The sequence below is a fragment of the Micromys minutus genome (assembly GCF_963924665.1).
Source record: "Micromys minutus genome assembly, chromosome: 1".
In the NCBI taxonomy this organism is placed as follows: Eukaryota; Metazoa; Chordata; class Mammalia; order Rodentia; family Muridae; genus Micromys; species Micromys minutus.
The window spans coordinates 76,706,416-76,950,733 of NC_137969.1; the positions used below are offsets into that span (position 1 = coordinate 76,706,416).

The 244,318-nt window shown below is 42.1% G+C and overlaps 5 protein-coding genes and 1 pseudogene across 9 annotated transcripts; 2 read left to right on the forward strand and 4 right to left on the reverse strand.

Moving 5' to 3' along the window:
• The first annotated feature begins 21,510 nt into the window (after positions 1 to 21,510).
• ATP1B1 (ATPase Na+/K+ transporting subunit beta 1) lies at positions 21,511 to 40,216 on the forward strand. Its single transcript, XM_080936170.1, has 6 exons — positions 21,511 to 22,110; positions 26,094 to 26,222; positions 34,844 to 34,999; positions 36,102 to 36,286; positions 37,962 to 38,045; positions 38,809 to 40,216. Exons 1-6 carry the CDS (start codon positions 22,014 to 22,016, stop codon positions 39,070 to 39,072), a joined length of 915 nt encoding a protein of 304 aa, XP_080792296.1. The 5' UTR covers positions 21,511 to 22,013; the 3' UTR covers positions 39,073 to 40,216.
• Positions 40,195 to 170,462, reverse strand: NME7 (NME/NM23 family member 7). Its single transcript, XM_080936159.1, has 14 exons — positions 170,373 to 170,462; positions 169,887 to 170,062; positions 164,809 to 164,894; positions 148,460 to 148,567; positions 146,874 to 147,040; positions 133,805 to 133,915; positions 131,471 to 131,521; positions 129,437 to 129,644; positions 126,917 to 127,022; positions 92,827 to 92,891; positions 91,354 to 91,422; positions 87,462 to 87,563; positions 73,400 to 73,507; positions 40,195 to 40,309 (listed from the first exon to the last, which is right to left on the reverse strand). Exons 3-14 carry the CDS (start codon positions 164,866 to 164,868, stop codon positions 40,277 to 40,279), a joined length of 1,188 nt encoding a protein of 395 aa, XP_080792285.1. The 5' UTR covers positions 164,869 to 164,894; positions 169,887 to 170,062; positions 170,373 to 170,462; the 3' UTR covers positions 40,195 to 40,276.
• LOC308421243 (cyclin-F-like) lies at positions 143,073 to 145,378 on the reverse strand (annotated as a pseudogene). The gene has a single exon. The product of its transcript is annotated as a cyclin-F-like (transcript).
• Positions 170,463 to 170,852: 390 nt separating the features above from the next.
• Positions 170,853 to 186,315, forward strand: BLZF1 (basic leucine zipper nuclear factor 1). The gene is made up of 7 exons (XM_080941178.1): positions 170,853 to 170,976; positions 171,577 to 171,655; positions 175,233 to 175,669; positions 177,676 to 177,875; positions 179,143 to 179,271; positions 181,955 to 182,174; positions 185,134 to 186,315. Exons 2-7 carry the CDS (start codon positions 171,625 to 171,627, stop codon positions 185,317 to 185,319), a joined length of 1,203 nt encoding a protein of 400 aa, XP_080797304.1. The 5' UTR covers positions 170,853 to 170,976; positions 171,577 to 171,624; the 3' UTR covers positions 185,320 to 186,315.
• A 3,258-nt stretch (positions 186,316 to 189,573) lies between these two features.
• On the reverse strand, positions 189,574 to 201,638 carry CCDC181 (coiled-coil domain containing 181). The gene is made up of 6 exons (XM_080917640.1): positions 201,480 to 201,638; positions 199,230 to 199,370; positions 196,828 to 197,775; positions 195,147 to 195,293; positions 191,120 to 191,274; positions 189,574 to 189,879 (listed from the first exon to the last, which is right to left on the reverse strand). Exons 2-6 carry the CDS (start codon positions 199,344 to 199,346, stop codon positions 189,717 to 189,719), a joined length of 1,530 nt encoding a protein of 509 aa, XP_080773766.1. The 5' UTR covers positions 199,347 to 199,370; positions 201,480 to 201,638; the 3' UTR covers positions 189,574 to 189,716.
• An 11,140-nt stretch (positions 201,639 to 212,778) lies between these two features.
• Positions 212,779 to 226,938, reverse strand: SLC19A2 (solute carrier family 19 member 2). Of its 4 annotated transcripts, none has more exons than XM_080917604.1 (6): positions 226,715 to 226,938; positions 218,859 to 219,347; positions 215,369 to 215,594; positions 214,155 to 214,347; positions 213,653 to 213,794; positions 212,779 to 213,041 (listed from the first exon to the last, which is right to left on the reverse strand). In XM_080917604.1, the coding sequence occupies exons 1-6, from the start codon at positions 226,916 to 226,918 to the stop codon at positions 212,913 to 212,915; spliced, it is 1,383 nt and encodes a 460-aa protein (XP_080773730.1). In that variant the 5' UTR covers positions 226,919 to 226,938; the 3' UTR covers positions 212,779 to 212,912. The 4 variants fall into 4 exon arrangements, with proteins under 4 accessions (XP_080773730.1, XP_080773729.1, XP_080773728.1 ...); XM_080917603.1 differs by having other exon boundaries at positions 215,369 to 215,591; positions 218,745 to 219,347; XM_080917602.1 differs by having other exon boundaries at positions 218,745 to 219,347.
• Between the last annotated feature and the right edge of the window lie 17,380 nt (positions 226,939 to 244,318).

The following is a 244,318-nucleotide window of genomic DNA, read 5'->3' on the forward strand; positions in this document are numbered from 1 at the left end:
TCAACAAATTCACATAAAAGTTAAACTTTAAATCTATAAAAAAGGCCAATGTTCACCAACAATAAATCTCACCTACTTTTTCGTTTCCCTTTTGCAGCCTGATTGTTCATTTCAACAGTTTTTGTAAAGAAAGGTTATTTGAGGTTTCAATTTTTGCTAACGCTATCCCATAATTGATTTGATAAAATTAAGCCTCCTTTACAATATAGGTTTGCTTACTGTTCACAAAGAAAGATCATTGTTAGTAAGGTGAGTATGAGTTCTGTAAGATCAGAGATGTCTACATACCTATACCTACCTATACATGCATCCCTATACATGCATTCCTAAACATGCATTCCTCGGCATTGTTGAAATGGGCTCTTCCCTATCAGCCTTTTTGAAATTTGAATTTATTCTATGTGCATTGGTGTTTTGCCTCCATGTCTATCTGTGTGAGGGTGCTGGAATGCCTGGAGCTGGAGTTATAGACAGTTGTGAATTTCCATGTGGTTGCTGGGAATTGAACCTGGAACAGCAGTCATTGCTCTTAACCACTGAGCCATCTCTCCAGCCCTGAAATTTTCTTTATCAAAACATTTGCTCTCATGTATAAATATGATTATCTTACTTTATGCCTTTAAAACATTTGAGTATTACATCAAACCTTACACTTTTTTTTAAGTGCACACCATAATCCCAGGGTGGAGGAAGCTAAGATGGGAGAGGAGCAGAGCAGAAAGGGCTACGTAGTGAGTTCTGGACCAGCTTGATAGGATAGTAATATCCTGTCTCTATAGATTTTATATGTGTGTGTGTGTGTGTGTGTGTGTGTGTGTGTGTGTGTATTGTTTTATACAGAGTCTCATATATTTCAGACTAGCCTAGAACTCTACATAGTCAAGGGTAAATTTGGACTTTTGATCCCCATTTTCACCTCCTAATTGCTAGAATTACAGGGGTGTAGTGCATGCATCTTTTGGTTAGATGCAGAGGATGGAATCCAAGGCTTTGTGCATGGTAGACGAGTGTTCTACCAACTGAGCCCCTTTCCACCCCCCCCCAAGATCTTTTGTTTACATGAATGTTATTGTTTTTCAATCCTCTACTGGTTTTTAAAGGTATTAAAATCCCTCGAACCAGAAGGAAATCAGGACCCAAGACCAGTCAGTTGGAGACTGTCAGCCAGAGGAACAGCACATCCTACTTTGATCAGAAAAAGTAAAATATTCCTCCAAGAAATTCTATTTCTAAAATATTTTCCAAAGCATGGTCCAGTGGCAGAAATATTTTTGGCAACAAAGCAGCAGGGGGCTGAGAACCTGGTCTGTACCAACTTTGCTAACTCCAGTGACCAGGGTTGGAAAAATCTGACTGAGAATGATATTCTGAAACTCATAGGGCTCAGCCCATGTAGAAAGAACATGTGTGTGTTAGGCAGGAGTGCTTTAGCCACTGGAGCCAGCTATTCAGTACCCAAGCATGTAATGCTGTGACACTGGATAGTACATAAAGGAGAGAACACCTTGGGAGGAAGAGATACTGAGGCTCAACATAACCTGCTATCTACACCCAATAAATCTGAAAGACATGCACCTGACAGAACTAATGTATCCTAAGGTCCAAATAGAGTGGTTCAGAGCCTTTTTGAATGAGATGCCAGGAGCATTTGGGGCATAGGCATAGGGCTTGGGTGTCTGTTTTAAGCCTGACAACGGGGATGGGAGGGCTTACAGGAAAATGCCCATATTCTATAGAACAATACAGGGGGATCTCAAAATAACCATGGCAAGAAAAAGCTGGGTGCTTTTAAAACGAGTTTATACTCTGTGATTACATTTATATAAAACTCTAGCAAATGCAAGATAATCTATACTGACAGAAAGCAGATGTTGCTTGCAAGAGAGATGAAGGAGAAGATTATAAAGAATATATAAATATATTCACTCTCTTGACTATGGTAATGGACCATGGGTGTTTACATACATAAACCTTAACTCACTATATAGTTTGGATATGGAAAATACCTTGTAAGCCATATATCCATAAGAAAGAGGTTAAAATTTATTTTATTTAAAGACATTCTGATTCTGGAGGTTGGGGTGGAACCTGGGCATCATCATGATCTTTAAGCGTCATCCCAATGGTTAGGGATGTACAACCAGGCTGAAAGTATGGACCTTCTGAGCCACAGTGAGGTGTGCGGTGAGCCTACAAGGCATTGACCTCATCATTGTAGAAATCCAAGTCAAATACCTCTCCTGCCAAATATGGTTCCTTTCAAGAGCATGGAATCCATATAGAAATAGTTCTCCTACTGAGCCTATTGTGGCACTGTGGTCAGTGGATCTTTTACACTCTGAGAAAATCCATCACGCCTAGACATAGTCGGGTTATTTGGTTTGGTTTGTTTGTTTTCATGCTGCCAGGTAACAAACTATCATAGTTTCCCAGCTACCAAGCCAATTAAGGTGGCTGCCATGACCACCTTTGCAGGCTCAAGTTCCCAGGTGCCCACCACGTTGTCCCACCCTGTGTTCTCCTCAATCAATATTCTTTCATAAGAAGTCAAGCAAAACCCAACAGAGTATCATGTTAAATTCCCCTGAGGTATAAACACAAAAGAATACAAACTACTAGCAAGGTCAACTCTATTTATTATTAGCAAGAAGATATATTTACATTGGGAGATGGACATACCTGTAATTGCAGCACTCAATAAGCAGAGGTAGATGAATCTCCGTGACCTTGCAGGACATCCTAGTCTTCATGGTGGCGTTCAGGACAGCCAGGACTACATAGTGAGATCCTATCTTAAAAAAAAGAAAAGGGGGGAGGGACGGGAGAGATGGCTCAGCATTTAAGAGCACTGACTGCTCTTCCAGAGGTCCTGAGTTCAATTCCCAGCAACCACATGGTGACTCACGACCATCTGTAATGGGATCCAATGTTCTCTTCTGATATGTCTAAAGACAGCAACAGTATACTCATACATTAAATAAACAAATCTTAAAGAAAGAAGAAAAAAAAGAAAAAAATTTTCACACACTTGCTATTTTGTATATTTGTAAATAAAAAAAAATGAGGCCTATAGACTTTTTGGGTTAATCGCTACATAATTTCATTTTGGAATACTTTGAGATTTTTGTGTGAAATTTTGAGTTCTTGCTGAGTTTATCATAATGTGGCAGAACAATTTTAGGAGCCAATATTTATATATTTGTGAATCTATATTTATATAAGTATTGAAGTACTTTAGAAAATTTGTTTCTTGATAAGAAAAAATTGTAAGTAGTTTGTCTGCTCCATTTTTTTATTCACAGATACAGATTGGGGAGGGGGAAGTAATCACAGGTTAAACTATTTTGAAGTGTTACTCTTTATTTATAGACCTTTAATAAGTAACCACTAAGCTCTGCTGAAGTAAAAATGCACCAACACATAAAAGCAAAATAGAGCTAACAACAATTTTATGGGTTTTACTTTAATAAGTCTATTATTTATTTATTTATTTATTTTTTGCAGGGGTAGAGATTTGGTTTGGTTTGAGTTTCGGTTCCCGGGACAAGTTCTTGCTGTGTTACTTGGGCTGGCATCAGAGTTCCATCTGCCTCACTCAGTCTTTGAGTGATGGAATTATAGGTATGTGCCATCATGCCAGGAAAGACTGTCAATTTTCTTTATGTGTATGTGTGCACTGTATGTGTATACATGTTCACATGTGAGAGTGCACACATGTGGAGAACAGAGGTTGACATCAAGAATCTTTCTTGCTTGCTCCCCACCTTATTTTTTGAGGTGAGATCTCTCAGTTGAACCCAGAGCTTACTGATATGGGCAGTCAAACTATCTAACTTACTGTGGGCAGCTCCTATTTCTAGAATTAAAAGAGACTGCTGTGCCCACCCAGGATTTATAATAGTACTAGGGGTCTGCACTCTTTTTCTCACAGTTGTATGTCAAACTCTACCCACTGAGCCATCTTTCCAAGCCTTGTCTATAAATTTTTAATCTAAATTCTTAATTGGTTTTCCCCTATATTCAAGAAGCATCTTCAATTATATCTAGGAACTTCTTTTCACATAAGGAACTACCACTGAGTGTACCCAATGTTGTACTGAGGAAAGATGAAATTCTAAGTGGGACAGGCAGAAGGATGGGGTTTGGGGATGGCCAAGAGAGTGCTTAAGGGTTAGGAATAGGCAATGCAAGAATAGACTATGATGGAAAGTAGGGAGAGTCACAGAGAGTTTGCCCACTTAACAAAGGTTAGGAATGAGTACTGTGGAAAATGAAACAGGACACTTTCTTTTTCCTCAGAGCCCAAGGCCAGAAGCTATGAGATAGCTCAGCCTCTTAGAGGAACAGTAAGACCATTAATGTGACTACACAGTCCACTTGGATGGTGAAGGGGAGACCAACTCTCTCTGGATGGCTGAGTTTCTGGGAACTGGTAAAGTAAATCTAGTACCATATGTTGGAGGACCAGAAGACCATCTGCAAAGCCTTCCTTCTTCAACATGCCATTTAACTCGGCTATTTTGTGGAAGGAATCATATTTTCAGAGAACAGACATTTAAATTTCCTGGGATTTAACTACTCGAGTAACCAAGGCTTTAGTTCAGTGTGCCTAAAGCCTAAATGAACAGATGACAACTACACAGCTGTCTTTGGCAAAACCCTGAGGTCATCGACCTCTGAAACAGTATGATTTGTTCATGGCAAAAGACCACAGAGGATCTACAAGAGAAAGAATCATGTCTCTCAGCGTTGCCATGGGGACTGCTGGCTAGACTAGCTGAATGCTCTGTGGAGAATGCTTCTTCTTTTAAGGAGAAAATAGCTTCAATATTCCAGAGACTAAGTGGTGGAGCAGGTAAGTAGAAATTCTAGGAGAGCAAGAAGTGGGGAACAGTTGGTAGTCTGACTATTGTAGGAGGAGCAGCCTCTGGTTAAGAAACCAGAGTCACTCAACCACCCCCAAGGCTAAGATCTCCACCAGAGGATGTGGGCTTTTCTCAGCTAACATCTGTATACACAGAAGAGTAGACATGAGATTTGTAAGGTTCATTTCTAATTCCGTCAATTACAGCCGTCCAATAACTCTGAGCCTTCTCACATGTCACATAGGTCAGGAATAAGCCAGAAAAAGGGAGATCCAAGAAGCATTCCTTTCAAAGGTGTTAAAGGCCCTCTGAAATGAAACCATTTGCAGCAGTGAATGAACATGTGTGAAAAACTCTTCTTGCTGTGTTATAAGGACACCTAGGCCTCATTTCCCTGGGCTTGTCTGCCCAAGCATGTGAGGCCTAGGTGTCCTTGCTGTTAGGACTTTAGACCTTATCACCAAATCTCCATAGAACAAGTTTCTGTGTACAGTCCATCAATAGTTAAGAGAAAATGTCTCTGATGTTCTCAGAGGTATCTCATCGCCCACATGACACTGAATGGAACTAGATGATTGAGAGATAGTAGCTCAGCCCTGACATCTGCCCAAGGGTTTTAGGAGTTGTATGAACTATCATGACCATCCAATCTACCATTTGTTAGTGGTATACAATGACACATTTGGTCAATGACTTCCCAAGTCTGTGCCATCTGTGAAATGTGGATAACAGCATACCACATCCGTTGTCTAGTCTATTTTTGGTCCACATCTCTCTCCCTCCCCCCATTCTTCCTTCCTCTATCCCTCCTGTCTTCCTCCTCCTCCTCCTCCTCCTCCCCTTCCTCCTCCTCCTCCTCCTCCTCCTCTTCCTCCTCCTCCTCCTCTTCTTCCTCCTCCTAAATCAGAGAGACAGTGTGTCTGTAAAGTGCTTTGAGCTCCTTGGAGATAGAAGCTCTATAAATATAAGCTGTTATCACTGTCACCATGGAAACACACAGAGAGAACTGTGATGCATTCCTACGTGTACTCAGCATAATTCTGACCTTCTTGCCTGTGGGCTGTTGAGCATCAGTAGTTCTACAGAGCTGTTTGGCCAGGGAGAGGTGGAGACCTCAGATTGAACTTGCTTACTGGTCAATTCTTCTTCATACCACTTTCAAAAAAAGATATTGCATTTCTGTTTGTTAAGTAGTAATATAAGGTTGGTGGAAGGATGCAATTTATAACCAGTTTAATTTGCAGTGGACCCACCTGAGGACCTGAGTTAGAAACCAGGCTTGCCAAGGACCAATTCCAATAAGCTTTGGGCATAATATTCTACAATTTCCTAAAGCTGTCCCCAGTCCTGACTCCTTGCCTTCAGACTAAGGTTAGAAAAAGTTGGCAATGAAGAGGACTACAAGCCTGCACCGTTATGCCAAGGATTGGCCCCTGGAAAGCAGAACAATGCCACTGCCATCACTATCTTACTGGGCCTAGCAAAACCTATCATGTAGCCAGTGCTTTGTAGATTTGCTAACAAAGTGAATATTTGAATGAATACGTGGCCATCTTTTCCTGTTACATAGCTGAAAGTGGAGCTGAGTAAGACAAACTCACTGAGTGTTAAGTGGGACTAAAAAGCCTGGAGTACGTCATCTCTTCTTGAGGTTCCCCTGACTCCCCACCCCACTGTTAAATACAGGAACAGTGCCCCCTCTTCTAGTATCATGAGCTGTCCTGGGAAAGCCAAAAGCCTTATACAAAATGATTTAGAATAACCGTTTCATCCTGGCCCCTAGCTCTAGGGCTGGTTTTCCAAGGGTATAACCTGTGAGGTTACACATCCCCAGCATGGAGCACCTTCAGGATTTGTTTAGTGCTAGGTTATCATCTTCTTGGGATTTAAAATTATATAACAAGTACCTCACATTTTTATTTTGCACCACACAGTAAGGGTTGCTTGGTTGTCTGTGATTCTTGAGCTGTTTTTCTTCTTTCACATCCTGTAATCCCTCTTCATGAAGAAAGGGAATCCTACCATCTTATTTTGGTGGGACGGAAACATCTCCCAGGCCTTTAGACTAAGCTCTGCTGAGTGCATTATTCAACACAGGTAGCATTCTTCACATAAAGTGGAACGCTAACACAACAGAATGACTGTGCACTTACTCTTCCATGAGCTATTCTTTGTGTATTTGCTGTACTAACACTATTTCCTCCAGACATGGTGTGACCATAGGCCTTTGTGACGAAGAGTTGTGTACTGACATGTGAAGTATCTGGCCCACAGCCACAACAACAAGGTAAGTAGAATGCAGCCTTAGTGTGTTAAGCAATGGAAATGAGGCTGTTGACATTTCTATGGAGAAGGGGGAAACACCCACTCAGACACTGTTCAGACACCACCTACATTCTACTCACCCCTGGCCCTTGACCCTCAGTTACATGTAATCTTGGGGAACTGGGGGAGTTGCTATAGAAGAGATATGGGATTGTTCCCATAGCAATGAGCTTTCATGAACCACAGCCATACTAGGGTGTTTGTTTGCTTGTTTTGGTGATGCCACTGCCTTTGAGTTAGCCATACTCTTGTAGGCAATGCCAAGAAACTTACTAGTCTACCAAGCTAACTTGAGTAGAATCATTTTTTTTCTGGACTGCTGGTACCCTCACTGGGTTGAAAAGATGTGTTTCTTTATGTCTCTCCAAGAAAAACCACTTCATACCTAACCTACTGAGTTTTGATGAAATAATTGGGTGAAACAGATGAAATTATAATCTCATGATATTCAGTGAAGGAGGAAGGGCAGAAAGGTGTGTGGGGGAACCTATCATCAGATGAATGGCTGTTATATACTAGGTGCTTTCCGTCTTCAAATTAAGTGGAAAGCAATTAACAGAGACAAAGAAAGCCTAAGTAATTGCCCAAGCCACCAATAACTAAGAGGTAGGTGTCAGAATCTGTTTATCTACTTTTTTAACGCTTGGGCTCAAAAGTTAATTTCAATATATCCAGGTAAAGACGGTTATGTCAGAGTCACTGATTGTTCCTCAGCAAAAAAGAAAAACCTACGGGGCCTGTTTTCATTATATTCTTTTTTTTTGCTTATTTAAAAAAAATTTAAATTCTTTGGTTGGGGGGGTGCAGGATAACTCTGTGCAGCCCCAGCTGTCCTAGAACTCGCTCTCTAGAACAGGCTGGTCTCAAACTCAAAGAGAGATCTGCCTGTCTCTGCCTGCCGAGTGCTGGGGTTAAGGACGTGGGACACCATTGTCTGGCTTTCGTTTATATTCTTTATTTTCAGACAGAGACTTGAGGGGGAATGGTGACTACCTACAACAAATTGGATCATTAATCAAGACAGGACTTTGTTCTCTGAAACCTTACAGAGTGACACCAGGAGAGCTCACTGTCTTCCCATGGCTTCCCTTTAACACTAGATGAAAAGGAACAGAGATTGCTGTCTGTGTTTGAAGGGCTTAGTAAATGCAGATATGGTAATGACTGTCAGCCATGCAGAGAAGGCCACCACTACAGGAGGACATGAGACCTCACTTGGAAGAACAAGGGACCTTACTTCTAGGCAAGGAGATAATGGCTCTTTTCTTGAAGCTACTGTTTATTAGGGTGGCTGGTGTTAGTTAAAAGATGAAGAGAGTGGGGAGGGGGGTATGGCCCATGGAGGTGTGGTGAGGCATAGGAGAAAGGGGGAGCATCTAGGGGAACCTATGCTGGGAATCTTTTCCCCCTGAGGGACCAGCCACATGATGGTATAGTACAGAATAGAGTTTATTCGGGTCATGGGGGGAGTTAAGAGGGTCGTAGAGGCAGAGAGAGAGAGAAGAGAGGAATAGAGAATTTAAGGCCCACCATGAGCTGGTGGAGAGAGGGTTGGGGGGAGGGAATGAGGAGAGGAGGGGCAAGATAGGGAGAGCAAAAGTGGGAAAGCAAAGAGCAGGAACACAGAGAGTAAGAGAGTAAAGGAGAGAGGAGGGGGCACGCAGCCTCCTTTATAGTGCCAGGTGACTGGGGCGGAGCATACCTGACTGTTGCCAGGTAACTGTGGGGTGTGGTTTTCAGAATCCCAACAGCTGGGACCTCAAGTTAGTTTAACTATAGGAGAATGCTGGGCCAGTTCATGGAGAAAGCGGCCGTTGAGTCTGTGTCCAGTCAGTCCACTCTGCTGTCTGCGCACCCTGAGCACAAGAGCTGCTTAGACATAGTTCTAGAAACATCTGTGGGTCCTGTGGTGAGGGAAGTAGCTGCAGAAGCATTTCAACTAGGAGTCTGCCACTAATGCAGAGGTCATAAACTCTGTTCTATCGGGAAATTTCAAATGCGAAATACACTGTTAAGTGTAATCACACCCCGGTTATAGTACAGGAGAGTTTTGCTTGCACCTGGGCTTCTTAATGTAGCATACTTTAATGAAAGGACTGGTTAAGATGGTTTGCGGCCTTTTGCCTCCAAATAGGTAAATCTGAGGCCCAAGAATTATTTCTAATAAACTTCTAGGTGCTTCTGTTGCTGTGGTGGTGGTGGTGGTGGTATGAGGACCACAGTTTAGGATCCTCTGGCACATAGTGTCTGTGTGTTTATGAAGTCTATGAAGCTCGTGATAGTCAGGAGAACATTAACCGAAGTCTGAATGCCGGATGCTAATGAAAACTCGATGTTAGATTATTTTGGTATATTCAAAATACTGGGATGCCTATCCACTCTGCACCAAGGTGAGCAAACAAATACGTAATTTATTTAACAAATCTCCTCAGTGCTGATTTGGAGGCCGGCATTGAGAACCAGGAGGTATAAAGCAGACAGAAATGCTGGACTTTTAGGATCTTAAATGTGAGTGGGGGATATCCTTACCAAACTTCAGCTATGTCCTTTTCAACCGAAGAGCTCAGGTTCTCACAAGAGCAATACAGTGTAACTGCCCAGTCCTTCTCCAAGGTGAGACTACGCAGACTCAAGTAGTTCAGTGACTTTCATAGCACTCAGTGCCTGTGTCCCCAAAGCCCACGTGTTTTCCCCAGCAATGCAAGGGAATATTTATGGTTGAGTCTAGAAAAGGGACTTGTCATTGAAGCATCCTGCCTTCTGTCAGTTAAGAATTTCTTTTCCATGGCAATAACTGGAGAGATCTCTAAGGGACCTTTCATTTCAAGATCCCCAGAGCTGAGATGGGTGGGTCCTGAACTACAAGAAGACAAAGGTTAGTTCTTGCCCACACCCATTCACTGAACACCTGGCCAGATAATTTGCTATTCAGAGCTTTTATGTTTAGAGGCTTACTTTGATCAGCAACTTGGCATTTACTCAGCGGGCCCCTGGCTAGGAGTGATAATCCTTTCTTCCCTTTTGATAAATGTTGCCCAGAGCTCCTGAGTTCCAGGCACTGTGCTCAACACTGGGGCACTTCCAGGTGAGTGGGACTGTCCTTGCCCTCAGTGAGTTCAGAATTTAGGCTCTGCTGCTGCTTCTTCCTGGTTGTCCTCTGGGTCCCACATTTGAGCCTCTTTGGTTCAAGTTTGCTTCTCTATTGCTGAGATGAGACATTGACCAAAAGCAACAGGGGGTGTAGTGGGGTGTTGTTTTCATTTATAGGTTACAGGTCATCTTCTGGGGAAGCTGAGGCAGGAACCTGGAGGCAGGAATGGAAGCAGAGATTACGGAAGAGCATTGCTGACCGGCTTGTTCCCATAGCAACTAGCAAGGGTTATTCTCCTATTCTGGATGTTTTGTGGTTTAAGATTTTATCTTTATTCATGACCACAGCTAATATTATCAGTTTATGGCAGTGTTATGTTTGGTTTTAGTAGAGTTGTTACATAATAAGATTGAAGTATATAGTGAGCTAATAATAATATAGTGGTTGATTTTTAAAACAGATGACAGCGATGGGGACGGGGGAGATGGATGGCAGGTAAGAGCGCTGCTGCACAAGGAAGAACTGAGCTGGGCTGGCAGCTCGCACATCTAAGTCAGGCAAGCGCCTATCAGTCCAACACCTTGGAGGGCAAATTCTACAGGATGGAAGGGGCTTGCTCACTATCAGCCTATTTTAGGTTCAGTGAGAGACCTGTCTCAAGTGAATAAAATGCCCACCTTATATGTGCACGGACACACTCACCTGCCCCCAACACACTTTGTGCATAAAACACACTCACCACAATAAGTAAATAAACTAATTAAAATGTGAAAAGAAATAACTGATTATTCAAGATTTTGAGTTAAGTATATAACATTTAATTAAATATGTATGGAAGTCAGAGAACAACTTGTGGGTGTTACCCTTCTCACTCAGCCATGTATGTACCAGAGATCAAACTCAGGTCTTCAGGCTTGGCAGCAAGTGCCTTTACACACTAAGCCGCCATGTGGACCCCTTAATTTTGCCTTTTTGAACTTATTTATTTATTTTTATTTATTTAGAGTGTGTCTGTCTGTCCACCATGTGTATGACAAGGGCTACGGCTACATGTGGAGGTGATTGGGTGATTGGCTAGAGTCCTTTTGTCATTCGAACAGACGGAACCCAGTGGCCAGTTCATTGAGAAGTAGTTTGGGTTTTGTTCTTTGTTTTTGTTTTGTTTTTTTAAGGAGCTGGGTTCCAGGTCACTGAGAGAAGGTGGGTGGGGAGTTCGGGGAGAAATCTCAGGAAGGTAAAGAACCTTGGGTCTTTAAGAGATAAGAACTAGCCTCCAAGGAAGCAGTGAGAGACAAGGAGTCGAGGAAGAGGAAGAGATCCTTGGAACTGAAGGGGAAATGGGCAAGGGGTAGGTAATAAAACCTACACAAATGCTCCTTGTGACTTGCTGTGAACTTTGTGCCCTTTTTTTGTTAAGTGGCACATGTGACCCTATATAATGGCCAACTTCTTGGTTTTGTTCTTGAGAAAACAAAGATTAAAATTTCCCAGTGGCCTGGTTTAAAGATTGTTCACAGGTAACCTTATGTAGACCTCAGTAAGTCTGGAGCCCTGAAATCTGACTCAGGTCTCCAGGGAGGACTCTGTTCCTGATTCAGAAGGCCTAACGTTAAGAACACTGAGTCACCAGCCTCGGGAAAGATAACAAGCGGCTGATAAGACCCAAGACTAGAGACCCAACTGCCTCTGTCTCCCAAGTGCTAGGATTGAAGGCACGCACCACCACTGCCTGGCTCCAAGTCCACTTCTTTAAAACCCTCTGTGCAGCTGTGTGAAGTGAGTCTGCTGGGAATGTGATTTATGCTCATACTGCCTGACTCCCCAGCCTCACTTAACAGCTGACTTCCAACTTTCCTTGCTGTTTTCAAGTCAGGGTGTAAAGCAGTACACTACTGTTCTCTCTGTTTACACAGCGGTAGCTCTTGAATGCAACAGCCTTAATCCTGGCTCATTCCTACAGTTTAAGTACTCCCACCTTCTCTCTCACCCTGCTGTGGGGTTTCTCCTGTTTTGCAGTTTTGCCCTATACTGAGTGTGTGGTTCAGGAGTACTCGCCCAGCATGTATGAAGTCCCGTGAGCTCAGTCCCTAGCACTACCAAAAAATTATTTTAAACAAACAAATCCAGTTACCTAAAAAGCTTGTTCACATGCTGACTTCTAAACTGCAAACGACTATTAGTAAAAGTGGGGTAAAGGTCAGAAGCTGAATGTTGAGGAGGTCAGACAGGCCAATGGGAGGTAGACTGCTCATAATTTACAGAGAGAACCCTTGCAGCTCCTCGGTGGGAACATTCAAGGGATGCAGCTCCATTCATTCAGCCCAGTTAACCGAGGGCACACTATGTGCTCCCATAGTGCACTGGAATGAATAAAGTGAAACCCATTCTCATGAATTCACAGTTTAAGCAAATAATCATGCAAGTGAGCGTAGAAAGACAACCGTGACAAGTTCACAAAGAATTGCACAGTGCCTGGGAAAACCTCTGAGTCATTCACCATCTCCAGAAGTCAAAGTGTCTGTACCCCAAGGCTCTGTAGGTGTTATCCAGCCTAGAGAAAAAGGTGAACATTCCACATGGGGAGGGTCACTGGGAGATTAGAACACCTGAGAAGCTGACAGAAGTGACCGGGCATCTTTAGTAATCTAGGCCCAGCGTTGGTCAACGCTGTGGACCTAGTGTGGGCTTCCCGAGTCCTCTCCAATGCCCCCACCCTTTTAGAAGGCTAGTGAAGAAATATCGATTCGCTAAAAGCAGCTATTAATTCACAGCTAAATGCATACTGCTTAAGACCCTTGTCAGTTACACAGTTGACAGTTCCAGGTCTGAGAAGATCACACAACCTGCATCACCGCATCCTGTACTAAGAATGGGTAACAGCTGTCTAAATCCCAGAAGCCCCCAGAGAGGCTAGCAGAGACTGGGAGTCCTGCTGTGAAGGAAAGGGAGGATTGGACGTCCCCAGGGCTGGACATGCCAACAGGCCAAGCCAGTGATGGTGCCCTGTGCCATATGCATCTTGTTTTCTGGTCTCTCTTTAAGATCCTGCCTGGCTGCTTCAAGAGCTACCTCGCCTGACCCCAGCAGCCTGGACTCTTCTAATAGACTTTTGTGATGGATTATCTTACTCACAACAAGAAGAAAAAAATTCTTTCTTTCTTTCTTTCTTTTTTTTTTTTTTTTTTTTTTTTTTTTTTTGTGCAAGAGTAAAGTGTTAGACAGTGCTTGCCCTCTTGGGACTTGTATTTTTAAAATGTCTGGGTAATGCTACAGAGTTTAAGAGCCCATCAATGTATATCAAGCTTTCTTGTCTCCTCCTGGCTAAGCAGTGAACCCCTTGTTCTTGGCTGGAATAAGAAAAAGGACCATATTACTTAGCTTCTCCATTTCTAAAGTGTTGCTGAGTTCTGACCAGAGAGATGGAAACAGAATTGCTCCTGGACAGCTTCTAGGACGAATATTTCGGTAAAAGATGCTTGACTTCCATTTTCTTCTTTCTTCATCCTTCCCTCCACCCAGAATATGGTGACTGGTGGCCTAGACACCATCTTGGATTTTAATAAAGCAAGGGTCATGCAAGAGGGATGCTAGAAAACCAGGAAGGGATTTAGTAGATGAAGCCATTGGCTTGGACCACCAATCTCTGAACTTGTGGACGGAAAACAAAATCTGATGTCACTGAAGGCACTGCTGGATTGGATTTCTGTTATTTATAACTAAACAAACCCTAACCAACAAAACCCCTAGGCCCTCCCTCTCCCTTCCCCATCCATCCTTTCTCCCTCCCTTCTTTCCTCTCCCAACAGGATTTCTGTCTTCCTACACCGCAGTTCAACCCAAGAACAAGGCCTAGTCCTGAGGCCGCTGAGAACAGCAGACAGTAACTCTTCAGTCGTGTTCCTCATCTGGCCTTCTTCCATTCCTCACTTTGAAAACTAGCCTTCTTCTTACAAATCTGGTGATGGTGGTGGTCCATATGTATGCATGTGCGTGTGTGTGTGTATGTGTGTGTGTGTGTGTGTGTGTGTGTGTGTGTGTGTGTGTGTGTGTGTGTGTCTGATTATTGATCGATGGAGGTGGGCAGCAGGACCTCATGGGTAGTGTCACACTGGACAAGACACTGTCATATTTTCCAAGTTGAAATTCCATATTTCTGTAAAAGGTGCTTGCTTCTCCATGAGGTTGCTAGGGGAGGTACCATAGCAGAATAGGTATAAAACACGGTTATCATTTATTAATGAGAAAAAAAAAGCTGGTTTAGCTGGATACAGTGACTGCAACAGTCTGCCTGCTAAAAAGGACTTGCTACTTGATTTAGTACTCATCTACTTGATACAAATTATTTTGCATTCTCCCCACCCCCAAGTTATTCCTTTAAAGTCAAATAAAAGCTTTTGTTTTTGTCATTTCTCTGAAACTTAGGCGCATCAAAATGCAGTATTTCTAGAGTGATCCGGAGAAGTACAGTTCCTTAAAAAGAAAAACAGGAGGCATGTTAGAGATGGCACAGGAGGCCCTTTGTTCTTTATCTGCTTACCTGTGTGGCTCAGCAGCCATTCATCTCACAGGGACTCTCAGTGCCTTGGCTATACAGGAGGGGAGGGAGGAACCCAGGCTGCACCAGTCAAGGGTTAGGTTTCCCAGCAACAGATGACCTGCTAGGAAAATGTGCCCTGTGTCAATCTGACTCCTTCTGCCCAGAGTTCAGACCAAAAGTGAAGCAGGTGAGAACTGCAGCTTCAGGGTCATGAGAAAGGCAGGACCATAAAAGTTACAGGTTTCAGAGGAGGACACAGGAAGTTGGGCACATGGTTAGAAGGAAACGACAGCATTTGGGTGAGACACAGCCAGTCCCATCATGGGTGAATTCTAGAATTTATAAACGGTGTTAGCTTCTCTGGACATTACATTCCTTGGAATCAGGGTAGCTAGAGGCAGCAATAGATAAGGATCCTTGAGGAAGAAGGCAGCAAATGTAACGAGGGAAGTTAGATACTATCTCACACAAGGACTGAAGAATTGCTGGCTTTCTTTTACGGAAAAAGTACAAGTGATCTGGGCATGGTGGAGCACAACTTACATGTCTGTGCTCTTCGGAGGCAGAGGCAAGTGGCTGTCTGTATGTTCAAGGCCAGGTTGGGCTATATAATGAGCTCCTGGCCAATCAGAGCTACATAGTATGACCTTATCTCAAAAACGAAAACAAAAACAGAAAACAAAACAAACAAAAAACCCAAGGGGCTGGAGAGATGGTTCAAACATTGATACTTGCTGCTTTTGCAAAGGATCTCTGTTTGAGTCTCGACAACGATGTGGAGGCTCATAGATACCTGAAACTCTAGTTCCTGAAAATGCAATGCCCAATTCTGGTCTCATGGGCACCAGGCATACACGTAGTACATACACATACATGTAAACACTCACACATATGCATAAAATAACTAGATATCGTAAAAATATAAGCCAAGCCAGGTGGTAGTGGGTTTTATCCCACCTTTTATCCCAGCATTCAGGAGTAGAGGCAGGCAGATCTCTGAGTTTGGGGCCAGCCTGGTCTACAGAGTGAGTTCCAAAACAGCCAGGGCTAAACAGAGAAACCCCAAATCTCGAAAAAGCCAACAAACTAACAAACAAACAAACAAATCAAAAACCAAAAACCAAAATCAAACCAAAGAAACAACAAAAAAAGAATTACAAAAAAAAAAAAAAAGAAAGAAAAGAAAAGAAAAAAGCCAAAACCAAATAATGTAAAATGGGAGATTAGGAGGATTGTTTTTAATACATGCAAAAGGTTTGCTGTTTGCTTCTTGTTCATGCAAACACGGGACTAAGATTGAGTGGAAGCCACAAGGAGCTAGGATTTACCTCAGAATTTTCCAAGTGCAGGATGGTTTGCTGTAGGGAGTGTGTAGAGAGGGAGCTGAGAGTCCTCAGAGGATAGCTGACCTTGTTCCAGTAGATGGGAGTTTGAACCAGGGACCTCTATCCAGGAGCAGCACCATTATCTTCTAGCCTTTGTCTAAATCTGCAGTAAGAAGTTGAAAATTAAGTCGACAAAAAAAAAAAAAAAGCCATTCTCTTTTATCTTATTCAAAGTCTTTGAGGTTCAAAAAAAAAAAAAAGTACAAAGAGGGTCATAAAATACCCCCCACTCTCTCTCTCCATCCACCTTTGTCCCTGAAACTTTTCTAGAATGCTTCTAGAAGGACCTTCCTCCTCCTTCAGATTACCCTTTCAGAGAGAAGTCCACTGTTGACTAAAAAATGCTTATGTGTATGTGTTGTAGGTGTGTGCAACTGAGTGCAGGGACCTGCAAAGACCGAAGCATTGGCTCCTCTGGAAGCTGGAGTTTTAGGCCTTTGAGAGCTGCCTGGTGTGGGTGATGGGCACTGAACTCAGGCTCTCTGGAAGGAGAGCATGCTATTCTTAAACACTAGGCCACTTCTCCAGCCCCTCCACCACTACTGTCTTGTAAACAGATGGAAGATTCTGGAAACAAATTTATATATATTTGAGAAAGGTGTCGCTCCTGCCTCAAAGCAACCCTCCTCAGGAACTAGGGCTACCTTGACACTATGCCATATGGTTCCTCATCCTTACTTCTGGTGACTGAACCTAAATATGCATCTAGACAAATGCTCTACCACTGAAATACACCCTCAAGCCAATGACTTTATTTTTAATTCTGAGAGAAGATGTCGTTTTGGTGCAAACATTCTACAGTAATTCATTCATTTCATCCCTGGCTGAGGGTACAAAGGTGCATCTTAGGTGGTCGGAAAGCTCCAGCCTGAGTTGGTACCAGTAACCCACGGGCCTCCCAAACATGTGGGTGAGTCATGATTCTGTTTTGCCAGAACAAAGCAAACGCCATTCTCTGTTTCATTTTCTCTCTGCTGAGGCCACCTCCACCACATACACACTAAGATGGATGGAGATGGAGAATCTTAGCTTGCCTCCATACAGATGTCTTGTGGACTCATCAGTTAGGAAACAGAACAGCAGAAAATTATCTTCCAGGTTCCAAGCCAAGCAGCATCCTGGTCCTCCAACTAACAGTAAGAAAAATACATCTCTCCAAGGAACCTAGGTTAAAAGGGTCTCAGCTGGAGTTTTGAGGCAAGGTCTCATGTATCCTAAGCTAGCCTCAGACTCACTATGCAGCAGAAGATGACTTTGAACTTCTGATCTTCTTGTCTGAAATTCTAGACCGTTGGGATTCCCAGAGTCTTGATTCTACGGCTACATGGTCACTATTTGTTATTTTCATAGGTCAGAGATTCAATTTCAGACCTAGGGATATAGAAGAGTGTCAAAAAGACCACAGATAAAAGCAGTGGAGGTCAGCGCCCAATAGTCCCCATTTGCCCGTTCAAGGTGTCTGAAACTGGAGCTGTCTCAGAGAATAGTTTCTCTAGTAACCATAAAGCATTCATTATAAGGCAGAGTGACACCCTGTGGACTAATCAGGAGTCTTTCTGTGATGGATAGTGAGGGCATTCTATCCTGCCTCTTGTCCAGTTACACTCCAGCCATGCTGACTGGTCCCCAGCCTTTCCCAAGCTCTCCAACTGCAGAACTGTACATCGGAGCGGCTTTCCACACAGCCTGCCGCTGAGCCATTTGCTTCTGCAGTGCACATAGCTTCTGCTGCCAGGATGAGTCACCTCGCAACTCATCCCCTCAGCCCCTCCACTCTGTACCTAAAATACTCTGGGGCTGGCCGAAAAGAACCCCGCTGTGCGTGAGCACGTGTGTGTGTGTGTGTGTGTGTGTGTGTGTGTGTGTGTGTGTGTGTGTGTGTGTGTGTGTGTGTGAACGTGGGGTTGGCAGCTCAGCCTTCCGCAGCCTCTGCAGAGCCTGACAGAATTCTGTTTGCCAGAGGGCTTTAGAGAGCTGACTGCTCCAGGGAGTTCTGTTTTCGGCTCTGGTTCTCTCCAGCCGGCTGCCAAGTCGCACTCTTTCCTTTGCCGGCACCTCCATTTTAGTCTCCCTGGTTTTGAGCAGAAGAATCTTCTAGATGACGTGTTCAGTCTCTTCTCTCAGCCCTGATTCTGGATGGCCATCTTGCTACAGTCAGAAATATCATCTCATCCTGCTTTTACCTGCTGGACCCCGTCTCTGCCCTCGGGTCAATGCAGCATCAATTTCATACAAATGCATCTGGCTGTTTTCAGAGTGGAGCTGGAATCTGTTATCCTCACTGGGATAACGCCCCGCCCCATCAGTTCTTTGCTGTCAATTCTGCTTAATGCTTCACCGCTGTCCACCCACACAAAATATTAACCTTGGGCAGAACCAATCACAGGATACCAGGACCATCTCTTTTCTGTAGCCAGCACAGGGAGAGGACTGACAGTTGTTCTCTCCTTGAGCCTTTATACTGAGCTGAATACTCTCTTCCTCCAGTGACCTTCCCCAGGTACCTAGGTAACAGCACCTTGGTTCTTGATGGTCCACACCCAGCTAGCTACACACTGCACCTGCTGGAGCCACCCCTCCCTCTGGAGAACCACACACATTTCGATTTCAATCTGCTGGTACAGCACCCTTTACAGAAGGGGCCCTAGAACAAAAGCCCAGCCCAGTACACTCCAAAGGGACATTGTGTGCTTGAGTTATTCATTACTTGAGTTAGCCGAGGTCACAGAGCAGGAAGAACGTTGGGAAGAGAGGGAAAAGGTGGCATTGAGGGTGGGGAATTAGTCAGGGTGACCTTCCAGGGCCCAAAGGGAACTCAGAGTCCTGGCTAAGTGTCACAGTAAGATGGTCAGTCATAAAGTCATACCAATAGCCCCAAGGTTAGGCAAGGTCACATGGAAGGAATTATAGTTAAGCTAGCTACTTAATAGCTTGCTATGCAGTAGGCACTGGGCTTAACACTTCCCCACATCCTTCTTTTAATCCTGGCTACAATGTATCACTCTAATTTTACAGCCCAGGGGGACAGCCCTGAAGAACAAGCGACTTGACCAAGGTGGAGAAGCTGGCGGGCCTGGAAGAGAGGACTATGAATACCTCTCTGTCTCATCTTTCCTGGGGTTGCTCTAGGTGGCAAGATGGTGAAATGCAGGAGACAGGTCCGGATAGTGGAGAGCGGCTGAGCAGGTGGAGCTTGAGGTGAGCCACGGACAGGAATGGTTCCCACGTAAGTGGGCTGAGATGATGTTCTCCTGTGGCAACACTAACTCTGGCTGGGAACAGGGATGATTCTAAGGAACCCGGGGGAGATGCTGCAATGGCCCTGACCTGCGCAGAGCTGGGGAACTCAGTTGAAAAGGGGGTGGGGAATCTACCAGAGAAAGACAGGGCACAAGAAAGCTAGCTCGTCTCTCACTACAGCAGTATAACTGGCATTTATCACACAAGTTGGCAGCTAAGGTGCAGCACTTTTTTTTTTTTAAATAAAGGAAGTTCTGATTTAAAACCTGACTCTATGAACTGTTTGCATGGCCTGCTTCTGGGGGTTTGAGGTACGGAGGCTGTGAGGGATGGCCACTGCAAGAGCTGCAAGAGTCCTCTTACTCTCTTTCCTTTTTCTTTCTTCCTCAGGTGTGCCATCTTCCTGCCTCTCTCCAGACTGGGATTATAGGCAGAAGCCAACAAACTCCAGCCAAGCCTCATCCCTCTTGAGGCTTACTTTACACACTACTCTTAGCCCTTATGGGTTGTTTGTTTGTTTGTTTTTGTTTTCTGATTCTGCCCACAGTAGATTATATATATATATATATATATATATATATATATATATATATATATATATATAATCTTTCCCAGTGGTCTAGTCTGCTGGAAACCCCTCCATGATATAAATTCTGCCCAGAGACAGTGGCATTGTATCTACAGGTACAGTCTCTTCCAATAGTTTACCAACCACAAACTTGGGGTTTTTCCAAAATAAACGCTGCAGAGGCAAAGCAGGGGTGACTTCTTTCTCAACAGGCTGCTCTCACAGTTCTCCTTGACACAGCGGGTCAGCAGCCCCTGTGGACTCACTACATGAAATTTGGGAATTTTCAGGTTTTCTTTAGTCTTGCAAATGGGATCAATGAGGGGGAAAAAAGCTCATTTTTCATCCCTTGGATCTTGTCCTTGGGCCTGCTAGGTTGACCTTGAAAATGTCTGGGTGCCTTCTGAAACCATCTCAGTGTTGGGAAGGTCTTTGATAAGAAACTAGCTCTTTCCCAAACCGGCCAGGTCGCTCCTCTGCAGCCACTGCAGATGCATCACGGCGTTTCCTGCTGTGTCATCACCATAAGAGCCGTGTGGGAAGCTGCTCAGGGGCTCAGAGGATGAAAATAAGACTCATTTTCAACCAACAGGGATGGAAAGAAGGGGAAGCAGGTCTTGTCCAGCACTGCGTTCTGCGACATCGTGACACATGAGCTGGGTCTTCCCAAGTGTTCTGTTATTCCAAGAATTCTACAGTATAGGGCAGGGGTGCCCCCTGTGAGATAGAACAGTAAGCCATCGGGAATACCAGCCGGAGACCTGGGCCAGGAGAGTCTTAGGCGGCTGGGTCACGTGCATAAATTGTTCCCCGGGGTCTAGACTGGCAGGAGCCACAACCGGTTCCCAGCTACAGCTCAGGGTGGGTTTGGCAATTGTCCGGATTGAGGTGGTTCAGGCCGCCCACAAGGAGCACAGACCAGGAGTCAGGAACCGAGGCTGTCCGATGGGCTGGCCTGAAGGAGAGGGACGGGCCGGAACTGCAACCGCAGTGGCAGAGAGTGCGAGGGGGCGGCAGGTGCACAAGCAAAGAGGCGGAGCAGAGCTGGGCAGAGTCGCTAGCGTCCCGGAGTGACCTTCCCCCACCTAGCCAGGGCCTAGGGGAAGTGGACCTGCAGTAAACCCAGACCAGGAGTACCGGGATAAGACCAATTCGGGGAAGGGATTGGGGTCTCCGAAGCTTCCAGAGAGCGACGCAGGTGCAGGCCACAGCATCGGTGCGGGGGTGGAGGGGCAGGGGGAGTTATCCAGGCACAGCTTGGGGCGGAAAGAGGGCCAGCAGAGCTGCGGGAGCACTACTCGCCCGCCCCCAGTCCCTCTCCGCACCCCTGCTGCGGTGCCAGCCCCTCTAGCCTAGCCGGCTCCTTTGTGCCGGTCCCGCGCCCGCCCCTTCGGGGCTCAGGCCCCGCCTTCTCGGCGCCGGCGATTGGTCTGCGGTGTCGCCGGTAGGCGGAGCTACGGGTGGCGGAGGCGCGGTATATAGTAAAGGTAGGGCGTGCGCCCTCAGCCAATTTCTCGGCTCCTGGCCTCCGCGCCCGCGTGCCGAGCCCGCGCTCCACTGCTTTAGTCCTTCCCGGTGACTTTCCCTCCTTGTCCCTGGTCCATCTCGCCAGAGGTCGCAGCAGGCAGAGCGGTTGCAGCTACAGCTTGAAACAGCAGCTGCGGGGTTCGCTTGAGCCCCCCGGAAGGCGATCAGAGCGCGGAGAGAGACCGAGAGCGGCCGCGCGCCCACCTCTAGGTGCGGGGCTCGGAGCCGCCCAGCCTGCGCGCGCCCTCCTCCCTCGTCCCTCCTCCCTCCGCCCCCGCCGCACCTCCCCCTCCTCCCGCTCTGCTTTGGCTGCTCCGCGGCGCGCCTCACACTCGGAGAGCCGCAGCGTCCGCGGCGCGTCTCGCCTTCTGAGACAGCCGGGCCGCGGGGACACCGAGCAGCCACCGCGAGGACGCCAGGGCGCGCGCTGCACTCGCCCTCCCTTGGCCTCAGCCGCCACTGCTGAGCAGACACCATGGCCCGCGGAAAAGCCAAGGAAGAAGGCAGCTGGAAGAAATTCATCTGGAACTCGGAGAAGAAGGAGTTTTTGGGCAGGACCGGTGGGAGTTGGTGTAAGTACGCTCTCTGCGGCTCTCGCTGTCGGCGCCTTGGCTTTTCCTAGGAGGCGCATCCCTGTACGCGGACACTGCGGACAGTTCGGCGCCCAAGGGGGCTGTCCAGGGTGTTGTGGATTGGGTGGTAGGTGCTGCTAGGAGTGCGCGGGCCTGGGCTTGGCATCCAGTGACAAATGTGAGGGTCCCCGGGATGCGGCTTTGGTGGGAGATGGAGCTAGCTAGACTAAAGGTTTTGGGCATGGTTGGGATCTTCGTTTCCTAAGCCTTCCCTTCTGGGAAATTCCGCCAGGTTCCAGGAGACTATGTATATGTCTTCCCTCTCCATCTCCCAAGACCTTAAAAAAAAAAAAAAAAAAAAAAGATTTGGGGTGTGAGTGGAACTCCTGAGCTTACCTGTTCTAATGTAGACGATGCCGCAATAGCATCATTCTTCCAGCCTAGAAATGTATCTAGAATGGAGAGGAACGGGGAGGAGAAATGCATTCACACTGCGGTCCTCACACACTGCGGTCATCACAGCCCAGAAATGGCCCAGTGAGCTCCATAGCATGGCCCTTTTTTTTTAAAGCCTTGGCTAGACACATGGTGTGCTTTAAAGATCTTTATGATACAAATGAAGAAACAGGTTATATTAGAACATTTCGTGCAGCCTGTTGCTTTCTTGACTGGAATCCCCTCATACCTCATTGAAAATTAGATGCCGTATTTGTTTTTTACCTCCTTGCACCGGAAAGGTGGTAGGTTTTTTTTTTAAAGGTCATTTTGAAGGGCATAGTTGTAGACTATGAGTCGTGACTGCGGAAGGGAGGGAGGGAACTCCCCTCTGCTGCATCACTGCCCCCTCCTTCTCCAGTATCACCAGCCCCACCGGCACCTCTACCTCCTCTTTTGCCTCCTTGCCCCTCCCTCCCCTTTAGCAGCAGCATTGCAGTCACCAAGGGAACCCTGAAAAACTAGAGATGTGGTGTTCCTGTTTGGGGAGGGTCTATGGAAATAGACTGGAGCATGAGTCAGGGAAACAGCGCTTGGCTGACATTTTGAAAAGGAAGGAGCCAGGGGATAAATTGTCTTTTTCCCTAGAGAAAAAAAAAAAAAAAAAAAGGCAGCCAGAGAGCCTCTCAGCTGGCAAAAATAAAGGGTTAATAATGCATCATCCCTCAAGGTTAGTCAAGGTGAAGCCTCATTCATTCCACACTGTTACTGGGAAGCACAGGCATCTCTGAGCCAGAGGAAAATGGAGGCTTAAATTGTTGGCTTTTTCTTTTACTTTACATTCCATTTTATTGGGGTATGGAAGAACATGCCTATAGTGTTCCTGTGGTTCTGTAATGTGAAAGGAGAAACCTGAAGAAATGTGAGGCATGTATAGGATGATCAGTCGGGCATTTCCTAGCAACTGTAACTCAGCTAGGAGGCCTAGGAGGTGCACTGCGGAATCGGCCCCTCCTCCCAGGTTAGCTGGAGCTGCTTACCCTGGTGGTCTGGTCCCTGCAGCAGAGTCACAGGACCAGGGGGTAGCACTGACTCCAGGTACCTTGTGAAATTTGCCCTCTAGTGTTTTTCCACCTCTGAAAACAGATTTCTTTCCTCATTCCAATCTCACACTCCTTCTTTGAACAATATTTGTTTTAGAGGGTAAGGAAGGCAGTATGGAACAGTTTGTTCTTTAAACCGACATTTAATGGGACAGCCCTTCTGCAACAGAAAGGGAGGCAGAACGAGACTGTGTGGTCTTGATCACATCTAGCAAGGTAGTGATACCCATGGACTTAGGAAGTCCTTCCTAACTCATCTTCCATTTTGTTAGGGCTGAGCTCGAAACCTGGGTTGTGTTTTATGATAGTCCTGCCTGCCCTTTGAACAATGTAAGACATGGCAGTTGTTCCAAGGTGGCCGCTGGAGAAATAGAAAACAGTTCTTATCTGAGAGAGAGAGAGAGAGAGGTGCCCCCTTTCCAGCTCTGGGCCCAACATGGATGCCCTTGGGACCAGGGCAGGATGCCCTTGGCTCCGTTTTGCTTATAGGTAGATTTTTCACCAAGATGGACGGCAGGAGGCTCGAGCCTGTCACCTGCTGGAGAGATCACAACTTACAAATCATTTTGTGCTTTCTGTCTTTAAATTACGTTTATACATGTGTTGGCAGTTTTTATATTTGCCATTTGTTTCCCAGGCCACTTTTTAAACCTTATTTTTGGCATTTTAAAGAAAAAAATATATATATGCAAAGAGAAAAGGAAATTTGCCTTAAAGGATAAAAAATGCCTCTAAAGCTGACCCACCCCAACACAGCCCCCAATATCATGTCACCCTGCTGGTTGGTAGCACTAACCTAGCCGTTGCTTGTGTATGTTTCTCAGTGCCACTGGTACCCTTGATCTTGGGGAGTCCCTTGCCTGAGCTCACTAGCCAGGCTTGCTGTGCTCTGTCTAACCTAGCGACTTTACTGCAGTGACAGGTTTACCAAGTCAGCATCTAGCAGCAGCAGAGCCCCTCGCCCTTGGTATTCTGAGAACAGAATCGAAAGGGTGAATATGTTCTTGAGCTTTATCATTGTGCTTGTAAAATGACTAATGTTTCCATCAATTTGTCTTTTAAGTAGTAGCCACAGTTCTGTGCCTTCTTGGGTTAGGATTGGCTACCTGGAGTCCAGGACGTGAGTAGAAAGGTTGTAGTTGTTAGGAGAGGCAAATGTGGTTAAGCTGAGAGCACCCAGGGAGGCCTTGGAAGGGCAACAGGACAAGACAGAAGCTTGAGAAGCCAGGCTCTTAGGGGCTCTCTTGCCGACGGGTTATACCAACTCTGTACCTCTTCGTTTGCTGGAAAAAATTTTCCAGATCCTTTGACGTCACAAGCTTGCCATTTGCCTACTGCTGCCTGGATACCGAATGCAGCATTTAACCCTTGTCGTGCTGGGAGGAAGGGGCAGAACAGGGGCTGTGGTTCTAGAGGAGACAAGGGATGAGTCCGACGTTTTGTGTGGGCTTTTATGCCTGTCTGCTTTGTTTCAATAGCCCCAGAACACTGCTGTCTTGAAGTATGTATTCCTGAGGAGAGTGTTGGTGTTTTTCCATGTATGGAGAGAGCTACATACATTTTCCATAACCCGTGTGCCCACTTCATTCCTGGACCTCTCCCAACATGTGCATATACGCCTTCTCAATAATCCCTTCACCCTGTGGTGTTTTCTGAGGAACCCTTTAGGAGGAGCCTCTGCCTCCCTTTGTAGTCATGTTTCTGATCCACTTTTCCCTTCTAGATGAGTCGTTTGACTGGCTCAGCACAGCCAGGCAATGCCTAGTACAGCCTGTTACTATGCTGCTAATCGGAGGGATAATCCTTGTATACCAGTAACTGATAGCCTTATTCCAGCCCACGGCTTCATGTTGACCCAAGGTGTTTTTTGTTTGCTTGCTTGATTGCTTGCTTTTTTATTTTTAAAGTTCATTTGTAGCCATTTCAGCCTACTTTCTGTTAACCACGAGAAAAAGAAAATGTAGCTTACACAGGCAGTCCTTACTCTTCTGATCAGATGATGAGGTAAAAATGTCGACCATTTGAACTGTAGGGTTTCCCTTGTATGTTTGATTGGTTCCAGTTGCCCTCCTGTGTCCTTGAAGAAAAAGACTGCTTTGTAGACAGTGACTTTCTGAGTTGGTTGTTCGTAGCCATCTCAGGGTTTGGGGGACAGGTGAGCCCAGTGTCAGATGCATTGGGTAAGCGTGGGAATGCAACTGCAGGTTTGCTGCTGGTTTTCTTTTCAGAAAAGAGAGTGACTTTCTGTCAGCCTTTCAGCCACAGTAGAACAAAAAAAAAAAAAATGTGCCTTCCAAAAATGTGTGGCTCCCTCTTTTGATTAGTGAGAGAAACAGGCTGAAGAGGAACCGGGAAGGAGCCGTCTGTGGTCGTCTTTGGGAAGTTTAGACTTTGGTTCTCAGCCCGTGACTACGTCACAGCCTTCTCTGTCTGCTCTTCCCACAGTTAAGATCCTTCTGTTCTACGTGATATTCTATGGCTGCCTGGCTGGCATCTTCATCGGGACCATCCAAGTGATGCTGCTTACCATCAGTGAGCTGAAACCTACATACCAGGACCGTGTGGCCCCACCAGGTAAAACCCAGGCAGTGGCTTCTCCAGAGATAAAAGGGTTTCATATCCAACCAGGAAGACACCTTCAGGAAACTGTGCGGTTGAGCTTCAAGCTGATTGTGGGGAGGACTCAGGAGCTGCAGCTGTGGCTCCTGCCCGCATTGCGGCTGAGCTCCAGATGGATGGCTGCAGATGTCTGTCTTACACAGCTCTGGGCTGAGGGTGGTGCACGCAGCCCCACTGTGTGACTGAGCACATCAGCTCCCATTGGGGCTTCATTCTCCTTGGTCTTAACACTCAAGCGCTTGGTCAGTGGGTTCACTCTAGGGCCTTTTTGGCTCTAATACATTTTTTTTTTCACTTGTGATGAATCTTTAAAAAAAAAAATTATGTCCAAAGAGGGACCATGATTTCAGGGGGTCATTCTCACACCTGTTGAATTGACCTTGAACACAAACACCCTCTTTGCCACTCTCAGTAGGCCCCTTAGGGTTTTGTGAGCCCTCTTTCCAATTTGGCCGTCTCTATTCTCTCTAAAAAGTTCATTGGAAAAATAATATCTTCATAGGAAAGGCAGTCTTCCATTTGGTTCTTTGGCCTGGAGGACAGAGCCCTGGAGAGCAGGAATGGGGTGTGTTGGTATAGCTTTCAGTTCTCCCCTTATAAATGACCTTGAGGTTGCAGCTGGGGGTGGCAGTGTGTTTTCATGTGGGCAGGGCTTCGGTTTGGAGACAGCCATCTGCAGGTGACAGCATTAGGGGCATGTGCAAACACCGAGCAGGGCCTGTTGCAGACATGTCTTGCACTCCCCCTTGGGTACAAGGAGGAAGAAAGTGCAGAATGCACAGGTGGCAAATGGTTTCTCACCAGACTAAGTCCACAGTCCTCCGGCGCAAGGGAAGACCCAGGATATTTTCAGATACATTTAGGTGGGAAGTGGAAAAAGAGAACGTGTAAGTATCTGCAGCCACCTGACCTGTTTCGTGATCCGCAGATTCCTGCAGCTCTTCTGTACCAAAAGGTGGGTCTTAGGAAAGGTCGAAGTGAGCTTCCAGTGTGCTGAGAACTTTAGGATCTTCGTGTTTTACGTGGGCTCCTAAGGTTGCAAGGCCTGTCTTCCGTGTTCTCTTCTGCCAGGATCCTTCCATCAGCAAAGTACTGAGAGTGACTTTGTACAGAGCTCTTATTTTTTTGCTTTGCCACATGATTCTGTTTTATAATAACTTAAACTTGAAGCAAAGATGACCACATAGTCCACCTTCATTAAAAAAAAAAAAAGAAAAAGAAAAAACACTATACGCTTTGGAGAAATAAGTCATTTATTTAGTTAGTTTTTGATTTTTTTTTTTTTTTTTTTTTTTGAGACAGGGTTTCCCTCTGTAGTGATGGCTGTCCTGGACCTCACTCTGTAGACTTGGCTGGCCTTGAACAAACGCAGACCCACCTGCAGGAATCTGCCTCCCAAGTACTGGGATTAATTCAAGCCTGGCAGAACTAATGAAATAAAATTAAAAACATTTTTTTTTCCAGGTACTTTTCTGAAAAACAAACAAACAAAACAAAAACAGAAAACAAAAAAAACTTACTTTACTTTTCAAAATAAATAATCCAAGGCCCCGATGCTGAGTAAGGATTTGCAGTTGACCTTGTCCTGCTTGTCTGAGGTGCTCAGTCCCCTCCCCCACCCCGTCCCCCTCTTTTCTTCCTAGCCTTTCCTATGAGCACCTATATTTAGTGTGCTCACAGCAGTTGGACTGACCCGACAAAGCCTCACTTCTCCAAAGAATGTGAGTGGCTCATCTTGGAAATATGCATTCCTGTCCTTTGGTCTGAGTCACAGGCGACGTTTTCAGTCCTTCACCTTCCCAGCCATCTTCTCTGTCCTTTTCATCTTAGTGATTTCTGTCACTGTTTGTTCTTAGCTCTTACTGTAGTAGCAGAGCTTACACACCACACTGTCCTAACCCTGTGGCTCTTTCTCTTCCTCTCCTGACACTTTTTCAAACATGATGGTAACTTTGAATCAGGTCAGTAGAGCCCTGGCTGGTGAAAGGTATAGCTCCTGGACAGTCCTGAGCACTCTGCACCACCTGAGGGACCCTAACTGGACCCTCCTTTTGGAGTCTTTCAGAACAGATGTTGAGAATACATATTTAGAAGGTATTAATGTTTCATTAACTCTGCAGACTGAATAAACATGTGGAAGTGTATTCTGATCTTTTGGCTCCCACTTATGTCTCCAAGCCTACATTTTTGTCTTCAGTAAAGAGGGAGCTCTAAGTTGGATGTACAAGGGAAGTGTGCAAGACCATAGCACTAAGGATACTAGGGCTTGTGGTGTGTTGTCCTCTGACCTTGGGGCATGGATACAAACATGGCCAGTCAGGTTTGGCATGCCTTTTACACACTGAAATACCTTGTAACTTGATCTCTTCCAAACACTGTGGGGGGAGGGATGGGGGGAGTAGATACAGTTGTGGTCATCCTGCCCTGCAATAATTGTGTAGGTTGTATAAGGAATAAGTTAATAGGCCAAATGGGAAAGTCACAGACAGAAGGGAAAGATACAAAATGGAAGGCAAATTGAAGGACAAACCAGTCATGTGATTTCTGGACTCTGTTCCGTCTAAGGGCTTGCTGCTGTGGTTGGTAGAACTAAGCTGCTCACTAAGTCTCTTTGGTGAGATGTTAACACATATTAAATAGCCATTTTCATAGTTCAAAAAAAATCACCATGTCTAACTTTCTGATGCCTTAATGTAATAAGTATTAAAGCCATATTTAAAGCTCAAAGCTATTAGACAGAGCTTCCTGAAGTTATATCAGCCTAAGAAGAAAGAGGAAGGACTTTGGAGTTGAACCCAGCCCACTGACCACACCAAACTTCAGTTTCATTTTGAGGATATCCTGTGATTAGACAGGAGATACACACAGAATGTTAGCACTCAGCAGAGGTAAAGGAGAAACAGCTGTTGGCAGTAGCCTTCGTCCTTTGTGTCTCTTCTTCCACTAGAAGGAGAAGGCTCTGTGTGGTATGGATGTTGCAGACTTAAATTTCGTGGTGTCAGTCCACTCTTAGCTTCCCCTGAAAAGGATTTGAAAATCGGTGGATTAGGAAACTTCAGAGCCTCTAGTGAATCGGAAGGACACACCTCCACCTGCCCGGTAGAACTTTTGTCCAGAGGAGAATCTTTTGCAGGGTACGCAGGCAGGCGTGTCTCCCCAGGTAGATCTTAGAGACACTGCCATTTGCTGTGCAGCAGAGTCAAGCTCACTGCACACCTACTTGCATGCATGCATTACACGTTAGCTCAGTCAGCGCACATGTACATGCATACATGCATTCCACGTGCATCACACTCTTGCTCACCTGGTGGTCTGCCCAGTGGTGTAATGGAAAAGTCTCTTTCCTGGGCTGTCACCCATCCCCCACTCCAGGTTATACTAGATAACTGTGCAGTGGGTTGAAGGTCACTGTGTGTCATTCCAAGTCCACAGAGTTCCCACCTGGCTTGCTTCCTGGGGGCAAAGGTAGGGATGTATTCTTCCTCTTTAAATTGTGGGAGGTTCTTTGTTTCATTCGTAAAGATGGCCCAGTGAGAAGATAACTCAATTTAAAGGGGTTAAAGTCTTGGCACCTGGCTAAGCAGAACTGAGTCAGGAAGGTGGGGTGGGTGAACACGAACAGGACCAGCCATTCTAGTTTCTTTTTGAGTGGAACATAGCTAAGCCAGTTGATGAGGGCACAGCCATCTTAGCCCGCCCCTCACACGCTTCATGTTCGGAACAACTGTTTTTAAACTACATGATGAATTGGCCCTCTCGGATTTCAGAGGCAGGAGTAGAACTAGCTTCTCCTTATGATGTGGGGAAACGGTACCTTCAGACTGTTGGGTGTTTTCTACCATTTCCTGTCAGTTGGTTTGTGATCACCTAGCTAACACATTTGGGTTTGACTTCTGCTCACTCTTCCTACCCTCCCATGGATCCTGCCAACCTGTTACGAAAGGAGACAGCCCAAGTAGTTTATTCCTAAAGTCTTCTAGGTATGCAGGGAAGCCAGTGATTAACGTAAAATATTTTTGGAAAGCCAGGTATGGAATGTCTCCATGTTTTTAAGCCCAGTATTCATGAGGCTGAGAGGCAGGAAGATTGTCACAAGTTTCAGGTCAGCCCAGAACTGCAGAAAAGTAGGTTCTATTCATTTGAAGACAAGTAATCAGAGCTAGGACCTCTGCTAAGAGGAGCTAACAAGGAAATGGAAGTGATCGTGGAGGGAAAGGCAGATATGTCATCTCAGGTTTGTGGAATTCACACGAGAAGTGAGCTCCACCCTGGGAGACAGCATTGGAAAGACGGTTGGGCCAACACCTTCATTTCTGCTGATGTAGAATCAGACAGGCCTTTGAGGGCACTCCTGCTGGAAGTCGCCACTTGCGGATTCCAGAGAGGCTTGGGTGATAAAGAGCATCCAATGATGTATTATTACCTAATAGCTTCTGACCAGAAAAGTACCCACATCATTCAGGGATAGGTCCCCTAGAGTATAATACATACTAAGGTATCAGATTTCAGGGTATTAGTTACTTAGCCAATGTTGTGTTTTGAAGTTTGACAAGTCAAGTATACACTTGTTCTTTCTTTGACCTTAGCAAAAACAAAACAAAACAAACAAACAAATAAATAAAAAAATCCATGGTGTAAATGCCTATAACTTGTCTGTTGTAACCCCTTCATAAAGAAGTAGTACTTACTTGTTTTGGGAATAAACATAATCATGAGCTAGCCCAAACATCTCACTCAATATCCTGGGAAACTGTACTTTTAAAAGATACAACGGCTACACTAAGTAATTTCTCCTCAACATCTGAAGTTGAATATGCAGCTTCTGAGAAGATTCCTGATAGATAATTATGAAATAATGAAGGATCTGGGAACAGAGTTTGTGGCATTTGGTTTAGACGGTGCACACACCAAGGGTGGTTAACCAGCTAAGTAGACTGTAGGAAACATGTGAGCTGCTCATCCAAGACTTTTCAAAGGGAGCAGGCTTGAGGTGTCTGGGTGTACCTAGGATAGGACTGTTGCCTCAAGGCCAGCCATTTACTCCTGGATAACCCAGCCTCAGTCACATGCTAACCCTGAGGTAAAAGGTAAGTGGGAGGAGACTGGTTCCTAGAATTCTCTTAGATAAGTTGATAATAACCCACAGATAAAATAAAAATAAAGCACTTAGATTGTTCAGATTGGCACTAAAAGGGGGGTACTCTTCCAAATGAGTAACTGTAAAGGTGCACGTGTGTATCCCTATGAGCAGTTCTCACTCCATTTTCTTTGTAACTGGAAAGTACTTTCAACCTGGAATGGATAGGAGAGGTGGGGATGGCTTCATGTGAAGGTTTCTCTTAGCTTCCTGTGCCCTTGGAGGTTTCTGTGGAAGATGATAACCTGTTTAAGAGTAATTGGCTGTGAGTCATCTCAAGTATGAATGATAGTCCAACTATAGCCGGACTTTGAGAGCTTTGGGATTCAATGGGGAAACTGCTACAAGGTTAAAATGGCCACATTCTCCTTGAAGTACTTTAGCTCTGGGAGCCGACTGAGGAAATCAAAAACTTGCTACATTATAAACCTAACTGGAAACAAAATGCCAGTTAATGAAAAGCCTCTTTTCTTTTTTTATCTTCTGTTCATTCTTCCTACTGTGAAGCCTGAAGTGGGGTGTTTGTCTCCACTTTCACAGGAGGTGGGGGGTCAGGAGAGGCGGGTGCATCTGGATAGGGTAAGTGTGAGGTCAGAAGCCTGAGCGTGTGTGGTGTGTGTGTTTGTGTGTGTGGAGCCCTGGCTGTCCTGGAACTCTGTGTCTCTTAATGGAGACCTTGGCTTGGGATGGTGAGAGAATGACAAGGATTCTGTGTAATCCCATGGTCCTTTGCTCTTCCGAGAAGTGGCATCACTATCTCATACAGACATCTAAGAAATGCCACCTCGAGTGGCTCCTCAGAGAATATAGAGGGACATCTGGAAAGTGAAAGGCAGTGGGGAATTCCAGCTGGTACCAGGGCAAAAAGGACAGTGACACGGGCAAACTTGCTTTGTGACCTGGGTCCTATCGTGTTTATTTTCAGCGTGACCCTAAGGTCACTTTAGTGGGTGCAGCTTGTCTGAACTCATTGCTTTGTTAGCAGGGTGGGGCTTTGCTATATCTCCTGCTCTGCTGGGGACCACAGCTTGCACTGCTGTGACTTAGCATGCTGGTGGCCCTTCATCGCCTGGCTGCAGTCTCTTTTCTCCTGGCTTCCCTTAGTTCTGAGAGGTAGGGCTGGCTGCTCCTAGCCTTCTGACATTTGATCTTTTCTTCACCCTTCCAGCTGCCTCCACCCTCCTGGGCCCAGAAGCCCTGTAGTAACCCTGGGCACATAGTTGTACCCTTTGTCCAGTTCTGCCTGACAAGTTCACAGGCACTTGTTTTCTGCTCTTAGGCATGACTGCCCCTCAAGAGTCCACGTTCTCAGGATCTCAGGGCTGTTCTAGGAAAACAACCCCATTCTCTTGACTTTTTATTCTCTAGCACTGGTCTGTGCCCTTCATGTCCCCAGGGCCTGGCAAATCACCTTGACTTCTGTCTTGTTTACAACTCAGCCTAGGAGTGGGCAGCCCTCTAGCTGCCTGCCTGTTTCAGCCCTTTGCTGTCCCATGCTGGCTGCTGCTGTTCTTGCCCTCCATGGCTTTCTTGCAGAGGTCAGAGGTTCTCGATGCTTTGCTTCAAAGCATAAAGGGTAAGTCACAGGGCCAGCTTCCCATGTGATGTTAAAAAAAAAAAAAAGTCTAGAATATATTGAAATTGATTTAGACATAAAAATGATCTTTCCTGATTTTTGAGCTTTACAGAATGTTTAATCAAGCCAGGTGTGATCCCAGTGCTGGGGAGGCGGAAGAAGGTGGATTTCTTTTGAGTTCCAGACCCAGCCTGGTCTACAGAGTGAGTTCCAGGACAGCCAAGGCTATACAGAAAAAAAAAAAAAAAAAATATATATATATATATATATATATATATATATATTGCTTTGAAAAATGGGGTGTTGTGGTGGGGGAGAATATTTAATCATAGTACCCTTTGTTTATTTCAAGCTGAAGGCTTTACGAGCTAATTCTGAAGCACCTTTCCCCCTGTCCACAGCTTTTCTCCCCTGTATCCTTTAGGTGCTGCATTAGCCTTCTTTAGAACTAGTTCCAGGCTGGCCTTGAACATAGAGCCATGAGTGCTGGGATTGAAGGCCTATGCCACCATGCCACATAAGAAGGTGCTTGTCAATCTTGACATTGTCACCTCGAGCACTCCTTTTCCCACTTCTACTCCTGATTCCTTGTCTTCATCTCCATCCCCTCTGCCATCCCTCTAGGTGGCTGTTCACAGAGCCCCTGCAGTTGGGCGACGTAGCCACCATTAAAGCTTAAGGCAGACCTTGCTAGAAAAACTCAGCTGTTGCCTTTCACTTGTATTCAAGGCCTGTGCCACCGCTTGAATTATGCCACTGTCGGCACTGATGTCGCCACTATTAAATTCCGATTCCTCAGAGCTGTCATTCTAAACCAAGGGTGCTTTGGGCTTAGAGGTTATGCTCAGGTATGTCTGAAATGGATCCCGGGAGGGTGCCTGTCGAACCAGCCTTTGAGGAGAGTAGTGTGGGTGCTCCCACCTGCTGGAAGAGATGGAAGGAGGTCAGATATAGCTCCTGACTAGCAGCCCCCCCCCAACCCCCCCGACACAGAGTGAGGCTGCCAGATGAATTCCAAAGAATTGCTACCTGTTCTTTTGCAACTGGAATGTAACTGGATATCTTTATCTGTCTTTTCTGGGGTGGAATGTCATCATGATCGCCTTTCCAACTCACTGCCCTGGATCTGGTGCTATTGTGTAGAATAGATAGTCCAAGTGCCCGTTTAGAAAACAGTATGAGGGCAGAGGCTTCTGGGCATGAGCGACTAACAGCAGAGAAGGCAAACCCACGTCACGTGTCTTGCATTTCACTCTGACAGGGCCGGCATGCTCAGACATTTGTATTGGCAACTGCATAAATATCTTGAACTCCCCAATAGAAGCTGAAAGAATCTATTGTAGGCTAGCAGTGTTGAAGTTAGAGACTGAGATTTCTCTAGCTCGTCGACATGGGACACGGGCAGCTGTCTGCTCCACACTTCCATGCTGTTACTGAAGGGAAGGCCAGCTGCTAGCCAAGCAGCCTTGAACGTGATTTCGTTCGAGGGCACTAGAGAAGCACGGCTTTGGAGAACTGCACACCTGGGTTGGAATTCTAGTTCCACTGCTTTCTCTGCGTCCTTGGACGAACACTCTCCGCCTTTCATTGCAAGTGGTGTTCTCATTCAGAAAACAGGTGTGTGCCTACTGTGAAGTGTTGGCGAGGAAACTGGATGATATCTGATCTTACATCACCATCATATTTAGATACCTAATCTAAATGCTATCAGATTGAATTCACCAGGGAAGTAGGAATTTAACCCGTGAGCCAAGGGTGGGGGGGTGAGGGAAGCGTGTGTGGCTCAGGGAACACTTGCTTTTGACATTTCCTGGTTACCTTCCTACTAATAATGACCGTCTTCCTGACTCTTCCCCGGTATAGGACTGACACAGATTCCTCAGATCCAAAAGACTGAGATTTCCTTCCGTCCTAATGACCCCAAGAGCTATGAGGCCTATGTGCTGAACATCGTCAGGTTCCTGGAAAAGTACAAAGATTCCGCCCAGAAGGACGACATGATCTTCGAGGACTGTGGCAGTAAGTGACTGACTCACTGTTGCACGGGGCCCCACTACTGGACAAGCTGTCAGTTGGCTTCATTGCTTTAGTAGTTGAAAGACAATGCCACTGAATTCTTGTTAGAATTTACACAAGGCTTTCCCCTTCACAATGATAAAAAGGGGTGAATGATAAACAAGGAGAAATCATGTTTTTAGGGGGAATAAATGATTTAATAAAATATCCATTATGATAAGAACAGCCATACAGAACATATATCAAATATACAGTAAACTATATGCATTGTTTTTCTGCACCATGACTGAAAATTCTGTATTCATTTCATTTTTCTCTGGCTTTTTATGTGAAGCGTGAAGAACATTTCCCAGTTGAATAAGTGCTTGTAATAGGAGGACAATGTACTGCTTCCAGAGACAAAACTGACAACTTCCATCTTCTTGGCCAATTACCCTCCGATCGGAGGCATAGCGCCAGAAAATCCAGACAATTCTGACCCAAACCTTCCAGCTCAAAAGTATCAACAGCTTTTTAAATTTATGTCCTTGTTGTGATGTCCCTGTTTCTGAGCAAAGCTGTGTGGATTTGTGAAAATTGTTGTTGCTGCTGGTGCTGAAGTATGGTCTAGTTTCCTTCAGCCCTAAGTAGCGAAGCAGTTCATTAGAGCAGTGGTTCTAAGCCTGAGGCTCTTGACCCCTTGGGGAGGAATGACTCTTCCTGTAGGGGTAGCCTAAGACTACTGGAAAAGATATGTTTACACTATGATTCATAACAGCAGAATTATAATTATGAGGTAGCAATGAAAATAATGTTACAGTTGGGGGTCAGCACAGCATGAAGGTCGCAGCGTTAAGACCAGCCGAACCTCAAGTCTCTGCTGATCGTGAGGCCCAGCTGGTGAGCAGGTCAGCTTTGGGGTCATGGACCAGCGATTGCCTTTGCTAATGCAAATACATCTTTACCTTCATAAGAGAGCAGACAGCTTGTGCGAAGTCCTTGTCTAACGTAGACCACGTGTGGCCCTCTCTTCAATGGGAGATTATAAGGAACAAGAAGTTCTTTTCTCTCTTAATGGTGCAGAGCGAATGGTTGGTGCACTCTGTAAGTGTGTTTCTGCTTTTAGGTATGCCCAGTGAGCCCAAGGAGCGGGGAGAGTTCAATCACGAACGAGGAGAGCGCAAGGTGTGCAGGTTCAAGCTTGACTGGCTGGGGAACTGCTCCGGTCTCAATGACGAATCCTACGGCTACAAAGAGGGGAAGCCCTGCATCATCATTAAGCTCAACCGAGTGCTGGGCTTCAAACCTAAGGCAAGCGCTGTTTTACAGTCTCACGTTTGGGGGCCTAGCTGATATGGAAAGACAGGATGGGTCAAAACATACTCACTGCTCCTTCTGAAGTGCCGTATTCAATCAGCGTAACACCCGAGCCTTTCTCCTGGATCCAGGGTGACAAGCCCAGGCCCTAGAGCTGCAGATTGACTGCCACAGCCAAATTTTGGTGTCCTAAGGCCTTGGATTTTCGTGTTTTTTTTTTTTTTTTTCCTTTTTTTGAGGCAGGATTTCATGTAGCTCAAGCTTAACCTTTGTAGCCAAGGCTGGCCTTGTGATCCCCATCCTATCCTAACCCCTCCTCCCCAGTGATGAGACTATGGTGTGCTCGCCCACAGCAGTGCTCCTATTCTCACCACTCTGTTTCGTGTCCGGATAAAGTTAGTTTCACATGCGGGGGTCCCCTGTGTGTGAGTCCGGGCTGCTTTTGGTTTGGGTCCCTAAAGGAACAACAAGGGTATTGCAGAGAGGCTGTCTGATGATCAGAAAGAAGTTTTTCCTGAGTGATGATTTCCTTGCCAAACCCAGAACATTCCACTGTCTCTGCCCTTTGATGACCAGCCACACAGTTCCTAACAAATGAACATTACTGGGTCAGCAAGTTGCTACTGTTTGTCATTTTGTGAGAAATTCCTTACAAAGGAAAAGAAACAAACATGCTGGTATTGTCTCAGCTTTTCTAAACTGTTATTTCTACATCTGGATGCGCTGCTCTGGATGACCACTGACTCCTTCAGTACCTTGGTCTCCAGTTAATACGTTGCTTCTTCATTTGTCCCTCCCACCCAAATCCTCAGCTAGTTTGTCAGTGGGATTGTTGTTCTGCTAGAGACTGCTATGTGTCATCATTTCCGTGGGTGTGCCTGGTTCTGTATCTTCAGAGGACAGATTCTGACAACCCCTTTGATCAATGTTTTTTTTTTTTCTTTACCAAGTTTTCAAGACAGAAGCACTGGTAGCAGAAAGCCCCCTAAGTCAAATCTAGGTGCTTATTTTCTTATATTCTTCAACAAGTCATGCCAAAATACGAATTTCTTCCTGCTGTGCAGACCCTCTATACAGCTGTTCATTAGAGTTGAGTGTGTGCGTGTGCGCACGTGTTCGAGTATGTCTTATGTCCAGGCTCAGATGCGGGGCTAACCTGAGTAAGCGCTTGGCTGCTTTCCAGCCATCCACATTCATCAGCCTTCTTTGGAGCTAGATGGGCCAGGGGATGGAGGAGGGCTCTATATTTTGCAGAATGCCCCCGGGCTTAGTGGAAGATGAAAGCCTGTTTGAATACTGCATTGTCGAGGAAAAGCACAGCGCATTCATTCATGACTCAGTATAGAAGTCCAACTCTAGCCCGAGAGGTGCACTGGACTCTCCATGTGGTGACTGCCATCTTAGGCATCCAGATAGCTACTCATGGTCCTGAGTCAGGCTTGTAGGGGGTTAGCGCCAGGCTGTGACACAGCTCGTTGGTAGCATTCATTCCAGCCAAATCAAGCAGTTTTCTTAAGCTGACAAGGGGTCACTCATTTGCTTTCCTGATGTGTCTTAATATTTCAGCAGCTTACTGTCTACAGTGTGTATTTGTTTGGGCAATAAATTAGTTTTATTTTTTCAGGGGAAAAAAAGTATTTTGTTGACCAATGTGGGTTCTACTTTTTAGCCTCCCAAGAACGAATCCTTGGAGACTTACCCACTGATGCAGAAGTATAGTCCAAATGTCCTACCTGTCCAGTGCACTGGCAAGGTGAGGAAACATCGGGGCTGCTGTGGGTGGGAGGGAAAGTGGGGCAGGGGGAGACTCCGCACAGTCAGAGGGACAGATTTAATACAAGAAACTGCTTTCGGATGTTGGGCTCAAAAGATGAGTCGTAACTATACAAGTTAAAGGGATAGAACCGTAACTAGCAAAACCAAGTTTGTTTATTGACACAAGAAACACAAATATCTAAATATCTGAATTTAATCTAATGGAATGTGGGTTTGTGGGCCTGAGAGGTGAGCTAGTCCATAGCATGTGCTAAATTCTGGGGCCAACTTTCTTTTCTCTCTTCTATTGAACACTAAAAATTAGTGCTATGGTACCAAGCCAAGAGATAGATATAAGAAATAAGGGGTAAATATGTAAGTCTTTGGAGAGAATATTCCTGAAGACACTGTCCATAAGGAGACAGTATCTACCAGAACAAGCCAGGGGTTCCTCTCACTACTGGCCTTCCTGTGAGGCTGAGCCAGCTTAAAGGAAAACTTACTTGGCTTTTGTCTCAGGGGCTCCATTTGCACAGAGCCGCCTTTTGTGATGCTTTTTGGCTGCTTTGGACTAGAACTGACCTTCATCTTGTGATGCCACCCATCCATGTCACCCAGTGCTTGATGGGCTTAGCTAAGAGAGGCAGGCATGCCTCAGGGTGGGCTGTTCTCCTCTACTGCAGTCTGTGATGGGGTTGAGAGTCTTGTTGAGACCCGTGATGTGCGCGTCCTTAAAACTGTGTTTCCTTTTTGGTTTCCAGCGAGATGAAGATAAGGATAAAGTCGGAAACATAGAATACTTTGGGATGGGCGGATTTAATGGCTTTCCTCTGCAGTATTACCCCTACTACGGCAAACTCCTGCAGCCCAAGTACCTGCAGCCCCTGCTGGCCGTACAGTTCACCAACCTCACCTTGGACACTGAAATCCGCGTTGAGTGTAAGGCGTATGGTGAGAACATTGGGTACAGTGAGAAAGACCGTTTTCAGGGACGCTTTGATGTAAAAATTGAAATTAAGAGCTGATCACAAGCACAAATCTTTCCCACTAGCCATTTAATAAGTTAAAAAAGATACACAAACCTACTAGTCTTGAACAAACTGTCATACGTATGGGACCTACACTTAATCTCTATGCTTTACACTAGCTTCTGCATTTAATAGGTTAGAATGTAAATTTAAAGTGTAGCAATAGCAACAAAATATTTATTCTACTGTAAATGACAAAAGAAAAATAAAAATTGAGCCTTGGGACGTGCCCATTTTTACTGTAAATTAGATTCCATAACTAACTTGTAGTGAGCAGTGTTCTGGCCCCTGAGTATTGCCGCCTTGTCTATTTTATTTAGTGTACAGTACTATAGGTGCGCACTCTGGTCATTTTTCAAGCCATGTTTTATCATATCTGTTTTCTACTTTACGTGAGCAAGGTTTGCAGTCCAAGGTGTAAATACTCAATGGGAATAAAACTGGCATGGTACTTTTTCTTTCTTATTTTCTTGGCTCTGAAATTTCAAAGGTAACGGCCCATCCGTGAGCATTTTTAACACACTCCATAGTCTTTTCCTGTGGTATCAGGTCTTTATTATTTTTTCTTTGTTTCCTGGGGCTGGGGGGTGGGCTGTCATGGGGGAACTGCCCTTTAAATTTTAAGTGATACTACAGATAAGCAAAGGTGACGGGTTGTGTTGTGCTCCGTGCTGAATGCTGTCTCGCCATCTCCCTTGTCCTCCAGTGTGTTCTGCAGCTGTGTCCGATCTGGATCTGCCCGTCACTTTGGCTGGTGATGGGGCTAGTTAATTTGCTTAGTATTTTTCCTTTTCCTTCTTTCCTTTCTCTGGAGGCATCATGTGCTGGTGCTGTGTCTTTATGAATGTTTTAACCATTTTCATGGTGGAAGAATTTTATATTTATGCAGTTGTACAATTTTATTTTTTTCTGCAAGAAAAAGTGTAATGTATGAAATAAACCAAAGTCACTTGTTTGAAAATAAAATCTTTATTTTGAACTTTATAAAAAGCAATGCAGTACCCCATAGACCGGTGTTAAATGTTGTCTACAGTGCAAATCCATGTTCTAGCATATGTAATAATTACCAGGAGTACAGTGCTCTTGTTGGTCTTGTGTCAGTCAGGTTAACACAACGGACAATAAAAGAATGAACACATTCCTCACGAGTGTGACTCACTTGTCTGTGCGTCCCCGTCGGTGTCGCCGTTACTCTGTACGGCTAATTATCCAAGATCTTGAAGAAATACTGGACCTGGAGGGCAAGCACAGGCTGTTAGCAACATGCAGGTCTGGGCTCTCCCTCCGGCCTCCTGCTGAGAGGGCGGAGGACCCAAGGGACCCAGGGACCTGGATACACACCTCTTTCCCAAGAGATGACAGCTAACAGGCAGAACGGAAGGCTGAGGCTTGGGTTTTAGAAGTGTTTTACAATGCTGTTCCACTCAGTGAACACAGGAGATCTTGACTCCTGCGACAGTAACCACAGCTCAACAAAGTGTTCACTGAGTGTGTGTACATGTTTCTCTCAGTTAAAAAAAAAGTCAGGTTTGAGATTCAGTAAATTAAGAAGTGTGTATCTTGCTCTGGCTCAGGATTTAGTCTAAGTATTTACTTAGCCATATTTAATAGTTAGTGTCGGAAAAGATAAAAATAATTTACACTTCCTGAATATTTTCCTGGTATGATGGAGTTGAAGGTTTTGTATTGCCAACATGAGACATGCAAATTAAAATGATGGTGGCATAAAGGACCTGGAAAGCTTGCAGAAGGCCTGTGTGACCTCAGCTCAACTACCCTTCCTTCCTACCTTCAGGCTAAGGTCCCGCCAGCTGGCCCGGAAAGACTAGAGCTAATTTACAAACACAAGTAATAGTTCCCACCCACTGTTCCATACTGAAAAGCTCCGTTTTTCCTCCGGGTGTGGCATGCCACCCCTGTGATCCCAGAGCTCAGGAGTCACTGAGAAACACCTTGTCTCACTGTGTGCAGCAGCAAATTATGCAATGACAGATCAGAGGAATGGTTCCTCCATGTAACGGGAAACAACAAAAGACGGCTTTGTTGAATGGCCCAGTTGCCTAACTTTTAGGAATTCTCTTTAATCACTGGGGAACTGGCAAAATTCATAAATGGTATCCTCAATATGAAAGTGGGTTTCTCAAAAACATTAGCCATACATTTGGGGGAACAGAGGTGTGCCTCCAGTGAAGAAGATGGCTGGTTTTATTGAAACAGCTCGTTTGGAGCTCAGGTCTCACATGGAGCCGAGGGTGCTCTGGAGCTTGGAGGTGGGATGCTGGGATTGGGTGTGTGCCGCCATACCTTCCCAGCTCTTCTTTCAGGCTGTGAGTGAACTGTACTCATGATGTGTGAATAAGGAGGGGAGTGGAGCGGGGTCTCATGAAAGAATTTTAAACTGAATGACAATTTACCCTTCTGAAGCTACTCAAAGGTCACAGCATTGGTGAGACAAGCCTACTGGTTTCACAGACCCTGTGTCCCCAATGCTCCTGAACACATGCGCACACCAATTTACCTATTACTTCCTTCAAGATTCTCTCCAAATCTTGTTTCCCATAGCCTCTCCAGTGCATCCCCACCCAGGATGCTCAGGACTGGGCCAGCTCAGAGCCTTGCAAATGTTGTTTGCATTCTTTGACTTGACATATACTTGAATGCCCATTACACATCTACTTTGTCAACTGTCCTTTCAGCTAGAACTAGGTCAAGCCTCCAAAGCCACACCACTCTGTAGTGACACATTAATAAGTGCTTGCATACTCAAGGCATTTTCCTTCCATGCACTTATTGTTAGATTTTCATGTTCACATTCGTGTATTCTAATCACTTCTTGGGTATGTGCAGAGAGAGCCAGCAACTTCCCTCCAATATATAGTGTGACTGTTACCCTGTTGGTCTAGATTCAGCCAGTCAGACACAGACAGAAAGGTATGAAGTTTTCAAAGGCAGTGTTAATCAAACACAAATAGAAGGGACAAGGTTTTCAGAGGCAGTGTTACTCAAAGATGGGTTGGCATTGAAATAATAAGGAAAAGTCTCTTTCTACCCAGCATAGTCCTCGGCATGTTAGCAAGTCCTAGGTTAAGAACAGATGGAGGCCAGCCATGGGCTCAGCCTTAGTGAGCTATATTATGTAATTAGAATTTAATGATCTTTACTTTCATTGTATTGATTATCTTCAGCTAAGCACAAGGAAGAGTAGTTTTCCATCTATAGCCTTAAAAGAAAACACTCATATAGAGAACTAAATATACTTAAAGGAAAATGCTAAACAATCTCAAGTAGCAGAAAACTATAGCAGAAATCCTGAGGGTGAAAGTGGCGTCCGAGAGCGGGACAGAAGCCAGTGTCTCAGCTGTGTACCTGTTGAGGGAAAACTGAATTTGAACTGCACCGGTTCTAGAACAATGGCATGCTCTGTCTGCACCTTCCGTACTTACTGCCAAATGACTGCCCAACTTTAAATTAGAAATGTTATCAGTGATCACAGACAAAAGCGCAGTTATTAGAATCTTTTTAACCTAGCAGTAGCTCAAACTGGCTCTGAAAGGATCAGTAGCACTCTCATTATGAGTGTGTATATATTGCCCACGGTAGAGAATCAAATGGAGTTACCTTGAAACTCCAGGACTGAGCCCCTCTACATACAGAAAGACTACCCAGAGTTCAAGGGTGATTTCAAACCAGTAAGTAAAGAGATCTGGCTCTCTCTTCTGTAAGAGGGGCTAGCATTAGCCACACATGGTACTTTTATTCCTAGGCTCCACACGGGGAAACAGTATGAAGAAGTAACCAACTGCTGGCTCCTGTTAGCATCACGTCCTACCCAATGAGAGGCAGTACAGGTGCAGCACAAATCCAGTATCTTGGTTCATTTTTCTCAGAGTCCATTCTATGGGGCTGACTCCAGTCATTTTATTTGGTTGCCAGTGAATTCTGTACTCTAAGGGGTGTCTTGTAATGCAACTATCACATTTACAGTCTGCTCCACCACGGAACCGAGTATAAATGTGGATGTATAAAATCAGGAGTCCCACAGGCAGCCTATTTCCAAGGGTTGGCTTCAGTACGGGCCGTGGAGGAGGTGGCATGGGTGACCTGACACTCAGGCACAGCTCCTGGTGAGTTTCACTGGATCTGTCCTTTGGGTTAAGTGTTGTGAATTGATTTCATTCTCGTGACTGCAGCATATGACCCATCAATACCCTCTGGTGTCCGAAACTAGTATAGGAATCTGCAGTCATTAGATTAGTAGGCAGTGGAGTGGGGTCACAGACCAGCCCTGCAGAAAGAGGACACAGGAGCTAGTTTTGATAAGAAGTGGGGATCTAAAGGGACCAGAGTTGGATCAGGCCTGGGAATTGCTCCCAGGGAGCCTGTGGCTCTGAGATGAGACATTTGCAAGGGTGGGGGTGGGGATGAACTAGAGAAAATGACAAATATAATACGAAAACCCACAACTACCAACCCTTCGCCCAGAGCTGGGCTTTTCTTTCATTTGCACATATCCTTGGGGTCTCCTACTTACTGAGCACTGAATACTGGAGAAGGGAGCCTCGAGACACATAGGGTCCCCATTTTCATGAAATGTGTTCCTTGAGGTTCTAAGTCATAAATGGTTAATTTCTACCCACACATTTTCTTTTCTTTTGCCAATCACTCACTTGACTAACATAACATACTGTGCATGGGACATCCACAACAATTTAAAAACGGGAAAAACTTGATCCTCAGAAAGTTCATATCCTGGAAAGATGAAAACCCATGTCCTAGACTACAATCACAACCATGCATGGACAGAAAGCAGTGCTCATCAGCGGGAACAAAACACTTCATGAAGGGGGTTAGCTTTTTTGTTGTTGTTTTGTTGGTGGGAAGGTTAACATTTAACTTCATTTTTAAAGACATACTACACCTGAGAACAACACTGAGCTTGATAAATGATGGCTATGTGGCAGGTGACGACACAGAACTACTTAGGAGACTGAAGGCTGGGTTGTCTCTCTCGGTGTTAGACTTAAGCAGCCTCCAGCGTCACCACCTCTAACACAGTACTGCCCAGTCATCTCGTCAACCTACCTACCGGCTTCTGTGCAGCAGTCTCTGTATTTAATGATGATTATAACCAGAATCATAAAAGATGCAGTGTTTGTTAACAGTGGAGTTTAAATACAGGCAAATGGTCTGTAACTGGTTCAAACATGATTCAGTAAGAGCTCCCTGTGGGTCTGTGGAGTTCGCCCAAGTGCAGTGACTAGTAGAGAAAGGCTGAGGAATCCTGCCTCTGACTACTGCTCACTATACCTGATGGAACTCACAGCACAGGGATTTGGCATTCAGTAAACCTCTGCATGGTTAACCAACCCTGTTCTGCACTATGGCCTGCCTTTGCAGGCGCTTGGGCCTGCAGGAGAGGAAGACAGTACAGGCAGTGAAGAGTCAGGTAGCACTCCAGGAGAGGAAGACAGTACAGGCAGTATAGAGTCAGGGAGCACTCCAGGAGAGGAAGACAGTATCGGCAGTATAGATCAGGAAGCACTCCAGGAGAGGAGGACAGTACAGGCAGTGAAGAGTCAGGGAGCACTCCAGGAGAGGAAGACAGTACAGGCAGTATAGAGTCAGGGAGCACTCCAGGAGAGGAAGACAGTACAGGCAGTGAAGAGTCAGGGAGCACTCCAGGAGAGGAAGACAGTATCGGCAGTATAGATCAGGGAGCACTCCAGGAGAGGAAGACAGTACAGGCAGTATAGAGTCAGGGAGCACTCCAGGAGAGGAAGACAGTACAGGCAGTGAAGAGTCAGGGAGCACTCCAGGAGAGGAAGACAGTATCGGCAGTATAGATCAGGGAGCACTCCAGGAGAGGAAGACAGTACAGGCAGTGTAGAGCCAGGGAGCACTCCAGGAGAGGAAGACAGTACAGGCAGTGAAGAGTCAGGGAGCACTCCAGGAGAGGAAGACAGTACAGGCAGTGAAGAGTCAGGGAGCACTCCAGGAGAGGAAGACAGTACAGGCAGTATAGAGTCAGGGAGCACTCCAGGAGAGGAAGACAGTATCGGCAGTACAGAGTCAGGGAGCACTCCAGGAGAGGAAGACAGTATAGGCAGTGAAGAGTCAGGGAGCACTCAGGAGAGAAGGAAGTGACTCTCTATTCCTGTTCTCTTTGTGATGTGCAGATTGAACCTGGGTTTTCATTCATATCAGGCAAGGGTTTCATCACTGAACTATGCCCTGAGAAAGAGTCTTTTCAGGTTGTGCAGGCTACCTTAGAACTGGCTGTCTTCCAGCTTTATCTTTCAGAGGCCTGTGCCACCAAATCTAGCCAAAAATTTCTATCATGAATTAATCTTGATTTCTTATCAAACAAGAATACTAGTGATCCACAGTAACTCCAAAGTTCTTTATGTCCAGGACTGGCACAGCATGTGAGTGGTTCAGTGTGGCATTTGAGGATCTAACTCAGCAGAGCAGAAAGCTCTACTGCAGAGTCACCATAAAGCTGGATAATTTACCTCAGCCAGAGTTCAATATTCTTCTCTCAGATTTTTACTAACAGAAAAAATCATACCAAAAGCTGATCAGAACCGGTGCATTAAAATGCAGCTGTGTGTTTTCCAGATGAATGCAGATGGGCGTCAGGAGTGTTTTGGGGAGAGAGATCTCTATGAAACATTACCTACCTGAGAAGAGGTGGTAGTGTTTCTAGCTCACAGTAGCAAGAGCAGCAAGACTGGTGGTCTTCACGTGTGTAAAAATAATTCTGAATTAGTGTTCGGGGCAGATACACAAGCACCTGGCCTCTCGTACGAGTGAGCAGGCTGGTCCGTGGCTGTCACCCAAGCAAATGTTATCAGACAGCTGTCCAGAATGCTTCTTACATGGAGGTACCGGCAACGAGCTGTATTCTTGTATCATTTGCCCTGGGGTTCTTGTTGCCAGGAATGAACACAGGACACTGGAGCCACAGAAGCAGCAGGGAACTCAGAGGCAGTCCCGGGGGATGCTAAGGTCAATGCAGGATCTGAATCACCGAGCTATAGAGCCTGCACCAGCGCTGCCTATTTCCTGACTTCATGTCCAGCACATCTGCAGTTTGTGCTTCTTCTGGCACCTCTGACCCCCTCAAGCTGATCTAAGGGGACAGCAGTGACAACCAACACAGGTGAAGTCGCCAACCAGGGTCCTCAGTGACTACTCCTTACCTTTGCACGGCCATTCCAGAGAGTGAGGTTAGGTCTCAGCAGCGCATAAGGAGCAGAGCTGTGCTCTGAGGCCAGGGAACCTCATTCTAATTACAACCGTTTTGCTGCCACCAACCTGGAGGCTCTGGGGCCCGTGCCTATTTTCCCCTTATGCTAAGCACATGCCACCATGTTTGCCATCTCTAATACAGATCCTGACAACGTGAAAACAAATTTGAAAAGTTCCCTATGTGGGGGGGAGGGTGGGGGGCAGGTCAAAACGCCTTAAGCTTCCTTATATTTCATCAGCTCAAGAATTCCCCTCTGGCCTTGTTCCCCTTAAAAGTTCAAGATGAGTTCTACCATCATGAACTCCCTCACAACTCAGTCCTGGGATACTTAACAGTGACTTTCAACTCACCCAGACCTAGAAGCAGCGAAGACAAGCCTCTCTGGGCATGAATGTGAGGTGGGGAGCACCCCTCAATCTGAGTGGCAGTAATCCCCCGCTGGGTCTTGACTGTGGAGAGACTGATCTGAGCGCAAGCATTCTTTGCTTTCCGCTGCCTGACCACAGATGCAACATGACCCTGCTTCCAGCTTCCGCCACCATAGCTTCCCTACCTTAAGGGACAGTGCCCTTGAACTGGGAGCCAAAATAACCCCCTGCTCTTTGTATGATGACACGACTGCTCTTGTGAAGCATTCTGTCCCAACACGAGAAGAGCAGCTAATGCAGTCATTATGGAGAGAGGTAAGTCACGCTCACCTCAGTGGTATTCCCCGCTCGGGCAGCCTGCCTTAGAAGTGTGACAGCAGTGGGACACCTGGTGACTGAGGGAAACACTGAAGGAGCTTATGTCTCCTCAGGGGCTGTACCAGATGGCATCTCTGCCCATGCCTGCCCTTTCCTGTCCCCTTCACTACAACTGTTAATGCACATGATGCACGCACTGATGGAGTTCATGCAACCAGTCTTTGATTCAGTCTTAACGTCAGAGTAAATTTGAAGAAAAAAACTGAGATATGGGTACTCTGGTTATTCCAAGTTAAGAGCTGACTGAATAGTCTGAATTGGTCAAGAACCAGAATCACAGAAATTAAGAAATGAAGGAAACCTGAATTTCGTACAGTCCTGTCATTCAGACCAACCTCTCCTTTCTATGTTTTTCCATTCCCTAAAATTGCACAACAGAAAGCACTGAAATTTAACATTTCTTTTAAGTTTGACATTTTCACCCTGCTGAGATCAATACTAGAATCAAGGAAAGCAAGAGGAAAAGGAAAACTATGTTGGTTATAAAATCTTGTATCAACTTCGAGTTTATGCCACAATTTCTTCCCTTCATCACATCTCTCTTGCACACTTCCATGTTTAGTTCTATGTTAAACACCAAGAGTGCAACTAATAACACAACAGCAAGAAACAGATTCTCACAGAAGTTACATTATAGTGAGAAAACAAACCAAACAGCGACAATGATTGTTCGGAACTATCTATGAATGCTCTCCCACATAGGTTGAAAGCTTGTCCTTAGCATACGTGGACTAGGAAAATGTAATAAAAGTAATTAAGGGAGACTCTGGAGAAGCTTGAAAGTCACAGACCTTTGAAAAAGTAGGCATGGTACCGAAGCAAATGAGGACCGGCCAGTGTGTGCATGGACACCCGACCCCAGGGGAATGAGTTTTGTGTGCTCGAGAGGGGCAAACAGTTAGTAAGTAAGACACCATCATAACTGTGATGCAGAAAACACACGGTACAGGAACGAGATTAGGATCAGTGACACAGGAGCTCTGACGTCATCATAACTAACCGCCAGTGTTTTAGGGGTGGGTGCTCTGTTTTAGGGGTGGGTGCTCTGGCCGGGGCAGGACAGCGGAGACTGATCAAGCTGCCCGGTCAGGCTGGCACCGAGTCCCCACTTCCCAGATCAGTGCTTGCCCCATTGTCAACAAGATGTCTGCAGACTGATACGCTTCTGTAAGCGTCTAATCATCTTCTGCCACCTGCCCAGGGCTCACAGGCAACCCCGTTGTCCACGTTGCTCCTCCTGGGCTCTGTTCCCACCTCCACCCTACCCTCTCACCAGGTCCACCTTAAGCCTGCAGCTAGCAAATGGGAAGCAAACAAAACGAAGGGCCACCAAACTTCTGTGCAGAGCCAAGAATGTAGTTCACAGTGTCTCCAGTCCTTTCCGTTCTGCCCGTGTGACTAGAGAACAGCTGCGGAGCGTGGCCACTGTATAGAGCTTGCACATGCACAGCCACACGGGGCCACATGTGGCCACACGTGGCTAACTGCCGAGAGATCACCAACCCCTTATCTAAATCAGGTTATGCTGAATTAGCACAGATTGTCTAGCTGCTGATGACACACAAACTTCCCAGTCACCGGAGAGGAAAATCAGAGTAATTATACACAGGAGGAGATACTTTGTCACAATGCTCACTTACCCTTCTAGTTACTAACAGAACTCTAAAAATTATTAGTAAATAACAACCCTCAGGAGCCAATTTTAGGGTAGCAATTACTGATGGTTCTTAGTGAAGCCAAATATCTATTTTTCTCAAGTGTATATCTGGTACTTAACAAATACTAAGGAAAATGCTAGTTGAACCGAAAGGGATAAAGAATGTCCTAAGTTTCTTACTTTTAGAAAGTTTCCCATCATTTTAAAATTATACCTGCTTATTGTGTGGGTTTGCATGTGTCATGCACTCCTGTGGAGGTCAAGGGACCTTTGGAAGAGTCAGGTGAGTCGCCATGTGAGTCTGAGTGCCATCGAACCGAGTGGTTAGGTTCAGGCGGCAAGGCCCTTCCCTCCATTACTCCCATAGTCATCGCCCTGCCCTCCTTCCTTCGCATTTTATCTCATCGTTTCTGCATCATTATAAGAAAATTGGCTGAATAGAAAAGGATCCCAAACCCACGCTGACCTCAACTGTTACACAGTCACATCAGTTACAGCTTACAGAGATCAGGGACAGGGACTATGGCATTAGTGGACCTAATTCTTTGCTTTGCTGTTGAGCCCTAAACGCTGATCATAGGGAACAGTCTTACTCTACTCTACAGATGTCCTCTCTGCATTTGTACAATGATGTCATCGAACGACTATCATCCTCAAAATCTCCTTGGTCTTTATGCAGTAATTCAAGCTCATTTAGTTCTATAATGATAAATCATTGCAACGGAAGGGCTTCTGGACCCACGCTTGACTTGAGCTGTCCAAAGACTCAGCAGCTTCTGTTCTTGGCAGTCCTAGAAACTGCTATGGAAGGATTGTGGCTTCTTGCTGGAGAGACACCCACATAGAGAAGCTCTGAGCTTACATGGAGAGAACAGAATCTTGCCTGTCTTCTCTTAGCTGCCCGTCTCCTCCGCCTCTGCCCAAACCCATGTGAAGGAGCCATCATGAACATTCTATCCCAGCTGAGTACCTAGAGGACTGCACCCCAGTAAGCATTACATAGGCAAAAAGTCACATACTGGAACACTGGCTGTTCACTTCTTGTAAAGCCATCTTAAGGACTTATTTGTGTACACATATGTAATATGCGTTGCAATGTAATTGGCAAATAAAAATGCTGAAAAACATTTTATTTTACACATAGGTTAGAATGTATCAAGTTATACATTAAACAGTTATATATGCTAATAAGGTGTCATATATTGTTTCTACACATGTACACAATGTATAACATTTAAGTCAGGTTTAATATATTTATCTCCTCAAAAGTGTATCTTTTCTTTATGATAAAAGTGTTCAGAATATTTCCTTCCGTATTTTGTTAGGGCCAGGGGCACTATGTTGCTCTGGTTGGCTAGGACTCATTATATAGACCAGCCTGGCCTGTAACTCACAGAGACCTGCCTGTCACTGACTACCACCTGCTGGGATTAAAGGCTAGTGTCACTGCACCTAGCCATTCTCCTGGCAGTTTAAAACGTGCACTTCATTAGTGTTACCTACTGCCTACCTAACCATAACTCAGCACCAAATCTGTCCCATCACTCCTTGCGCCTCTTCTCCCCAGCCTCTGATAACACCCTTTGAAGATTCTCTCTCAGTCCTGTGAGATCAACTTGTTCAGACTTCACATAACACTGATCTTTTTGTGTTTTACTTATTCTAGGTCACGGAATGATCTATAGCTCCATCCATGTTACAAATGATAGCAGGCCATTTGTTTTAAAGAGCAAATAGTCTACATGAAGCTACCGCACCAGTCCAGTCAGAATAGCCATTATTAAAAGACCAAGGATAGCAGGTGTGAAAGTTATGGAGAAAGGGGGGGGTAGGGACAGCACCGTGGGGAGGATGCAAATTAGTATAGCCATGATGGCAAACAGTGTGGGGGTCCTTAGCAAACTAAAAGCAGAAGCATCATGTGATACAGAGAGCTCACTAGTGGGAATATACCCAGAGGGAATGAAACTACTCCTCTACAGACGCTTCTACATGCCATGCTCTCTACAGCCGCATTCACAATTGCCAAGAAAAGGGCACAACTTGATTTTCCACCCATAAATGAACAGGCAAGGAAAACGTAGTGCACACTCAGAGTGGGTCTCATTCCGTTTTCCTTCAGAGACTTCAGAGGAAGAACTTGGATGAACTGGGCTTAGGGCATGTCTCAGTTATTAGTCTGTCCTGCGGCTCCTGATGCTCAGCTGAGCCCTGTTTCTGGCCAAAATCACCATGATTTCTATTGCAGGGTACTGTCATGGATGAATTACCCTTCCTTCTTCCCCTCTCAGAGTTCATTTGCTGAAGTGCCCTCCCCTGCCCCTCCCCCACCTCCGGCCGCCAGCACTTCAGGGTGTGGTTGTGTTTGGAGAGTGGGGTCTTTATAGAAGTGATTAAGATACTTCCATCAAGGTGGGCCTTACTCAGATGGGGTGGTGTGATTATGCCTGGTTCACACAGGAAGACTAGACAACCACGGCCATCTGCTAGCCAAAGAGAGGCGTCTTAGGAGGACAACTTCTAAGAAGTGGTGCAGATATAATTGGCTATTCACACACAAGCATAACACCAGGCTTCTAGTTCTTAGCCTGCACTAAAATCTACTTTGAATAGGCCAAAGAGCAAAAGTGTTAAAGTGGCAGGCTGGAAGGAGGGAAGGAGACTGTCAGGAAACTGATGCGGGCAAGTACTTTCTGAACAGACAGTCGCTCAGGAAAAAGCAACATTAGCAAATGGAGTAAGAAAGCTTCTGTAAGGCAACTGAGGGGAGAAAGCCTGCAGACTGAGCCCAATCCACACATCCGACAGGGTTCACACTGGGAATATTATAAAGGACTAAGAAAACTAACATCTAAAACTATGAGCAACACAATCAATAAACGTTCACCATCACCAACCAGTAGAGACGCAGAACTAAAACCTGCACTGAGACTCCATTGCATCCTCGTAAGAATGGAGTTCATCAAGAAAACAGATGCAGACAAATGGGAATCCTTATACACTGGCCAGTAGGAATGTAAAGCACTCCACCCACTACTGGAATTAGTAAGAAGGATCCTCCAATCCAGACAGGAGACCTCTCAAAGGATGCAGCTATATGCTTCCTTGGTGTTTACCCACAGGGCTCTTAAGGAAAAACATCAGAGATCCTTGCACATCCATCTTTACTGTCGCACTATTCACAACAGCTACATTATAGAACCAACCTAGGTGTCCGTAACAAAGGGATGGATAAAAGAAACTGATTTTATATACGCTATGGAAATTTCCATTGGTAAGAAGGAAATAGGTTGTTTGTAGAAAACTGGAAGCAGTTAGGGATAAGCATGTTGAGTGAATCAAGCCAGGCTCAGAGAGAGAAACATTGTACGGTTCCTCTCATTGCGTGTCCTGGACGTTACAGCCACATAAAATCTCCTATGTACAGATGGTATAAAAGTTGAAGCCAAATTACCCTGGGGTGGGTGGGGCTCGCAGGAGTGGGGAGAAGGAAGGGAGGCAGTGGAGAGAATATGCTTAGAACACCATATATATTTTCATGAGTATATGTAACCTTGTATAATAAAACTTCAAAAATCAAAAAAATAAAAATAAAAAAATAAAAAATAAAACTCCTTGATCTTGGGATTTCCAGCTTCCACAATGAAAATGTGTCGGCTATCCAGCCTACTGTGGTTTGCTATGATGCCCATAGAAAATGAACCCAGCTAGTATGAAAACAATTAAAGTAGGCAAAAGAAGCTGATGAATTGTGGGTGGCCAAGATGATAAAAAGGAAATACTGCAATGACCAGTTGAAGAGAAGCCAAAGAGGAAAACTTCAGGAAGGACACAGGACCCAGCACTTAGGGAGCCAGACTTAGTGTGGTCAGCTGGGAATGCCTTGATAGTTAAGATATGCATCTCTGAACATATAAAATCAGGAAAATAATAACACTTCAAGTGACCTACACTTGATACACAATGTTGGGATGCGGAGACGGAAGGTTTTAAGTTCTAAGCCAGACTGAGTGCATAGTGAGCCTCTTGCCTCAAAGCGGGAAGTAGAAAAAAAGAACAGCACTTCTAATCCATGCAGGAGGACAGCAGACTCTACCATCAGGAAGGTGTTAAACTATCTTCACAACAAAAGTGGGAAGTAAAAGACCCCATTCTTTGGGGCCTAGCCCTTCACTTTTTCAAATGACAAGTGTGATGCCAGCACTGAAGATTTGGTATGTTTAATGTGTAAGATACAGCTGTAGTTAATGTAAAGTCCAGCTATTGTACAGAAGTGGGCCAGGGATGACACTGCCTGGTGTATGTAACATCACCACCTTCTGGAATCCCTCCCCTTGGTATAATAGAAAGCTTTCCAGCCTTCTACTATAAGAGTGTCAGATTGGATAAATGGCCTGTTTGTACAATGAGTCAAAGCGACAAAAGTACTCAGAGGAAATGAATTGGTTTTGGTCAGAAACATTATTTATGTTGTAATAATTTTCAAAAGAGTTACAGTTACCTCTTCGCACCTTCCCAAGATGCCTCCTGTGTTTGTGACACACAGGAGCTCAGCAGCAGCCAACCTACTGGATATTCCAGTTGTAAAGTCAACCAAAAGGCATCTAAATGTACCCAATGGTTATATTAAAGGCAAACTTTGTTCTCATAGCCAAATAATCTCTGTGATAAGATTAGACCTTCCTGGATCTTTGATCCACACAGAGTTCTAAAGTAACCTTTCAGTGAACAAGGAACATTATACTGAAACTGCAGTTTAGGGGGGCTGGAGAATGCTCACTGCACAACCACACAGACCTGAGCTTACCCCTGCAACCAGGTAACACACTATGTCAGTCTTGGTCTCAAGAATCCCAGTGCTGGGAATTGTTGGTTCCCAGCTTAGTGTAAAAAACTCTGAGGTCCAGGTTCACAGAGAGAGGGGGGGAGAGGGGAGAGAGAAGGAGAGAGAGAGAGAGAGAGAGAGAGAGAGAGAGAGAGAGAGAGAGAGAGAGAGAGAGAGAGAGAGATCTTGGCTCAAAAGAATAAGGTAAAGAGGGCAAAGAAGGATATTGCATGCCTTCCTCTGGCTTCCGTGCATGCATAAGCATGCACAATGGTATACCTATGCACCTATGCATATATATTACGCACAGACTCACACACACATGCAGACATACACAGACATGGAGAGGAGAGCTCTACTTTAAATCTTAAAATATAAAGGGATGGAAGAACATACTTTGTTTAGTTTTTCTTTTATTATGCTTTGCTTTTGTCAGGCTGATGACTGAACTGTTCACCACATGCTCAGCTCAGCCTTTACCACTGGACCTCACCAGAGAAATACATTCTTTAATAAACTGAACCAAACCATAAAAGTCTTAGCATTATAATGTAACCTCTTTAACTAATATATATGTTAGTTATATATACATATATATTAATTAGTATGTGCCTATATATGTATAGTAAATATATATAAGTATATACTTATATATTCAAATGATGTAAAAACCCTTACACCATGTTTAAAGTTTTAATGACTGTTAAATATCTACTGTTTGAAGTCAGGGTGGTGGTGTACTCTCCTAGGACTGGCAACAAAATTTCTCACCCATTCTCCTTACAATTGAAAGTAATGTACTGTTCCCTTCCTTTGAGGTTTATTTAATTAGCAAAAAGACATTTTTGAGTCCTTTAGTGATGCTGTAGAATTCCACTGTGCTTCTAATTTGGGAATAAATACTCAAAAATAATCAAATGAAATACTGTGACAGACTAGCATATGACATCTTCTGTGGTTTTTGTTGAGACTTTATGATTAAAGTGTGCAGAGCTGAAGTCTTTTTAAACTGGGCAGTTGGGCCTAATCTCTGAGTACACAAGGGGAAAACGCTCACTAGTGCAACACTACAGTGTCAGCATTTCTAAAACACTAACTGCTTGAACAGGAAGAATATTTACTCATCTCCTTGGAATGCAATTAGTCCTAAGATCTGTACTAGTAAATGCTTATCACTTTCACTTGAGTTGCTGTCATTCCCAAAAGACCAGTGAAAATCTTCATGCTGAACCATGAGTAGGAAAAAAATGCTTTTGTTTATTTCCTGTTGGTTATAAACCTATGTTTTCCTAAAATTTTGTATCCTTGCTTAGATGACTCTTGAATGTCAGAGGTTCAATTTTGAAAATATTGGGTTTAACTAGAAACACTGAACTGAACTTAGATTGGTGCTGATGTTCAGTATGACTCTGTGGTCCAGTCATTACACCGTGCAGGAAATTCTACAATCTGTTTCTTAGTTCCATCACATGGATTAAATACTCCAATGTTGAGTCACAAGGATCCCAAGAATTTATTACTCAGATTTTATGTGGAAATCTGATTGCTATAGAAATGTGTTTTAATTACTAATCAGTAACCATATTACCTCAGTTTAGCTCCACAGAACTTAAATACAAATGTTCTAAGCACTGGGTGTAGTCACAATGACACACACACACACACACACACACACACACACACACACACACACCTTTAATCACAGCACTCAGAGGCAGAGGCAAGTGAATTTCTAAAAGTTTGAGACAGCCTGCTTTACAGAGTAAGTTCCAGACCAGCCAGGGCTACACAGTGAGATCTTGTTGCAAATAATAACAACAGAAAATATACAAAGAAAAAAGTACATTGTTTGCTGGATTTTCAGTGTCATTAAGTAAGTATCTAAGAACATTTTATTGGAGGAAAAAAATGAATAAAAATTTCAATTATTTTGGCTCTAAATATTTGTTTTTTTATATTGACTTTGAGTATAAGGCTCCCTTTTTTATTTGACTAATTAGCATGCATAAACTACAGAATAAAACATAATTTGAGAAAAATTTATGCTACTAAGCTAAAGTAGGAGAAAGCTCGTTCGCATTACCCGTTGACCTTGAAAAGACAACTGGATGCCTGCCGCCTTTCTATGTGCATTCGGTCAGCTGACAGTGTTGTGCAGACTCTTCTTTCCTTGAGCAAAAACAAAGTTCCATCTAAGGATGTCTAGGGTCATGAGACACGTGGAAGGAAGAGCGGAAGAGAAAGCAGGGATCTCTGCCTCTGCCCTACTTTCTGGTACTTCTAGTATCCATCTTAAAATGAGAGCAGACAGAAGCGTAGATGTGTGGGCAGGAAGTCTTCTGGAAGGCAGAAGCTTGTCAGATGGAGAGGAAATGAGCAGAGAAAAGGAAATGAATAAAAGTGAAAAAAGACAAAACAGTGGCCAAACCATAGCTGCTTCCTCAGCAGAGAGAAAACAGTGTCAAACCACTGGACATCTACAGGACCCATTTCTTCTCTCCACGATACTAGATGCTCTGTCTGGCAGGTTCTGTCACAAAACGGGGAATCGAATCTGGTGTTATCATTTTAAGTCACTGGAAAATAGTTCAGGGCCAGGTTAACGGTATTGCCATGAGGTATGACAATGTGAGTTTGATGTCTGGGGCCAACGTGTAGAAGAAGAAAGCCAACTCCTTCAAAATGTTCTTTGATCTCCATATGCATGTTGGGTTTGTGTATGCATGTTCGTGTTCATGTGTGTGCATGCATGTTCGTGTGTATGTATGTGTATGTGCATGTGAGTGCACATATACATATAATAAAAAATTTTAAATACATAGAAACTTGTTTCATTCCATATTGTCATGTTGATGGGGGTTGTAAATAGAGGAGTTCCCAACAAAGGTGATACTTTATTTATACTTTAATTATATTCTATAAGATTCCCCTAGAAATAGAATCAAGTCAACTTCTTTAGGTTAATAAGCAAATTATACACAGACAGTAAGTACTATACTTTGGTGATAATGAATCAACCACGGAACTTCCCCTCATCAACATCTATTTATTGGAGATTCGCAATGCCAGACTAATGCTGCTCCCCTGTGGAAGACACTGAAGTTAGGTCACTGGCTGACAGTGGACTGTTATTTGGTAGTTGGAAGCTATGAACAGAATTTCCCAGACTTCCTCACAGAAGCCACTAACTACATTCATTTCCTCTGAAGGCCCAGGCCGCTGACAAGTGTGTCAGAGACATACTGAATATTTGTAGTAGAATTTGACAATGCTGACAGTCTTGTTACCAGACTGGCTGTGAGAGGCAGTTTGGCTGGCAGTTGTGGCTGAGGTGGTACCAGAGCAGCTGCCCACCTCTGGATGAAGAAGACAGCAACGTGAGAAATCCCAGTGCCGTTAAGTTCCTCACCCTTGCACTGACGTTCCTCATTTTGAGTCACTGTTTTCTTGAAATACCTAGAGTACGTTTTGACTTTTGCATTGAACTCCACCGATACTGCCCCTTTATGACACAGCCTTGTGTAATTCTTACTGTGAAATGCCATTATTTCTTCTCTGCGCGTGGGGAAAGTTAGTCTGAGTAAGATAATTTGTCATGAAGTTGGATGGGGGAGAATGTGGGATTTAAACTCAGATCACCCCTCCTGATCCTGTGCTGGGCTCCTTACGCCCTCCGACCTCCCTTGTACTTTAGATCTCAGTGAAGGCCAAGGGTATCTGCTGTGCACAGGGAGATCTGAGTTCTTTTCCTTTACCAATCCAAGACTTTAAACTTCTGCCTTTGAACTCAAGTTCAGAGCTCACTAGTATTAAAAGCTCAGCTAACTTCTCTCACCCTCCTGTGCACACACAGACTTTGGACTTCTCAGAAATGCTCGCCTTGCGCTGTTCGAAGCCTGGCCCGAGAAAGTCCTTAGTAAGATAAGGACTTTCACTTTCCCGGGGATTTGGTTTTCAGGCTTCAAGTTTGAGTTACACTTAGCACACAGCACTTACAGCAGTCATTGCAAAAGAATAAAGTATATTTGTGGTTACAACTGAAGGAAGGAGAAAAGATAAAGTCTGAGAGGTAGAATCATGCAGGGCTTCTGATTAGGGGCTTGGTGATTCGTGTTTAGCCACGTGACTTAGGTAAGCTACTTCCTTCACTGGGCTACACTCCCCTCAGTGACAAAAACAACAATGGTAGATTCAGGTTTGATTTGCTCTAAAGTAAAGTCCAGAAGTGTCTGGGGTTCAGGGAGGGAGCCTCAAGTGTTGACACCTGGTGGCAAGCTCCAAGTACCTTCTCTCCCACAGCACAGGACAGACGCAGGACGCAGGAAGAAGGAAGGTATAATGGTATACCTTACTGCCCCAGGGCTCAGCGGGCCTCGATGTTTTCTACATGGAGAAGCTAAATTATCAACCTACTTCATGAACTTAAATGCACAGGATGGACAGTTTCTGGTTGTTGCACTAATTTAATAAATCCTGACTTGGCCCCGTTCAACCCACATCCATGTTAGCCAGGGAAATCCTTTAAAAACAAAACAAAAATAAACAAAGCCAAAGTAGACAAAAACTCAGACAATCAACAATGAAAGATGAAAATTAACAAATAAAATAGAACAGTATCAGCCAATGATGCCAGTACCCATTCCCCACTGACTTCCTTTAGGATGAAGGTGCCCGTTCTTAAAATAACTTGGTCCAGCATCCATCTTTCCAGGCCATTACAAGGAAGTTTGCCAGTGTGCTTTAAGGTCCTTCCTCCTTCTCTGCACCAACAGGGCCTTAGCACAAGCTTTCTCTGCTGGAGACCTTCTCTCTTTTCTGACTGGCACTTCTTCAGCTCTCACTTCCATCTTCTGCTCAGGAAAACCTTCCTTAACCCACTCCTGCTCTCTCCTGGTGCCAAGTAACTACCGCTGGCTTCCCTTGTTCTGCTGAACTCCATTCTGGGAGGTACCTTGTTCATTCTCCTCAGGGAACTCCCTGGCTAGAGCTTGGTGTTTAGGCAGGGTCAATAAAATAGTTGGTTTTTTAGTTTTTGCTAAGGAAGTCTTCCTGGTGATTTTGATTTGTTGAATTAGCTCAGTTCAACGGACCACATTTCCTGAGATACGAAACAGGGCCATGGTAATGTTTTGCTTCATTTTAACGAGGAACAGCAGCATCAGCTCCTTAGGACTTCTCACTGCAAATGTTCTTAATAGGTTCGGATTGTGGGTCAGGCTGAGCTCTAATAAAAGCCATGAGTCCTTTTCATAAGACAGCGCATATGAGCACCACTTTGAAAAGAGTGTGGAGTTAGCTCTGAGTTTAAATGTACAATAAATCTAAAACTCCCAGACGTTACGAGACAAGCACACAGCCCGAGCCGCCTTCCCGTTTCCTGCCCTTTCTTACCTAAGATTATTTTAGAGTCTGATCCATGGAATCCATGGATTTCTTTAGCATACATATCATCTCCTCTGCTAGAATAATGGGATCCTTTAAAAAGAAGTCCAGTTGCTAATACTCAGAACAAACCTTTATCCTCCAAGAATATAGCCTGATTCTCATGCTACCTAGGAAATGGCCGAATTTTTTCAAGATGCCATGCAACTGCTGAGGATCTCAGCCGTCACTGTGTGAGGCAGAAATGGCTCTATTTCAATGACAATCTTTTCTACCGACCATCACATTCACTGGGAGTGGAAACTGCCTCACTCAGCCCTAGACAGGGTGGCTGTAATAAACACAAAGTCAAGAAGGGGCGTGGTATTCAATGGAGAAGATCTAAGGGAACATATGGCTAACACCCTTCAGTTAGGAAAAGACACCTGACTATCAGCCAGTGAGTGGACGTGCAAATGTCAGCAAAGGCTGTTCAAAATGCAGCCACGCCACCGGGTCACTGAGCGCCTGGGAAAATGGCAACCAAGTACTGTGTGCTGAGCAGCAATGTGGCATTGCTTCTGCTATGGAAAAATTACCATGCAGGCAGCGGAGCAATAGACTATTAAAACAACTTGAAGGCAAGCCTCAGAAATCTACCAGCACGTGGGCATCCAGGAAGGCCTGCCAGTGCTCGGTGTGTGGCGTCTCCTAACCTTTGCTGTGTAACCTGTAAGCAGCAGGTCTTTCGCTCTCAGGTAGTGATTGCCCAGTAACCACAGAGTTAATGTGCAACAGCCAAAGGGGAGGACTTTGTACCGAGTTTTGGACAACTGATATTCTAAGCAAAGACATGATTTTGTGGCTTTAAACTGCAGGAGTGATTCATTTACTCAGCAGGTTGGGCAATCTGCACTTGTATGGAAGATGCTAAAAAGGACCAGTGTTTACCACCTGCACACCGTTCCTTATAGAACAGTTTCTGGGCAGGTGTAATGGTTTCCACAGTGCGCTTGGTGCAATGCAACTCCATCCATTTGGTCTCACTTCCTGTTTCCTGTGCTAGACTCTTTTATCGCTGGGGGCAGTGACTGTAGCCCGGGAAATGGTATAGTAGAGGCAGTAGAAGAAACATCAAAAGCCTCATTGAAAAAATGCTCTTTTTTTAAAAAAAATGTTTTTTTTTCTTTAACTTCATGTATATTGGTGTTTTGCCTGCATGCAGGTCTGTGAGAGGGAGTTGGAGCCCCTGGAGTTACAGACAGCTGTGAGCTGCCATGTGGGTTCTGGGACTGAATCAGAGTCCTCTGGGACAGTAACCAGTGCTCTCAACGCCAGAACCATTTCTCCAGCCCCTAGAACAGTCCTTTAAAGTACCCACTGAGAGTGCATATCTAGCTTTCTTTCAGGCCACTACAGTGATGGGAAGTTTCACAGATAGATTTAACTGTGTCTAATATATAAAATGACTGCCCCCCAAAAAAAAGACTTAAGAGCTACTAAACCAGACTGTCTAACCCATGTCAAAATGAATTTGAAAACAAAAATACAGAATTATATATTAAAAAAAACCCTGAATTTTTAAAACTTCAAGAAAGAATAATGGTATTCAACACACAATGCACAATGAGCTAAGATGGAGCTAAAATGTGAGTGTAGAAGCCCTGGGGAGAAGTGGAGGGTGGGCAGACAGAATATTCAATATTATTGCAGGCGTGAGCTTTATATTACTTTCACCCAAATGGTATAGGAATTTATGTTTTTCAAAAATCAGTCATAATCTGATATTTGATCTATACTGTAAAATGAAGATGTTGATACATCTATGATTTGGGGCCATTCATAGAGGCATTGTCCATAAATGAAGCAAGATGAATGTGCTTATCTCTAAGTGTGCAGAGATGCACTTACAGCCTAACCCTTCAGAGGACGGCACGGCAACCCTGCAGTGATTGATACACTAAGGACAGACCACAATACGCACCGGCCTGGTTACCACTAGCCCCCTCCCAGGGTTGTCACAAGACAATGTCAAATCCAAAAAGGATTATCTTTAAAGTTTTCAACAATTAGACTAATAATTCTATTTTGCCTACTGTGTTCATCTATTTCTATAACCGTTTGTCAATAATTATATTACTGAGAATTAGGTGCTAAGTTCTTGGGCTACAGGGAAACACATGGTCCCTGCTCTTCAGCAGCTCCACCCTGAAGAGAAACAACACAGAAATAAATGATATTACAGAAGGTCAAATGCTGTAGGAGAGGCATGAACAGGATTGTGTTCATCAGATAGGAGAGGTAAGAACTGTGCATTCAGTTCCCAAACACTGACGATAGTCTCCTCATGGATAAGTGCAGTGAACGTCAAACAATCCTTTCTCATTCCAGAGAAGCAGAGGAGCCAACAATGATGGAATTCTAAACTAATTAATTTTGTGATTTTCATTTTAAAAAGAAGAAACAAATGTGGGGTGGAGGAGGGGCACACAGAAGGAACTGGAGAGATGGGTCAGTAGTTAAAAGTACTAGTTGCTCTTCTGAAGGACTTGGGTTTGGTTCCTAACACCTACATGGTAGCACACAAACCATCTGTAAGTTCAGTTCCAGAGGATCAAGTGCCCTCTCCTGGCCACACATGCATCAGGCATGCATGGGGTGCACAGACATACATGCAAGCAAAGCACTTATATACATACAATAAAATAAAACAAAATAAACAAACCTCAGAAAATGAAAGTAAATAAGGGTAGAACATGCTTCTAAGTCAGTCTGATTCTCTTTCCGGACCGAGAATTGTAGATACTTTGTAATGTCTTCCCTCACCCTTAAGCTTTTCTGCTGTCATTCTCTAGTTTATCACGTGCTCAAGAGATTGCACAGAGAGCTAGTGAGGTTAGAGAACAGACTCTGGACCCAAGCTGCCTGGGTTCAGCCTGTATTGTCATGCGCCAGATGAATGGCTTTGAGAGCTGCTTCAGTCTGTGCTGTGGTACCTGAGCTGTACATGGAGTGACCATGTGCAATTCACTGGAGTCTTGCACTCCTTTAGTTAATGGAGATAAGACACTTAGATTAGGACAATTCTTGGCACAAGGCCAAGACTCTTCATAAGCTAGTTTACGCTGATACCATACAGAGGAAAATGCAAGGTTGGAGCTGGAGAGATAGCTCATTGATTAAGGCAGTTGCTACGCTTGCAGAAGACCCAAGTTCAGTTCCCAGCATCCACTTCAGGCACTTTACATCATTTATAACTCCAGCTCTGGGGACCCAACACCTCTGGCTTCTATGGGCATCTGCAGGCACACATGTCCCTACACAATCACACATACCTACACACAAGTAAAAATGATAATCAATGTAAAAAGGTTAAATGCAAAAAAGCAAATACAAAATCAATAATCAGATGGCAAAACAGAATACAAATAAATTCTATAGCAGGAAGAATTTTTAAACATAGTCACACAGGTCTGAAGAAATGCATTCGTGGCTGAGAGCACTTGGCGCTCTCTCAGAGGACCCTGGTTCAGTTCATAGCATTCACAGAGTAGTTCACAACTTCCACTCTAAGGGATCTGGCACGCTCTTCTGGCCTTCATGGGTACCGTGCTCACTCATGTGTATTGTAAGCAAAATACTTATCATAAGATAAAAATAAAGTAGTCACAACAAAACTTCAGTAAATGACTATATCAAGCAAGCATTTTTCTCATTACATTTTGAAGCAGACAAGTAACATTTCTTTAAGTTAAACTATTCTTAATTCAAAGACAGAAGGTGACTTTGCTATTGACAAGATGAGATGTCCAGATTCTGTCTGATGGCTACTGGATGTTCAAATACATGTTCAAGTTAATCAGGGAAGAAAATCTCATTGCTGATTATTTACAGAAAGTTCCTCACATGGCAGTAGTATCTTCACGGTGTTGGAGACATCAGACACTTGAAGAATAAAATCTTTTCAAGTTCTTTAAAGGCTTAGTACAATCTGGAAAACTTTGCAGAGTTTATTATCCTTGGAAATCCGTGGCCTAATATTTCCTTCTGTAATACTATTCCTCTGATGTTTTCTAATCAGAATGAAAAAAAAAATGCCTAACAGACAAAAGAGGGTATAGCACTAGTAGTTATGAATGAAAAAGAGGAAGAATTTGATTAGGTCATCAATGTTTTAGGCTCCTTTCTAAGTTCTTGATGCAGGCCTTTAATCAGCTACCTGAGAATTACTCATTACCTCAGAAACAATTACTTAGTCAGTGGCTAAGAAATGAACATTGCACAGACCAAAGACAAGAACTCGGGGTCGAAGTACAGAGGGCCAAGGCATGAGTAAAAAGTCAGTCAGCACCTTCCTCCTTGGGTTTCCAGAGTTAAGGAAATGAAGAGGCTATATGTGGTGCTGAGTAGTGAATGATGTATCAGCTATGTTGGGTGAAGAGACACAAACACATCCTTCCTCGATCTCTGACCAAAGCCATCCACAAACCCCTACCTGAGCCAGTTCTGATGCCCCCTGTCGACTGTTCTGACCACGGTAGACTCTGACAATGCTGTGGTTCTTCAGCCTCAGGTTTCTCAGAAATGAAATCAGAGAGAGCACGTGTATGTGCTGGTTTTCAATAAAACCTTTGAGAGTTAATGTTTCAATCACATACTTCTTTAGAGGACATCCTAGCACAGCATAATGCTCCCCACTTACACCGTCCTAAGATGGTGAGTTCATCTTCTGATTTCTTTCCACTTTATGGTTTGGGGTGCCTTCCTGATCCCCAATCTCCTTCGTTTAACTAGAGAATACTTGTTTTAAGGCTGACACAAATACTTTCATGTTCTATGAGAAGGGCAAATTTAAGTCAGAAGGCATACTTGCCTCTCTGGACCTGGTTACCAAAAGGAGAGGCTGCATCTTGGTGACAGGTCACAGCTAATGGAGAAATGGTTGTCAGCATCACCCTGGGTTTCAAGGACTTTTGTTCACCTCTTAATCTATGATAGCAAAATCTCAGGAAAATGTCATACTCATTTAAATTAAAATATCAGCATTCTTCTGAGAGGCCATCAAGGTAAAAATAACAAGTTAGGGCTCCAGTGGAACCAACCTCTGTGGGTACCTACACACATAGCAAGAGTGTGCACGCATGCATGTGCCTACACACACAAATACAACACATGATTTAGTCCTCTTTCTCATCATTAAAAGGATGTTTGAAAGCAGATTTTTGTGTGTTTCCTATTTAGTAAATGCAGAGTGAGTTGTTTCTATAATTTGTATATATATAAAGAAAAGGCTAAGAAGCCTGATACCTAACAGGCATGTCATCAAAGTTACAACCATTCTTCTTCCTCCTTGGGTAAAGGCTGAGAAGGAGGAAATAGTTGAGCATGCGCAGAACCATCAGAACCATCCTACTCAGGCTTGGGCAGAGGACATGGAAGCAGGTTCATGTGTTGATGCTCCAGGGTGATAGATGTGAAGAGATGAATAAAGGGGTGAAGAACAACTGAGCACCGGGAGCCACACATCTGCCCCAGGGAAGCCATGCTAGCACTGCTGCAAAGGCTCTTGGGACCACTGGCCGCTCCTCTTTGCTGGGGTGGAGCTTACTTTAGCTCTACCTGGAATGGTTTGGGTGTATTTGGAGAGAAGGAGAAGAAAAATAAGGGAGGTTCCAAGACTAAGACATAAGCTTGAGGTCTGGAGAAGCATCCACAGGAGGGCCTGTTCTTATCAGCCCTGTCCTTATGAGCATCTTTTCCATCTTCATTCACAAGAATTTCGCCATGGCTTAGCTACTGACTGAGCTACTGAATGAACCCAGTGCTTGACACTGAGGCATTAAATGAGTGGAACCCTACCACAGAGCTCTCCAGACACACATCACCTCTGCTGTGGCCCAGGGCTTTAATCCTCAACCTCCCTCTTACCAGCCTCTACTTCTAATTTTTAATGTATTTTGCAACAAGGAAGGAGACTAAACAAGATCAATTGTAAATGGCACTTTTTATAAGACATTATAAACTTGTATATTTTATTTATATTTTTACCATTAAAGGTAAAATGTATGTTCCTTTGTTGGTATATTTAAGGCATTTAAATTTAATGACTCGGGTTTTTCTTTTTTTTGGGGGGGGGGTTCTTTAAAAATGTCATTGCCTTTTTTTTTTTTTTTTTTTTTTTGATCCTAATACATTTATTTTCCAATGGTTAAATTTTAAAAAATGGTAAAATGTTTGATAATAAAAGATAATTGACAGCAAACTGAGACTGTTCTTTTTAAATAGATTTTTAAAAAGATTTTGATTTTTAAATTATGTTTGTGTGTATGAGGTGGGCATGTGAATTTGAGTGCAGGAGACCATGGAGGTCAGAGGTGTTACTGCAGTTAGACAGCTGGGGGCTAGGAACCAAAGCCGGGTCCTCTGGAAGAACAGCACGGGCTGATACACACCTGACACGCCATCTCTCCAGCCCCTGATTTAATTTATTCCTTTCAGTTTAACACAAATAACTTGACATTGCCTCCCTTTTCCGAGATGAGTATTATGATTACCACCCTAGCCTTAAAATGAAAGCTTGATGCACAACAGTTTAAACAGCTTTCTGAAACACCAAGAAGGTGGCAGAGCTGGACTTTAACCCGGGTGGTCAGAAGATTTAGCCAGAGCTAGCCCTTACCACAGTGCCATTACTTTTAATGCTGATGAATTCTGAGGGCAGTGCACTGAATGCCTAGCCCCTGGGGTTTGAGGAATTAACATAAAATATAACCAACGTTCTCAGGGAGCAGAGGCTGTGGGAGGCAAGCTGGGCTCCTTTACTGGAATACTTCTATCACTATTATCTTCTATTCTCTCTCTCTCTCTCTCTCTCTCTCTCTCTCTCTCTCTCTCTCTCTCGGACAGAATAAAGTTTATTCAGGTCATGGGGGAGTTAAGAGGCAGAGAGAGAGAGAGAGAGAGAGAGAGAGAGAGAAGAGGACAGTAGAGAAACAGGCCGGTCATGAGCATGAAGAAAGAGGGGGAAGGGAATGGGGAGGAGGGACACAGTGGGGGAGAGCAAGGGAGCAAGAGTTTTCTCTCCTTACACTTCCCTCCTTGGATACTGGGAACCAACTCTATCATCATTTTCTGTTCAGAAACCTTCGATAGATTCCCATTTCCTACAGTCGAAGAAGCTACTGTTTGTTATTCATAGAAAATTCTCACCCTCACCCATAGTAGGCTCTAAAAACAATCATGGAGATGGACATCTGTCTAGCAGTGGTCTTGAAATCTTCCCAATAAATCAAGACTTGGCTCTTGAATTGATTTTTTTGTTTTTAATCAATCTTGGCCCTAGTTTTCTAGGGGAAAAGTATTAGGTTTGGGACTTGAGGTGGATTTGGGGCTGAACTTCCTTCCATCTTGGCCACTTATTTGTAGTGTGGTCCCAGAGGAGTAAGTTGACCCCGAGAGTTACACTAACACTTGTAACCTGGAGATCCAAGTAAAACCTTTACACGTGCAACATACAGTGCTCGTCAAATAGCATTTCTTACTTCCATCATCCATAGCTTAACCTTTGTTGTAACCAGAAAACTTCCAAAGGCCCCATAACTTCTCTGTAATTTTCATTTCAATATTTATTTCCCATAATTTATTAAAACAGCCCTCTACTTTCACCAGATTTAATAAACTCAGCTTTATATTCCTCAAGACCTTCTCCATGCTGTTCCCACGGTGGGATTTCCCCGGTTCCTTCAGCCATAGCTGCAGTGCTCCCGCCAAGCTCTCACCGCTCAGCTGCACTGCTCCCGCCAAGCTCCCACGGCTCTGCTGCAGTGCTCCCGCCAAGCTCTCACCACTCAGCTGCACTGCTCCCGCCAAGCTCTCACCGCTCAGCTGCAGTGCTCCCGCCAAGCTCTCACCGCTCAGCTGCAGTGCTCCCGCCAAGCTCTCACCGCTCAGCTGCAGTGCTCCCGCCAAGCTCTCACCGCTCAGCTGCAGTGCTCCCGCCAAGCTCTCACCGCTCAGCTGCAGTGCTCCCGCTAAGCTCCCATGACTCAGCTGCAGTGCTCCCGCCTAGCTCTCACGGTTCAGCTGCAGTGCTCCCGCCAAGCTCTCACCGCTCAGCTGCAGTGCTCCCGCTAAGCTCCCATGACTCAGCTGCAGTGCTCCCGCCAAGCTCTCACCGCTCAGCTGCAGTGCTCCCGCCTAGCTCTCAGTTACTCTCTCTGATCCTTCCTCACACACTCGCAGTCTGACAACACTTGAGTATGCTGCAGTTTCGATCCACACTACACCTCAATTCTGCAAGCACACTCATCCAGTTTTACTGATCCAAGTTCTGGTTTCCTACAGGCTGGAATGAAGCAGTATCCAGTGAAATGAAGAATTTGCATTCTCATCAGCAAATGAATGAAATTCATTACATTAAATTAAAAAAGTTGTTTTTAAAGTCTTTACATTATGCTAAAGGAATCAATGAGAGTTTTTTTTTTTAAAAAAGTTTGTGATATTTTAAGTTTTAAAAGTAGAAAACTGTGAGATTGGGCTTCGATCTGCATATATCTTATGATATGTTTGCGCTCACTTAGTCTAAACATGAAAAAGGAAGACTAGATTTTCCTGATTATTTGCCAAGCAGTTTAGTTGTATATTCTTTAGTTTGTACAGTTTTTAGCATGTATAAACCCAACATCACATTCTTGTGACAAGAAATCTTAAACCGTTTCTATTCCTTTTGAACTATGAAACATCAGCTCTGAACAAGGCAGAGAGCCCACAGTTCTGTGCGGCCTCCCTCACTGCTGGCTGCCATTCCACACATGGTGGCCTCCCTCACTGCTGGCTGCCATTCCACACACGGTGGCCTCCCTCACTGCTGGCTGCCATTCCACACACGGTGGCCATCCAGGACGGCTTTCACCACTTCCCAGGCAAATGGGAAAAGCAGGGCTTCTAGAGGTGGGCAGTGCCAGGCTAGGTGACATTTCCACCTGGGGACAAGGGAGGGCTTCTTCCTTACATGGAGTTGCCTGAGCCAAGTGGCCACAAAACCCAGAAAACCTGTAGTGACTTTTACGGCTGTTTTTCAACTATCAACACAGGACAGAGCTCCTGTCCCCACTGTCCATGCAGCAGCCATAAGGGTGAGGCTGGGGAGAGCATGAGTCAGCCAGCTGAAAGCATGATTCAGTGTTCTACGTTAAATACTGTCGGTCACAAAATGCCATTTTAAATCAAATCAGTAGTGATGCTAATGGGAAGTGATTCTCCCCCCAATGTCTCTACGGTGTGTTTTGAGATTGTCCGTGCTTGACAAGTCACAAGCATGAGGACATTAATGGAGGGAACATAACAGTGAGCGTGAGTAGTGTCTCTCTCTGTCTTATGGTGGCGGCTGTCCAAGTGTGCCCTCCTGATCCACAACAGTGCCAAAGCAGAACTTGGAAGGCCAAGTGCTCAAGTTTGGCCAGATGTAGCCAACCAGAGACGGAGGAGCTTGGTAGGTGGTTTAAAACAGCCTCCAGAAGATTCCACACTGCCGCTTACTTCAGGAGGCAGTGCTTTGGGAACAGGGAAGGAACTGAGACAATGCGTAAGGATTAGTAACTTGATCCTTTAAGGTCTTTTTTAGCCCTATGGTTTGTTATGGACTTGCCATAGTTACTAATGAATTTGTTTTTCAAAATAATTTTCTAGTGGCTCCACTGATTTTTGTAAGTGTCTATATGTCTATATACAGAGTGACCAGCCACATTAACCATGTCCTTACGGTGTCCATCATGTTCCTAGTCACAATGTGAGGAGAACTAAATTACAACAAGCTGGCATCAGAGATGTACTGAGAAACTGAAAGACTATGGACCTACAGTTCTCTTTATGGCCTTAGGCAGGACAGCAACTGCTCCAGGGTCATAGGATCAATGCTTGTAGAAAGTGTATGAAGAAAGCAGGTGTTTACTGGGCTAAGTTATTCCAGCACTTTATTACGCCGAGTAAGAGACATTAGTGGTTCCAATAGCACAGGCGAGGCCGAACAACCCTGTCGGCACCTGCACTCAGGGACAAGCGTCATCGTGGTTTGTTCCCATTGCTCATTCTGCAGATCCAGTGCCTTCTCCACACTGTCACTCTGACCTTCCTAAATGCCTTTTGAAAATCATGGCTTGTGAATATCCTGATGGCCACACTCATCCAGACTACCAACATTTTCCCTGAAATATCTTCAAAGTCATCTCCTCCCCAGTATATCTACACCTAAACACACACACACACACACACACACACACACACACACAGAGGACGGGAGAGAGAGAGAGAGAGAGAGAGAGAGAGAGAGAGAGAGAGAGAGAGAGAGAAACATGCCTGTTCTTTCTCCACGGACAGCCCGTGACCTGCTCTTCATACTACCCAGAATGCCCTAACACATACATGATCATGCTGCCTGCCTAGAACCTTGGGTCGCTAATGGCTCTGGAAGAAGTTCAGATGTCTTCACATGACTTTACAATGCTCCCATGACTCTTCTAACTTTTCATTTGTCACTTCCCACTTCCTGGTCAAAGCACCAGCCTCCCTAGACTATTTTTAGATCCTCAGAGAAAACCGTTTGTTCTCATCTTATGTCATGCTCCCTCTGACAGTAAACTAGTAAAAATCACAACTCTGCTTCCTCCAAGACAGAAACTCAACAAAGGGTAAATCACGAAGGTGTGGACTAACCTGTACTAACTACAGCCTGTAACTATGGAGCTGTCCAATCAGAACAGGCTCCCTACACTTAACATCTACTTCCAGCTAGTTCTTGAGTCACTAGAACAAGAATGTATTCATAAAGACTTGTCTGAGTTTCAGACTTCCTTTCATTAGCTCTTGGAGCAGGCAATGTTTAAATGCTTCTTAAATCCCAGTTGGCAACCAAAAACTGATATGACAGTGCTACAGAATATTTGGAAAAGAAAAAGAGGGAAGATGCATTTTTTCCATTATATAATGATATTTTACTGCTATATTCTCAATACAATGTGTGGGGGGGTATATATATATATGTGTATGCAGTTGTGCATATCTATGCACCCCCGTGTTTGGTATCCTTCCCATAGGGCTGTCTGCTCTGTTCCTTTAATGCAGAGTTCTCACTGAACACTTACTATTGTCAGGTCGGACATAGTCCTCAATGATTTTGTTCCACCTTCCTTTCTGCCCAGCAATGGAGTGATGGGAAAATATGGCCACGTGTCTTTTTACATGGAAGCTAAGAACCCAAACTCAGGTCCTCACATGTCTACAAGTGGTCTTACCCACTGAGTCAGCCTCCCCATCCACAATGCAAGGTACACTGAATGATGGATGATATCTGACCCTTGCCCTGGAGTACAGAATTCAGACCTTCCTGAATATGCTAACTACGCACTGGGAACAGCACTGTCTGTCCCCGCTGGAGGTACTAGGTATTTTCTCCAGTGAAGGCTGGGAAGGAAATGACTAGCCATGATCCTGCATGACCACCAGGGAGAGGCTAAGAATGGCCTTGAAGTGGAGCAGGGAAAGTATACACAGCTATGTCACAAATAACAAAGGGCACGCATGGTTCATTTTCTTGGACAATGAGGAATTAATGACTCCTTACTTGGGGAACACACACCATCAGCACAATGAACTGGTCAGTGTCATATTAGAGGGGCAAGGGAAAGCTGGCTAGAAACGTGTCTGATAAATAACCAAGTAGACGAGTTCATCTGATTAGAATTGTTGTTACTTCCAAAGAATTCAAAGTCAGACAAGCAAACTGAAAACACCAAGTATCTGTGTCAGACCAAGAGAAACGAAGGAGAAGATAAACAAACAGTGCTGACTTAAGTGCTGAAGGTGGCACTACACCTCTGCTACCTCTTAAGCCGGATGCTCACTGTGTGGTGACAGAGAAAAATGCCCTTTGTGTTAAAAATCCACAGAAGCTCCTCAGGAGTGGGGTGTTGGTAGCTCCTCAGGAGTGGGGTGTATTGGTAGCTCACTTCCACATTTCCATAGAAACCTCTGGTGGTTACTGGACTTTTTCTCAGAAAGTGAAATTTTTTCCTTGTTAAGATTATATTGCTGGTATATAACACAGCTTGTGTGTGGAGGTCAGAGGATAATCCGCTCTAGTCAGGTCATCAGGCTTGGTGGTAAGACAAGTCATCTTGCCAGCTTTCAAAAACTTTTACATAGACTCTCAAGGAACAGGGCTTGGTACTGGTATTTTAAAAACTGCCTTGATGACTCTTATATAGTAGCTCACACCTTCCTAACGCAGCCACCCTTTAATACAGTTCCTCATGTTGTGGTGACCCAAACATAACATTATTGTCATTGCTACTTCATAACTGCAGTTTTGCTACTGTTATGAATCATAATGTAAATATCTGGGTTTGGTCATAGGTGGCTCCCGTGAAAGGTCATTCAACCCCCAAAGGAGGCAAAACCCAGAGGCTGAAAACTGCTTTGAAGGCAGAAAGAATGTTTGTTTGTTTGTTTTGTTTGTTTGTTTGTTTGTTTGTTTGAGACTGGGTTTCTCTGTGTAGCCCCAGCTGTGCTGGAACTTGCTCTGTAAACCAGGCTAGCTCCAAACTCGGGGATCCATCTGTCTCTGCCTCCCAAGTACTGGGAGGCAGTACCTGCCACCATACTCATGAAAAGGCAGAAATAGCCTTAAAAGGCCTAAAAGATTTTATCTTAGATGTACGAATCAATAAAATAAGTACATATTAAGAATACTAGCAATTTGTGGCCATTTATACAACAATAAATTTATTATTTATCTTTTAATTGACACAAAATTTTTAAAAATTGTAAGTTAAAATTTTTTTTCAGGCTTGAACATGGTGGCTCATGCCTTTAATCCCAGAAGTTGGGAGGCAGAGGCAGACAGATCTCCGTGAATTCAATGTCAGCTTTGTCTACATAGCAAGCTTCTGGGCAGCTGTGCCTACCTAGTCAGAGACCTTGTCTCAAAAATAATGTTTTCCAATTAAAAAGTCTTCCTTTGGGTGAAGGTTCTATGTAGGCACCAGTTCAACGTCTCTACGCTCAGTGAGTTGTGGGGGCGTTATCTTTATCAATGGAGCCTCACTGTCAGGTCGTGGGTAGTAATTTATTGTCTTGGCAACAGCCTGGGTTGTTTAGGGATTTCCATAGGACCCCTCTGGCCAATAACTCAAGTGCATGTAACTTAGTCAGGGTACTGAAAACAAAAACAAACAAACAAACAAAAAAAACTCATAAAAGCCAACCCAGTCAGAAAACCTTTGATGTACAATGCTGTTCTGCTTGTAAAATATGCCAGGGCAATGGTGGCACAAAGCTTGTATAGGTGACCAACAAATATCTGGTTTGACTTAAGGCCCAGTCCAACACTGCTTGGGTGACCAAGAACCAGATACTAGACAGCCTAGGGACCTAGGGTAAAACCAAACACTACTAGTCTGAAAAACGCAGTGAGATGAAATGGCTCCATGATACTCTGCTATCCTCATGGCTCACCTCCCTTCAGCCGTCAGAGCTCAGGAATCTCATACCGAAGACAGGAAGAAGACTGTGGGGGCCAGACACGGTGAAGGACACCAAGAAAACAAGCATCTAAATCAGCATGAGTGGAACTCATATGAACTCACTGAGACTGAGGCAGGATGGGTCTGCACAAGGTCCTCTCTGTATATATTATGGCTTCCAGTTGAATGTTGTTATGGGCTCCTGAGTGTGTGAATGAGTGGGTCTCTGATGGGTGTGCCTGCTCTTGGGCTCTAAAGAAAATCTCTATGTTATGTTCCTTCCTCTCAAGGATAAGGGCTACTTGTAAGAGAGGAGAGGTAGAAAGATCGTAAGAGCCAGAGGCAGTGGCTGACTAAACTAGAACACTGTTTTCTAGAGAGAACACAGCAGCTGCACATAAAAACTCACAGTGATTGTGATAACACTTATGCAGACTCAAGTCAAAAAGTCTTTATTTGAAGGGAGGTAGTCATGAGTCCTGCTCCTAGGTAAGGAGACACTGGCAACTGGTAGCTTTTGGGAAAAGAAGAGTTGGTTTTCTTTAACAGTGTGACTCCTAACAGAACAACATATGGCCCAACACCTAGGAGATTTAGGGCACCACAAACTGGGCTCTATTTTTTTTTTTTCTTAAAAAAGGTAGCTGGGTGGGTTGGGAGGTGAGGATGGGTTTGGGAAGAGTTGGGATGGGGTCTGATGTGATGAAAACACACTGTATGAAATTCTCGAACAATTAGTAAAATTAATTTTTTAAGAAAGAAATTCTTTTGTCTAACTCTCCTGAGTACCTGGGACCATAGGTGCACACTTGAGTATATGTGACTTATTGGGTATACTAGAATGAAGGTATTGGATGGCAAAAGCCACCCATAACCCCAGACCATCAGACGGTTCGTGCTGTGCAAGAACTATAGAGATTCTGGCAAACCTGAAACATAGGCAGGCTTCTCACGCTGCTTGCTTACCTCCAGGAGCCCATCCTCCGGCAGATCTGTACAATGCACAGCATTCTGAACCTTTGTTTTACCAAAAATTGCTCTGAGGGTCTCAGGTCGTAAATGCCGGGCAATTTCCTATGAAATACACATACATATATAGGTTAAAGTTAGTCATTTGTAATAATAAGAAAAAACATTAGGTACAGAAAACATATTAATTATTTTATTTTATAAAATTCAAGTTATATATTGAGGCTGACAACTTTTTCTTGGAAACACCATAAATATATGAAAACTTTGATTACTGAAAAATGTATATTTACTAGTATGAATTTTTTTAAACATTAAAAAAGTGTTAGTAGGTTGGATGGTGGTAGCCATGCCTTTAAAGCCCAACATTTAGGAGGTAGAGAGGCAGGTAGATCTCTGAGTTTGAAGCCTTCTTGGTCCACAAAGCAAGTACCAGGATAGCCAAGGCTATACAGAGAAACTTGGTCTCGAACCCCCCACCCTAATTTTTTTTCTAGTGCCGTATTTCTCTCTCTCTCTCTCTCTCTCTCTCTCTCTCTCTCTCTCTCTGTGTGTGTGTGTGTGTGTGTGTGTGTGTATGTCAGAGGATAATCTGTGTGAGGCAGTCCTCTCCCACCACGTGTGTCTGACGTATTGAACTCAGCTTATGAGTCTTGGAAGCAAGCTCCTTTACCTGGTGATCCATCTTGTCTGCCCTAGTGTACTGTTTTGAATAAGAATGACCTTATGGACTCATATATTTGAATGCTTTCTCACCAGGAAGTAGATCTGTTTGAGAGGATTAAAAGAATTAGAAGAAGTGTGTCACTTGGGGTAGGCTTTGAGGTTTCAAAAGCCCACTCCAGGCCTAGTCCTCCTACCCCCCTCCTTGCTTGCAGATCAGGATGAAGCTCTCTCCTATTTTGCCAGTGCCACAACTGCCTGCTACCTTGTTCACTGCCACCATGCCATGGTGACAATAGATTAACCCTAGGAAACTGTAAGCAAGCCCCCAGTTTAATGCTTTGTAAGAGTTGTCTTGGTTACACTATCTCTTCACCACAATTTTATGTATATTATGACTAAGATACATAAAAGGTCTTTTCAGTGGTCCAGTGTATAATACATTATATTAGGAGGCAAACAATAACTATATTTCTTTTTATCAATTGACTACTGGACCAACATAAAATAAGATTACTGTGAAAAAATATTTTTAAGGATAGTTCACATCTTCATTTTGTTTAAAACAAACCAGTTTTGTGGTATTGATTTTAAAGTTTTAAAAACTTTAAATCAACCTAGCATTAGCTCATCTTCAAGGAGATTAATTACAGCCATTTGTCATCTTAAGGACACACTGAATCAATCTGAGCCTATGTACTGAATTTAGGCTATGTACTGAATGGAGCTGCAAGTTTCTATCATCTCATAGCATTGTGAAGGTTACAATGTGGCACAATGTGCTACCCACCTGATTGTAGTGCTATGAGTGTAAATACACACACTGCCAGTCATACACAAGGGTAGGAATACAATTATGCGGAGTCGGTGACACCTGGCAGTGGCGTGGCGGGACTATGTGAGCAGTTGGTGTGTTTCTCATGCTAGTCTCTGCATTCTTGCAGCAATGCTCTTACTTATTAGACCAAGCAGGGAGCAGCCTCCACTGCAAGACTTTAGGCCTTCATTCTGGATCATGTAAAAAAGGTCCTGCAAGATGGAAATGCCCTAAATGCATATTCCACAGATGATCAAAACACAATGTAAGGTGAAATGCAGAGAGTAATCCTTTCTCATCACAAGCCCCTTCCATGATCCAGAAGCTTTTCCCTAATTATTTCTAACAGATTCCTATTCTTTCTTCTATGTACACCCTATGCTGAAAATCATTAAGCCTTTCTTAATGAGCAGAAATAAGTTCCAGACACAAGGCCGCACTAAGCACCAACAATTTCATTTAATACCATAAACAATTCTTTAGAAGGAACTTCGGCATTTATACATGACAGGTTATGCTGAGAAAAGTGGACTCCTTAAAGAGTAATATTTATTTACACTTAAAACAACAGCCTTTCGAACCATCAAGTTTCTGGCATACTCATGCCCATGGACAATATGGTGCCCAGTTCCCAAGAGCTTGGTTCTCATCTCTGCTTAGGTAATCCTGCAGCAGGAGTAAAAAAAACTCATCCAAACGAATGCCCTCTAAGTCTATGGCAGAAAAAAAAATCACCATACAGTGTGGTGACTAGCACAAAACTGAACACAAAGAGGAGGTTGAGAACCTGAAATACTAACTCCATATCTTTGAAGGAAACCTGCTCCGGGACTCAACTTTGACTTTGGATAACATCACTGACATAAAATTCCATGTGGCACTCATGTGAGATAGTGTCAATCCAACTAGCATTAGGTTTTAAATGTATCTAAATGATTTTCCAGTTGTGATATTAGACAGATTTGAATTCCTAAGAACGAAGGTGCCTTCTGGTGCAGGCACACACCTGAGCACGGTAAACATCAGACTGGGTTACAGCAAGTAATCTGTCAGTGTATTTGTCTGGCCTCTCCACTACCACATTTAAAAACTACACTCTGCTATGTTGCAGTGACTAATATTCTTTCTTTTCCCGTCCTTCTCCCTCTGACTTTTCCTTTCTCCTCTTCCTCCACTTCTTATTGCTTGCTGGGTATCAAATCCAAGCACTCGAACTTGCTAAGTAACCACTGTATCACTGAGCTCGATCTCACTGTTTTGTTCATGTTGGGACATTGTCTCACTAAAGGGCCCAGACTGTTCTCAAACGTGCAGTCCCCTCCCCTCAGCCTCTCAGCAGCTGGGATTACGAACCTGTGCCACCATTTCTAGCTAATTCACATTCTTATGTGTGACCTGGAGGCACATGACCATGAGGCAAGAGTCTCACACAGGGATAATCTCTTCCTCACAGCTGCAACAATGTGCCTGTTTCCTTGGTTACATATTTTCTAAAGTGGAACCATTGTGCTGGGACTGTGGATGTATTTCATAATTCTACCTACTTAGGTGGCTGAGGCAGGATAATCTTAATTTTAAAACAATGTATTACTATTTTCTTTTATGTATGGATGTTTTTCTACCCTGTTCCTATACCGTCTATCAAGGATCTCAAAGAAGACCAAGCCAGGTCTCCTGCTGTTGCCACACCATTCCCAAATCTATTTACAGCCCCATGTGGGTGTCACATGGGAAATGGTATCACACACACACACACACACACACACACACACACACACACCATACACATACCACACACATCATACACATGCATATACATGCACACACATACAACATACACACCACATACATACACACACACCATACACATACCACACACATCACACACATGCACATACATGCACACACATACACCATACACATCACACACACACACTAAAGAGAGAGGGGGCTAGAAAGGAAAACAGAGACAGGCAATTGTGGTTAAATGTGTTAATTATTCCTTAAATAAGAACATTTAATAAACCACAGCATGTTACTTGGATAACTTGGATATGAGTAACCATCAGAAAACTGTCTTAGTGTCTTCATTAACAGTTTTCTCCACCACCACAAAAAAGAACCTTTCCTCAGGGGTTACATCTGAAAGGCAATGTTATCCTCTTCCTAATAAAATTGTAATTTGTGACTATAATCTTATATCAAATTTACAGTTAAAAAAAATCAAAACAACCCATCCTATCTCCTTATTCTCTTCTAGATTATTTGGTCTCCTTTTTCCACCAAAGCATTGCTCAGGGACTATTAAATATTTATTTTTTCTCTTATACAATTGGAACAAAGCAGGCATTCTAAAAATAAATGCCAACTTTGAATTTCAATCTAATGAATATCTTAAAAAAACGACAGGAAAAGCAACTTCAAAATTGCCACCCAACAGTAACTAATCAAATGTGGGACAAGTCAATCCAGGCGCTCACCCTGCTGGTTGTCACATGTCCTATCCCAGATCAACCCCATCACCCCCCCACCCCACCCCTCGACTTCCTTCTCAGCTACTCACCAACTCAGCTTCTCTTTGATTCACTGTTGTCCAAACACCCAGACTAGATAGCATAGGCTATGTCAACATGCTAAAGCTCACAGATCATTACCTAATTTATTTACTGCTCTGTATCCTAAACTCCACACTTTGTCTAGTACATGATAGTTGCTTGACTGACTGCCAGTGTGTACATTTTATGAATCTCTTCCCAGAGTTGGTAAATCCATTGGAAGTGCAGTGGGTGTTTTACTCATCTTAATACATCTGGTAGCATTTGGTACATGTTAGACAAGGAGGGACTTGGCATACATGTCTGTGTTGCACTGACCTCTATATTTAAGTATACAAAAAGTATACACATGGCTTATGAAATACACATATTTCTAAAGTCACTCATGCAGTAAAACCTCCATGACTGAACTGCAGATGGGTTAAAAGTGAACTCTAGGAAATACAGTGCACTGATCGGATCTTACACTGGGGAAACTCAGGAACATTCTAGAATTGCAACTATGTACAGGAAAAGCTGCAGCTACTTCTCTACCTGCTTCTTGTGGATGAAGCTTTGCCTGGAAAGTCTTGATTGAGACTTGAGATGTACACAAATAACCAAGCAGCCCCCACAGGCCCCAGCTCTAGACACCACTGCCCAGTTCTTAGGTGGGTAGGCCTCAGAGGAACCACAGGGTAAGAAGAACACACCATCTCTGAGAGTGTAGGCCCGCACTGTCTATTTTTCCAACCTGCAGCAAATCAATACATTCACATTCCTAGAGGTGTCTTTTGTGAGAAGGGCATCTCAGAGGAGACCTCAGAGAAACAGGCTTTCTAGGGCAGATATGCTTTGGTTATTTTACTCAGCTTTGTTTGAATGAATGTGCTTTAAGACAAAAGACAAGGGGGAGGTCACAAATGTTCTTAAATTTCAGGCTAAAATAATGCTGACATGATATATTTGGTCCAGCTTAGAAACTGATACTCCAGTCACATCTACATAGCAAGCGACCCAAAATGTATCCAGGGGCTGTCTTTGGGTGTGCTTCTTCCCTGCCCACTCACCAAAGACATCCATCCCTTCAATGCATGGCCAAACACACCTGTCTTGGCTAAGGAGAGAACTCTCTCTGTGCTTTCATCATCCATCATTTCCTCCAGACGCATATGAGGACACAGAGCAACAGCCACCAGTGGGATCATTACTGTTGCCGTCTTTCGTAGCTGGAACTCACTAGGCTGAGAGCATCAGCTTCTTGCAGGGACACTGGCTATCACCAAGGACGAGTGCTGCTCACGTGACACATTTTCAAGATTCAGGAAGACATTCTCTCTTGAGTTCAGAAAACACTGGGCTTTTTGTGAGCAATCCATTTGTTTTATGCCCACTGTATTGATAAGGTGGGGCTTCTGGCAGCCCCTGTATCACTGAATCCCATTTGTACCCATTGAGCACCTTAATTATTTTTTTTTTTGTTGTAAGCTAAAGATTCAAAATCAATTTCCAGTATAAATGTTGTATGTCAGCAGGTAATTTGGTTATAATGGTGCTTTTCCTTTAAGATTTCTCTGTTGCTGGGTCCTCTCACAATGAATTTTATGCATTCAAGCTTTGAAAGATTTATTTACATTATGTTGTTAAACCTCTTAAAATAACAAGATGCCTGTTTAAGCCACTTGCATTATTTACTTATTCACGTTACTGTTATTTTTTTACACTATGGTATCTTATTAAGAAGTGACTGCTTAGGGGAAAAAAGGTGACTCTGGCACATTTTCCCATGAACATATAAAAAAGCCCCCAGAAACTACAAGTCACAAAGAATGCAAATGCTTATCAGTATGGAAATATTTTGTGTAGTAATTTTAATTCTTTTCCCTTTAATAGGCCTTTTTGATGACAGTCCCTGTCACTATTTTTATTTATGATATTCAATAAAATGAAATGCTAATTAGATACAGTACTAAGGAAACAGTGACAAAAGAATGCACAGCAGTTCAGATGCAATCCCCTCGTGACTCCTGCCTCCACGTCCTTCGCCGTCAGATGGCCCACCCCCCAGTCTGTGTTCTGTGGCCATCCCCACAGCTCTCCCTTCAACTCTCTCTAACCCAGCTCGGGAGTCCTCTCTGGTCTCCTGGTTTCTCCTGCACTCACTCCCCGCTCAATACATATGTTCAATGGTTGAGAGGACGCACAGTGCCCATCTTTCTGTGCCTACATAGTCTTGCTTGTGGAATATTTTCCAGCTCTATCTCTTTCCCCTGGAAATTCCATATCATGTATGCAGGTTTTCACAATTTATTCATTCGCTGATGGCATCGGGGCTGATTGCTTCCTTGCTACTATAAAAAGAGCCGTGGCAAACAGGAATGCGCAAGTACTTCTGTATGCCATAGAGTTCTTTGAGTGCCTTCGAGGGGTGATGTGGGGAGGGGGATCACAGGAGATTAATGTTCAGTGCTTCCAGTGGCTGCCATGCTGCTTTCTACGGGGCTGTCTGAGTTTACACTCCCAGCAACAGCGAAGGATGCTCTCCTCCGCCCAACATCCTCTCAGCATTTGTCCTCATTTGTTTCCTGATGATTGATAAACTATGCTATAGAAATTCCTATTTTTAAATCAGTGCAATGATACATGGGGTTATATAACCACTTAAAAATATAACTGCTTCTATATTGGATTCTGCTTTCAAAGGCTATTAAGGAAGAGATTTGAAATGCAACAATTCAATAAATTCTCGAAATGAATCACTCCCAGTACTTGTGCGAAGAGGCTGCTGGTTAGCCAGTTTTCCTTTTCTTATACTTTTTTGGGAGGATGAGTTGGTTTAACTCAGAGTGCAGAGCACAGAACCCAATGTTTAGCAAATAAAACTCCCTATGTAGGGAAAGAACTTAGAAGATAGATTTCTGTTTGGTGAACAGACATTCATTCTTAATAGAAATTCATGTGTGAGCTGCTTAATGCAGGCCCTGCAGAGCCTAATAGGTTACTTGTGACAAGAAGAGGACAGGGCTGTGCACTGCGTGAGGACAAATAGTTTACGCCCCTCTCCTTTACACTATCACAGTTTTAGAAAGAGTAAAATAAGAGACATCTTAAATGAGGGTACTTCATGTCAATTCAGCAACTTCGCTCCCAGAAACAGATTTGAAGGCAGTAATGAGAACATATTCAAATGTTCAGAGAGAAATCCAGTCTCCATGGCTACACGGACGGATAAGGAAATTAGCAATACTGAGATGCTGAGCTAAGCCCTCTGCTGAACGCCCACACAGCCTTTTGTTTTGTTTTATTTTTCAGACAGGGTTTCTCTGTGTAGCCCTGGCTATCCTGGAACTCTACAGACAAGGATGGCTTTGAACTCAGAGATCTGCCTTCCTGTTTCCCGAGTGCTTTGTTAAAGGCCTGCACCACCACGTCTGGCTTTTTAGCATTTAATAACCATGCTATATATTTTTATGTTGCAAATATGTGAATGTGTATGAGTGTGTGTGTGTGCGCACGCAGCCGTGCAACCCTGTGTATGGATACATGTGTGTGCATACATGTGGAGGCCAGAGAACAAGCTTGGGTGTTAGTTAATCTTCAAGAGCCATTAAGACTACTTATTTTTTGTAAGGGTCTCTGGCTAGCCCAGGAGCTGACGAGGGAGGCTATGCTGCCCAATCAGGCCTGTCTCCACTTCCTACCCTGGGATTACAAGACCATGCCACTGCGCCTGGCTTTTCTTACATGGCTTCTAGGGACTGGGCTCAGGTCAAAGCACTTTCCTAATACAGTCACTTCCTCAGTACTGCAGAAGCATATTTAATACTATCAGTGTAAAACTTAACTAAGTAGGTATTACACAATATTAGTTACTGGGTAATTCTAATCTTATTTTTATAAATATACTAGTTTAAGGCCAAATTACAATGTTAATTTCTGAAAAGAAGAAAATCAAGAATGGTAATCATTTCTTGAGCCAAAAATTACAGTGTTTATTTCTAAAAAGAAGAAAACTAAGAAATAACAGGTAAATGTGCTTCCGTCCATCTCTGTAGGAACAGAGATGTCTCCCTAGGTTTTGCTGTCTGACTTCACTTGTGAGGGATTTGATTGAGGGGAGAGCTGAAACCAGCGAGACAGCAGCACACAAATCATGTAGGCCCACCTGACTCACTCCAAGTAGCACGTGGCGCTTGCACTTTCTGGGAGCAGAGCAATCCACACACTCTTCTCAAAGCAAGCAGCAAGTGAGCTTAGCCCCATGCACACTTTAAGACTGGCAGGGAAGGTCTTCAGTAAGTACCTTCTCCTAGGATCCTCTATAATATACACTACATGGGCAGAAAAGCAGGCAAGGCACTTCCTTCTGAACAAGGATCACCTTTTCCTTGGCTACTGGTAAAGCTCCTAGACACATGCTTTGTTCGCTGGACTCTTACCGTCTACTTGAGTTCTATCAAAAGTACCAAAGGTTTTATAGGACGTACATGAGCATCTATTGATCCCCCATCTCCAAGACATATGTTCAAGACTCCAACAGATGTACAAAACCTGGGCATGTGTTTCTCATACAGACTTTTCATAAAATTGACTTTGCCAAGCAAGCATAGTAAGAGATTATTAACAAGAATAATTTAGTAAATTATAATAGCCTACTATAACAAAAATTATTTTTAGACAGACTAAATATTTCCAGAATGTTTCAGGCCATGGCTGACTATGAAAAACTGAAATCACTGAAACCAAACTTGCAGCTAAGGGGTGGCGTACGCATAATTCTCGACTTGGAAGTGAGACTTTATTCATGGGTTCTAGGGTTTATTGGGAAAACTATTCATCCTTGGAACTAGACTGCCCTGAACAAGGCAAAAGTTGGAAGCCCAAGAGATAACTCAGGTGCAAAGGCTTTTGCTTTTAAGTCTGAGTCTAGAAAAATCTGAAATAGGAATTATTTAAACTTGATCTCATGTGATCTGGTATTTATCTAAAACATAAGTCCATTTCCACTGATCAACAGGATAAATCAGGGAAAAGGCATAGAGCACCTCAGCCTTTCATTCACTTTTATCGTTGCTTTTTATGTCAAAATGTAAGATATCTTTTTAAAGTACTTTCATAAACAGTACAAACTTCTTTTATAATATAAATAACTAGTTCCTAAATCATATGTGAGTGAATATTTTCATTATATTTGAATTAATTACTTTAATTACTAATAAAAAATTATGCTTTTAATTAACTATATAAAAATAATGATCTTTGTTTATTAGCTGGTATTAACAAGATCAACATTCAAAATTAAGAGGGTCACATATGCCTACTGGTTGTACTGGAGGGTTCTTAGCATCCTTCTCTGTGGTCTTTCAAAGGTTAGGGCCAGCTCACTGAGATAGTAAAATGTGTCACTGACACATGCTGAGACATCATGCTGAGTATTATTTACAGTAACAGAACTGAGTGGGGGCTCAGACCTGGCGCTGGTGTGGCTGGTTCTTTACTTTCCCCGTAGACTTGTAAAGTGACAGGGTCTTTTATGTCTAAAATTAGTCATTTCCCAGGGTCTCAGAAAGGTTTAAGTTTATCTTCCTTCCATCTCAATGCACAGTCTATTGTCCTAAGCAGTGCCCCTGGGAGCTGACATCTGAAACTGACAAACAGCATGTGTGTGTTAGGGAGATAAAGCCGGCACATGTGAGCCAGCCTCCTGGGATTCCAAAATGCTAGTGGCCCCAGCTGGTGCCTCTGTCCCAGCGTGCACTGCTCCAGGCAAGCTTGAGTTCCACCTTCTGACTGTCAGAAGGACTCATCTGACTGGAATATGGTTATTCTAAAGTCTTTTAGGGCAAAAGATACAATACTATTTTTACCAGTGGCGAGAAAAATATGTGAGCCTGGGGCCTCACTCAAACTAGGTGACAGCTCTGTCACTGAGCTACATTCTCAGTCTCGAAATATCCTAAAGAAAACAGCATTATTAATTTTTATTGAAGAAATACAAAGAGGTGCTTAAACCACCATTCTTTCATATATATATATATATATACATACATATATATATATATATATATATATATATATATATATATATATGTGGTATTTGTTTAATTATAGATGTCCTGAAAATGCCAGTGAAAGAAAAAATAAAAGCTCTTTTCCTTCTCCATGTTTGCAGGGTGGCAGCAGGAAATGAAGGTGAGTGTCCAGAAAGTGACCCGTGCACAACGTTCAGATGCTGGTTCTCATCACAGAGAAAGCTAAACCGAAGTCACCCAGAGTATGAGAGTGTTGCAATGTTCACGGAGGCAGGGGCTGAGCTGGGTCTCTCCGGAAATGGCGCAGGCAAACACAAATGCTACTAAGCACAAATGATGGAGTGGACTGTGGATGATGAGTGGATGGTGCACAGCTATTGCTAAGAGCGAACTGCGCCTGCCCTGAGATTGCCTTCCTAAGCACGGTCTGTTCATGCTACTCCTGACCTCCCTCCGCCTACAGGAGAACACTGTGGTTTAGAAGCACAGTTGTTGCTCTTGAACTGGTAGGAGACTCTTAAAGGGCATGCCAACTGTCCATCTTTAGACAGGTGTCTTTTCCACCCCATCACTCCCATTCTACGGTACTTACTGTCCTTGCTGGATGTGTGTCTTACCAGTGAAATAAAGATGCTGCCCGGTGGTGAATTTCTGTCACTCTCTCAGGCACCACTGTGTCTGCGGACTAGGAATGCTTGGCATATACACAGTACTTGGCATACAGTTGGGTAAGTAAAACAATAGTTAAGAATGAGGTGTTAGAAAGGAGCAAATTTAGAAAATCACCAGGATAGTTCAGTAACTAACTAAACCCTGGTTTTTCGAAACAAGGTTTCATGTAGCTCAGGCTAACCTGAATTCACTGTGTAGTGGAGGCTTGGCCCTGAGCTCATGATCCTTCTTCCGCCTCCCCAACCATGGAGATTACAAACATGTGCCACATGCTGGTTGATGTGAATATTTGCAGTGTCAGCCTCCTGGGGGAAAAGTTGTGTGGCCGTCCTAGTTTGTACTGTGGCTTAGTGAGAGGCTGCAAACCGAGCAAGCGGGCACATCTCACAGGCTGCTCATACTGTGTGTTACAAGGCGCTTCCCTTCTCCGGTGGGGATTGCAGCGTCTCTGTTCCAGCTATCTGCCAGAATAGCGTGGAACACGGAGACTGGAAGGCTCAGGATGTAGCTCTCTTGAGAATTAGGACCTTCAAAGTGATGACATGCTCGTTCCTAACCTGATGCACAGTCTGGCGGAGATGCCTGACCACAGCGAGTCTATGCAGATTTCTGTATGCTCTGTGCTCTTGTAGGTAAAACGAGGTGACAGTACTGTCAGTGGATAACATCCCTGTTACTGAATCTTTGTGGGGACTAAATCAGGCACCTTATACTCTGATTTATAAATTAAAAAGAATTAAAAGTATATCATTCATTATAATCTCAGTAACTTTATTATCTATTACACGGTCCACAAAATGTTTCAAAGTAAATCTTCTAATGTTACTACCTTTTTGCTTAGGTGATGTTAATCCCTGAGTTGAAAAGTGTAGATTCTCGTTTCATCTTAGGGAGACTTCATTCAGTAGGATCTGCCTGCTTAGAAACCTTGGTACTTATTCCAAAGAAATATAATCGCTCCTTTTAAAAAACAAAACAGAGACTCTATGCCTCCCCGAAAGCACTTATCTGACTCCCATCTATTTTCCCATTGCCTATGAGCACCTAGTTTCCTTCTTATAATAGATTACAAAAAATATCTAGCAATGTCTTGGCTGTTGAATTAATAAATATCTGAGATGGCTCTATTCAAATTTGAATGTATGACTGTTGAAGCTCCTGAATGTGAGGGGGTTCCTTGAACCAGTCTGTCCTCTTTATAGATGATAATAATGTCACTGGAAGTTTCTCTTCCTTCTTAAAGGACACAAAATAAAAAGAATGAAGATCATAGACTAAAAACAATTTCCCGTGACTTTTCTGATCCCCTGTGAGATAGATCTAAGATCAAAATAGAAGCCATATAGACATATTGTGGTGGTGTGACTAGGAACAGCCCCTACAGACTCACATATTTGATTGTTTAGTCACAAGAGAATGGTACTATTTGAGAAGGATTAGGAGGTATGGCCTTACTGGAGGAAGTGTGTCAGTGGGGTGGGCTTTGGATCAGGTTGTAACTCCGTTATTTCTCCAGCACCACACCCACCTGCCACCATGCTCCGAATCATAATGACAATGGACTAAACCTCTGAATCTATGAGCAACTCCCCAATTAAATATTTTATGCGACTTGCCATGGTCATGGTGTCTTTCCACAGCAATAGAACAATAACTAAGACGCACATGTTACTAGTGTCATAGGTCTCCTCATCTCACCTAACTTAACTTTAGCACCACTAACACAAGCTCCTCTGAAGAAATGTGGGACTTACTCCTAAGACAGCATTTAGCATGGCCTAAACTAACCATTCCCATAAAATCAAGACCTAGAAAGAGAGTCACTTTCCTGCGTGGTACCTCATAACCTCCTGACACATTCCGTAAGAACTCAAAAAAAAAAAAAAAAAAAAAAAAAAAAAAACAGTAAGGAAAATGCTAGGCACTGTTCTAAGAAGCATGACCACATTAGCTAATTTAAGTATCATGTAATTTTTTTCCATTTTACTGGTTATAAAACAAGAAGCATTTGCTAGGTGCTTGGTTTCTGAGCCCTACTATAAAGCAAGCATGCATTATGCACCTTCCCTCCTGCTCTTGACCCCACAGAAGCCAGGAATAGCCCATGAGAAACGTGTGAGGCCAAGCTGGTGCCCTGGTAACGTCTCCAGTGGCTCCCCTCTTACCGGAGTAAAGGCAAAAGTTTTTTCTTCCAGTTCCACTCTTACCAAAGTGGCCCCCCAGAGTTTCCTCACACACCAAAGTGTACTCCGGCTTTAGCCCTTGCAGTGCCTTCTATCTGGAAGCCCAGTGACTTTCTCTCACCTCTGTCAACTCCATAACCTGCCACCTTTCCCACTCTTCCTCTCCTGGTGACTATTTCTTGCCCCTGCATTCTTTCTCCACAGCATTTGCCACCACGGGACACACAGTGTATTTTATAGTTCCCTTGGGCAGACTGTAACTTCTACGTGAGCAAGGTGATTGCTTTGTCTGTTGACTGCTGTATCTCTGGCCTCTAGAAAAGCACTGCACATATGTGAGAGCTCCACAAACACCTTGGCAAATGAAGAAATCCATCCACACAATTAATTAATATAATTAGTATGTATAAATACAAGAGTTAGAACAGAAGTTAAGAGACTGGACAAGAAGGATTTGCTGATGTACTACTAAGGATTTCTTAGAGGACTGGGCCAGAGAGAAGGAAAACCTACTGCTAGGAAAGGGACAATGTGTAAAACTTCCATGGGCTAAGACGTTTTCTAATTCCAGGAAGCATTATTGGCACTCGACAGATCTCCTGTTCTCTAGGATTCTCAATCTCATCATGAACTTTTCCCAAGGCCATGTGTTTAATTACATGTACAAATATATAGGATTGATATTCAAATATTGTTATCACATTTTGTGATAACAGTATAATACATGTACTTATTAAGATCTAGTAGTGGTTTGTAAACAACAAAAATGAAAATCACAACACCAAACCCCACAGTGGAGCAATCCCAATTATACCTTCTGGAGGCAAGATCCCAGAATCTGCTAGTCACCAAACTAAGCCATGAAGCTGAGCTCCAGCAAGAACAGGAACTGAGCCCAGCCATCTTCATTATGACCCTGCCACAGAACCTGGCAGCTTGCACATACTGTCCACCCAAGAAATGTTCACTGAATAACTGTAAAGACAGAGAATCGGCATGTTTTCCTTTGAGTACTTCATGCCCAAGGATACCCATGTATTCAGTCCCAACTCTTCCTCGTGAGCTCGGCGTCTGGCATTACCTGCCCATAACTAAAAAATTAAACTTGTTAAAATAGTTACTTCATAACACAAGCTAGACCAAAGTGTAATAACTTACTGGATCAGCAGGTCCACAGAACTCTCGAAATGTCTTCGTGGGATTGCTCTGCTGGATCTCGATTGCTATACAAGGGCCGGAGTACAGCTCTGTCACCATATCCTGTGGGGTTCAATGTAAGAGAAAGGAAATAAAGTGACTGAATATGTCACCCCACTTCTTCTAATTGTGCTATGCTCCCATGACTTCCAGTCCTCAAATGCTTGGCCGCCCTCCACTTCTTTCCCATCTGTGTCTTGCACACAAGCTCTTTAATTATGCCACCTTGCTTCGGAATATTTTCCTCTCATCCCTTGATGCCCTATTCCCAGGACCATTAGCATTTGAGGCAATGCTCTGTCTCCTATGGTTACTTAAGCTGCCCTAGCACATCTCAGATGCCCCCTTTTCATCAGTACAGTTTCATCAAATTCATATTCCTAAGTATAAACAGCTGGGTTTCTCCTTCAGAACCTCAAAAATCTATTGTGTGGTTAGCAGCAAAGAACAGCATCTAGAAACTAAGAAAACTAGACGAGCTACTGGGAAGGGGGACCATGTAGTGGGCCAGATAATTCCTCCATCTTGTTGCATAAAACAGCCACAGACAGGAAAGGCAGGCACAAGGCGGATAGAAAAGTACAGCAGAGTCTGACACTCCCACAGCCCTGCAGAGGCAAGCTCGGTTAGGGAAGCCCAGCAGATAGGATCATCAGGGCCGAATAGAGCAGAATGCCACACCCCACTAAGGAGCTTTGTCTACACCCATGTTTACTGCTTCTGTATCAACTAGAGCAAGGAAATGGAAATAAGTTAGTTGTCCATCAACAAATGAGTAGTTAATAAAAATTTGGTGATAGAATGTTATCCAGCAAAGAAAAACATAATCGTGAAATATGCAAGATAACAGATGAAATAAGAATGCGAAACAGTAACTGAGGTCACATGATACCTGGTCTCCGCCATTTGCAGAACCTAGCTAATAATACCCACATACATGTAAGCAAATGTGCACGTGGGCACAGAAGACTATGCAGAGGGTAATCATCAGAGCAGAGGGGGGACGGAATGCAGGTGATGGACACGAGTTGTTTTTCTTCTTTGTACATAAGTGCATGGCAATGCATTCACTAATGCAGGTAAATTTGTATGTGTGTATGTGTGTGTGTGTGTGTGTGTGTGTGTGCGCGCGCGTGCACGTGGTATATAGGTGCATAACAATGTACTCGCTAGTGCAGTAGATGAGCAGGAGACACCACAGCTTCAAGATGGCCAAGGGGAGACCATGCTTCTGTCATTCAGAGCTTGGAAAATCCTCACAACACATGGGCTCCAACCTCAGGTAAAGCCCTCATAGAGCACGAGGGCTCCAGAAAGGGTGGAGGGCCCTACTCCACAGCTGTCCCTACACAATGAGGTGGCACCTGCCAAAGTTTGAAAGCAAGCCTCCCCAGAGTCAAGCTGAACCAAAGTTACTTAACTGGAAGCCAGACCAAAGCCCAACACTCTTTACAGGAAACAATCCATGCCGTCACACTTCATGCATGTTAGTCACACACTGGATAGTCGTTGTCAGGCATGAGGAGGAGGAGAATATGAGTCGCCAGCAGAAGCAACGTCAGTAACATGGACCCAGCAGACAGGAGCTACACAATGAACACAGATGCTAATACAGCTATCAAGGATGAGCCTGCATGCTCAAATTCTAGGAGAGATGGACATTCTGAGGGAAAGAATTAATAGCAGAAGACTCATATCTAGAAATAAAACCAAAGACACTAAACAAACCAGTGCTTTGGAAGGGTGAGCAGGGCATGCCCTGCAGGTAAATGACCTGAAACAGGCACAAGCCCAAGCAAGGAAACCCACAGCGAAGAAACACAGAGGCCTTGTGGTTCAGTGTCCCACCATCTCACATGGTGTCTTGAAAGAAAAGTTAACAAACTGTTTTAGGAAATAACTGATTAAAAAGTACACCAAGTTCCTTTCCATAAACTTCTAAATCCAACAAAGGACTATGAAGGGAAATAAAAAGGAGAAAAGTATCAAACAGAACACCACAACCAGAAAGAAGCAAAAGAAACATTAAAAGTTAAGGAAAAGCAAGTTAAAGACATGAGCAAAGTCAGGTAGCAGCATCAACAAGACCTGCCAGTCTCAGCCGGGGACCCAAGTCACACAGTACTCAAACAAACACACACACACAGACACAGAAAGAGAAAAAAAGAGCTGTGAGAAACCAGTACCCAAATCTCTGCCTGTAACATGTCGTCAAAACACATTGTACATATGTATGAAATTCTCAAAAATAAACAAAGAAATGTTCTCAAGGGGGAGGACAAACAAAAATATAAACCTACCCCAAAACAAGAGTAAATGGAGGCAAATGGAAGGCATTTCTTTTTTAGCTGTCTTAAAGATAATTATTCAATTGCCTCATAAGCCTTCACGTCTAGATGAGGGGTTAGAGACCTTACATAGCTTCTGGGAGTGTGTGTAGGGCATAGGGGTGGGGCATCCAGAAAGAGTTGAGGGTAATAGATGGGAGAATATAATCAAAATACACTGCATGCATGTGTGAAATGCCAAAAATTAAAAATAAATAAATATATTCAAAACAGAAAAAAGAAGAAAGGGCTTTAGTAAGTTAGAATGCCTAAATTTACCCCAAAGTGACTTTACTATTTTATGCATAATTCTGTTGAATTTGATATTCTATTTCCTGCCTATACATAAAGTGCAAGTTCTGAGTCAGAAAAGATATCAAACACATTTTCTGAAAAGGAGAGAAATAAATTATCTGCCTTCCTTCATTTTTTCTTTCCTCCCATTCTACTTTGTCTGTGCCCCTCATTCTATGTTTCTGTTGGCAGCAGGCAACGTTTAGGACAGCAGATATACAGACAACTCCAAAGGAGCAAAGAGGAAGGAAGGACGGACAGGGAGCAAATGCCATGGAACACGTGTTTTTCTTTAGAACTCAGCTCAAAACATTGTAGTCTTCCCAATTTTTATTTAAGGAGAAAATTCTCTAAAAGCTTGGTTGATTATTTTCTAAACGTCTTTTCTTGGCCTAAGCTGACAGACAGTCGTACATGGAATGGAAGGACAAATGCCTGTCCTCATTAGAACCTAGCTGTCAATGCAAGTCATGTGTAAAGTCTATAACAGATGTTCAGTCAGTATGTGCTGGTCTCATAGAAACAGAATCGGGTCAAAATTATCATTTTTTAAGATCATAAATTTGAAGTAAGTTTGAGTATAAGTATAAATTATCAACAAAACTCATCCATCAAAGACTTATTAAACTAAACAGTAATAAAAATAACAGCAACAGCAGCTATCATTTACCCAGAACTCTCAATGAAGAAACCACTTTACATGATTTGTTTCAATTAATCCTCATAACAATCTTTTAATATTCATCATTCTCAGCTATGCATAGGCTAGTAAAAGCTTTAAAAGAGTAAATACCCCAGGGTTCCAGGAGCTGAACGTGGGCTCTCTGACACAGCACAAGCTCTCGTAACCACTGAGCCCTCTCTTCAGCCCACCTTGAGCATCTTTCATTCATCCGTTGAACAATCACACTTGTTCCTTTCAGAGATATATTTTTAGATTGTATTTTTGTCCTTTCTTTTTTACCATGCGGTCCAAGTCCCGAGCTCCTGATCCTCCTGCCTCCTCTCAAGCATTAGGGACAGTCATGCAGCACTACCTGGCTCAGTGTCTTCTTCAAAAATTAGGTTGTCATTTTGCTACTGAGTTGTTTGTGCTACTAATCCTTTAAGAGATATATGGCTTATAAATCATCCTTTAAAATACTTCGAATAACTATAAAGTATAAGATTCCCAAGATCTGAAACACACTCATCTCATTTGTACCATTATCTGACATTATGTCCATACTTACATTATACTCGGACACTACGCCTTTATAGACTTCATAGAATTCTTCAACATTGGCCCGATCCATATTGAACTATGGTAAAAACAAGACAAAACCATAAGCCAATCAAGTGAGCTCCCTTAGCACTCAGCATTTATCATTCCTGGACTCACTCTTCTACTTTCTGCTGTGTGGTGCCTTTCCTCACACTGTTCCCAAAGACACTATAAAGCAGGCTGCCCTTGGACTTTGGCTGTTCTACCTCAGCCTTCCAAGAGCTGGAATTACAGTTAGTGGCTGCCCTACCTGTCTCATTCTTTTAAGTTCAAAATGTGAGTCCTGGACAATTTATTTTTAGAAGAATATTTTATTAAATACCAGGTGATTCATAATAATCTTATTACTTATTTATTGAGAGTTTTACCCCCATTCCTTCTCTGCTTCTCTAGCATTGCCAAGACTGGAGTCACTGAGAAGCGACAGTCTATGATCAACAATTCACATGAGAAGGACAGGTATTACTACTTCAGGGAGGGAGTCTGGTTCGACTTAAATGCTTTATACTACATTCATTCAGCCTTTACCACTAGTACATTGAAATATGACATAAAATACAACTCAATAAAACCCTCAGTGGCAAGTAACATCTAGGCCACCCTACCCTGGCCAAGGAACACTGAGGCCAGGACACTGTTGACCTTTGATGATATCATCGCTACTTCTAACAATCTTCAAGTACATTCACTAGTACACTACAATTGCCCTCACACACGCACCAGTGAGTACAGTTCCAGAAATATGTGTAATAACTTCAGTTGAGGACTCTCTGAGAATGTCTGAGAATGTCTAAGTCAGTGTGGGGAGGCCATGGGGAGATCATATACACTAAAACCCGAGGGACAGTTTAGAAATCAGGCCTAGGCTGAGAGTGGCAAGGGACTTACATCCTTCCTTCACTATTTGCTAAGAAACTTAGAACACAGAACACTCACCGATGCGCCTCACTTTGACTTAGTCATTGGTAAGACTAAAATAGTCTTTTCTCCCTACTTTTCAGCCAAAGTTCCAGGAAATGAAGAAACTTTGAAGCTTAAATTTGGTTTATCATCAGAATATTAGTATATCAGTAAACCACTACACAGATTAAAGAATTAAAATCTTTTTGTTTCATTATAAAGCTATTGGGTTCAGGGTTTTTTTTATTTTTTTATTTTTTTTATATTTTTGCTGCTATTCTAGTTGGGTGGTGGTGGTGGTGGTTTTGGCCTGGAACTCACCATGTACATCAGGCTGGCCTCAAATGCATACCTACCTCTCCTTCCAGAGTGTTGTGATTAAAGGCCTATGCCACCACATCCAGTCAGGTTATTGAATTTGCCGCTCTTTAATTTTAATAAATCCAAATCTCAAGTGCACAGTTAACATTCACTTACACACATTTAAGGGTTATTAAAAAACAATTCTCCCATACAATATGGCTCATTGCAAAACACTTACCATCTGTATTGCTGAGATTTCAAAGCAAGCATCTCGAATAGCTATTAAAATCTTTCCCAACATTCCTAAAAACGAAGAACAAATTGGGTCAAAACATAAGATATTTGAACTAATTTTGGTTTCAAAGCAATACACGTTTTCAACACCAATGACCTTTGATTCTGCTCCAAATAAGGACAAGGCAGCATCTCTGCATCATTTGATTCCCTGGAAAGGCTTCAAGACTATCAAGGATGGTTCTGAGAACAATGCAAAACACCTTTAAGTTGTATTTGCCTTTAAGGCCCCATAAATCTACTGATGTAGATAAAATGAAAATCAAATAATTTTAAAATAACATTACCAAATGAACTGACAGGATGCTGGATTTAAGAGGAAACATAAAATGATAGAAAAGGTAGGCAGAGACTTCAAGGGGAAATTAAAGTACATCTCATTCTTAAATCCTGAAGAAAAAGGATGGGCTAAAGAGAAAAGGCGAATAACACCAAGAAAGAAGAGCTGAAGGTCTGTGGAGCTAGTTTGACTTCTCACTGTGATACACACTGTGGTGGTTTGGATACAAATGGCTCTCAGAAGCAAGCGTATGTGAATGCTTGGTTCCTCGTTGGCCGACTGATTAGGAAGAATTAAGAGATGTGTGGCTTTGTAGGAGGAGGTGTGTCACTTGGCATTGACTTGGAAGCTTCAAAAGCCCACACCAGGTCCAGGCTCTCTGCCCCTGGCTTGAGGATCAGAGTTAAGTTTTCAGCTACTACTACAGTATCATGTCTGCCCGTCACCACCTCCCTCGACAATGCAATAGATGAACACTTTGAAACTGTAAGTAACCTTCTAATTAAACATTTTCTTTCATGAGTTGCTTTAGCCGTGGTATCTCTTCACATCAATTTATCAATAACTAAGACACACACCACAACCAAAAGAAGCTTGGGGCAAAAAGGGTTTACTCCAGCTTACAAGTTCTACTCCATCATGAAGGGAAGTCAGGGCACAAAACTCAAGGCCTGAAGTGGGAAGTAAACCAGAGACCATGGAGGAGGCCTGATCACTGTTTGCTTTCCATGGCTTCTTTAGCAAGCTATCTAGCTTCCTTCCTCCTTCCTGCCATCCATCCATCCATCCATCCAACCATTCTTTCTTTTCCTTCTTCCCTTCTTTCCTTCTTCTCTCCGTCCTCCTCTTCTCTTGGTTTTTTTTTTTTTTTTTTTTGAGACAGGGTCTCGAGATGTAGTTTTTGCTGGTTTAGAACTTGCTATGTAGAGCAGATTGGCCTCAGCTCACAGAGATCTTCCTGCCTCTGCTTCCCTTCCTTGGTGCTGGGATTAAATAAAGGCCCCTGCCACTATTTCCTGGGTCAGCTTGCTTTCTAACACTACCCAGGACTGCCTCCCCCCAATGAGCTGGGCCCTCCTACATCAACCGACAATCAAGAAATTGCCGCACAGACTTGTCTGTGGGCTGAGAGTATGGAGGCAGCTCCTCAGCTGACAGTCCCTCTTCCCGGGGACTCTTGAGTCACCATTCCTGTCCAGCTGACAAAAACGAGCCAGCATAGTCCTGAATGTCAACATGAGGAATCTGGGCACAGATCCCTTTGCAGATGAGTGTTTTTTTATAAGAAGAGGTTCTGTTGACTCTTAAGGGTATGACAATAATTTTGAGAGTTTTGCTTTATATATGAATGTTATGATATAAACATTTCATATTGATTAATTTTGTTACTTGACAATGTATGCATTCTTTAATGTCACCTGGTTACTCTCTCCCACCTACCCTCTCATTCTCCCTCCCAGCCCTATCACCACTGCCATCCCTACAGTCCCTTTCTGAGAATCACAACTTGGTTTTGAGTTGTGACCCATTTAACCAGGACCATCTGTGTGGCCATTAGCTTGGAACAGCCTATCCAAGCCTGGGGGGTAGAGACAGAACTGGAAGCAATGATTACACTCCCACCTGGCACTCTGACTCTGCCAGTGAGGGTAAGGTCTCTGAGCCTCCCCGCTATCCTCTCAGCTGAGGGACCCTTTCTTATGCAGACCCAGTATAGGAATCCTTAGCTGCTGTGAATTGTAACAGCAATCACTCTAAGTTGCTTAGATGATAACTTGGAATTTTTCAAGTAAACTACAACTCTGTCCCTCTTTCTCTGTCTCTTACACACACTTGTGCTCACATATGCACACATACCATATTCTAAACCATCAGGATATATACTTAGAAAGTCCAGTCACTAAGCAAGAAGGGTTCCTTAAGGTGCATTTTTATTTACTATCTGAATTGCAACATGCTATTCTAATTGATGTGGGAGCAAGCCAGAGGTGAACTTATTTCTCAAATTATACATAAATAAAGGCCTGGTGATATCAACTACAAACTGAGAACATGGGTTTCTCTGAAGTTTGCAGATTAAAAAAACAAAAAGGTGGTACTCACTGTAGTTTCCAAATTTTTTTTGGAAAAGATTATATAGATTTTTATATAGATTCTATCTAACAGTATTTATTATAAATTGAAACAGACTTTTAAAATGGTTTTTAATTTATATAACAAATACTTTGTAAATTAACAAAAATAGTATGTTTTGAGGAAAAGTAAGTATTTATTGATGATAAGAGAGACAGTTTTATATTTTATCTTTTTTTAATTGGATAGTTTATGTATTTACATTTCAAATATTCCCTTTCTACCTGCTTCTATAAGGATGCTCCCCCTCCCCCCCACCCACACCCTGGCTTTCCCCTACATTGGGAAAATGAGCCTTCAAAGGAACAATGACTTCTCTTCCTACTGATGCCAGACAATGCCACCCTCTGCTTCTTGTGCAACTGGAGCCATGGGTCCCCCCCCCCAAATGTGTACTCTTTGGTTGGTGGTTAGTCCCTGGGAGTTCTGAGGGGTCTGGTTGGTTGATATTGTTGTTCTTACCATGGAGCTGCAAACCCCTTCAGTTCCTTCAGTCCTTTCTCTAACTCCTCCATTGGGGTCCCCAATCTCAGTCTAATGGTTAGCTGCAAGCATCTTAATCTGTATCAGTGTGGCTCTGGCAGAGCCTCTGAGGCATCCATATCAGGCTCCTGTCAGTAAGCACTTCTAGGCATCAGCAACAGTGACTGGGTTTGGGAGCTACATATGGGATGGATCCCCAGGTGAGGCAGTCTCTGAATGGCCTTTCCTTCAGTCTCTGCTCCTCTCTTTGTCCGTGAATTTCCTCCTGTGAGTATTTTGTTTCCCTTCTAAGAAAGACTGATGAATCCAAATTTTGGTCTTCCTTCTTGAAATTCATTTGGTCTGTTTATTGTATTTTGGGTATTTCCAGCTTTGGGGCTAATATCCATTACTCAGTGAGTGCATACCATGTGTGTTCTTTTGTGTCTGGATTACCTTACTCAGGATTATAGTTTCTAGTTATATCCATTTGCCTAAGTCATTGTTTTTAATAGCTGAGTGGTACTCCATTGTGTAAGTGTACCATATTTCTGTATCCATTCCTCTGTTAAAGGACATCTAGGTTTGTTCCAGCTTCTGGATATTATAAATAAGGCTGCTATGAATATAGTGAAGCATGTGTCCTTGCTATATGTTGGAGCATCTTTTGGGTATATGCCCATGATTTTTGTATTTTTAAAGTCTCTTGAACTTCAAAACTAATGGTAGGCAGCTAGCTTCTTATATATACTTTAGCCTTTGTCTTACTCAGGGTTTCTATTTCTACACAAAACTTCCACATTTCTGTTTATCACCAAAGTAGGTTAGTACTGGAACTCAAGCAGGTCAGGAAGCAGGAGCTGATGTAGAGGTCATGGAGAGATGTTACATACTGGCTTGCTTCCCCTGGCTTGCTCAGCCTGCTTTCTTATAGAACCCAGGTCTACCAGCCCAGGGATGACACCACCCACAATGGGCTGGGCTCTTCCCCCCTTGATCACTAGTTGAGAAAATGCCTGACAGCTGGATCTCATGGAGGCATTTCCACAACTGAGTCTCCTTTCTCTGTGATAACTCCAGCTTATGTCAAGTTGACACAAAACCAGCCAGTACAATTGACCCCTTGACGCACAAACACATCACTAGTAAGCCTCAACCCTTACTTTCTCATTCATCCCCAAGATCTAAATAATCTTAAGAGTCTCATAGTCTTTACAAATTCTTACATATTAAAATTGCAATCCCTTTCAAATATCCAGTCTCTTTTAAATATCACCTTTTACAATTCAAAGTCTCTTAACTGTAGGCTTCACTTCTTCCTTCAAGAGGGAAAAATATCAGGGCACAGTCACAGTCAAAAGCAAAATCAAACTCTAACCATCCAGTGTCTGGGAATCCACTTATGAGCTTCTGGGCTCCTCCAAAGGGCTTGGGTCACTTCTCCAGCTCTGCCCTTTGTAGTACACACTTTGTCTTCTAGGCTCCAGCTGCCTGTTCTCCACTGCCGCTGCTGTTCTTGGTGGTCATCTCATGGCACTGGCATCTCCAAAACACCACTGTCAGTCCTGGGGCACTAACTACAGCTGAAGCTGCACCCTCACCAATGGCCTTCCATGGCCTCTCATAGTGCCAAGCCTCAGCTGCTCCTCATGATGCCTTCATTCCTTCAAAACCAGGAACATCTGGGTGACTCTTACACATTAACAAGTCCAGCCACAACACGAGGTACAATCTTGGCTATCTCTGGAACACAGCTTCTTTGTGCTCTAGGAAACACTTCCCAGAAGATTTCACCTCAAGGATGCTGGTCTCTTTTTAATCACTACTAATTTCTTAGCTCCAGCTGACCAGCATCAATAGTCCCAGCAATGCAAAGGTTTTGCTTTAGTAGTTCTGGTATCTTGTTAATCACAGCTGATTCTTCAGCCCCAGGTAACCAAAATCACAGAATCTTCACAATCAAAACAGCAACAGCACTGACAGGAGTCTTTTAAATTTTCCCTCTGAAATTCCACGAGCCAGGCCTCCATCTTCTGCACTGTTCTCACATCAGCTTCCAAGTTCCTACAGAACATCCCACGGAGCTTTTAACATCCCAGTGGCCCTTCTAGCTCAAAGCTCCAAAGTCCTTCCACAGTCCCAGCAATGCAAAGGTTTTGCTTTAGTAGTTCTGGTATCTTGTTAATCACAGCTGATTCTTCAGTCCCAGCTAACCAAAACCACAGAATCTTCACAATCAAAGCAGCAAAGTTCCAAAATCCTCCCCAAAACATGGGTTAGGTTGCCACAGGAATACTTCACCATGCTGGTGCCAATTTGTCTTAGTCAGGGTTTCTATTCCTACACAAAACATCATAACCAAGAAGCAAGTTGGGGAGAAAAGGCTTTATTCAGCGTACACTTCCACACTGCTGTTCATCACCAAAGGAAGTCAGGACTAAAACTCAAGCAGGCCAGGAAGCAGGAGCTGATACAGAGGCCATGGAGGGATGTTACTTACTGGCTTGCTCCCTCTGGCTTGCTCAGCTTGCTTTCTTATAGAACCCAAGAGTACCAGCTGAGGAATGGCACCACCTACAATGGGCTGGGATCTCCCTTTTGATCACTAGTTGAGAAAATACCTTACAACTGGATCTCATGGAGGCATTTCCTCAACTCAAGCTCCTTTCTCTGTGATAACTCCAGCTTGTGTTAAGTTGACAAAAACCAGCCAATACAGCCTTCAATCCATGACTTTGTTTTGGCTAAGCATATTTAGTTGGACAATGATTGAATAAGTCTTTGATTTTTGACACAGTATTAAATGCACTGGCCTACCACACACTTGGTCCCGGCAGGTTTGTACCACACAGTGATCTTCCAGGAAGCACCAGTTTGGTGCATTATGGAGGGCTTTCAAATGCTGACACCTTTTGTTCTGCCACAGCTAACAAACTAAGGACACTCCCATTACCAGCACATTGTATGTTTGGGAAGCCAAACGGCTTAGTAGGTGGAGGCTGTTCTCTGGAATTTCAGTTGCATACATACAGGTAAAACATGCATACACATGATAATCTAATAAATAAGATTAGATTTTTATTTAATTGCAAAGAAAATTATTTCCAAAATTAGGTACAAAAGCAACAGTTTGTCAAGTAAAAGTGTTACCATTGCCTTTTCTATGTCCACCCCAGTTCCAGAGCAATGACATGGGCCTTATTTGTTTATGAATTAATGCCTAGATCTTAAGCCAGCTTATAAGCAGATTATAACTCTATTATGAAGTTCTGTCGCATGGCTGATTATCTCTTGTAACCTTAATTTTTTCATACATTATTTTGAATGTTGGTTATTAGACGCTTTAACCTCCCGTTTAGCCCACCACCTACCAGAGGTAGTTGAACAGAAAGGATATGGGGAAGTGGACCTGTTTAGAAAGGTTCTTTGGAACAACTCCCATGTATTGTCTGAAAATCAGCAGTTCAGTTCACAGGTCAGCAGCGGCAGCTTGATCCACTCGCAAACACTTCACAGATACACCAGCAGTGCAGTTCTGTAGAGTGGGGTTAGCTACAGTGGTGACAGGAGCTAGCAGAGACAGCCAGGCCTCAGCCTCAGCTCGAGTCAGCAGGAGGGACCAACAGGAACACCAGAAGTTCTTGGCTGTGCCTCTTAGTAAAGAATGAAGAGAAGATCAGCAAAGACAGACCTGTAACATTACAGCTAGCTGAGCTCCTGGAGTCCTATTTATACCCTCCAAACACCACATGTTCTCTGTGGGTCTTGCCTCAGCACGTGCATCCAAGCAGTTCAAGTCCACAGAGTCCTGACAAATGGAGCTCAACTACACAATGTAGGGCGGACCAACACATACGTGTTGTTAGCAAAATGTCCTTCACCACGGGTCCTTTTGAGCGTGTGCTTTAGCAGAACATCCTCTCTCCTGTCTCTGCTTCAGATGAAATGTTCCTTCACGAGTCTGCCTTAGTCTTTCACCTGTGTCCACTTCAGGAAAACTCTCCTTCACGTGTTTGCCACAGCAAAGCACCATCCCACACAGTTCCCACTTCAGTCTCTACTCAGTTCCATACATTCGACTTCCGTACCTCAGGCGAATCCTCGGCAACTCATTCTTTCCCTCTCTGCCTGAAGATCCTGTCTTCCTATTCTACTTTGAAAGAACATAGGTTTTTTTATTTTAAACAATCAGAAGGTGACTTAGGCAGGCAAGGAAGGACAGAGACACATCTACAGTGTGCAAAACGATCACTTCAACATAAATGTGTTCTTTAATGACAAAATAATGCATGTCATTGACCTCAGGATTGCTCATAGTTTGAATTGAGGTATAGTTTTCCTAGACACCTTAGCTCTGAAAAAAGTTGTCCCTGTGTACTTCTCATTTCTTCTCCTAGTGTTCCAACGAATCCGCAGTTCTCCATTACAGTCCTTACGTGAGGGGCTTCACACAGGAACGTGACAGTTTGAAGTACAATACACACTAGTGTAATCTGGCATTTCACTTCACTTATTCAAAGCAGTACAATATTCACCAGGTTTCTGCCTTGTGCAAATGTCAACGCACTTAAAGGCACAAGTAAACACAACAAAGGAATGTCATACCATACAAATGCTACACATTATAACACTATTTTGATGGAAGTGTGAGGCAGTGTTGCACTAGCCAATATAAAGATAAATATAAAGTCTGCCAATTATAAGCCTATATTACCAACCTAGAATCCTATTAAGCTATGTTTCCTTGTGGGGTGTCCCTCAGTGGGAAAGGATTCTCAACATGGGTTCCCCAGAGGCATCCCCCTTTCCCCCATGCCTCGCCGCACCTCCATGGGGCATACCCTCCCACACACACTCTCTTTATCTTTTTCCTAACACTAGTGCTGAAACCCGGGACATCACCTTTTCTTTCTTATATACACATCAACTACTGTCAAGGACAGTCACACATAGGTCTGACTCTTATCTGAAAATTCTCCACTAGTTTAGGTCATATGGAATTACTGCTCCCAAGTCTGCAATCCTGGATATCCATGGATACTGCCTCTTTATGACCGCTTGGTTATGTGTGGTGAAAGGTCACAGAAGCATTTTAAAGAACAGTTTTGTGTTTAACAGCGTAGAACACAAAGAGTCAGTAGCCATGTGTCCTCTACTCCATCCTGGAGAGCAAATGTCCAGGTGACTGAACTATGCAAATGCAAGCAGCAATCAAATCAAACAAAATGGTGTCTCAGGAAGCAAGGACAAATGGGTCAAACAGAGCTGAGTGTCTTAACTGGCTAGAGCGTGCACAGTGACTGCATTTTAAAGTAGCTTGCTTACAACTCCATGAATGTCACCTCTTAATGTCTGACAGCGTGTTTCTCACCTGGTTAGTTTAAAAGCTTTTCAGAGTCTCTCTCACAACAACGCATACAATAGCAGGTATTCTTTATTTCTTTAATCTTGCTCTTCCTGTGACTATACCCAATGTCCTTTTAAAGTGATTTCCTACCCATTAGACTAGTGGGAACTGTCTTATAGGGCGCAATAACTAACTAGAACCTCTGCGGAGAGGTGAGGAGGTGGAGCCCAAATCTAAGCAAAGGCAGCCATAGCCCTTTGATTCCCAGGCCACAGAAATTTAGCTAGGCACCGTAATTGGCTTAAGCTACTGAGTCCTTCCCTAGGATTTTTTTTTAGGGCTGAATAGGAGAAAACACATTTCCCACTGTGCTCACATGGGTGAACCCCTACAGCTGGCAGCTCTCCTTTCTCCAGAGTACTGAGAAATTTATCTAGAAGGATGAAGCTGAGTCAAGAGAAGCAAATACCTAGCAGAGGTACCATAGTTAACAAGTCATTGTCTAGAGTCTTCCCTAGGCCCAGGGCAGCCCCTCTTCTTGTAGTCTTGTAAAGCTGAGACAGGGAATCCAACTTGGCTTTCTAGTCTCGCATCAGCAGGGCCTTCCCTTCATGCTACCTGTTTATACAGGAAGTAAAGAGCTGCATCCTGAGCCAGAGGTGCTGAAGCCAAGAAGCCAAGAATACACCTGTGACAGACATTGTGATGCAGGCTGAGAGGGCACAGGATGCCCCATGCCCTGACGCATGCACAGACAAGTGAGCGGAAGTGAGGTTAGACAAGGACATCTCTCCAAATAAAGTGGTGAAATGTTAACAAGGAGAGGCCATAAAACGAGATACTCTGCTACCTTCAAGTTCAAATAGTTACTTTGAGAAGTAGTAAACTTAATCATTCAAACATAAAATGAGCTTGCTTTAAATGAAGGAAAGAAGATCACATGGTAACAATAAGAAATTAAAAAGAAAAGAAATTTAAAACCAACTGGAATCAACATAAAAAGAACAGTAGATGTTTTGGGGGAGGAATTAAATGGGAAGGTAAAACACTTGCATTGGGTTACACAGTCTAAGGTAGCTGGAGAGTTGTAGGATGAGGCAGACCAGCTCAGTAAAGTAATATAATTCAAGTATAATGGGGTTCTGACCCATTGTTTAAGGTTCATTAAGAGACAGAAGTGGGAACTCCAGAGAACTTGCAGGATTTGAAACATGGGCTGTTTCTAGAAGCCGTAGTTTTTCTTAAACAAAAATCTCAGTGCCAGGTATGTCCTTATAAATTGCTGACTAGGGAGGTCCCAGAGGCCCCCCAAAATTTTATATACTTGCCATTCCTCTTGGATATCCACCAGAACTAGATGATAAGGCCCTTTGGCTGAAGAGACCACACATATTGATTGTAAGATACAGAGAAATAAAGCTGAGACTGAGCTGGAAACTTCTGCTGCCTAGCTTTCAAAATGCCAGATGCTATGAAGCCAATGAGAGAACAGGCATGACTAGTCTTACCAAGATGATGTCCCTAATAAACTAAAATCCCAACCTACCAGACCACAAGTACACACTAGTGCAGTATGGCACAACTGGGGAGGGTGGTGGCAAATTTCCCATTGGGTTAAAGGCAAGGCACAATCTGCATTTATTTCTTTGCTGGTACTTTTCTGTAAACCCAGTCCAAAAAAAAAAAAAAAAAAAAAAAAAAAAAAAATCCATGGCTGAAGAGATGTTAGGAACATAGTGGAGGGATTTACTATAGTTTTGGCTAAACGAACATGGACTGCCTTCTAAACATCCATGAACGTTTTTTTTAAACTTTTATTGAAAATATTCTTTTCTCATACAATATACTGACCATAGTTTTCCCCTCCCTCTACTCCTCCCAGCCCCTCCCCACCTCCTCTCTGCTCCAGACCCACTGCTTTTCTATCTCTCATTAGAAAAGGACTGGCTTTATGTGGAGGTCTTTGGTCCAATTGGACTTGAGCTTTGTACAGGGCAATAAGAGTGGATAGATTTGCATTCTTCTGCATACTGACTGCCAGTTGAACCAGCACCATTTGTTAAAGAGGCTGTCCTTTTTCCACTGAATGTTTTTAGCTCCTCTGTCAAAAATCAAGTGGCCATGGGTGTGTGGGTTCATTTCTGGGTCTTCTATTCTATTCCATCGATCTACCTGCCTGTCTCTGTACAAACATCATGCAGGTTTTGATCACGATTGATCTGTAATACAGCTTGAGGTCAGGGATGGTGATTCAGCCAGAAGTTCTTTTATTGTTGAGGATAGTTTTCAATATTCTGGGTTTTTTGTTATCCCAAATGAATTTGAAAATTCCTCTTTCTAACTCTATGAAGAATTGAGTTGGAATTTTGATGGGGATTGCATTGAATCTGTAGATTGCTTTTGGCAAGATGGTCATTTTTACTATATTATCCTGCCAATTCATGAGCATGGGAGATCTTTTCATATTCTGACATCTTCTTCAATTTCCCTCTTCAGAGACTTGAAGCTCTTGTCATACAGATCTTCCACTTGCTTCGTTAGGGTCACCCCAAGGTACTTTATATTGTTGGTCACTATTGTGAAGGGTATCTTTATCCTAATTTCTTTCTCCTCAGAATGTTTGTCCTTTAAGTAGAGGAAGGCTACTCAATTGAGTTAATTATATATCCAGCCAGTTTGCTAAAGTTGTTTATCAGGAAAGTGTTCTCTGGTGAAATTTTTGGGGTCACTTACATACACTATCATGTCATCTGTAAGCAGTGATGTTTTGACTTCTTCCTTTCCAATTTGTTCCCTTTGACATCCTTTTGCTGTCTAATTGCTCCGGCCAGGATTTCCAGTACTATATTGAATAGGTAGGGAGAGAGTGGGCAGCCTTATCAAGTCCCTGATTTTAGTGGGATTGCTTCAAGTTTCTCACCATTTAGTTTGATGTTGGCTACTGGTTTGCTGTATATTGTTTTTACTATGTTTAAGTATGGGCCTTGAATTCCTGATCTTTCTAAGACTTTTTATCATGAAGGGGTGTTGAATTTTATCAAATGCTTTCTCAGCATCTAATAAGATGATCATGGGTTTTGTTTCTTTGAGTTTGTTTATATAGCGGATTACGTTGATGAATTTCCATATATTGAACCCAGGTATACTGAAACTAATAAAAGCTTAAGTAGGGAAGAGCTTAGAACACATAGGCACAGGGGAAATTTTTCTGAACAGAACACCAATGGCTTATGCTCTAAGATAAAGAGAATCAACAAATGGGACCTCATAAAATTGCAAAGCTTCTGTAAGGCAAAGGACACTGTCATTAGGACAAAACGGCAACCAAGAGATTGGAAAAGGATCTTTACCAATTCAACATCTGATAGAGGATTAATATCCAATATATACAAAGAACTCAAAAAGTTAGACTCCAGAGAACCAAATAATCATATTTTAAAAATGTGGTATGGAGCTAAACAAAGAGTTCTCAACTGAGAAATACTGAATGGCTGAGAAGCACCTAAAGAAATGTTCATCATCCTTAGTCATCAGGGAAATGCAAATCAAAACAACCCTGAGATTCTACCTCACACCACCTAGAATGGCTAGGATCAAAAAATCACGTGACAGCAGATCCTGGTGAGGATGTGTAGAAAAAGGAACACTCCTCCATTGCTGGTGGGATTGCAAGCTGGTAAAACTATTCTGGAAATCAGTCTGGCGGTTCCTCAGAAAATTGGACATAGTTATACCTGAGGACCCAGTTATAGCGTTCCTGGGCATATACCCAAAAGACTCTCCAACATCTGAGAAGGACACATTCCAGCCTTATATATAATAGCCAGAAGCTGGAAACAATCCAGATGTACTTCAGCAGAGCCATGGATACAGAAAATGTGGTACATTTACACAGTGGAGTACTACTCAGCTATTAAAAACAATGACTACACGAAATATTTAAGCAAATGAATTGAACTAGAAAAATCATGAAAATACCTGAGTGAGGTAACCCAGTCACAAAAGAACACATATGGGATACACTCACTTACAAGTGAATTCTAGCCCAACAGCTCAGAATACCTAAGAAACAATTCACAGATCTTATAAAGCTCAAAAAGAAGGAAGACCAAAATGTGGATGCTTCAGTTCTTCTTAGAAGGGAGAACAAAACACTCGCGAGAGGAAATATGGAGACAACTAGAGGAGCAGGGACTGAAGGAAAGATCATCCAGAGACTGCCTCAACTGGGGATCCATCCCATATGCAGTTACCAAACCCAGTCACTATTGCTGATGCCAAGAAGTGCTTACAGGCAAGAGCCTGATATGGATGCTTCCTCAGAGGCTCTGCCAGAGCCATACTGATACATATAAAGATGCTTGCAGCTAATGAACACACTGAGTATGGGGATCCCCAATGGAGGAGCTAGAGAAAGGACTGAAGGAGCATAAAGAGTTTGCAATCCTATGGTGAGAACAACAATATCAACCAACTAACCAACTCACCCCCCAGAGCTCCCAGGGACTAAAACACTAACCAATGAGCACACATGGAGAGACCCATGGCTCCAGTTGCATATGTAGCAGAGGATAGCATGGTCTGGCATCAATGGGAGAAAAGGGCTTTGGTCCAGTGAAGGCTCGTTTTCCCAGTGTAGGGGAATGCCAAGGTTCTGAGGCAGGAGTTGGTGGTTGGTAGTGGAAGCATCTTCATGGTGTGGGATGGGTGAGGGGGGAAAGGGGATAATATTTGAAATGTAAATACAGAGAATATCGAATAAAAATGATTAAAAAGAAAAGAACAGGCTGCTAGGAGATAACAACCAAACATTATAAGAGATAAGACAAGAACGATCACATCAAGGCTGGACAAAGCACTCTTACAGGAGGCAAGAAGCCCAAAGATCAGAGACTGGCTTGTTCACACACTCAGGAGTCCCATAACAATGCTAAGCTAAAAGCTATAATCTATATGTGCAGAGGATGTGGTGCAGGCCCTTAGGCTCACTCTTTACACTTCAAATTCTGAACTCATAGGAGCTTTGTTCTGTTGATTCAGAGAGCCTTATTTTCTCAGTGTCCTCCCTCCCTCTGGCTCTTATAGTCTTCTCTTTCTCTTTCACAAGATTCCTCAAGCTCTGAGGAGAGGGATTTGATGGAGACTTCTCATTTAGAACTATGTACTCCAAGGTAGGTCTGACTGTCTCTGTCTCTCTGTCTCTCTGTTTCTCTCTCTCTCTCTCTCTCTCTCTCTCTCTCTCTCTCTCTCTCTCTCTCTGTGTGTGTGTGTGTGTGTGTGTGTGTGTGTGTGTGTGTTGTGTGTGTGTGTATGTGTGTCTGTCTGTCTGTATTTGTTCCCATCTCTTGCAAGCTTCTCTGATAAGGCTCTGATCTATGATCATGGAAGAATATGAATAGTAGTCATTTTATTGTTACTTTTTTTTTTAAAGACCAGTAGTATTTTGGTTTTACCCCAGGTCGCTGAGCTATCTACTCTCTAGTTCTTGGTCACCCACACAGTGTCCGGTATGAGTTCCACCTTGTAGAGTGGGCCTTAAGTCAGTTGTTGGTTGATTACTCCACAAGTTCTGTGCCACCATTGCTGCAGCATATCTTGGAGGCAGGACAGATTGTAGGTCAAAGAGTCTGTAGCTGGAGTGCTATTTACCTTTTCCTTTTAAAAGCTTGCAGAGTGCTTTCCCATAGTCAAGGCACTAGAGTATAAGGGTGAAGGCTCCATGTAGGCTCCAGCTTGACTTCTCCATGTCAAATCAGTTATGTGGATGTTGTTCTCAGCAATGGGATCCCACAGTCAGTATGCCTAGAGTAACCCATTGTCTTGGCAACAGCTAGAGCTATTGGGAGCCTCTTGGCCATCAACTGAATGAAACCCACTCCTGGTAATAGAAGATTCTTTTGGTGACAAGAGATTGCCAGTTGGAACTCTGTTACTCCCATTATTAAGAGACCTACTAGGATTGCTTTAATATATTTTAGGGAGCTACCTCACTAGCTTTCCTAATCATTCCTCAAATGCTTCTCAATACCAGCTGTTTGCCTCGCCCTGAATTCTCTTGCTCAACCCTATTCCCCTACCCCCATCCCCACTTGGTCCTCAAATGTGCATTCCAACCCACCTCCAGTCCACACATAAAATCTATTCTATTTGCCCTTCCCAGGGAGATCCATGTGTCCTCCCTAGTCCCTTCCTCTATAATTAACCTCTGGGGTCTACAGATTATAAGTTAGCTTTTACTTATTTAGTTAATATCCACATAAAAGTGAATATATACTTTGTTTCTCTTTCTTGGTCTGGGCTACCTCACTCAGGATGACTTCTTCTAGTTCCATCTACTTGCCTGTAAATTTTATGGTGCCATTTTTTTTTTTTTAACATCTGAGTAATACTTCGTGTGCAAATGTACCCCACGGTTCTTTTATCCATTCTTTTGTCCAGGAACTAGGTTGTTTCCAGTTTCTGGCTATTATGAATAGAGCATCAATGAATATGGTTGAGCAAGAGTCCTACTTGGGTATATGTACAAGAATGGTATGACAAATCTCGAGAGAGACAGAGTCCTAATAGTCTGAAAAACTTCCATATTGATTTCGATACTGGCTGTACAAGTTTGTACCTCCACCAGCAATGGAAGAGTACCCCTTATTCTTCATCCCCACCACCATGAGCTGCCACTTGTGTTATTGATCATAATCATTCAGACAGGTGTAAAATGGAATCTCAAAGGAATTTTGATTTACATTTACCTGATGGCTAAAGATGTTGAACATTTCTTTTTGTGTTTCTCAGCCATTGGAGTTTCCTTTATAGAAAATTCTGTTTAGATCTGTATTCCATTTTAAAACTGGATTATTTTTGGCTTTTTGATATCCATTTTCTTGAGTTCTTTATCTATTTTGGATCTTAGTCCTCTATTGGGTATAGAATTGGTAAAAATCTTTTCCCATTACGTAGGCTGTTGCTATGTATAAATGATAATGTCTTTGCTTTACAGAAGCTCTTTAGTTTCATGAGGTCCTATTTATTAATTGTTAACCTTAGGGCCCATGTGTTCAGGGAGTCTTCTCCTATGACAGTGAGTCCAAGAATATGCCACACTTTCTCTTCTATCAGGCTCGGTGCATCTGGTTTCACATTGAGGTCTATGATCCATCTGGAGTTTTGTGAAGGGTGATGAGTATGGATTGAGTATGGATGAGTATTGTCTTCTAAATGCAGACACTCAGGTGGGGGAAAGATGCTATCTTTTTCCCAATGTGTATTTCTGGATTCATTACTCACAAATCAGGTGTTCATGAGTATATGGATTTATGTCTGTATCTTCAATGGAATTCCATCTGTGAACGTGTTTATTTTTATGCCAACACCATGCTGTTTTTATTACCACCAGTCTCGAGTACAACTAGGAACTGGGAAAGGTGAGACCTCCAGCAATTCTTTTATTGTTCAGGATTGTTTTAGCTATCCAGGATTTGTTGTTTTTCTACATAAAGCTAAGAATTTTCCTTTCATGTTCTGTGAAGAATTGTGCTAGAATTTTGATGGAGACTGCACTGAATCTGTAGATTGCTTTTGGTAAGATGGCCATTTTATTATGTTAATCCTCCTACTCCATGGACATAGGAGAACTTTCCATAGTCTCATGCAGAAGGAAACACTACTTTCAGCATTAATCAGAGAAGCTTCTTACAATGAATGGTGGTGGATGTAGACTTGGCTGCTCACAGTGCTGAGAATAAGGGACAGTTGATTGATTAAACTTAAACCATATATGTATACAACCTGCTCTAGACTCGGAGAATATCATGGAAAACGAGGCAGAAGAACACAAGAGCCAGAATATGCTTATAAATACCATCTAAGAATGTTGTGCCTATCCTACCTTCTGTGACTGTCTGTGCTGGGCAAGAAAGGCTGGACTTGTCAGCAACTAGTCATGAATGGGAGAGGAGTATATAGGATCCATTTGCCCTGCTCAACTTTGAATATGAATGAAATAAAATAAAAATGTACATATGAAAATGGCATAACTATTATTTTGTATGTTCCCCTAAAAATAAAGCATATAAATTCTATCCCTAGAAATTATTATAAAGATAAATAGGATATATATTATAGGCTTTATATAAAAATATGGTTACTAGGGAATTATTAAAATTAAATAAAAATTATGTAATAAAATAAGAAAAAGGCAAAAATAAGTACATTTTTACAACTGTTGCTCATACTTTAAAATCACATTTTAGAGACCATATAAATTAAAACAAAAATATAACAGTATATGAAAAAGTATAATATAAACTAAAGAAAAAATAATTATTATTTCACTTGAAACTGGTATTACTGTTGTACAGGATAGTACAAGAAATAAAATTACCATCAACAGAGATGTAAAATTTCTTAATATAAGTCAAGGACTGGGCATAGAGGTGCATGCCTTTATTCCCTGCACTAGGAAGGCAAGAGGTAGGTGGACCTCTGTAAGTTTCAGGTCAGCCTGGTCTACAAAGTAAGTCTAGGTCAGCCAGGACTCTATTACAGAAAGAAACGCCTTCTTGGGGAAGGGTGTGTGTGTGCAAAAATTCATCAACATATGAGAATAATTACATATCAAGTAGAACTTATTTCAGGTACACAAGCCTTATTCACTATTTTAAAGGTCAATGTAGGGAGGAAGGAGCCAGAGCGAAGAGAAGCAGCTGGAAGCAACATAGAGGCAGATATTAAAATTCTTCTGTGCACATAGATACAGAATGTACAGCTTTGGTGAGTCTCACTGTCAGACCTGCTTGAACTCCTGACCAAGCTCAGACATCAGAAACTACAGTAATTGTCCATTAGTGTGACTGGCTTCCACATCACTCAATGCCCACACACAGCTGAAAAGCCATTGGAGAGTTGTCTCCCTGATTCCCTGGATTTGTGGGGGGCTGAAGGTGGTTTATCTAAGGTTGTTTTTCTGAGAAATTTAGAAATGGTCATAATTTAACAGGGAGGAATTAGCTAGCATTGATTGTATGCCATAATCTCATTTGGTAAATATCCTTATATTTGTTACTAAGCTAAAGTTATAATCTTTACATTGGTATTGAATTTATCTGATACAAGATAAGATTTCCAGTGATATAAATTTCCTCTATTGTGACAAAAATTTTAAAAGTACAAGGGTTGGACCCATCCTTCTATTAATGTCATTACAAACTAATCTGAGATGATTAAACATAGGAATTAAGGGCAAAATAACAAATTCATGGCTTCTAGATCACTGCTAGGGTGTTTTCAAAATATTCTCATCAGAAATAGCTGAGAGTAGTCAATGGACAACAGTCCAGATTACTTTTTATAGATATATGGTTTTCAAAAAAACATCAGAAATCCACAAATATGACATTTAATGTTATTTATCTTTTGTTGAGACATATTGGCTTCTAACAATTCCCCTTTGGTGGATTCAAAAAAGAAACTGAACATCTCTACATTGTGGCTAGATAGCCACTGGGTAGAAACTGCCTATTTCATCTACAGACAAATACTATCCAGAAAAGGACACATCGTGCAGAACAGTCCACTGATAATCTCTGCAAAGCCAGGATCATCAGCCCTTTAAGAGTCTGCATTTCAAAAGTCTATCAAGTGATCCTGGACCAGAAGACTGAAGACTTGCTCTCACATGTACTAACAGGGAACTTCACAAGTAGGTAATTGTATCTACAACCTGTCTCAGTTATGGATGCCATGGTAGGTTTCCTATATTTATAGATATATTGGCCATTCTCAGATTTCTGATTGTATTGAAGACTAATTAGTCTCATAGCCTACCCAGGATGCTTAACTTTGAGGGAACATATTTATTTAGATGCTATTCAAATAGTATACTATCCAGCCAGGACATAACATATAGATTCTTATTCTTTCTTAAGCTGGAAAGGAAAATTCCCTTTTTAATCAAACAGAAGAGGTAAAGTGAAGATGATGTCTTTATGAAGAAGGAAGGTATAGGATAAAGTGAGGCCTGTCATTGGACAAGAAGAAAGGATGGGTGGGGACAAAGTTTTGGAAAGAGAGGAAGGAGCCAGAGTGAAGAGAAGCAGCTTAGAGCAACATGGAGGCAGATGCTACAATTCTTCTCTGCGCATACATATAGGTTGTTATGAATATTTTAGAGGGATAGGTGTGTACAGGATTTTGTGCTGTCTAGATGAGAAAATTTTATCAATTGGATCAGAAAAATCAATGTAGTAATGCTAGTAAACTATAAAAAAAACACATAGTCATACCAATGATACAGAAAATATTTTTTTAAATATGTGTAATACTCTTCAGAATATAAACTCAGAAAAAAATATGGGTGGAAAACGTCTTCATCTTGATGTGTTGTCAGAGGTTAAGACAATGTACCAAAGCAAGAAGGAAGTGGGAGGTGTTTGGATATGAAAGGAAAAAACAGAAGATCTAACCAAGAGTCTCATTTTAGAAATGTTAATCTACAACTAAGTCACAGAATAACTAGTTTCAACAAAGTGAGAGGATCTGAGATGTACATTAACAAGTTAATATTCTCTTTAAGTTGACAACTTTAGCATGGTTTCTACCTAAATCCTAGTAAAATTTTATACAAATCAAGATACAACTATTTTAAAACTACAAAGAAATATAAAGAAATGAGGATAGCTAAAGCAGCTTCAGGAAGGAATGACATGGAGACAGGTATTGTGTTGCACACCTAAATCCCAGCATCTGGGAGACAGAATGAGAGGAGAGGAATTGAAAGGCCGAGGCCACCAGTCAGAATGGCTAAGATCAAAAACTCAGGTGACAGCAGATGCTGGCGAGGATGTGGGGAAAGAGGAACACTCCTCCATTGTTGGTGGGATTGCAAGATGGTACAACCACTCTGGAAATCACTCTAGCAGTTCCTCAGAAAACTGGACATAGTACTACCTGAGGATCCAGTTATACCATTCCTGGGCATATACCCAAAAGATGCTCCAACATATAACAAGGACACATACTCTACTATGTTCATAGCAGCCTTATTTATAATAGCCAGAAGCTGGAAACAACCCAGATGTCCTTCAGCAGAGGAATGGATACAGAAAATGGAGTACTATTCAGTTATTAAAAACAATGACTACATGAAACTCTTAGGCAAATAAAGAGAATTAGAAAATATCATCCTGGGTGACTTAACCCAGTCATAAAAGGCCAAGGCCAGCCCAGGCTTCAGGAGAAGTTGGAGGCCAATCTGGAACACAGGATGACACTGTATCAAGTGGGAAGACTCATTCTACTCAAAACTGTCATCAAGACAGTGAGTGTTGGCAGAGCAGCTAAATTCATGCACATCAGTGGAACAATAAAACACTGAACACATGGCCCCACACTTCCAACAGAGAGAAGCTAACCTCAGCCAGCTCGGCAGCACCCATGCAGATTCGTTAGAAAAAATGGCCTCTGCAGTTACTTCTCACAACACATATAGACTGACTGGGGACATCTACATAAACATGGACATAGACATGGCGGTTCTCCTTTCACATATGTTGTATGTACTAGTCACAAACCCCTTCATACAATACTCATAGTAGTCCTATGGACTGAATGTTCTGTGTTGAAACCCTAACCTAATGGGATGTATTAGTAATGGAGGTACACATTCTAAGCCTTTGGCTATAATCAAGTATAGGACTAGAAGATATACCCTTTGAAAGTGATTAGGTCATCAAGATAAAGATGCACATAGAATCTTTAAATCGCTACCAAAAAACTTATATCTTATTCATGCAAGAGTTGTTAAGGAATGTTTAATCTACAGCCAAGAGTATATAAATTACCAAATGGATAGTTAAATGATAAGTTAAATACTAATATTAATTTAAACCACATTAGAGAAATTTTATTGCATTTAAAATTTGTATCTAGTGAAATAAAAGACATGGTAACTAAAAATAGTAATGTGTTTTTAAAAAGTGATTATCATAAACCAAAGGCGAAGATTATGAGCATTTAGATTTATTTGCAATAAATCCCAAAAGAAATCACAAGGATTATCACATTCAACAGAAGAAATTTAATGCTAATCCAAGTAAGCATGCATAACAAATAACCCTGTGTATAAAACTGTGCGGAAATATTTGTCTTCTCTATAGGAAAGTTATAAAGCAATACCACTTCAGTGGGAATTTCCACTGGGACAATATTTCGGAAGCTTATAGTTTGGTCTGGCTGCATCTCAGTCAACTTCCCTTACTACTCAACAGATAGTTGAAAAATCAACTTACAAAAAAATGTGTTTTAGCTCATGGTTTGGCATGTTTCATTCTATGATATGTTGCTTTTAGGCCTGTGATTAGATTCCCTAGCATAGCAGACAGGCCTGCCAGAGCAAAGCATTCACCTCATGGCTAGGAAGTAAGAGAGAAGGGCTAAGTTGTAGCATTTGCTTCAGGGGCACACCCTAATTAATGATCAAAAAACCCCTCAGCAGGCCTCACCTTCCAATGTCACCATGAAGCATGTCATTAACATGAGTAATGTCAGTACACTTAAGATCACAGCTGACTCGTGGTTTATGCTACTGTTCCAAAAGTAAGCAAAAAATTTAGTATAATTTCATTAATTTAGTAACACACATAGTTTAGATTCACTTTAACTATTAAATTAAGAACTAAGAAAGGCAGCTTGGACCTTATATTGATCTGTTACTCAACCATAAAATTCAATGTAGTTGTTAAGCAAGTAGGCTTACAAAACAGATCTGATTTAACCAATATCATTACCGAGCCTTCACACATCTAGATCTAAAATGAACATTTCCCTTACCAGCTGTCTAATAAGGATTACTCAGAACTCTGCAAGGCAATGGGAGGAATGACCAATAAGAGCTTTACAGATTTATTTAGAATGCTGTACCTATACATTAAAATCGATCCAACTGTAACTAAGGGAGTAGAAAACAGAAAACGCAGGCTCCATGCCTGTTCAGTGTGTACAGAACAGGCAGACAGAAACTAGGACTCCCAGGGAAGAACAGTCAAATGCCACTCCTCACTGTGAAGACAGTTCATAACTAACAAAAATATAAGAAGGGAATAAACAAAAAAAAAAAAAAAAAAAAACCTTTTTAAAAATCAAAAAGAGTCAAAAAAACTACTAAAGGTAAAAAGGAAGAAATGATAAGGAGACAAAGAAAGGTAGATAGAAGATCGCTCAATAAGGAAAAACGCAAAATTAGACAAGTGCATGCAGATGACTAAAGGCAGATGCACTGAGGACAGTATAGAATATATAAACGATGATCGAGTAGTGTGCCCATAAAAGTACAACGACAAGACCAGAAAGGAGTGCGCATTGTCTTCCATGCTTTCTGCTGAGCTCTGCTTGACTGTGACATCCCCAAAGGCCTTCACTTTTCTAGTTGCTCAGCAGCGGCCTCTGCTGGTGACAGTTAGCTTTTCAGTCCATGTGCTGGACTGATGGCCCCACCCTTCTGAGTCTACCAGTGTGTAGCCCCTGAGGTGGCTGTGAGGCACGGGGTTGCTCCTAAGTGCCCTAATGTGAGGGATGCAGCCGATGAGGGCTTCACAGACTCCTGAGCATTAATCATGGTGGAGGGCTATGGTGCAGCTGTCAAGCATCCCCCTGGAGCCTCCCCCAAGTCTTTCCATCAGTCATTCTTAGTGAAGAGAGTCAGCTCCCAGGCACTGGAGGTGAGACTTTCTTTACACATGCTACTGCCTAGGACAAACAGTTCGGGGTCTGTATTTTTGGGGCTCATCAGCAAAACTTGGAATTAGATCGAAGCTTCTGAAAGCTATAGTTTATCTTGAGGGCAAGACTCAGATAGTTTTCACAGCACTTCTTAGTCACACCCACTGGTTTCTAACTAGAACACTCCAAGACAAAGTCCCAAGCACAAGGGCTCAACAAGCCTGTGACCGCAGCATGCCTTAAAAACGCAAGTGCTAAAGAAAGTCACAGTCAAGTTCAAGAGTCAATATGGAAGGAAATGCACAGACATCTGAGTATCAGTGTGGTGGTCACAAGGAAAACGGCTCCCACACACTCATAGGGAGGAGTGTTACTGGAGGTGTGGCCTTACTGGAAGGAGTGTGTCACTGGGGAGTTGGCTTTGAGGTTTCATAAGCTAAATGAAGCTAGGCCTAGTGGCTCACCATCTCTTTTTCCTGCCTGCAGATCGAGATGTAGAACTCTTGGCTACCTCTTTGTCACCGTGCCAACATGTTTCCCCGGCATGACAATCATAGCTCTAAGCCAGCTTGCATGAAATGTTTTTCCTTATAGGGGTTGTCATGGTCATGGTGTTTCCTCACAGCAACAAAGCCCGAAGACAATCAGGAACTGAGATTCCTTAAAGGCCACAAGTGCATCAACTAGAAAAGTAGCTCCTGTGCCTTGACTGGGCACAGAGTGAAACTGGCTCTGGTCGCTCACAAAGAGCAGGGGAGCGGGAGAGCTGACCTTGCTCCTTGCCGGCAGCAGCACTGGTTTGGGCTAGCTGGAGCAGTGCTGGAGGGCTTGCTCAGCTCTCTAATACACTTCCAGGCCCAGATCCAGGGCTCTGAGTTGACCCACCCCCAAATCTACATCATCTGTGAATTGTTGGAGGGCATGAAAGGGCTGGTCCTGCAGTTCCAAAGCAGACAACTTTCCATGACACAGGAGGGCAAAAACAGGGTAACTGGGAGGAGTCCGAGATCCAGTACTAATGGCATAGCAGAAGCCAGAGGCCTTGAACCAGACCAATGACTTATTGTAATGAACATTTGCAGTCAAAGGTGTGTGGACAGAAGGAAATACTGTGGGACACACTGTGACACACCACAGCTTCTATAAGATGTTTTCTACACTTTTATTTTGTTGTTGTCCTTGTTGTCATCATCATTGTTTTGTTTCTATTGGGGGCGTTGCAAGGATGAAGAGTGAATACAAAGGGGCTGGGAGATGGAGCTGGGATGTAAGATGTGACATTCACAAAGAAATCGATTAAAAAAATCATCAAAAAAAAAAAAAAAAACCCCAAGCAAATGTAGAAGCAGCATCTTGGAGCTGGGGGTGGGACGATGTAGCGCTGCTATGATAGTGCTCTTCTAACTTCGGTGTGCACTGCACCCACCTGAGCCTGTGGACCATGCCTATTCACAGGCCTTAACCTCTGACTTTTCTCGGGAGCTTAGTACCTTCTGAACTAGTTCAGTAACTCTAGAGTAGGGCTGAGACAGCCACTGAAGGCTTCCGAGTTGTCTCTGTGAATACTCTGGGAATAAGTAAACTGAAAACCTGATGGTGGGCAGCACCTCCATTTCCTCCAGGAACTTGTCTTATTCAGACGCAGGCCTTAGGAAATTTGATACATCGAGGAAGAGCACTAGTTTATTCCCCAGTGTAGGTCAGTAACTACTGCAGGATGTAAGAAAAACATTACTGTCAGTCCCCAACTATTCCTTTAACTGAGAAGCTTCTCTGCGGTTCTTTAGGTTTACAGTAATCTCACAGTAGGATGACTGTGGCACTTAGAATGGGTGTCCATAACATTCTGCTCTGCCCAAGGACTCTCTAACACATTTATTTACTCTTCGCCACAGTTATGAAAATAACAACAAAAACGACATTTATAGCTATACATGTCTCCTAGTGGGGCTGTGAGAAAATCCAGCTTTATGGAAATAAAGAGACTGAGCTGTAACGGCATCAGGGATTGGTCAAGACAGGCTCTCAAGTCACACTGTGATTTAAACTTCAGAGCATCTAAAATTTGTGTTTAAATTTCCTTTGTGCATACAAACTTTTAAGAAGTATTTTATATTTAACTTTAAAGATTTTTAACATTTGTCTATGTGTGGCATGTGTGTGTATGTATATGTGAATCCATGTGTGTTTGTGTGTGCTGGTATACATGAATACATGTGTGTTTCTGTATGTCCATGTGAATGCATGTGTGTTCATATATGCAGGTGTATGTGAATGCATGTGTGTTTCTGTGTGTATGTCCATGTGAATTCCTATGTGTTCATATATGCAGGTATATGTGAATGCATGTGTATTTGTATATGCAGGTATATGTGAGTGCATGTGTGTTTGTGTGTGCGTGTCCATGTGAATGCATGACTGTTTGATGTACATGCATGTAGAGGCCAAAGGCTGGCACTGGGTGTCTTCCTCTTCCACCTTATATTTTGTTCTTAGTTTATTAGGAGGTTAAATTATTTTATTTTATACGTATGAGTATTTTGATTGCATGTCCATACATCTGTGTACAAGCATGCCTGGTGCCTGTGGAGGGCAGAAGAGGTCACTGGATCCCTTAGAACTAGAGTTACAGGCAGTTGTGAGCCACTATGTGGGTGCTGGGAATCAAACCCATGGCCTCTGTAAATACAAGTGCCCCTAACCATTGAGCCATCTCTTTAGCCTTTCTACCTTATTTTTTGAGACAGGGTCTCTCACTGAATCTGGAGCTTACCAGTTGGCTAACGTTAGCCAGCAAACTTGGGGAATTCATCTGTCTCTGTCTGTCCCTACCCCAACATTGGGGTTAGAAATGGACGGTCTGCCATACTGAATTTTTTGTTGTTGTTTATTGATTGATTTTTAATCTGGGTGCTGGGGTCCCAACTCAGGTCCTAAATAAAGTACACACAAACACTTTACTAACTGAGCTATATCCCTGGGCCACTCCTTTTTTTCTTTTTTGGTTTGGTAAACATTTGTAAAAGAAATTTAAATAATTCCCTTCTCTCACATTTTACTGTGTCTGAATATTCAAGGGCCACCACTCAGACACTGATGAGAAGTCATGTGACATATGTGTGTGACTAGTTAGCTGTTCAACTGTTCAGTTCTAGGTGTACGAAGAAACTTCTAGAAGAGGATTCATGTCAGCAGCTACACAGGTTTCCAACAACAGTACCATTCCCCTCGATAGTTTCACATGCTAGTCTATTCAGGGACGATCACCTAATCTCAAAGACCTTGCAGCAGACAGAAGGTGTCCCTATCCATGTTCATCTGAGCACCGCCTGCCACCTGTTCCGGTCCCTTCTCCTAGCTCTGTGCACGAGTGTCTGTGTAAGGACAGTGAGGAACACAGACCTTCCTTCCTCCCACACTGTGCTCTGTTCTGCAGCCCGCTTCCTCCCTTCCCTCTTCCAACCAGGAGCTGGACCAGACCCTATGGAGGTGGGATCCAGGGATTCGCTGCACATGACATTTTATTATTTAGTTTATTAAGAAATGTTTGAAAAGTGGGAAAAATAAGAAAGCACAGTCTGCTACCAGAAGACTAAGACATGACACATACCCTGTGGAAGATTAAATGCCCAGATTCTGACGTGTAGTTACAATAAATTCTCATGAGGAAGGAGTAGAAAATGTAAAGAACAGGCTTGCGGATTGACAAGCCTTGAAAAGCCCGGGCTCCCGAATGACATAGGAAATGATGAGAGGACTGTTTATAAATGTTTATAAAAACTGCTAAAGGGGCACAGCCACTGGATGTCACTGCGTGAGCTGAGGACCAGTTCTGCAGCCTGCTATCCTGCATATCTGCACATCATTCATACTCCAAAATCCTAGGGATCACAGCCCTCCACCACCAAGTCCACACCTCTGACTTGACACTTGGCACACATAGGTGGCCTCTGTGTGTGAGCAGCAAGCGAGGCACTCACTCCAGTGACTCCAGCATGGCTGGTTCCTGGTAAGGAAGCTGGTAGACATCCGAGCACATTGGGACTAAGCAGGTCAGATGACTACTTGAAATCAGTCCTGAAGGTTTTGGTATAGACTGATGCCTTTCCCTTTCATTACCTTATCCTTTAGAGTACTCTGAAGTTGAATGAGATGAATTCTAATCAGAATCTTACTTAAGCATTAGACTCAATCGGAAGATTTACATATTAGATTAAATAAAACTATTAATCGAGATGGTGGACTAAATGCTGACCTGCTGAAGAAGTTCCACATACATTAAAAGTGTCACAAAAGGGTGACAGGACAGCTCAAAGACACAGAAAACAGAACAGTGAAGCGTCACAATGGAAGGAGCCACACCAGCTGCGCAGGGGAAAGCAGAGGGCTCATCCTGAACTTAAGCCGGGAGGACGAGAAAGTCACGCATGGGCCAGCTCTGCATCACTCCAGATGACTGAATGGAGCCACGTGCTTAAGGACTTTGGGTATCCTGAAGAGGGACTATCAACTGACAGTACACACACTTGTGAGCAATAACTAATCATTTTTAAAATATCAAGTTGGAGGGCTGTTTGTCGTAAAGAAATGCATAGTTAAAACACTACCGATGTGGGTTTCAAAATATATTTGGGTTCCTAAATACATGAGACGGCCTCTAATATTATTAGTCGTAGCTAACATTTTATCACAGTACAAGCTATGCTAAGGATGTCACTTATTTTAAATTATGCAGGAAATAGATTCTATCACCTCTACTAAAAAGATGGGAAAGGTGGGCTTTAAGGAAGTCAGGGACCTCACACAGGTCATGGCAAAGCCACAGAGGGGAACAGTCACTTCAAGTATTAGACACTACAAAACGAGGCAGGATTTCCAAAAAGCTCCTTCCTGCTGCTTTCTAGACTTGTAAGCACCTTCTCACTCAGATGAGTATAGATCTTCTGTGTGCTCTACGTGTCAGAGGCTCTGAAGAGACCCTAAGGTCGCTGAGATGTCTGAGACACTACAGTTGCTAGGTGCTTCGACTACTGCCTAGCAACAGATTTCACTTTACTCTCTAGTCAGGTGTTAGAGCACCTCTGGCTTCAAACAACAGCAGACACTGTGACTTTCTATTTCTTCGTCTTTAACAGAAAGGATGACAGTGAAGGCAGATACTTAAGCATGGAATGAATCTACTCAGTCCTTTGGCTGTGAGCAGTTCCAATCAACTGAGCAAGCAAATAATAGTCCTGATGTTCATTATTTCTAAGTGACTCCTGTATTGTAACAAACACCTGGAGACATTAACTCTTACCTTTTCTCAAAGTTACAATTCACTAAGGTGAAGAATTCCTGGGAGTCTTCCTAATTAAGGAATCTCTAAGAGCATTTAAAGCTCCTGAGAAAACTGAGTTAGAGAAAGGAAAGCACACCCACACCTGTCACCCTGCATGGAAGCCACCTACAAGGGGATCAAAGACCTCAGTGTGAAACCTAAAACTCTGAAGCTGAAGAAGAACACACAGGCCGTGCCCTGCATACATGGTATGGGCAGGAACGGACTTTCTGAACAGCATTCCATGTGCTCAGGAGTTAAGGCCAACAACTGACAAAAGGAACCTGATGAAACAAAAGCACACAAACAAAACCCTTCTGTATAGCTAAGAAAACAATCGACCAAGTGAAGAGGAGGCCACAGAAGGGAGCTCGCTGCCAGCTGCACACCTGACGGAGTAACATCCAGAACATTCCGGAACTAAAAAGAGTAAAGAAAACAAATGACCCAATGGAAAACAAAAAACAAAACAAAAACAAAAAAAAAGTTCACAGATCTGAACAGACAAAAATAGCCAAAAAATGTCTTTAAAAGTGGTCAACATTCTCATTAGTTGGGAGAATGCAAACTAAAACCGTTTTCAGACTTTAATCTTTTCCCAGACAGAATAGCTAAGACAAGTGTTGGCAAGGATGCCAGGGCTTGCAAACTGTGCAGCCAAGATGAAAATCGGTGTGGAGAATTCCCAAAAGGCTAAACTCAGATCTACCCCATGTCCCAAAGGAATCACTCCCGGGCACGCGCCCAATGGACTCGGTATTAACTGCTCAGCCACGTTCATCATCACCACAGTCAGAACAGCAGGAAATGTAAATGACATAAATATCCTTCAGCTGACGAGCGATCAGTGAGCATGTGGTGTGTCAACTGTGGAATACTATTTGATTATAATGAAAAGTGAAATCATGACAGGTAAAACATGAAACTGAGAAAAAATATAGAATAGAAACTACTCTACTGAGTGGGTGACCCAGTCTTAGAAAGACAAATACTGTACAGTCTCTCTCATCTGTGAGTCCTAGCTCTAAATCTTTAGATTCAGAGTAAAGGAGTAATGGGAGAAACCAGGAAAGTAAAAAGAGATCAGAGGGGCAAACAGGGAGAAAAAGTTCTAGAAAGGGAGACAGATGGACATAGTATGCACAAGCGCACACACACACACACACACACACACACACACACACAGAGAGAGAGAGTTTAACTAGAGTTATACCACAAGGGGCAATGATCCTCCCCTAAAGAGCCACAAAGTCTCTAACAAAACCTCCAGTGTCTGGTATTTAGAAACATTCCTTCAAGTTGTATTGATCAAGTTCAAGAGACTCAACATAAGCTATTACCATTCACCATGGCTGCCTGAAGGTAAGACCTTAGTGTTGAATACACTACATATTTCAGACACAGCATTTGGAGGAACAGAGCTAGAACTGACCTGAGAGTCTCCTTCTTCAGGACTAGTCCTCAAAGTATCCAAAGGTGCTACACAAGCTACCAAGGGAGAAAGCAATTAACAGCTCTACACAGCGCTAAAGCCTACAAACCACAGTGGTCCACCCAATAAGCTGTTCTAAAGGGTGTAAGTATGGTGGGCTCATATGAAATTAAAAAAAAAACAAATTTAAAAAGTTCCAAAATTTACAAATTCAGAGATATTAAAAGTATACACTAGGCACTGTCTTACATGTAGGTTAATGCACTTGGGGGAACATCTGAGAGAAACTCCATCTGTGTAACTTTCCACAGAGCACAGGACTGCAAATCTGACTTTCTAAGTAAGCCTGGCCCAAGCCTTTCTGTTATTGTCTCAACAAAGTTAAATTAGAATGCTTCAGTTAAGTCTTTCTGCACTGAAAATGTTCACACCTCCTTTACAGCTTCCCAGAAGCTGGGTGCCAAGAAGAAAATTTCATTTCAAAAGCTGGAAGCCTAATTAATAATGCAATCCGTCCCAAATTAGGAGACTGAAGCGACAGAATGTGTCTTGCAGGGCTCTTGGTCTATCAGGCATCAAGATTTCTCTTCATGTAAATACTAAAACACTAAGAGAAATTCTAAGACCCAGCTTTAGAAGTGATAAGATGTTCCTGTTACCAGACCTGCGTCAGGCAGGCATCACCAGAGTCAACCTGGCAGCAACATTAAAACTGTCAATGTTCTCAAACATGCTCTGTTTGAGAACATTGAACAAAAAAACCCAACAGTGTTTTCATACATTTATTTCAAAAATACTAAAATTGCTTTGAAATAGTCTCATTAAAATTGAAGTAATTTTACAGCCCAAACAACATTAAGATATGGACTATAGGGTTCTTTATTAGGAATTTAGACACAGCTCCAAAGAACCACGGAATATATAAACTGCAAGGTTGAGACAAAGCTTAAAACACCTTGATTTGACTAAAGAAGCAAAATTCAGAATGAACTACATCATGAACTACATTCTATATAGTAAAATAGTCTAATGCATGGATCTGTTATAAGAATGGAAATGTTCAAAAAAAACCTTCATTCTTAATTAATTAAGAAGTCTTAATATTTTTAAAAGTGAAATTGTTTGGTCATTCTATGTGCAAAAGAGGTACATAGAATGTACCGAGTTCCCTCCTTCTGCCTAGCACCAACCATAACAGACAACCAGAAAGCAGCCAGTCTATAGCTAGTAGATCACAGGTCCTAAAGGGGGACCACTACTGTTGTTTGGCTAAATGGACATGGTTGTCAAGCTGCCTAAATATTTACCTTTATACCATAGGTTTGTGCTGCTCTCCACCTTGGCCAGAGAAGTGTCCTCAGTGGGCAGCAGTGGATGCAGACTCATAGATGGTCAAAATGGTGAGAACCAGTAACTTGTGAGTTTCCAGCCTTAATCGGGATATCTATGCCAACCTTCCCCTTCACACTCCCAACAAAGGTCAAGGGGCCTCAAGAAGGGAGGGCAGAGAGAATGAACATGCTGAGGGATGGGGAGAAGAACTGTGAAAAGCTGTCATTTGGACACAACACAGCTGTGACACAGCTGTGACACTCATGACCTCATTGTAGTTTTGGTTATCTACACAAGGACAATCAGTATTCCAGTAAGCATCACTAATTGGATTCAGTAGATGGGGGGAAGTGGGAAGAGGGAGAGAATAAAGGTGAGAACACAGAAGGGGAATAGAAAGGAAGGAAGGAAGGAAGGAAGGAAGGAAGGAAGGAAGGAAGGAAGGAAGGAAGGAAGAAAGGTAGAAGGAAGGTGGAAGGAAGGAAGGAAGGAAGGAAAGAAGGAAAGAAGGAAGGTGGAAGGAAGGAAGGAAGGAAGGAAAGAAGGAAGGTGGAAGGAAGGAAGGAAGAAAGGTGGAAGGTGGAAGGAAGGAAGGAAGGAAGGAAGGAAGGAAGGAAGGAAGGAAGGAAGGTGGAAGGTGGAAGGAAGGTAGGAGAAGACATGAGAGTGGGAAGGGGTGGGTTGGAGCTATCTAGGAAAGTGGAAGTGGGGGTTGAGGGTGGATATGCTCAAGCTCCGTACAAATTGATACAAAGTGGTGAAGAGTGGATAAGAGAAAGCAACCGCTGAAGTAGTTCCTTTTAAGCAACAATCCCACTTTATGAACTTAATTTAGATGTAGGCTTTAACTAAGGAAAACAATGACCCTTTTCCTTCCTTAAACAATGATGGGAATCTTACTTTTTGGCCTGTGGCTGGTGGGGTTTGGTAGCATTTTAAATAGTTCTTTTACTAGGGAAAAGTTCAAGTGTAGTTGAAAGTCAAGCCCATGATCTCAGCAGTGGTACTGGTAGTGAAAGGTTTCTAACCAAAATAGCAACAAATGTAGGGACTGTCCTAAGCACCTGTCATATAATGTAAGAGTTTAATCCTTGGACATCCAAAAAGTACAGCATTGTTATCATTTTACAAATATGCTAATAGGATACAAAAAGGCAAAATAATTGGTCTAATATATATGGACAGTAATCAACAGAACAGTAATCAAAGAACATAACCAGATTTCAGAATAAAATTATCTACCTAGATCTCTATTACAGTTAACCTTTAGAGAACTGACTGAAATGATTTAAACCTCTATAAGCATAATAATTATATATGTAACATAAATTTCACTTTGATACCTTTCAACTATATATATTATGAAATTATATATGATTTGTTGTTTATATTCATCTGTGTAATTATGTTATATAGTTAAGATATTTTCTAATTTCCATGTATTTTCTGACTATTCATTTTATTGATAGAATTAAATTAACTACATATAAATAATACTGAGGACAAATAAACATGGTTTTGAAATTAAAAAAAAAAACAAAAAAAAAAACAAAAACAAACATTCTCCTTGCTTTACTTTTTTTCCAATTCTGAGCTCTAAGATGAAAACGTATTCAATCTTGATAAAATACCGTAAAACCTCAAACACACTTTTCTCCTCTCCATGTTTTTCAAAAAATAAAAAAATAAACCAACAGAAGTTTCTCCTTTTCCCTAGCCCTCTTAGAAGTGAGAGGAGAAATTACTGTGAGAAAAAACCTCACAGATTAAATGTAGGACTAAGAATTAACACTGCCTACATACACATGACTACCATTTATGCCCAGAAATTCTTACTATGAAAGATAAGGATGGAAGTCAGTAAATGACTTCATTGTGCACACCAGTAACTCCCCCAAACTCATTTATCCCACAATAGACGACTCAAACAGTCACTGTTTCTCTTGAAAGTTCCCTCCGACTGGGTAATGACTTACTTATCAATGACTTAAAGGACTGAACTGTGATTCCAATCTACCAGCAGCTGAGACAGATGCAGATATTTTTACCCAACTATTGGATTGAAGTCGGGGACCCCTATGCAGGAATTAGGGAAAGGATAGAAGGAGATGAAGGGTAAAAAGACCCCATGGGAAGACCAGCAGTCTCAACTAACCCAACTCCTGGGATTTCCCAGAGACCGAGTCAAAAACCAGGCAGCATACATGGGCTAGTCTGAGGCCCTGGCATATATATAGCTGAGGACTGCCTGGTCTGGCCTCAGTGGGAGAAGCTGTGCCTAATCCTGGAGAGACTTAAGGCCCAAGGGAGGGGAAGACCTGGTGTGTGTGTGAGCATCCTCTCAAAGATAAGGGGAGGAAGGAATGGGATGAGGAACTGTGAGGGGAGGACTGGGAGAATGGCAGAAATGTAAATGAATAAAATTAATTAAAAGGAAAGAGAACAGGCTGCTAAGAGATAACAACAAAGCACACACACACACACACACACACACACACACACACACACACACACACACAAAACAAACTAGAACCCATCTCATCAAAGTTGGACAAGGGAAAGAGCACTAAAGAAAGAGCAACTTATTTTTAATAATAAAATAAAAACAGAAACAACCCAAGTATACATATGGTTGCTATGAAATATTTAATCAATCATTAAAATATCTATAAAGCCACCTCAAAGGTCAGAAATGCTCACAAAAATTACAGCAACAGAATACAAACACACATCTCAGCTACAATGCACTCGTATGTGTCACATATGCACAGACACACACACACACACCTAAGAAAACATACCAAACTATTAATTTTAAATTAATAATTTTTTACAACAAGGTCTTGATACATATCAAGTACACACACACACACACACACATATATATTCCAGCCTGGCCTCAAACTAATTATGTAGCTCAGGATGACTTAAAAAGTGCAGTTTTCCTGTCTCAGACTTCTGAGTGCTAAAATTCCAAGTGTATACCGCTGTGCCTGGTTTAGGTAAATTTTTAATTGTTTCATATACAAATATGTATATGTGATTTTCAAGATTTTCTACTATATGAATGCTTAGAACACATAAAAATTCCACTGTATTGTGTACACTACTCAGTATATTCTATTTCCCAAGAAGTATCTTTTCAATTATACACAATATTTCCAAAATAACGTAGAGTAGCTGATGGAGATGTGCACAATAGACTCAAACAAACAGATGAAGAAATAGATTAAAGCAAGGAATGAGTGTGTACAGTCCCAGTGTATACCTGTGCATACCTACATATGTCTATGAGTGTGTGTATAGATACATAGAGAGATGACAGATAGATGAGAGAGGGAGGGGGAGGGGGGAGGGAGAGGGATGGATAGATAGATGGTTGGATAAATTATAGATGAATGGATGGATGAATGGAATATGGATGAATAGATAGACAGGTATACAGGCAGACAGACAGACAGACAGATGGATACATAGACATAGAGAACTAGAGGGAATATCTTCAACTCTCTCAGTAAAGATAAGCTCTGGTATAATAAACATGTGTGCCTGGTTCCCTCAAAGTCAGAAGAGGGCATCAGATCCCTTGGACTTGGAATCGTGGGTGGCTGTGAGCCGCCATGTGGGTCTGAGAACCAAACCCAGGTCCTCTGTAAAAACCAACAATTACTCTTAACTGCTGAGCTGTCTCTCTAGCCGTATACACAGGGCTTTAGTGCACTGGGGGTGCTACCTGAGTGAAATGAGTGAACCTCAGTTATGTGGTTAGAAAGACAGAGATTCGAAGCAGGAAAGCAACATCTGTTCACAGCATGCTGAACTCAGCTATGATCAGGAGCTACAGCGAATGCACAGACAGACTTCCCCTTAAATATACTCCTGAGTCATGTGCCTTCAAAGAGAAAAACCTGAAATATTAAAGTATACTTTAATTGCACCATGTTAAACACAGCAAGCAAGCAAACACAGGCACAATAAGCTATTCCGTCATAAGACTTCTGCAGCATGTCACACTCACCCTCACTGATGGCATGGGGCTTAATAATGCAGCAGGTACAATTGGTAAATTTGGCAGTGTTTGCTGGTCCACAGCCTCCACTTGAAGGAAAAAATAATTCCATTTCCTAAAGATGGAGGAGGATGAGAAAAAGGACTTGACACAAGTCTTATCTGAAGGTGTAGACTACTTCTGGAGTTACACAATTACACCTAAAGTTTCATGACAGAAAGTCTTTGTTTCAAGTTTTCTAAATGTGGATTTACAAAGACTGCATAACTTAGCTCCACTTTAGCATTATGATCAGAATAACATGCAAAGAGCATTAATCAAAGCAATGCGACAACATCATTTTGTGACCTCTATTATAAGTGACAAGGTCTCAACAAACTGAGGATTGGAAAAAAGTATAAAGTTTTTACTTTCCTCAAAATATAGTTTATAAATACAGATATAATATAAGGTTTAAAAATATGTAAAATAAAACAAGTATATCCCTACAGACACAGAAATATTAATGCTTAGGAGTCTGAGAACTACAGTTAATTAACCATAATTTATAATAGATCTATTATAAACCAAAATGAGCAACAGATTATGGCTTGATTCACAGTGGTTATTTGCTTTGCCAATAGCTCGTTAGACCAACAAGTCAGCAATCTGAATGAACCACAAAGATGTTCACATTATTCAGTTCTTTTAATGACTTAAATGTGGCCCTAAGCTGTTAGCATTTTTCTTTCCACTGTGTTCTCCATAGAAAGCTCTGTTCCATGCTCCGCATCTGCCAGCGAGCAAATGACCCAGGAATACTCTCACCTCTACAAAGCTTTTCCTGACACCTCCATCAGTGCCATGTGTCCGTCACAGCTGTGACTATTCAAGGACTTGTCACCTACCACATTATAAACTTGAAGAAAAGAACCAACTTGCAGAGCTTACTAGCTTCCAAACACCTAGAATAAAACCCGCCTCTGAGTATTTTCTTTTTACTAAATTTATATTTGAATGGTCAAACCTGACATTCCGGAGACAGAGGCAAGAGGCTAGCACAGGTCCCCTGGCCGATAGAACAAGTCCCAGGCCAACTATGGCTACATAGTGAGACCTTAATTCAAATTTACAATTTGAACAAAAAATCAAAAGGTAATAGATATGCTAATGTGCTATATTAATACATTTTATATCTTATTAGAAAACATTAGGAAATTAGAATAAGTGTAGGAAGATGGGCTTCATGGTGACATTTTCATAGAAGCTCCCACACAGTGATCTTACCAATTCCACGTTACTCTCTCTTACTCTTCCCTTTGTCCCCCATCCTCTTCTCTAATGGTCTCCCTTCTGCTTTTATGTATAAATATCTTTTAAAACATAAGCTACTGGGAGGAGAATTTACTCAAGTACTGTATATATTTGGGTGATTCTGTTGGCAGAACACTTAAAATTAGTAATTGACTATTATTATTATTATTATTGACTATTAACCTGTTTTGTCATTATAATTTCTATAATTTTATATAAAAGGACTCATACAATACATGCTATTTTTTTCTAGCTTCTTTCATCAACAAAGATATTCTGAGATTTCTTTCCCATAATTTATTCTTTTCCCTTTCTTTTTTCTTTTTGACAAATCAGGCACCACGGCGCTACACAGTGGTTCCTTCATTCATTCATTCATTCATTCATTCATTCTGCTGGGCACCTGTGATGCTGCTAACATGGCCTCTCATAGATAAGCTGTTCCGAATACTCACATCCAAGCTTCTCACAGGATAATTCTTAAGTTTTTCGTTAAAACTTTAATTTTTTTCTTTCTTTTTTAAAGATACTTTTTTTCTTTGAAATTTTTATTACATCTGTCTGTGTGTCTATCTGTGTGTATGTGCAGTGTGTATGTGCAGTGTGTATGTGCAGTGTGTATGTGCAGTGTGTATGGGCAGTGTGTATGGGCAGTGTGTATGTGCAGTGTGTATGTGCATGGGCAGAAGCCAAGGAACAACTTATGGGAATACATACCTCTCCTACCAAAAGGGTCCCAAGTAACACAGCAGGACATCTAGATTTGGTACAAGTGCCTTCACCCACTGAGCCAGGGTTCTTGCTTCTTCGTGTAAGCTGCATGTTCCAGATCTAGTCACCTACTTAGCTCACCACTGCCTGATTTGAATTACAAACAGACTAATCAAACGAAACCTTCTTCTGGAATATCTACTATAATCCAGACGCTAGTATGCTTAATTGAATTAAGTCACAAACATGAGCTCCAGCAATTTAATCTTTTACAGAAAGATGGGTAGCCACAAATGTCAGATTTTGAGAAAACTGCCCTCGACACTGTGACCAACAGGACTCATTTTAAAAGGAGGTGTGGCTTTGAAATAGCCCCTGATCTTAGGAAAACGACACCAGCTGTGTCCCGATACTACATTAGCTGTTCAAAACGCCCCAGAGTCCTCAGCAGGAAAAATGTCTTACTTTCACACAAAACAATTTCCCAAACAAAACAGAAGGAAAATATTTCTCAAAACAACTTACTCTGGCAGCAGACGCAAAAGTATCAGGGCCGTGAGCTGCATTTCTTATGCCATCTGTCCCATAGAGGGCTCGGATGCTTCCGGGGGCATCTGAACGAGCTAGCCCAGAGTTTGCCGGTCCAAGCAACCTTTTCCACTCAGAGATCGCATCATCTCTTAGGAGCTCCATGGCAATAACAGGCCCACTTGTGATAAACTGGATCAGTTCGCTGGGAAGCAGGGAAAAGCCGGAGTTAAGAGAATTCTCTGCTCTGTCAATTGAGGCATCCGCTTGACAATGAAGATAAGGTAGGGCATCTAAGCAGGAGGGCTAGCATGTTGTGGTCTCCGTCTCTGAGCACAGAGAAGTGCATGAACATGGGCAAATCCACATGAATGGAGTGCCTGACAGCGATTGGGTCTACTACAAAATCATTACAGAAGATATGACAAGGTCATTTCTTTTTGCAAGGGGAGGGAAATGCTTGTTGAATTCAGGTGATTTCGCCGACTTAAAATGCAGTCAGGTAGAGTGTTACAATAAATAACACAGTGACAAGCATGGTATTTTGTAACACTCTCAAGAACTTATTTCTACTACTGGAAATCAGAGAGTGACAACTCGAAATCAACATGATAAAGAAAAAGAATGTCAACAGGCCTTCAGAACCAGGCCTTTATTAGGAGAAAACCCGCCCTGGGGAAGGCTATCTAAGTGATGGACACAGGCTTTTATTGAAGTTTATGTCTAAGTCCCAGCTCCCTTGGAATGAAAACTGACACTTCATTTTATTTTTCTATTTCTTCATGTGCACACAATGCAACGATGAGTTTAACTTGAAATACATGCCATCCCAGCCTCTTACCTTCTTAAGCAGAGGCAAACCTGAGAGAGGACAGGCCTTCTCAGGGAAAAGCAGGCAGTGGACAGGCCTTCCCATGCCTACTGCCTTAGGACTGCATTGCACGTAGCTTCACAACCCTTCATTAATCCCTCCACTTCACTTAGAAGAACATTTCCAAGAAATAACATGGAGAAGGAAGTATCTATGCCCACTGTGCTAAGAGGACAAGACTTCCCAACATTCTGCTAGGCTTTAGGGCCAAAAGCAAAACGAAACAAAAAGAAAAAATAAAAGTAGAAAGGAAGAAAATAATTTAATTATCTGAATACCAATATTACCCACATATGAGAATCTATGCCATAAAATAAGATCCAACCTCTAACAGTCTTTAATCTCATATCCAATTACTACAGCATCCTCTAATATGAGTGTGGCCTGTGACAGCTGAGGGAATGGGGGGCTACTGACAACCTACTGATCACGACCAACTAGTTACTGCAGCTAGTCATTCCTTAAGTCTCAGTGCCACAGACCCAGCTAATTCATTCCTTAAAACTTTCTGCATATGAATTATATACATGATATTAAACTAGAAGCTGTGATTTAGTGTTATAAAAGCAAAGAACCTAAAACAAAGAACTGCCCAAAAATGTACATAATTCTAACAAAGTTTAGGAATATTTTACAATGTATGATTAAGCTATAATACAATAATTTTATTATGTAAGTGTTCTTTTTTTAAAAAAGTTATTCTTTTATGTATGATATCAAACAAAATGTCTACAACAACAGATTGGCTAAAATTTCATTTGTCTTTATTAGAAATTTGTCATTCCTTTGTCAGTGACACTGAGTATGCACATTAGTCACTTTAATTACATCCAAAATACTGAGAATAGATCTCCGTTTTTAACTTATATGATTAGCCATTTCCAAAGGAACAAAATAAATATCCTTGTATAGTTCTGTGACTATTGCTTCATCTGCCCAAGATACCAAAATAACAGCCTTAAAATACAACAGAATCGCCAACATAAAATGTAATTACAAATTCATTCTCTCAATCCAATGAGAAATAAAAAGATGCTTCTTAAAACAAATATGTCGTTCATTTGTTTCTGATTAAAGGTTCAAGTATTGAGTAGACATAAAAAGGCTTATTTCATAACAGTATAAAGAAAACCATTTTCGTCCCCATGCTGAGAACCTACTTATAGAAAGGTCTTGAGTGATGGTCTACATGAAAGTCTGTTGCTTCTTTCCTATAAGATAATAACAATAGTTATTATTTATGAAAATAATTACTTTAGCTTATAATAATACTAAAATAAAGATTAAAACACACTCATGATCTGTATATAAACTAATTCGTATATTTCCCACCAAATAGTATATTCTAAGTAATGGTCCTACATATGGTAATATAGAAAAGTAAAGTAAGAGGATATTTTTACTTTTTTATTAATGTTGCACTTCAGCTGTCTTCCGTTTTACTAGCATCTCATCATATCCTTAATACAACATTAGATATCAGATCAATAAGAGCATCTGTTATTTAAAGTCTAAACAAGTTACATAAACACGGACATCTTCTAATTAAAAAATTAGAATTAACTTCAAGCTTTTAGAGTTTAGGCTACTCTTTTTTGTCATCGGTTGGGGATACCCCTGGAACCTCACTCGTACTAGGAGGGAGCTCTACTGCTGAGCTATATGCCAGTCTTCTGAAACTTTTAATTTACTGTTGTTGCTTAATTCTTAGATTGATAGCTTCAAGGAAAAGATCTATATGTTTGTATTTTTAATTGCTTGACAAATATTACATATGAAAATCTACATTTCCACTAAAAGTATCAATACCAACAATAAAAAGTTACCATAATCTAAACTGGCAAGCTTAAAGATCTTAAAAAAAAAAAAAAAAAAAAAAAAAAGCTTTCTTCTGCTCCACCAAAATCAAAACTGTGAAGCTTTCTTACTGGGTTGAAAAGATTTTATACTATGTAACAACTACATATAAACACCAACTAATTTTTGAAATGTAGAGGATTTAGCCTGCATACCTGTCTAGCACATGCATGCAGTACCTGCTGTGCTCCAGAGGAGGGTGTCAGATCCCCTAGTTATCTGCCACCTTGTGGTTGCTGGGAACTGAACTGGGGTCCTCTGGAAGAGCAGCCAGTGCTCTTCACTGTTGCGCCATTTCTTAGCCCCTTAACTATTTTTTTTTTAATCAAAAATAAACTGCAAGTATTCAGTAGCAAAAGCCCCACAACTTTTTAGACTTGAGAATCAATTTTGCATGCAATGCTTAAAGAGCTCACCTATGGCCGTGGAGGCCATAGACCAATGTTCAAAACTTATTGTTGTTCTTTAGCTACATTGACACGGTGTCACTGTCTTCTATGCAACTGCTGCACCTACAGATGCTCTCAAGAACCTGACTCATGTAAGCTTCTTTCCAGTGAACGATGAATGCAAAGATTCTGGGCTGCTCAAGGTACCAAGAGAAGGAGATAGTTAAGCACTCAGCCCTAAGGAGCACTAAGCCCTAATGTTGAGTGCTAACCCCTAGATGTTCATACCATCCCCTCTGAGGCTCAGGGACCATCACAGAAGCAAGGGTGGAAAGAGTGTGAGAGATGGTAGCTGGGGAGAAAGGCTGGAGAGGTAATAATCTGCTGGGCTTGACACAGCCATTGCAGCCAAGAACTCAGCAGCTGTGGCTGCCTGCACTGGACCTGAGCAATACTGGATCAGTCAATAGTAGCACAGGTAACTTGTTATCAAGTATTGCATATCTATCTACTTTCCTACTGCTGGATGCTCCGTTTGTTGTTCGCACCAGCATCGTCTCAAATGTGCTAAAGCTGTGTGACGTGACTGCTGTATTGTCACCAGGTGAGAAAGAATCGCCATCTCCATCACATACCAGCCTATCACTGACCAATAAATGTGTCACTTCATTTATTTCTGTCCTGCCTGAATCAGACACTGGCACTGAAGGAGGGACACATACTCTGTTCTAAGCGTAAGTCTTTTCACCACATTCTTTAAGAAATATCTCTATTAGGCGGGCTCGTATTGCTTTTTGGAGAAGTAAATAGGCATAGTGGCATCCCACTAGGATGAGTAAAATGTGAGTGGACATTTAATGCATCCGTCCTGGCAACCAGAACTTGTGGAAATCATTAGATGTCCACACCCTCTGTTACTTTCAGACAGTACACTCTCACACAGAAGAGATTAAGAATTGCTGTTAGGAAGGCAGATGGAGCTATGGACGTCACCACGGGCAGATGAGGGCTAGGGATCTGACGAGCTTCTAGTGCTCAGAGCTCGGTGTCGTTTAGCCGATTCTCACCATCATGTTCTATATCTGCCATTCAGCGGCAGGATCTTTGTTGTTCTGTGGGTTTGTGTGCGCTTGTTTTTTTGTTTTGTTTTGTTTTGTTTTGTTTTGTTTTTTTGCTTTTGTTTATTTAAAGGCTGATGGGAAAGATAAACAACATTCTGTAACTGAAAACAAGCAACACATTAATTACCTTGACAGCGTCATCATTCGGAGTTTGGTTATAGTAAATCCACTCTTGTTTATCATCTCAATGATTTCTCCAGCCTTTGAAACTGCGTCTGGTTTGATCAGGGCTAAAGTTCTGTGAGGAAATAAAGAGTGAGTTAGAAAATGAAGGCAGTTCTATGGTTTTAATGTATGATTCCAAGCAGACATTTCCTTCACAAACATATCAGACTATTAACTTCTGAATTGAGAATATAGGGAAGTGTGTTAAAGATTGTGGTAAATATTAAAAAAGACGGTGCCCTGTTCCCACATTCCGCTCTGGGAGTGTACGGCTCTACGCCACCGCCCAAGGCAATCTGTTGGCCATATAGAAATTTCATTAATTCATCTCAGCGGCACCTCTCCCCTCTGGCCTCTCTCTCCCAGCAGAGGGCTAGTCATAAACTCTACCCACACTCCAACCAGCCGGACAAATTCAAAACTCCAGAAATTTGTAATTTAACAGTGGCTTTATCTCTGATTTTCTCAGTACATTTTACATTCCACAAAACGTCCACACCATAAACTCAGAACCACAACGAAGATGATATCTCTTAAGAACTTAGAGAAAGTATCACTATTTTTCAAAAGAAATAAAAATTAGCTAAGCCTTATTTTTAAAAAGCAAAAGGTTTTTATTTATTTAATTCTAGCACCCAGTGGGCAGAAGAGGTAGTTCTCTCTGCTGAATTTGAAGCCAGCCTGCTCTCTACATTGAGAGTTCCAGGCCAGCCAAGCATATATGACAAGATTATCTATTAAGATAATAATGACAAAATAAAATACAGTAAAGCAGAATAGGAGGAAATGGTGGAGGAAGAGAAAAACGAGTAGAAAAAAATACTTAAGTTATTTTATTTTCTTATCACACTTAGTTAATTTTCATGTGTGTTTCTATGTGTGTGGGGCATGAGCATTCTAAAGCCTGTGAACTGAAGTAAAGACTGTGACATCAGCTCTCTTCTGTCACGTGGGTGTTGGGGATATAACTCAGGCCTGTCTTGGTGGCAGGTGCCTTTACTTGTTGCACTATCTCATCAGCCCTAAAGTTCTTTCTCTCTCTCTCTCTCTCTCTCTCTCTCTCTCTGTGTGTGTGTGTGTGTGTGTGTGTGTGTGTGTGTGTGTGTTTTAAATGCAGGTGTTTAAAATCTCTATATATTATAGAATATTTTTATAGAGAGAACTAATCGGCAAGAAATTGCACTAAAAGTACCAGGAATTGAGTGTTTGTTCTCTAATAACTAAACTTATGCATGTCATGTTTTCAGTGCCTATAAGTTCTTCTACTGCGTCTCTATTCACGGCAAGGTTAAAGTACAGAGACCTAGATGTCCTCCCACCCAACAACACATGTGAACATCGAATGCCATGACAGCCTTTCACCATGAGACATACTTTCGTCCAAAGGCACCCCCCAAGCCCTACACTCAGTTCAGTTCCCACAGCCACCTCCTTGCTTGCACTGAAACAATACATCAGGGGACAGAGTCAAGAGAAAACAATATAAAAACCAATGTGTTAAATTAACCTTCTCAACAGACTGAGAAACAGATTGGTCAGCCTGGCATTCACCAACGCAGACAGGATGCGGAATGCTGGAGAACAATAGTTCTCCCAGAGCCATGCAGACGAGCATCTCTCAAATGCTTCAAGCTCTAAGCAACACTGCAGCAACCTTGTCTGTGAGAAGACAACTGGTCGTCTACCATCAAACAATATCCCAGAAGGCAGTGTGGCCCTGCTCGAGGAACAGGCTAGTTCTATGCTGTAGGTCTAAATGAGCACACGTGCTCATTTAGGAAAATGTTTCAAATATATTCACATTTGTTCTAAGTATACAACAACTCACTTTAAAAAACAATCTGTGATTTCTCTTATGTTCTTTTTACAAGCATTAAAGTATATGCTCATTTCATGGATGAAGAACTACAGTCTAAAGAAGCATCCTTCTACTAAAAACTTTTTAAAACATGGGTAATATTAAAGGGAAGGAAGGAAGGGAGAGAGAGGCACAAACAGACAAAGGGAGGGAGGGAGGAAGGAAGGAAGGAAGGAAGGAAGGAAGGAAGGAAGGAAGGAAAGAAGGAAAGAAGGAAGGAAGGAAGGAAAAGGTAAGGAAGGAATCTTGCTATAACCTTGAATTTTCAACCCTCCTGTCTCCGCTTCCTGAGTGTCAGATTTGCAGACATGTCCTACCATGCCAAGCACCTTTGAAATACAATGTTTAAGGTAGAAATGAGCTGACTAGATAGTAAACAGCTATTGAGAAAGTCTAAAATATGGAGTCTCAGGAAAGGTAAGAATCAAAGTTGCTTGTGACTTGCTAACATGGCCACTGGCAATCTGAATTTTAATATGCTCTGCAGTACTAAAGGAAGAAACAGATTTTAACAGATGATAAACCCTAAAATAATTTGGAACCAAATTCTACAACTTCAGGGTAAGCCAGAAGGCACATGTTCACATCATAGATTCAGAACTAAAAGAGGATGTTTAACTGCAGCTTAAAATGTGTGTATGCACACGTGTGTGCATGTGTGTGCTGGTGCATGCGCATGTGCAAGCCCATCATGGCATACATTTGGAGATCGGAGGACAGTCTGAGAGGGTAAGTTCTTTCCTTTTACCATATGGGCCCCAGGAATCAAGTTTAAGTTATAAGACTTGGCATCTGGCACCTTTATCCACTGAGCCAACATATCAGCCCTAGAACCTAAAAGTTCTGAACTTGGGTAATGCTCACAGAGACCACCTACTCCTCTAGGAAACAGATAGTCGAGAACTGTTTCTCCCCAGGAGCTAAGTAAGTTTATTCTGCCCCTCAAGAAATTCTGCATAAGCACACAGCACATCCATCTTGCACACTTATGCAGTACTCCCACACACATACTCACAATAATCACAACATAAAGAAAATATGAGAGAGGGGGAGCCAACATAAGGAAGAAGCAGAAGCGATAAGGACTATAAATCTAGAAATACTTCAGAATCTGGCATTATAAGTTTTGAAACAATAATTTAGAGGGGAAATGGGAGACTAGATAAAAAGATGACAACAGCTGATAAAAGAAGAAGTTGCTGGGGAAGGTTAAGTTGATAACATGTGATCCCTATCTACATGTGGGGTTACAATAAAGATGGGGTTCAGGGAGTCCTGGACTGCCTATGTCTGTGAATGTGTGGGGGCTGAGAAATCAGAAGGTTATTCAATAAAATAGAACTCGATCTTTAATTTGTCAATTGTTAATAACCTGTGGACAATCTGGGCAGAAATGTTTAGGGAATAGCTGCAAAAAGAGCTGTTTTTTTTGGGGTGGTGGGGTGGGTGTAACATGGACAGACACGGCTGCAGCATGGAAGTGAGCATAATCTCTTGGTATTAAATAAGAGAAATTAGGGCCCGTGGGCAGAACTGTATGAACGGTGAATATCTGTCTTAGACAAACGTGTAATTATTTGGATGTACTTAAACATTCAAAAAAAATTAGGTCTTTTTCCTTGCCCCCAGAAGGACATCTTTAAACATCTTCTAAGCACAGATACCACCTTAAATGCAAGTTGGAATACTAACGCTCTTTTGCAGGGCAATGGACACATAAAATCAGGTCAAATTCCTAGACTCAGAAGTTTATTTAAATCACCCAAACAGCTGCTATTATTAACTATCCTTTGCAGTTAGAAATGAATCAGAAAAAAATGGTGAAATAATTTTTCAGTGGACTTTTTACTACTACATGAATTAACATTTTTTTACGAAGTCCCAATACTTCAAATATTTATTAGTCCCTGTGGTGGTTTGAAGAGGTTATGAGGACCATAGACTCACGTGTTTCAATGCTTGGCCCAAGGGGAGTGCACTATTAGGAGGTACGACCTTGTTGGAGGAAGTATGTCACCGTGGGAGTGGGCTTTGTGGTCTCCTATGCTCAACCTCCATCCAGTATGGAGTACAATCACCTTCTGCTGCGTGGACATCAAGATTAAGAACTCTCAGCTCCTTCTCCAGCACCAAGTATGCCTGGATGCTGCCATGCTTCCTATCATGATGATGATAATAGACTAAATAAACCTCTGAAACTGTAAGCCAATCCAATTAAATGTTTTCCCTTCACAGCAATGTTTTCTCTTCACAGCAATGAAATCCTAACTAAGACATAAACTGGTACCAGGAGTGGGGTGTTGTTGTGACAACCTGACCATGTTTTGGGAGGATTATGAAAAGACTTTGGAACTTGGGGCTAGAAAAGCCATTGAGTGTCAATATCTCAGTGGGATATTCTGTAGGAGTTTGAAAGAAAAGAAATATTGAGAGCAGCACAGAAGCCAGAGAGAGGCCTGGCTTGTGAAATTTCAGAAGGGAGATTAAAGACTCTATCAAGGCCATTTACTATTCTGATTTAAGAGTCTGTGATTCTGGTTAGCTGGGGCTGAAAAATCAGCTGTGATTAATAATAGACCAGAACCACTCAAATGAAACTTCTGTGATATTGGGACACTTGATGCTAGTCAGCTGAAGCTAAGAAATTAGCAGTGATTTGGAGACTAACATTAGTAAGGTGAAATCTTCTGGAAAGTGTTCCCTGGGAATCAGCACAGAGAATCTGTGCTCCAGAGGTGGTCACAGTTGTACCTTACAATATCAGCTGGATTTTGGTAATGTGTAAGAGTCACTCAGGTGATACTGGTTTTGAAGACACGAAGGGGTCATGGAGAGAAGCTGATGCTTAGCTCTGTGAGAGACCTGGAGACGCCATTGGTGAAGGTGCAGCCTCAGTTGTAGTTGACAGCCCAGGACTGAAGGGTCATGCAAAGATGTTGAGGTTTGACACCATGAAGAGACCCTGTGAGAGGCTATTGGTGAAAGAGCAGCCCAGTTGAAGGAGAAGACCCCAGCAGCTTTGGAGATGCTAGTTCCATGAGATGAGTACTAAGAACAGCAGCAGCAGTGGAGTGGAGCCAGCCTAGAAGACAAAGCTGTGTATGCTACAGAGGGCAGTTAGAGAAGTAGCCTAAGCCACTCCTTTAGAGGAGTCCAGAAGATCATGAGTAGGTCCTAGATATTTGATGGCTGGAGTTTGATTTTGATTTGATTTGATTGTGACTGAGCCCTGGTATTTCCCTCTTGAATTAAGAAAAGATTTTATTGGAACCCACAGTTAAGAGACTGTGAATTTTAAAAGACACTGAATTTTAAGAGATTGGATTTTTTAAAGGAACTGAAATTTTAATATGTTTCAATATGACTGTGGGACTTTTAAAGTTATAGATCTTGGGGATGTATAAGAAAGGAAGGGTTGTGGCTTAATAGTGATGTGTTTATGTGTCAAGTTGACAAGGGATAAGTTGGAATGGCTGATTTTGTCTGTCAACTTGACATAGTTAGTCATCAGAGGGCAAGGAGCCTTAATTGAGAAAATACCTCCATGAGATTCAGCGTAAGGCAGTTTCTCAATTAGTGATCAGTGGGGAAGGACCCAGCCCACTGTGGGTGGAGCCATCCCTAGGCTGATGGTCTTGGGTTCTATAAGAAAGCAGGCTGAGCAAAGCACAGAAGCAAGCTAGTAAGCAGTACCTCTTGTATGGCTTCTGCATCAGCTTCTGTCTCCAGGTTTCTGCCCTGTTTAGGTTCCTATCCAGACCTCTTTGGTGATGAAAAGCAATGTGGAAATGTAAGCCAAATAAACTCTTTCCTCCCTGGCTTACTTTTTGGTCATGGAGTTTCATCACAGCAATAGAAAGCCTAGCTAGGACAGTCTCGCTCAACAGTATCTGTCAGCATACAGATTATAAAGTGAAGCGGAACATGAACATTTTGGAGTAATAAAAACCAACAGACTTTGTTTGTTTCCTTATACTTTCTAGATGTGTTACTGGCCAAGGTACCTCATTATTCTATAGAATCAGAGTTAAGGATATTCATCTCTCACAGATCAGAGGTAAAAGATAGAAATAACAATTATTAGGATCATTTTTATGTTATTTAGCTCCATTCAGACTATCAGCTCCAACTTCTCAGCCTACCTTTGCTAGTTTAAATGAGAGCTTAAAAGCTGCTGTGACTGAGAGTGTGCCAAGTGCCCATCACAGTGACTGGCTGTCTTAGGGTTTACATTGCTGTGATGAAACACCATGCCCAAAAAGCAAGTTGGGAAAGTAAGGGATTCTAGCTTGCACTTCCACATGACTGTTCATCACCAAAGGAAGTCAGGCAGGAACTCAAACAGGGCAGGAACCTGGAGGCAGGAGCTGATGCAGAGGCCATGGAAAGGTGCAGTTTACTGGCCTGCTCCTCATGGCTTGCTCAGCCTGTTTTTCATCAGCCCAGGGTGACTCCACCCAGAATGAGCGTGAGCCTTTCACATGGATCGATAATTGAGAAAACGCTTTACAGTCTTGCTTACAACTTGATCTTAAGGAGGCATTTTCTTACTTGAAGCTCCTTCTTCTCAGATGACATTAGTTTGTGTCAAGTTGATAAAAACTAGCCAGGACACTGGTGTTTATCATTGTCCACAATGAATGAAAGCTGCAGATACTGACCACTCATAAAAGGATTGCAGAGGCTGGAGATATGGTTCAGTTGGTAACGTGCTTACCACACAAGTGTGAAAGCCTGAGTTTTGAAACCCACACTAAAAGCTGAGCAGGGTTGTAGGCATGTTACTGTGCACTGTGGGAAGATTGTCCTTGTTTCACGCAAACGCTGACTTCTGTGCCTCCATATCCAGTTGCAGTCCTTATTCTAATGATCTCCTGCCTCAGTGCTGTGTAGACATACATCTCCAATTACTCCCTGATTGGCCAATAAAGAAGCTGATTAGCCCATGACTTGGGCAGGGGAAAGAATAGGGATAGACTTCCTCCCAGCCAGGGGAGGAGGAAGGAGAGAGAGGAAGTGTGAATTTGCCATATTGCAAGGAGGGGAGGGAGTCCAGGAGACACCAGGAGAAACCAGCTTGAGCAGGGAAAGCCATAAAATGTAAGTATCTTGGGGATTTGGGCTGGGAGGTTACCAGATTAGCTTGGAGAATTAAATCAGAGTAATACTGCTCAGCTGTTCTGCTCTTAAAGCTTGTTAAATAAATACAATAGTTCATTCTCAATGAGAGAGGAGAGAGAGGTGATATTTCCTTACTCTCACTGACGTTTCATATCAGATCTTATAAGAATAGAAGATGCCTCTCTCTCAATCTAGGACTATGGGACTCCCCCAATTTTATAGTTGAACTTTGCTCATTTCCCATGAGGCAATCATTCTGCCTTTGGCCCATCACCACCTGTGCACTAATCTCCACACTGGGCCTAAGCCACCTCAAGAATTAGAAAGGAAACGTAAAGAAAGGGTAAGGAAGTTGCAAAAAGAAATGCCCTATTCTATAGGGGCTACTCACTATATAGATATTAGGCATTCAACTGTTTTTGTAGTAGACCTTAAGAAATAGCTTTACTGATCTGTTTTGAGTTAGGTAGTTTCTGGAACTTTTAAACACACAGCCTTAACTTTCAACATTTATCTGTAATGTTATAAATACACAAGTACAGATAATAATCTTTCAAATACTCTATCCCTAAAATAAAACCCAAAAAAGATGAAGGAATTAAAACTTTATCTCCAACATATTTAACTTATTCTCAGAAAGCTGCAACTCATCAATGTGGACACTGAAAATTAAATGCTGTTTTCATAACACTAGAAATGATTTCTCAGAAGAGAATTATTATTAACCAAAGTTTTTCCTTTAAAGTTTAGTGTTTAGCTGCATCTCCAATTGGTTCTGTTTATTTCTAAATCAAAAGTAATAAAAATTGGAATGGCAAACAGTAAGGAAAGAAGAGAAAAAAGGTACATGTGAGGGGGACCGTGTGTACATGCATGTGTGGGGTGCGGTTATGGGCGGTCTTTAGTCACAACTTAGAAGGGCCTTTAGGACAGCAGACCCTTCTTTACTTTCCTGCCCTAAGGCGAAGAGCTTCCTCCACCACTCAATATCCCTTCATAACTGCAGTGGTCTAAGCTTTGAGCCAAACAGTCACAGGATGAAGGCTGCAAATCTATGAGATAAAATTAACATTGCACTTGCAATGAGGAAGAATGAGAAGAATCATTCCCATTCCAGTCTCCTGTGTTTAAATTCTCATGGTTTCTTTTTCTTAGGTACTAAAATTTATTTCTGTTATTGTGCAGAGCAATGAGTTTCACTGTTTTCATAATGCACATCACCGAACTGCCCTCATCTCCGGCCTTACCCACTCCCGTCCTCTCCCCCACCTCTTGCCAGTCCCCTTGCAGACGAGGCTTCTGTCCCACCCTGCCCCTTCTGCCAACTCTGCCAGGGAGTTGCCACAGTGGCGCAGTGTGCTGCCCACTCCTCCCCACTGGGTTATCCTTTTTGTTTGCCACACTTTGTAGTTGATGATTTTCTTCAAAAAAAAAAAAAAATTTTTTTAGCTAGTATATAAAATAATGTAATTCATGGTGACATTTTTGTTCTAGTCTGTTATTTTTCACACCCCACTGCCCTCCACAATCCTGACTCACTCACTTCTTTTGGGGGGACTGGGGAGAATCTGTTATCCTTTTATTTAATACCCTCTATTTCAAACACTTCCTTTTTGTCCCCCATTAGAAGAAACATAGAAATAAAGATGGGCAAAGAATGGCCTAGAAATTCGGTGCAGAAACATGGTCATGTGGATACAACGGGACACAGACAAACCGCTCTGGAAGGACAGATTTTGAAAATGAGCTCAAAGTGCCAGGGTGAGGGACAGGGACACCTGCAACCCCAGCTTCAAAGGCCTCACACCTGACCATTAGGCTATAATCAACACTGATATGAGGGGACAACAGGCTCCCTAAGCTGAAGGGGTGAGGGGACAGTGCTGGGTTAAGCTGAAAGATTCCCCACTGGTCTAAAACAAGACTTGCCAGCAGGGGTTTGAACTGTTAGGCTACCCAGGCAGCTAGTATTCCAAAAAAGTTGTCAGCTTCTGGCCTCAGGTAGTGAATGCCAACACAGAGACTCATGGCTCCAGGAGACAGCAGGACACAGAAGGGTAGAGAGGGATGGGCTTCACAGCCGTGACTGCTTGGAGGCTGCAGCCCAGCGCGGAAGAGGCTGAGCGCTTCACCGAGCTTGATGTTCTGACTCCCCTGAGGAATCTGTGGTCCTTCCAGGATCTACACTGCACCCATCAGCAGTGTCCTAGCAGCCCTCCCTCAGTAATTCACTGTGCTGAAGGCCAAACAGTCAGAGCTCCAGGAAGCCCAGGTTCGTGTCCTTGGCACTGAGCACCAATAGGTTTTGGCGCTTTACTGGCTGCTGGTGAACACTGCTCTCTGGGGGAATTGGGAGATGACACTGTAAACATGGGTTCTTGGCCTGCTGGGGCAAGGCTTTGTGCTTGGGTGACTGCCCACAGAGAGCACTGAGGTAGACAGGCCCCATGCCACCATCCAGGGAGCTTATGGGACTTGAGCTGCTGACAGAGGAGTATCCTAAGGTCATGATGTCCTTACCCGGATCTCCCATTTCAGAGAAGAGGTCTGGGAGCTGAGGCTGGAGGTGCCTGGGTGCCTGGTACTGGGTGGATCTTGTCCTCTGGACAAGCCTCCTTCCTCATCACTAGACTCTTGGCAACAGTGTTCTTCTGGGTTCAGGTAGACCACAGTGACATCAAGGACTCCACTGGGAGCTGTGACATCACCCTCCTCACCTTCACTCTCCTGCTCTCCCTCATAGTCAGAGCAGCAGCCCAAGCTCCATAGGCTTCCTAGAAATGTCTCCTCCTGGTTCAATAGCTCTGTGGTGGGCGTGGTGACAAAGCTGCCCCTGTCCACCTGAAGGCTGTTTTCTTGCTTCTGTTTGCTTCTCCTCCCGGAGAGTTAGCTGAGGAAGGTGTGGATCTCCCCTGAGCTAGGGAAAGATGGGGACTCTGAGCTCTCCTGTTTCACTCCTAATGCACTACACAATTGGGCATAGCTCAATACCTCTTCCTGGCTGATCTCCTCATAGCACTTATCTTCAAATCGCTGCTTCACAGCCATCAGAGACTTGTCTGTAGTCTTTGGGTGCAGCATCATGGAAACACTTCTTATGAAGGCTCAAGACACAGGGCGTGAGGTCACTGTAGGAGAACCCAGTGAGGTCCCACAGCCAAGTGGTCCAGGGCTGTGTCTGCCCATGCATTTTTCTGGCCAGGAGCAGGGCTGCAGAGGCCAGGCATGCTGGGGCATAGATAGACAGGCTGGTGTGCAGCAGGGTGAGCTCACAGAGGAAGCTGCACAGGTGTTGGGTTCTGGGTACGACAGGGACCAGTGTCAGCAGGACCTCTTTATAGTTAACCAACATAGGGATCCGAACCTTCCCTTCCAGGGCAGAGATGATCTCCTCCATCTTGTGTATCACGTTTTTGTATTTATATGTGCTATCTGTGAGCCACACAGCCTCTCTAATGGTCAGAATCTCTTTGCTGTACCAATAAACTGGGTACAGATGACCATGCATTCAATGCCCAGAAGCTGGAGCTTGAATCTGGGGACCAGCCTCCCCCACAAGTACCAGACTACTACACTCCACTGTAGAGTGAGGACACGGGCGTGTAAAGTCCTTCATATGGCAACTTCCACCATCCAGTCAACTAGAATGTATCTCATGGTGTCACTGAGCCTTTTACACAGAGAAGAGCTGCTGCTTGTTGATGGCTTAGGAGGCCTGAAAGGGCTGGCAGACCGACTTAGTGCAGGCCTTCCCGTCTAGTCCAAGCTGGCTTCCACCTGCACAGGCGTTGCCCAAAGCCGGCTGTGCTTCCCAGCAGCCCTTGGCAGCAGTCCCTGAGTTTCCGGAAGCTGCTGAGGCATCCTCCAGGATCAGATGTACCCACCTTTCTGTCACTTTCCCAAAGGAGGTATGAGCTGGCCAGGCATCCCTGAAGAACACACTCTTCAAAAAGGTTATGAGCCTGCTTCCTTTTCTCCATCCTCAAGAAGAGCTAGCACTCCTTCCAAGCAGTGTAGTATGGAAGCTTTATGACTTCTTTGTAGTTGACACTCTGCCCTGAGGCTGTTGTGGACCACAGCCCTGCAGCAGCTTCCAGACAGTTGACCACTGTGAGTGGATGAAGAGCCGGATGAAGAGCTTTGAACCTGTATTCAATCTCTCAGCCACACTGAAGAAGCGAGGCCTTCAGGCTGTTCACTTCCGCCCAGGCCTCATCTGACACAGACAAGCCTTCAAGGTAGACAATCCCCAACTTTACAGCAGCTTCAAAATTTCCCTTTTCAGCAGCTCTTTCAAAGAGCTTCAGGTTCTGTGGAGAAGGCCATCTGGAAGCTGGCAGATGCCCACACACTTGCATGGCTGTCCACCAGGTACTTGAGTGGACAGCTCGGATAGCAAGGATGTCCCCTCAGCAGAAAGCCATTTCAGATATGAAAGAGTGCATCTTCTGGGAGACTCAAGAACAGTAAGTTTCTGTGTCTTCTTTTGATTCTTCCCTTAGCAGGATAACAGAGACATTTGGCACACCTACAATGGACCACACTGCCGATCCCCATTGCCGAGCTCTCACCACTGCTGCCTAAGGCTGCTCTCTCCTGACTCACTTCTTGTGAGTCCCTTTCCCTTCCCCCAATAGTTCTCTTTAGACTTCTCTCCTCCATGGTCTCCTTTCTACAGTATATCCATCCATCCATCCATCCATCCATCCATCCATCCATCCATCCATGTATACACCCATCCATGTATCCATCCATCCATGCATCTATCCACCCACCCAACCATCTATCTATATTCCACATATTGTTACCTATCTATCAGAAGCCAAATAATGACCTCAATTTCTTGCAAATGTTAGAATTTCAATCTCTGTAGCTGAATAAAATTCACCAGAGCAAGCTATTTCTTACTTTGTGATTTCTGATGTTCTGATCTCCCTCCCTCCCTCCCTCCCTTCTCTCTCTTTCTCTCTCTCTCTCTCTCTCTCTCTCTCTCTCTCTCTCTCTCTCTCTCTCTCTCTCTCTCTCTCTCTCTCTCTACCCCCCTTGGAGTAGGGTCTGTTCTGTTATCTTGCCTGCATCCTTTGCTACACCACCCTGAGGCAGCATCTCATCATCACGTCACCCAGAAGTTTTGAAAGCTTCCATTCTTAATTTGAACTGTCTTTAAGCTTTATCATTATCTTTTGAGACAGGGTCATGTGTAACCCAAGCTGGCCATAGACTCCCTGTGTAAACTAATGTGACCTTGAACTTCTGATCCTCCCGGCCTCCCCTTCCCAAGTGCTGGCGTGACAGAATGTGCCATCACCTCCACTATGATGCAAGGATAGAGCTCAAAGCCCGGGCCTTTGGAGTTTCATCTGTGCTAGACAAACACTGAACCAGCTGAGCTGCTTCCCAGCATGCATTACTGCATTTCTATTAATCACACACACTCCTTATTTCTTCTTCATATCTATTATTACCATAGTAATTCAGATCATTGTTTTAGTAATTAAACTTTTATAAGTTTTAGCCACCAACTTACACAAGCAGGATAATAAATAGTTGTTCTCAACTTAAGACAGAATTTCCCACCCCTTGTATCTTTCTTTATACTCACTCCTTTGACTAGCATTTCTTCCCAGTTCTTCTAATTGGGTAATAATTCAATCCAATTTTATCAAGATAGAACAAACCCACAAAGCCTTCAGTTTTTCAAGACTAACTTTACTGTCTCCTGAGTTCCCAATGTCATGCTTATCCTTAGGAAGAGAACCTTATACTAAAATAGTCTTAGGTTTTAGTGATATATATGAATGAACAGGTGACAGTTTTATCCCCTCCACCCACCCATCCAAGTAAGTACCTCCTAAGACTACAGACATTACATCATTATTTGAGGAACAGATTCCCAAATCAGTGCCAATATATTTTTTAAATATTATAAAATTATACTGGGTCACTGGAAAAACTATGTTATGAAAACCTGATTGAGGAAAGAAAGTCAGAAGTTAGTGGCCAAAGTCACAGGCAACATTTCAACGAACAAAGATGACACAGCTGTTCTTACTTCTCTTTCCTGCTTCCCAGCTGTCGGGCTGTGTATTGGTCCCCATAGTCAATCAACACCAGCTGTCGAGAAAACACATTGACTTTGTTGCCTATAAATAAATCTTCCAAGCGCAGGTCCTCATACTTGGTCCGCTTTAAGAAGGTGCGACGATTCTTTACATCATGCTGGAAATAAACACAGTAATAATATTTATGAAGAATGTATGCCTTATAGAGAACAGAAACAATTTCCAACTTATTTTACAAAAGACAGCTATAGCCTATTACTTTTTAACTACACATATAAATCATATTTTATACTGTAAATCTCTATTTCCAAAACCAATCAATGATAAGTTTGTAATTAAAATGCATATTTTAAAATATCCTGAATAGGCCCATACTAGCCAAGTTATTCCAGTAACTCAAAAGTATGAGACAGAGTCCCATATTTCTTATTTTTAGGTATACATTCCAATACCAAAGAAGGTCACTGAAAAATTGTATTTTCTTTCCAAAGAAGCTCACTAAAAATCATATTTTCTTTAAGTGATGTAAATGTATGTGTGCCTCCCTCCCTGTGGTATGCAAAAGTGAAGGTGCAAAAGACAGTGTCGGCTTGCCAGGAGCTGCTCAGTGTAGTGCCAGGACCCAAACTTGGGACTTACAAGAGCAGCAAGCACTCTTTTTTTCTTTTTTTTTGTAAAGACTTATTTATTTATTTCATGTATGTGAGTACACTGTTGCTGTCTTCAGATACACCAGAAGAGGGCATGAGATCCCATTACAAATGGTTATGAGCCACCATGTGGTTACTGAGAATTGAACTCAGGACCACTGGAAGGGCAGTCAGTGCTCTCAGCCACTGAGCCATCTCTCTAGCCCTGGAGCAAGCACTCGTAACTAAGCTTTCTGTCTAGGCCTTCCATCCCCAAATAAGCTGACTTTTTAAAGTGATTACCAATGAAAGGATGCAAAGAAAGGGACCCTCTTAGAGCCTCTTCAATTTGACTTTTTATACAGATACCAACTTCTAACAGTAATATGACTCAACAACCATTTATCTATAACCACTTATCAAATATTGATTAATCCAAAATACCAGATGTCCTGCTTCATTTTGGGCCCCCCCCCATATATGTGTGTGTGTGTGTGTGTGTGTGTATACATATATATCTACATATACATATACATATATATATATATATATATATATATATATATATATACACTTCTCTCTCTGTGTGTGTTATATGCATGTTCACGCATGTGTGCACATGTGAGTGAACATCCCTACAGAGAGCCATAGGAGGCTGCCTGATGTCATCCTCAGTCATTTCTCACTTTATTCTCTCACAGAACCTGAAGTTTGCTTTGAGTTAGGTCAGCTAGCCAGAGAGCTCCAGGGAGCTCCTGTCTCTGTTTCTCAGGGTTTGAATTACCGTAGGGAACAAGGCCTGGCTATTCTGTTGGTACGTGCTTAAGAATCAAGCTCAGACCTTCTCACTCTGAACCACCATGCCTGACTTTCTACCTTGCTGCTGAGGATCATGCTTACACAGCAAGCACTTTACTGCCTGAGCCCCCTTTCTAGCCCTCACTTACCATTTCAACAGACCCATCAACAGGGTAAAACAAAAGCTCGTAACGTCGCAACAGAGAAGCATTTGGATCATACCACTCTGCAATGAAAGCAAATCTCTCACTCTGATTCTGTGAAGAAAAACAAATAATTCTATCACTATCATATAAGCACCCTTATGTAAGTCATACAAAGTAAGAATTTCCAAATAGTTACACAAGCAAATCTTTGCTATTATACTGGATTACTCTTTGCTTAGAAATGTGTCCTGCTAGTTTCTGGTTAAATACACTTACGATTTCAAAGGTGGGTTTAATCATCTTTTCAAGAACATCTCATTGTCTCAATTCGCTAACAGTCTTTGGAACACTAGCTGCAGATCTGACGACTCTAACAACTCACAGCTGTTCTGCAGTTGGCTTTACTTCAGAATTATCAACAAGGTACTGAGAGATGCCATTGCTACAAGTTTTAATATCTGAAACTCGGGAATGGATCAAGTGTAGACTATCGCACTACTGTGGTAAACATCTCTTCTCTCAGTAATTTCACAGCAGCAGCATCTTGTAAAAACCAGCAGGGGAAAGTGTTCCCCTCTGAGAAACAGAAGCAAGACAGACCTCTGTTCATTCCTCTCTGGTACTTAAGCACCAAACAAAAACTGACAAGATGATTTCCACTGTTTCCAAAAGTTTCCAACACTTCTAAGTTCTCAGGTATGAACTCTTGGAATGTGACCTAGAGTTCACGACAGAAACTACAGACAGACAGGCAGCCTGTGTATCATCTGTAGTCAGTTTCCTCTATAAGCATGACTTGCCTCAGTAAAACACACACACACGCACACAGAGAGAGAGAGACAGAGAGACAGAGAGAGACAGAGAGAGACAGAGAGAGAAACTCCCAGACCATACTCATTTTCAAATATTTTTTAAATTTCACTTTTCAATTTCATCGAGCCAAGACTATCAAAAAAAAAAAAAAAACACGATTTTTCATTTTCTAAGTAATACCAATGTTTAGTTTGATTTTCTTCAAACTCTTCATTTTACAGATAAAGAAATTGAGTTCCAGAGGAAATACATGACCAGAATAACATCACTAAGTTTGTCATGTATCAGCCAAACTCATAAACTGCACATTGCATTCTCCCAAGCTGGCCTTGTAGGTAAACTCCAAGAGAAGATTCTAGTAGGCCACCCAGACAGCCACCCAGACAGCCACCCAGACAGCCACCCAGACAGGCACCCAGACAGGCACCCAGACAGCCACCCAGACAGGCACCCAGACAGCCACCCAGACAGCCACCCAGACAGCCACCCAGACAGCCACCCAGACAGCCACCCAGACAGCCACCCAGACAGCCACCCAGACAGCCACCGAAACTGGTTCCATAATGTGCCCAATGGTTACAGGAATAATCTTCTTCCATCTTCACTGAACAGCTCAGTTTCTCTCAGAAATACTTTATAGAGAATATTCAAACATTACATTATATTTGAAAATTCTGCTTTTTAAACATTGTTTTGTTTTTGGTAGTGGTGAGATTAAATTCAGGCTCACTCACTAGCTAAGCCCAACACTGTTTCTTCTTCTTCTTTTTTTTTTTTTTTTTTTTTTTTTGAACAACTTTATTTTAAAAAAAATAAATGTACAAATTTTAAGCATTTTTGCATTAAAGTGTACAAATACATGTTTTTCAGTGCTTGGCATTTTTTTTCAAAGGTTTGATAGTATGCATTAAGGTCTTACTAGTTACAATGAGCATAAAGTACATGTAAAACAGGATATAACCCAGAATTAGTCAAAGTTTTCTTGGTGTGTAAGGATTGAGCATAATAGAGAAAACAAAACGGCAGCCAACAGAGTGAGAAAAGATCTTTACCAACCCCACATCAGATAGAGGCCTAATATCCAAGGTACACAAAGAACTCAAAAAGCTAGACACCAGAGAATCAAACAACCCTATGAAAAAATGGAGTACAGAGCTAAACAAAACGTTCTCAATTGAGGAATATCGAATGGCTGAGAAACATCTAAGGAAGTGCTCAACATCCTTAGCCATCAGGGAAATGCAAATCAAAACAACCCTGAGATTCCACCTCACACCAGTCAGATTGGCCAAGATCCAAAACTCAGATGACAGCAGATGCTGGCAAGGATGTGGAGAAAGAGGAACACTCCTCCACTGCTGGTGGGGTTATAAATTGGTACAACCACTATGGAAATCAGTCTGGCGATTCCTCAGGAAATTGGACATAGTACTACCTGAAGATCCAGCTATTCCACTTCTGGGCATATACCCCAGAGACACCTTAGTACACAACAAAGATATATGCACCACAATGTTCATAGCAGCTCTATTTATAATAGCCAGAAGCTGGAAAGAACCCAGATGTCCTTCAGTAGATGAATGGATACAAAAATTGTGGTACATTTACACAATGGAGTACTACTCAGCTATCAGAAACAATGACTTTATGAAATTCTTAAGAAAATGGATGCATCTAGAGACTATCATCCTGAGTGAGATAACTCAGTTACAAAAGAACAGACATAATATGCAGTCACTGATAATGGGATACTAACCCCAGAAAGCTCTGAACACCCCAGAAACAACTCACAGACTGCGTGAAGTTCAAAAAAAAAAAAAAAAAAAAAAAACACTGTTTCTTCAAGAGGCTGACTCAGAAGCAGTGTGTTATCGCTTCTCAGGCTTTTGGCTAAGATCAAGTGCAGAAGCACTGTGGTGTGGAGCCCTGTGGATCACTCAAGCATCCTGAGGAGCCCTGCTGATGTTCCCTCACTGGAGGAGCACTAGAGGAAGGTCCCTCACAGGAGAGGCCTGCTGATGTTCCCTCACAGGAGGAGCACCGGAGGAGGGCCATCAGATTTTCATCTGAGATGCCAGCTACTTCCTGGGCACCTCCTCTCCCAGTTGTACATACTTAAGCCGCCCAAGCATGAGACCTGGGAGGTTGTGGGCTACAGAACACACAGCAGCAGGTAAACTGGAGGAGGCTCTGCCTATGTGCCTGGGGGAAGCTCAGAGAACCATAACTGGGTAGCAATTTTCTTTTTAAATTATTTAATTCCACTGGTTGTATAATGATTGGTTTTATACTTTAAACTCACAGAATAGGCAAGGCATTTTATATTGAAAACAAGTCATTAATAACACTGATCCATATTAAAGTATAGCTGTGAGAAATAAACTACTATGCATTACTAATGTAATTTTGTTTTATGGATTTTAAATTTTAATTGGCTGTTTAGAGACAGGGCCGCACATAGCTTAAATCAATAGCCAAGAGCGGGACTGCTGTTCACCTCTGTCTCTACCTTTTATCTGCTGGAGCTACACAAAGATGCCACCAGGACCAGCATAAGGACAAAGCCATTTTATAGACTACACTTACTAGCAGTGTATCTGTCTGAAACATACAGCCCAGTGCCACACAGGTACTCTAAAACTAAGAACATGTTTACAACTAGGTTTGCAGGGCCAAACAGGAACCTAAGAACTCTATTAAGGTTAGGACAAAATGACTTATATTTTATTTAAAAAGAAAAAATAATGTACAGCATTTCAGTTTAAGGATTTCTGGGATCAAAAATAAAGCACACAAACTTCTTTTCAAATAAATTACTGGATTTTCCATTTAATGGCTCACAGTGAAGTAAAATCTTAAGGAGTTACTGCATTATAAATTATCTAATTTTCTTTAATTTTTAAAAAATTTTAAAGGTCTCTCTCTCTCTCTCTCTCTCTCTCTCTCTATATATATATATATATATATATATATATATATGATGAGTGCATGACTGCTGTCTTCAGACACACCAGAAGAGGGCATCAGATCTCATTACAGGTGGTTGTGAGCCACCATGTGGTTGCTGGGAATTGACCTCAGAACCTCTGGAAGAACAGCCAGTGCTCTTAACCACTAAGCCATCTCTCCAGCCCTACCTATTTTTTTAATTTTGAATTAAATATTACATCATTCTTCCTCCATCTCCAGCAGCTCTCAGATTTTACCCTTTTTCCTTTATTACTGTTAGGTTCCCACATCTATGCATAAATACAAGATGCTGAGTTCACTCCGTGTCGCTTGTCTATATATGAGTTTAGGGCTGACCACTTGGCACTGGATAACCAATTAGGGAGCTCATCCCTATGGAAGATTAATTCTCACTCTCTGAAGTTAGCCGTTCTAAATTACAACATTCCTCAAGACAAGCTGTGATAATACACCTTTCTGATGTAACAAAACTCCTAATTAAAATTCCTTATGCTTTTCCAGGACCTGATTCCCTCTGAGGTGAACCCTCAGAGGGCAGGGCAGAATTAAAAATAAGGAATAAGGGCTGGAGAGATGGCTCCGTGGTTAAGAGCACTGACTGCTGCTCTTCCAAAGGTCCTGAGTTCAATTCCCAGCAACCACATGGTGGCTCACAACCATCTGTAATGAGATCTGATGCCCTCAACTGGTGTGTCTAAAGACAGCAACAGTGTACTCATATATAATAAATAAATCTTAAGAGGGTGAACTTGAGAGGGGAAGAGGGAAGTTACTTTTGTTTAAGGATGAGGGGTTCAACTACCAATACCTTTCATAAATCAGTGAGGTCCACTGCTTAGATGTGGCTGCTTTTATTAGGGTACTTAGTACTCTAAAAATTATCAGTATTTTAGCAAATCTCTTAAATCTTATTTAATTCTCCAAATGATTAGAATCAAGTACCACACTGATTGTGGGGGCGGAAGAGGAAGAGCAGCTAACACTCCAGCAGCCCGTATTATATGTGTACAGCTAAAAGTCTTCAAAATATACCTACAGTTTCGATTTCTCTCTACTATCCACCCATGTGAAAACAGAGATCCAGTGCTTACTGGGTCAAGCAGCTGGTCAAAGCCAGACCTGGACTTTCAAACAGAGTTGAAAAATCAGTATTTTTGTCCAGATACCAAAAGCACTGAACCAAAAAGAGGAAAAGAAAAATAGAGTGAAGAGTTCTGACAAGCCAACAGAGAAACGGGAAGAAAGAGGGGAAGGTGGTCTGCCTACATGGTACTCCAGAGAAAACAGGATACAGCTAGAAGAAATCAGCAATCACTAACCACGAATCATCAGTTTGGCCTCCATCCTAGGCAGAACAGCTCTGATCTGTTCTTACTTTCAATGTTTCTGGAGATGTTACTTAAGATGCACAAAGGAATCTGAATCCACACACTCTGGAATACCTGATCGGTCAGGGGTGGGAATATAAGCCTTTGATTCCAGCAGTTAGGAGGCATGAAGGTCTCTGTGAGTCAGACGCCAGCTTTGTCTATACAGCATGTTCCAGGTCAGCCAAGGCCATGCAAACACACCTTCTCTCAGAAAGCAAAACAGAAAACAAGCAAACAAACAAAGCCCACGGCCATCTTATTGTGGCATCTCTCCATCAAAGTAGAAAGGGAACAGAAAGAATGGAAAGGAGAAAGAGGGCCAAAATACAATGTGGGAATGAATACAGCTAAAGGACATCATATGTTTGAATTTAAAAAAACATAAGTTTTTTTTAAGTTTGCCTAAGTTTGACATAAAATGATATGAAGCCATTAAGTGAAAGTTAGTTCATGGGCTAGAAAGGCATACAAAAAAAGCAAAACTCAGTACAAACAGTAAGCAGCAAGGTGTAGTAATATGATTTCAAAACTACAGTGGACATTTGGAAAATTTATTTTATTCTGAAGATTTCCTGGCACAGAATTCTATGACAGTGTACTAACAGTTACTAAGGAATGTATCCAGAGGAACAATACTTGGAAATTTCTGGCCTTAAAACAGTAACTGAGAGCTCTATCCTAACTAACCTGTTTTTCAAAAAAAATCATCTGTAAAAACTCACTGACCTCGCATGCCTGTCCTCTAATGTGTGCCTGACACAATGGCTGAGAGCAGGGAGGCTGGAAACCTCAGCACTGCTGCCTGCAAGGTTAGTAATTATACCTGGAAAGGGCCATTGTTCAAAGAGAAATGCTGAAAGCTATTTATATGCAAATATGATGGGCTGGGCTTCCAAGACGAGAACTGAACGTGTTTATAAAGTTGACTAAGATGGCTGAAGGAGGTTAGACTTACCTGAGAAAAGATGCAATGCTAGCATTCAAAATTATTTCAAAAATCAAAAATGACAAAAGTCAATAATTTATTGAACATTCCCAAAAAGTTTCCTCTCTCCCCCCCAATAATGTCAGCAACTCTGAGCGCTCATGATATATGAAGTGGTACTGTACATTTCTGCCATATGTTATCACACAATCCTTATGATAACACTAATAAACTGTCATTTTCCAGAATGAAAACTACACACAGCAAACTGAATGCGGATGAAGCACCAGGTAAAATGACCTTTCGGAACCCAGGGAGTATTGGATCTGCTAAAGGAGGAGCCAAGACAGCAACAGCTCTCTCTCTAGTTTTATGCTTGCTCACTAGTGCTTTATTACTACAGACAATTTATAATGCAATCTACTAATACCATATACTAATAACTTTACACACAATTCCAACTAAGCACATAGTTTCCCAAACGAAACGTGAGATTAAAATAGTTTAGGGATTAAGTGGATTGTTCTGCCTCCACATCAACTTCTGTTTCTTGTAAGAACTGTTTCTACTTCACGTCTTTCAGTTTAAATACAGATCATATCTAACTGGATACGCAAGTCATGCAATCATTACCTATTCCAAATATGCATCGACTTCTTTCCTTACGCATAGTTCTATGGCAAATCCTGTGAACTCTACAAAGCAATTCCTGCAGTTAAGACATCAGAACCGTGATGTCCACACACGTAAGCAAAGCCTTACAGCCCACGCTGTGAGGAAGCGTAAAGCAGCAGCCTGTCTGGCCTAAGACTTCATTTTACCCACACAGCAGGACGGTTTCTCCATACAGATGGTTCCCCAGCCCGGAAGCAACAGTGAAGCTAGGCAGTTAGATGCAGAACACATGCTCCTAACCACAATCCTCAGGAATGGTGAAATTCTTGGAGCACACAGGGAGCTCAGCAGCAAGGTCTGACATAGGAAGAGAGAAATTCCTCTAGAGAGTGGTCCTCTGACTTACACACACATGCACTTACATCTTCAGTTCTGGCAACTATACTGTCACCTTAATCCTCCACTGGAGCAAAAACAGCAACACAGCAACAATACATCTGGCCATGTTCTCAGACACAAGTCTAACACAACACTGAGCACACGTATTTTATTACACATTAGCATTTTATTGCTCTATTTCAAGTAAAATATTTTACAAGAGGTAGCAAGACAGAAATGCTTCCCGTTTATATCACACCCAAATGGATGGATATACTGCATCGTGGAGCAAAGTCTGGAACTAACTAAAAACTGGAATGTCGGAATCTGCATATTTACCATCAGCACGTGCTCTTTATGACTTAGCAAATAAATATCAGCTACCGTGTGACTTCATTAAACCCTGAGGCAATAAAGGTTACAGTGCAGCAAGCTGTTAAACTAGTCTGAGCCTCTTATCTACGCCTGTAACCGCCCTGAGTGACTTTACCCAGCGGCATCTGAAGAGGCACCTGAGTCCTGCCCACTCCAGCCAGCTGCTTCCAGTAAGGGAGAGTAAAAAGTGGCTGCTGAAGAACAAACTTCATCTTGCCCTGAACATTCCGAGAATATAGTGTATCATTAAAAATGTGTTACCAGGCCCGGTAAGCAGCTAAGCCAGCAGTTCCTACGTTAGATACAGGGTGATAAGCCCAGGGAATAGAAACCCAGCAACCGAGCCGGGGTTTAAGCAGTAAGTTGTTCCTTACAAGATGCTCTCCTAAAATCCAAACACTGGGGAAGCCAGTTCAAGACCAGTTTGTATTTTATGATTTAAACAAAAACACAACAGCAGGACACTGAAGGCAGAGGCAGGAAGATCACAAGTTCAAAGCCAGCCTGGGCTCCACACTAAGACCACTGTCACAAAAAAAAAAAAAAAAAAACCAAAACAAAAAAATTTCTGTATACAACCTCCCGTGTTTCTCCAACTGTGAGACTAAGGAATGCTCACACTTCCTGAAGAGCAGAGGGGAGAAATGCAAAAGAACCACAGCCACAGTGAGCAGCCATCCAGAGAGCAGTTTTGTTTTGAAACTTTTTCTTCTTGAACCCCATCTTTCAAAAAAAATCTCTTGACTTGTGAGGTTACTACTGTGTGAAAGGCTGTTACAGACTTGTATTAAGGGAAAGCTCTCTGAAAAGTGAGGGCAAACCAGCCTCAGACATATTAAAGCAAACAGGACTGCTGGGAAGTCTTCCCACACCAAGTCCAGCCCATCAGGAGTCAGGATTTCTGGACTTGTGATTTGGTTTTCACAGAGGCCTGGATATCAAAGGGACAATAACAATGAGGGAACAGAAATGCGGACAAGTGCCTTGGCAAGAGTTCTGTGACTTGTTACACAGCTCTGCTTTACAAGGACCCTTGTTTCCTTGTGGGACAGACGAATTTCCCACAGTGTAGCGCAGGCTTGTTATCTGGTATGCTTGTGCAATTAAATTTCTCTTCATAACCAGATTATAGGCTTCCAGAAGATAGTGACTATCATTTCTTTTGAAAGTCCTTACTGGCATGTGTAGTTCTGAGACCTATGAAATATCAAATAAATACAGAAATAAAGATCCAAAGAAGGAAGTACATGTATGATAGATAGGTCGTGGTAAAATGGCAAGAATCAAATATATGATATTTTAAAAGGCTCAAAAAATTTTTGTTATGTTTTTCTGGAAAGAATCTAAAGACCCTCCTCCTCCTGGGCCCCCTCCTATACTCCCTGGCCAACACCGACAGAACACAGTTGATGTGGTGTTAGGTAAAGCCAGAGCAAGGACTACCCTTAGGGAATTCTTGACATCAACTAAGCACAAAAGTTAAGAAATGTATCTGAGACAAAACAAAAATGTTGGATCAAAATATACATAGCACAATAATTCTACAGTAATTATATACTATTTATGCTCAATATTTGATTACAGAATTGACTACAGTTCAATCATAAACCCTGTAATAGCAGAGAAAATACCAATATAAATGCTATCTGAGCTTTGCGATTGTCAAGGTCACAAGCACACTGGGGGGAAAGTTAAGCCTCTCTTTAACCACCACAGTAGGCTGGAAATGTATGCACTGGACATTTTCCATTCTGTCTGACAGCCTCTCTGCTCCAGCTGATCTCTGACCGTCCTCATCTTGCACCCTGAGAAGCACTAACAGCTCGCTGCTCTTGCCAGTCCCTATTCCTGCTGCCTGCAGCTCTTTGTCAGTTTCTCCAACTCTGCCCATACCTTTGCAACTCAGCCCTTATTCCACTTCTTCCCCCACAGACATCCATACCTGTGTCCAGCTGATTAAGTCCCCGTGCTTCACATTTGCAGTTCCAGAACATTCCACCAGTGGGAGGATGGGACTGTTGGTGACTTGTGATTTTGATGTCATATTCAAGAAAGCTTTGCTTGACACAATACTGAAGGGATGTAGACCTATACTTCATTCACAATACTGAAGGGATGTAGACCTATACTTCAATGTAAGAGATTTCTGATTTGGGGGTTTTATATTTGGGTCTATGATCTTTTTTTGAGCTACGTAAGAGTCTAAATTAATCCCTGTAATGCAAATGTTCAATTATCCCAGCAATAACTTTCAAATACTACTGCTTTCTCATTAAATGGTGCTCGCATTATTGTTAAAAATCAATTTATTGCCAAGAGTTTACCTTTGGGCTCTGAACTCTGTTCCGCTTACCCTGAAGCCAATCCCTGGGCTGTATCACACTGTCTAGAATAGAAACTTTAGTTTTTCACTCAGGAAAGGCACAGCTTCCAATTTCATATCTTTAAGCAGTTATCTTGGCTAGGACTCAGGAGATAGCTCAGTTGGTAAAATGCTTAACATGCAAGTATAAAAGAGTGAGTCTGGTTCCTAGCACACATGTAAAATAAGCAGGTATACCTGTAATTCTAGCACTTGGGAGGTGGAAATGGGTAGATTTCTGAGGCTTGCTAGCAAACCAACCTAAGCTTTCAGTAAGTTTCAGGCTCAGTGAGAGACATTGTTAACTCAAAAGATAAAATGGGAAATAAATAAGGCAGATGTCCAGTGTTGACCTCTGGCCTCCTCACATACACACACACACACACACACACACACATACACACACAGTCTTGGCTAATTTCAGTACCTCATGTTATTGTATCAAACATACAATGAGCTTGTCAGTTTCTGCAAAAATGGCCTCTGGGAGTTTAACAGGGGATGCACTCAGTCTATTTACCCCATTGGAATAGCAAGTCTTCCAGTGCACGAATATGGAATGTCTCCATTTCAACCAAACCCTGCCAGATCTGGCTCCTAACTACTGCAATGATCTCCCACAACAGACACTCTTGTGGGCTTTACCCTCACCACATAATTCCTTGTCTGTGCCCAAGAGCCTCATCACCACAGGTCCTACCTACTTCCTGGAATGTTTCCCTCCAACATCTCCATGGCTCATTCTTTCTCATCCCCAACCCTGGTCCACTTTCATCTTCTTCTCTATGAGAGAGACCTTGGCCACCTTCCTATCCACTGCCAGGAGTGCTCACTGCCTACAACGGTCATCTCTCATTCTCCCACAGCACTTCCTGTCTTTATGCGCAGATGCTTACTGCGGGCTTCCTTCCCTGGCTAAAATGTCTTTTGGTTCAAGGCCACATCTGAAAGGAAGACATGAATAAAACATGTATAGGATAGTAGTACATAGAAAATGCAACAGAATACTTTTTGAGTGACTAGCTTTGGAAAGCAGTGTGCCTCCACAGGAGTCACAAAGCAAAAGCCAGGCATTCTTAAAGCTTGGACATATTTCCTTCATTTGCTTAATAAATATTAATGACTTCTTTTGTCAGGCGCTACAACAGACACTTAGAATTTTCAAAATGAACAGGGCTCTATTAATATAGACCATCCATACTTGTTTTCTATCTCTCCTCATACTTTGCATAGAGAGTAAAAACAAATAGTATAATACTTGCCATAATAAATGCTATAAGGATAAGGGAATAAGTATATATGATAAATTTTAGGTAAAAGAGGTTAAAAGACCCACCTTCAACTAGGAAAGACAGTTAAGGTCTCTCTCTATGACAATATCAGAACCAGGACAAGGAGAAGCCAGTCACATAGAGACCTAGGAGAAAAATATTCTAGGGAGATAAAAAGTATAGAGCTAAGATGGGGAAGATGGAGGTTGGCAAGTTCAAGAAATGAAAAGGTACCACAACCTGAAGCTGGCGTAACGGAAGTTCCACTGGGAAGAGATCCTGTCTCCACTGCAGCGCTTAAACCGACCTTGGAACTTTTAGGATGTTCAACCCTTCCTGGATCACTCTCCTACTCACTTCTCTCTCTCCGGGTCGACGGCACAGATAAGCAGTGTCACTGGTAAAACTGTTTAAAGCCTGTGTACATGGATGAGGCTGTGCTCTTCACAGAACATTGTTTGCATTGATCAGGAAACAGGTACTACATGAGGGTACCTATAGCTCACCCCCAATCCTGCAGAGCCCGCTGCAAGTATGTGCACAACAGGACACAGCCTTAGGTGTGGAAACAAAGACAGACCGATCTGAAAGCAGATCGGTTCTGGAGTGTTGTTTTTCTCTTTCATGTGCCAAAGGCTGCAGAAACCCAATGCATATAGACTTGCATGCACCACCATCACCTTGGGCAGGAGCCACAGATCACTCCCGACTCTATTTGCCTTTTTGTCAGGAGCCAAGGGTGTGTGAATATTCATTACTGGAGAAGATGGTGTGTTGATGGCAAGCTGACAGGGATCGAGCGGCCACGAACACAGACACCTTCTATAGTGAGAAGAGCCTGTGCATGCCAGCATGTGTTAACACTGATTACCAGAGACCGCCTGAAGACAGACATACGGGACAGAATTCTCTTCCAGGTGTTTGACTTGAGAGCCTCACACAACTCAAATATCATTCAATGATGAAACCTTACCTTTTTTTGTAAGACTAACGGCATTTTCAAGTTTAGTTCAACAGAGGAATTCATCATTCACATCAGTTTTTTTTTTTTTTCCGCCTTATGAGACATAAGCAGTGGTTCTGTGCACTCCTGACCTCTACAAGGGTGGCATCTGAGTGGCAAACCAATATGAACACCAAGGAAAACAATAAGCACCGAAAAAGATCCAGAGAGGATGTCTAGCTTGAAAGAACTCCATCCAGTGATGAAGGAGCGCCACCTGGGGCTCACCATGGTTACAACATGTCACCAAAGCTGGGTCACAGGACCACTCTCCAAGTTCACCTATATTTTTTAGTCCTGCAGTTTTGATCTAAATCATAGCAAATTTGACAAGGGTCTAGTCAAGCGGCACCATGTGAGACATACATTTTTGTAAAAGATGATATGTTTCACACTATCTTTTAAAAATTGAAGGTTTAAAAACAAAGCTAAGGTGTCATTCATAGCACAGCTACATGAAAGCTGCTGTCATTTCCTAGAATTAAGGAAAACAAAAAGTTAAACATCTTCACCCTACCTGTGGCACTTTAGAAATTATACAGAGCAGTAAATTTAAAAAATAAAATAGAAATGCAACCTGGGATGCACTGTGGAGCTATACCGCCTGGCATGTTCACAAAATCAGGACATCACTACACAAAGAGCTGCAAACACAGTTAAGTACTCAACAGTGGACAGACAGGGACTCGGAAGAGCACCAGGCTTCCCTCCCGTTCCAACACATAAGGTAAAGAGGTTGTCATTTGGTTCTAATACATCATCTTCATGCCACATCAAGCCAACAATGTTTAATCCTTCACATTAAAAAGTGGACCTAGTCTGGTTTTTTGCTTGTTTATTTTGGTTTTTTTTTTTTTTTTTTTTTTTTTTTTTTTTTTTTTTTTTTGACATTTCTCCAGGTTGTTCTCAAGCAAGTTTGAAGTCCCCAATGCCTGTGGTCAGAAATGGGTGCAGCTCCACCAGTGTTGCCGGTTGGGAGCCCAGAAAGGGCAGAGGGATCTTGAAGAAGGCCGGATGACCGGCGGGGCAGACACATCTCAGATTTCCCTCCTGGGCTTTGGTGTCTCCCTCACCCTCTTTCCTCTTTGCACATTGGCTATCTTTCTATAGGTATAGACAGAACATTAAAGAATGAAAGAGGAATAGAAAGGGGGACGAACCAGAAAAGAAAGATGGTAACACACTGGAAGTGGGCACTTGCTGGTATGGCACCAGCTAAGGCTTTTTAAAAACTGGAATATGATTGCATAACTTTGCCCTCCCTCTCCTCTCGCTAATCCCTACCACATCCCACCCTGCAAATTCATGGACCTTTTCCTTAATCATATTATACACATACACACATACAAATATATATGTGCACACACAAATATATACATATCTATATATATATGCATGTATTTTTATTTTTCTAGGGTTGACTAAAGCTTCTAATTTGTTCCCTTTGTTGAGAACCCAGAACTAATTCAGTACGGGGTCAGCTGAGCATACAGAGGGACTGTACACAAGCCAGTGGAACGGCAAATGGCAAGAATGCTACAATGAGGCATATTGCCTTAAAGCGATCAGGAACATGTTTTTAGAAAATATCAACCAAGTATATTCACACACACCGCCACCACCGCCACCACAACAGCAGAAAAAAAAAAAAAAAAAAAAAAAAACCTCTATCATTATCCTCAATGTGTACATGACCAATACACTTTTGAGATTTTATTTAGTTTTATTTTATGTAGGTAAAAAAAATTTTTTTTTCCTTTTTATGGATGTGTATGTATGTTTAGCCTACAGAATGTCTCTGTAGCACAGGCAGTGCCTGTGGAGACCAGAAGAGGGCATCAGATCCCTCAGAACTGGAATTAGAGATGGTTGTCAGTGGCCATGTGGTGCTGGGAAATGAACCTATGTCACCTGAACCAACAGCCATCTCTCTGGCCTCCTGCATGCCTTTTATGGGCCTACTGCTGTTCACAATTTAGAGCTCATGGTCTACTACGTAGTAGGTGACAATCTCAGTTTCAGAATCACTGGAATTAGAAAAACCCAAAGTGTCTTCCAATCCTAAAGCACCACAAGGCCATGCCACACTGGGTCTAACTTTCTCTTCACATCGACTACCGTCCTGTTCCTCACTATGGTTTCCATCTGACTGGCATAGCTAGCTGTATGCTAGAGCACTAACTCAACCTTCCCAATTATGCAACCCTTTAACACAGTTCTTCATGTTGTGGTGACCCCCAACCATAAAATTATTTTTATTGCTACTTCATAACTGTAATTTTGCTACTGTTATTAACTGTAATGTAAATATTTTTGGAGACAGAGGTTTGCTAAAGGGATCAGGACCCACAGGTTGAAAAACATGGTCCTAGCTAACCCCTCTCTCTCTCACCCTACAATGTTTTTTTAATTTTAATTTTTTTATTTTTGTCATTATAATATACTTACATTATCTCTTCTTCCCTCTCCTCCCTCCAAACTGTCCAATATACCACCCCCTTGCTCGCCTTCAAATCCATGGCATCTTTTCTTTAATTAGTGTTGTGTGTGTATGTCCTTATGCATACACACACAACCTGCTCATCCATATGTTACTAGCCCAGGATCTTTACACAGAGGATTCTCGCTGACCAGCCCATTCTCCTTTGAGGGATGGGGAGGGGCCTTCTTGACTACCCAATACCAGCCCTTTCTATATTCCTCACCCCACACCTCACAAGGTGTTTCCTTTCTCATGGTTGGCAACTCCTGATATCATATCCTTTTCTTACCCCTGAAAATTGTACACTTCTCCAGACTTGGCCATTTTAGTTCCTTAGGGGTTTGGAGGTTGTCTAGAACAGTGAGCAGCACATAGTACAACTTTAACAATGACTGGGCATGACAGAAGTCAGACGTCTCTCAGAATAGACATCTGCTGCTTTTCATCTACAATTCCAGTTCTTTCACGGTATCAGGTAGGCCTGAGGAGAAATTGCTCTCTGCCCTGTTTTCTAGCAAATGACTAGTGTGGATACTTGTAGAGAGTCAACCTGCTCTCTTTACTTTTCAACTATCTTTTCCCAACATTCTTCAGATGTCCACCCTCTCTGTTCTCCAACAGCTTAGAATGATCTTCTGTATGCATATAACAACACCCTCTAGAGACCCTGGGTTACTTAAAACTTTTAACTGCCATAAAAGAGAAAAGGTACAAACTTTTAAGGACTATCTGTATTTGTGAAACGTCTGCTGCTCTGTAATGTTCTTGTCAGGCACTAAGATGAGAAAGGATGGAGAAAGAAATCTGGATGCAGAAGAGCTGGGGCTGCTGCTTTAGAAGGGTGGACAGGACCGTTCTGCCTCCTGCTGAGGCACCCGCCATCTGAGCACAGGGATAAAGGGAAAGAAGAGGCTCTTCAAGTAGAGGAGAGAGCGAGGTGACTGGAGTGTATGCCAGTCTAAAACCAGACTGTGCCTCAGGAAAAAAGAGTATGTTTATCCAGAGGGATTTTAGATAGATAGGTAGGTAGATAGATAGATAGATAGGTAGGTAGATAGATAGATAGATAGATAGATAGATAGATAGATAGATAGATAAATGATATACAAAATACTTTCTAATAGATACAAAGCCTATTTTCATGCTTACTAATAACTTATAAAAAAAAGGTTCTAACGTTGATAGAAAAGAGAGAAATGAAGTCTGTTAAGCACTTCACTATACAAATATCAAAGCTGAACTCTAATATTGATCCATAATATGGTGTCCTACTGTCTCTAGATGCCTTCGGGTAAATTTAGGGATAGATGTTGGAATTAAGATGCACAAGTTTCACATTGGATTTATTCATATTCATATGTTAAAGAAAGCATAAATCTCACTGAATAAAAGTAACGCAGGAAAAGCTACAATGTCAGCTAACTTGGTTATTTTTAATTCTTGGATTGGAGATTTAGTGGTAAAGTGCGTGCCTCGCAAGCACAAGGTGCTGGGTTCAGTCTTGCTCATTGGGGAAAAAAATTAACATTATCTCATAGTGATTACTTTCTCCTCTGTGTTCCTCAATTTCTGAAACTTTTCTTAATACTTGTAAATAACAAAACAGTAGAAGCATGTGCCTAATAGCCATGGGTTATTAAACAGAAGTCCCACGCCAGATGTGGGATACTTCCATTTATGCTGTTGGTCGAAGAGATCCCAGAGGCTCCCTACAGAACAAGGCTTGTCATTCCTCTCGCTGTTCACCAGAATTAGTCGATAAGGCTTTAATGCTGAGACACTACACACCTTGGGTGCAAGATATGGAGAAACCAAACTGGAACTTCTTCCCTGCTGACCAGCTTTCATCCTGCCCGAGGATGCGATTCCGGCTGCTGGGAAAGAAGAAGCATCAATAACCATCAATCTCCACATGATGATCCTATGAACTATGATCCCAACCTTCAGGCAAGATGCGCTCAACACTGCAACAACAGCCCAACCATTAGGGGAAAAACCAAGCACTCTGGTCAGGCTCCAGGCCTCCCTGCCTGGGAAGGAATTCATCCATGGCCAAAGGAGGTTTAACAGCCAGGTGGGGGAACTTATGGCTGTTGCTTAGCTAAACTGACAGGGCCAAGTTGTCTTCCAAATACTTACATTAACATCCACAGACAAATTGCACTTTCATTCTTAATCAGAGAAATATTTCTTACAATGAATACTGGTGAATGCAGACATGTATGGCTGTTCAAGACACTGAGAATATGGGACAGTGAAGTGTTCCACCCTAACTGTGACATTCACACCACCACCTTTACTGAAGAGTCAAGGACAGACTGAAGAGGGGCAGAGAGAAGCTATGAGACACTGTGTCACGAGCATGCCTCGATCAGCGGAATCCTAATCTCTCATCAAAATGGGTGAGGTGGGGACCCCAGTGGCACTCCTCCTCCCTGAAAAACTGTCCTTACTGATGGATTCTGGGGGAGAGCTAGACGTTACCTTCAGTTATTTACCCACGGATGAACCCACCGAGCTCTAATGGATGGTTACAGATCCCGAGTTACATAAGTGACTCTTGTTCAACTAAGTCACAAAACAAAATAAAAAGACATAAATGAAAAAAAAAAGGGGGACTAAGGGACTACTAATTATGGTAGGAGGGAGAGATAAGAGAAGGTGGACATGACAATAATCAGAAAGTAATATACATATATATGTGAAATTGTCAACAAATTAATAAAAGATGAGCAGCAGCAATAACAACTAAGAATAACATGCTTACAGTACATGAAGCTCTAAGTTAAGCGTCATATCATTTAATTAAACAAGATCTCTATAATGAGGCTACAAAGAAAACTGGATTCCTTATTGAGTATTCATTAAAATAAGACTCATAAGACTTACACTATATGAACTCCTTAAAGAAAGCTATCTGGGGCTGGAGAGATGGCTCAGTGGTTAAGAGCACTGACTGCTCTTCCAGAGGTCCTGAGTTCAAATCCCAGCAACCACATGGTGGCTCACAACCATCTGTAATGGGATCTGATGCCCTCTTCTGGTGTGTCTGAAAACAACTACAGTGTACTCATATACATTAAATAAATATTATTTAAAAAGAAGAAAGCAATCTGTATGCTTTCTGCTTTTAAAGTTAGTGCAATATTTTTATCTTATATGTATATTATGCTGAAAGGGTTCAACAGAAAAGTAGAGAGTTCAGGAGCCCTGTGTCCAAGTCTAATGTTTCAAGTTCGTTTCGTATTTCAGTGACATCTTATGAATGAAGGAAATTGTAAAACACAACAAATCCAAAAACTCCTGAAGCTCCTAGCAGCTCTGAAGCTAGAGGTAGCTGGTGATGTTATACAGCCACTGTCCCTTTGCATAAAAACACAGCGATGAAAGCTGTAGATACAGTGTCTTTAAATGATGAATGCACACAGTGAAATGCAGTGTTGCTTGACAAAGATGACTGATAGATAATACAGTGGCCTTCCACTAGATGGAGGGATTGTAATATTCTTCAAAGCCACATTTCTGAACCCAAGTAGCAAGGAACTGATGAGGTCTGAACACTCTTGATGTATATTCATGATCAAGGCACTGAAAATTAAAAGCGCCACAGAAGCAGATATTCACAATTAATCCATTTAAACTGAGTAGGACTCCATAGATATCAGATGTAAGGCCTAATAAAATCAGGCATGTTTACCTGCCCTATCCCCCAAAACCAAATGTGTTCTTTTAATACAGTGTACTTTGATCTTATTTCATACAGTGTATATTGATCATATTCAATCTCCATTTCCCCTCTAACTCCTCCCAGATCAACCCCCCAGCTCCCATCCCCTCTCAACCCCAGGTCCCTTTTCTTTTAGTAGCACACCAAGTGCAATTTGTAGTACCTACTCACTAGTGGGAGTACGGCCATCCACTGCACCCTGGGGTCTTAAAACTCAACTCAAGCCCAAGCCCTCCTAGTTCTAATCCTCTCCTCTTTTCTCTGGCCTGTAACTGCTTCCACCAGGAAAATGAATCTGTAAGAGAACCTGAAGCAAAATGAATTGAATATACGAAAGTAAATTTCTCAATAGTAGAAGTAGTCAAGAATCCTGGTAACTTCAAATAGCTACTTCTGAAACTTACTTTAGATTTTAATCTCTTTCCATTTACCCCAACTATTTCACCCTCTCATTAGGAAGTAATCTAGTTAATATGGAAACAACAGTTTCCAAATTACTTTTAGGGACCTCCACTATACGATCCTCATAAACGTGTCGTAAGGTAATCAGGATAAAAAGCTGCTTTCTGATTTTCTGGATGAGAATATGATGGCCCCAAAGATCCCACAGTGCCTGCTTCACTGCCAAGTGCTGAGGCCAGGACTGCAACAGAGCAATGGAGGTTTTCCTCGTTGCAGTAAAGGATGTTTCTAGAGAATAATTTGGTACCGCAGCATCAGGAAATGCATTGTAAGAGCCTCTGAGAAAACTGCACCTCATCAACACCCATGGACGTTACTATGGAAATTAAAAACAGCCAGAAAATGGCAACGAAATTACAAAACAGCAATTAGGAAGATAAATTAGGAATATCTGGTCTCCAAAGAGAGAAAATATTTTCCAAGAACATTCAATAGTAAGGGTTACGGATCAGAAAAAAAAATGGCACTGATTAATCAAATTAATATAGTTCAAGTTTACAGTAGAGAGTCAAGGCAAAACAATTTAAATAATGGAACAGATAAAACATGAGAAACTTTACAATAATACATCTAAAATAAAACCTAAAATTCTTTTCAAGGTATTTCAGTATCTTGGGTTTCTGCCCACCTTCTCCAGTCCCCTATCCCTCCAGATTCTCAAATATACCTCTGCACTCACCTTGCCTCAAAGAATCTAGAGCCACCTGAGATCTCTTCTATTACTAATATCACAGTTTGAAGACCGTATCTTGTGGTGACCTTTCTGCATGCCATAATGTCAGACCCTCAAACTATTTTATCTCTTCTTCTTCACCTCCTTCTCCTCCTCCTTCTCCTCCTCCTTCTTCTTCTTCTTCTTCTTCTTCTCTCTCTCTGTCTCTCTGTCTCGAGTGTGTGTGTGTGTGTGTGTGTGTGTGTGTGTGTGTGTATGTGTGTAGACAGGGTCTCACTAAATAACTGTGGCTGACCTGGAACTCATTGTGTGCATATACATGTGTATTGGAGTTACACAAGAACATGTATGCATATACAAGTAGAGGATAGAAGATATCCTTGGATGTCATTTCTCAGGTATAATCCACATTTTAAATTTTTAGTTTTTCTATTTATTTATAATGTTTGTATTAAAGTCCATGTATAGAAGTCATAGGACAACTTATGAGAGTTGCTTCTCTCCATGTATATTGGTCCCAAAGACAGGAGTCTTCTTTGTTACTGCTTCTTTGCTTTCTGAGCCAGGTCTGGAATGTACTAAAGAGGATGGGCTGGCTAACCAGTGACCCACCTGTCTCTGCCTCTCCAGTGCTGGGATTACAGGCACATTACTGTCTAGCTTTTTTTCCCAAGGCATTTGAGGACTGAACATAGGTCCTCATGTTTGCAAGACAAGTACTTCACAAACTGAGCAGTCCAATGCGGATTATATACTTACATCAGACCACTGAGCAGCCCAATGCGGTTATATACTTACATCAGACCACTGAGCAGCCCAATGCGGGTTATATACTTACATCAGACCAACTGAGCAGCCCAGTGCGGGTTATATACTTACATCAGACCACTGAGCAGCCCAATGCGGTTATATACTTACATCAGACCAACTGAGCAGCCCAATGCGGGTTATATACTTACATCAATGAAGAGAAAGACACACCAGGAGAACAGACAACCTCCATCCTCCAGACACATCTATCTGCCTGTGCCTAGACTACACACACAGAGGGAAGGGACATCTAGCTTCCTCTCTTTTCAAAACATTTCGCTGCCTCTTAGAAAGGATTGACAGCAAATGAGAAAGATCTAATTGTGTGTGGGGGAGGGGGGAACCTGAGATTTTTACTTAACTGTTTTTAGACATTTTTTTTTTTTAATTTCAGTTTTTCTGACAAACAGTAAGAGCGTCGTCTCTAAGGTAAACCTGTATGCCCAGAGAATTCCACTCTTCGTGCCCTAAGACCTAGTTCTGATTTTGATGAATCACGAGTCACAGTACAAAATGTACTTGTGTAATAGTCAGCATACACCACACGCATGCACGCACATACCATGCACACACACACCCAAGCACACACACACCCATGCACTCACACACCCATGCACACACACACAGAACAGATCAAATGCTAACTAACTTCATGCAACAAATGAATACAACAGACAGGAGCAAGTGAAATCAAGAGCAAAAGCAGATGAAAGATCACTCCCACACCTCCTTCTTTAAAGTATAAATACAAGGCTACAGAATGGATAAAATCATTGATCCAATACTGAATATATTGCCTCTTAGATTCTGTCAAGTGCCTAGAAAGGAGAAAAGAGGACGGAGAGAGACAGGGTTTGTGAAGTAAAGGTTTGAAAAAGTCTCTACAGGAAAAAGGACCAGATTGGGCAACAAAAACCCTGCTGAACACCAATGAGAAAGCCTGGTGTAGGGATGTCTCTTGCTAGGTCAGAGCTAAACCCATCTGCAGGCAACATTTTGCTATGTCCCATTCACCACAAACAACTGCTAAAGATTAGTTAACTAGAACTCTGTGCACTGGAGTAATGGGTGCATTAAAAAATCAACGAAAGGCTTATTAAAATGCAAATTACCAAGCCCCATTCCTAATCAGTCATAATTTATGGTGGTGTTGGTGAATTCTAGAAGCTCTCTAAGTAATCCTGGAAGACATACCTGCTAAAACACAGAGATCTGGAAAGTATGCAGTGATCGAGAAGCTGAGCCAGCAGACATCTATTACTAAGCGGGCCTGGTAGGAGATGTCTGCTACCAAGGCAGTCCTGCACCGCTTGGGAGAACAGATTCTGGGATTCAGGTTAGCGTTGAGACAGCATCACGTCGGTATGGGCCTGCAAGCTCGAAAAATGAAAAAGATGAACAATGCAAACTTATAAACTGTGTATTCGAAATAATGCCTCATCGCGTTTTCTTAGATTCCAAACCATCCCCATTTACTTTCTGTTACATTACTCTAGCTTGAGGTGTTGGCGCTAAAATGGAAATTAGGGTGCTGCAAGAAAAGGGGAGAGCAAAGGCAGAAGGAACTGCACCTAGCGAGATAAAGAGGTGAAGAAAGGCGGGGTGCGCAACCACCCAAAGAGTTTCACGTTCAGTAACCAGGGTCTCGGAGCCTTTCGTAGGGCCTCCAGTAACACTCACCATAGTTTTGTGGATCTCAGCACAGGAAATAGGTAAATGTACACAGGAAGACAACTCCAACAATGATCCGGTTACTCTGACAACGCAAGCCCCGCCTTTCTTCAGCGTCTGTCCGAGACTCCGCCTCGAAACTGCTTCGTCTCCATTGGCTGGGAGTAATCAGGCCCCGCCCACTCACCAAAAGACCCACCCATTGCCTCATCGCCTGGGGCAACGCGACGCCACCTTCTCCCTTCCAACGTATTCACTTCCGTCTAGTGGGTAGTGACCCGGAAGTTTAAGCCTCTATATGGCTTGATTTCTGTATCGGTACTTTTTTTCTTAAGTAGATATCTTACACTTTTCACTTTCTGAGCCGATACATGGTAAACCCTGTGTTTCTCCATTCTACACACAGCACTAAGTGTTGGTTGGTCCTAGTCGTTCGGAAGATCATTCCGGAAATGAAACCCTGAGTACTAGGAAGTGATTAAAGTGGGCGAGTAGCCAAGTGTCAGGAAGGCCTGGGCGGGTTGGCTTCGGAATGCCAGAGGAGTTTACAAGTTAGCCGGCTGCTGAATGAGGGAAGAACCGAGCGGTGAACATTAAAATAAGGATATCAGAGGTAAATACTGGAGCCAGCCCGTGTGCCAGACGCGGTGGGAAGAGGGCAGTCTGGGTTGGAGTTCGGAGGCCATTGCGTTTGGATTTAAAGGTTGTTCTGGGAAGAGGATTCTTCTGACAGAGACACACTTGGGCTCATACTCCTCAGGAATGAGACTGACAGTCTTAATGCTTCCTCCCCTTCTCTTTTTAAACTCATGCCTCCCCACGCCTTCACCCAGTGCTTCTTAGACAGGCACACTCGCTATTTGGCATCGCATGGTCCCGGCGAAGTTTCTGACTTTTAAATCTCTGTTTGCCATTGGATAGAGTTTCAGGGTGCTTCCCAGGGCAAGGATTTGTGATGTTCTGGAAGTTAGACCGTGCACTGGATCGTATATATCTGAGAAGAGTCAGGTTTTAGGACGTCTACAGTCTAAACTCCAGAGAGCACTCAAACCTCTGCCTGGTTTCCCAGTATTTAGCAGGTATACATTACCGCCTGTCAGAAGGAGATAATGAAGAATGTGGGTACTAAAGGCAGAAAGGCTGAAAACATAGCTTTTAAAGTAGAAGCATACACTGTTGTTAAGCATTCACTTTCATATGTTTACATTTCTAGGTCTTCTGTGAAAGTCTTGGGTTGTATTTTTATTAGTTACAGGAAAAAATGACTACCCTTAAAAGTTTTGAAAATAAAGGTGAGTCTTTATGTTTTGATAATAATTGGGTTTTTTTGTTTTGTTTTGTTTTGTTTGATTGGTTGCTTTTGTTTTGGGGGGTGTTTTTTGATTTTTGTTTTTTGGGTTTATTTTGGAGTGGGAGGGCAGGATTCAAGACAGGGTTGCTCTATGTTGCCCTCACTGGCATTAAAGTCAAAGAGATCCATCCGCCTTGATTATCTAGTAAGGCAGGTAATACAACTGTTTGTCTTATTTTTACTATAATGTATCTATTGTTAGTGAAAAAAGATGTTTGTGCTATATGGATCAAGAAAAAGAATACCTATATTTATATTGTCACTTGTCTCCATCCTTTAACTACCACAGGAGAGAAATGTGATTTTTAGCAACAGTACTTTCCTCCCAAGCACTGCCATCTTAGGAGGGGTGGACCATTACTGCCAGGGCTCATCTCAAACCTAAAATAAGCAATTTAATTAAAAAATAAAGTTGTAGACTTCTACATTAAAATGTAGCTATGACAGTTAGTTTAGCAAACAGATAGTAAGGTCTGGGACTTTTAAATAATAAGGATCAGGTAAAAGTGACCCTATGAGCAAACGAATTTGGAAGTGCTGGTTTGAATTGGTTATACAAGTGTTTCTTAGTACTGTTAGAAAACCAGTGAAACACCAGAGGCTATGCATCATGCATAAGTGTGCAACACATTTGACCAAGCAACTGTTTTCAATCCAGTCTATAGAGCAGAGGTTCTCAATATGTGAGTCATGACCCCCACATATATATATTATATATAACATATAATATAAATATTATATGTTATATATAATATATAATATTTATATATTATATATGCACATACACACACACAGTAGTAGCAAAATTATAGTTAAGACATAGTAACAAAATGTGGTGTTGAGGTCACCAAAACATGCGGAACGATATAGAAGAGTCACAACATTTGGAAGGTTGAGCACCACTGGACTAGAGAAAAGGTCTGTAGCATATATTTCTAATGTAATAACTAAACTTTACTAGGTGATAATTGTGACATTTAAAAGAACATTAAAACTGGGCTTTGTGGCACAGGCTTGTAATCCCAGCTACTTGGAAGGCTGAGACAGGAGGATCACAAATTCATACTGTTTGGGCTACAGAGTCAGGTCAAGGCATGGACAACCTCGTGAGCTCCTGTCTCAGGATAAAACTGCTTTGTGCTAAACTGCTTGCTTACCATGCTAGGGCCTAGCCTCAGTCCCAGCTGCCCACCCTTGTGTATGCCAAAGGAATATTGTCTTAAAGCTTACCAAGTGGCATCTTCAGCTTACCAGCTGATTGTTTAGTTTACATATGTTCCAGAGAGTCTGTCTGACTATAATATAAAGGAGCTTTGGATTAATATTTTAAATGTAGAAGGGAAAGCCAAGTTGTTTTAAAAGTTTTTCCCTAAAGGTTTAAATAAAGTTTAGGTATGTGTTCACAGAGTAATAAACTCATTAATTAGACATTTACTTTTCTTCTTTATGCTGTGCACATTTCCTTAGCTGATAAAAGTATCTGTAACTAAAGTAGCTTCTAATGGTCCAGCTTGGAAGAGAGTCAGACTCTGAAATGCTATAGCATTTACTGTGTGTCTCCCAGCGGCCGGTGATAGAAGGATGGAGAAGCGCACGACAGGGCAAAGGTTATACCACAACCGGCGGGGGAAATGAATGTGATGTTCTGCCTGTGCCCGGTCATGTGACTTAAAAGCACTTCTGCTCACACATTTACACTGTCATTAGTAAGGGACATATTTGTTCAGTGATGGCCTCTAATCATGCTCTTCTCCTCCTAGAATCTAAAACAAAAATTGGTAAATTGTGATCCTCAGACCCCTTGAAAGGTTTGCAGGTAGTTCGTTGATTTTAAGCAGTAACTGAATCCATGTAAATCAAGTGTTATTCTGAATAAACTAGATTTTGTTTTTTTATTACTTACTTAACCAAAAGTGTTTTGCCATTAAAAGAAAAATAAGATGGTTTTGTTTTCTCATGTAAGTGCCTAGAAACTTTCTTCAGTTTTACTTTATCATTCCAAAAGCCTACAGTATTTCCTCTCGGGCCCTTTCCCAAAGCCCTTCGCCAGCCCCTGTGTAGAATGCAGACTACTGACCTTGCTGCCTCTTCACCTTTCATAAGGCCAAGGGAAGCCAGGGTGGAAAAGCCCCAGGCCTTGGATGTGTTTAACTGATGAGTGCATGATCACAGGAGGAGAGGAGAAGGATGCAGGGATGCTGGTGGCTCCTCGAAGACCGGAGAGCCAGGATTGGTGGTGTTCTTGGCTCAGCATTCTTCATAATTACAGAACTGGCACCGCAGGTTTTTGTCTTCTCGCTTGAAGGATGTAATTATTCATGCATGTGCCCTGAATTGCCTAGTACATATGTAATAAAGGTTTCTGTGTGTGTCACAGGGAAAAAAGGAATTATGAAAGGTAAGAAAATGAAAGCCCTGGCTCTGCCTGCTCACCCGCATGTTAGCAAGAGCTGGTGAGTTATTTCTGGTAGCCATGAGTTCTTAGTAAGTAGAACAGTTTAAATAAAGTTAAGAGTAAATTGGAATTGAAAGTTGATTGAACTTCTTGACTGAAATTTTGCTTAAAAATATTTGTCAATTATACATTGTTTCTTTGGCTTTTAACAAACTTTTTGATTTTTTTCTCAGGTTTCTATTATTTGGAGCTTTTTTATTTAATTTTTTTCTAAACTCCTGGATCAACTATGTTATGACTTGCCTAGAAATCCATTTTGACTTGAACCATAGCCAAGTATTCCATCTGCTTCTTATTGATCAAGCTCAGTGGGCTGGAACGGAGTTAATTTAGGGGAGACTTTTATTGCTTTTGTTAACCTATACATAATTCTACACTCTCAGATACCAATAGACAGTTAACAAAAACAAAAACAGATTAGGTAAAATTGGACAAACCTAAACCCAAGTTTTAAGACTATGAAAGCTAGTCAACCATGGTGCTGTATTAGAGGCAAAGGCAGGAAGAATCCAGACTGAGGTTGTCCAGGACTGCATGTCAGCTTTTCGACCAGCTTAACACAAACACACACACACACACACACACACACACACACACACAAACTTCTTTATTTTTAACCTATGAAATGAAAATGACTTATATCCCAGTGATGTCATTTTAACACTATCATAAGAGAAAGTCAGGATTATATTTTACAATATTAAGTAAACGTTGGGCAGTGATTTTACGGTGCCATAGTTGTCATAAGCCTCTTCCAGGTAGCCTGACTGGTCTCTGCTCTCCAGGCAGCTGGTCTGATATCCTCAGATCTTCGTAGCTTGGCTCCTGAGAGTGACTGCAGGCCTTTATTGTTGACTGTAGGGATGGAGGTGCCTAGTGAACCTTGCTATTTTCTGGGACTTCGTGGAGCTGTCCTAAGTTGTTTACTTCTGGCTTAAGGAGCTTTCCTGCAGGAGGGAGTATTTCAGTCTGGGAGGGAACTGCTACATGACAAGTAGTCTTGGGGGGGTTGTTTTCTGTCATTTCTTTTGGCAAATTGTCCTCCATTTAACGTCTTTATTAGGCGTCCTTACTTCGACCCCAATCCGAGGAGCAGGAGATGGAATGGAAACGGAGGAGCCCCCTAAGTCTGTTGAAGTCACCCACGGAGTCCAACCCATAAATCAACATGTCCTTCCGAGTCCACGTAAGAAAGTCCCCTCAGACAGCCCGGGTGTTCTTCAGCGGGGGAAGATTCTTAATGAAAAAACAGTGGGAGTCGAAGCTGTCAGAATATTTGTTCCCAAAGCTGCTATCTCTCACGACATCCCCACCAAGAACACCAAGGTTAAGTCCCTAGGACATCACAGAGAAGAACTCCACAGTCAGTCAGAGGTGGTCACAGATCCAAGGAAGGAACTCTCAGAGGTAAAGAAAGCTTTGGAAAAGCTCAAGAATTCTGAAAGGAGGCTACTTCAGGACAAAGAAGGCCTTTCCAATCAGCTCCGAGTACAAACAGAGGTGAGCAGCCTGTAGCTTCAATGAGTTTTGATCTTTACCTCTGGGCCTTTTAATCCCAGGCTAACAAACTGCATTTTCTCAGAAACTCCGTTTATCATAGGTTGCCATTTCTCTAAATACTTCCTCTTTAATTTCTCATTCTGCTTAGGGCCTCTAGAAAGAGTTTGTTGGGGAACCTTTCTCTAAACGTGATGAAAGTGGAGATTTGGGGAACTTTAGACAAGACTGCCTCTAAGTTATAAAGTAGGTTATATTCATAAACTGACCAAGTCAGTCTTTGCTACTGACAGAGTAGCAGTCCTAGTTTTAAGAATTCATTCCTGATACCTGAGGGTGGAGGATGAAATATGTTACTCGGTCTTCATTAATGATTAATAAGACTCAATGGCGTTCAGTTGTACGTTAGTCTCTGCAGCTTAATAAAATTGCTTTAGCCCTCCCTTGTTCCTGTTTAACCTTTACATCTTTACATATTGTTGTTGTTGTTAGGAGTGTGCATGTGTGTTCATGTGTGCTGTGTATGGAGGGTGAAGGGACTCTAGCAGCTTGAACAGGGCAAGCCTGGCTCCGGCAGGCCTTGCCTTCTGCATTGCCTCTGCCTTGTTAAAAACTGTTAGATTCCATCCCTAAAGCTGGCCACCAAAGTCCATTTTCTTATTTGTCCATGTCCTCCTCCTGAGGCTGACTACCAAGGTCCAGCTATCGAATGCTCCCTTCAGCTTACCTAATAAATACACCCAATCAAAATTAAATACCTCATGCTAACATGGGGTTTGCCCATGTACCTTCACAAATCAGTATTTTCTTATGTGCTACATGTGTCTCCTCTCTACCCAAAAACATTCCTTGGTCTCCCTCCAGGACAGGTCCTCTCCTCCCTCTCCCTTGTCCCCCATCTCCTGTCTTTGTCTCTTATTTCCTGCCCTTTGTACTTCTGGAGCAAATAAATCTTTGTGCTGAAAGCTTTGTCTTAGAGTCCTGAGCCTGTACCCTTCCGAACAGAGGGGATGCATTCTTCTTCACAAGTGTGGAAGTCAGAAGAACTTACATGGAACCCACTTAGGTTCAAAGGTTACAGGTTGTCAGACCTTCATAGTAAGCTCTACCCACTGAGCCATCTCTGTAGCCCAAAACTACATCAGTTTGCAAGATTATGTTTGTAACATAATGAATGACTAGTGTCTTATCCAAAAAGGCTTCATGAATTTAATATATTTTAATAAATGCAATTAATTTCTAAGTACAAAATAGAATATATTTATTTGTAAACATTTTAGAAGATTCAAAAAGGAGACTAGGGAAATGGCTGCATGAGTAAGAACGCTGTCAAGCATGGAGACCTGAGTTCAACTCCTCAGCACCCATGTAAAATGCCTGGCATAGCCAGGCATACCTCTCCTGTCAATTCTAGGCTGGGGTGGAGGCCTAGACAGGATTTCCGGTGCCTGCTACCCTCCAGCCTAGCTATGTCTCAATGATGGGCCTGTCACAAGGGAGTGAGTCAGATCTAGGGACACTGATGTCCTCCTCTGGCCTCTTCATGTGTGGGGACACACACACATACACACACACACACACACACACACACACACACACACCAGTTTTAAAAGATTAAAAAGAAAATTCAGAAAGACAACAAAAATAGTAACCCCCATAATTACATTGTCCAGATAGAAGTGCCTAACTGCCCACCCATATAAGCTCATTTTGTCTTAGTTATGGTATGTTTCTTTTCTTAAATTATTTCTTTTTATTGAAAATAGATTTCTATTTCACATAATTTATCCTGATTACAGTTTCCCCTCCCTTTCTCATTCCTATCCACCCCTTTTCTGTCATCTCATTAGAAAACAAACAGGCTTCTAAGGAATAATAGTAAAATATAAGATGTAAATTAACACATTGGAATAGGATCCAAAGGACACAGAAATAGATTCTCTGTCATAAGTTTGGCTACATTCAAACTTGTGACATTTCTTAAGCTTGGTCGTCTTCTTCCATCCTAGATAAACCGTGAGTTAAAAAAGTTGCTGGTGGCTTCTGTTGGGGATGACCCACAGTATCACTTTGAGCGTCTCGCCCGGGAGAAGAACCAGCTCATCTTAGAAAATGAAGCACTAGGTCGGAACACAGCACAGCTTTCTGAGCAGCTGGAACGGATGTCAATACAGTGCGATGTGTGGAGAAGTAAATTTCTTGCAAGCAGGTATTCCTCTGTTACAAATAGTGTCCCCTCCCCCGTTTTTCTCTCTGTCACCATTTTGACATATAACACAAAGTAATAGTGAAAATTCTGACTTAAAATGGTCAGCATACTTCACACATTATTTGATGAGTGGTACACCCCTCTGGAGGGCCATGCAGTCTCCTAGAGAGGTGATCGTGGTCCTCCTTCATTCTAAAATCACTCTTAGTACAGTAAACAAAACACAATATAAAATTAAATAATAGAAATATTGCGATCGAAAAGACAAATATAGACTATCCCCTTTCCCTTATCCCCCTCCCCCTTTTCCCCTCCCTCCTTCCCCCTCCCCCTTTCCTCCTCCCCTTCTGCTCCTCCTGGAGAGAGCCACCTCATTCTTACTTCCTAGGACAGTCTTCTCCACCCATTGTGCTCTGTTCTTGTAGCTCCTTTATCCATGTAAAGAGCCTTTCAACCTCCTTCTTCCCACACAGAAACAGAACACAGTCATTTGTGGCACATCTGATTTGCAAACTCTAACTCATGTAAAAAGCCACAAGGCCATAATGCCCAGGCCTCTGAACATGCTGTTCCTGGGAAGCTCTGCTGTGTATCTTGGTTCCTCATCTGTTCATCCTCTGCTCCACTCAGCTTTTCAAATGCCTAAATGTTTGCCTCATCAGATACTCAAAGGGTATCTTCTGGAGAAAACAAAAAGCAGGGTGTAGAAAGTTTTGTAATAAATGTTTCCTTCTAGTGAACACATTCCGTATATTTATTTTTTGCACATTCATGTTTTAAAAAAGTCAAATGCATTTTTTGAAAAAATAAGAACATTATATAAAAGGAGACTGAGCCTTGCTTAGCAGGGGGAAAGACTACTTTATTTTTAAAAAAAAACAAAAAAAAAACTTTTCAGTATTTTGCTGAGAGGAGAGTATAATTGAGTAGTGAGAAAAATAATTTATGTTTCTTTCCCTTTCTGTTTTTTTATAGTTAGAAGTGTCTACTTAGTAATTATAAACTGATACATTTAGAGTAGCATTGGTGTAAATTCAAGTCACTATATGAAAAATACTTTTCGGTCATTTAAAAATATTTTAATTGCCCCTGCTCCATCAGCTGTGCATGTTAACATGTTCTCATTGAAAATGGTAGAATTGCTGGGCAGTCCGAGTGTGTGAAATCCTGTCGTCAGCTTTAACTAACAATCACAAAGAAGCAGTAGATTAACTCTGTGTGCTTTATTACCATGGGGAAACTGGGTATGACTTTTACTGTGTTTCAGGGTGATGGCAGACGAATTAACAAACTTCAGGGTAGTTTTACAGCGTCAGAACCGAGATGCCCAGAGCGCTATACAGGATCTCCTGAGTGAACGAGAACAGTTTCGTCAGGAAATGATCTCTACCCAGAAGTAAGGCACTTGTCCTCAGACTCCTCTCTCTCTCCTTGGGTTTGCTGCTCTGAAAGGGTTTGTTTGAGGGTGGCCACATTAGTTACCATTCTGACTACTATACACTGTAAGTCTCACTTTAAAATAGATGCCGGAAAGGAGGAGCCCTAAAAACAGAAGATGGTGCTACATCTTACATTGTTGATAGGGAAAAGAATTATTACATCTGTAAGTGAGGGTGTCTCTGCATTTAAAAGCAGTTCCTGAATGTGGTTATGGTGGTTTGTGTAGTTTTGTCAGAAATCAAATGCCTTAGCCACGGCCATGGCAGCTCTTATAGAGAAAGCACTGAATTGCGGCTGGCTTGCAGGTTCAGGGGTTTAGTCCATGACTGTCATGCAGGAAGCACAGCAGCATGCAGGCAGACAGGGAGAAAGAGCTGAGACTTCTACATCTTGATCCTCAGGCAGCAGGAAGAGACTGTGCCACATTGGGCATAGCTTGAGCATCTAAGTCAGAGCCCGCCTCCAAGGGACACACTTCCTCCAACAAGGCCAGCCCTCCTACTAGCGCCACTCTCTATGAATCATTCAAAACATGAGTCTGTGGGGGCCATTCCTACTCAAACCACAACACCAAATGACATACCTGTTTTTCCATGGAAGAGCTATTTGAAGTCTTTATGTAGTATTAGGACATGTCTACCTAACTTTACATTCCAGTACTAACAAGCTAAAGTCTTTAAAAATAATAATAATAAATAAATAAACAAATGGGCAGTGTTCCTTAAAAGAACTTTGTATTTTTATATAGCTAAATAATTAGCAATCAATCATATGGGAAATTAGAAAAATGAAACATAATATATTAAAGTTCAGAAATTTTTTAGAAGAAACTAAGGTGTACCTCAAGGGAGATGCTTGTCTGAGGCTGGCCATGATGGTGCAGACCTATGATTCAAGGCTCGGGAAGAAGAGGCTGAAGTACCTGAGTTCCAGGCCAGGCTGGGCGATGCAGCAAGATTATATCTTTAAGGAGATAGAAAGGGAAGTTCATTTGGGGACATGAGGAAAGTCTCATTAGTAATTTGAAGTTCCAAAAGGCAGAATCAATTCAAACTAGACAGAAGTGACAAGGAACACCAATGCTGTTTTACGAAGGTAACTGAAGAAATGTCTAGGGTGACGTGGTGGTTATAGAGCCTGCTGTGCTTTAGCCTGGGGTTTGTGTGGAACTCCTAGCAACAGGAGCTGCCTCTGACTCTTCTGCTTCCTCCTGGGACCCTGTTCCTCCCACTGACTTGCCTCATACAGTCTTGATATAAGAGTTTGTGCCTAGTCTCACTGCATCTTATTCTGTGTCTGGTTGATACCTCCAGGAGTCCAACAGTGGATCTGGGGGACAGGGGAAGTGGTGGTGGGGCAACTGGGTAGAGAGGAGGGAGAAGAGGCTGTGGTTGGTATCTATTATGTAAGAGAAGAATAGATAAATAAGAAAAAAGAGAAAGAACTGCTTAGCCAGTAAACTGCAGGAAGATGGTACATGTTAAGTATTAGGACTGCAGGCCTACACACAGTAGATTGAATAGACACAGCAAAGACAGTAAGGGAATGATAGTGATACCTCTAGCCAGTCGAGCCAGTGATTTAGATAAGCTCCACAAGAACATTACTGAGGTTACTGAGCAGGCATAGGAGGGGTGGAGAGATGGTTTGGCAATTAGTGCATGCTACACTTGCAGAGCATCTGAATTTAGTTCTCAGCTCCATGCTAGGCAGCTTATTACCACATGCAACTTCAGCTTCAGGACATCTAATACCCTCTTCTAGCCTCTGTAGGCACCTACACTCATGTACACACACAACCCACACACACATAAATAATTTTAAAATAAAATAGATCCTAAAAACTAAGATATGTAAGTTCATTAAAGCAATTGAAATTGTAGTTAAAAACCAACATGTGAAGGAAATTCTAGCCCCGATGGATCCACCAATAATAATGCTAATAATCATCTAAAGAAAGAAAGAAACACAGTTGTACACAAATTCTTCTAAAGCATAGAAGGAAAAGGAACAATTTCCAAATAATTTTTGGAGCAAGCATTATGATAACAGACTAGAGACAGAAGCAAAAACATGTAGACTTTCTGTCTTTAATGAACATAAATGTAAAAATCCTTAATAGAATGTTATCAAATCAAATCCAACAATGCAGAAAATTTATACAAGTGCTAAAACTCTGAAATACACTAATATCTGTAATTTCTATACCAAAATATGATTACACTAAACTGTACTGCTTGATTCAGGGTTTTAGGTAGTAACCTAGTAGATTAACAAGTGTCCTATAACCTATGTGACCAGATGTCCTGAATCTTGAATTCTGAGCAAAGATGTTTTGTTTTGTTTTGTTTTAATATTTATTTATTTTATTTATATGACTCTACTATAACTGTCTTCAGACACACCAGAAGATGGCATCAGATCCCATTACAGATGGTTGTGAGCCACCATGTGGTTAGCAGGGAATTGAATTCAGGACCTCTGGAAGAGCAGTTATTGTTCTTAACCACAGAGCCATCTCTTCAGCCCACAAAGATGTTAAATGACTTCTGAAATAAGTTGCTCGCTTACTTTCTTTTATAGGTTCTTAGATTTTTGTCTTTTTATCAGTGTTTATTGTTCATGTATGTTCTGTGCAGATTTTTGGAAGAACTCTTGGTCTCCTTACAGTGGGGGAGAGAGCAGACATATTCCCCTAACGCACAGCCCCACAGCACAGCAGACCTAACAGTCACAAACCACAGGCTGGCAGAAGCAATACATGCTCATCTGTTGGGAAATGTTGGCATTAGCCATCAAAGGAAGACTCCAGCAACAGTAGAATTATGCAGTACCCCAGCTGAGAGAATGGCTGAAAAGGTAACACTTTCTCTTTCATGCACTGTGGAAGGTGTTCTAGGAGCTACAAGATTCTTTTCACCCCTTACTGAAAGCAATGTGTTATGTGTGGCATTGGGGAGGTTTGAAATGTAGATCTTAAATTTGTTTAGGAAAAATTTCTCCTCTGACTCTTAAATTTCCAAATGTCACTACTCTATCCTAAGGAGAAAAATATAATAGTTTTAAAAGAAGTACCCAACTCCCATAATCCATTATGTTATTAACTAGAACCCTTCTGCTATTAAAATGTTAACTATTAACTCTGTGTGACCTGTGATCATAAGCTCATTTTAGCTCTTACTTGTTCATTGTGATTACTTCTGTGTTTCCCCATTGGTCACATCATTACGTTTAATTCCTTTGAGCTGTATATCTTTTCCCATCTCATTAACTTATTTTGCTGGCTTCTCTTTTTCTCTTTCTTTGCTAGTTTTCATTCCTAAGTACTTGTTCCCATATCCTTCTCCCAGGTACCCAGAATCCAAAATTTGTGTCAGTTTAACTATTTCTCTTGTGGTACTTCTTAGATTACTACTTCCTGTCCAGCATATGACTTTGATTTCTAATTCATAGAAGAAAAAGAAGATACAAGAACAAGCCAGCTTAAATGAGGCCTAGTTGCCTACCTGCATTATATACATTTCTCTCCCAGGAAGAAGTGTCTCTGACTTAGCTCTGATACTCTGTTATGTTGTAGTAAATATTAAAAAATAAAAATGCTTATTTCTTTTCTGGCCCTGAGGTCTCACTCCTCAGGTCCAACCCTGATATGGAACTGCACTTCTGGCACCCAGTCTGAGCTGTCACCATGGCCCAATTTGTCCATGCAACTCCCTTCCCTTGGCGGTTTACTACCACCTGTTCTCCTCTTCTGTTCCAGGGTATTTCTGTACCCCAAAATTTCACAAATACAACTCTACAGCCCGATAGCTTTTCATATAGGTTTATATATCCAACTCTCAATCCACAAACCCTCTACACAACAAGATTGCAACAAATAGACAAAGATATAAACTGCCTTTTTATATAAGATACTAGACCTGTAAAATCCTTAATGTTCATAGTTTTTTAATACCAATCAATCCCACCTGGGTCCAGCAGGTCCTTGGGAAGCTCCATGTTGCCATGATCTTCCCTTCTGTGGTCTGACCTCCTCTCACCTCCTCCGACCTCTCAGCCCTCTCTAATTCCCTTGCCCCGCCCAGTCACTGGCTTTCCTTTATTTTACTAATTAAAATGGGAAGGTTCAGTTGGAGTCATGTGACTAGGCAGCACTTCTTGGGGAAGTGGAATTAACATTAAAATACTAACAGCTTCAGGACAATCTACAATGTTATTGCATGATCCTCCCTCTAAAATTACTTAAAGGCTGGAGACTATGTTTTACTATGTTTCCTCATGAGCTGGTATTATGTACATAGTAGGTGCTCAGCTACTTACTAAAAAGATTGGTATCTAAAAAGTAAACTACTCAAAACTTGTTTGTTCTTTCCTACTATTACTTTGTTGGAAAGTTACGCCATGGTGTACTCAGTTGCTGTCAGTATCTTTGTGTGTAGTTGGCTTTTCCCTCTAAATGAAATCCTTCTCTTGCCTTGGTTTCTGTGACTAGGCTCCACCTTGTCTTCTCTGCTCTCTGCTTTCTTGTGCAATACTGGGTGTGCTCCAGGCCTGGTCTAAATCTGCTTGTTCTTCTGTGTCCTTACTCACCACATTCCCTCATGTAACAAGACCGACGGACGGCCTCTTCTCCTTGCCTGCTTCATGACCTTCCAGCCTAACTACTTCAGGAGCTGTCCTTTCGGAAATAATGCAGTAGCTTAGTCTCTGCTCTTCCTCCATCTGCTTTAAATGCCCACCAATTTCCATCCTCCATGCTGGGTCCCAGGATCTCTGCAAGACTTAAAATTCTTCCCTGTCATTTTCAGGCTAAAATCTAAAATGCTTTCTGCCGAATCTCAGTATCCCACTGAATTCCCTTAGCATTTTATTTTTACTTTATAGACTTATAATATCATAGCACATTCCATACTTGGAAACCATTCTTTTCCCCTCAAAGTTTACAAGAAACATTACTCTTTCCGACTTTGGTTGTCATCTAGCATTTTACTAAGGTCTATAAAAATAAAAGGTCTGAACACTGAATTTTAAAGGCATAGTTAGCAATGGAAGCCCTATAGTCCTAAAGTAGTATGGCAGCTCTAACATGATGCCAAGATTCTTTAAACAGGTGCTAGGGCTTCTGGGATGTGCTGTTAACTTAGAAGAGGGGACAGTCTGCAGAGAGCACGAGGGGAGGGAGGACGCCCTTCCCTGCTGCTTCTGTCAGAGTAGCCTACCCGGCGCAGTGCCTGCCTCCTTTAAAACATGACTCTGCAAATGCTTATGATTAGTTTGAGAATTCGAACATGAGAAATAAGGGCTGGGAACCAAAAGGTTATTCTCGGCCTTAGTTGCCCAAGGCTTTGAGTCTCAGTAGAGGAAACAGGAGAAGTCAGGACCAAGGAAGAAATGAAAGAACAAAGTATTATTGTAAACATAGTTGTTAGCATAAAATTGAAAAAAGGAAAAATGAAGGGCCATTTATTTTACCATACACAAAAACAGCATTTCCACAGAAGGATAAGTCTAATCCTTATAAACAGTTGAACAAAAGGGAGAAGAAAGGCAGGGAGTGCTTTTCGGCTAAAACAGAAAATTGATATCATATGAAGTATAATTCATAAAACTGCATTTTTCTCTTTTTTTTCCTTATAAATATGTTACTTTATAATTACTAAAACACAGTGTTATAACTAGACATCATTGCTGAATTCATTCAGATGTCTTTTTTATGATAGCTCCGTAAAACTATGAAACTGTAGTTATGGATCGGTGAAACCCAAGGCCTTTACGGTGCATGCTGTGTACATTTCACATGAACTCTTGTTTGTCTTAGGTTCTGCGGATTTTGGATCCAGTCACCTGTTCAGAAAGCTCTCCGGACAACCCATTTGCTGACTCTTCACCAGCCACATTACTCACTACAAAGAAAAATATTGGACGTTTCCATCCCTATACCAGATATGAAAATATAACTTTCAATTGCTGCAATCACTGCCAGGGAGAGCTTATTGCTCTTTAGTGTGTGGTCTATGGGAGGCTTGCTTAGTACCCCACAGTCACTGTTTGGGAGCCTGGATTATTAGGATGCTAGAAATAAAATCAGCTCATCTTTATATAATACATACCCATGAAGCTATTCCATGTACTGGATTCCAGATTATTTTTCTTAACAACTATCTCAGGGTAAGAAAGTGAAGCTATATAGATATACTTAAAGTACAAAATACTTCCCAGTACATAGTATTTATACTAAAATCTAAGAGGATTTTATAGCTTTCTTCTAGGCCCTATATTATTATTGTGTTACATATTTTATTATATAAACTATAAACAGGTTTCATTTTGTGCATAAAAGAGAAAACAGTCAAATTTTAGCCATGCGCTGTAAAGGGATGTGGCCATGTCCACCCCTTTATAGAGCAAGTCTTCTAGTGGAATAGCTGGGGTACAGGAAAAAGGGATTTGCAGTCCCTTTATGGTCACATTGTGGGTAAACAAGAGGCCTTTAGAAACACGGGGATAAAGGGTTAATCTTTCTAAACAAATATATTAGGAAAATAAAAAAGTATTTTGGATCTACAACAAATACTTCAACTAAAGTGTTCCATGCTGTTTGGTTTTTACAAGGCTCCATCTTCTGCATTGTTGCAGTTGACAAAGGAAACAGTCATAATTACCAACTCATATTGGGTGTTCAGCACAACAGGAGCACCTAGTTTGCTAATAAAAAAAGATCTAGAGAAAAATGTAATCTATCAGTTTACACGTTATTAAATATATTGTTGAATATTTTATCCATAAGATGCTCATTTATTTGCCTTTACATATTCATAAAAATCTGTTATCAAAAATATACCTAATTTTACAAATTAGTTGGAGCAGTGCCTATAAAAGAAATCTTCAAAAGACAAATCTGGTCGAATCAAAGCGTATTTCAGTGTCAAAACCTACTATTTTTGTCTGACTCATCTGAGCCATTTTTATAGCTTTAAATGGCAATAAAGTTCCTATTTCTTTTGTATTCCTCTTCCAGAATAACATACTTTGGCTTCAGTCTTCGTGTGGCTTTTACTGTTTATGCTGGTTTGTTGCCTTTTCCCTTCTTAGAAATGGAAATTTTCGTGACGTTGAACTTGACTATGATTTCTTGGGTATAACAACAAAAGCACAAGAGATTTAAAAAAAAAAAAACTAAATTTAAAACATTCTTGCATTGAGGTACATAGTAGCTCTAGGAAAGGGAGAAAAAAAGAATAAATTATACTTCTGAGAAATGGCCAGAAGATACAAAGAACTGTAATTCAACAACCAAAAAACCTACCCAGTGAGAAGTGGGCAGAGGCTGAAGAGATACCTCAGCCTGTAGAATACCGCCACATGAGAACCCAAGGCCAGACCTCCCGGCACTCAGAACACGGGGTGCAGCACTACACACTTGGAGCAGAAACACGTGAGTGGAGTTCATTGACCAGTCTCTAGCTGAATTGATGAGCTTCAGGTTAAATGAGAAACCCTGTCTCAAACATCAAGGTAGAGACTGATGAAGACACCCAGTATATAAGCATCTGTTCTTGACAGGCACATGTGCACACTCAGCATGTACGTGTGCCATAAATACTGGCAAAAATGAACAAATTATTCGTTACCTGAAATACACATATATATTTGAATAGCAAATAAGCATGTCAGAAGATTGTCAGTATCAGTAATGCATGAAGTGCAATCATTACCGTTTTCATGTAAGTAGGATGACTGTTAACAAAATAGGGTGTCTATTAACAAAGAAGCAAGATGGCCGCTGTAGGTGAGTCTGAACTGAAGCCTGGAACTGCTGTGCTTCAGTAGACGTGTGAAACAGCTTTCACTGAAGACAGTTCAAAAGGAAAAAATCTTTCCTGACCCATCATTCTAAGTTTATAGCCAAGAGTATAGGGGCTGTCATAGATGTTTGTATACCAGTTTCTTTAGGAGAATCGTTCATGGTTGCTAAAAGTTAAATATAATCTTACTATCAATCAGTGGTTGAGTAAATACAATCATCTATATGACAAGGAATATTCAACCTAACCTCTAAAATGCACAGTTGATACATGCTATTTACACAGATGTTACATGAACTAGGTTAGATATAAATGGACAAATGCTGGTGCTGCAGTCTGAGGGAGGGCAGGAAGAAATACTAAAGAATATTCATATTTTCAAGAGTCCATAAAGTTGAAGAGGGGTGTAGTGAAGAGAGTGGAGGAATTAGATAGGAGGTAGGTGTGATCAGAAGCTACTGTATATGTATTGGCTCAGTGGATAAGTAATTCAAAATGCATTAAAATATAACTGAATATGTTAGACAATTCTTTCTCCTAAGAAGGATCACAGGACACCAGCAGTCACACTTACCTGGTTATTAGGAACAATGAAATCAGTTAAATTGCTGTGAGACTACATAGAAATGGGGGTCTTGACTGAAACTGTAAAATGGTGTGTGGACGGGAACACTGACAAACTAAGTGTTCTATACACTGCATTCCTGCCTGAGGCCTATGTCCAAGAGAAGGCATTCTTAAATAGTTGTACTAATACAATGCTCACAGCATCTACTCACCATGCCCAAACGACAAAAATGCTCTAGGTGATGAGTATATGCACAAAGCCCCACCCAAGTATTACATATTTTCTTCCATAAAAAGGAACATGTGTTATGTTGTGGATGAGCAAAGCCCTGTGCTAAGTGGAAGGAGCCACATATAAAAGACCATGTTTTCAACTCTCTGAAATGTCTACAAGAGGCAAATCCATAGACAGAGTATCTACTCAGAGGGAGCCTCAGGGCAAGAGGCCCTGGAAGGACCTGGTTCCAGGGAAGCCATGAAAGCATTTTGGAACCACAGAGAGTTGGGGCTGTGTAATGTATGAACAAGCTAACCGCTGCTGGATTGTGGGTGTAGAAGAATTACTTTTATATGCTGGGGTCACCTCAGCAAACTTAGAGAAAGTTTGGAGCCACTGTACGTCACTGTCTTACTCCCCCGCTAGCCCCCATCACACCTACACTATCACCAGGAGTTTAGAAATCCTGCTTCGCTGTCCCATTCTACCACTTCCTCTTGCTCCCAAACACAACTCGAAGATTTTCCCCATTTCCTTCTAAAAACAAAAGATTTCGTTCCTTAAAAGTTAAAACATTTACTCCAGATGGGGACAGGTGGGTCTTTGAATTTTTTTCACAAGTATCTTCACTCACGAGTCAAGTACTTGGGTACCATTCAGTTGTTCTGCATTCAGTTTTGCTTCTAAATCATAACAATCCTAAATTGAGTATTGCACAATACGCCCTTGGATCCCAAAACCAATTGTAATGAAATATAAGACCACTTGAGTGCTACAGAAGATAGGCACAGGGCATGTGGTCCACACCTGCAATCCCAGCACTTGAGACAGAAGCAGAAGAATTCTTAAGTTCAAGGCCAACCTAGGCTACATAGAAAGACCCCCATATCATCAAAACAAAACTAACAATCAAACACAAGACTAAACCATTCTCTGCATTTTCCCATTCTTGTAAACTACACGTTAGAGTTTGTGAATGAACTCACATTTATATATGTAATATATTATTATGAATTTATATAAATATATTATGAATTTACATGTGTCATAGTATTGTATTATATAAAACATTTACAATAATTTTAAAACAAGCCTAAAACTATCAGGAACTTTTGTGCACAAAACAGAATGAAGTGTAGAAGAGCTGTACTGTCTCTCCATGGTACCAGCAGCTGATATTTGTTCTACACTGTTTAGCACACCACCATTAAAATTCAACTTTGGCAAATAAACTTTTGGATAATGCCTTGATAGAGACTGAAGTCATTCCTTAAGCCTTATGAAACGTTCTTCTGAAAGATCTAAGTGTGTATGACATTTATTTAGTGGTGGGATGTGGGGTGTGCACCCCACTGCGCACTGAGGAAGGCAGAGGGCAGTGTGCAGGAGCTGTGTCTCTTTCTACCACGTGCAGCCCTGGGATCAAACTTAGGTCATCAGACTTGGTGGCAAGTGTCTTTACCCACAGACATCTCACTGTCCCTCTGTTGCAATGTCTTAAATGATCATGTAAAAACTATAAAAAGAAATGAATGCCTTTCTTTCTGTGTAGAGATGTTAACAAAGTAATTTAGAGGTAGAACAGTTTCTTCATTGATGAGTTTGTGGCACTGACTACAAGAAGACACCACACATTCAACACTGTGAGAGACATTTATTTTGTGTTTGTGTGAAAACAACATAAATTCAGCATCACTAAAAGGCGAATCCCACTACCACAATTTGAAATATTATCAAGACAAGGGGCCCATGGGAAACAACACACAAAATTCTGGTGACATCAGCTTCAAATAAAGTTTTTCCTACATGGTTTCAGTTGTAGTGGTCGGTGAAGCGGAAAGTCTTGGCTTCCGGCATGCTGTACAGGCTGCTCTGTAGTTGTTTAGAGCGCCGTGCTTCTAGTCGGAGCTGCCGGGCTCTCTCTTTGACAGCTTGCTGCTCTGCTATTTTCTCTATCTGTTTCCTTCTGAGCCATCTGTGAGAAGAGCATAATCAATTGGTGAGTATCATATACTAACTAAGCTTCTCATCTACAAGCATAGAAAACAAACATTTCTGCTATGAATTGTTAAAGAGTTTCTGCTAACAATTGTTAAAGAAGCAACTAGACATAGTCTTATTTCCCAGGCTCATTCAAAAAAGCAAATCACACCTGGGATCAGATGCTTGAGACTAGGTTTACCTTGTGGCAAAACTGACAATGTGCTTGGCTTGGTAGTAATTTAACTTACAGGAGTTACAAGTCCTATCCCTTTTCTACAATAATCATTTTCTAAGCAAATAACTATTTGCTATGTTCCAAATAAGTTATTCCTTGAAATTAGCATGTAAAACATTAGTTCAGTTCAAAACACTAGCAAATTGCAAAACTGCTGCCTCATGCTTCTTAGCAGGAAAACTCTAGAGCCTGTGCCTCTAGGTAGACTAAATGGCCCTTCCTTAAAATGTAAAAAAAGGAGCCTAAGCAGGAAAGGGATAAAGGAAATATAAGCACTGAGGGGAAATAAAGGAGGAGTCCTTGCTTAGTTAAAATAACACAAGAACCAACTTTATACACATCTGTCTGGTATAGACGTGTATAGGGGATATACATACCTATGCATGCATATAGTTTTCCAGAAATAAACCCAAACAACTTTAGAATAGTAAGAAAATCATTCTTTGGGGTCCACAATGGCATTTTACTTTAAGCAAATTAATTACCTGTTATAAAACTTTAGGAACAATATGATCACCATGTATATCTCTATTGTGAACACATTTACAAAGAAGTATTCAGAAGATAGGCATTCTAGTGCTTAAAATCAGGATTAGATTTTTGGATGATGAAAATACAAATTTGCACTTTTACTTTTATAATAAAAGATTGACATACAAATAGAAAAAAAAGAATGAGGAAGGGAGGGAGGAGGGAGGGAGGGAGGGAAGGAGGGAGGGAAGGAGGGAGGGAGGGAGGGAGGGAGGGAGGGAGGGAGGGAAGGAGGGAGGGAGGGAGGGAGGGAGGGAGGGAGGGAGGGAAGGAGGGAGGGAGGGAGGGAGGGAGGGAGGAGGGAGGGAGGAGGGAGGGGATTGACACAAGCGGGGTCAGCCTTTACTTTCCAGCCTTCCTGAAGGCTGGAGCTCTGATGTGAGGTCTGTATGCTCAGGACAGTGAGGTAACAGACACCAGCGGGGGTGGGGCTAGCTTTTGAACACTTCAGCCCATGTCAACCTACTGTCGAAAGGCCCTCTCTCGGCCCTCTGCTCCTCTCAGGAAGAACAAGCACTCCTCTTGCTTTCTGAGTTCCTCTGTCTTCCTTTCTTTCATCTGTTCCTCGTGCTTTTTCTTAAGCCATAATCGAAAAGCTTGTTGTGGGTCTCTGTTCACTTGCTGAGTAGAAAAAAAAGGGAGAGAGGTTTGCTTCAGTCTTCTGAAGCTCCACAAGAACCACGTTCCCAGCCAGTATTTCACACCAACTTCATGGCCTGCATTCCAATCACTCAACCCAAATGCATTTCTCATTCCTCCAACACTGATTATGCTTCTGCCGGGAAGCTTTCGTCTTACTGAGGACAATGGGGTTGGTTCTCAGAAGCACTTAGCTGGCATGCTCAGTGTCCTGAGACCCACTTCCAGCACCACACAGTATACAAATCAATTAATGAGAAAGGAACAGCTGTGGTTTTCAAAGCTGAACTCTGTGACAAACCAAATGTCTTTCCCCCAAAGATACAAGCATATAAAACAAAGAATGGGATGAGTTGAGTGCTTTTAGTTCCTGAAAGTTCCATGGAGTGCGGTTTATAAATATGTAATCCACTATATTATTCATCTTTTCCTTAAATTCTACGTTTTTCAGTTAACAGTATCTGTCAGAAGATATGCAACTGCTAGGCACATCTTCAAAACTATTATTGGGACTGGAGAAATGTCTCAGTGGTTAAGAGAACTGGCCACTCTTTCTGAGGACCCAGGTTTGGCTCCCAGAACCTGCATGGCAACTTGCAACCATTTGTATCTCCAGCCCCAGTTGGCATCCACTGCCCTCTACTGGCCTCCACAGGCACTGCACACATGTGGTGAACAAATATACATTCAGACAAAACACATACACATAAAAATAAATATTAAAGAAATGAAACTATAATTATCACTGGATGTACACACTTCATAATTTTGCATACTTTTTACATAGAATTTATCACTTCAAAATTAATATTTTATTTTATATTTCAAAAGTTCTTAATATTTATTATTTATTTATATGTGTGTGTGTGTGTACATGCACATATGTATAGGTGTCTGTGAAACAAGAAAGGCATTAGTTTCCCTAGAATTTTAGTCACAAGCAGCTGTGAGCCACCTGACATGGGTTCACTTGGGTTCACTGCAGCACTGTTTAGTGTTGAGCCAACTCTCCAACGTCTGCAAATAGTCTGTAAGACAGAGTATCCTTATTTTGGTTGAAACTATATTTCTGTGCATAAGACAACACATGCCACCTAATAAGCAACAGATACATGACAACTTTAATCAGTGTTTTTTGGGTTTTAGAGTTTGTATCATTTTTATATGTGATGATCATCTATAGGATGAACTTACTATTTACATCTTTTCCTTCCTGATTTTTTCAACTGGGAAAGTTTTGCTCTAACAAAATAAGTCCTAAAAATACCAACAGTATTTGAAATAATTCTGAAAGTCCTAATTAGGTGTTCATGAAATTTTTATTAAGTAATTCTTAGGAATTCCTTTTTATTGTTTAAATTATGTGTATTTGTGCAGATCTGTGTGGGTGTGTGCACATGTGTGTAGTACCTGTATACATCCAGAGCATCAGACACCCTGTAAATCACAAGCAATCATAAGGCACATGTTGGTGCTGAGAATTGAACTTAGGTTCTCTGAAAGAACAACTGCCGTTCTTAGCTATGGAGTTCCTTCTTCAGTCCTGATAAAAATCTATTTTGAGTGCCCACATTAGCCAGGGAGGCAGGAGGGCTAACTGCTGACCTTCACTCTCCATCAGTAAATCCAAATCCAGTCCCCCAGTCTCATCCCCGGGTTTGTAGCACACCAGTTGTTGGTTCTTCCCCTTCTCAGCACCATTTCCGGAGGATCACACAGGAGCTTCCTCTACAGCAGCCTCCATCTCCACCTCAGCCCTTTGTCTCAGCCGCTACCTCCCACAGGCATTCCCTGGGAACCTACCAGCCACACAGGCTAGGGAAGCAATAGGCAATCTTCTGATCTTCACTCCCCCTCCTCTCCAAATCCAATTACCCAGTCTCATCTCCAGCTCTGTAGCAGATCAACTGTGGTGGCCCCTCCTCCCTCTGGCCTTCCTAGGTACTAGGTACACATGTGGTACACACACATACACATAAGAAGAATAAAGAATGCAAACCAGCAGCATTCACTAAAACAGGGAACCGAGAAGGGGCTTGAAGTTCTTGTACCTGTGCCAGGGCACAATGGCATCCCTTTTAACACACTGGGGAGCTCCTCAAACCTCATAGTTCAGGAATTTGTTGAAGGCATCACCACATGCTTATGGATTAGCCCAGTTCTAGCCTCTCCCTCCCCACTTCACACTCCTGAGGTAGAACAGGAAGTTCCAGGTCCTGATCATGACTTGGTTTCTGGAGGTCAGCTCTTATCCAAAAGTTCCCTGAGAGCCAGCCCTCACTTTAGAACCAGACACACAAGACTCAGGGAACCCCCAGAAATGAGGTACTCCCTGTCAACACTGGAACCAAAGATCAAACTCTACAACAAAAGACCCACTGAGCATTCCTAGGATCTACATGGGATTTTAGGGGAGCTCTGGGCCAAGAAGTCAGGTCAGAAACCAGTATTTATATCTTTCTTATTATATCACAAACGCAAACCTGTACTCACAGACAAGCATGGACATGACTAATCTGAAGACAAACTGAGATGACAAATTACACACGACATTCTAATCTGTGATTAATATACCAATCATTCTCTTGTAGGAATTAGAAGCTCTTTTAAACTTAGGATGGCTGGGCATGACAAAAATGTTACTCTGAACACTCAAAAGTCTTAATTCTACTCTTAAAAAAAAAACATTCCTACAGATTGTTGATGTTCCTCACTTAATGTACAGCTTTATTGCGGCACCAGGATGGCACAATATTGAGACCTATCTAATCCTACACGAGGAAAGCATTAGTAACGGGAGGATAGAAGTTAGATAGTTAAAAGTAAGATCTAACAACAAAGGCCTAGAAAGATGTCCATGATAAAGGGAAAGCAACAGATTGAATTTCTGGAAATACACATGTATAAGTTCAATTAAATAAAGTGATATGCACAGTGATTCCAGTTTTGTTTATGTGTATGATGTGCATGCATATATGCCCAAGGCCTGGGCTCTGATTCCCTAGAGCCAGAATTACAGGAGAGCATGGACCACCCAGTGTAGGGGATGGAACCAAACCTGGGCATTCTGAAAGAGTAGTCAGGGCTCTTAAAAGTTGAACCACCCCTTCCCCCAGTCCCTGTATTTCAATTTTAAAAATCTGGTGGCACTTGAGAGATGGCTCAATGCGTAAGAGCCGTGGCTGCTCTCCTAGGGGACCTGGGTTGAATTCCCAGAACCAACATGGCAGCTCACAGCTGTCTGTAATCCATCTCCACGGGATCTGGTGTCCTCTTGTGACCCCTTAGGTACCAGGCACACACATGGTGCACAACATACTTGGAGGCAAAACACTCATACACATAAATAAAATCAATAAATATTTGGCATTTTAAATTTGGGAGACTTTACCGATGATTTCTATCTACTCTAAAGTGGCTTCAGTCTGTCAGTTTGTAAGGAGAAATTATGGATGATTTCTCACTTGGACTATTAAGATTAAAACACCTTGAAAACATGAACTAATAATTTCTGTTTTCTGTGCCAGGAAAGTTTGACTATAACTAGAATCATCTGGTATTGGTCAGTTTGAGGAAACGAGAGTAATTAATGCACATGATACCTTCTGCAGAGCTGAGTAGGGTCATGTTTTCCTTCTGTAAAGATGAGCCTCCAGCAGGTAAGAGCACTGACTGCCCTTCCAGAGGTCCCGAGTTCAATTCCCAGCAACCACATGGTGGCTCACAACCATCTGTAATGGGATCTGATGCCCTCTTCTGGTGTAGATGTATATATATAATAAATCTTAGGAAGAAAAAACAAGATGAGCCTCTGCATGCGCCCAGCCAGCTTCCCACAGCACAGGCTCACTCACTCTGCCGCTCATGTCTTCTATCTGCTTCGCGCGCTGAACTCTCCGCATTTCGATGACCTGCTCTCTCTTCTTCTGCAGCCATGCTTTAAACACCATCTCGTTCTCCTTCTTCTTCTCATTCTCTTCCTCTAGCTTCCGTTGTTCTTCCTGGGGGGGGGGGGGGATAGGCATTAGTGGTAATTCATCAGGCTGGACTACATCAGGATGACATATTTTGACTTCTGAAAGTAGGATTCCCTGCCTCAAAACTTTCCAAATAAAAACTGCTCCTCTTTCAAATACAGGGGGGACCTCAAACTAACTTAAGAGGAAAAGTGAAGTTCTTGAGAGCAGTTAAGTCAGAGAAATGTATAGTTACATGGTGTTCACTGCATGCCATTGGGAACCATGTGTATCTATTGTATACTCTTAGGTTATTCTTGGTACCAATTAATTAAATTACAGCAATGCCAAGAACAACACTTTTAAGAAGCACTGTGAATTGCTTGAGCATTTTTCCATTATTGTTAAATTAGTTGTGATGACGGTACTGCAGTTATGAAGGAAAATATTTCACTCACTTAGAAATATGTGGGAGATACATGTGGAAGACACAGTGTGGCCTAGGCCTTGTTGTGAAAGCACATTAACTCATGCTGGGATGTAGCTCAGCATGCTGATGGCACATTCACTTAGGAACCTAGGTTCCCACTTCAGAACAGCACAATACTAAGAGTAAAGCAGTAACTGAATAAATAAAATACTTTAGCTTAAAAATAAAAAAGAAATGGAGTAAAGAGGCCAAGATTAGAGTCTGCTGATGACAAGAGAAGAGTTGGCTGTAATTTTATAGTTTTGACATTTTTTATTAAAGTGTTTTTCAGGTTATTTATGCTTAAAAACCTGCAATTCTGCTGTCAGATGCACTCTCAGCAGCTTGGCTAATTATTTAAACAAATGTAATTGTGTCTCAATTATCCAGCAACTGTTAAAAAAAGAAATTATCTAAACTTGAAGGAAGTTGCTTACATTCATCCTGCAGAGTCACCAGTAGTCAAAGAACAGAGCCAACTAGGACAGCAGGAAGCTACACACTAGTTGTGAGCCAGGCTCTCCGTGATCACACTGTAGCAACTCAGCCAGGGCATTTGACCTCCTCCCCAATGGCCTCATTTGATATCTCAGAGGGATTTAGAGAATTTCAGCATGGATATTAGGCCCTTAGAGGAGATGGAGCCAAGAGCTACGGGCATGCTAGGAACTGCATCCTCAACAAGCTCCGCCCTCAATCCAAAACTGCAATCCCCGAAATCAAGGGATCATAGACACAGAAGATATCTGAGGTACACACACCCACGGCGGTGGGAAGGCGATTTTACCTGTCGCCTACGTCGTGCCTTCACTATTTACACAAATAAGATCTGAGTCTCATCCAGTTCATATCACTTGCTTTCACATCTTACAATTAACGTGACAGTGTCACGTCTGAGATCGTTTCTGGGTCAACACAGAGGTTCTATTATCTTTAGTGATGTCTAGAAGGAACGATCAAGGTAATGGCAGTTCCCTCCTCAACATTTTCCCCAGTGATTTAACAACATGAAAGTCAGTAAGAGGCAACAACTCCTGGTATTTTGAACCATTCCTGTTTTGTGGCATTGGTCAAGCATGGATCCCACACATGTGCCCACTGCCGTCTTACCTCCCTCTTCAGCCTTTCTCGTTTTCGTTCTAGCTGTTTTTGGAGTTCCTTCTGTCGAGGTGAGAGACAGTAAGTTGAGGTCACTGGAGAGACACCTGCTGACTGTATCCTGTAACTGGATCTCCTGGCTTTTTTATTTAGATCTGGGTTGGCAGCAGAGCTTGGACGATTCTTGGGGTTGGATGATGGCTGGGGGACTTGAGCCAATGGCTCTCTTGCTGGAGAGAGAGTCATAATATGAATCTGTGCTTCAGGCTCTTCTTTCTTGATGCCACCGATAGACGGGTCGGGAGACCTGAGTGGCAACTGTAAGGATTCCTGATCTGTACCATTAGTGCTGCTAATGGGAGGCAGGAACCCCTGACTCTCAATGTCCTGTAGATTCATGAGTTCAAACTTCCCATCTCTCTCCACCAGGATCTTCCTGTCATTCTCTTCACAGCTGCCATTAGTAACAGACACAAGCACGCTCTCTTGTCCTAAGTCACCAGAAATGCATAACTGTGACAGTTTCCCAGACATGTTGGTCTCGTTTTCTAAGAGTGCTCTACAAGTATCACTGTCTTCTAATGGTGGGACCTCCAGATCAACTAACTTGTCTTTGAACTTCAGTTTTCGCTCCCTTTTATCATTCACAGGCTCTTGAGTCTGTAGAAGCTTGTTAGCCTCTATAATTTTCTCCATAATGTATCTCCTTACTTCCTCATCCTCTTCATCCTCCAGGTCTTTCTGGTTTTCTGGTTTGGAATCCTGGAAGGAGTTCTCACTGTCTGAGTCTGATATGGGGTCCAACGGCTGAATGCTTGGGACAGAAATGAAGTCATTTCTTCTGGGCAAGGGCTCATCCTTTGGAGATTTATCTGGATCAGAGAGCTGTTGGTCGAGTTTTGTTTCTGTTTCCTTCTCTTTTAATTCCTGGTCAAGATCGTCTTCTTTCTTGCAAGCCATCTTTAAAACAAACAAACAAACAAACACATGAGATTTACTCTCCACTACAATTGAAATTCTATTCATTCACTTTCCTGGGGAACAAGTGAAGCAGATTGCTTTTTGTTTTCATGTGGTTTATTTCATACATCGGGGGACTTGGGAGCTTCTGGCCTCACTTTACTCATAACATAGCTCATATTTCTGGGCACCAGAAATATAGGGGAGACAATGAGTCCTCATTACTATCACTCTGACTGTACAGCCCAGCGCTCCACAGCTTGAGCTAGTGCAGCTGCAAGGCCTTGGTTCAGCTTCACCTCTCCGGAAATCTCTGCCTCCACTCACGCTGGTAACTCCTGGGTACATGAAACTCTCCTCCACAGAGCCTAGGAAAAACTCACTGTTGTCATTTTTTCAGATATTCTACTGCATCTTTTTTCCTCCACCACATAACAAATCAAGATGGAGTTAAGTCGGTAAAACACAATGCCTTGGTTTCCTCACAATCTTTCTGTCCACTCTCTGGAATCTAGATAACTATTCTTACTGCTATTCTTCCAAAGTCACCACATTCAACAGCCCAGGAGAATTTCTTGTTACTCCCTTGTTTATTCATACTAATATCTGCACACACGAATTATATATGAATGTGTGTGCACACACTTGTCTCTTTTTCTCTCTCTTTGTGTGTGTGTGTGTATGTGTGTGTGTGTGTGTTAAATGCCTATGTGTGTAACAGGAAGAGCCAGGAAAGGGTCATTCTTCTTGACTTTCCCTTCTGTATATCTGATTACCAGCACAGGATCCTGGTTAATTATAGCTCAAGTCAGCCCTTTATTTTTTCCCTTTCTTCACTACTCTGAAGTGTTAATTTTGTCTTAAGGTTTCAACTATTAGCTGGGAGATTATATTTTTAGAGAATTTATTATTATGAAAAGTATAAACACAGGGCTTAAGAAATGGCTCAGCAGTTAAAAGCACTGGCTGCTGTTCCAGAGGTCCTGAGTTCAGTTCCCAGCAACCACATGGTGGCTCACAACATGGTGGTAATGGAATCTGATGCCCTCTTCTACTGTGTCTGAAAACAGCAACACTGTACACATATAAATAAAGTAAATAAATAAATCTAAAGCAAAAGTATAAATCCATGATTCTTTTTAGGTTTTCAGCTTGGATGCATTAAATCATGTTACATATTTACTTAGATTAAAATTTCATTATCGTTTGAGCTTTGTTAACTGCATTTTAATTCCCATCCTGTCATTCATCCAAACATTATGACATCGTGTTTAAACCATCCGATGCCCAAGACAAGGATAATGGTATTTGTTCAATATACATAAAAAAAAAATGCTGTGACGCTTAGAGGAGATAACAGGAGTGAAAACCGTCACAGCTTCAAAACACTTTCCAGATGTAAGTGCCAAGCATTCCACTGACGTAATTTCCTTGCGTGCTATGGGTACACATACCTCTATTATGCTGCCATTACTTTTATCTTTATCATTGATCAACCACTCCAGGTCCTTTTCAAAGTCATCTTCATATTCTCCACTCTCTTTTGAATCAATATCTTTATCTTCATCCATTTTTCCACTTGTCAATGAATAATGCTATAAGATTTTAAAAGATAAAGGTATATGCTCAGCCGCCAGTTTGGAGGTGGCATGGCCACAGAGATCTACCGCGCACTGTAAGCTCACTACCACATGGAAACATGTAAGAGGGAGTGTTCAGAGAAGACATGTTTCTACAGACGTGCCAGTGCAACACGTTCCCATCGCAGACGGTCCTAACAACCCTTCTATGTATCCTCAACCCTCTCAACCCTAATCTATGAGACCTCAAGTTAATAAGAAGATGGAGCTTGGAACAGGGTTTTCTCTATCCCCTGCCAATTCGTAAAACTTTTCTTTAAAAGATGATTCAGCTCACGCTCTGTTCTTAGTGTTAGCTTTTAGCTCTTTGGATAAATAAGGAGTCAGCGAACTGGATAGTAATCATTACTATTCATTGTATTCTTTCCAAACATTCTTTTATATAAAATACCTTCTTGCAAACGCAAAATTAGGGCTTCAGTAACTTTTCAATTACAAGTTATTTTGAGGTGACTTGGATAAACCAACTAGATTACTTACACTGTCTGCTTACCTGCTAGTGAAAATGATTGCACCATGAATGACACAGAATAAAATAAAATTTTCAGCAAAACAAAAGGCACACAAAATCCACACTAGTTTCACACTCATTATCCATTGACATCATTAACTTTATTTTCACAGAAGGGTTACTGAAATTAAGATGTTTAACTTGCTCCTGGAAGGGAACTTTTCTGGAACTAATTTCTCAGTGTTTTCCCAGAATTTTATCTCAAACATAATCCTGAGCTCATAAATAAAAGTATGAAATAGTTCATACTTCTGAGCTCATAACTACTAGGTGTAATTATTTACAAAAATATCACCTATATGAAAGCTAAAATGCTAAATTCAAGACCAGAACCAGTATAACAAATAAAAATATATCAGATATATTAGGAGCTATTAAAATCACATAAATATAATTTTTTAAAGGCATAGGTAAAGTAAATGAAAAATAAATGAAGTTGGGTCAAATCCAAAGTGTAACTGAATTTCTCTAATTTCAAAGGAAACATCCCACCGGTTGTAAACAAACAACATAAACATGAACTCTTGTTGCCAAGTCCCTTAAGCCTTTCAAATGAGTCATAGGATATTCAACCCTTCGGCTTTCTAATCATCACCAGGGACACCATACACATGCCAACATACTAGAATAAAATGGTACCTTCCACGAACCAAAGTTCTTAGCATTTCCTACTTTATTACTGTGATTTTTTTTACACATTTAAAATGTAAAGTTTATCATCAATTAAAAAAAATAGTCTATGTAAGTGGCTTAGGCCAGATCAACAGTAAACTGCAGTGGCAAAAATTAGTTCCTTCCTCTTAAGTGTGTGAAAAAACCTGAGTGTCTGAAGACCTTCCAGGGTGGGTTTGAACCATGTACATAGATGCACATTATATTGGTAACTTTTTCACAAGATTAAAAATACTTTACTAAAAATACTTTAACCTGATACTTGTATCCCACCTTTACCATATATACCCTTTTAAACAATATTTGTTGGAACTCCAAGAACAAAAAAAAAAAAAAAAGTAAAGAGAAAGCCTTTCCATATAAAATAAGCATTTAGAAAAAAAAAAACAAAAACAAAAACTTAATTTAAAAAACAGTTAAGTCAATTTTCACAACACTAATAAACTATCAGGGCCATCCTTCCTGCTGCATCTCGATAAGGCTGCGGTGTTGTGGACTATGTTTTTAAATTGCAATCTGTAACAAGCTCTAACAGGAATAGTTAACAAAATTAGGTAAAAACTCGCGTTCGTACTGAGCATCTTAATCAACTGAATGGTCAGCATTCTGTGTGTGAAAGCTAACATTTCAGGAGTGATCTCTTTTCTTCCACGAATCACATCCTTGAACTCTGAGAAGGGAAATAACAGGACAAAAACTCAGCATCTAAGCCGGCCTGCGAGGGGCTCTCCTGTGCACGGTGAAGCGAAGCTGTGCCAGGCTGGGAGATCCTGGGGCTAATCCTTGGAGGACGGCTTGCATCACCCTCCTCCCTACCCCTCACCCAGACGTTTATCCTCTCCCTGCTCCTGCCACCTGTCTCCCGCTAAGTCCCCTCCTGCCTGTGGAAGATGCAGCGGCTGGGGTCACAGAGATGGCCGCAGGAGCTCTCTTCTCCTTTTCTAAGCTCTGACAACGAGGCAACGATGACGCCTCCGGGCCTGATCCTGAAGCAGCCAGCACCCGGGTGCCATGGCAACGGCGCGTCTCTGCAGCCTTCTTCCGGGCTTCCCACTACTGAGGCGTGTTAGGATCGCGCGCAGGCGCAGAACAGACCCCCGCGAACACCTGCACCTCACATCCGGCCAGGGTTTCCAAGACCCGGAAGCCGCACTTCACCTTTGGTTTTCACTCTGCATTAACGCCTGGAAGGACTGCTGTCTTGGGTGTGGAATTTGTATACCTCTCGCCAGATTTTTAATTTGTTGCCATAACTTATAATAGAAAAGTGTGTTTCTGTGTTTATTTTCCTCAAGTGAATATTAAAAGATAGCAAATTGTTCATTGCTGCTTCGACCCTAAGCGTGGAGAAATTATAGTTAAAATTTTATTTACAGAAAGGAGTTATGAAAGAAAATTGAACTTTGGTTTCAGCATTCAAACCTATCAAGAGAGGCAACTATAGTTTTCCCATAACTTCCCTAAAAGTCTTTATGGATAAAAGGAAAATAGGATAACATTCAGAATGTAGTGATAGATAGTAGGCCAGCCATAAAGGAGCTCACAGGTTGTAAATAGAAGGGTGGGTAAGCAATATAACATAGGTGCAAATCTACCTTCAAAGGGGGTGGATTGAGGAATATATATTCCAGGGCTTACTTTTGGGAAAATAATACAAATCATGGGAGACAAGCTTGGCGTTCCACATGGAGATGAGAGAGAGCCTGTGAGAAAACAGAGACATAAACTTGTTGACTCAAAATATACGAGAGGGGGTGCAGCATAAATCAAAACCTTATGCCTCATTGTCCATCGTCTGTTAGCAATTACAAGCTAACAATGTGATCTAGGGATAAACATTGTCATTTCTCATTCCCTTGCAAAAATATTCATGGCATTCATTCCTGTGAAACTGAGTTCCCTTTCAAGCGGAGACTGGGTTTTAGACATTTACAAGCCTTCAGCCATATAGCCACTTAAATGTTGGGTGGATGGGGGTTCCCGGGGCTAATAGGTCTTTAAAACGAACTAACTGTAACATTTACAAGCTTTGTGAATAATGAAGGTTACAGAGGGAAGCAGGATTTTGATAACCAGATGAGAGAAGAAAATAGCTTGAAAACAGGACAATTTACAAAGTTCACGATCTGATCAATAGAATAAAGAGAAGTATCAAGAGTGTTCAACACATATTTACCTTTGTGAGTCACACTAGACTAGAGGACTTAAGTTTGCCTTTGAGCCACAGCAGGGGGACAAATCTGCTTCTGGCTCAAATGCCAGCAATAAATTTCTTAAAACAAATTCCCTAAGAAAAAAGGCATTTCCATGTAATTGCTTCCACATGGTAGTGGATTTGCTCTGCACTTGTTCGGCACTTTTGACTGCAGGTCCCAGCCCCAAAGGGCAGATGATGAAAGGGATTTCTTACTGAGAGGCTCCGGCTTACTTATATGTGATTAGGAGTCCTGTGATCAACCCTTAACTGTGGAAGAGGATTTAATAGGAATCAATTCCCATAGCAAGGAAATAAAATGTATTTACTTCAGAGAATGTATTTACTTCGAGAGAATAATGTGCTTTTAGTTATCGAGTTTGTAAGTTGAGTTTTATCGTCTAGTAATTTCCCTTTGGAAATAAGGATCCATGTGGTTGAAGGTAAGTATCAGCTACTAAGCTAGCCTCAACATACAACCTTTCTTCTGTGTGCAGTTTTATAGCAGACATGGCTTTTTGTTTACATTCAGACAAGATTGTTTAACATGAAAAGCAAAATAGCAATTAATTAGAAAGCAAAGAAGCGAGGGTACCAAGATGCATGTGCACTCTTGCTCAGTGATGAGACAGACACTGCTGGTTGCTATCACAGGAGTGGAGGCTAACACACCCTCTGAGCCGGTGTTCATTTTGTTTGGTTATGATAAAGACCTTTGTAAGTTCATAGTCTGTCTATTCATGGTCCCTCATAAAGATGACTGTTTAATGTTGATGGTACCTCATAAAGATGACTTGTTTATTGACAATTATGAACTACTATAAAATTTTCATGCACTTAAATGTGTGTTTGGCATGCTCCCCAACTGAGCCTACTTGACATGACATCCTCAGTCCAGTGAGTCCCTACCACAGGTAAGCAATGAAATGCTGACACTCAGAATCTGTTTTCTGGGACTGAGTTTCAAACTCAACAATTAAGTGTAGGGGAGTATGGAAGGTCAGGACCTGCCCCCTGTGATCAGAAAGATATTTACAGGTTTGTTTTCAAAAAAAGAAAAAAGAAAAAAAAACACCTCTTTTATTAGCATTGATTTGTTGTTGTTTTGGTTTGGTTTTGGGGTTTTGGTTTTTTTGTTTGGTTGGTTGGTTAGTTTTTGTTTTTTTGAGACAGGGATTCCCTGTGAAGCTCCGGCTGTCTTGACATTCACTCTGTAGACCAAGCTGGCCTCTGCTTTCTGTGTGTGGGATAAAAGGCGTGTGCCGCCACCACCACACAGCTTTAGCATTGACTTTTAGAGTGATTTTTTTTTTTCAGTTTTCTCTTTTACTTAGAGAATCAAATGATTTAAGGAGATCTTTCAATTGTGTTGTGTGTGTGTGTGTGTGTGTGTGTGTGTGTGTGTGTGTTTTGCTGGAGATCACATTCAGGGCTTCACACACACTAAGCAATATCTCTACCACTAACATAAACAGCCCCATTCTTTAATGTTTTGAAACAAGGTCTCTCTATGTACACCTGGTTGGCCTATGTACACAAAGCTCTGCATACCTCTTTGTTCCAGAATGCTAGGAATAAGATGTCTGGCACCCAGCAACTTCTTCTTTCTCTGTAACAAAGGCCCAGCAACTTCTTCTTTCTTTGTAACAAAGGCATGGACAGACTCCTGGTGGTTTTGTATAATGATATTAGATTATTTTTAAGTGTAAAAATACTGTCACATTTTCCTGAGAATATTAACTTTAAAAGGCTGTGTTTCTAAATGATGTGTTTTTATGTTTTTATGTTTTCATGCATTCTTCGACAGTCCAAATGCAGCAATGACTACATATATCTTTCTTCTTTGGGTTGTCAAGTTTACTAAACTCATAAAACTTACATATAATGCCTTTGGCTGCTATGATTCTTTGGCTGATAATGGGCACATCTTATCTTTTGTATCCAGATGTAAAGAGTAAGTGTTCCAAGATTACAGACAGCCACCCTGAAAGGCTTCTGACAGCAACCAAAATGTGGCTCAAGATGTGGGTGTGAGTCTCTCCCATGTGATAGAATGCATAACAGAGCAGCGAATCCCAGATGCTTTGAAGAGAGAAAAGGGTTTTATGAGGGTTGTTTCTCCTTTTTGAGAGGAAATGCAGAGCAGAACAAATGAATACTTTTCAATATTGTACCCTGTTTCCTATTTGTAGGCTAAACAATCCCTGGGCAACACATATAACTGAGCAACTTATACACATGTTATACATATGAGTAAGTTATACATATGAGTAACTTGACAACACTCAAGCTGATGCATGAAGGTAACATGGAAAGGGCTGGAGAGATGGCTCCACAGTTAGGAACACAGACTGCTCTTCAGAGGTTCTGAGTAGCAATTCCTAGCAACCACATGGTGGCTCACAACCATCTGTAATAAGATCTGATGCCCTCTTCTGGTGTGTCTGAAGACAGCTACAGTGTATTCATATACACAAAGTAAATAAATAAATATTTTTTTAAAAGATGACATGGGAAGATGACAAGAAAAGTTATTATTGGGGCGGGGGGGTGCAAAAGGAAGAACAATTGGGGCTGACGCAAAGCTTCTCCGTTTTAGCCTTTGTAGATGAGAAGATGAAATGGCCATTCCCTGAAAGTCAGAAGCAGAATCAGTAACTGGAAATCGAAAGTTTGATTGTCGGCTACATCCTTGTTATGTAGGAAATCAAACAGAGAGGAAGCCAGGCAGTTGGGTATTTTAGAATTCAGAGAGGTAAAGACAGCACGTATAAAATTTTGAGGAGATCAGTTTATGGAGCAGATAAGGATAAAACCTCAAGGGTGTGGTGGGGGGGGTAGTGAGAAAAGAGGAGACAAACAGAGTCCAGGTTTTTCCCCCTTTGAGGTGCTCAGAGGGGAACAAAGAAACTTTGAGGAGATTCAGGAAACAGTGGAGATGTGGAGAGAGAACTCAGAAGAGGCTTCAGAAGCAGGAAATACAAGGGATGCTCTGAAATTCAAAGGCTAGACAACCGTGGAGAGCTCTTGGTGCTGCTTCAAGGATATGGGCAAGAATTTGACATTGGACTAGGCCAAGGAAGTGGTTTCAAGATCTAGATCATCTTGATAAGTCCCTGGAAACCACAGGACATTTGTTTATGCCTCGTTTGCTCCTTAACTACTTTGTCTTTGACCTAGAACTGACCTACTCTTTGCATGTACCTAGAATGATATAAAAGCAGACTGGGAAAAAGTTAACCCTCTTCAGCTTCAGGCTGGGGTCATGCTATAATGGTGTCTAATTGTCTTTTCTTATTTTAATCCTTACTCCTTTCCTCGAGAGCCTGTTGGCTGACTGAGCTGGCCTGATCGTACAACAGCGGAAACAAAAGTGAGGGGACACAGGCTTTGCCAATTGTTTCCTATAAGGATTTTATTGCTAGGAGGTGGTCATGCTCACCTTCAATCCCAGCACCCAGGCGGCAGAGGCAGGGGGATCTCTGAGTTACAGGCCACCCTGGTCTACAGAGCTAGTTCTAGGACAGCCAGGGCTACACAGAGAAGTCGTGTCTCTAACAAACAAAAACAAAAAACAACAAAGCAAAACAAACTCAAAAACAACTATTTATGTATTAATTTCATTTATACATTCATTTATGTGGGGTGCAGTATGTGTAACTCAGAGGATGACTTGTGAGAGTTGTTTCTCTCCTTTCACCATGTGGGTCCCTGGAATTAAACTCTGGTGATCAGGCCTGATAGCAAGTGGCCTGTCACCCCCTCTTCTGAAAGGGCATTAACATCCAGAATGTATACAGAACTCAAAAAAGTAAACATCTCTCGAGGGGGGTGGGGGGAAATCTCATATCTACAAATGTGAAGATTAACCTGAGAATTCTCAAAAGAAAATGTGCATACAAATGAACAATAAACATACAACCCCCACCCCCTCCCAAAAGAAGGTTCAATACTTTAATTACTGGGAAAATGTAAACAAACAAAAAAAAAAAAGATGACACTCCATCTTACCCCAGGCTGGTTTGTCTGTCATCCAGAAAACCAAAACAAATGGGACTCTGGAGAAAATGGAAAAACCCAGACACACTGTTAGTGAGAATGACTAATGAATAATGAGTGCAAATTAGTGCAACCTGTGAAAAATCAGTGTAGCGTTAGAAAAAAACAAAACAACACAACCCCTCTGAAACCGAAGCATCAAATGGTCCAGAGCCACCATTCTGCATAGACAGCCCAATGCATCCATGTCAGCTATAAAGACATCCACACACCCACTTCTGTTGTGGTACTTTTATTAATAACAGCCACTATACGGAATCAGCCTGGTGTCCATCCACAGATGAGAGAGTAAAGGAAATGTGACAAGTACTCACAATAAGGTTTTATTCAGCCAAAGAGAAGGACAGAATTACATTGTTTGCAGGAAAAGAGGGTGGAACTGGAGGTCATCATAATGGTAGAATAAGCCTGACTCGGGAAGACAAACATAACAGTTTATATATTTTCTCTTATTTGTGGAATCTAGACTTAAGTAGAGGACAGACACATGAAAATGTAGGGGCCTATTTGGGAGGAAGAGGGACCGATGTTTTCGGGGATAGGAAACAATAATGGAGGGGGATGGGAGAAGGTGGAGAAGATGAAGCTCATGCTATGCTTGTGTGAAAAATCTCAGTGAAACCCATTGTTTTGTCTAACTCATGCATGCTAATATAAAGACTTACTTTGGAAAGGAGAGCTGCTCAGCTGTGTCAGATGATGCCAACAGGTCAAACAGAACAAGAGCCAAGTAAGTCCCTGCCCCGTAGTAGCCTCAGTGGAACAGTGGATACGCAAAGCAGAGGAGAGTGGGAACTGTGGACAGCATTTTCCAGGAAGCTGTACGAGGAGGAATGGAGATTTACATCCTCGAGAACCTGAGAGAAAATATCACCATTCGAGTGTAGAGTCCTATGGAAACAGAAATACTAAAGAGTTACACGTTTCTGAGCACTGGATTACAGTAGAATGCAGTTACTCCCGAGTGTAGCCTCTGTTTTTAATTTTCATTTTTTGGATTAAATATGTAGTTAATGCGAAACAGATATGAGAAAGGGCTGATATCTGGGAAAGAAAGAAATGCTATGAGACTGGAGAATCAGCAGACCAATCGCTCTTTACAAGAGCTACTTGAGTAGCTAAGGACCGAACTTGGTTGTTTAAGGTGTTCACATTAGTGAACAGGCTTGGTTTCCAGTATAATTGGATGTTTCTGAAATAGACACCCACAATCTGGTTATCAGTAATCTGAAACACGAAGCAGCAAGCCAGTATTTCTGGAATGTAGCACTGAAGAAATTCTTTATAAGCTGCTGCATTTTTGTATAACTCTTCCTTGGTCTAATTTGCAAACACAGGGTCTTCAGATCCCTCCTGGCAGATGGAGAGAACAGAATCTTACTCTCCTTTCTGTTGCTTCCTCTTTCGACACAGCAAGGAGCTTCAAAGACAAGGAACAGAGCCTCAACTAGTAACCTTGGAAACAATGCTTCCAAACTCACCTCTCCTCCTGGTTTTCACCTCACCGTTTCCTACCCACCCTCTACATTTACCACTTTTCATTCCTCTCCCTGAAGCTTGCCTGAGCTCTTTGGAGCACTTAGGACCATAAAGTTGTCCCTCCCTGCACGTAGCTTCCCTAAGGAAATGTTATGTCATCCACCACACTGAGGAAGCCTGTTAAAGGAGTAGCAGGCTTTGTCACTCTGGTACCTGTAGAATGCACATAGTTTCTCAATCACCTGATTCAACTTGCTGCATTTGAGACCCCTTTTCCTGAAGAACCCACGTCTCATGTTCTTGAAACAATTTCAAACTGGCAGGGAATGTTTTTCCTTCTTGGGCTCTTTTGTCTATTCACGTTTCAAAATCAAGCCTGCTTAATGGTTGTCTTTTCTCCATAACCTACCTGCGTTCCTTCTTTGATTCTCTTTGAACATGGTCTCACTCTGTACCCATGGAGGGCTTAAAATTCACTGAATAGGCCAGCTGGCTATGAACTTGTGGCCACCTTCTTGCTTTTCAGCAACCTCGAAAATGGTGAGGTCATTTATGGTTATGTACCAACATACTCACCAACACAGCTGTATCTCTCTCTGTTCTTGAAGACATGACTTTAAGTAAGCATGAAATGACTTATACCCCAAGCAATGAGCCTAAAACGCTGAGAAAATATCTTTATGGGGAAATTGGGGATCCAAAAACTAACTAAAAATTAACTGTCAGAGCTGGAAGCTCTTTAAGGCCTTTGCTGGTTGTTTAATTTCTCACCGTGACAGCTTCTTGACCTTGTAAGCACAAGACACAACAAGATGTCTCTGTCAGGATTTTTTTAGTCCAAGTGCTGGACCTGTGAGTGTGTTCCACATTTCAGTCACTAATCCACAAACATCTGAGGATTGCCAGTTTTTGCTGTCATTCTGGAGGGAATATGGCATTCATGTCATGAACTTTGGGTCTGGGAGAGAAGATGTAAGTTGATTAAACAGGTGACCAAACTTGGGAACTTTAAATATTTGAGCAGAGGATTTTTTTTTAAGTTATGATTCCTCTTGTGATTTTTAGCAGTTTAGAAATGTCTATATCATTCCCCCACACTCCAGGCTGACTTAAAGGAAGACAATTTGGTAAGAAATGAAGAAATTACTCCAGAGGATAGTGTGCATGGATTCATACTGTGTAGGTTCAAAATGTTGGAGGTGCATACCCAATACTCACCAAAGGTTTCCTTCAAAGATTCAGTGTGAGTTTTGGAAGAGTTTCAGAAAGTTCAGTTTGCTTCATCTCTGTAGCTTTATTAACAGACTCACCAAAGCTGAGCTTCCATGCCTGAGCTGTCTGGCTGGAAGGCTCTTGCTTTGGTAGATGGTTAGAATCCACATAGTGCGGGAGACAAAAGGGTCTATAGCAGGAGAGGGGCCTTGAGCCCCTAGTGAGTAGGTATATGATAGACTGACTCCACTCCTTGCCAGGCGGTATGCTCTGGTCTCCAGTTGCTGGCCCGGGCTGCAGGGACTTAATGGTGAGACTCATTTGGGGAGTTTTGGGGCATCTTGATACCCCCCATGATCTGGATCCCTGTGGTGCTAGCTTCTCTGCCAACTAACCATTTCCTCTTGCAGATGTGTTCACATCCTCAGCATAACACCTGACATGTGCTCTCCCCTAGCCTGGCATCTTCCCCTCTATGAGGAGTCAGGTCAGCCTTCTTTCACCCTGTCCCCGCTGCATATTCTGTAATGGGATTGAAGGGAAGTGACTACCCATTTATAGGGCTAGGGAGGGGGTCACAACTGGCTTAGCCTCTCCACTCCAGGATTTATAATTTGCGGCAGGGGTGGGGAGAGTTAAGCTTCCCAAACCACTTTTAAATGAGCACAAATTGTAGACACCTTTCCCCATTTCTACTGCTGTCAATCAAGAAGGGCCTTGCTCACCTACATGGGACCAGCTACAATGACAGTTCAAGCAACAATCATAATAGTTAGCTACTCAAACATTTATTCTGTTCACTGCTGCGGGATTACATCCCTGATTGGTGGACTCCTTATTACCATCCATCTCCAGCAAACTTTATCAAAAAGGCAGTGAAGATACACTGGAAGACAACTGTAGCTCAAATATTTGTGGGAAAGACCACCAGTCCTTTATTGATAATGAAAGACCTTACTAAGCAGGCTGCAGACGGAAAGTATTCATTTAGATGCTGTTTGATGAGACTGACTTGGTGCTGAGATTGATTTGGTTTCTAGTATACAAAGAGAGATGATTTTCAATTGGAGCAATGAAGTTGTTGCTCTGAGTATTAAGAATATCCTGGTATAGAATAAAGAGGCTAAATGGAGTTTCAAAACCAGACTTCCAGCTCTGGATTTAATTTCCCTCATTTAAACTCTTTAGTTGCTAGCAAAGGGACTGTCTTAGTTTCTGAAGAGAAGAATGCTTTAAAGAGACATGAGAGATGTAGGGAAATGAACCTACGTTGCAGACGGTGCCAGCAAGGAGTGCTGCAGGGGAACTGTGCAGGGGAAGAGTGCAAAGGACGTCACAGAGAAAGGGAGGAGTTAACGGGCTGACTGGTGGTTTAGCTGGGAAGGTGAGAGTCACTTTCAATGAATGTTGTCCAGGAATGGATGTCAGAAGAGATTTACAGACATAATGCGCCTTTGAGGGTGAACTCAAAATAATTGAGTGAAAATGGAAAATATACTGTAAAATATTTATTTAATAAAAATAGCTTGATAGTCTATACAGATTGAATAAAAAGTACAACAGGTTATTTTCACGTCTTCGTAAAAGTGCATACAGTACAGCACACTGGGTTTTGCATTCTACAAATATGGCCACGTAGTAGTATGTGAACATAGTATTGATTTAGACAGGTAAGAAGGATCAGATTAGGTACCACAGATAGTGAACTAAATTCCAAGGAAATATTGCTTTGGTAATGTCAATAATTTGATTGTACCATAATACGTGTCATTTTAAAAAACAAAATAAAATTTCTTAATCTCAACATTTCTTCTTATTCCTGGGCAACCAACTTCCTATAGTGCAACAAGAAAGGTGGGGGGAGGGAGAGCAAAATGAAAGACTGGAGAATGCTACTCTGGCCTTAGTTCGCCCTCTCCTTAGTGTTCTTCTCTTTTCCCCGGCTGCCAAGGAAGACACATGGAAATGACCAATATTATTATATATATATTAAAAATCCTCATTTTTTTTCTATGCAGTTTTGCAGCTTGGTCTTCCCAGTGCTAGTTCGTGAGCCAGGATCTTCCACATATTTACTAAGCTTCGGTTTTGCAATCTCAGTATTAATACTACTGTTTAGCTACACCAGTCTTAAAAAGTCAGCATTCTAGTTAAAAGCACCTACCTAGATTCATTGGACAACAAGACAACAAAGTTGGCTCTGAAACAGTTTTCATGTCTCACAAATAGCATATATAACATCATTCTTTCAAGTAATGAAATACTTTAAGTAACTCTCAAGATGATCTAACCTTAGGAACAAAGGCAGGTCTAAGGTCCAAAATGCAAGCTTCAAGTCTATCCTAGTTCCAACCCCAATAAAATTACAAAAAAGAGGCTCAGTTTATTTTTTTAAAAAAGGCTGTGAATAATCCAGTTCCTACTGACATCTTGATCTTGGATTTGAAGGCCAAGATAATAAGAAGCATATGGGAATGATACTGTCTCAAAGGGAATAAAAAGTTCATTTTGTTTTGGAAATAAAAGGGTATGCAAATATAAAATGGGCTCCCTATATCTCTAACCTATAAATGACCTTTCTAATTGCAATGAAGAGTCCTTCATACTGAAGCATTAAAGACCAGCAAACCTCCCTGATTAGCCCTCCTCAGTTATCAGCAGGCTTTAAAATTTGCCTTTTCTAATGAAATGAGCTTCTCTGGGAAGCATATGAATAACGCAAAAATGTACTTCTAAAGAAAGTTTCCATAAATATACAATGGTCAAAATGGGAAGCACTAACATTCATACAATGAATTTTAAAAATAAAATTAGACATAACACTTCTTAGAGGACCGAACATTAAACCCAAGCAGACACTGCCAGTGAGGAACGGTTTCCATCGGTAGACACACGCATGTGCACAAGTAACACTGAAATCAGAATGAGGCTGGATGGGGCAAGCGCTATCATGACTTGTACCATCTGGTGGCTTCTGAAGCCCTGGTCCCACCAGGCCACAGGTCTGGGTGAGTGACGAATGTCACTAAAAATCATCACGCTCCCATGCTAATCAAGGAAAGAGCAGATGAGCTGCTTGGTTACTTGGTTTTCCAGAATCAAGTTTTTTTGGGGGGGGGGCGCGGGACAGGGTTGAATTAGAAAAAGTCATTCTTAAATGACTACTCATTAACAGTCCATGAAAAAGACCTTCACTTCTGGCCTCTCTTAATAGTATTAGACTGACTCCAGGAACACAAGGTGTTAGCTGAGTAGCTGCTTTGAAGTCATGAATACACATTCATAGTCATCTGAACCGTAAAAAGTGTAAATACATCCAAGTGGTTACTGCACAGTCCTGGCTTGGAAGCAGCAGCATTGCAGCAGCATGTTAGGAAGTGGTGGCTTGAGGGCTGGGGTTGGGATCTTCCTGCTTTCTGCATTTCTTTATAATACTGACTATGCCATTAGCCAGGAAAACCACAGAGATGGCTGCAAAGTAACTGGCATAAATCAGGAACTGCAAGAGAGAAAAGTAGTTGTTCATAAATTATCAAGAGATGAGTTAGTTGTACATAATCATCTTCTTTACACCTTCTCTACACAATGATTCCAGACTGGACGAAAGGAGCCATTCTGTGAGTATTTTCATGTTTTCTCAGTGGGTCAGATGTAGATAATTATAACCCTTGTCAACCATAAGTATTTGGTATTTGGATGAAGACTGGCTTTATAAAAGGAAGGAAGGGGACTTAAAGAGCTCTGACGTATCACGAAGCAGGACATCTCAGTACTTCAAGTTCACAGAATGAGGGGCTGGAGAGAAGCCTCTGCAGCTAAGAGCATGGCTACTCTTCCAGAGGCCTGAGCTCGAACCCCAGCTCCCACACGGTGAGCACAACCGTCTGTAACTCTATTCTAGGGAGGAAACATCTCCCAGGCTGAGAAGATGACAAAGAAAATGGTCTCTACATCCTCCACAGGGAAGACCTAAGAATGGGGAGGCTGCAAAAGGAGGAGGGACACTTAGGTCGGACAGTTCAGGATGTTTAAACTTGTTTTCATAAAACAGGATCCACTTCTGCTACCAGATCAGGGAAGCCATTTTCGGTGTCAGCGAAGAGATCTTACCTGAGTAGTAATGCATAAGCCAAGGCCCCTGGCATCCACCACAATCAGAGTGAGCAGAGTCTGCAGTGCCAGGGCAATGAAGGTGTTCACACCAAACACAAGGGCGTAACGTTCCATGCTGAGGTTTGCCGCAATCTGAAAACTTTCAAAAGAAGAACAGTGACTGGAGCACTCTTGCTCCTTCTGAACTGTTACACATTCTTACTTTAAATGACAGCCCCTTCTCTTCACTGCTAACTCCCTTTCCGAAGTGTGAAACATGGCTTGTTGCTGCGTGATGTAAATCTTATTGGAACACACGAAAACAGTGGGATAAAAAAACCAAGAGAACAAAGAAATCTTCCCTGAGTACTTCCTGGGGAAACGGATGGTAACTACAGTACGACGCTTCCTCCCATTTGCCTCCCTTAAGTAGAAATTTCAATTTTTTTCGGTTTGTAAAGAAATCTAAGTTTATCTTGCCCATAACGTTTCCTAATACTTCTCTGAGTTAAATACATACGTTGCTATGGTGATGAGTACCATGTAGATGATTCTGAAGACAACATAGGATGCATAGCACACCCAAATGTTCCCCACGGTGTTCATGACATACACTGCAGCAGCAATCAGGAGAGAACACAGGAATAACGTCATTTCTCCCCAAGTTGACCAAGATAGTTTTATATAACCAACTGCAAACACAGCACTTGCACCTACAAAACAAAAATGCATTCTAGTTATTGACCATAGAAACTCTTTTTCAACACATTCAAAATTCAGCTCAGATTATTATGTATTAAGAACTTTCAACGTGTAAATTAGGAAGCTCGAGAATACGAAGTCCTTGAAACAGGCAGAGAAAATTTGAACTTGATGGAATGGCTTGCTGCCACTGAGATGAGACTGAATCTGCACATCTGGCAATTAGACAGACAAGGACACAGGCCCAGGGACACTGCTACGGAAACCAGCATTTGGCCTGAAGCACAGGCTGGAGTCACAGAAAATTACTGCATCTGATTTGGCAGTATGGCTGGGTGAGTCATCCCTCCTTCAGACCAAGAAGCAATCTAGTACATGCAAAAGGCTTCTCTTCCCTTTGGTGATGGGATGGTGGCGGTGCCGGCTATAATATGGGAGTGCTTTCTGGGTGCCAGCCATAATTAGTAAGTGCTTAGAGCTGTTATGTAGAATCTTCCAACAAGCTAAGGAAGTAGGGCAACAGATTAGAAAGGGACAACAGAATGTGTTATCAAGGACACAGGCTCTGGAACCACCTCGCCTGAGTTCCAAGCTTTACTTAGCTAGCTATCATTTATTGATTCTAGGTAAGTTATCAACATGCCCAGTTTCCCATGTAAAATGACAACAATCATTGTGAGTATCTCATGAATTCTGGAATAAAACTTATACACCTACTGTCTACAGAACAGTGTTCAGTACATATTAACACTCGAGAGACATTAGCTACTGTCATAAACTATAGTACCCTGCTACTCAAATTCTCGACTAAACACAGGCAAGTGGAATGTAGCTAGGAGAAGAAAACCATCTTGAAAATTAGAACATCCCATTTCTGAGAATGTGTCTGTTGGTCAAAGTCCCTGACCACTGGATTACATTCAAGCTTTTCTCCTAATAAGAAAACCAGAGCTCCAAACAAACCATTCCTTTGGGATCCTTCAGAGATGGGAGGAGGGAGTAAGCCTGATCCCTGTTGGTTTAACTACTTACCCAGCAAGGTTGAAACAGCCTCCACGCCGCCATTGTAGATGTCAGCATTCTGAGAAGGCATCACCTTCTCCCACAATCCCTGAGCATAGTTCACCACTTGGAAATAACCGCAGGTGGACAGGGCCCACCACACGGACCAGCAGAGCAGAGGGCGGGAGGAGTAACACATCAAGAAGTCATTCCACAGGACTTTGAACACCCGCAGCCGGTCTGGCTTGGGCTCCTCCTGCACAGAAAATGGAAACAGAGCTGGAACACCGTGGTAATGATACTGCAGACCACCATGCGAGCTCAGTTTTCCATCTCAGAGATTTTCCTCCTTTGTAAAACCAAGTGCTTATTTTACTCAAGAAAAACGTATGGCTTAGAAAGGAACAACAGAATGGGTTATCAAGGACAGACACCCTGAAGTTACTCTGAGTTTTGGTCCTGACTTCACTGTTTACATTTACATGATCTTAGGCAAATTATTAACTATCTACAGTTTCTACTGTAAAACACACACACACACACACACACTCACTCACTCACACGTATCCATACTTACTAACAGTTGTGTTTATATCCTCTTGGGTAGACAGTAAAGATTATTTACAAACTCACAGAGAACATTTACAGCAAAGGGACAAATTTGTTTGTTATCTGTGGTTAGTGGTGACATTAGTACCGACCACTGTGTATGAAGTGTCCACTCTGTGCACTCCTCTGAGAGCTCTATACTACCCCATGATAATCAAACACAGACATACCAGTAAGGAGATCAGTCTACAGAATTAATTAACTTGCCTCACAAGTACTAGAAGCACAATTTTGAATCATTTTTTTTCCCGTAGAACATTACACTCGGCTGCTAGGAATGGCACTATTAAGTGCCTCAGGGGAAACATTACCATGCATACTGGGGATGCTTGCTAAAAGGATCACTGTCAGACTCCTGTCCTGTCATACAGACAACTGTTCAGAATGAGTGACATGGAATCTCTATCATGGAGGGGTTAACCTGAGTTTTTAATTTACTTTGAGACACTCTGATGTAGCCCAGGCTGCCCTTGTCCTTGAAGTCTTTTCAGCCTCAGCTTCCAGAGTAAGGAATAACAGACCAGTGCTACCATACCAGAGGACATTTTACTTTTTTCAGTGCTAGGAGGTAACACTAAAACTATAACCTAACTCATACACGTTAGGCCAGTGGTTTCCCACTAAGCCCAACTCTAGCCCTCTTTAAAGAAAAAAAAAAAAATCACTGGATTTGGTGGCTCCTCCCTCAATGTTGGTCTCCTTTGCTCTAAAGCAATAGGCTATCTCTAAAAAGAACTCAATTCATGAGGTAAATCAAAGGCAAGTGGCTCATCACTGACTCCTCCTGCTTAATTTCCTCTTTCTAAAAAATCACGATAAACCACCCACCCAGCCATCTACTCTTAAATTAATGTTGCAACTGTGATTTAATTTGGTTATACGTTTTGTTAGCTTAAATGGCTCTGCAATCCTCAATATCTATATCCTGGCTTCCCTTCGTGAAGTCAATGTGGTGGCCAAAGCATGGCCCAGCCACTAGGGCATCAGAGCCTGAGATGTCAGGATGCCAATGGAAGCTAATCTCTCCCACACTGTAGCTAACCTCACAGTCTGATGTAACTCAGTGAAAGTCTTCATGAGGTAATGTGGGAAGGGAGTCTCATACATGCTCAAATTGTGTGTGAGTGTAACGTGTATAAGTGACTGATCTTGGATCCTAATCTTGGCTCTGTAAGAAGAGGGAAGGTGAGATCCAGTCCCTCTGACTGTTCTATGCCCTGCCGGGAGATCACTTCCAGTAGAAATTTAACATGTATTTTGGTTGAACTCTTTTGAGACATGGCCTCACAATGTAACCCAGGTTGACATGGAACCTGCCATCTTCCTGCCTCAGCCTTGGAGTGACAACAGGTGTGTACCACCACACCCAGTTCGATACTGACATTTTGGTTATTGATAAATGATAAAGTTCACATGGTACAGAAGAGGTATTGAAACTGTCACTCAACTTGCCAGTGAGCAATAAACTATACTTAATAGGCAGTGACTTGAATTTAAAAAGTTAATAAAATAGATAACAGTATTGTTCTGTAAAGTTTTTGTTTTTGTATATATATACACACACAAAAATTATACACACATTTGTATGTACTGGCTGCTATGAAAAAAATGCCCTTTCCTATATATTTCTTAGAGTCCAAAACCATAAAACCCCACTGTTCTATAAAAGTTTTGTAACTGTAACTAATGTTAATATTTAAAGTATATACTTACATATCCTGCTACATGAGATCTAGCAAATGAATAGACCTCTCAACAAACCCACTTAACAAATTATGCCAGAATCAACATGTCTTCAGTACTTAATCTCTGGTCACTCTGACTAAGTTGGTGCCCAGAGGTGTGTTCCATGACAGGCGTATCCCTGTCTGTAGGGGACGGCTGAGGCCCCTTGAGACAGAATTTCAACTAGTTCCCTGGGTGAGGCTTTTATAGGCTGTGAAGAAACCACTAGGTTGGTTTTAGGTAGAATCAAGCTATTCATAGTAGTTCTGCATTTTCATTCAGTCTACAAATCCTGCAATTCAGTTCTAGATTCCCTAAGCAAGTCAGGAATGTTAATAGGCGTATGGTCAAGTAACAGCCCAGGAAAATCCAAACTGCTTCAATGTAGCTGGGATGAATCTTGTCCTTGTCTCTCCCACCCTATAACCTGCCAGGAAAAACCATACCACACACACACACACACACACACACACACACACACACCTTTCATATTAAAAAAAATAAACTGGGGGGTTAACATATCTTTCTAGTTAAAAAGAATGGATGGACTGTTTTAAATGCTGGATTTCTCTCTCCTAAGAAAGAGCTCTGAAATCATGCCTTGAATTTGTCTACTATTCTCTTCTCATTCATTCAGTGCCCCCTTCAACCAAATAACAAAGCATCATTGAAAATACACAGATAACATGCATCGCTTCTAGCCCAGAAAAGGAAAATAATTCTGTATCTTTAAATACTTTGAGTTTCAAGTCAGAAGCTACAAGTAGACACTGATCACCAACTGAATCATCTCAAACACTCACTAGTAAATGTGTTCTGAGTGCTTTCTTTTTATCTACCAAGCAGTGGGGATACAAAAATGGAGACACAGCCCCGGGATATTTCTGACGTGATGCTATGCCAGTGTTACTTTGAGGATCATGAGCTCTAGGGGAGAATAAACTGATTATCCGGTATATAAATCAGTTGCATCTTAACGAATGAGTGGCCCAGTGGAACGGACCTGTCTGTCTGGTTCACTACCACTAGCCGACGCACAGAGCAGCAACTGCAAATTTAAGGTTGAACTCACCGGTTCTTCCACCGGAGGCTCATCTAAATTTAGAGGGATTTTTGACTCAATGTCCTCCCATCCAGGAAGATGGTTAGATGCTGGGGTATCAGTAACGATGCCACCATTTTGTACCTTGAGGCCGTTCACTCCATGACAGGAGGAAGGAATGTGGTGAAAGAAGAGGCTCTTCTGTGGCATAGGCAGAAACCAGGCCACAGCAAAAGCCACAGAAACACAGGTGAGGGAGATGACGTTCAGGCTGAACAGTGACCAGCCCACCACGGAGACGAGGATCTGCCCCAGGACAGAGCCCACTGTAAAGCCCACCAAGGTGGCACTTCTGCAGTAACTTGTGACTTTCTGGTACATGCCCAGGTCGACCACAGTGTAGATATAGGAATAGTAGGCGATTTCAGTGGCTGTGGCGATGCCATAGAAGAATTCCAAGAACTGGACAGCCAGCAGTCCTTGGGCATAGAGCAGCATGAACCATGTAACAATAAGGCTGAGTCCCTGCAGCAGAATGACAGGCTTGTAACGGAGGTAGTCTGTGGCAAGGAACACGGGAAATAGTAGCAGCAGATAAGAGTAGGTCCACACTGGATAAATTTCATTGAAGACCTGGTAGGAAAAAAATAAAAGCTCATTAATGATGTTAATGATGTCGGGTCAAGTCATAAAAACGTATTCTTACAAAACAGTCTACCAACACTTCCCTATCACCTGGAGAAACACTGGCCACCATAAGTTCAGGTAACTTCTGGAATATCCTATCGCCTCGTCATAATAAAATCCTTTCCATGCATCAAGGATCTTGCTACATAGCCCAGGCTGGACTCAAAAGCACTATGTAGACCAAGCTTGTCTGGGACCGTGGACCCTCCTGTTTCAGCCTTCCAAGTATTTTCTATCCCACTCACCCCCAGCACCTTTATGGTTTTTGAGGCGTGGATCCAGAATTCATCTGTGTAACCTAACAGCCAGGATACTACCTGGGAGACACAAGGACCAATAAATGCTTTGGAAATTAAATCACTGTCAATTCTTATCTCTAACATTTATTTATTACTATCATCATTTCCTTTATAATTTCATACATATGTACAAAGTATTTAAATGATATCTACTTCTACTCCCCCTCCAACTCCTTGAGACCACCCAAATCAACTTCATTATTACTTTCTCCTATTTCCAGACTCCTCCTTTTTCTATAATCCAGAGTCCGACTAGTATTGCTTATGTGCACAAAGGTATGGGTCATCCACTGAAGCATGGACAATGTATTATGGGCCACCCCTCTAGTATCAGTGAGGCTTCTCTGATGTTAAGCTTTGCTTTTTGTGGGGCAGAAGAAAAGAGTACATCTGTCTTATGCCTTAATGAAACAGCTCAACCTCGGGAGCATCTGTGGTCTTCTATTTGTAACATGCCCTAAAGTGTGTTTGGTGTCTTATTTTTCTTTTCAAAATTAAAAAATAATTTATATAGTCGTACATACTTATGAGATACAGTGTATCTTGGTACCTGTATACACTGCAATACACAACTCAGGATACTTAGGTCACCTCAAACATTTATTATATCTTTATAATAGGTACAAATAATCCTTGCTTTATCTATTTTCATCTATATAACATAAAGCTAACTGGAACTTATTGTTACTTCTTTCTTATGCATAATTTAAAATTGAGATTCTGTAAACATAATCCTCAAAATGCATTCTAAATGAGAAAGATTGCATTTAGAATTTCAGTTCCATGGCTTGTGTAATTAAGAGCTGTTCCTCAACTTAGAGTGGGTAAGTGCTAATAAACTTGCTATCAGTTGAACATTAAAAAAGTGTATTTGGGTTTGGAGGAACAGTTTAGTTTGTAAAGCGCTTGCCATATAAACATGGGGACCTGAGTTCAGGTCCCCAGTACTCATGTAAAGAGCTGTTATCTCAGCATTGGGGAGGAAGAGACAAGAGGGGCCCTGGTGCTTGCTGGCCAGTTAGCTAAAATAGGCAGTTTGGTGAGCTTCAGACTCAGTGAGAGGTTCTGTATCAGAAAGATAAAGAAGAGTGTGGCTGAGGAAGACATCCTATGTTTACCTCAGGCTAAACATATTATTCTCTCATTTCTGAAAGCATAAACACACATCACACACAAATTTCCTTTAAAAAGTATTTAGTATACACATACCCCCAAAGAACCCCACCATCTAGCAGCCCTGTACTCAGTAGAGTATCTGTTACTTTCCTTCATAAATGGATGGCTGAAAGGGAACAGTGACTCACTGCCACCACCCAGCATTGCAACAAAATGTCATTGCTAGCAGAGGAAAAGGTCAAATCCAGATTGTGCCTGTCCAGTGAGTACTGTGCTAACAGTATCAGAGTAGAAGCTGGGAGTTGTAAGTAGGAGCTTGTGAATAGGCAAGGTTTTTAGTCCCCCTCCCAATCCATCTTGATCAGCAGCACAAGAGGATGAACCTGTGCTATAGGACTGTCCGGTGCAAGGATCAAATACATAACTGATTGCTTACTTGTCCACAGCTTCGAAAACTAGAAGACTAAATTTAAAGAGAAAAAAAAAAGGTTCCTGGACTACAAACAAACTAGCACCAGTTCGACTGTGAGCCTTATTCTCCTGACCACAGTGACCACTGGAAAAACATCCTTCATTTACAAGGAGCTTACCACATAGAAATGCACTAATGGGTCACGGAAGTCAGTTTAGGGTGTTTCTGTTTTGTTGTTGCTCTGGGGTTTTGGGTTGGGGGGTCCTAGTGATGTAGTTGTGACAACTGGTCTCAAACTTGCTATGTACACCAGAATGGCCTCAAAATCTGCATAATCACAGGAACTGTTGAAGGGAGTCTTTGTCAATTGTGCAAAGTCTAACAAATGAGAAACAAGGTGTCCTAGCAAGGGAATCTCGAGGAAGTGGTGAGGTGGGGTAAGAAGCCTTCCATACAGATATTTTCAGTTGTGTTCCAATGAGCAATCCCTGTTCTCCCAGATACTACCCTCCTTCTGAGCTATAGTTTGACTGTCTCCTGTGTGACTCGGCATGTTTCTGTGCCTTCGTGGGCCCCTTACCATGTCTTTCCCCACCACAAAACTATTGGCCAACAAACTTCTCCTTAACAGGTATTCTTCACTGAAACTAGGGTTAGCTGCACAGTGAGCTGTTACTGGACCAAACAGAAGAATGAAGCCGGGTCACCTGCAGCAACGTGGATAGAAGCAGAAGCTATAGTTTGGTTAAGTTATCCAGAAAGACAAATGTTACATAAATACCGAACAGAGAATACCTCGGGCTGCAAGTATAGTTGACACGGTCGTTCCACTATGCTCTGCTATGGCTGTCCTTAACCACACTGATTGTTTATATTTTATGAGTGTATGAATAACTGAAAGGGAGCATCAAGGGCTCCAAATATAAGGAAGGAAATGATGGAGAGGTGAGTGCTACTTGTTCTGACTTAATTACTGAATCCAGTTAAGCATGTGTTGAAGTTGTTACAGTAACAAAGGGATACATACAATTACTATGTTACTAAAACAGTTTCAAATGTTCTCTACACTCCCTTCCTGCAGCACCCTATCTTCTTTTGTTCCGGAGTTTTGCTCAAGTGTTCAGTCTAATAAAGCTTTGTTTAGTCATGTAACTTTCAGCAATAGCTGTCCTTAACTAATCACCAAAGTTCCACTGCTTAAGTCCCATCCTTTATCAATTTAAAAGGCGTGGTGATGCATGCCTGTACACTGAGCGGGAGGACCATTAAGTAGTTCAAGGCCAGTTTGGTAACCTAGTAGGCCTTGTTTCATAATAAATAAATAACCTGGCATGAGGTTAATGCTACACTAGCACAAACCCACAATTTGGATAACTGAAGATGAGGGAAAGTAATACTACCAGGTTTACAATAGCAACTAAAGGACAAGCGATGGGGCAGGTGGACCTCGGGAGACCAGATGGGCTATCTTTAACTCCTTCTAACTAAGAGATTTATGTTTTCTCCTACAAGGAAAACAAAACCAGAAACCTCCTTTCCCACTATCGGCACCATGGCAGCGCATCTCCCACATCCCGAGCTGTGAACTTTACCTCCATTATCCCACTTAATCCCAACAGTCCAAAGAACTGAGTGCTTTACCACCTCTGCTTCACAAGCAGAGAACCTGGTATTAGAGAATGCTGGGTTATACAGTTCCGACTGGCAGAGAAATGATCTGAACCAGTTATTCCCAACCCACCACACCAAAACATTTACTGTCTTCAATTACAAAGTTGTTACTGACTCTGAAGGCCCCAAGTCTCCTTCTATTGCCTGCAGAAGTTTGCCCATCTCTGTGGAGGGACCATGACAGGGACTCCTCAGAGATGGAGACCACACAGTCTGCAGAAGTAGGTCTCAAAGGGCATTCTTTTAAAACATTTCTGGTAGAAAAGTCTTCATATCAGAAAATCTGTCTTTAAATAGGTATTTTTGACTTTTGAAGAACAACTTCTCACAGTTAAAAATATACAAATGGCACACCTTTATTAATTTTCCATTAGATAGCTTCTCATCTCAGGTGAAATCTACCATGTGATCAAAGGGTATTGATTTGTTTAATTCAACTTTGGGCAGAACTTGTTTTTGTGCATTTTCTTCTGGGAAACATGCCACAGGAAAGTAAACTGTTCAGTTTTAAACCAATTCACATTTTCTTTTCTTTTTTTGTTTTTAATAAATAAAACATTTTTAAAAGATTTATTTTATTTATATGAGTACACTGTAGCTGTATTCAGACACACCAGAAGAGGGAACCAGATCTCATTACAGATGGCTGTGAGCCACCATGTGGTTGCTGGGAATTGAACTCGGGACCTCTGGAAGAGCCATCTTAACCACTGAGCCATCTCTCCAGCCCACCAATTCACATTTTCACTGAAGAAAATCAGTCGATAGTTCTGTTACCCTATGTGATGAACACGTACTTGCCTAACACTACTTAACATGTATAGAGGTGACAAAAAAGAATGAATGGACCTTTAGCTTCAGCAGTTCTGAACCAAGTAAGAAGCATGCACATACACAGATTTAAAACTGAAAACATGGGGGCCCCCGGAAAGGTAAAGGAAGATATGAAAAGAACACACACACACACACACAGACACACACACACACACACACAGACACACAGACACACACACAGACACACACAGACACACACAGACACACACAGACACACACAGACACACACAGACACACACACACGGAAAGGTTATTCCAAGCAGATATCATACACATACATGAGTTGGTGAATATGCTAGATTTAGGATTGATTGCCATATACATGAAGCTTGGCTGTACTAAAAGGGCAAAAGGAATCTGCAAGGCTCAGAGTATCAAGCAGACTATGTGGAATGCTTTTACAAGTCAAAGAAAAAGCAGTAAACATCAAAACCCCATGCTACCAAGAAAAGATAAAATCTCTTTTCAGAGGTAAGAAATTCTGTTGGCTACGGCAATAAACACTCAGACAGGCTGAGGCAGAAGGATCACAAGTTTAGAAATACTTTGGGGAAATGTATAAGAACACCCCCCCCCCCCGCCAAAAAAAAAAAAAAAAAAAGAATATCCCTAAAAATGGTCATTGGGACTAGAGATGGCTCAGTGGTTAGGAGCACCAGCCGCTCTTCTGGAGGACTGGGGGGTCAGTTCTCAGCACCTAACTCAGTTGGTTCATATCCACCCATAACTCCAGCTTCAGGGGATCCAGCATCCTTTTCTGGCCTTCACAGGCTCCCATACACACATGGCAAACACTCACACAGCCATGCATACAAATACAAAATTAAAAAAATAAATAAAAGTCAGTAGTATAGCATGTCTATAGCATGCAGAAGGAGCCTTGGATTCAGTTCCTAACAAAATAAATAAATAATAAATAACTCTCATCAATGTTTGGCTTTCAACGATTGAGACACTGTCCAATTAGAACTTGCGTCTACCTTTTACAGTGGTAAAATTCTATAAAGCAATCTTTAGAATGGAAATGGAGAAGGAAATTCTGCCCTTGGGTCTTAGGCACTCAGCACTATTTAAGATGATCCAGGTTGGCACTTCTGACGTCTTCAAGGGGAGAATACAAACTTCAGTAAAAACGTCGCTGATTACAGCCTGGGATTTACTTTGCTTTAAACTCATGCAGTGCTTTATTTAAACTGTCCATTGCTGGAGGCAAGCGCTCATTCATGAAGGACACTATGGTTCTATTTCAGCTGCTAGGTTTTTTGTCTTTTTTTTTTTTTAATGTAGGATTCTCAACCTGGAAAGGCTATAGTAGCATTTTAGCAAAGATTCTACGATCTCACACCCCAGATCACTAGATTTCTCTTCAAATCCCCTTGCCTTGACTGCTTGGCACTAAGAGAAGCATCTTACCATGGACACCCTGCTCTAGTCCTATACCCCCTGTAAGAGAGGCCTGTTGAGGGACGGCAGAGCATGCCACAGTGCAGCACACAGCAGCTCTCCATCCAGGTCCCCTGACAAACATATCAACTTTCAAGTCTCAACACCAAGAGCACGCTTTTCTCCTCACATGCTTCTTCAGGCAAGTACATACACTGCAAATCACAGAGCCGTCTGTATGCAAGCTAAATCTCACATGCTGAGTCATGACCGCCTTTGTCTATACCTCAGGTTCAGTGGTTGTTCTGGCTCTCCAGAATGCACTTTCTTAGAGCCACACAGTAGTTTTCTTCCTGGAAAACCATTCCTATCAGAAGTCTTTATCTTTTTCTACCGTTGGCTTTAACCAGTACCAAAATACACACGGACAACGAACACCTGTAAAATGATCCATTAGACTAGGAAACACGGTGTAACGTTCAGGCAGAAGGTGGCTGTACTTGCTAAATGTCAAAGAATCCGGGAATCCACACTGGCTCTCAATTCATTTCCAGGTGACCTTGAATAAAGGCACACGGCAGCAACAAACTGGACCGAGTAATTATATCCTGCCAGTCTGAAGGGGGTCTGGGAGTGCCACCTCTTGCTCTGACCTGCTATGCTAAGTTATTGAGTTAGTTGCTCCTTAAAAGAGATGACTGGCAACGTCAGGGAGGTTTAAATGGGAGCAATATTTTACAGCAGCTTGGGCCAGGAAGCAGCGTGGTAAGGAAGGAAAAGCTGTATAGGAAAAAGGTGGCAATTATCCAGTGTCCACTCAGCTGACAGTAGGGAAGAGACATGGGCCTTGAAGTATGCACGTCTGAGGTGCTATGCGTACAAGTTTTTTTCTTGAGTCAGTGACTGCGAAGGAGTTCTTGCACATAGCCCAAGTGTATCCCAGCCCTCAAAAACTCCACCTGTACGGAACGGACAAAACCTGTTGGTGAAGCAACAATTCACTACGTGCTAATTATATGACACCGTCTGTTTTCATCCCAAAGAGGGGCTGCAGAAGGGACAGGAAATCTCACCTAATCAAACGAGCCACACTCGGATGGAGTATTACTGTCCTGTATTGTCCTTATGTGATAGAGAGTATCTATCTTGTCAGAGGTAAACAAAGTCAAGGAGATGAAAGGAAAGGGAACCCTCTCACAAAAGCAGTACCAGCTAACATCCATCCATTCATCCATCTATCCATAAACACACACCTATGTATATATTTTATCGAAAGTAGAGTTTACTGTTTTTCTTTATCCACTCACTATCCCGGGTCCCCAGCAGCTCCCGCAGAACTTGTCCGGGCAGAACCGGGTTATGCCACCACACAGCACTATCCACATGCGGCCTGAAACGTACGTGCACTTGTGCTGCGTCCCTTCTTGCTTAGTCCCGCACGGAATGTGCCAGTATCGCAAAGAGTAAGGGCATTTACCGACCGAGCAGAAATCCGATCAGGTATCTGCGTAGCCCGCTCCAGGGCTTCGCCGCAGGCCCTCCGCAAACACCTGCCGCGCTCGGCCTCCCCGCCCGCCGCGCCTGCCGCGCCTGCCTACCTGTCTCTCGGTCAAGTTCTTGTCCGGCCCCAGCAGGTAGGGAGTGAGGAACGGCTCTGACGGCCGGAGGTTTGCGAAGAAACCGTAGGCGCAGAGCAGCGCGGTCGGCAGGAACCAGCACTCGCGAGGGACGCGGGCAGTACGCAGAAGCATCCTGGCCGCCGCCGCCGCAGCTCGTCGGGACACCCGGGCAGGAACGTCCATCCTGGGAGCGAGGGGCTGGACGCCGACACGGCCCCCTCCTCCTTCTCGGCCAACCGGAGGGCGCCCGAGCCGCGGCCCTGCGCGGGCACCTGTAAGCGTGCGCGACGCCGCCTCGCGCCAGGGTCAAGGTGCTCGGAGTCCTGGCCGCCGGCCGCCACTGCCCGCCCGCCGAACGCCCTTCCCAGGGCCCACCTCCTCGCCTGGCCCGCCACCGCGCCTGGCCCCGCCCACGTCCCGCCCCACGTCCCGCCCACGCCTCGCTCCACACCCCGCCCCAAGCCCCGCCCCAGCCGCCGAAGGTTCCTCCCGGCTCTGCCACCGCGCCTGGCTCCGCCCCCACGCCACGCCCACCCACCCCGGGGCACTCAGGAGCTACGTCCCTGGTAACCGCCGCCCTCGCCCACGCCACGGGACCAAGGCCAATCTTCCTACTTCCCCATTGGCCAATGACTCAAAAGACCAGGAAGGCCGCTGTGGCAGCGGGCAGAGGTTCTGATGTGAGGGATTCTGGGACATCGGACTGTTATGGACAGTGTCTGGACTCTGGCAGGGATCCTACTTTCTTGTATACATACACACACACACACACACACACACACACACACACACACACACACAAACACACCACACCGATCACGAGTCACGAACGCTCCCTAGAGCGGGATCCGGCGGGGATCCTATGTTCTCTTAACAGGGAGCCTGCTCAGCCTCTGATCTCTAGTTGGTCCTCTGCTCGGGACACGTGGTGACATAGGCTTGCAAATCTTTAACCTTGGAGTGGGTGGATGCAATCCCTGGCCTCCAAGAGCTTTTTGTTGTTGCTGAGTTTAGTTGTGCTTGGTTTTGATTTTTTAACATTGTATTCATTTGCAGTAGAAAGAGCTGAGCTTTGGGGCCTCTTACTATAGACAGAAAGAAAACGAGTTAATCTGCAAGAGGCTTTTGCTTTATTTTGTCACTTTTTATTGGCAGGATACAAAGAAGAATTAACTGCAATATATCCTATGGAAAGGAAATCACCCTAAAAGCCAAGGTCCTAAAATAGGCCCAAGGTTCCAGAAAGTGTGCAGTTCACGAAATATTCCAAGGGTGCAGAAGTAAAAAGCACCTAATCTCCCACCCAACCCTGGGAGGTAACTTGATTTATCTCCAACCTAACCATTTGAAGAAAAGTCTCTCGTGGTCCATCCAGAGGGACTTCTCACCCGTCATTCTCCAGGGAAGCCCTGCACTCCCCATTCCCCACCGTCTGGTCACAACAGCTCCCTGACTTGAGATTTGCCTCTCGGACTGATAGTCTGCTGTTGTTAGTGGGGGCGATCTGAATTTTCATTCTTTAATTCCGCCTAGGTCACTGCGGTTCCGAAGGACCGACTAGACACCCGAGGGCTGGCGGGTAGAACTGAGAAGGTTCCCTGTGCAGAAGCACATCCCGGGTTTCTGTTGAGCCACCCTGACACTTAATCGGTTCAAAAAAGAACGGAAAATCCAGAATCACTAAAGCAGCCACGAACATTTCTTCACTAAAGCAGAAAACGAGGCAGCAAGAGTACAGTTTCTTGTCTGAAGTTTTTCAAGGGCAAAACATGACAGGAATTCCCAATGCTTTCTTTCATCACCCTCTGTATGACTTTTTGCTAGGCTCACAGACTGACTGTCCTAATATCACAGAATCAAGCGGCACGAGTAAATACACAAAATGTGTGTGTGTGTGTGGATCAGTTTGCAAAAGTGCAAGGTGTGGTGTTGACATCTTTCAGAGTCCTTCGAAGAGATGGCCTAGGAAGACTTTATTCCTTTTACCCTCAGAGGCGGCTATACAACCTGGGTGAGATCTTGGCTAAGAGAATGCTTACACACTATGTGCCATGTTTAAATTTTTCAAGGTTCAATTTACTATCTTGATAATATCATTAGTTCTAAGCCACCAAAATCAAAAGCCCCCCCCCCAATAACAAGAATTCTGAGATATGAGCATGTCCAGTCTATTAAATATATAGTTACCTAAATCCCCACCATAATAGAAGTTCTTCGTCACAATTATAGAGAGAAAGCTGGAGCAGTTCTCTTGACTGCCTCACATGGACATAAAGTGCTTCAGTAGAGGAAAAAGAAAACGAAGTGAACCAACAAGCCGGCAGGCTCCTCACACCGAGATGTCTGTCTTCAACAGTCAACTTTGTATTCTTTTGTCGTGGCTTGGAAGCCTATCCAGTCTACATCGCCTTGCTAGAGATGGAAAATTGAAGTTTCCAATCTTCTCTGAGATGAGTCTGGATGTAGACAGGTTTTCTTGAATTGGGTAGAAAATTACTTCTTATTTTTCTGAAAGAGGTCATAAGGAATCAGAATTCTACCCACGATCCAACGTGATCCTCGTCCTTATATAACCCCTATCCATCTGAGGGTGGCGTGAAAGCTTGTGGGTTTGATGAGATAATACACCTGTGATCTGCACTATTTTCTAACAAAAATGAAATTAGCTAGCTAGCTTACTCACAGAGGCCCTCTGCAAACAGAGTTTTCTTTCCGTGGTCGCAGAAAAACAACCCCAGATTTATTTGAAGGATGAAAAGGGTTTGACCTTTTGCTGTGTATGAACCAAGACATGAGGTCAGCCTCTGACAACAGAGTGTGGCTCCTGGCTGACAGCAAGGAAGCCAGGACCTCAGTCCTATGATCATATGGAACTGAATTCTTCTAAAAATCCTAAGAATAGTAGCACATGTCTGTGATCCAGCACTTGGTAAGCTGAAGTGGGAGAAATTTCAAGTTCACAGCTAAAATGAGTAACCTGGGCAGATAGTGTACACAGTGAGAGTCTGCCTCACAAAACTACCACCACCACACAGCACCTCAAAGCCTCCAGAGAAAAATCTGGCCACCATCTTGGATTTGGCCTATGAAATCCCAAACAGAGATCCTACCTGCCTAAGCCTATCTGGTTATACTCAACTGTGAGCTAAGCTATTGTAACTGTTTTCAGATGGTAAGTTTGTGTGAACTTGCAACAATAGGAAACTAATGTAGAATGAATATGTATGTTTGTGAGTATGTGTGTTTGTATGTACGCATATATATATATGTACATGTGTATATATGTATGCTCTCATCCAAGTATTAACGACACCCAACCCCAGTTAGCTTCTGAGATGAGATAAAAGTGGGCATATTTGGACAGTATGGCCAGAATATACATTTTTAAATTGAGGAAATAGTCACACAACATAAAATAACAATGTTGGAACAGACAGCTTAGTACATTCCTAATACTGTGGAAGCCTCACTCCTTTCTAGTAATAAGAGACATAAAGCTCAACTCCATAAAGCAAATTCACACTTAAGAAGCTATTAGCCCCCACTGATTTCTTATCCACGGTGCCTGGAGACACTAATGTGCCTTTCTGTCTAAGAATGTATCTACGTGAACGTTTCATACATGTGACCTTTCACCTCTGGCTTCTTTCACTTACCATGAGGACTTTATGTTTCCCTTATACCATAACATAAGTCGACACTTTCTGTTTTATAGTTGAACCCTGAGCCAAATTTATATGTTCACCAGTTAATGGGCATTTGGTTTGCGTTCGCTTTTTGACTGCTGTGAATTATAAAAATGTGTAAGTGTTTGAAGGTATGTTTCCAAGAAGGGGATTGCTGTACCACTTGGGAATTCTGTTTTGACTGAGGAACTGTTTCCCATAGAAACTGTACCATTTGGCTTTATTCAGGCAAATACAACGCTTCCAATTCGACATCCCCATCGATGTGTGTTTTTCTTCCTAAGGGGTAGCCTACCTAGTAAGTATAATATGGTATCTCAGTGGTTTTTTAACCTTCCTAGAGACTGACAGTGTTGAGCATATTTTCATGCATGTAGTGGCTTTCTGTATATCTTTATTGGAGAAATATCCATTCAAGTTCCTTGTCCCTTAAATTATTTTCTCTTATTATGAAATTACACGAGCTTTTTATATATCGTGCATACTATGTTCTTCCATGAAGTATGGATACAGAGGATATTAAGAGATTCTTTCTCACTCCTATGTAGGAATATATGTTTTGAAAGAAGTAAGATTATGTTATACTTTTCTGGTTTTTGTTATCTTGCTGAGTACTATGTGAAGAACATCCCACATTATATGATAAACTTCTATTACCTTCTATATGACAATCTGTTGGGAGGGTGCACTATAATTTATTTAAACATTCCATATATGTACCATATACTTCTAGTTTTATTATCTTCTAGGTCATTAACAGTGCTATAATTAAATCACTGCACAATACATGTTTATATATGCTTAATTTTATTTATTTGCTGAATAGTTGAAGAATACAGATTTTAAAATAATTTAAAATACAATTAAAAATAGGTATTTCTCAGTTTGCTACAAAAGCTAAAGGTGGGCCAGCTTACATTTTCACTGGCAAATTTTAGCATTTATTTTAAGAGCTGTCAAAAAGTAGATTTTTTAAAATAGTTTTATGAATTCTTTGAGAATTTTCTACAATGTATTTTGAACATTTTCCAACACCCTGCACTTCAGCTCCTCCCATTACATCCCTCCCTACCTTCCCGTTTCTCCCTCTCCACCCCTGAGATTACTTCTGAAGGCAGAGAATGTTGAAGGACAAGAGGGATCTGGTTTCTAGTTTCTCTAGTAGGTGGAAGACAGTAGTTCTCAGAGTGTACTGATTTTGCCCAACAGGAGATACTTGTCACTGTCTGGAGGTATGTGTTTATTGTCATAATTTAAGAATTAATGCTCCTACCTCCTGCTGAGCAAAGCCAGGGAGTCTTCTAAACATTCTACAGTCTCCAGGGCGGTCCTTACCTCGTACAGGTTCCCTACTGAAGACTAGACAGCAGATAAAAAGTTGGGAAATACTGGTATGCAGAATTGAAAATGGGGCTAGAAGGATGCTTTTCTAGCACGGGAGAGGCGCTGAATTAGATCTCCAGTCTTACAAAAGAGTGAAGATAAATTTGAAAACATTTGTATCTGTATTCAGCATCTTTCTGTGTGTAACTATGTGGATTACACTACTCATGAAACTTGCCCATTTTTCTTTTGGTTTTTCTATCATTTTAAAGATCCCTTTATATTTTATAAATCATCTATTTTCATCTTCATTGAAAAAATTTTCAGCTATATATTATACTGACTTTTATGGATTGTTTTGCCAAATTGTAAGTAATTCCATAGATAATAAAACAAGGTCTCAACAAATTGTCAGACATACCATATCTGTGTAATTAAATTGTTCTTTTCCCTAAAGTCAATTTATAACTTTAATAAATTTCTAGCAGAGATCCAAGAAATATTCAATTAAGAATCCAAAAGTAGCTCAAAGTTTATAGAACACAATAAAAATGCCCAAGAATAATCAGTAAAATTATACAAAGGAAGATTACTAATAGGGTTATGCCTCATCAGGTATCAAGACAGAATTTAAAAGCTTTGGAATCAAATCAATTTGACAACATTCACAGAGTAAACAGAAACAAAGAAGAAAACAGGTCTTTATGTCTGTGAGAATATATTCATTTTTGTTCATTTAAATGAAAATAATAATTTAATAAACAGAAAAAAACTGTCTAGTCATATTTGAAGTACTCTTGTTTTTAAATTGGTTATTTTATTTATTTACATTTCAAGTGTTATCACTCTTCCCTCCCCCTGCCTCTATGAGGGTGCTCCCCCACCAGCCCACCCACTCCTGCCTCAGCAGCCTAGAGTTCCCCTATACTGGACCCACAGGACCAAGGGGCTCCCCTCCCAGGGATGCCAGATAAGGCCATCCTCTGCTATATATCCAGCTGGAGCCATGGGTAGCACCTGTGTACTGTTTGCTTGGTGAATTAGTCCCTAGGAGGATTAGGGGGTATAGTTGGTTGGTATTGCTGTTCTTCCTATGAGGTTGCAAACCACTTTAGCTCTTACAGTTCTTGCTCTAACTTCCACATTGGGGTCCTCACGTTTTGTCTAATATTTGGCTGTGTACATCTGCATCTGTATTGGTCTAGCTATGCAGAGCCTCTCTGGTGTAGGGACAGCTACACCAGACTCCTGTCAGTAAGTACTTCTCGGCATCAGCAATAGTGTCTGGGTTTGGTGTCAGCAGATGGAATGGATCCTTAGGTGGGGCAGTCTCTGGATGGCCTTTCCTTCAGTTTCTGCTTCACTCTTTGTCCCTGTGTTTCTTTTTGACAGGAGGAATCCTGGATTAATATTTTTGAGGTGGGTGAGTAGTCCCATCCCTCAACTTGGGGCCATGCCTATCCATTGGATCTCTACAGCTTCTTTCTCCCCTCTGTTGGGTATTTTGGCTAACGTCCTTTCTGTTAGGTCCTGGGAATCTCTTGGATCCCTGGCATCTGGGACTTTCTAGTGGCTATCCCCAGTTCTGCTATGCACCTACTTTCAAATTCCTGACCCTCTGTACTTTTCCCTCATCTCCTTTCATATCTGAACTGCTCCCTTTCCCCCCTCCTTTCTCGCTCCCAGATCCCTCTCTTCCTCTATTTCCCAGAGAGTATTCTCTTTCCCCTACAGAGTAGTACTGTAGCATCCACACTTTGGTGTGGTCCTCTTCTTGAGTTTCATATGGTCTGGGAGTTGTATTGTCGGTATTCCAAGCTTCTTTTTAAGTAATCAAAAAGATCTACCTATCAGTGAGTAATACCATGTGTGTTCTTTCATCACTGGGTTACCTCACTCAGGATGATATTTTCAAGTTCCACCCATTTGCCTAAGAATTTCATGAAATCATTGTTTTTAATAACTGAGTAGTACTCTATTGTGTTAATGTACCACATTTTCTGTATCCATTCCTCTGCTGAAGGACATCTGGGTTCTTTCCAGTTTTAGGCTATTATAAATATGGCTGTTATGAACATAGTAGAGCATGTGTCCTTGTTATATGTTGGAGTATCTTTTGGATATATGCCCAGGAGTGTATAGCTGGGTCCTCAGGTAGAACTATGTCTAATTTTCTGAGGAACTGCCAGACTGATTTCCAAAGTGGTTGTACTAACTTGCAATCCCACCTGCAATGGAGGAATGTTCCTCTTTCTCCACATCCTCACCAGCATGTGCTGTCACATGAGTTTTTGATCTTTGCTCTTCTGACTGGTGTGAGGTGACATCTCAGGGTTGTTTTGATTTGCATTTCCCTGATGACTAAGGATGTTGAACATTTCTTTGAGTGTGAAGCACCCTTTTTGTTACACTCCAGGAACTTGGATCCGGAGCCTGGTGTATGGAAGACAAGCACTGAGATATATCCCCTGCAAATGTGAAACAATCTTATGAGACATGTAACAACAAATTACAGAAAGAGAAGAGACTTAAAGGCACATAATACACACAGTGTAGGAGGCCTCGTTGAGTCCTTTAGGTATCAAGGAAGGACTTGGCTAACGAAGAAAACACATTGCTATAAGATATGACAAATGAGAATGAAAATATGACCACATTCACTAACTTGGTTTTACTGAATAAACTGCTGAACCGACACCAGAAACCTCGTGTTGCTATCTCTTGTTTATCTGGCACAGGAACTACCAGGTCGAAGGCGCTTAATGAACCTGAGAGGATGAATGGTCCTCTGCCAATCTTGATTCTAATGTTTTCTACGTGACTGATTGCAAACCTTAAGGGCAGCTAAATGAGCAAGCTGTGACCTACGGAGTGGAAGCAAGTCAAACTTTTTTTTAACACTTGGTCTACTTCAGGCTAGAACGGAGCATTCTGTGTCATGCAGAGTTTCTTTCTTTTTTTTTTTTTTATTTATTGAATGATTGATCACAGTACTGGGGGATAAGCTACATTCCCTAGCCCATGGCACGACGTTAAAACAAAAAGAACTGAGATTGGCTTGCCCATTGCATTGCTTCCAGAGGAAAATAGAAGAAGCAGAGAAAGGAAATGAGCTGTAATAAAACTTGAAAAATGTTTTTGGTCCTGTTTAAAATGCGTTTCACAGCATAAATAGCAGAATTCAGTAGTGAAACAAAATATAATCATAGGCTGATCATTTTGAAAATTTTTTAAACCCGAGGCCAAGAAATGTAAAGTAAATTTACCAGGCTCACCAAGAGAGGCAGAAACAAACTCAGAAGAGCTTGTGGTTGCTCACACACGTGCTTGCTGCCTCACACCACACAGCTCCCTACTCCCTTTCAGAATCCATATCTCTTTACTTTCAATATGCAGTCTGCTTTCTCTCTGCATGGGTTCTGCACCCATGGTTTTATCAAGCCATGGGCTTTAAATAGACATAAAACCCGGGTCTGTACTGATCACGTACAAACTGTCTTCATTTCTCCTGCACAGCAGAAATACATTGCCTACATAGCATTGCCCAGGATTGAGTACTGTAAATATTCCAGAGGTAAATCAAAGTGTATGTGAGGGTGTGCCTAGACCATTCTATAAGCATCATAGATTGTTGCGATATCCTTTTCAACCAAATTGCCAATTTGTTGCATTTTCCTCTTCAACCCAAATAAACCCATTCAATGAAAACACAACTCAGTAATTAGGAAAACAAGCTGCGGTCTATTTTGGGCAGATTTAACATTACACTCTATTCCCCTCCTAGAAGATCCCTTCTCACTTACCCCAAACCGTCCTCCTGTTCCAGTTCTTTTTTCTGCTTCTTCTCCTCCTCTGACTCCTCCTCTTCCGTTTTACTCCCTGACTCCTCCCCTTCTGTTTTTTCTCCTTTTTCCTACCTCCTCTCCCTGTCCAATCATGTATTGCCTTAACATAAATCTACAAGCTATAAGCATCATAGTGGATCATATGAAAGCTTTTGTATTTGTGAGTCTTGGGACCAATTCTTCATGCATATGGAGGGAAAATGGTTCTATATCGCATTGCAGTTCTGGAAAACAACACATTGAAACACCTTCACATGCGTCCTCTAAATACTGGATTTTTACTACAGTTCTACAAATATGAGAGCTAAAACCACAGACTTTCCTTCTCATTTCACAGCTGGGAACACAAAGAATCAGTCTCCCAGATCACATCTATTCATTCAATGTGTTTTCTGAGAGCCCATTGGGGAAGGCATTGTACTTAGTTTAATGTTTAGATAGTCTACAATCAGAGAAGTCATATGAGAAATCAGACATGCATCAGTCACCCATGTCCCACTGTAGGCTGTGCCCCTGAAATGTCTCTAAAACTATGAGGACTTTCACAAACAAACCCAAGTTTTGTTCCCCAAAAAATTATGGGCTAGATGACTATACTGTGTAAGAAAATTGCTTATTCATCAATTAAGTGAGTCTCCATCCCTTTTCTTGAATACTTTACCCAGAATTTTGTATGTACTCAATAAGACATCATCTTACATGCTGAGTTGTATCATGTTACATCCCAACAAAAGAGCTGCCTATTAATCTTCAGCTTAGCCTATGTGGGATGAGAATGTGTTACCAAGCAGGAGAGGTACACCCACAAGGATTTACGGGAAAGTACTCTGGGCATGCCCAGTATATACTCCGTGTTACCTTTCCCATGCTCCACTCAGGCTCTGCCTAACTTCTTCAATTTTGTCTAAACTAGAATGCACAGTTTATAACATTATTTTATTGTATCTTTTTATTTTATGTATTGGCTGTTTTGCTTGAATATAGATGGGTTTTGCCACCATGTGGGTGCTGGGAACTGAGCCCAGGTCCTCCAGATGAGCTGCTATTGCTCTTTACTGGTGAGCCATGTTTCCAGCCCCTATGCCTTATTATTTTATTATTATTTTATCCTATTTGAAGTAGCTCACAAACCTACCCCAGGCGTGTTATGTTTTTCTATTCTATTCATTGTCTTCTCCTTTATCACTCAGCTCCATGCTCTTTTTTGCATACATGCTTGCTTTTCATATTCCTCCAGTGAACACTAAAATAAGAGCCCCATAAAAGCAGTAACTTACTTTGGTTGCTGGTCTTGAATGGTGCTTAGCCACATGCTCATGTATACAATGGATACTTATTAAGCAAATGAGGGGATGTGACATCAGTTTCTCTCTGGCTCCTCTTGGCCACTTGCTCTGTTCTCTCCTTTGTTATTATATTTATAATACTTCATTACAACATTTGTCCCTTAGCCTTCATATACCTATGAATCCACCGAAAACAGATCTCTTATTCATATCCACTGACACCCAAAACAAATTTAGCGAAAAGGCTACATGTCCTTGGAAAAATGACTATCTTGCAACCTCGATTTCTCCAACAAGAGAGTTGTGCTAGATGATATTTTACAAGGCCTCACAGCTGTGAAGTTCTCCACTACTGATACAGCTGAATGTACCTTGGTGGCAGGAATCCACTGAGGCTTGGAAAAGGACTATATCATCTCGACATCAGTGCCAGGGTGGTGTGATGACCAATTCTGACACATTCACAGGCCTCGGATGCTACTTGTATTCTCATTCTTACCAACACAGCTGATTTTCTTGTATATGTTTCAAGCAGCTGGGTTCCCAACACCATGAAAAAGGAGAGAGGGGAGGAATGCAGTACACTGCTAGCAGGTTTCAAATGTAGAAGAGCTTGATCAAGAGAAGGCCAGCATTTCGTGTGCTATATTAGGCCTACTGCTGGGTTTTCTCTGAAGATTAGCACTGATGTGACCTAGAACTCAGGGTGTGTCCTTTGGAAGTTTCCAGGGTGTGGGACAGCCAGCCACTTGCAAAATGGCAGGCTTGGATACATCATCTTTGACTCAGCGGAGGCAGCCTCCTCATGACCTCATATTAGACAGACTTTCAGATAAAATGGGTTTCAGATGAGATCAGTACTGACAAATTATCTCGCCAAGCCAGGTGTAGAAATAATTCAGGTTCTGATCCTCTGTTTCTTAAAAAAAAAAAAAAAAAGAAAGAAAGAAAAAAAAGAAAGAAAGAAAGAAAAAGAAAAAGAAAAAAAAAGGACTGACCCAGGTCTTTCTAAGAAAATGTCTTAAGGTCTATTTTCTATGTCCATGTAAGTAAGCTTACATGATAATCTCTAAACACATTCATAGTCACATGCGAGTGAGTCACAAGAAATCTACAATGAACCCAAACAAGGGTGTGTTGATTTTTCCCATCAGATAGTTATTGTGGCAAAGTGACAACCGAGGGGACATAACTTCCAAGTGCTTTGACATTACTAACACCACAGAGACATGCCATATCAATGAAGACTCTACTTTGTGGCTGTCCTCTTTCTCTCTAACAGTGTATGAACACACCAAACACACCAGCACATTCTGTTATTTTCTCCTCCCAGTTATGAGCTCTTCGTGTGGCTTCTGTGGATTATTTGTTTTATGTAAAGTTTTCTCAGAGAGAAGAGAAGGTAAAAGCTCCTGGACCTCAGTCTGAATAATAATTTCCAGGGCTGAAAAATTACCCTTGTGTAATTTATTTGGCCCTGATTCTGAGGATGAGAGGTCTTGGCTAGAGTTTCAATAGAGGCTATTCTCAAGAGTGAGAGAAATATTTAAGTATAACATGACATGATTACTCGGATCATATGTGTGCCCTGGTCAAATCCTGCTAGCTAAATAATCTCTAGCCTTTATAAGCATGAGTTCCTGTTTCACTAGTTGTGGCTATTATTGTTAATATTATTTTTTATTAATCATCATTATTATTTTTATTGAGAGAGGGTTTTACTGTATAGTTCAAACTGGTTTCAGAACCACCCTCCACCTATTTCAACTTCCAGAGTGTTGGGAATACAGATGTGTACTACCATGCTCTCAGCTACTGTGTTGTGTGTATGTGTGCAATTAAGAACAATCTATGTTTACTACCTTTCTCTGTGTTTCCTTTGCTATTTTATCTAATTAGTATGTTGGCAGAGAGATTTCCAGGTCCTCTTGGTTTGGCTTCAGTCTTCATTAATGCATTTTGCAGATCAATTGTGAATTTACACTAACATGTAAATGAAGCATTCTGTGACCATAGTCAGCCTATTCTATTTTTTTAAGTTATTTATTTATTTTATATATAGGAATATACCTTAGTTGTTTTCAGACACACCAGAAGAGGGCATCAGATGGCTTTGAGCCACCATATGGTTACTGGGATTTGAACTCAGAAGGGCAGTCAGTTCTCTTAACCTCTGAGCCATCTCTCCAGCCCTTAGTTATTCTATTTTAGTGTAAACATTTTTAGTTGATTCCAACTTGAGAGTCTATTATGTATGTATGGGTTGAAAAGGCCCGTTTTGTGTTAGAATTTGAAAATCTCTTGTCTCCATTCTGGTAATGCATTTCGTTATGTACTCCATGTATTTATTTATTTAATGTAAATGAATACATTGTCACTCTCTTCAGACACACCAGAACAGAGCATCAGACCAATTACAGATGGTTGTGAGCCACCATGTCATTGCTGGCAATTGAACTCAGGACCTCTGGAAGAACAGTCAGTGTTCTTAGCTGATAAGCCATCTTTCCAGCCCTCCATGACATATTTCTAAACTTGTCTTCTCTCAATATGTTCCAGAATTCTAGGGCAGAAGTTTTTTCATGCTTGGAAAAATATAAAAGGATCCACATGGGACCTGGAATATGGTCATTGCGGGGACCAGGAACACACATGACACACATGCATACATGCAGGGAAAGCAACCAAACATGAAAAAAAAAAAAAAACTTTGCCCAGTGGTTAAATGTTTGTGCAGACACTAGGTATGAGGTGAGTTTTCACTTTTTCTTTGTTTTGTTTATTGTTGTAGAGGCTGTTGTGTATTCATAAGGAGAGGGGAGGGGAGCAGAGAAAAGAAAAGAAAATTTGGGCTGGAGAGATGGTTCAGTTATACTTTAACAACTCTATCAAGTATAATTTTCAATTAGTTAAAGAAACACTCAAGTTTAGGTGCATAATAAATAAAATAAGCTTTGCCAAATAAATAGAAGTAGACAGTTATCTCTGGGAGATCCAAATGTTTTTAAAATAGTCCTCTGAGTTGTGAGCAGTCATGGAGCTGGAATTGTGATGCAAAGTTTGGTATTGACGAGAGAAATGGAGCTTTGCCTCCTTCTTCTAGGAGGAGTTAAGGCAGATAAAAGTCGTTCTAACAGACTAGAGTTGTTCAAAGGATTGCAAGATTCATCAGTGAATCACAGGTGCATACTGGGTATAGAGGAAGTGGAGCCAGGAAGCAGAAATTGTGCTTTCAGAAGGAAGTCGTGCTCCTGGAAGTATGAAAAATTTCCGGGATTATTAAGAGATTTGAATGTGGGTGGATGGGAGCATTTCAGAGCTGAGATGCACCATGAGTTTCTCGCCAGTTGTATTTAACATCCCTTGGGCCTGTGCCAAGGACACAAGGTTCAGGCTTGCTCATGGGAACTGGCCACTGAGGTAGAGCGGATGGAAAAATGTGGTCCTCTAAGAACTGAGAGAAGACACAGGAACCACTGGTGTAATTGAACAGCTCTCCACAGTCAAATGAATTTAGATGGCGAGTCCTGTAGGCTCCCATCAGGAGAGGCGTTTTTAAAGGTTTAAGTTGGCCAGCACTTTACAGACTAAACACCAGGGGCAAAATGTATTTTGATAGAACAAGTCACAAAAATGATTTTTTAAAAATAAAATAAAATGACTGATAATTGAACATGGTGGGTTATATCAATTCGCTGAAGCTAAATTGTTGTTGAATTTGATAGTGGAATCCTATAGTCTTAGCCACAATTGTATACTTAATTTGTTTCTCTGTGTTTTTTTTTTTTTCAACTTTTTATTTTATGTGCATTGGTGTTTTGGCTACATATTTCTGTATGAGGGTTTCAGATCCCCTGGAACAGCAGTTACGAACAATTGTGAGCTTTCATAGGGGTGCTGGGAATTGAACCCAGGTCCTCTGGAAGAGCAGCCACTGCTCTTCACCACTGAGCCATCTCTCCCACCCTCTGTGCTTTTTAAGATTATTAGTTTTTAAAGAATTTCACACATTATATTTTTACCATATTCACCCTCTCCCCTTACTCCTTCAGATCTACATCTTGTTTACTTGGAGTTCTCATTTTTCTTTAACCTTTCCAGTCCAATTACTGAGTGCTGGCTGTACACACTCTTGAGTGTGTGGCTATCCTCTGGAGCATGTTCAGTCTACGGGGGGGGGGGGGGGACACACCCTTAAAGAAAATTAATTTTCTCTCCAGGTAGATTTCAATTACCATTAGCTCCTTAGGTAGAGATAGAACTTTGTGGGGAAAAAATATTTCAAAAGAGGGTTTTTTTAAAATGAAAGCAGGGGTTGGGGGAAGTTTGCCTAGTGAGTATGAGAAAGTTAAGTGTAAGGGAATTGTAGAGAGGAATTGGAAAGAAGATGGAGAGAGGTGGTTAAAGATAAACCTGGCTTAGTTTTCAAAGCTTTAATTTTGTCGAATGGTAACTTAGAGCAAACACTGTGTTTGGGGAGCAAGTTCATATCTGTATTTCAACATCTGGGTTAGAGTCTGAGAAACTGTTTATCTAGACTCTGTGCTGGATGTACAACATACAGCAAAAGTATTATGAAGAAAACAACGTGTAATTAGTAAAATGAAGCCTTAGGAATTAGAAATTTGCATGGCTGAGTGTAGAGTTCAGTGCAAAGTGCTAGCCCAGCATGCACAAGGCCTAAATTTCACCGCAAATACCACAAGAAAATTAGAAACTTTCAAACAAGTTTATGAGCACGAAAGGTTCTGGCAGAACTCCCCTCTGGGGTATCTTTTCTTGAGATTGTTTATAATAAATATTCCCTACCAAGTTGAAAGACTATGTATGTTATACTCATTCTCAGAAAAATCCATTCTCAGAAATGGTTAGTGTGTCCTAGATAAAGATTGATCCGAATATATGTACACACACAATGTTTGGGTGTTGATGACCCTATCATAGGTTGTGGATAGAATGTAAGGGAATTGAGTGTGAAATATTAAAATATTTAAATATTAAATGTTAAAATGCCAAAATGGAATGATAATCTTTTCTCAAATAGCAGGAAGTTAGACAAACAAAAACAATTTTATAAAATTACATATTTCCCATTGTTTTCTCCAAAGCACCTGGCTTTTATTGATATTTGTTTAGATTAAGATGAGATTAGAGAGTACATCTGCAGAAACAGGGCTGTCACACTTTGCAGAATTTAGCCTTTTGTTTATTGCCACCAAATGGCTAGCAAAATCATGACTAGAGAATCAATAATTTTGGTTTCTTTAAAGTAAAACAGTAAAAGTACAAATGACTTGAAGGAGGTTTAAATGAGGACCAGAGTCAGAATCTTTGTATGAGTGCCTTATGTCCGTTACCGTCCAACCATGTTCCGTGATTGTCTTATCTATCAGAATCTTTGTATGAGTGCCTTATGTCCGTTACTGTCCAACTATGTTCCGTGATTGATTGTCTATCAGAATCTTTGTATGAGGGCCTTATGTCCGTTACCATCCAGGATGTTCCGTGATTGTCTTATCTATCAGAATCTTTGTATGAGTGCTTTATGTCCGTTACTGTCCAACTATGTTCCGTGATTGATTGTCTATCAGGAGGGGTTTTCCACATATGACAAACATTTCCCTTTGAGGTTGTTATACTGGTCCTTATCACGAAAGATGATCCTTGTTCAATTTTATTATAACAAGCAGCTTGGTATTTCTACGGAACTTGAAATCTCTCTGAAGGAGTGATTCTACGTTTACTGAGGACTTTTTATCTTTTTTCAGCTTTCAATTAGAATGACTAATGATGTTTAGAATGTTAATTGTTGCTTTCTCTTTGTAAATCCCAATTCCTCATTGAGTTACTCAACTTCTTTCTATTGGAAGCAGGTATGAGATAACAAACAGCACATTGTCTCACGTCAGGGGAGGAGATACCAGGTAGCCAAAGCTATAATTTCAGCTAAACAACTTCAAAGGGGGTGTGGGGATGGGAAACTATGTTTTGTTTCAATCACTTATAACCCAAACATTTTGTTGATACTTTTTTTTCAGATTAATTACAAGTTATTAATGGACACTCATCTCCCTCTCTAGGAGGTGTGGCTTATACACATTTAATTTCCATTTTATGCTATGATTGTCTGCTTGTCCAGTTTTAGCTCTGACACTGACAAGTGAGAGTTCTGATTCACTTTTCCCTCGGAGTCTTATTTATCTTATAGATAAGATAACCAGGTTGGGTGCACCAGCCTGGTCTAGTGAGTCCCAAGGCAGCCAGGGCTATATAGTGAGACCCATGGGGGGGGAGAGAGAGAAAGAGAAAGAGAGAAAGAGAGAGAGAGAGAGAGAGAGAGAGAGAGAGAGAGAGAGAGAGAGAGAAACCTATCTAATTCTACAGAAGAGACACCAAAGACTACCTTCATACATTATGTGGCTTATTAAAAATATCAAAATATTAGATTCTTTATCCTTAAATCAAAGGTGTCAAGAGGATAATGGCTAAGTAGTAACCTAAGCTCCAAGCCCTTTTGTAGTTGAATCAATTGTGTATCCACAAGACCAGACTTGGAAAAGTCAGAGATATTTTTCTTAAACTTCAGATTCTCAGTTGCTGTTAACTGGATGCAAATCTCAGAGAAAATCTGATAGGATGGTAGTGTGAATCAGGAAACGTAAGTAACAATGGAAACAAATACCTCTAGAAAGTCACTACTCAATGGAGGCTCTCACACACATTTGCAAGGTTCTCGGGAAGATGCATTGAGTAACTAGGACTTTAGAAACTCCCATTCAACAGTGGTTCTGTGTGCACATAACATCTAGTTTTCTCCTACACTGAAGAAGCCTCTCCCATTCTTCATTTGCTTCATTCAATAGAATGTGACAGAAAGGAGGCTCTGCCTCTGCTTCGGGCCTAGACTTTAAAAAGAATGAGTCACTCCATCCTAGCACTTGAACTTTGGCCTAGAGACACCTGAACCATCAGATGAAAAGCCCAGCTACTCACTGGAGACATTGCGCTGGAAAACTACAAGTAGCAGTCAGGTAGTGAGGGCTGGAGCTGAGACAACATCAAGAGGCAGAAAGGACCCCCAACCCCCACACCTCCACATTCACATAGATCCCCTTAGGAATGCAGCTGAGGTCACGGTTTTACCATAACTCAGTGGGTGACACCAAATGAAGGCAGCAATCAGGATGTGTGAGGAGAGGCAGAAAGACACACAAAGAACTCTTCATCCACTTGCTGGTTGTGGCCTGGAGATGTTCTAACAGGAACGCAAAATGCTTTGAGCCACAGTCTCTTTTACAGGTAAGCATCTTCTCTTAGGTAAACCCAAGTTTTGAAACAGTATGCCATAGTGCCAACTTTTTGATCAAGCCGGGGCACATGACCAGTTCTCCCAAGGTTATCACTGACATTTTCTCAATGTCTGGTGGTTGGCACACTAGGATA

Excerpts from the sequence above, each read along its gene's own strand:
- ATP1B1 (XM_080936170.1), top strand. The coding sequence starts at position 22,014 with ATGGCCCGCGGAAAAGCCAAGGAAGAAGGCAGCTGGAAGAAATTCATC. Across the intron at positions 36,287-37,961 it reads TGCTGGGCTTCAAACCTAAG|CCTCCCAAGAACGAATCCTT; the intron begins GCAAGCGCTGTT and ends TCTACTTTTTAG. Across the intron at positions 38,046-38,808 it reads CTGTCCAGTGCACTGGCAAG|CGAGATGAAGATAAGGATAA; the intron begins GTGAGGAAACAT and ends TTTGGTTTCCAG.
- NME7 (XM_080936159.1), bottom strand. The coding sequence starts at position 164,868 with ATGAAAGCTGGTCAGCAGGGAAGAAGTTCCAGTTTGGTTTCTCCATAT. Across the intron at positions 129,645-131,470 it reads CACTCAAGACCTTTCTATAA|CGAACTGATCCAGTTTATCA; the intron begins GTAGGTTCTCAG and ends CCTGCTTCCCAG. Across the intron at positions 92,892-126,916 it reads GCCCCATGCCATCAGTGAGG|GAATGTTGGGAAAGATTTTA; the intron begins GTGAGTGTGACA and ends CTTCGTTTTTAG.
- BLZF1 (XM_080941178.1), top strand. The coding sequence starts at position 171,625 with ATGACTACCCTTAAAAGTTTTGAAAATAAAG. Across the intron at positions 175,670-177,675 it reads AGCTCCGAGTACAAACAGAG|ATAAACCGTGAGTTAAAAAA; the intron begins GTGAGCAGCCTG and ends CTTCCATCCTAG. Across the intron at positions 179,272-181,954 it reads GAAATGATCTCTACCCAGAA|ATTTTTGGAAGAACTCTTGG; the intron begins GTAAGGCACTTG and ends TGTTCTGTGCAG.
- CCDC181 (XM_080917640.1), bottom strand. The coding sequence starts at position 199,346 with ATGGATGAAGATAAAGATATTGATTCAAAAGAGAGTGGAGAATATGAA. Across the intron at positions 191,275-195,146 it reads TAGAAGACATGAGCGGCAGA|CAAGTGAACAGAGACCCACA; the intron begins GTGAGTGAGCCT and ends TTTTCTACTCAG. Across the intron at positions 189,880-191,119 it reads CGAGAGAGGGCCTTTCGACA|ATGGCTCAGAAGGAAACAGA; the intron begins GTAGGTTGACAT and ends CTCTTCTCACAG.
- SLC19A2 (XM_080917602.1), bottom strand. The coding sequence starts at position 226,918 with ATGGACGTTCCTGCCCGGGTGTCCCGACGAGCTGCGGCGGCGGCGGCC. Across the intron at positions 214,348-215,368 it reads GGCTGTTTCAACCTTGCTGG|GTGCAAGTGCTGTGTTTGCA; the intron begins GTAAGTAGTTAA and ends TTTGTTTTGTAG. Across the intron at positions 213,042-213,652 it reads GCTTATGCATTACTACTCAG|TTCCTGATTTATGCCAGTTA; the intron begins GTAAGATCTCTT and ends TCTCTCTTGCAG.